Consider the following 272721-nt stretch of genomic DNA (forward strand, 5'->3'; position numbering starts at 1 on the left):
ATTTCCATCAACACTGCTACACATTGTCTTTCCTTCCTTCAGTTCAGTTCAGTCGCTCAGTCATGTCCGATTCCTTGTGACTCCATGGACTGTAGCACACCAGGCCTCCCTGTCCATCACCAACTCCCAGAGCTTACTCAAACTGATGTCCATTGTATAGGTGATGCCATCCAACCATCTTATCCTCTGTCATACCCTTCTCCTTCTGCCTTCATTCTTTCCCAGCATCAGGGTCTTTTCCAATGAGTCACTTCTTCTAATCAATGGCCAAAATATTGGAGTTTCAGCTTCAGCATCAGTCCTTCCAATGAATATTCAGGACTGATCTCCTTTAGGATGGACTGGGTGGATCTCCTTGCAGTCCAAGGGACTCTCAAGAGTCTTCTCCAACACCACAGTTCAAAAGCATCAATTCTTCAGCACTCAGCTCTCTTTACAGTCCAACTCTCACATCCATACATGACTACTGGAAAAACCATAGATAGCTTTGACTAGACATACCTTTGTCAGCAAAGTAATGTCTCTGCTTTTTAATATGCTGTCTAGGTTGGTCATAACTTTACTTCCAAGGAGCAAGCATCTTTTAATTTCATGGCTGCAGTCACCATCTGCAGTGATTTTGGAGCCAAAAAAAAATAAGGTATATCTCACTGTTTCCATTGTTTCCCCATCTATTTGCCATGAAGAAATGGGACAGGTTGTCATGCTCTTAGCTTTTTGAATGCTGAGTTTTAAGCTAGCTTTTCACTCTCCTCTTTCATCAAGAGGCTCTTTAGTTCTTCTTCACTTTCTGCCATAAGGGTGGTGTCATCTGCATATCGGAACTAATTGATATTTCTCCTGGCAATCTTGATTCCAGCTTGTGCTTCATCCAGCCCTTCATTTCGCATGATGTACTCTGCATATAAGTTAAACAACCAGGGTGACAATATATAGCCTCGACATACTCCTTTCCCGATTAGGAACCAGTCAGTTGTTCCATGTCCAGTTCTAACTGTTGCTTCTTGACCTGCATACAGATTTCTCAGGAGGAAAGTCAGGTGGTCTGGTATTCCCATCTCTTGAAGAATTTTCCAGTTTGTTATGATCCACACAGTCAAAGGCTTTGGCATAGTCAATGAAGCAGAAGTAGATGTTTTTCTGGAACTTTCTTGCTTTTTTTGATGATCCAATGGACGTTGGCAATTTGATCTCTGGTTCCTCTGCCTTTTCTAAATCCAGCTTGAACATCTGGAAGTTCACGGTTCACTTACTGCTGAAGCCTGGCTTGGAGAATTTTGAGCCTTACTTTGTTAGCTTGTGAGATGAGTGCAATTATGCAGTAGTTTGAACATTCTTTGGCATTGCCTTTCTTTGGTATTGGAATGAAAACTGACCTTTTCTAGTCTGGTGGCCACTGCTGAGTTTTCCAAATTTGCTGGCATATTGAGTGCAGCACTTTCACAGCATCATCTTTTAGGATTTGAAACAGTTCAACTGGAATTCCATCACCTCCACTAGCTTTGTTCATAGTGATGCTTCCTAAGACTCACTTGACTTTGCATTCCAGGATGTCTGGCTCTAGGTGAATGATCACACCATCGTGATTATCTGGGTCATGCAGATCTTTTTTGTATAGTTCTTCTGTGTATTCTTGCCACCTCTTCTTAATGTCTTCTGCTTCTGTTAGGTCCATACCATTTCTGTCCTTTATTGTGCCCATCGTTGCATGAAATGCTCCCTTGGGATCTCTAATTTTCTTGAAGAGATCTCTAGTCTTTCCTATTCTACTGTTTTCCTCTCTCCTCCTGTCTCTCATCTCTTTACACATACTGAACTCCTTTCTTGGAAGCACTGTAAGAAAAAATCCAGAGATTTGCCACTGACTATGTTCTAATTCTGGCTGGATCTCTATCTGGTACTTTATGGTTTAGAGAATTTGAAAGGTCAGGAAAATTCCTAAACTGGACTGAAACCAGATGCTTAAGTACTTTGTTCTTAGGGTGACAAGAGCATTTGTCAATAAAGACTGATTGAATTCCTATGGTACTGCAAGGCTTTGCATGTAGGGGACGTATAATTTTTCTATTTCAGTGACGATTTTAGTCAAGTGACAATCAAACCCTCATAACTTCTGAGACAATATTTCTTCTCTCCCACCTTGATGAAATGGTCTGTCCTCAGCTTCATGTGAGCCTCTTCTCCAAAGCAAGGTTGGCAAGCTTCAGAGACCACCACTGGCACACCTCTCACACATCATGCTAATATGAGAGCCCAGAATGGGAGCCCCAGGACTCCCAGCCCCATGCAAGTGAATGCTGGGCCCTGAGAGAGCTTGCAGGCAGCTGAATTGCACACACAGCGTCTTGTCTGCAAAAGCTTCTGAGTGCTCTGAAAACGCTTGGGTCTTGTGAGCCTCTACATTGTAAAAGGATCATTGCTGAGGTCAAATGACTTCCCTGGTTATCACTCGGGCAACTCAGCAGCCTCACCAGAAATAGAATCCTGCCCAGTGCTCCTGACTGCCTGGTGGGCGCTTAAAACACTTGCAACCCTTCGGGCAGGAGAAAGAAGTCACCCATGCAGTCCTCGCCCTGAAATACTGCAGAAGCTCACCTGGCCTCTGAGGTTGCAATGCTTCTCGCAACTTGGGGTGTGCAGCATCCCCCCAAGACCCAGCTCAGTTCTGAGAGCAACCTGAGAAAGTTGCTGCCTTCTGAGTAGCTGGCAGTGCAGGCTGCAGCATCTGTTCTGTTGGAGTGCAGAGCCGTGTTCGAGAGGTAATGGATACTCCTGGTGGGGACGGGGCTCCCCAGCTATGCTCTCAGGCTGCAGGAAGATGAAGCAGGCTGCCCCACAGTTCTGCCCACTTGCTGAATGATTCATGGAGCAGAGGCGCTGGCCTCAGAGGGTGGCTGCCCTGTTGTTGGCTGGAGCAGAGGTACCAAGCAGCAGGTACAGTAAAGGCTAAGATACTGCAGTAAGACTCCTGTGTTCAAATCCCAGCTTTCAGGCTTGTTCCTGCTTCCTACCAGTGGGACTGCAGGCAACTTACTACTACTGTCTGCCTGAGTTTCTTCATCTGCAAAATGTGGACGATAATTGCACCTACCTGATAGGTTCTGCTGCTAGAATTAAATGGCTAAATTAAATACTGAGTACCTGGTATGTATAAGTATAACTATTCACTATCATGTATTTACTCAAAGGGCTATTTGGTGGCCATTAAAAATGTTAGTTAAGGCTCCCAGGCGGCATCAGTGGTGAAGAATCCACCTGCCAATGCAGGAGATGCGAGAGATGGGGGTTCCATCTCTGGGTCAGGAGTGATCTCCTGGAGAGGAAATGGCTAACCACTGTGGTATTCTTGCCTGGAAAATTCCATGGACAGAGGAGCCTGGTGGGCTATAGTCCCTAGGGTCACAGAGTCTGATATGACTGAGCACACACACACACACACACACACAAATGATGGTTATAAACTGTGATGTGCTGGTAAATCTTTGACTACCTGTTCTCTGGGGCGGGGGGAAACTCTAATTTATAATGTGTGCTGACTTCCACGGTTTGGATATTTCCATCATTAATGATTTCAAGAACACAGAATTTGGAAGAAGTACTCTTGGTTAGCTTTCAAGAGCTGGTATGCCACTGGTTAGAAAGTCCAAGTAGTAAAATGAAAGATGCTATGATATATTATGTGGAAAAATAAGAATAAATATGAAATACAAAATCATTATCAACTATGTGAAAATCAAATGTGTTCAAGAAAAAAAATGCAAAGAAATATACAGAACACTGACCAAGAATAAGAGTGGTGTATGTAGTTAATTCTTCGGTGCATCTATTTTGTTTTCCTTAAAGTGCCTATGTTAATTTTAGAGTGGAAAAACAAGCAGAGTTCTAGGGAGATCAGCTAAGACAGTTATGTAGAAAGACCCTGAGCTCACCTCCTCTCAAGAGTACACCAAAATTACAATGATTTACTGAATATCTACCAGTGAAAAAGGCCAGAACCTATCAGAAAAGATCTTCTACAACTAAAGATATAAGGAAGAAACCATAATGAGACCAGTAGGGGTGCTGGAGTCTCAGTAGAGTCAAGACCCATATGGTGGGCCACCCACAAACAAAAGAATAATTATGATTGCAGAGGTTCTCCCCAAAGAACAAGGGATCTAAGTCCCACATCACTCCCATCCTGGGAGTCCTGTGCCAGGGAGATGAGCTCCCAGAGGGCCAGAGGGGCTTACTTTGCAGAGAGCCAGAGAGCTGTGGAAAACAGAGACTCTACTCTTAAACAGCACACACAAAACCTCACATGTTTTGGGACCATGTACACAAGCAGTAATGTGAAAGGATCCTGGGCCCGACCCAGCCCTTGGTCCTGGAAAGCCTCCTGGAGAAGCAACTGGAGCTTAGCCCGGGGACACAGTTACACAGTGGCAGCCATTTTGGGAGCTCTTTCCACCACACGGCAACATTCAATGCCAAAGAATGCTCAAACTACCGCACAACTGCACTCATCTCACACCCTAGCAAAGTAATGCTCAAAATTCTCCAAACCAGGCTTCAACAATACATGAACCGAGAACTTCCAGATGTTCAAGCTGGATTTAGAAAAGGCAGAGGAACCAGAGATCAAATTGCCAACGTCCGTTGGATCATCAAAAAAGCAAGAAAATTCCAGAAAAACATCTACTTCTGCTTCATTGACTATGCCAAAGCCTTTGACTGTGTGAATCACAATAAACTATGGAAATTTCTTCAAGAGATGGGAATATCAGACCACCTGAATTTCCTCCTGAGAAATCTGTATGCAGATCAAGAAGTAACAGTTAGAAGTGGACATGGAACAACAGACTGGTTCCAAATTGGGAAAGGAGTACGTTAAGGCTATATATTGTCACCCTGCTTCTTTAACTTATATGCAGAGAACATCATGAGAAACGCTGGGCTGGATGAAGCACAAGCTGGAATCAAGATTCCCGGGAGAAATATCAATAAGCTCAGATATGCAGATGACACCACCCTGACGGCAGAACATGAAGAGGAACTAAAGAGCCTCATGATGAAAGTGAAAGAGGAGAGTGAAAAAGTTGACTTAAAACTCAACATTCAGAAAACTAAGATTGTGGCATCCAGTCCCATCACTTCATGGTAAATAGATGGGGAAACAATGAAAACAGTGAGACTTTATTTTGGGGGGCTTCAAAATCACTGCAGATGGTGACTGCAGCCATGAAATTAAAAGATGCTTGCTCCTTGGAAGAAAAGTTATGACCAATCTAGACAGCATATTAAAAATCAGAGACACTACTTTCACAATAAAGGTCCATCTAATCAAAGCTATGGTTTTTTCAGTAGTCATGTATGGATATGAGAGCTGGACTATAAAGAAAGCTGAGTGCCAAAGAATTGATGCTTTTGAACTGTGGTGTTGGAGAAGACTCTTGAGAGTCCCTTGGACTGCAAAGAGATCCAAGCAGTCCATCCTAAAGGAGATCAGTCCTGGGTGTTCATTGGAAGGACTGATGCTGAAGCTGAAACTCCAATACTTTGGCCACCTCATGCGAGGAGTTGACTCATTGGAAATGACCCTGATGCTGGGAAAGATTGAGGGCAGGAGGAGAAGTGGATGACAGAGGATGAGATGGTTGGATGGCATCACCGACTCGATGGACATGAGTTTGAGTAAGCTCTGGGAGTTGGTGATGGACAGGGAAGCCTGGCGTGCTGCACTTCATGGAGTCACAAAGAGCCGGACACGACTGAGCAACTGAACTGAACTTCCAGCACACTTAAACCAGGAGTGATAAGTGCCATTTTGGAATTCTCCATCTACCTTATCAGCCTCAGGACCCAGCTCTGCCTACCAGTCTGCTGGCCTCAATTCTGGGATGCAGCCAGAGTCCCCAGGACCCAGCTCCACTCAACACTGGGAAGGCACCAGCCCAGGAGTACCCAGTCCCACCCACCAGCAAGCCTGGTCTAGCCTGGGTACCAGCCTTGCCCACCAGTGGGTAGACAGTAGACTCAGGAAAACCTCCACCCCACAGTCTGCAGACACAGTCTCCGTATCGCAGGCCAGTCCCAGCCTGTAAGCTGCTGGGCCCTGGCTCCAGGCACCAGGGAGCCTGCTCCAGCCTCCGAACTGGTCTTACCCACCAGTGGGAGGACACTGCCCCAGGAGAACCTCAGCCCTGCCACCTATGGACCCAGCCCACCAGGCCAACACAACCTTCAGGACACCGCAGACCCCATAGTCAGCCATGGCAGGAAGCAGCCGCATTCACCAGTGGCCCAACACCAGCTCTGGGCCCTGCAGCTACACCCTAGGACCTGCCTCTGCCTGCAGTGGGCTAGCAAGAGCCCCAGGACCTGGCTTTATCGGCCAGTAAGCCAGTAGCCCCAGGCTCTCCACAAAGCTACAATTACCAAATTGTAGTGGTATTGACCCAAAAACAGACATACAGATAAATGGTACAGAATAGAGAACTCAGGAATGAGCATATGCACTGTGGTGAATCGATGACCAAGGAGGCAAGAATACACAGTGCAGAAAATATAGTCCCTTTAATAAGTGGTGCTGGAAAAACTGGACAGCCACATGTAAAAAAATGAATTAGAACATTTCTTACACTATATCAAAAATCAACTTGAAATGAATTAAAGAAAACCTAAATTTGAGACCAGAAAGCATAAAACTCACAGAAAAAAACATTGGCAGAACACTCTTTGACACAAATCATAGCAATACTTTTTTGGCTCTGTCTTCTAAGGCAAAGGAAACAAAAGCAAAAGTAAAGAAGTGGGACCTAATTAAACTGAAAAGGTTTTTCACAGCAAGGGAAACCACTTGCAAAAATATAACTGATAAGGGGCTAATATCCAAAATATATAAACCGCTCATTCAACTCAATATCAAAAAGCACAGACGACCCACCTGAAAAGTGGGCAGAAGATACAAAAGGGTAATTTTTCAGTGAGGACATACAGATGGTCATCAGCCAGATGAAAAGGTGTTCAATACTGTCAATTGTCAGAGAAATACAAATCACAACCACAATAAGATATCACCTCATACCTGTCAGAGTGTCTATCATCAAAAAAACACAAATAACAAATATTGGTGAGGATGTGAAAAAATGGGAACAGTCGTACACTGTTGGGGGAATCTAAACTGGTGCAGCCACTGTGGAGAACAACATGGAATTTCCTCTAGATGTTAAAAATAGAACTACCAAAAAAAAAAAATAGAACTACCATGTGATCTATGAGCAATTCCATAGCTGGGTATATATCCAAAGAAAACGACACTAGTTCAAAGAGGTGCACGTACCACAGTGTTCACAGTAGCGTTATTTATAAGTGCCAAGATGTGGGAGCAACCTAAGTGTCCACCAGCAGATGAACAGATAAAGAAGTTGTGATATACACATACACAATGGAATACCACTCAGTCATAGAAAGGAAGGAAATTTTGTCATTTGTCCCAACATGGAGGGACCTGGAGGATATCATATTTAATGCAATATGTCAGAGAAAGATATACACTGTATGTTATGCATTCCACTTGTAAGTGGAATCTAAAAAATAAACTAGTCAATACAACAAAAACAAACAGACTCATAGGTATAGAGAACAAATTAGTGTTTACAATGGGGAGAGGGATGGCTGAAGGGGCAAGAGGGGGTATGAGACTAAGAGGTATAAACTACTATATACAAAATAAATAAGCTACAATATCACCAATGTTTTATAATAACTACAAATGTATATAATTTATTAAAATTTTGAATCACTATATGGTACACCCGAAATCAACATAATATTATGAATCAACTATGTTTCAATTTTTAAAATATCTAAAAAAAAGCAAGCAAAGTTAACTAAAACACACACACAGCCTTTATATAACGAAAAATTTCAAATATGCATAACAATAGTATAATTTACTCTACTCATTAACCAACAACTGTCAACATTTTGCCAATCTTCTTTCATTGTAATCAAATGAAATTTCTTACATTTCATTTATCTCAGAAGATCATGTTATTTTACTTGAAACACTCCGATGTAATACATAGGACATTTTAAAAAAATACCACTAATCATATCCAACCAAAATAATAATTCCTCAAAATCATTCCCAGTTGGGAAAGATGTCTTTTACAGTTTGTTTCTTTGAATCATGGTTCAAACATGGCATTGGGTTGTTATTCTTCTAAATCTCTTTAATTCCACAATAATTATCTTTTCTTTTTATCTCTTTTATGCCACCAATTTAATGAAGAAGCTGACAATTTGTCCTATAGAGTGTCTTACATTATAGATTTAGCCAAATATTTTCTTATGGTTACTTGTACCTCTGATCCCCATATTTTCCACAAGCTGGTAGTTACATCTAGAGAGGGAGTCAGATAAGAACCTTCCTGAGTGATGCTATGAACTTCCTACTACATCACATAACGTTTGCTTCTGCAACTTTTAGTGATGCTATGATTGAGTCATGGACTTAGAAATGTAACACATTTAAAAACAAAATTAAATAGGAGAAAACAATCGGAAGAATTCACTTAGGCAGATGATAAGTAAGTACAGGGTCTGGATCGGTCAAGAGAAGGTGTACTTGTGTGTCAAGATTTGCAGATAGAAGGACTTGACCCAGGCTTTCTCGGCCTTCTACACTTCTATGATAGTACAACCCATATGAATGAGTTTTGCGACTCCTTTTGATGATACCATTCTCATAAAATTGGGGAGGATGTGACAATTTTAATATTGGTTCAGTTAATTCTTTGCAAAACCCTAATGCATTCTCTGGGTTGAGTCCACTACAAAAATGTCAGCCACAGATTAAGCCAACTTTAGCCAAACATGAGTCAAGGTCCCTAAACTCCTTCAGCCTATTGAGGGCTCCTTGCTCACTACAACAGTCAGAACGGCCTCCCTACCCAGAATCCCATCTCCAAGGCATCCTTCACAACCCACCTGCCAGATTCTCAAGTACAAATCAAACCATCTCCCTATCTGTGCTGGTTAGACTTTTCCAGTGGCTTTCCACGGTCTGCTGGAAAAACTTATATAACTCCTTAATTTGTCACTCAAGGATGTTCCCCACCTTCCTTTTCTTCTGTCTTCTGTAGGCCATGCCTTCACCCAACACTCTAACCACATCCAACTCCATGTTGCTCTCCGGATGCTATGCTCCTTCACAGCTCGGAGTCTTGAGGCAATTATCCCCCTGCGTAGAATGCCTTTCCTCTGGTCAACCTGGCAGTTTCCCAACCATCCCTGAGACTCCTGGTGCCAAGCCACCTTGCCCTCCCTGGTCTGCCTTGAAAGCTGCTCTCCTGGTTCTGTTTCCTCACCAGTCACACCATCACTCTGCCCCAGCAGACTTTCCTGGGCCTGGCGTGTTGCAGGCACTCAGGAAACACTTGTTGAATGGATTAATTTAACATGAAGCCCAGGAGGGAGAATGAGGAAAGCACTGGTTGAATCCGCCATTGGCTGAATAGGCACCCTTGGGAGATGAGCTAAGTGCTAACTGGCCACGTCTGCACTAGAATACCCCTGGCTTTGGCCTTATTTCTGTCTGCTCAATGGGTTTTATCCCTTAAAGAACTTGGCTTCAAATACAAATGACACATCTTTATAGCTGTGTGGTCTTAGGCACTTGCCCGTTTCTTTTCTTCTTGTTAGAGGCTGTGCTGGGTCTTCATTGCAGCTCTCAGCCTTTCTCTAGTTGTCACACACGAGCTCAGCTGCCCGCCCCAACCCCCACACGTGGGATCTTAGTTCCCTGGCCAGGGATCAAACCCACACCCCCTGCGTTGGAAGGTGGATTCTTAACAACTGGACTACCAGAGAAGTCCCTCTTGCCAGTTTCATCCTTTATAAACTGGAGACGGTGACAGAATCCATGATAAAGCTTCTTTTGAGGAGTCAGTTAATATACATAATGTGCTTAGAGTGGTGCCTGCAATATAGTAGTAGGAAGTTTTATTGAAATGCTCGTTATTAACATTTCTGCATAGGTCTTAACATCTCTACTTGACGGTTGGTTCTTTGAAAACATAATTTATATCTGATTGAGTTGTATTTACTCCATAGCATGTGGCATAAACTGCTGCAGGATGAATGAAAACAACCAGGGAGATTGTTCAGGGTGGTCGTAAAGAGGATGGACTTTGAGGCCAGGCTTCCTGGGTTTCCATCCCAACTCCTCCACAGACCACTATATGCCCTTCAGCATACAGACTTAAGCCCTTTGTGCCTCTGTTCTCCTTGTCTGTAAAATGATAATAGTTGTGGTCTGTTGTGATGGTTGTGTGAGATCAGAGATCATTTGTGTAAAGCTCCTAGCACAGTGCCTTCACATGGGAACTGCTCAATAGACATAAGTTAATATTATTATTTATTTTCTTTCTTGAGCATATTTGCATTTTTGCATGAACTAAATAGGGAATCTATGCTGGGGCAAATTAACATTTTGGACCTAGCCCAATAATCCATCCTCTTTGGTTATTGTTTTCATTCCTAAGTCTTTGAATGTCATGCCTAGTCTGCTTATACTTACACAAATAAGGTAGCTGGAATCCTGTCTGTTCACCAGAATGAATGATGTGTATGTCTGTCATTGGCTGTGTTCAGTGCAGCCCCTCCCACTAACTCAAAGTTTAAAAAAAAAAAGGAGCAATGAGACCATTCAAGTCTAAAGATGGAACCAATCCAGGTAACTCAGGACAAATGTGGTTCTTTAGCAGTCTACCTATCAGTCAGGAGTGGGTGAGAATTCCCAAAGCTCTATGACCTAATGGCTAGGGCATCTTGGGCTAAAAACAGGCCCCACTGGAGATTAAATAGGAATTCAGGCATGGCTCCAATTCAGCACTAGGCTTGAGCTGAACTGACCATCCCTCTGGGAGTGGTCCTTCATGAAGAACAAGGCCCACTTAGCAGGCAGGATGGCAGACAGTGGCTCGGCATCCTCACAGGCTAAGAGCCCGGGAAATGGGCCCTGGAAGAAACTGACTGGACGTCACCTCACAATGACTTTTGTATCCTACGTATGCCATGTTTTCCCCAAAAGTTTATCTGGGGATGTGGTGAACATAGCTTCTTTGCTTTATAACCCAAGTTTAAATGTCCTTATCTTGTGACTATGGGTTAAAAATATCTTTCTTTATTCTTTGAAAAAAAAATTTTATTGGCTATGCATGCTCAGTTGCTGAACTGTGTTTGACTCTTTGTGACTCCATGGACTGTAGCCCGCCAGGCTTCTCTGTCCATGGAGTTTTCCAGGTAAGAATACTGGAGTGGGTTGCAATTTCCTATCCCAGGGGATCTTCCTGACCCAGGGATCCAACCCACATCTCTTGCATCTCTTGTATTGGCAGGGAGATTCTTTACCACTGTGCCACCTGGGAAACCCAATTTTGACTGGAGTATAGTTGATTTACAATGTTGGTTAGTTTAAGATGTACAGCACAGTGAATCAGTTATACATATACATGTATTCATTCTTTTTAAAAGATTCTTTTCCCATATGGGCCATTATAGAGGAAAATAGCCTTCTTTCTTAAATCTCACTCCTTACTAATGCCCATAGATTACGGATACCAAAAAATTCTTATGATAAGCTATCAGACCATTCTAAAATATCTTCAGGCTGCCAAATGAAGTTCTATGTATCTATATAATTTGTAGTGATCAAGGAGGAAGATGATTTTGAGAATCTGGGGTCTTTCTTATAATGATAACAGCAGATAACATTTATTGAGCACTTCCTATGTGCCAAAAATGTTCCTTCATTATCTCATGCAGCCTCATAGGTGACAGGATTACGTACCAACATCCACCCCATTTTACATATCAGAAAACCAAAGAAGCAGAATTGAAGTAACTTTCCCAGGGTTGTACAGCTAGCAAGTAACCAAACTACATTTCAGAGCAGGAGTGTCTGACCTGGGAGCTGAACTTCTAAGTGTAGAGTATGTATGGTGGTCATGTTCAGTAGCTTCAGTGGTGTCCGACCCTTTGTGACCCTATGGACTATAGCTCGCCAGGTTCCTCTGTCCATGAGATTTTACAGGCAATAATACTGGAGTAGGTTGCCATTTCCTCCTACAGGGGATCTTCCTAACCCAGGGATCTAACTCACATCTCTTGCATTGCAGGTAGATTCTTTACTGCTGAGCACCAGAGAAGTCTCTATACCTCTCCTCTTTTCCCACCACTTCCATATGAGTACAGATCTTCTTTGACTTAAGGTGGGATTATATCCAGTGAAAATATTGCAAGTCAAAAATGCTTTTAATACCCCAACCTATTGAACATCACAGCATTCTCAGAATTCTTAACATTAGCCTGCTGCTGCTGCTGCTGCTGCTAAGTCGATTCAGTCATGTCCAACTCTGTGTGACCACATAGACGGCAGTCCACCAGGCTTCCCCGTACCTGGGATTCTCCAGGCAAGAACACTGGAGTGGGTTGCCATTTCCTTCTCCAATGCATGAAAGTGAAAAGTGAAAGTGAAGTTGCTCAGTTGTGTCCGACTCGTAGCGACCCCATGGTCTGCAGCCCACCAGGCTCCTCCATCCATGGGATTTTCCAGGCAAGAGTACTGGAGTGGGGTGCCATTGCCTTCTCTGAAGATTAGCCTACAGTTGGGCAAAATCATATATCATAAATTCTGTTTCATAATAAAGTACTGAATAACCCATATAACTTATTGAATACCATACTAAAGGGAAAAACAGAATGGTTGTATGTGCACAGAATGGTTTTAAGTTTATCAATTGCTTACTAGTCATGAGACAGTATCATAACACATATCACTAGCACAAGAAAAGATCAAAATTCAAAATCAAAGTACAGTTCCTACTGAAAGCGCTTCACCTTTACATGATCAAAAAGCTGAACAATCATAAGTCAAACCATCATAATTTGGAGACTGTCTGTATATGCTATGGTATTTATCTGCCTAAATTCATAGGATGAAATTCTAACTCCAAAGATGATGGAATTAGAGGGTTGGGCATTTGAGAGAAATGATTAGACCATGCAGGTGGGGCCCACATGACTGGAATTGTGGCTTTATAAAACAGAACCCCCAAAAGAGCTCCCTAGCTCCTTCCACTACATGAGGGCACAATGAGAAGTCGGCAGTCTCGGCCAAGAAGACAGCCTTGCTGGAACCTGACAGTGCTGTAACCCTGATCTCAGACCTCCAGCCTCCGGAACAGTGAGCAATATGTTTCTGCTGTTTGTAAACCACCCAGTCGATGGTATTTTGTTATAGCAGCCTGAACAGACCAAGGCAGTCTATATGCACAGGGCAATATCACAGGGTTGGAAGCTCACGGTGATCATATCCTAGTTCCCTGAGGTCACAACCTTCTCCCCACTTACCATTCCTCCTTTACGTATCATTCAATGAATATTTGAAACTGGGCATTGACAACGTGTCACACCGAGAACAAGCCCTGGGGATACAGAGGTGATCAATAATTACTGCAGCCCCGCTCTTATGGAGCCTACATTTTATATCTGATGTCGACACACACGAAGTAATTAAACACCCGTGTGAAATTGCAGCTGGGATAAGCGCTCCAAGGCACAAGAATGAGATGCTATGAAACTGGGTAAAGTGCACTAGTATGGGAGGTCAGGGAAGCTTTCCCCGACTCAGTGACGAAAGAAGTGATAGCTAAAGAAAGAGGAGAGGGGAAAGTCCCCCAGTGGGAAGCACAGCATGGGAGGAGGCCCTGCAACACGAAGGGGGTATTACACCCCTGGGACTGAAAACTGAGCAGTGACTGGAGGACACCCTGCTATGCTAAGGACTTGGTCTTGATCACAAGGGCAGTGAGAGGCCTCTGAATCCCAATTCTGACTCCATTCTTAAAGAGCCAGTCGGGGCCAGCAGAGCCTCTAGAGTCAGCCGTGTCGGCCTGGTACCCTGATGTCTGGAGCATCACGGAGGCACTCTGCAGCACCAGCATCCCTAGAGTTCAGCTGACGTCATGGCGATGGCCAGCTTGGGAGCAGGGAGAACCGGGCCCTGGCAGCTTCCTGCCCTGCCTGTAAACACACATCCTTTGGCCTGGTAGCGAATGACGATTCCAAGAAAACGAAGGGTCACAAGATAGATAGTAACGATGGAAATTGCCCAGGCCAAGGATTACCCATACTTCTTTGCAAGCAAATTGGCCCACAGTAAGGAGTAATTTTAGTGCACTGTGAACAGGATTTCACAGATTATATTCTCTATCTCTGCCTTTTCTGCCAAACAATGCTAAAAAGTCTTTCTTTGAGAAATGTGATTATATGTCGTTTTCTGACACAAAGCTCTCTGCTGGCATTCCATGAGCGTGAAACAGTAGTGATCGTGGTGACTCATTTCTTACACTTGCTGTGCTGTGCGTGTGCTAAGTCACTCAGTCGTGTCTGACTCTCCGGCCCCATGGACTGCAGCCCGCCAGGCTCCTCTGTCCATGGGGTCCTCCAGGCGAGAGTACTGGAGTGTGTTGCCATGCCCTCCTCCAGGGGATCTTCTTGACCCAGGGATCAAACTCACATCTCTTGTGTCTCCTGCATGGGCAGGCAGTTCTTTACCACTAGTGCCAACTGGGAAGCTTACTACTCCTGTTACTTAAAACATTATTCACTAAACTTTGTAAACAATAAAGAGCTACTGTAAAACGACTTCTCTGCCTCACCAGATCGAACCAGGAATCAAACTGGGGTCTCCTGCATTGCAGGCAGATTCTTTACTACCTGGGCTACCAGGGAAGCCCTTCTTTGGTCTAGGGAGTGTTATTTATTTATTTATTATCTCTCTTTCTCCATGAGGGTTCATCATTTTCTGTATCTCAGTATCAAAGGATGGTGCAGGAGACAAAGTAAGAGAAACAGAGGTTTTGGCTTAGAAAGTTCAGACTCTTGGTTAGGTGGGAGGGAGGTGGAAGACTGGAGGTCTTCTAATCCAACTCCTGCTCAAGGCAGAAGGGCTTTCCACAAGGTGCTGGGCATGCTCAAGCATGCAGTCCTCTGGTTTAGGCCTGAACACCCTCATAGAGACATTGCTGCGTGCCAGTTAAGAGCAAATCTCTGAAATCTGATGCCTTGGGTTCTTCCTGGCCTCCACCTCTTAGTAGCTGTTTGACCCGGGTACCCACAAGGCCTTACTTGACTCATTTCTAAAATGTCTAATAATAACATACGTGGATTATTAGGATAATCCCTTGAATTGGTTTGAAACGCAGAGTTCAGGTTGCGGGCAAAGTGCACACACCTTAAGTTGTGGCTGAAGGCTCTGACCAAAATGATGACGTGCACAGGGCTAGTGCTAGAATTCTACAACAGGGCCCTAGAGGCCCCTTGGCAATTTAAGCCTGCTTAATGTTCAGCTCTGGCCAACATATTAAAAGTCAGATTTACAGGAGGGATTCTGAAGAATAGAAAGAGCAGAACCAGGGGGAGGCAGGACCCGGGCCGTAGCAGGGGCTTCTGGACTCTTCCACGGCACTGACCCTGGACGCCTCAACACCACGTGTGTGTGTGCCCGAGGCAGACTCTCTTCGACTGGCACAGCCTGCGCCAGTGCCTTCTTCTCTTGGATCAGCTGGCCCTGCCCAGGTTGAGGAGGCAGCTGGGAAGGTGCTGAGCCAGGAGCCACCCCAGTTTGTCTCCACCACAGAGACCATCTTCCAGGAAGATAGATGAGTCCAGAGTTTGGCTCCAAGCAGCCTTCACAGATGTCCATTTAAATGAGCTATACGCAGTGACAATTCTAGACAAAGTTAATGTAATGTGAGGCCTCTTAAACTTGCCTCAAGCAAGAAATCATGGGGGGAGCCTGATTCTGAAAAAATTTTTTCAGAGAATAGTTGTGTATTTCCCTGATAAACTCATTGAAAACTGCTAGCATGTTGGTGTATGTTCTTCGCAGAGATTTTTGGGGGGATGTTTAATCGGACAAAGGGTTCTTTGGGGATTGCAGCTTCCTCTGAAAGCACCATTGTCGCCACCAATGGCTGCTGAATCTGAAAAAATTGAGCCTGAATTTCCCAGAGAGCCGTATCTGGACACTAGAACAGGGCTATGGTAATCTGAGGGAGAAAATAAGAATTTCTACACCTTTATCTGAACTGCCGTTTTATCCCTGACAAAAATACGCACATTGCTAAAACCCCAAAGATCGGGAACTCAGGTCAGAAAAAGGACAAGCACATTCTTGGCTTCCAGCCAGCTTATGCATTAAAGAAGTATCGTGGCCACATCTTCAAAAGGAATAACCCCACTGTTGTTTGAATTAGCTTGAGCTACACCTGGGGCGTGTTCAGGTGTGTGGGTTACCTTCTGAGAAGGGCGTTGGAAGTCAGAGGATTCCAGGTAAAGAGCATCAGAAAAATGAAGAGAAGTTCTGTGTGTCAGATTACACGAAGAACCATATGATGTCGAACCAGGACCTGGGAAGCATGGAGTTTAGGCAGAAGCTGCCTCCTCAGCCAGGGAGGTCAGTGGACCAGGCAGACACAGACACAGACACATTTCTCCTGCTCCTGAGGGGCGAGCCGAGCTCCCCAAGTGCTGGTGGTGATGGAGAAAGCGATTTCCAATGAATACAAATATATTTATTTCTGACACAGAATCTCTATCATGGAGAAGATTGTCTGTGATTGGAGGAGATGCTGTGATGCATCTAGTTTGTGTTGGAAAGATTTCTGAAGCAGAAATGTCAGATTTTAAAGAATTAGAGGAGGTGAGGGAAACTCCTATCAAAAGGCAAGGAGATTCATGTTGATGTATGGCAGAAACCAAGACAATATTATAAAGTAATTATCCCCCAATTTAAAAAAAAATTTTTAAATACATTTGAAAAAAGAGTCAAGGAGTGGGGGTGTTGATAATGGTCAAGACTACACATGTTGGGGTAGGGGGTGGAGGGGGAATCTCTGAAATTTCAGCTCAATTTTGCTGCGAGGCTAAAACCACTGTAAGGAATAAAGTCTACTTTAAAAAACATAAAGAAGCAAGAAGAGGACCCTGTTTGTTCCTGAGAGGGAGGAGTGAGTAGAAAAGGGAGATGGGGAGAGAGTAAAGCCAGCAAGAAGTAAGAAGGTAGGAGAATGGCACAGAGGCAGACCCGGGGAGGACAGAATGGGTTTGAGAGTCAGAACATCTCTTAGTTCCTTCCTTCCATCATCCATCTATACCTAGATCTATAAATATTTTAAATGTTTAATTGAAGTATAGTTGATTTACTGTGGCTTCCCTTGTGACTCAGATGGTAAAGAGTCTGCCTGCAGTGCGGGAGACCCAGGTTTGATCACTGGGTCGGGAAGATCACCTGGAGAAGGAAATGTCAATGCACTCCAGTACTCTTGCCTGGAAAATCCCATGGATGGAGGAGCCTGGCAGGCTACAGTCTGTGATGTTGCAAAGAGTCAGACACGACTGAGTGACTTCACTTTCTTTCTTTCCTCCTTTGATTTACAATAGCATGAAAGTTTCAGGGGTAGAGCAAAGTAATCCAGAGAAAAGTCTAATCTGAAAAGATACATGCATCCAGTATTCACAGCAGTGCTATTTAAAATAACCAAGACAGGAAGCAACCTAAACGCCCATAAACAGATGAATGGATAAAGAATATATGATACATATATATAATGGAATATTACTCAGCCACAGAAAAGAATGAAATAATGCCATTTACAGCAACAAGGGTGGCCTTAGAGATGACCATACTAAGTTAAGTAAGCCAGACAGAGAAAGACAAGCATCACCAGGTATTTTTGAGTGCTCAAACCTGTGTGCTAGGTGCTATCAGAGCCACTGAGGACAGGGACGTTCATACAGCAGAGTGCCTGCTCCCATGCAGGCTCACATTCAAGTGGGGAGATGCCAATGGACCAACACAGAAACATACGGTACATATGCCCCTGGGAAGTGCCATGGGGAAACACAAATCCAAGGAAAGCAGCTGGGTGAAGAGAGTGACAAGGCAAGGTTGCACAGGTCTGAGGCAGTATGAGAATTCACAGGAGCCTGGAGCCTGAGATAGAGGCCCAAACCCCCACAACGTAAAGCATGTGCTCCCTCTTTGAAACTAGCAAGTATCTTGGGGAAGACTTTAAACTTGAACATGCTATGAAATTGTTAGGGTTGAAACCAATTTTAACCAGATTTTGCAGAAGCAAGGAAGTCCTACATACACTTGATCATGAGATATCTCCACAAGGTTCTGACAGGTGTATGAAACATTCATCTCTGAAATAATCTACATGAAGGCTTCCAGAGGAGTGCTACTGCATTGCATAGTGAAGTGAAAGTGAAGTTGCTCAGTTGTGTTTGACTCTTTGCAACCCCATGGACTAATGTAGCCCACCAGGCTCCTCTGTCCATGGGATTCTCCAGGCAAGAATACTGGAGTGGGTTGCCATTTCCTTCTCCAGGGGATCTTCCTGACCCAAGGATTGAACCCAGGTCTCCCACATTGCAGGCAGACACTTTAACCTCTGAGCAACCAGGGAAGCCCCACTGCGTTGCATAGGAGGTTGAAATAAATAGTTTTTAAGTCTGGCATAGTACCATAGTCACCTGGAGATTGTTTTAAAAATAAGTTTCTCAGCCTCACCTCCAAAATTCCAAATCATAATCTGGAAAATGGAGACCAGGAATCCGTCCCCATTAAAAAAAAGTCTCTGGGTTTCCCTGGTAGCTCAGTGGTAAAGAATATGCCTGCCAACGCAAGAGACGTGGGTTTGATTCCTGATCCAGGAGGACCCCACATGCTGCTGAGCAACGAAGCCCACGTGCCCCAGCTGCTGAGCCAGTGCTCCAGAGCCCGGGAGCCGCAACCGCTGAGTCCCCGTGCTGCGCCTACGGGAGCCCCCACGCCCCACAGCCCGTGCTCCGCAACGAGAAGCCTCCACAGTGTGAAGCCCGTGCGCTGCAACTAGAGAGGACCCCCGTTTGCTGTAAACAGAGAAAAGCCTGAACAGCAGTGAAGACCCAGCAGAGCCAAAAATAAATAAATAAATAAATGTTTTAAACGTTTCCTACACAATCTATAGATAGGATCTGATGACAAAGAAAAAAAATGTTTCTTACAAAAAAGTTTCCCTGGTACTTCTGATGCAATTATAATATAAAGTGCATTTGGAAACCACAAAATTAGATGACTTTTAAGGTTTTCTTCAGCTCAGAGTTTTTGATGGCATGAAATGTCAGCTCTTCCATGAAGTTATAACTCTAAACTTTCAACTGGAGTTTTAAACATCTTCTTACGGTTTTAAAGGAATACAGGTTTGTTATAAAAAATTTGAATGATATACAATTACAGGCTATACACCCTCAAAAATAACCATATTAATATTTAGTGTCTGTTATACCAGATTTTTCCATATATATGTGCATACACACATATGATAAGATCATTAATCTTTTGGCTCATAAAATTGGCCATAATTTACTGCAATTTGCTTTATCTACTTGATATATCTTCAAGGTCTTTCCATTGTATAGCTGTGTTGTAATATACTGGACACTGGTTTTCAATGTTTACTGTTACAAACATTGCTGTAATAAACACCATTGCAGCATATTTCTTGGTTTTCCCTGTAAGTGTATTTGGCATAAATTCCTAGATTTGGACTTTTGAAGATAGTCCTATAAGGCTCTACCAATTTATACTCATACCAACAGTTGTATTAAAAAGTTCCTGCTTCCCCTTCCTCTCATTCTTCACTGATATCATAGATCTTTTAAATTTAAGGTAATCAGGCTCATGAAAAATATCTTCTTATTGTTTCAATTTGAATTATTTGTACCAGCTGAGAATGGTATCATTACATATTTATGTTTATTGCTATTTGTTTTTCTTCTATAAATTACCTGTTCTTGCCTCTGATATTGTGACTTACAATAAGAAATGTGGTGTTTGTCCATTTCTGGCACAGAATTCCTAAAACCTTTGAACTTTCATGACAAGCGCCTTTCAGCCACCCCTGAGCTTATGTTAATGAAGTGAATTTGGAAAACCCAAATGGGGGCTGGTTGCCAGGGGAACCAATCTTATGATTAGAGGGCTGGAGATTGATTTAATAACCAGCTTGGACTTGTGAATGGCATCTGAATTGTGTGTGAATGTGACGGGGGTCAGTATTGTAGAACTGAACACTTACCCTATGGGATCTGATGCTAACTTTAGGTAGATAGTGTCGGGATTGAGTTATATTGTATTACACCAGCTGGTGTTGTAGGATTGCTTGGTGTGGAAAAAATTACTACACATTGGTGATCGGAACCACCAGGAGTAGCGTGCTGAGAGCAGGGGTGATAAACAGTAGAGGACAGTATTTTTCTGAGTCCCCTTTGCTAGTTCTTCTACCAGATCGGAATTTCTTATTGATTTGTGTGAACTTTTTATCCTATTTTGGAGAAGGGGATGGCAACCCACTCCAATATTCTTGACTGGAGAATCCCAAGAACAGAGGAGCCTAGAGGACTACAGTCCACGGGTCGCAAAGAGCGACTAAGACTTTGTACTATTTATCACGGCTTCTCTTAGTCAGTTCAAGCTGCTAGAAGAGGAAGTGGCTTAAACAACAGGTATTTACTTCTTACAGTCTTGGAAGGTCAGGATCAAGGTACTGGCAGGTCCGGTGTCTGATGAGATCCACTTCCTGGTTTGCGAATGGCTGACTTCTCCCCGTGTCCTCACATGACAGAGAGCGCGGGGTGCGAGGGCGGGGAGCCCACGTACAAGCCCCAGGGTGTCTATAAGGGCACTGATGCCATCATATTAGTCACTCAGGCGTGTCCAGCTCTCTGTAGCCCGATGGACTGTAGCCCTGCAGGCTGCCCTGTCCATGGAATTCTCCAGGCAAGAATACTGGAGCAGGTAGCCATTCCCTTCTCCAGGGGAATCTTCCCAACACCAGGGATTGAGTCCTGGTCTCCTGCATGGCAGGCAGATTCTTTACTGCTCAGCCACCAAGGAAGTCACGTACGGTTGTGAGAGTTGGACCATAAAGAAGGCTGACCACTGAAGAATTGATGCTTTCGAACTGTGGTGTTGGAGAAGACTCTTGAGAGACCCTTGAACAGCAAGGAGATCAAACCAGTCAATCCTAAAGGAAATCAACTCTGAATATTCATTGGAAGGACTGATGCTGAAGCTGAAGCTCCAATACTTTGGCCACCTGACGCAAAGAGCTGACTTACTGGAAAAGACCTTGATGCTGAGAAAGATTGAGGGCAGGAAGAGAAGGGCCAACAGAGGATGAGATAGTTGAATGGCATCATCAAATCAGTGGACATGAGTTTGAGCAAACTCTGGGAGATAGTGAAGGATGGGGAAGCCCGGCGTGCTGCAGTCCATGGGGTCACAGAGATCGAACATGACTTAGTGGCTGAACAACAACAATGCCATCATGAGAACTCCAACTTCATGACCTACCTCCCAAAGTCCCTACTCCCCAGTACCCATCACATTAAGGGTTAAGATTTCAATCTGTGAATCAAGGGGGGACAAACACATAAAACTCTCAACATTCCATGATTCAAGCACTCAGTCCATACCATGGCTGTTAATCCTTTATGTAGCTTCCCTAGAATGTCATTTATCTTTCTAATTTAAGATTCAATAGATACTATATAAGATTCAAAAGTCAAAACTGTTCAGAAAGGTAAACAGAGGAAAGTCTCATCTCTACCTCTATCCTCCAGTTTGTTCCTCCCCATCCCCTGTAGGAATCTCCTTTCCTGGTCTTCATTTTGTAAACATGAACAAAATTGTTTCTATAGTCTTTTCATTGCTTTTCTTACATAAAACGTAGCAAACAATTTAAGAAAATGTTCTGACCTTAGTCTTTCTCTTAATTTACACTGCAGATCTGCTGGCGATCACTCCACATCCATACATAGGGGTCTTCTTCATCCTGCCAATCACCCAACAGTCTACTGTGTGGGTGCTCCACAGTTTATGCTGAATATTTGAGTGGTTTCCAGTGTCATGCCCGATGTCTGAATCCCCGAGCGGGAAGAGAGAAGGCTCCCAAGACAATGCAACTCGCAAAGAGGGAAGTTTATTACTGACTCGAGCCAGGGCTTCTGCCGCAACCAACGCAGTGATGCAGGCTCAGAGAGCCCCGAGCCCAAGCTGTTACACAAATTTATAGGGTGAGCACACGGCGCTGGTAGTTGGTTTAAGCGGATTGGTTACAAGTTTGCAAAGCAATTTCATTGGTCAAAAGTTTCACGTGCGCGGGACTTTCCCGGGGGTTTCTGCCCCGTTCCTAATTTCCTAATTGGCAAAGAGTGGTCAGTGTTAAGCGAAAGCTAATTGGTTGTATCCAGGTGGCCTGATAATCTTACCACCCAGAAGCAGGAAGGCCTACTCCTAATCTAAGCTGCCTGCCATGGCATTACTTCTGCTTGCCTCACACCAGGTATTTTATAATTATAAGCAACATTTAAGGGAATAACGTTTTTCATATATCTGTGAAGTGTATTTATAGGATAGATTCCTAGAAATGAAACTGCTGTGTCTAAAAATTGTCACTCATCTCTGAACTTTATGATGTCTTTCACTGTAAAGAAATTTTAAGTTTTTATGCTATTTTTTTCTATTTAATACTTTTGGGTTTTGTTTTGCCTTCCTTGGGAAGACCTACTCTGATCCTAAATTATAAAAGCATTCTGTTTTCTCTCAAGGTGTGCATGGACACATTTAAACACACACCTATCTTTATCATATATGGATTTCATATTGTCTGTGATATAGGGTCTTACATCCTATTTTCCCCCATAAGGATATCCTATAACACTTAATGCCTCATTCATGTGCCTTATCACCTTCTTTCTCCTTCTTCCTGGAAAGATGAATTTGTGTCAAATATTAACTTTCTATTTAACTGTGAGTTCCTGGATAGTAAATATTGTGCCTTATTCATTTTTATACACCTGATAGCTCCTACCAGAGTCTTGGCTTGTAATAGATGTTAAACACTCCTTGATGAATTCAATAGCAACTATAGAATGGTAGCCAGCCTTCCAATCTCAGGCATGATAAAATAAGAGAAAATAGACTTAAGGTGCCAGTAGAAACAGTGGAATTTGTGTTGAGATAAACTTCTAAAACTCCAGCAATATGAGACACCAGTGTAAATGGTAAACAAGAAGGAATTCTTGGAGGTCTCTTACAGTCTATGAAAATTCTGGGTGAAACAAGTCAGAAGTGTTTTTAAAAAAAAGAAGTTTTATAACATTGGTAGAAATAATTTTACAATACTGGGAGTGTGTTTCTGTGACTTCTTTAGAAATCAATACCTTATGGGAGAAATCTCATCTGTTCAACAAGTATTAGACTGAACCAGATGAAACTGCTAATATTGAATTGTTCTTTATCTATGAAAGCTACAGTTTCATATGGTACCACCAAATATCTATTGAACTTTGATTGTGCCTCAGGTATTATATAAATTAAGTAAGTGATAGATGATATTTCAGTGGAAAAAACAACTATGGTCCCCATCCTAATGCAGCTGAAAATGTAGTGGGCAAGACAGACTGTAAACAAGAAAGTAGGAAAAGAAAGAAGTGTAAATAATGACAAATCTCTAGATTAGCATGTCTTTATAATATTTGACTCATTCAAAATATGTTGAAGTTGCTATCAACTATAGTTTATAAGAAAGTATAATGCTTTTTCATTATTTTATTTTATTATAACCCTTTGCTTCACTCTTAACCTTCTATATATTTTTCTCTATACTTTCTAACCTTAAACAATTAAATTGTGCTTAGTTAATGTATGATTTTAAAGTCAGTTTTATTGAAGTACAGTTTATATTGGCAATAACATTTATGCTTTCTGAGTGTACCATTCCGTGAATTTTTACAAATGGAGGTATCTGTGTGACCACCACCTGATCAAAGGGTAGACTATTTCTCCCACCTCACAATGCTCCCTCATGCCCTGTGTAGTCTGGGGTTGAGCTGATTAGCTTAACTCTCTGTTGGCAGACTGCGCCCCTCCAGATACCTACTCTTATTTCACAGACAGCCTAGTCTTCCAGGTGTGAGGACAGAGGTCTGGCATTGAGAGGGGAAGTTTCAGGGACCTTGGCATGCCCAGAAGACCTAGTTTATATGAAGCACCTAAAGGGGTGTGCAGTTTGGCTGGAATCCACCAGCCTGCATTGATAACCATGACTCACCAAACATGTCTGGAGACATTTACTCTCAACCGGAGAGCTCAGCCCACCGGTGTATGTCTCCCTTTCAACTCACCCAGTCTCTTTAGTTTGCCCATGTATTGCTTACCTTAGCCTTCCCGAACCCTTGAGGTTCCTTTGAAGACTTGAACTTTTTAGGCATGGAACCCATGGTCTCTGTAGGATGTGTGCTTTGTGATGAACAGCTTCTCCTTCCTTTGAAGGGTCTGAGTGCTGTAGAAAGGGAAAGATGAGTCTGGCTTTGAAAGTCTCTGAGGAAAGCGGTTCAGGGACTCTGGCTCTGATTCACAGGGGACTGGACTAAGTGACAAAGCTCATGACTCACACGTGGATTTGGCAGAGATGGCAATGAAGCATTAGCTGCTGTTTTGCGCCTTTGCTAAGTATAACTGGATGAAAAATAAATACTTCCAAGCAGTTGCAGCCATGTCACTAACATTTCAAACAAACAAACACCAGCCAGTGGCCTCCTTTTCTGGGCTTCTGGATTTGCAGTGACAAGCAGGCTATTTATTTCAACAATGCTCATGATAAATGAAAGTAGCAACGGTGCCTGAACTATTACTAATATGTGCTGTGTTAGATAACCAATAAATTAATAACTTCTATGCAGAGTACATCATGAGAAAAGCTTGGCTGGATGAAGCACAAGCTGGAATCAAGATTGCCAGGAGAAATATCAATAACCTCAGATATGCAGATGACACCACCCTTATGGCAGAAAGTGAAGAAGAACTAAAGAGCCTCTTGATGAAAGTGAAAGAGGAGAGTGAAAAAGTTTGCTTAAAGCTCAACATTCAGAAAACAAAGATCATGGCATCAGGTCCCATCACTTCATGGCAAATAGGTGGGGAAACAGTGGAAACAGTGGCAGACTTTATTTTTGGGGGGCTCCAAAATCACTGCAGATGGTGATTGCATCCATGAAATTAAAAGACGCTTACTCCTTGGAAGGAAAGTTATGACCAACCTAGACAGCATATTAAAAAGCAGAGATATTACTTTTCCAACAAAGGTCTGCCTAGCCAAGGTAATGTTTTTTTCCAGTAGTCGTGTATGGATGTGAGAGTTTGACTATAGAGAAAGCTGAGTGCCAAAGAATTGATGCTTTTGAACTGTGGTGTTGGAGAAGACTCTTGAGAGTTCCTTGGACTGCAAGGAGATCAAACCAGTACATCCTAAAGGAAATCAACCCTGAATATTCATTGGAAGGACTGATGTTGAAGATGAAACTCCAAAACTTTGGCCACCTGATGTGAAGAGCTGACTCATTTGAAAAGACCCTGATGCTGGGAAAGATTGAGGGCAGGAGGAGAAGGGTACGACAGAGATTAAGATGGTTGGTTGGCATCACAGACTCAATAGACATGAATTTGAATAAACTCCAGGAGTTGGTGATGGACAGGGAGGCTTGGCATGCTGCAGTCCATGGGGTTGCAAAGAATCGGACACGACTGAGCAACTGAACTGAACTGATGAATGGGTTTTTAAATAAACTTATTGGTTATCAAAGACTACATTTATTAGTATTAGATGTAGTATTGGTTATCTAATACTATATATTTTCCTACAGTGAAGTAATTCCCATATACAACTAATTCTTGGAAATATCTTTAGAGCTTATTGAAAACACATATTCCCTGGAGATTCTGACTGCATCATCTAGGGAAGGGTCTCAGAAATCTGCAATTTCATCAAACTCCCCAGTTGGTCCTGATACCACTTAGCCAGGGTTGATCCTTGAAGGGCAGTGCATTTGAAACAAGCAAGCCTAGGTTCTGTAGTTCCAGGGTTCCATCCACCAGCCATGTGGCCTTGGTTTTGACATGTCACCTGCTGGGCCTCAGGAGACTCACTGGGAAATGGATCCCAAGCAGTTTCTGAGCAGGGCAGAAACATGGTGTGAGGCAGGTGTGGGGGAGGTTAAACTGGCTGAGTTGAGGCTTGAGACATGCAGGTTAAGAGATAGCTGCCACAGTGCAGGCAGAGCTGTGAGGAGGGATGATGGGAAGAAAGGCAAGGGGGTCCGAGAGGAGAGCTGGTGCAGAGCGGGAGTCAGAGGACTCGGTGACTGCTACAGAGGGTGAGGAGGGAGCGGAGAGGGGCCGAGGATTTCACACCTGGGTTGCCTAGGTCAGTGGGGATTTCTTTATAGAAATAAGGGAGTCGGGAAGAAGAGATGAATACCACACCCCGCAGCGCCTCTGGAGGATGCTGGCCGCGCACTGAGCTCTGTTCTGGGATGTGCCCCCGTCTGGTTAGGGGTCTGTGACTGGACTGCAGGAGAGGCAGACCGCAGCCCGTCATCACAGACTCCTTCCACCACCGTTGGCAAATCTGCTCACCTGCTGGAGCTTAGTTTCCTCATGTGTAAGTTAAAGAAGGGCTAGAAGCCAGGGATTCTTGCAGGATCTATGATCCAGGATAGGCAAGATTTTCATGAATGGGGCTATCTAAATTTTCTACAGAGAAGGCCTCGAGCTTTCATCAGATTCTCAAAGGAGTGAGTGGCCCAAGAGGAATTAGTGACTATAGGTAACAGACAACTTCTTTCAAAAAAAACTTTCTATATGGGAAATTTCAAATTTATAAAAGAGGATAAATACTCACTTGACTTTAATAATTGAAATGCTCTCTTAAGTCCTTTTCAGAGCATTGGTATTTCATTGTGTGGAGGTACCGTACTTCAAGTTTGACTTTCCTTTCATGTATTGCCTCTAAGTAGGCTTGCCTCAAAAGTCACTGTTCCCTGCCAGAATGGTTATCATCAAAACAACAACAACAATGACAAAACAAATATCAAATATTGGTGAAGATGGGGAGAAAAGAGAATTATACATTTTTGGTAGGAATGTAAATTGGTATAACCATTGTGGAAGAAATATGGAGGTTTCTCAAAAAAACTAAAAGTAGAACCAACATATGACCCAGCAATTTTACTCCTGGATATATCTGAAAAAAAACACCATTAATTCAAAAAGATGCCTGCACCCCAATAGCAGCATTATTTGCAATAGGCAAGTTATGGAAGCAATCTAAGTGTCTGTCAATAGATGAATGGATAAAGAAGATGTGATTACATATATATAACATCTTTTTATCCATATATCTGAATATGTGTGTGTGTGTGTGTGTATACACACACACATATATTTATATGAATACTACTTGGCCATACCAGACATGAAACAATGGACTGGTTCAAATTGGGAAAGGAGTACGTCAAGGCTTTATATTGTCACCCTGCTTATTTAACTTCTATGCAGAATATATCATATGAAATGCCAGGCTGGATGAATGACAAATAGAAATCAAGATTGTCGGGAGAAATATCAATAACCTCAGATATGCAGATGACACCACCCTAATGGCAGAAAGAGAAGAGGAATGAAAGAGCCTCTTGATAAAAGTGAAAGAGGAGAGTGAAAAAGCTGACTTAAAATTCAGCATTCAAAAAACTAAGATCATGGCATCTGATCCCATCACCTCATGGCAAATAGATGGAGAAAAACTGGAAACAGTGACAGATTTTATTTTCTTGGACTACAAAATCACTGTGGACAGTGACTGCAGCTATAAAATTAAAAGATGCTTGCTCCTTGGAGGAAAAGCTATGACAAACCTAGACAGTGTATTAAAAAGCACAGACATTACTTTGCCAACAAAGGTCCATATAGTCAAATCTAGGGTCTTTCCAGTAGTCATGAATGGATGTGAGAGTTGGGCCATAAAGAAGGCTGAGCAATGAAAAATTGATGCTTTCAAACTGTGGTGTTGGAGAAGACCCTTGAGAGTCCCTTGGACTGCAAGGAGATCCAACCAGTCAATCCTAAAGGAAATCAACCCTGAATATTCATTGGAAAGAATGATGCTGAAAATGAAGCTCCAATACTTTGGCCACCTGATATGAAGAGCTGACTTATTAGAAAAGATCCTGATGCTGAGAAAGACTGAAGGCAAAAGAGAGGGCAATAGAGGATGAGATGGTTCGATGGCATCACCGACTCAGGGGACATGAATCTGAGCAAACTCCAGGAGAGTGAAGGATAGGAAAGCCTGGCATGCTGCAGTTCATGGGGTCACAGAGTTGGACTTGACTTAGCAACTGAACCACAGCAAAAAAGGATCATGTCTTCAGAGGGTTAAGGTCTTTAAGTTCCTGCTGCTTTTTCCCCCTTAAAGAGAAGACTTTTTTATTTCTGCCATAGCGAGTACAATATATTACTTAAACATACTTTGTATCCATGGAGATGAAGGCAAACCAGAGTGTTACAGTTTTAAAGCAAAGAAACAAGAGAATACTAAAGTACTTTCACTTTTTAGCTTATAAGCATCTAATTCTATTATATAAAAGATTCACATATTTCTTCATCTGTATTTATCGATCTCCAAACACTTGTGGAAGTGAAAGTTGCTCAGTCATGTCTGACTCTTTGCAACTCCATGGACTTTACAGTCCATGGAATTCTCCAGGGCAGAATACTGGAGTGGGTAATCTCACATATTACAGATGGCAAAACTCCATGCAACAGATTTCCAAAATGAAGATATTAGGTGGGGAGGGTCTTTCACAGCTAAGGTACGTCACTAGGAAATTTCAGAATCCGCTTCTTGCCCCTTTTTCCAACCTCAGAACTCATTTTATTAGAGCAGGGATGCATTTGCCAGCCCCTGTTTCTCCATCTTCACAATCAAATCTTGCTTTCGGCTATTGCCTCCGGTAAGGCTTCTGATGGCATGTGCCCCCCACTGGGTCAGAGAGGGGTGACTCACTGATGCTCAGCTGCTCAGGATCAAGGAACTGCTGCCCCGCCATTTACCTTGTCCTGGCCATCTTTGTTCTTACAGCATGGTTTTCCAATCAGACAAATGAAACAGACATGAACCCTTCAGTCAGTCTTATTTGCGGCTTCACCTTCGGCTCTTCTGCAGCCAGAGGTACTGACGATGTTTGTGGTGTTTTTGAGCTACATGAATCAGTCATAAAAGACTAGATCACAGGTTTGTAATAAAAGGATATAACTCAGAAGTGGTAGGATGGAGGAGATGTAGAGGACAAAGTATGGGAAAAGGGCATGGAGCGTCCATGCCCCTCCAAGCTCGCCAATCTGGAAGCTTTCTGCATCTCTTTCAAGAAGCCAAAATGGGTACTTCCCTGGTAGTCCAGTGTTTAAGACTCTGCCTACTCAATGCAGGGGGCCCGGGTTCCATCCCTGGTCAGGGAACTAGGGATGCCACAACTAAGACCTATCACAGTCAAATAAATTTAAAGAAAGAAGAAGCCAAAGAGATAGCTGCTTAGAAAAATGCAAGACTGACTGTCATTAGCAGCCTTGTAGTTAAAAGAAAGTAATAAATCTGAAAGAAGTTCTAAGGAACATTTACAGTAAATATCATTAATGTGTAAGGCTCTTTTTTGTGATTTCCTGCTTTAACTGACTTTTTCAATTACCAAACAAACCACCAGTTTTAAGAGCTGGCAAAGAGGTTTGCAGAAAATGTTATCTCCCCCTCACTGTTCATTCTTCCCTTCTTCCTCATTAAAAGAGTTCTCATTTTTAGCTGTGCTCTAGCCACCTCTCCACCCCAAATAAAAATATTTCTCTTAGTCCCTTGAAGTTCAGCATAGCCATGTGACTAAAGCCTGGTGAACAGACAGACATATGTTGAAATGTCTTTTGGCAACTCCTGGGAATGTGCTTTAAGCAAAAGCTATAATGTGCTCTTCACGCCTCTCTTCTTTGTCTGCCTTCCAACCTGCTACCTGGGATGCAGATGTGATGGCTGGAGCTCCAGCCACCAACTTGAGTTATAAGGAAATGTAGAGGAATCCTGGTTCTCTGTGGACGTTATGTACCCCAGTTGCCAGAATAACATGTCTGCCTTCCTTAAATTGCTATTATTTTAGCTCTCTGTGGTTCACAGTCAAGCTTCATTATAAATGATAATGAGAGTTTGAGTCTTATTTTTTCTGAACTGAATTACAACTTGACCTGAATATTCTGGCAACCGATATTTATGTAGACATTGTTACAACACTTAGGGGCTTAACAGAAGCAATACTGGAACTAGGAAGAGAAACTTCCTCAGGTCTTTTAAACTCAAAGATTCCACAGTGCTACAACTTACTTGTTTTTTTTAAATCATAAAGTGTATGCCTTGCCCTGAGATAATCCCATTAAAATCAGTAATTCAGCTTAGTGGTCATAGTAAATATTTCTGCCTGCAAAATTTCCTCAGGCCATATTGATTTATTTTCCCTGTCTAATTTGGAAATGGTTGCAGTTTTAGAGCCAGGACCAGTGTGTTAACACATATTGATGAGAGAAGTACCCTGTTCTCTCAGTTCTGAGATGCTATCAATAGAAGATGCATCACTGGCTTCATAACAGCTTTTGAGAAAAATGTATTATATATAAAAATGTATATGTATATATACATATATATGTGTGTGTGTGTGTGTACATAATATACATATTCATTACTTTTTTTCATCTTTTCCACATCTAATCTGAAGATTCTTTTGAATAACTTTTGTTTCACAGTACACTGACTCTCTGCTTTATCAAACAAGTTCTTGTGTTTTGGGGTCATTTGCATCTGTGTTATTAATACTGTGAATGGTTAATACTACATGCTCCTATTTAATTGTCTTTAGATAAAGTTCTTTTCATCCTTTTCTCTATTTTTTCCCAATAGAATTAATCTTTAGGCCTGATTATTATTTTGAAAGTTAATGAAATTCCAGAATCCGGCTTTAAAATGCAACTCCTCATAATGGACAAAAGTTTCCAAAAAAAAAAAAAAATGGAGCTGTGTCTTCCCCTGAGCTTCAGAGGAAGAAGGGCTAATAGGGTTACACTGTGTCTGCAGACAGCTTTGGGTAGCCTGGCTAACACAATAGCAGTTTACAAGTCACTTCCTAGAATGGTCACGTTGGCATGCTGCCCAGAAACCCTTGGATACTTTCTACTAGCTCTGTTTAATCACTCTCTTTTCCCCCAAAACCCCCTAGGGCACCAACAGAAAATTTTACATATAACATTTTACTTAAAAATGTTATTGAGTAAAGGGGGAATGTAGATAAATGGGTAGACGAATATATTCGTAGAATTAAAATTAATTCTGTTGAATAATTCATTAACTGATAAGGGAGAAAACTTGTTAATTATTATCCATTTGCCAGAATAGGTTTCAGAATAACAGAAATTTCACTCAGGGAATGAAACTGAGGCAGGAACATTTATTCTCTTCTCCTGTGATTTGATGACTATTTTTAGTGTTGTATTTAGATCCCTTTTTCTTTTGAGTGTGTATATTTATTATAGATTTTTAGGTTGCAGTTACCATGAGGCTTTTTTGTATAGCAGTCTGTCTCTCTCTATACACACACACACACACACACACACACACACACACATATGATTGTTTTTAAGTTGCTGAACTCCTAATTTCAAAAGCATTAAAAATACTCTGATCTGTACTCTTTTCCCCTCATGATTACTGCTTTTGATACCGTATTTTAACATCTAATTGTTTTGTCTATCCCTTAACTGAAAAAAATACGGAGGACTTCACGAATTTGTATGTCATCCTTGCCCAGAGGCCATGCTAATTTTTCTCCGTATCCTTCCAACTTTAGCATCCGTGCTGCCAAAGCAAGCATGAAGACAGGAACATTTAAGTAGAAATTTCCAAGACTGGGCACGGTAAGCAGAGAGGCTTGCCCTGGGTAAGTGAACATGGAGGCAGAAGGAAGATCTGCTTACGTGGGGACTAGCACAAAGGAACACAAAGGGCACATGTATTTGGTCTTCATTTCCTTAGGCAGACCCATAAAATGTCACAGTTCTGTGGGCAGGGCAGGCTGAGTCAGGAGGGGACCCCGCAAAGCACCAACGCTGGCAGGGTCAGAAACCGGTCAAGACACGACCTCGAGGGCCACTGAGGCTGTTCCAGGCCCGTAGACTGGAAAGGGCCTCCCGGGGTGGACGGGCCATGAATCACCCGGCTGCGCGTCTTCCTGTCTGCCCTCCTCCCAGCTCATTGATTGGGCTGAGTGCTCAGCCGTCTTTTCCTGCTGAGAAAACTGCCTAAGTGCTGCTCCCGACACACACGCACAGACCCTCCCCTCGCAGGAGATGAGCTCCCGAGAGCCGCAGCCGTCATCTCATCTATTGATTGTCCCTTTCCGGTGGCCTTTCCTGAGAAGATGCATTTACTGGGATGGCAATGTGAGGAACTGATGTTTGAAGAAACAGAAGTTGAGAACAGGGAGCAGCACAGACGGAGGTGCCTTGCTGTGAGAGCCCGGGTCTCGTGGGTGGCCTGCACAACTTCCCCGGGCCTCCCTGCCCGGGAGGGCCCATGGGTGACCTGCCCTTTGAGGGGGTTTGAGTGGCACCTGTGTGCATGCTCACTGCCTCAGCTGGGGCACCGTGAGTGACAAGACACAGGAGAGGGAAAGAGGTGGGACTGGGGGGTTGCTCACTCACAGCTCTCACCAGCATCCTCCAAAGTTGCCCAAAATAAATATCAGATCTGTATAATTGTTTCTGGCTGTGTAAATGCAGTTTCAAAATAAGTCCCTGACACCTCTTCCAACCACAAAGCTGCCCCAAGCCCCTTCTGGGAAGAAACTCTAAACAGGGACAACTTGGCACAGAACAGTTCCCTAAGAGAAGTTCTACAAATTAGTCTGTTTGACATCACCCCATCTACCAATATCTGATTCCTTTTGTCATTCAGGCCTGTGGAAGGCTGCACTTCTCAGCTTTCGCGTTCCTTGAAGTTGAACAGGGCCATGTGATGGCCACTGTCATGGCGCGCACCATTTCCAGGCTGAGACAAGGAATCGCCCATGTGTGATTCCCCAGGCTTTTTCTTGCCCTACTGAGGCAATCGTGAGATGGAAGGTCCAAAAGATAGCAGCACCCTGGACAACTCAGGCCCCATGCAGAGGACAACTATCCTAGAGAAATGCCTAGGCCCATAAAGGGCTTGGCATGAGAGAGAAATAAACTTTTGTTGTATAAAGCCTTTGAGATTTGGGGCTTGTCTGTCATTACAGCATAATTTAGCCAATCCTTAATAATTAATATAAGAAGTACTATTCAATGGAGTGCCTATTTTCTCCCCCCATATATGCTATATTTTATCTGATTTGACTTTTTTTTTCTTTAATTGGAGGATAATTGCTTTACAATGTGTTGACTTCTGCTATACATCAACATGAATCAGCCTATTAATTCTCCTCTGATGCCATGTTTTCTTCCTTCAGCTGAGTTCTGTCCTCTGAACCAGACCTCTCTCTTACAATCCTCTCCTAAGCCAGATATCCCTTCCAGGCCTTTCTTCCATAGAGCCTGCTCAATTGTGGAGTTCATGCTTAACCACTCAAATCTTAGGGTGCTACAGACTTAAGAATCTTTCTCAGCCAGACCGGCCAAAGCAGGAAATTCTGTTGAAAACTTATCCATTTGTTTCATGAACCAAAAAAATGTTAAGCCCCATGGGGAATTAGTTTGAGTATCCAGGGAAGAGAGACTATTTGCCTGTCTTCACTCAATAAGTATCTTTACCTGACTCAATTGTGAAGCAGATCAAGTATGTCTTCACTAGGTAAAGATAAGACTACTTTCCCTTTTTCCTGACACCTATAAGTCAATCTTAGGACTTAAAATATTGGTGTAAAAATAATTGTTTTCTATGTCTGTGAAGTTAACACTTAAGTGCCTGGAGGCTCTGCCAAGGACCAAACATGAAAACCCAAGCATTTCCACAGAATGATGCCACCTTGACCAAACAAAATGTCTCCTTGCTCTAAAAGTCAGGCTTGCAGGCTTGTGAACTGCTGCATCCATTTGTCTGGAACTTGCCATGATGGCTGGGAAGGAACTAACCGGGTCTCCTTTCTCACTGATCACCTCTGAGCCAAGCCTACAGGATAAAAAAGCAATGTCTCCTCAGTTGGGCTGTAAGAAATCTTCCAAGGTCACCTTTGAAGTTAGTGAAGTAGGCATCACTTGGATGCTATGTCCTCTTGCAAGTTTAACTTATTTAGAAGCAAGTAACAGAAAGTCTCAACACACAGGTTTGAACAATTAGCATTCAACTGATGATTTCTCCTTGGTTTAATATTTTAGAGCTTCAAAGACCTCTTGAAGGTAAGAGGTGTCCCTCAAAGAGCACTGGAATGTTATCCCTTGTCCCCAGGACACAGAACCTTTTTTTAAAATCAGCTATAGAAAGGCTGGAAAGCAGCCAGTTGTCAGGAGCATCTCTGTGGGTTATGTGCAGGGCAGTCATGCTGATCTTACTCTCTGCAGAAGACACTGATAGTTGCCTCAGAGCTAGAACCTGTTGGCTATCTATCCAACATCCAATATTTCTCTCTCTTTCCTTCTCTAGTTCTTTCAGGGTAGCAATACATCTACCGATAAATCATACCTAGCTTAAGCCAGTCATGACAATGCTGTTTCCTGCTTTCTCAGATTCACAGATAAGGATGACCTCATTAAGGCCAATGAGATATAAGGGTAGGGAACTTCTGGGGAAATATTTGCATTTGTAATGAAATGAACAGGCATGGCTGGCACTAAATCCTGCCTTAAATATAACGATAATGCTTAGTGATAGAGCAGTCATTTTGTAATCATTAGAGCAAGCAAGAGGGTGACGTTTCAAGAAAAAGATTGAGATGCTAGCTAGCTCTCCCCTCAAAACCTCTGCTTCTGGCTAAGATGGAGTGACAGGGATCAGGTTTACCCTTCTACCTGAAATGGACATAAAAGAGGACAAAATACATGAAGTGACAGATTTCAAGGCAATGAAAAACAGTGATATATAAGAAGCTGAGAGGAAAAAACATGAGCTCTATGATTGCTCCAGATTTCTTCCTTGACAAGGGTTTCCACGTTGTGGGATAGGAAGGAGGGACCCAGGCAGAGCCTAGGGGGCTTTCTGAGTTGAAAAGATAGAGGAAGAATCTGAGGGGACAAGGGCAGCGAAGTTTGCAGGATGGGGTACTGGAGAAGGGGGAGCTGCCAAGACAGAAATCCAGCAATCTACAGAGAGTTTTCCTTGAGTTTCAGCCAAATATTGATCAACACGGCATGTAAGAAAATTATGTAAGGCCAGGGAAAAATACCAAGTGGATTATGGTATGTTGCCTGACCACATGGAATCAAATCAGAAATTAATAACAGAAAGATCTCTGAAAAATCCCTAAATATTTGGAAATTAAACACTTCTCAAAATAACTGTAATAAAGGAAATAAAAAGGAAAATTAGAAATTAGTTGGAACTAAAAAAAGAAAACAATATATCAAGTTTGATGGGATGCCACTAAAACAGTACTTGGCGGAAAGTTATAGCACTATTTTAGCAAGAAAGATTTTTAAATACTTTCAAATTAGTGATCTAACCTTCTACCTTAAAAAAAAAAAAAAACAACTAGAAAAGAGCCAGTGAGACCCAAGATAAACAGAAGAAAGGAAATAATAAACTTCAGTGCAAAAATCAGTGACATAGAAAACAGAAAAAAAAAAATTGAAGAAATCAAAAGCCAGTCCTCTGGGAAGATTAATATATGTAATTGACAATCCTTATTAGTAAAACAAGAAAGACAAAAATTAGCAATGTCAGGAATAGTAAAAGTAAAATTGCCACAAATTCTACAAACGTTAAAAGGGTAACAGTGGAGTATTATGAATAAGTTTATGTCAGTAAGTTTGATAGATGAAAGGGAAAAATCCTTTGAAAGACCCACAAAAGTGGAGATTTCTTAAAAAGCTGGAAATAGAACTGCCATATGATCCAGCAATCCCACTTCTGGGCATACACACCAAGGAAACCAGATCTGAAAGAGACACGTGCACCCCAATGTTCATCGCAGCACTGTTTATAATAGCCAGGACATGGAAGCAACCTAGATGCCCATCAGCAGACGAATGGATGAGGAAGCTGTGGTACATATACACCATGGAATATTACTCAGCCATTAAAAAGAATTCATTTGAATCAGTTCTAATGAGATGGATGAAACTGGAGCCCATTATACAGAGCGAAGTAAGCCAGAAAGATAAAGACCATTACAGTATACTAACACATATATATGGACTTTAGAAAGATGGTAACGATAACCCTATATGCAAAACAGAAAAAGAGGCTCAGATGTATAGAACAGACTTGTGGACTCTGGGAGAAGGCGAGGGTGGGATGTTTCAAGAGAACAGCATTGAAACATGTATAGTATCTAGGGTGAAACAGATCACCAGCCCAGGTTGCATGCATGGGACAAGTGCTCGGGGCTGGTGCACTGGGAAGACCCAGAGGGATCGGGTGGAGAGGGAAGTGGGAGGGGGGACTGGGATGGGGAATACATGTAAATCCATGGCTGATTCATGTCAATGTATGGCAAAAACCACTACAATATAGCAAAGTAATTAGCCTCCAACTAATAAAAATAAATGGAAAAAAAAAAAACAGAAATGAACCATCAAAAGAAAAAAAAAAAAGAAAGACCCACAAAAGGCACACATAAAAAGAAATAGATAATCTGAATAGCTCTATATCTATTAAAGAAATTGAATTTATAGTTAAACTTGGTCCACATGACTTTGCTCATAAACTCTACCAAACACTTAAGGAACGTTAATCCTAGAGAACTCTATTATAACTCTAGGACAACTGACCCCACAGAAATTCTCCCCCCAAAATTGAAGATGAGGAAAATGTTTCCTAATTCAGTTTATATGGCCACATAACCCTGATATTAAAACCAGATAAAGACATTACAAGAAAAGAAAATTATAGTGTAATATACCTCATGAATATGTATGCAAAAATTTTAAACAGACATTAGAAATGCAAGATTGGTTTAACATTTGAAAAATCTATCAATGTAATTCACCAAATAAACAAATTAAAAACCAAACAACTTTATATGATCATCTTAATAAATGAAGAAAACATTTTTAAAAAACTCAGCATCCATTCTTTATATAAATTCTCTGAAAACTAGGAATAAAAGGAATTTTCCTTACCCTGATAAAAGCCATTTACAAAAATGTACAGCTAACATCATACTTGATGGAAGACTGACTAGTGTCTTCCTAAGATCAGAAACAGGACAAAGATGACCACTCTCAACACTTCTATTCAACATTGCCATTGAGGGCAGTGCAATCAGGCAAAAATGAACAAATAAAATGGAAAAGAAATAAAAAACATTCAGATTGGAAAGAAAGAAATAAAACTATTTACATACATACACAGAAAACTCTGTGTATCTATAAGAAAGCTACTAAAATAAAAAGGTGAGTTTGGCAAGGTTGCAAGATACATGCATAATCTATAAAAATCAATTTTATTTCTATATACTAGCAATGGACAAATAATGAAAGTGTAAAAAACAATACCAATTACTATAGCGTAAAATAGTTAAAATATTTAAAGATAAATCTAATGGAAATGTTCAACATCTGCATGCTATAAATATTATTAAAAGAAAATTTATAAGTTACAAATAAATGGACAGATCAATTGTGTTTATGGGTCTGAAAACTCAGTTATTAGTACAATGCCATTCCTTCCCAAACTGTAGATTTGATGAATCTCAACCAAAATCCTAGGAAGCTTTTTTCGTAGAAATTGACAAACTGACTCTAAAATTCATATCGTAGTACAAAAGACCAAAACTAGACAACCATCTTTGAAAAAATTTGTTGAAATTAAATTATTCACTTTCAAGATGTTACAAAGCTACCATAATCAAGACAGGATGATAATGACACAGTTAGATAAACAGACGAATGAAACTGAATGGAGAGACCAAAAATAAGCCCATACTTATATCAATCACTTATTTTTCACAAGTTCCAAAAACAGTTCAGTATAGAAAGATAACACCAGAATAACTCAATATCCATATGCAAAGAGAAAAACAAAGCGGAGTCTGAGCTGTATGTGTGTGTGTGTGTGTGTGTGTGAATGCTCAGCCGTGTCTGACTCTTCGCAACCCTTTGGGTTTTAGCCCACCAGTTTCCACTGTCCGTGAGATTCTTTAGGCAAGTTACTGGAGTGGGTTGCCACTTTCTCCTCCAGGGGATCTTCCTAACCCAGGGATCAAACCCAGATCTTTTGTGTCTCCAGCACTGCAGGCAAATTCTTTACCGATGAGCCCTACCTCATACTATACACACAACTCAAAATAGATCATAGACTTAAATGTAAAACCTAATACTACATAAAAAAAAAAACCTCCTAGAAGAAAGCATAGAAATTTGTGGTGACTTTGGGTTACACAAAGGTTTCTAGATACTACCAGTAAAAGCATAATTCATAAAAAAAATAATTTATACATTGAATCTTATGAAAATAAAAAATGTCTGGGGACTTCCCTCTTGGTCCAGTGTCTAAGACTCCATGCTTCCAATGCAGGGGGACCAAGGTTCATTGCCTGATCAGGGAACTGGATCCCAAATGCCACAAAGTATGAGTTTGCATGCCACAACAAAGATCCTATAAGATCCAGAGTGCTGCAACTAAGAACTGGCACAGCCAGAATGAATAAATAAATAAATACTTTTTAAAATAAAAAATGTCTGCTTTTTGAAGCAGACAAAAACTGGGAGAAAAATTTGCACATAATGTATCTTATAAAAGAATTGTTTCCAGAACACACAAAGAAGTTTTAAAACCTGATAAAACAGAAACAAAAGTCCAGTCAAGGATGGGCACCATTTTGGACAGATGCTTCACTTAGAAAACACAGGAAACAAACACAGAAAGAGAACAATGTCAGGGAAATACAAACTGAAACCACAATGTGATTTCATTCAACCACTGTAAACCCATTAGAATGGCGAAGATTTCTGTAAAAAATGATCATACCAAGTGTTGGCTGAAGGATGAAGAATGGGAACACTCATACTGTACTGGTGAGAAGTTACAATGGTGGAACCAGGCTGGAAAGAGTTTGGCAACTTCCTTAAAAAAAAAAAAAGTTATTTACCGTATGATCCTGCCACTCTATTTCCAGGTATTTATGCAAGAGAAAGAGAAGTAAAGGGAGATTTTTACACAAAGATTCATAGAAACTTTATTTGTAATAACAAAAAACTGACAATATACCAAATACCCTTCAATAAGTGAATGGATAAATAATTTGTGATACAGCCATACAATGGAATACTATCCAGAATGATGCTACAATATGAATGGACCTTAAAATAATTATGCTGAGTGAAAGAAGTCAGAGGAAAGGAGTCCATACTATTGATTCTATTTATATAAAATTCAAGAAAATACAAACTAATCTATAGTGACAGAAAGCAGATTAATGGTTGTGTGAGGAGTGTGGGGACATAGAACAACAGGCTGGTTCAAAATCGGGAAAGGAGTACATCAAGGCTGTATACTGTCACCCTGCTTACTTAACTTATATGCAGAGTATGTTATGTGAGATGCCAGACTGAATGAATCACAAGCTGGAATCAAGATTGCTGGGAGAAATATCAATAACCTCAGATATGCAGATGACATCACCCTCATGGCAGAAAGCAAAGAAGAATTAAAGAGCCTCTTGATGAAGGTGAAAGAAGAGAGTGAAAAAGCTGCTTTAAAACTCAACATTCAGAAAACTAAGATCATCGCATCTGGTCCCACCACTTCATGGCAAATAAATGAAGAAACAATGGAAAGAGCGAGATACTTTATTTTGGGGGGCTCCAAAATCACTGCAGGTGGTGACTGCAGCCATGAAATTAAAAGACACTTGTTCCTTGGAAGAAAAGCGATGACAAACCTAGACAGCATATTAAAAAGCAGAGACATTACTGTGCCAACAAAGGTCCGTCTACTCAAAGCTATGGTTTTTCCAGTGATCAAGTACAGATGTGAGAACTGAGTGCAGCAAAATTGATGCTTTTGAACTGTGGTGTTGGAGAAGACTTTTGACAGTCCCCTGGATAGCAAGGAGATCAAACCAGTCCATCCTAAAGGAAATCAGGATGGATTTCCTGATTATCAGGGTTAAAGGAAATCAACCCTGATAATTCATTAGAAGGACTGATGCTGAAGCTGAAGCTCCAATATTTTGGTCATCTGATATGAAGAGTTGACTCACTGGAAAAAGCCCTGATGCTGGGGGAGGAGAAGGGGACAACAGAGGATGAGATGGTTGGATGGCATCACCAACTTGATGGACATGAGTTTGAGCATGCTCCGGGATTTGGTGATGGACAGGGAAGCCTGGTGTGCTGCAGTCCATGGAGTCGTAAAGAGTTAGATATGACTGAGCGACTGAATAGAATTGCAGAATGTGGGGACAGACAGGAAGAAGGGATAAAACAAAGGAAGGAGTAAACTTTTGAGGGTGACAGACATGTTCACTATTGTGAGAATTGTGATGTTTTCATGGATATATACAAATGTCAAAATTTATCATATTGTATATTTAAATTATGTTGAATGTTCTCCATGTCAGTTTTACCTCTAGAAAACTGGCTGGTAAAAGGTGCTATTATCCCTGATGTTGTTAAGCCATTTAACCAATAGCTATTTATTTCCAAATCATTGATAATGAAAAAAATCTAAATAATCCAAAATAAGTAATTTTCCCATATTTGCAGCTGGAAGCAAAATTTAATTCTATATCTACCCAACACCTTGGCTTACATAATAAAAATCACAGCATATTAAAGCTTGAAGAAACCTAGAGGATTAGCCATTAAACTCTTCCCAACAACGCCCCCCCCCCCATTTTTTTTCCCAGATGAGGGAAATAGAAACCCAGAAAAGTGGAGTTTGCCCAGATCTGTTAGGAGATCCATGATAAGAACCACAGTGCTCTCATTCCCAAAGCAGAGCTCTTTCCAGGATGCCATATCACAGTCTGCCATTTTGATTTTTCACATTCTAAATTTTATTTCCTTAAAACAACAAAGAGTGAAAAAAAAAATAAAATAATGAGTGGAATTTCAGGCTTACAAGTGGAATTACCTAAAGGAACGGTTGTATGCTTTATAAATGAGGCAACAGAGCCTTGTGGAACAGGTAAGAAAGGTGATATTTTCTCCTAGAGTCTCAGAGCAAACATGAAACTTGCTGGTCTCTTGAAGCAAGTAAAGGAAAATGACACCACTTGCCCCAACAGTAATTCTCAAGTGTAGACTTACTTCCAGGAGCTAGTATCTGCTTCCCTTCACTGCCCCTCAGAGTTCACTGCCCCTCCGAGTTCACAGGGCTGGAATGCTAGCAGACTTTTCAGTCTCGAGGTTTCCAGCGGTATTCACATGTTAAAAGTGCAACAATTCAGTCATGCTGTGTGGTTGACATTTTTTAAATGGCATGGGTGTTTTTGTTGGGTTTTGGCGGGTTTTTTTGTAACTTTAAATTTGTTTTAGATTAGGCTTACTCATGAAGAGCAGGAAGTTTTATTCCTTAAATGTTGCCCTCTTTGAGCAAAGGCCAAACAATGAAAATTCTAGCTAGGCAGGAGAGGAGCATGAGTGCTTCCCCAGACCACGGAGACTGAGAACCCTTCCTGGCCACGCGTGCCGGGAAGCAGGCTGCTTTCTACTCACCCTTCATCCTTTACCAGAAGGGTGACTTCAAATCTGGGCTCATAGGAGACACTGCGAAGTCACAGGGACTCGTGGAAAAGTTACTAGAATGATTAAGCTTTGAAAAATACAAATGAACTCTCTGGAAAGATGAAAGGAATGGCAATCACTGAGCCTCAGGGACAAGTTCAGAGAACACTGAAGCTCCAGCTGGTATTATTTCCCAGCCTTCCTGTCCAACTCCTGCTGGAATTGCTCATAACATTAGTTACACCACATGGTGGACTCTGATATTTGCCCACTTGATATCCATTCCAGAAACAGAATTGCGGTTTTGTTAAGGCATGGCAACGTGCCCGGCACAATTACACTCTACATCCCCTTGCAGCAAGGATGCCCATGTGACCCTCATCTGACCAATGAGAGAGGAGTCGGGAGTTTCAGGGAACGCTTTCTCCCCTATTTTCCTGCACCCGCTCCACCACACCTTCTTTTCTGACACGTGGACAGGAAGCCTGGAGAAGCAACAGCCACCTGGAGATGTCGGGGACAAGCCGAAGGAAGACATCCCAGGGGCCAACTGCCTTCCCGAAATTCTGCTAAGATTATCTCTGGCATCTCAGTCTCAACATGCCCCAAAGGGAATTCAAGATCTTTCATTTCGCCCTTCGAGATTTCCTATTTTGCTAAATGGCATCATCACTCCTGCTGTTGCTGCTGCTGCTAAGTCGCTTCAGTCGTGTCCGACTCTGTGCGACCCCATAGACGGCAGCCTACAAGGCTCCCCCGTCCCTGGGATTCTCCAGGCAAGAACACTTCAGTGGGTTGCTATTTCCTTCTCCAATGCATGAAAGTGAAAAGTGAAAGTGAAGTTGCTCAGTCGTGTCCGACTCTTAGCGACCCCATGGACTGCAGCCCACCAGGCTCCTCCATCCATGGGATTTTCCAGGCGAGAGTACTGGAGTGGGTCACCATTGCTTTATCCACTCCTGCTGTTAAGGCTGATCAAAAACCAGTATATTGTGCTTGACCCGCTTCTCTCACGCCCAAGTCCCTAATTCCACCAATAAAAATTTCCCTTTTTTTGTGGGGTCTTAGTAACCGGAGATCAAACCCAGCCCCCAGCAGTGAAAGCCCTGAGTCCTAACCCCTGGACTGGCAGGGAATTCTTCTAACCAAATGTTTTCTAACAGGGTTCTTGCTTTCAATTTTTCTCTCATTGTGGTAAAGTACACATCAATATAAAATTTAGTATTTTAACCAAAGTGTAAGTTTGGTGGCATCTAGCACATTCACAAAGTTGTGCAAGCATCATCATTACTTTGTTCTACAGTTTTAGGGGTTTCCAAGTGTTTTCATATGTTTCATGATGAAAACCTGTTTTCATCACCCTCACCCCTAAAGAAACCCCAGTCTCATTAAGCAACAATTCTTATTCTCCCCTACCCTTGGCTCCTGGCAACCACTAATTACTGCCTATGAATTTGTTTATTCCGGATATTTCACATAAATGAAATCATACAGTATGTGGCTTTTTGCATCTGGCTTCTATCGTTCAGCGTGATGTTTTCAAGGCCCATCTGCACTCCAGCACATCAGTACTGTTGCCTTTCACAGCCAGATAAATTCAAGTATGTGCACATACCGTGTTTCGTTTAGCCATTCATTAGTGGAGGCACATTTGGATTATTTCTACGTTTGACTCTTGTGAATACTATCGCTATGGACACTTAGTACAAGTGTTTGTTGTAACATCTGTTTTCAGTTTGGGGGGAGGATATGTATTGCTGAGTGGATTTGCTGGGTCATATGGTAATCTATGTTTAGCTTACTGGTGTACTGCCAAAATTTTTCAATAGTGGCTGCACAATTTTACACTCCCACCAGAAACTGAAGGGTTCCAGTTACTCCACATCTTCCTCACACATGTTCTTTTCTATGTTGTTTCAATTATAGCCATCCTAATGATTGTGAAGTGGTATCTCACTTCAGTTTCGATTTATATTTCCCTAGTGATGAATGGCCGGAGAAGGCAATGGCACCCCACTCCAGTACTCTCGCCTGGAAAATCCCATGGATGGAGGAGCCTGGTGGGCTGCAGTCCATGGGGTCACTAAGAGTCATCGGACACGACTGAGCGACTTCACTTTCACTTTTCACTTTCATGCATTTTAGAAGGAAATGGCAACCCATTCCAGTACTCTTGCCTGGAGAATCCCAGGGACGGGGGAGCCTGGTAGGCTGCTGTCTATGGGGTTGCACAGAGTTGGACACGACTGAAGCGACTTAGCAGCAGCAGTGATGAATGGCACTGAGCATCTTTTCATGTCTTGCTGGCCATTTGGGAAATATCCATTCAAATGATTTCCCTTTTTTTTTCCTTGGCTTGTTGGATTTCTTGTTGAGCTGTGAGAGTCCTTTATATATTCTAGATACTAGGCCCTTACCAGATATATGTTGCTGTTTAGACACTAAGTCCTCTCTGACCCTTTTGTTTCCACATGGACTATAGTCCACCAGACTCCTCCACCCATAGACTCTCCAGGCAAGAATACAGGAGTGCATTGCCATTTCCTCCTTCAAAGGATCTTATCCACCCAGGGATGGAAACTCAGTCTCCTGCATTGCAGGCAGACTCTTTACCACTAAGATGATTTTTGAGTATTTTCTCCATTCTGTGGCTTGTCTTTTTACTCTCTTGGTAGCCTCTGATCTACAAAAGTTGTTAATTTTGATGAAGACCAATTTATTTATGCTTTTCTTTTGTTGCTTGTGCTTTTCTTGTCTTTCACCCACTTTTAAATCCTTTACCTCATGCATGGCTCAGCTAGTAAAAAATCCACCTCAAATGCAGGAGACCTGTGATCGATTCGTGGGTTGGGAAGATCCCCTGAAGAAGGGAAAGGCTACCCACTCCAGTATTCTGGCCTGGAGAATTCCATGGACTACAGTCCATGGGGTCGCAAACAGTCAGACACGACTGAGTGACTTTCACTTTCAGAGGAGAATAATATTTTAAATACTTAAATCTGATTGTCGCTTTCCTGCTTAAACCTTCAATAGTTTCCCATTGTGCTTAGGATAAAGTCCAAAACCCTCTCCATGGGCTACAAGGTTCTGCATAATTAGGTCCCTGTCTTTCTCTTTAATCTCATTTTTCCACATTTTCCCTCACTTTCTTTGCTGTCTGCTCCTTAAGTATGCCAGGCCCTCTTTAGTCCTAGGACTTTCTTACATGCTCATGCTCCTATCTGGGGAGGCTGTCCTCACCCCTTCTGTAAGGCTAACTTTGCTAATTCCAGTTCATCTTTCAGGTTCAGTGTCACCTCCTCAGGAAAGCCTTCCTTAACCCCTGGCTCCAAACATGTTCCCACTTGTGAGCGGTGGCGTTTTGCAAGCTGGATATTAAACAGCCATGATTAAAAATTGAATTATGTAAACACAATTAGATAAATTACATTAAAAATCAATGCAATAAACACTTGGAACTCTTGACATTCTAATTTCGTGTTACATTTACTATTATCCTCTTGAGGCCATTCTCTACATAGAAATAGAATGTAATGGTCTGCAATTGTGCATCCTGTCCCACCTTTTCCCTGGTGACAGGGATAGACTTGAAACACATCATGGTGGGAGTATTTGGGCAAAGGCCACAGACCATGTGTGGTTTTTTGGAGAGCAAATGTTAACATTTACCAGCGCACCATCACCAGTCAGATTTCCCATTACATGCTGACATGACGCTCTGAACTTTCCTGTGGTTTTTCTTTACATGCTTGCACTCTTTTAGTTTTTTATTCATAATAAATATTGCATTTCACCCCTGTGTTTCTCACAAGAGTATGAACTCTATGAGAGAAGAATTAGGGTCCATAGTGTTCCCTTTTGATCTCTGTACCCCTAGCACTTAGCATACTTCTTGACATATGGTAAATAACTAAATAACTTTGTCAACAGATTATCAACAAGGCCTAAGAAGCAAACTTTAATATTTTAAACATAGATGGGTTGATGGCAGGGATTCATTCACCTAGGAAAGTATGAAATTTTCCATTTCACTGACTGGCCTGTCTTGAGGATTTAAATACTGATGAACATTCAATTACATTCAAAAGGCTAAAGCATTTCTTTGATGCCTTTTTCATTAAAAGATAGCCAGTGATGGCCAAGGACAATTTTCACCTGGCGCTGCACAGGCATACAAACCTTGTGTATTGGTTTTTCTAACGTGGTTTTCAGCTTCATACATCCAGCCTCTGCCTGTTTCCACGTAGTGTTCTCCCATTTTTTCATTGTTTTCTTATAAGGACATCAGTCGTATTTGATTAAGGGCCCACCTTACTCCAGTAATGCCCTACTGTTAACTAATTGCATCTGCAGAGACCCTATTTCCCCATAAGATCACATATAGAAGAACTGGGAGTCAGGACCTTACCATATTTTTTTGGAGGCACAGTTCAAAATAACACACCTGCAAATGGCCCATTTCAAATAGTGCCTTCCCAGTGTGTTGCAACCAACTGAACCCAGCAGATTGCAATTCATCTATGCAACTTCACATGATCAGCCTAGGTGGCTCTTTACTTCCTCTAGCTCCAGAATTTGCCTTCATTGCCAGAGGAGGGAGTTCCTAGAACCTCAGAATAACCCCAAGTCCAAATAAATATAGTCATTATGTTTTGTTTGAGGATTTAAATAAACCCACCTGCAGGGCATCATTGCTAGGGATCAGAAGCTGGCATCAGGGCACAAAGGCATACTTTCCAGCCCTTGGCTGGGATACCTGAGAAGAGGGAGCCAATATTTATACCAACTCTATATAAGCCTTGAAACATCAAAAGTGATCACCATCCCTAGGATGCAACCAGTGAAAGAGGTGACTGACATAGAAGGTGGCCCATCTGGATTTTCCTGGTGGCTCAGTTGGTAAAGAATTCACCTGAAATGCAGGAGACCCAGGTTTGATCCCTGGGTCAGGGAAGATCCCCGGGAGAAGAAAATGGCAACCCACTCCAGTATGCTTGCCTGGGAAATCCCATCGACCTGGTAGGCTACTGTCTATATCTATGGGGTCGCAAGAGTCAGACACGACTTAGTGACTAACCCACCACCACCCTTTTAGGGTCATTTTCTCAAATTATATTTCTACATTCCTCTGGTGATATATACTTTCAGTAGCTTTGGTATAGATTTAGTGATTGTAGAGCTAGAAATATCCAGAAAAGCTCTCTGTTCCAAGCCTCTATTTTACAAAACCCAGAAGCCTAGAGGAATGGAAAGGTAGCCTAGGGTCGTCAGGCTGGAAAGTGACAGAGCCCAGGCCAGACCCAGGTGGTGGCCCCCCATATGGGTGCTCAGCCCACTGTTCTGTTAGCAGAAGCAATGACCAGAAGCTTCTGTCCCTCTGTCCAGTCTTAAGGTTAGAAACTCCATAGAGTAGAGGGATACAGACATGCTCTCTGATATCCAGGAAAGGACATGATTGTTATGACTTCCTAATGAGAAGAGAATAAACTTAAATATCCTATTTTTATTCTGGTCAATACAACCTATTAGAATGGTTTCATTATGACTTTCTGGGAGAACAAAATACATGAGAGATTTAACTGTTACCAGCAATATATGATCATCTTTGCAATCAGTTCTGAGTGTACTGGATTTAGAGTTCTGTGATTCATTTCAGGTGATATAGAGACTTAAGAAAAATTACACATTGTGAACGCTAACCAGGAGAACCATCATCCTACTCCATGCTAGTACCCCTAAATCTCAGAGGCTATACAGCTCACATTCTACATTTCCCATGAAAGTTGTTGATTGGACATGATTGCTGTAACTATGCAACCTTGATTTTTAAAAAAGACTGGAAAATTTCCAGTTAAACTTCACAGATTCAACACATGGTTTTATCTCCATTGTCTTCTGAAATCCCACAAAATGATAGTAAAGGAAGAAAAAAAATCATAAATTACAAATTTCAAGAGAAAGGAAATGGAGCTGAGACAAGATAAATGAAAGGGGAAAAGTTTGGAGGAGCCAGAGTATGTTAACTCACTTATCAGACCGAAAAAAGAAACCCTCAGTGGGGGAAGGCAGTGAGAGAGTTCATTTACTCAGAACCCTGAAAAGCCTTAGGAATCTGAAAGCAGGGGTGCAGAAACTGGAAAAATCGATTCTGTCTCTTTGCAGTTTGGCAGGAAACTCAAGGCTGACTCTATAGCAAAACCAAATTAGAAAGGACATACTTAAAGGGCCCCACGTAGGGCTGAGACACCATACTGAAATTGGGTGAAGGCCTGCAGATGAAATGGGACAATCCCAGCCCCCTTCTGCCGCTTTGCTCTTAGAATACCAGCAGCCAGACACACAAAACCTGTGTGAGAGATCAGAGGATTCTATTCCAGAGATCCTGACCAGCCCATGATGGAAAATGACAAATGTATTGTAGGGTAAGGCCTTGCTTGATCTCTCATCAGTGGCTCTCAAACTGGGCTGCACACTGGCATCACTTGGAAACTCTAGTCCATACTGATGTCTAGGTTCCCAGAGATCTAATGTGATGGGTCAGAAGTGCAGCCCAGGATTGGGGCTTATCTTAAGTTCTCCGTGAGTGATTTTAATGACCAGCCAAGACTGAGAAACACCAATGAACCTACCAATCAATATATTCTTTTAAGTTCTTCATTCCTGATCTTTTCAAAGAACCAAATTTTAGTTCTGATTTTCTCTATTCTTAGCCCTTTTCCTTTTTATTTCATTGGTTTCTCATCTTATTTCCTTTCTTCTGCTTCTTTTGGGTTTAACTTGCCCTTTTCTTTTTTTTTCAGTTTCTTGAAGTAGAAATGTAGAGTGCTGATTTTAGACCTTTCTTTTTTCCTCAGAAAATTTAATGCTACAAATTCCCCTTAATGTACTGCTACAATATATGTATCCCACAAGTGTTGATAATGGGCTTTCAATTTCTTTTTTTTTTTTTTTCCATTTATTTTTATTAGTTGGAGGCTAATTACTTTGCTATATTGTAGTGGTTTTTGACATGAATAAGCCATGGATTTACATGTGTTCCGCATCCTGATCCCCCCTCCCGCCTCCCTCCCCACCCCATCCCTCTGGGTCTTCCCAGTGCACCAGCCCTAAGCACTTGTCTCATGCATCCAACCTGGGCTGGTGATCTGTTCCATCCTTGATAATATACATGTTTCGATGCTGTTCTCTCAGAACATCTCACCCTTGCCTTCTCCCACAGAGTCCAAAAGTCTGTTCTGTACATCTGTGTCTCTTTTTCTGTTTTGCATATAGGGTTATCATTACCATCTTTTTAAATTCCATATATATATGTGTTAGTATACTGTATTGGTCTTTATCTTTCTGGATTACTTCATTCTGTATAATGGGCTCCAGTTTCATCCATCTCATTAGAACTGATTCAAATGAATTCTTTTTAATTGCTGAGTAATATTCCGTGGTGTATATGTACCACAGCTTCCTTATCCGTTCATCTGCTGATGGGCATCTAGGTTGCTTCCATGTCCTGGCTATTATAAAAAGTGCTTCGATGAACATTGGGGTGCATGTGTCTCTATCAGATCTGGTTTCCTTGGTGTGTATGCCCAGGAGTGGGATTGCTGGGTCATATGGCAGTTCTGTATCCAGTTTTTTAAGGAATCTCCTCACTCTTCTCCATAGCAGCTGTACTGGTTTGCATTCCCACCAACAGTATAAGAGGGTTCCCTTTTCTCCACACCCTCTCCAGCATTTATTGCTTGTAGACTTTTGGATAACAGCCATCCTGACTGGCATGTAATGGTACCTCATTGTGGTTTTGATTTGCATTTCTCTGATAATGAGTGATGTTGAGCATCTTTTCATGTGTTTGTTAGCCATCTGTATGTCTTCTTTGGAGAAATGTCTGTTTAGATCTTTGGCCTATTTTTTGATTGAGTCATTTATTTTTCTGGAATTGAGCTGCAGGAGTTGCTTAGATATTTTTGAGATTAATCCTTTGTCTGTTGCTTCATTTGCTGTTATTTTCTCCCATTCTGAGGGCTGTCTTTTCACCTTGCTTATGGTTTCCTTTGTTGTGCAAAATTTTTAAATTTAATTAGGTCCCATTTGTTTATTTTTGCTTTTATTTCCAATATTCTGGGAGGTGGGTCATAGAGGATCCTGCTGTGATTTATGTCAGAGTGTTTTGCCTATGTTCTCCTCTAGGAGTTTTATAGTTTCTGGTCTTACATTTACATCTTTAATCCATTTTGAGTTTATTTTTGTGTATGGTGTTAGAAATTGTTCTAGTTTCATTCTTTTACAAGTGGTTGACCAGTTTTCCCAGCACCACTTGTTAAAGAGGTTGTCTTTTTTCCATTGTATATCCTTGCCTCCTTTGTCGAAGATAAGGTGTCCATAGGTACGTGGATTTGTCTCTGGGCTTTCTATTTTGTTCCATTGATCTATATTTCTGTCTTTGTGCCAGTACCATACTGTCTTGATGACTGTGGCTTTGTAGTAGAGCCTGAAGTCAGGCAGGTTGATTCCTCCAGTTCCATTCTTCTTTCTCAAGATTGCTTTGGCTATTTGAAGTTTTTTGTATTTCCATACAAACTGTGAAATTATTTGTTCTAGTTCTGTGAAGAATACCATTGGTAGCTTGATAGGGATTGCACTGAATCTATAGATTGCTTTGGATAGTATACTCATTTTCACAATATTGATTCTTCCAGTCCATGAACACGGTATATTTCTCCATCTATTTATGTCCTCTTTGATTTCTTTCATCAGTGTTTTATAGTTTTCTATGTATAGGTCTTTTGTTTCTTTAGGTGGATATACTCTTAAGTATTTTATTCTTTTTGTTGCAATGGTGAATGGTATTGTTTCCTTAATTTCTCTTTCTGTTTTCTCATTGTTAGTGTATAGGAATGCAAGGGATTTCTGTGTGTTAATTTTATATCCTGCAACTTTACTATATTCATTGATTAGCTCTTGTAATTTTCTGGTAGAGTCTTTAGGGTTTTCTATGTAGAGGATCATGTCATCTGCAAAGAGTGAGAGTTTCACTTCTTTTCCTATCTGGATTCCTTTTATTGCTTTTTCTGCTCTGATTGCTGTGGCCAACACTTCCAAAACTATGTTGAATAGTACTGGTGGGAGTGGGCACCCTTGTCTTGTTCTTGATTTTAGGGGAAATTATTTCAATGTTTCACCATTGAGGGTAATACTTGCTGTGGGTTTGTCATATATAGCTTTTATTATGTTGAGGTATGTTCCTTCTATTCCTGCTTTCTGGAGAGTTTTTATCATAAATGGATGTTGAATTTTGTCAAAGGCTTTTTCTGCATCTATTGAGATAATCATATGGTTTTTATCTTTCAATTTGTTAATGTGGTGTATTACATTGATTGATTTGTGGATATTAAAGAATCCTTGCATTCCTGGGATAAAGCCCACTTGGTCATGGTGTACAATTTTTTTTAATATGTTGTTGGATTCTGTTTGCTAGAATTTTGTTAAGGATTTTTGCATCTATGTTCATCAGTGATATTGGCCTGTAGTTTTCTTTTTTTGTGGCATCTTTGTCTGGTTTTGGAATTAGGGTGATGGCGGCCTCATTGAATGAGTTTGGAAGTTTACCTTCTGCAATTTTCTCGAAGAGTTTGAGTAAGATAGGTGTTAGCTCTTCTCTAACTTTTTGGTAGAATTCAGCTATGAAGCCATCTGGTCCTTGGCTTTTGTTTACTGGAAGATTTCTGATTACAGTTTTGATTTCCTTGCTTGTGATGGGTCTGTTAAGATCTTCTATTTCTTCCTGGTTCAGTTTTGGAAAGTTATACTTTTCTAAGAATTTGTCCATTTCTTCCAAGTTGTCCATTTTATTGGCATAGAGCTACTGGTAGTAGTCTTGTATGATCCTTTGTATTTCAGTGTTGTCTGTTGTGATCTCTCCATTTTCATTTCTAATTTTGTTGATCTGGTTCTTCTCCCTTTGTTTCCTAATGAGTCTTGCTAACTGTTTGTCAATTTTGTTTATCTTTTCAAAAAACCAGCTTTTAGCTTTGTTGATTTTTGCTATGGTCTCTTTTGTTTCCTTTGCATTTATTTCTGCCCTAATTTTTAGGATTTCTTTCCTTCTACTAACCCTGGGGTTCTTCATTTCTTCCTTCTCTAGTTGCTTTAGGTGTAGAGTTTGGTTATTTAGTTGACATTTTTCTTGTTTCTTGAGGTAAGCCTGTAATGCTATGAACCTTCCCCTTAGCACTGCTTTTACAGTGTCCCATAGGTTTGGGGTTGTTGTGTTTTCATTTTCATTCGTTTCTATGCATATTTTGATTTCTTTTTTGATTTTTTCTATGATTTGTTGGTTATTCAGAAATGTGTTATTTAGCCTCCATATGTTGGAATTTTTAATAGTTTTTTTCCTGTAATTGAGATCTACTCCTACTGCATTGTGGTCAGAAAAGATGACTGGAATGATTTCAATTTTTTTGAATTTCCCAAGGCTAGATATATGGCCCAGGATGTGATCTATTCCGGAGAAGGTTCCGTGTGCACTTGAGAAAAAGGTGAAATTGATTGTTTTGGGGTGAAATGTCCGATAGATATCAATTAGGTCTAGCTGGTCCATTGTGTCATTTAAAGTTTGTGTTTCCTTGCTAATTTTCTTTTTAGTTGATCTATCCATAGGTGTGAGTGGGGTATTAAAGTCTCCCACTATTATTCTGTTACTGTTAATTTCCCCTTTCATACTCGTTAGCATTTGCCTTACATATTGCGGTGCTCCTATGTTGGGTGCATATATATTTATAGTTGTTATATCTTCTTCTTGGATTGATCCTTTGATCATTATGCAGTGTCCTTCTTTGTCTCTTTTCACAGCCTTTATTTTAGGGTCTATTTTATCTGATATGAGTATTGCGACTCCTACTTTCTTTTGGTCTCTGTTTGAGTGAAATATTTTTTTCCAGCCCTTCACTTTCAGTCTGTATGTGTCCCTTGTTTTGAGGTGGGTCTCTTGTAGACAGCATATATAGGGGTCTTGTTTTTGTATCCATTCAGCCAGTCTTTGTCTTTTGGTTGGGGCATTCAACCTATTTACATTTAAGGTAATTATTGATAGGTATGGTCCCATTGCCACTTACTTTGTTGTTTTGGGTTCACGTTTATACAACCTTTCTGTGTTTCCTGAGGAGAAGATCCTTTAGCATTTGTTGGAGAGCTGGTTTGGTGGTGCTGAATTCTCTCAGCTTTTGCTTCTCTGTAAAGCTTTTGAATTCTCCTTCATATCTGAAAGAGATCCTTGCTGGATACAGTAATCTGGGTGTAGGTTATTCTCTTTCATTACTCTAAGTATGTCCTGCCATTCCCTTCTGGCCTGAAGGGTTTCTATTGATAGATCAGCTGTTATCCTTATGGGAATCCCTTTGTGTGTTATTTGTTGTTTCTCCCTTGTGTCTTTTAATATTTGTTCTTTGTGTTTGATCTTTGTTAATTTGATTAATATGTGTCTTGGGGTGTTTTGCCTTGGGCTTATCCTGTTTGGGACTCTCTGGGTTTTTTGGACCTGTGTGATTATTTCCTTCCCCATTTTAGGGAAGTTTTCAGCTATTATCTCCTCAAGTATTTTCTCATGGCCTTTCTTTTTGTCTTCTTCTTCTGGGACTCCTATGATTCGAATGTTGGGGCCTTTCACATTGTCCCAGAGGTCCCTGAGGTTGTCCTCATTTCTTTTGATTCTTTTTTCTTTTTTCCTCTCTGCTTCATTTGTTTCCACCATTTTATCTTCTATCTCACTTATCCTATCTTCTGTCTCCGTTATTCTACTCATGGTTCCCTCCAGAGTGTTTCTGATCTCAGTTATTGCATTATTTATTTTTAATTGACTCTTTTATTTCTTCTAAGTCCTTGTTAAACATTTCTTGCATCTTCTCATTCCTTGTCTCCAGGCTATTTATCTGTAACTTCATTTTGTTTTCAAGATTTTAGATCATTTTTATTATCATTATTCTAAATTCTTTTTCAGGTAGATTCCCTATCTCCTCCTCTTTTGTTTGGCTTGGTGGGCATTTTTCATGTTCCTTTACCTGCTGGGTATTTCTCTGCCTTTTCATCTTGTTTAGATTGCTGTGTTTTCGGTGGCCTTTCTGTATTCTGGTGGTCTGTGGTTCCTTTTTATTGTGGAGGTTTCTCCCAGTGGGTGGGGTTGTACGATTGGCTTGTCAAGGTTTCCTGGTTAGGGAAACTTGTGTCAGTGTTCTGGTGCATGGAACTGGATTTCTTCTCTCTGGAGTGCAATGGAGTGTCTAGTAGTGAGTTTTGAGATGGGTCTATGTGTTAGGTGTGACTTTGGGCAGCCTGTATGTTGACGCTCAGGGCTATATTCCTGCATTGCTGGAGAATTTGTGTGGTATGTCTTGCTCTGGAACTTATTGGTTCTTGGGTGGTGGTTGGTTTCAGTGTAGGTATGGAGGCTTTTGGATGATCTTTTATTACTTAATGTTCCCTGTAGTCAGGAGTTCTCTGGTGTTCTCAGGTTTTGGGCCTAAGTCTCCTGCCTCTGGATTTCAGTCTTATTCTTCCAGTAGCCTCAAGGCTTCTCCAACTATACAGCACTGATAATAAAACTTTTAGGTTAATGGTGAAAAGATTGTCCACCATGAGGGACACCCAGAGAGGTTCACAGAGTTATATGAAGAAGAAGAGAGGGAGGAGGGAGATAGAGATGAGCAGGAGGAGAAAAAGGGGGACTCAAGAGGAGAGAGACAGATCTACGCAGTTCTCTGTTCCCTAAGTGTTCTCCGTAGCCCAGAACACCCACAGAGATTCACAGAATTGGATTGGGAAGAGAAGGGAGAGGGAGGAAATAGAGGTGTTCTGAGGGAAAAAACGGAGAGTCAAAAGGGGGAGAGAGTAATCTTCACACTTCTGAGTAAAAATGGGTACTGAATATTGGATTCTTAAATGTCCAAAACTGATATCAAATACTGAAAAACAAAGATTAAAAATCTAGAGTAGAGGTTAGACTCTTAAAAATACAATATTAAAAACAAAAACACAAAAAAATTTAAGAAATATATATGAAGTTCATTTTAAAAATAGGGTCTTTTTTTTTTTTTTGCAAGGTTATACTGAAATGAAAATGAAAATTAAGCAGTAATAGAGGAGCAATAGAGGACTTTAAAATAAGAGAAAAAATTTTTTAATTAAAAATTAGTAAAAATATATGAAAATGAAAGTTAAGGAGTAATAGAGTAATAGGGAATTTTAAAAGAAAATAAAAGAGAAAAAATTTTTTAAGAAAAGAAAAAAGTTGTAAAAATATATCTAGGAATTTCTCTGGAACTGTTGTGGTCAGTGTGGGTTCGGTTCAGTTTCAGATAGCTCCTCGTTCCAGCTTACAGATCTCGATATCTATAGGCCCCTTCCGGTGTAGTCGGTGTTATCTACAGGGATTTTAATCTGTTGCACCGGTCCCTTCTGAAGCGGTTCCCTTCATTTATTTGGCTTCTGCTTTGCCGGTCTCTTCAGTGCCTAATTTCCGCCCTGACACAGGCGGGCGGAAGTGGTCTCTTGTTCAGGTTCGCTTGTTCTGTCGCGCTGTGGGGAGAGAGGGGCGCTGCAGACAAAGCTCACTCGCCTGTGAGGGGAGCCCTCACAGTGTTCTGGCCACACTGGGTTTGCCCCGCTCACAGGGTGTGCTCTCCCCGTCTACACTGCTCAGGTTCCCGGCTGCTCTATGGGGAGCGGGCCTTGAGTGGTGTGCGGTTCCAGTTCTCGGGTATTCCACAAAAGCGCGGACTCGGTTGGGCCTGCATTTTGTGCCTTCCCCGACCCGAGCGGCTGAGGCAGCCAGGAGCTTGACGGGTGCACTCTCCCCGGTGCAGTGCGCCTTCTCCCCTCCGAGGTCCCAGCCTCAGTTTCCGCGCACGCCAGTTGGGTGCGCCTTGTGTCTATTCTGGGGAGCTGGTCTCTAGCCGCACAGAATCTCAGGAAGTCTTTGGTTAGAAACTGGAGGCCTGTTTGCAGTTTGGTAGGGGTGCCGTCTCTGGGGCCGAGTTTGCCCCTTTCCCCTACCCCCTGCCTCCTACCTCCGGCAGGGGATGGGCCGGTCCGCCGCTGGCTAGCTCTTCTCTGGAATTACTCAGTCCCTTTGTTCTGCGAATGGCCCGCAGTGTATTCAGGCAGGTCGATTTTCTCTCTCTCTCTCTTGCTATCTCACGTTAGCTCCCTCCGATTGCCCTCAGGGCACTCAGGCCCAATCCTTGCCCTAAGCAATGCCGCCCGCTCCTCTCCATTCCGCCCCCACCTCTCCATTCCGCCCCCACTCACTGGTGGCGGATGCGGGCGTCTGGGATACTTTTCTGCTGGGAGTTGCTTTTAGGCATGTAATCTGTGGGTTTTATTTATTTTTCCTCCCAGTTAGGTTGCCCTCCGAGATTTGAAAACTTCCCCCAGACCCGCCAGTGCGAGGGTTTCCTGGTGTTTGGAAACTTCCTCTATTAAGACTCCCTTCCCGGGACGGATCTCCATCCCTGGCTCTTTTGTCTCTCTTTTTATCTTGTATATTTTGTCTTACCTCCTTTTGAAGATGATGGGCTGCTTTTCTGGGAGCCTGATGTCCTCAGCTAGCGATCAGAAGTTGTTTTGTGAAGTTTGCTCAGCGTTCAATTGTTCTTTTGATGAATTTGTAGGGGAGAAAGTGGCCTCCCTGTCCTGTTCCTCCGCCATCTTAGCTCCTCCCCTGGATTTCATTTTCATTCTGTTCAAAATATTTCCAGGTTCTCTTGTGATTTCTTCTTTGACCTCTAATTTAGAAATACGCTGCCTGATTTTCAAGTATTTGGGTTTTGTGGTCACATATCCTTCTGTTATTGATTTTAACTTTAATTCTATTGAGCGGAGAATATGTCTTGTGTCATTTTGATCCTTTTAAATTCAGTGCGACTTGTTTTAATGCCCAGATTATGTTCTACTTGAATATTCTATGTTCATTTGAAAAGAATGTGTACTCTGCTGTTGGGTGGAATGCTCCATAAATGTCAACGAGGTCAAATCAGTTGAGAGTATTACAAAATTGTCTATATGCTGATTCATTTTCTGCCTACTTCATCTATTCATTATTGAGAAAGAAGTATTAAACTCTTCAACAATAATTTTAACTTTGTCTACTCCTTGAAGGTCCAAAAGTTTTTGTTTCATGTGTTTGGAAGCTGTGTTATTGTGGGCCTACACATTTGGAATTGTTATGTTTTCTTGACAAAGTGTTCCCTTTATCACTCTGAAATATCTTTTTGTTCGTGATGATATTCTTTGTTTGAAGGACATAATTTTATTTGAATATGATCCAATACAGCCACTCCAGCTTTCTCAGGGTTAGTATGGCCTACTTTGCTATTTACTTTTAACCTATTTGTTTTTATATTGTAAGTAGGTTTCTTATAGACAGCCTATAGATGGGTTGTTTTATAAGTTTAAAGATTCTTTTGATGGCATTGCACAACACAATGACCCTCAGATAGATGAAAGGCAAAGCTCTATTATTTTAGGTCCAAAGGAGAGCAGGCTACAGAAGACAGCTTACGTGTGGTTAGCTAGTTTCTTCAGGGTCTAGAAGAAGGGGATCTCGAACAGAGACTGCAGGAAGCCCCCAGACAATGCTGGAGGGGAGCTCAGGGTTACAGCTGTGCCACAGCCCAGAGACAAGTCAGTGCAGGTCATGGAGAAGGATAGCTCCGAGGGATTGTTCAAAAAGGGGGGAGAAGGAGACGAGATCTTGTTATTTCCTTGATATGACTGTGCTGCAAAGAGCATGATTTAGCATGTTATTTAGAATTATAAAGGCAAATATGAAGAAATACAATGAGAAGATTTGAAAATAGTAGTTCTGGGTAGTGGGAATTGAAGATCAGGAGGACCTTGGGGAGGTGATTGTTATTTTTGTTTTAATCCTGCTTTTCTATTTGATTTTTTAAATTTTATCCATGTATGACTTCAATACAGAAAAAAATGAATGCGTTAAGAGGCCTAGAAATCAAAATTCGCAAATACTGGCACGAATTCTTCTCTGGTACCCTAAGGGATGTGAGTGTGATTGGTGTGTGACATCAGAGCATGGGGCTTGCACTCCAAGGGGCCAGCTCAGGTCCAGAGTTCAGTCTTCCTGCCTGTCATATCTGAACCTAATAGGGCTAGGGTTGCTAGACCCCCTGCAAACTGACTTACTGTGTGAGTTTCTAAGAGACTGTGGCAGAAGGCCAGTTTAGTAGTTTACAGTTAGAAATAACAAATGTCCAGGATGCTTGGGGTCTTCCCCAGTGGCTCAGACAGTAAAGCGTCTGCCTGCAATGCAGGAGACCCGGGTTTGATTCCTGGGTTGGGAAGATTCCCTGGAGAAGGAAATGGCAGCCCACTCCAGTACTCTTGCCTGGAAAATCCCATGGACGGAGGAGCCTGGTAGGCTACAGTACATGGGGTCGCAAAGAGTGGGACACGACTGAGCAACTTCACTTTCATTTCCACTTTTCAGGATGCTTGGGAATTCTTGTAGCAAGCAAGTCTGCTACAAGAATTCCTCTTTAATAGGAAAACATACTCTGGAAGTCTAATAACATTCAGAAGATTGCTTGACAAAGAGGAAGTCAAAGTGAAGGGTGTTATACAGTTCTCAGAAATGTATCAGTCAGACCACAACAGCCTGGTAAGTCACTCTGCTCCTTTAATAGCTACCGAAGTTCAGCAAACTTTTCTATTAAGGGTCACGTAGTCAATGTTTTCAGCTTTACAGACCATCTCCGCTGCAACCAGTCAACTCGAGGGTTACTGAGCAGCCACAGATGGCGTGTAAATGGCATGGCGGTGGCTGTGGCCCAATAGAATTTTACCTGAATCCATGCTGATGACAGCTGGCCTGCCTGCTGGAGCTCTGTCCCCTAACAGGCTGAAAGACTCACAGATTCTTCTTCTCGGATTTCTCCTTTCTCTAACTTTCTTCATTCCAATAATCTCAGAGTGTCTTTAAACTCTGGAGAAGGAAATGGCAACCCACTCCAGTATCCTTGCCCGAGAAATTCCAAGGGACAGAGGAGTCAGGCTGTCTACCGTCCACAGGGTCACCAAAGAGTCGGATGCGACTTCACAACTAAACAGCAGAAACATAGAAACAGTGATCCAATTTTAGTTCTAAATGACAGCACCTGGGTTAGATTAAGGACTCATCATAAGGTCAATAGTAGATCAGCCTGCCTCAAAATTATCTGGGGGATTTTTCCCACAGAGGCGATGGGACAGCGGAATGTGAGTTCTCCTGTCTTTCAGAGGGGAAGTTCCTTGCTTCCTCCTGCTCTCTCTCCCTCCCCTCCTCCTTCCACCTTCCTCCCTCCCTCCTTCCTTTCTTCTCCCTTCCCTCCCTTCTTTTAAGCCTCTGTAGTTTTCATCACCATTGTTGCTAGGGTTTTTTTTTCCTTTATCTACATGGCATAAACATCTTTCTGAGACACATCATTATAAACAGCCTGTGATATGGCGTGCATGCCCAGTCACTTAGTAGGTCTAACTCTATGTGATCTCATGGACTGTAGCCCACCAGGCTCCTCTGTCCATAAAATAATTCTGGCAAGAATACTGGAGTGGGTTGCCATTTCCTAATGAAGGGGATCTTCCTGACCCAGGGATCAAACTTGCGTCCCTTGCATCTCCTGCATTGGCAGGTGGATTCTTAACCACTGCACCATCTGAGAAGCCCCCTGTGATATGGCATAAAGATCCTTTTGAGACATATCATTAAAAGCGCCCTCTGAGATGTGTTTGCAGTGTGTGTGCTCACTGGGAGAAGAGGCTGCCAATATCAGGTGTGAACTAGGGTTGAGCTGAGTTGCACAGATGGTGGGCTGCTTGTTCAGTGCCCTAGGCTCCGTCTGTAAGGCGAGCGCCCAGCACACACTAAGGGCTGTCTGGCCAGCCCCCACTAAGATGCTTCCTAGACCCTGCTTTGGCCTCCTGTGAGGGCCTGAAGCTATTCCTATATGATAAAGGAAAGTATTTCCCTCATCTCCTCAGTCACAGAGCCCAAAACCCAAGGCCAGGCACATTTTTCAGAGAAAAGGCAGAGGGCTGGATAATTCTGGAAAAGTTACTGCTCACTTGTCCTAATCCCCAGGTTTGATTCCACAAATCTGCTTGTCTGGGATTTTATCCTGGGATTACCCATTGATATGATTCTGAACCACTTATACTCCCTTTTAGAAATTCATCTTTTATTGATCCAGAGCTCTGGCTTCTCAACGGATAGCCAGGTCCAACGAGAGTTATAAATTTGAAGGGGATTTTGGCCATTCATGTACTCATTAACAGGCCAGGTGCTCTGGAAAAAATAAAAGTTCATCCTTTAGGAAATATTTTACACCCACTGTGTGCCAGGCATTGTTCTAAGTGGTGGAAACATTGCTGTTAACAAAAAATCTGTGCCCTTCTGTAGTGGGATTGTGGTTCTAGGCAGTGCAGAGTGAGGGAACACACAAAATAAACACAGCTGAGTCAGATGGTGATGGGAGCTATTAAGAGAAATAAAGCTGGACAAAAGAACAGACATCTAGAGTTGGGAGGGGTCAGCAGGCTAGTTAGATGAGTGCTCAGGGAGGCCTTGCTTGGATGTAGTGATGTCAGAGCAGAGACTTCACTGCAGTGACAGAGGAACCATGTGGATAGAAGGGGATGAGGGCTCCTGGCAGAGGAAACAGCAACTGCAAAGTCCCCAAGGGCTGATCAGTCTCAGCTGAACTCACGGGATCTGAGTTCACGAAGGTGACCAGGTGATGACGTGGAAACAGTGATGCCACTGACAGAAGATTTCATTGCCTGAAGTTGCTGGGGGATGGGGCACGCCACACCACGCAGGGCCACCCAGGGAAGAATGAGGTGGGGGCAGGAGGGGAGTGCCTCACCACCAGAGACTTGGATGGGGCTTCCACAGAAAAGGCAGGACCAGGCAGAAGAAACAGCGGAGGAGTGGCTAGTTTGAATAATGTAGTTGGGCTTTGGCTATAGAGGTGGTCCCTACCTGTTTGGTCACTGGCCCTGGGGTGATTTAGGGCCACGGAAATACTGGCTCGGTGTGTGAGGATTAGACTAGGAAGTGGTTCAGTGTGGGCTCTGGATCACAGCATGTAAACAACCTTGAGCTTTAGCTTGGTGCTGTGATGAATGGATGCCAAACAGGCGAAGAATCTCAGAAGGGCTTCCCTGGTGGTCCAGTGGTTAAGCATCCACCTGCCGAAGCAAGGGACAGAGATTCGATCCCTGGTCCAGGAAGACCCACAAGCCGTGGAGCAGTTCTGTGAGCCACAGTGGCTGAAGCCCGCGTGCCCCAGTGCCCACGCTCCACAACACAAGAAGCCCCACAGTGAGAAGCCCGCACACCACAACTGGCACGCAGCCCGCACTCACAGCTAGAGAAAGCCCCTCCATAGTGACAAAGACCAGAGCAGCCAAAAACAAAATAAGCACACAAATGTTCAAAAAGGATCTACGGAAACACAGAACACAATCACGTAGGGTCATGACAGCATAATCAGATCATGTTTAAATTCCTACAGTGGGAAAGCTGGATGCATCTCGGGAGAGTCAGGAATCCTTCCAGTCACCAGTGAAAGTAACAAAGATGAGCGCCGACAGCCTGTACTCAGTTCTGAAGATCCCTACTGCCTCTGGACTTATTTTAGACTCTATCTCTCTGCTCATTCGTACAGCTGGTTACAAGTTTTATCCGACCATTCTTGGTATCATTTAGCATGTTTTGCTTTTCCTATTTTTTTCTCTGTTCCAAGTCCTATTTTGTTTCTCTTCCAAGACAAGTAACAGCAGAACTTGTAGCCAGGGACTTTCTAGAACAAGACTGATGATGACAAAGATGCCAGCAAGAGCCTGTTCTTTCTCATTTGTCATTAAGCTTTCATTTCATGGAAGAATGTATCATGAGATTCACACTCATATTAGGACAATTTAAAGGTTCATTTTATGAACTTAAAGATGCTTCTTAAAAAATTAAAGATGTCTCTCACAGCCTGGCTGTCTGACCAGCTCTGGCTTTTGTTCATTTTGTTCATTTGTTTTCTCCGCAATTAAAAACCACAGCAATTATTCAAATGCAAAGAACTGAAAGAGCAAGAACCTCGTCATTGTCTAAACCTTGGAAATAAACATTTTGCTTCCCATTTGCTGCATTCTGGCTTATTCAATCTGCTGAAAGCAAAAAGGCTAAATAAACAATGTCTTTGCAGAGCTGCCTGAGTTCATATGACAAAGAAATATCAGTTGTAGGTTCAGTCACAGAAAGCTCAGAATTTCATTCATTTGTCAAATACTGATGGGACACTTACTGTATGCTGGGTACACACAGAGGATGTAGTGTTGAATGAAACAAACGTGGTCTCTGGCTTCACGCAACTTAGGTCTAGTGGGCAAGACATTTAAAAACAAAAAATGAGTAACTACATATGCAACTATAAACTGTGATATGTGCCAGAAAGAAAAAGAGGGGAATGTAACTTAGACTTGGAGGTGGTATCTAAGGAGGACTCTGAAGAAATGTTATTTGATCTGGGGCTTAAAAAATGTGAATAGGAATTTCTAGTTATCTATTACTCTCTATACAGTCAGCAAAAATAAGACTGGGAGCTGACTGTGGCTCAGATCATGAACTCCTTATTGCCAAATTCAGACTTAAATTGAAGAAAGCAGAGATAATCACTAGACCATTCAGGTATGACCTAAACCAAATCCCTTATGACTATACAGTGGAAGTGAGAAATAGATTTAAGGGACTAGATCTGATAGACAGAGAGTCTGATGAACTATGGATGGAGGTTCGTGACATTGTACAGGAGACAGGGATCAAGACCATCCCTATGGAAAGAAATGCAAAAAGGCAAAATGGTTGTCTGAGGAGGCCTTACAAATAGCTGTGAAATGAAGAGAAGCGAAAAGCAAAGGAAAAAAGGAAAGATATTCCTATTTGAATGCAGAGTTCCAAAGAATATCCAGGAGAGATAAGAAAGCCCTCCTCAGTGATCAGTGCAAAGAAATAGAGGAAAACAATACTACAGGAAAGACTAGCGATCTCTTCAAGAAAATTAGAGATACCAAGGGAATATTTCATGCAAAGATGGGCACAATAAAGGACAGAAATGGTATGGACCTAACAGAAGCAGAAGAGATTAAGAAGAGGTGGCAAGAATACACAGAAGAACTATACGAAAAAGATCTTCATGACCCAGATAATCACGATGGTGTGATCACTCACCTAGAGCCAGACATCCGGGAATGTAAAGTCAAGTGGGCCTTAGAAGGCATCACTATGAACAAACCTAGTGGATGTGATGGAATTCCAGTTCAGCTATTTCAAATCCTGAAAGATGATGCTATGAAAGTGCTGCACTCAATATGCCAGCAAATTTGGAAAACTCAGCAGTGGCCACAGGACTGGAAAAGGTCAGTTTTCATTCCAATTCAAAGAAAGGCTATCCCAAAGAATGCTCAAACTACCACACAATGCACTCATCTCACACGCTAGTAAAGTAATGCTCAAAATTCTCCAAGCCAGGCTTCAACAATACGTGAACCAAGAACTTCCAGATGTTCAAGCTGGTTTTAGAAAAGGCAGAGGAACCAGAGATCAAATTGACAATATCTGCTGGATCATCGAAAAGGAGAGAGTTCCAGAAAAACATCTATTTCTGCATTATTGACTATGCCAAAGCCTTCAACTGTGTGTATCACAATAAACTGTGGAAAATTCTGAAAGAGATGGGAATACCAGACCACCTGACCTGCCTCTTGAGAAACCTGTATGCAGGTCAGGAAGCAACAGTTAGAACTGGACATGAAACAACAGACTGGTTCCAAATAGGAAAAGGAGTACGTCAGGGCTGTATATTTTCACCCTGCTTATTTAACTTATATACAGAGTACATCATGAGAAATGCTGGGCTGGAAGAAGCACAAGCTGGAATCAAGATTGCTGGGAGAAATATCAATAACCTCAGATATGCAGATGACACCACCCTTATGGCAGAGAATGAAAAGGAACTAAAAAGTCTCTTGATGAAAGTGAAAGAGGAGAGTGAAAAAGTTGGCTTAAAGCTTAACATTCAGAAAACTAAGATCATGGCATCTGGTCCCATGACCTTATGGGAAATAGATGGGGAGACAGTGGAAACAGTGTCAGACTTTATTTTTGGGGGGCTCCAAAATCACTGCAGATGGTTATTGTAGCCATGAAATAAAAAGATGCCTACTCCTTGGAAGGAAAGTTATGACCAACCTGGATAGCATATTAAAAAGCAGAGACATTACTTTGCCAACAAAGGTCCGTCTGGTCGAGGCTATGGTTTTTTCCAGTGGTCATGTATGGATGTGAGAGTTGGACTATGAAGAAAGCTGAGCACTGAAAAACTGATGCTTTTGAACTATGGTGTTGGAGAAGAGTCTTGAGAGTCCCTTGGACTGCAAGGAGATCCAATCAGTCCATCCTGAAGGAGATAAGTCCTGGGTGTTCATTGGAAGGACTGATGCTGAAGGTGAAACTCCAATAGCTTGGCCACCTCATGCAAAGAGTTGACTTGTTGGAAAGACCCTAATGCTGGGAGGGATTTGGGGCAGGAGGAGAAGGGGAAGACAGAGGATGAGATGGCTGGATGGCATCACCGACTCGATGGGCATGAGTTTGAGTAAACTCTGGGAGTTGGTGATGGACAGGGAGGCCTGGCGTGCTGTGATTCATGGGGTCGCAAAGAGTCGGACACGACTGAGCGGCTGAACTGAACTGGTTACTCTCTGATAACCCATCCCAAACTGTATGACATAGAATACCATGTTATTATACTCAAAATTTCTGTAGGTCAGGATTTCAAACAAGACATGGTGATCATGACTTATATCTGCCGCACAATGTTTAGGGTCTGAACCAGGGAAATGTGAGTGTCTGGGAGCAGCTCAAACACCTGGTGAGTGGGAATCATCTCCAGGCCACCTCACACACATGGCTGGGGCTGAACAGTGGCTCCAAAGAGGTGGGCCGAGTCCCAATCCACCTTACCTATGAATTTTGACCTTATTTGGGGAAACAGTTTTTGTAGATGCAATCACAGTTAAGGATCTTGAGATGCTATCATCCTGGGTTTAGGGTGAGCCCTAAAGCCAAAAACTGGTGTCCTTTTATGAGAAAGGAGAGAATTGAGAGGAGAAGCTCAGGGGAAAGGTATATGAAGGTGGAGGCAGAGATTGGGGTGATGTGTCTACAAGTCAGGGAACATCAGGGATTGCCAGATACTGTTAGAAACCAGGACAGAGGAATGGAATAGATGCTCTCTTAAAGAAGCAGAAGGCAGCAACACCTGTTAACACCATGACACCTGCTGACACCTTAATTTCTGACTTCTGGAAGGATTCAGAACTGGAAAGAAATGGATTTCTTTTGTTTTAGCCTCCGAGTGGGCGGTAATTCATCATGGCAGCCACGGGAAACTAATATAGGTGCCTCTCTAAATAAATCCACTTCTTACTTATCACTTCGCTTCTCACTGAATTCTTTCTATGATGAGACATACAGAACTTGAACTTCACTAAGTCCCAAGACCAGATGTATCATCTCAATTCAGACGGTGGGTTCTAGTCCCACTCTGGGTTGTACGGTTTCAGTTGTATGCACACATGCATTTCCCCCTAGACTATGAGCTCCCTGGGGAGAGGGAGCCAGTTTTACCCTCAATCCCCAGCATTTAGCATGTGACAACCCATTAGTCGTTACCCATGTAACCAGCCTTTGTCATTCTTTTAAACATTGTGTTCTGCCTGCTTCCCTCCTGTTTCACAATGATGCCAGGGACCGATAGTTGCTGCCCGTTCACACCTTATCTCTGCTTCTTCCATAGTAACAGAACTCTCCTTTAGCTGAGCACATGCTCCCCGGAAGACAGATTATATTTCCTAGCCTCCCTTGCAAAGTGAGTGTGGTTGTGTATTTCCCAGCCCTTCTCATAAGGTAAGTGTGGTCATATGACAAAGTACAGTAACAACCCTGCCTGCCTGATTTTAAGGTTGGTTCCTAATTCCAGCATCTTTTTCAGAAAGATTTATTTCCTAGAAGCCACACCATATTTTCCCCTTTACTTGTTGGAAGTATGAGGGAACGTTTCTCCAGTCTTCACCTTGAGAATCTGATGATGCTTCAAGAAATAAACAAAAGCATAGACATCCTCCCCTATAAGCACCCCTCCCCCTCCCCCCACCCCAACCGCCTTTGGAATTTTCAACTCTCAAATTAGCCCACTCTGAGCCTCCAACTTGTCACTTACGTTGGCAATGTTCCCACCGCTACTGGCTCCAGCTCTGGACTTGTGCTTCTGGTAGATTGTGATTCTCTGTATTTTCTCGTCCCTCCAATTTTCAGAGTGATGGCTGCCTTGTGACCTCAGTTTTCTGAGGGATCTAGGAAGAGGTGTTGATTTTCAGGTCAACTTTTCTTTTTTTGAGATGAGGATTTGAGAAGTGGATGGATTGGTAAGGGGAACTGAAGAGAGAGAGCCTCTTCACCAGCAATGAAGAGGCTTGAAAGCCAGGAGCCCCACCATCCTGTAACCACTGCACTTCTTCTATCCTCCCAGGGATGCAGCCAACCAACCGCCCAATATCTGCTGCTGCTTCAGTCTCCAAAGTAGTGTTTTTCAACTCTGACTGTTCATTAGAATCAGCTGGGGAGCACCTAGGTCCCCGCTAATTAGAAGCACATTAGGTGGCTCTAACGTGCTTCTAGGAGGGTAGGGGAGTTAGGTTCGATCCCTGGGTTGGGAAGATCCCCTGGAGAAGGGAATTGCAGCCCACTCCAGTATTCTTGTCTGGAGAATTCCAAGGACAAGTAGTCCATGGTGTTGCAAAGAGTAGGACACAACTGAGTGACTAACACTTTCACTTTAGGTGGCTCTAACATGCAATTGGTGCTGAGAACCAGTGACCTAGATTCTTGTTACTCAGAGTGGCCCACAGACCAGCAGCCTGGCATCGCCTGTTAGCTTGTTAGAAAGGCAGCATCTTGGGAGCTACCCTCGACCTGCGTGTACGTGTGCTCAGTGGCTCAGGCATGTCCGACTCTTTGCAGCCCACCAGGCTCCCCTGTCCATGGGATTCTCCAGGGAAGAACACTGGAGTGATTTGCCATGCCCTCCTCCAAGGGATCTTCCCAACCCAGGGATTGAACCCACATCTCCTGTGCTGGCAGGCGGAATTTTTACCACTGAGCCACCTGGGAAGCCCCACCCTAGAGCTACTGAATCAGAATTTGCATTTTAACAAGATCCTGGTGGGATTTGTATGCATATCAAAGTTTGAGAAGAAATGATGAGGTAATCCTCCTACACCTCCACTTCCAGTTGTCCTCATGAAGCAGCCAGCTCCGTGGGAAGTGCCATGTGAACTAGGCATCCTACTGACCATATCAGAGCAATGGAGAAGTCCAAAGCAGCCAGGATAGATGGTGTGCCTGCTGTAATTCCCCAAGGCTAATATATTTGAAATGGACAGAATTAGATCTTCCAGCCGAGGGAGGTGCTTGGGCCCTTTAATCTGAAATACCAATTCTGGGTTCACTAACTTCTGGGCCCACCAGAGTCAAATCACTCTAATTGAATAAGTTATAGTTGAAGAGCTGGGGTTAGCTTGTAGGCTGGGGTTGGAAGGAGGCTAAAGAGACTTGAGCAAAAAAGAAAATAAATCAGGAGTTAAAGAGAAATGACCACTGGGGTAAGGAGGTGAGGGAAGGAAGACTAGAGGTCATCCATTTTGGTGGTAGAGGGTTGGTGAGGAGCATGGCAGTGAGGCTGGGGGACTCAAAAAGGAATGCCTGGGGGTGGGTGACTTAAGAAAAGAAATGCAACAGACCATCTCAAATCCTGACTCCCCTGAGCCACATGGATGCAGTCCTTCAACCCTGCTTACTTCCATAAGCTCTCGTTTCCTTCTTCCCTACAAGATCTCAGCACTTTGTGAAATAAAATAACAAGGCGTGTGTTTGGCACTTTATTGCTCAGCAGGACTGGGCATAATGGGCACAGATAGGGGAGGGGCTAAGAGCTTGGACTTTGGAGCCACAAGGCCTGAATTCCACCCTCAACTTTGCTACTTACTAACTGATGATGTGGGGCAAGTCCGCCGACCTCCTTGGGGGTGCTTCCTCATTCCCAAAACACAGACAATACTGGTAACCCCTTCATAAGGGTAAACAGAGAATGGATGTGAAGCAAAGAGCACCATGCCTGGCAAAGATACACATCCACATGCGCATACATATACATGGTGTATTATTTAATGTAACATGTGGGTATATTAAATAATATAAACAAGCAGTTGGGACCTGATTCCTCTGACTTCTGAGGATTGCCCACCATCTCATGCCACCTTTCTAGGTACCTTCAAGAGTGCTAAATGAGAGTGAGAACACTTAAAATGATATTTTAACCAAATCACTGTGGAGACCTTATTCAGATTCTGTTTGAACAAATGGTGGATACAGAGACATATTTGACACAAGTGGGAATATTTGAAAATGGACTTGGTATTAGATATTAAGGAATTAATCTTAATTTTGTTAGGTGTGATAATGTACATCAAAAAAAAAAAAAAAAAGTCCTTAGAGGTTGGATTAGATTCATATAGGGCTTCCCTGGTGGCTCAGATTGTAAAGAATCCACCTGCAATGCAGGAGACCAGGGTTCCATCCCTGGGTTGGGAAGATACCCTGGAGAAGGGAATGGCTACCTACTCCAGTATTCTTGCCTGGAAAATCCCATGGACAGAGGAGCCTGGCGGGTTACAGTCCATGGGGTCCCAAAGAGTTGGACAGGACTGAGCAGCTAACACTTTCAGTTTAAATTCATGTTGGGGTATTAGATCAAGCCATATAATATTGCCAATATTTGACCATATAGCTTAAATATGAACAAAACTGACCTTTGTCTGGCACCTTACTTTTCACCAGGACCAGTGCATAAAGCACAGGTAGATTGTAGGAGCTGAGTCGAAAGTCTGGGATTTTCTTTTAAAATATTTCTAAGAAACAAAAAGGGTAGAGGGATAGGCAGATAAAACAAGATAGTCAAAATATTAATAGTTGTGAAGCTGGGTGATGGAATGTGGAAATCATGCTCCTCTTTCTACTTCTGTGTTTGTTTGCAACTTTCTGTAATACTATTATTTTAAAATTTCGTTTGATGCTTTTTGACTGTGTATGTATGACTACAATGGAAAGAAACGCAATTCAATCTTGCTTCAACAAAAGGAGGGATTTAACTGACCAATGGGCAGCATAGAGCTGGTCTGGAGGAAGATTGGATTTACTCTCTGAATACTTTGAGGACCCTCTTTGTCCTTCTCTATTTCTTCTCTGTTTGTTTTGGCACATTAATTTTGTAGGCTGGAAGGAACTTGTCCAGATAGTGAGGTAGAGAGCTGCCCTTACAAATATATCCTTGGTTTTGTGATCAGAGAACAAGAGGTTCTCGCCCCTGGGCAGGAATTTGAAAAGCCCCAGGAGAGCTGATTGGCTTAGTTTCAGTCATGTGCCCACTTCTTAGGCCAATCACTGTGGCTGTGAGGATCTATAATTGGCCCACCACCCTGGGTCATCTGACCACCTCTGTATTGAGGAGGGTAGTTTTCTGAAGACTTGGGAGCGATGAGGGGAACAGAAACAACAGCTGCACTTTTAAGGCTTCTTGTTATTTGCACTAGCTGTTAGATTACAATCAGCCTGTGATCACAGATCACGTCTTTTTCCTTTCCAGTGTCTGTTCCCCCCACCCCCAGTTTTTATTTTAAGGTTTATGGAGCTTCTTGCAAGCCTTGTTGAAAAAAAAAAAATTAGCAGTTTTCATCTCTTCCTCCATTTCCCTTCTTCAGAGGAAACTAGTTTCAGCTCTCTCAACTGGTTCTTTTACTTTCACATATCTGAATAACATCCTTATACTCCTACACATGATGTTTCAGTCTTAGGCATTATCATTGATTACCACCATGGGAGACGATTTTGACATCTCTCACATACACCTACACTCCCCGCCCCACCGGTTCAATCTTTTTAATCTCCTCAAGTTCCCAATAAATTATATCACCATCCTGTTGATTAGATCAGCATTTAAATATTACATGATTAAGATTATATGATTATGCCTATGAAAACAGTACCCAGTTAAGCCATAACTGTACTACTCTTTGTTATCCTTAAATAATAATAGTAATTTTTTTCTCGTAGACTTTCATTCAGTCCTCAATTCTCTGATGATCTAATTTGCCTCTAAATAAATGCTCCCCTCATAGCTCAGTCGGTAAGGAACCTGCCTGCAATGCAGGAGATTCAGGTTTGATCCCTGGGATGGGAAGATCCCCTGGAGAAGGAAATGGCAACCCACTCCAGTAGTCTTGCTTGGAGCATCCCATGGAGAAGGGAGCCTGGCAGGCTACAGTCCATGGGGTCGCAAGAGTCGGACACGACTTATTGACTAAACCACCACAAATACACTCAGATTTATTACGTATTCTATGTGTTCATCACCCTGAAGAAATCTCTAAAGCTTTCTGACCTCTTCCAGTCTCTACTGGTTGCCACCCCCATTAGTACCCAGCTCTCATCCTGGGATGTCCATTCAGTATCACCCTTGGGATCCCTTTCACCTCTTCCCATGATGGATTCTCTTTTTCCTACACAGATGGTCTTCTCAACAACAGTGAGAAAAACTCCCTGTAAAACTGGATTAATAGTAATCTTGAATAAAAAAATAATTAGTAGCCATTAAGACTAAATTAATGGTGCAACTTACCTATTCTTTGTTGCAATTTAAAACAAAGTAATGAAAAAGGACTCTAAAAATAGGAAGCAATTTCCCTTAGGCACATACATTTTGCTGAGTTTTCTTCATTCCCCGCACCCCCTTTTTTTTCAGCATCCACTCAGGGTTGAAGTAAAAACTTGAAAACATTTATGAGCGGGCACCTAACTCTGTATCTATTTTGTATTGGTATTCCTGTAATGACTTGAACTAGTGAAGAGTTAGAATGATAGGGCTGTTTCACTCTTTCAATACTTTTTCAGGACTGTCACATTAAAATGTTCATGAAAAATTCCTTCTGGGTAGAGTCTGCCTCACCAGCAAATACCTTTGTTTAACAGGATTAACACATCCGTCTCAGCTTGAGACTTAACCACCAAAACTTCAGGGTAAATTCATTTATTTTTATACCTTTTATAAAATAGTTCCAAATAAGGTAGCAATGTGGTTGAAAATAACTTTAGGAGGACATGTAGGTATGCAAGTGTATATATCAACTGTAGTCATTATTCAGATAATAACAGATAGCTATTTCTTCAATGGTGTAAAGAAAGCACATAAGGCAAAGCATATAAAACATTTCTGGACTTTTGACCACAGTGTTTTAGGATCTAAAACTATGTATGTGTATTGCCATGTATGTTTACTGGTGTTTTCTAAATGCATTTGGCCTAATGTTTACAACATTGAAGAAGTAACTTGGGGGAAAGATACCCTAATAGTAGTTCTCAAAGTATGGTCCGGAACAACCTCATCTGGGAATTTGTTAGAGGTGCAAGTTCTCTCCCCTCATCCACCCCATTTAATGAAAAGTTCAGGGAAGGAGGAGAGATCTGTGTTTTAACAAGCCTTCTAGGGCAAAGTTTGAAAAGCACTGTCCTAGAAAAACATTGTATAAATTCGGGCTCATGTTGTTCTGCTGTTAGTAATGGACAACTAAAATAACAGTAGTTCAAATACACTTTTTTTCCTCCCATAAAAAAATACTGCAGGTAGGTAGTATTGGCTGGTTCAAGTGTCATAGTTTCATTGTCTTTGATTATAACTTATATCCTCATGGTTTTAAAGTGGCTGCTAGAATTCCAGCTATTACAAACACATTCCAGACAGAAAGAAAAAGTGAGGGAGGCAGGAGGAAAGCAAGCCAAGTCAGCCACCTTTCAAGTGCACCCTCACGCCCCATGCAATGACTTCTGCTGTTTCTCCTTTGCCACCATTGATCGAAAGTGACTATCGTTTAAAGACCACAAAAAGAGTAACTATGGTTCAGGCATCCAAAGTGGAGCTGAGTGGTCACTGTGGATATAATTTCAGACACTTTCCTAAATCACTGAGAACTTGAATCATCTCTGAATTATATCAAGCTCAAGGACACAGCCAACCATTTTTAAAACAGTATCTCCAGCAGCTGCTAGCTGCAAACTTGTAGCTACAAAGTTCCCTCCCTCTTTGCAACTACGTAATCATCTCAGACCCTAACTAATCCTTGCTTAACAAACACTCAACTTCTTGCCAGCTTCAATCCTAATTCATGACAATTTATTTAACTTTGTAGGGTTTTGCCTTTATAATCCTGCCCCATTTGCAGTCCAGGGCAACGTAAGCCCTTGCTTCTTGAATCTGTGTCTCCTCGGCTGCAGTCCTAACAACTCCCCAATAAATGTCTCCTTATCTCAGTCAGGTCTCTGTTTCTGAAATTTTGGTTAACAAAAGGCTGGGAATTAATAGTTGCCCAAAATTAAATCACAGAAGCCAGAAAGAATGGATACTAGAAGGAACGAGTAGCCTTTAGATTCTTGCTGGAATGGAGTCAGTCATCAAAATGTAAACCTTGAGAATACTACTACTCTGAAAGGGCTTTCACTAATCATACAGCAAATGCCTTCTTTGATTTGGTAGAAGACTGGTTGCATCCTTGCTTTAGGCCAAAGTCTTTGCTTACCTTTGGGAATCAGACTAGCCTTTTATTGGAATAAATAAATAAAATTTATTTCCCATAGGTTGAGGCTGTAGTTGATATATACCAACTGGATGTCCTATACAATTTCTTGAGAGGGCGATTTGCAACATGCATGTAAAACAATAAATTAAAATCCATTGTCTTCAGGATTGTCACTCCTCTCTCAGAAATAAGGAAGTGACTCAAGGAAACAAGATTTATGTGTAAAACTGTTTATAACACCGTTATTTAGGACAGAAGGAAAAAAGCAGTGTATAATCCAAATGTCCTACAATCAAGGAAGGACTGAGGAGATTATGGTATGGCCATTAGATAGCCATAAAGATTAAGCAGCAATATGGGAAGTGCTTGAAAGCATACTGGCAGAGGGAAGAGACAGAGGATGCATACGGAAATGGCAAGATTAGAAGGGCATTCGAGACAACTATGATGCTTTTGTCAGGATGTTACAAATGAATACAAATGCTCTCTGTTTAAATTTCCCTTACTGCTCTATAGAAAACAGCAACATTAACAACAAAAAAGATGAAATAAATGTACCCAGGTCATTGATTATGATTTTTTCTCAGATTCTTTCCTGGCTATTTTTCCTCTGCGTGACTTGGTCCAAGCTGCTCCCAGGAAGGACCCTATATGAAGGCCATACTTGAGGGCAGGTGAATAGTCTTTCTGGGGCTTTTATGCATCCTCATGGGTGCACTGATCATCTGTCTGTGAAACAAAGCTCAAGCTGTTTACTGTGCATCATCATAGGAATTTTTTCCCAGTAGTAGGAATAAATTTGCAGTCATCTACTTTCTTGTGCCAAGGTTTCCTCATAATCAGTTTCATGAAACTAGAAGCCAGTTGTCCTAGTTTAGATATAGATTTGTAGGCACCAAATGGGATTTTTAAAATATGGAATTGCTAATCTGGGAATCAAATGGCTTGTTTTCAAATACCTATGAAGAGAAGTGAAAGGCAAAGGAGAAAAGGAAAGATACACCCTTTTGAATGCAGAGTTCCAAAGAATAGCAGGGAGAGATAAGAAAGCCTCCCTCAGTGATCAGTGCAAATAGAGGAAAACAACAGTACGGGAGAGACTAGCGATCTCTTCAAGAAAATTAGAGATACCAAGGGAACATTTCATGCAAAGATGGGCTCAATAAAGGACAGAAATGGTATGGACCTAACAGAAGCAGAAGATATTAAGAAGAGGTGGCAAGAATACACAGAATTGTACAAAAAAGATCTTCACAACCCAGATAATCACGATGGTGTGATCACTCACCTAGAGCCAGACATCCTGGAATGCAAAGTCAAGTGCGCCTTAGGAAGCATCACTACAAACAAAGCTAGTGGAGGTGATGGAATTCCAGTTGAGCTATTTCAAATCCTAAAAGATGATGCTGTGAAAGTGCTGCACTCAATATGCCAGCAAATTTGGAAAACTCAGCAGTGGCCACAGGATTGGAAAAGTCCAATCCCAAAGAAACTCAATGCCAAAGAATGCTCAAACTACCACACAATTGCATTCATCTCACACCCTAGCAAAGTAATTCTCAAAATTCTCCAAGCCAGGCTTCAACAGTATGTGGACTGTGAACTTCCAGATGTTCAAGCTGGTTTTAGAAAAGGCAGAGGAACCAGAGATCAAATTGCCAACATCCATTGGATCATCAAAAAAGCAACAGAGTTCCAGAAAAACATCTATTTCTGCTTTATTGACTATGCCAAAACCTTTGACTGTGTGGATCACAACAAGCTGTGGAAAATTCTGAAAGCGATGGGAATACCAGACTGCCTGTCCTGCCTTCTGAGAAATCTGTATGCAGGTCAAGAAGCAACAGTTAGAACTGGACTTGGAACAACAGACTGGTTCCAAATAGGAAAAGGAGTACATCAAGGCTGTATATTGTCACCCTGTTTATTTAACTTATATACAGAGTACATCATGAGAAATGCTGGGCTGGAAGAAGTACAAGCTGGAATCAAGATTGCTGGGAGAAATATCAATAACCTCAGATATGCAGATGACACCACCCTTATGGCTGAAAGCGAAGAACTAAAGAGCCTCTTGATGAAAGTGAAAGAGGAGGGTGAAAAAGTTGACTTAAAGCTTAACATTCAGAAAATCAAGATCATGGCATCTGGTCCCATCACTTAATGGCAATAGATGGGGAAAGAGTGAAAACAGTGGCAGACTTCATTTTTTCGGACTCCAAAATCACTGCAGATGGTTATTGTAGCCATGAAATTAAAAGACGCTTGCTCCTTGGAAGAAAAGTTATGACCAATCTAGACAGCATATTAAAAAGCAGAGACATTACTTTACCAACAAAGGTCCATCTAGCCAAAGCTATGGTTTTTCCAGTAGTCATGTATGGATGTGAGAGTTGGACTATAAAGAAAGCTGAGTGCCAAAGAATTGATGCTTTTGAGCTGTGGTGTTGGAGAAGACTCTTGAGAGTCCCTTGGACAGCAAGGAGATCCAAGCAGTCCATCCTGGAGATCAGTCCTGGGTGTTCACTGGAAGGACTGATGCTGAAGCTCCAATACTTTGGCCACCTGATGCAAAGAACTGACTCCCTGGGAAAGACCCTGATGCTAGGAAAGATTGAAGACAGGAGAAGAAGGGGACGACAGAGGAGGAGATGGTTGGATGGCATCACTGACTCAATGGACATGAGTTTGAGTAAACTCCGGGAGTTGGTGATGAACAGGGAGGCCTGGTATGCTGCAGTCCATGGGGTCGCAGAGTCGGATACGACTGAGTGACTGAACTGAACTGAACTGAAGTGAATCTTGAAATCAAGCCTAATGGTTTGTCAATGCCATGCTGTGTACCCACCCTACCACTGCCACTACCTAAAGCGGTCCAAATTCTTCCATGGAATTACTGTGGATTTGCATAGTTGTCCAGCTTGGTAAGACCTAGAATTAACCTTAGGTTAAAGTAGATGTTAGTTTTTTTATATTGACTTTTCCTAAATTAGCCTAATTCGTCGAGATGGATTGTGATTTGCGAGTGTGACATGCATACTCCTTGTTAGTTAGGGAGGATGGTGACTCTTGCAGCTTTAGAAAGGGTGCTAGAAGAAAACTAACTGGCCAGGAGGATCTTCAGAGCAGGCGTGGAGGTGGGGGAAACACTGATGCCAAATGCTCCTCAGTTTAGTAGAGCTGCAAAGATGGTGTTACCCAGGACAGAGAGAAACTCATCCAGAGTCCCCCAGCCTCACACCCACGGGGCTCACAGCCAGGGAGGCATCCTGGTGCAGAGAGGAAGGGCTGCTTTTCCAGGGACTGAGGAATGAAAGAGAAAAGGCTCAACCTACTCTATTAAGAACAAACTTCCATAAAGTAAGCAAGCAAGAATATTTCTCTACATAGTTAATCTGAGAGGAGAAACTAACCTGAAGGAGAATTAAGAGAAATTCTGGAACATTCTTTGAAACTTTGCCAAATTAAATTCAAGTTTGTGTGCCTATATTCCGTATATAATACACACACTGATTTTTAAATTTTGACTCTGAAGTGAAATTAACTGCTCTTCAAATAGTGGGCAAGTGTCATCAACTGAAAGAGTGTGGGGAACCAGTACAACCAGAAAAAGGAAACATCAGAGATTCCAAGGGCTTGGTTTTGGAGGCACATTTTATTTAACAGTACTAGAGAATTAACATCTAGTAACAGCGTAATACAAAAATGAAACACCAATCTATTTAAAACTCATATAATGGGAACATGTCTTTCAAGAAATGTGGGAAAAAAAGTTGGAGATTGAGACACATTGATCAAAATGTTAACAAAAATCAAAACTCATTCCATCATCCTTCACTTTACATTCTCATGATAAGATTGTCATTTTGTTTTCTCCACAATATGTCAAAAATATATATACTTATGCATAATATTCACATTCTGGGAGGCAAGAGAAATCTTCAAATTTAATTCCCTAAATTTAAACATTACATGTATTTCAATTAAAATAACCTAAACATTAAGAATAGCAGCAACACTGGTTTTTAAATTACAGTAGATTATTCACATAACATAGACATATTTGGGTGGCTCTTTCACTATTAATATTATCTGATATAATTTACAAACTCCAAGGTAATGGTCTCATCATCAAATAACATAGAATCTAGTGTCAATAAATACTATGCAAAGAATTATTATAAAACACAGATTGCTAAACATTCTCCAGACTAGAGAGAACCATACTAAAAAATTTCAGGGGAGAATCAGGTCTGAAGGAGGTTTGAAGGCATGCAGGAATCTGTGGGATTCCCAAGGCAAGAGAAAGTGATCTGACAAGCTCCCCGAAACAACAGGCAAACTGTCAGGAACGGAATCCTGAGAAGTGTGTCCAAGGGGACAAGGCACAGTCACCTCTTCACGGCGCCATGTTTCGCTTGAATATGGCGTTAAAGTGACTAACATCTGAAAAACTTCCCACTAAACAAAGGACAGGATCATTTCTCACCAGGAGACAAGACATTGGACCAGGAGGTCAGGATTTATTTCTCATCATTTACATTATTCTGATGACCAAAGGCATAAAAAATATTTCAGCAGGGTTTTGTGTTTTTAAGCCTGAATGGTAGAAAAAGTATTTCTACCCCTACTCCTGATTTAAACCACTGTGCCAATTTCCTAATCCTACTGGCTTGAAAAGGACCCCAGATGTCAGGACAGGGGTTTCTTCATAACTGGACGCAGTTACAGAAGTTGCCTTGAAGATTGTGCCTTCTTTGTGTATTTGGAAGGTTTTTCAGAAAAGGTGAATGGTTAAGTATCACAATGGGGTTGGGATCTCTCACAGTAAGACTGCTTGCTGATATTTCAATAACTTGTCCCCATCTTCAAGCCACTTCATACACAATTGCATTTGATACCCTCACACACAAATCTGTGAGGCAGACAGGACACATCCACGTGTTCCCTTTATAGACAAGAAAACTGAGGCTCCTGGAGATCAAAGCGATAAGCTTGTCACAGTCACACACATGGACAAACTGGTCATTTGAAGGAGGCAGGGAAAAAAAGAGAATATAAATGAGTTCATGAGAAAAAGAAAGGGAGACAGAAGTGGTGCCACTTGGCAGACAGTATCATAAACTTTGAAGCAACCAAAAGGCATCTCACATGTAGAACACAGAGATTTAAAAACACATTTAAATACTTCAGTCTTCCGAACTGTCTCATACTAGCCTGGATTACCATATCTTTATGTAGCTACTGAGGCTGACATTGAAACATACGATCACCAAGAAATTCTTACATGAGTTTCATGATTTCCCAGTAGACATAAAAATATTATAACCTGTTCTGAGGACCCCCACTCCTGTCTCATTTCACCTCCAGCACAGTAATTACAGGAAAATACATGTATATTTTGACTCATTTTGGTAGTTTTCTAAGGTGTACTTTTCAGAACATATTATTAGTGAATTTTCTTGCTATGTCCTTAAGAAAATTAGCTTTTTCTCTCTTGGATCAAAGCTGAGAACACTGCAATAAACTTAGAGCTTTGATAATTTTACGTTTGAACTCTACTTGATAGTTGTTGGAAAAGAACACATTTTAAATGACTAATAGTTAATTTAGAAAGCTGGCTTATTTCATATAACCCTTTGAAAAAAATTCAGTGATTGACAGTTTCACAAAACAAAATTATACCTATTGCACTGTAGAAAAAAAAAAAACAACTTACATATACTGATACTGAAAGACTTAGGTTCAAGGTTCTGGAGAGTGACACTGAACTGTTAATCAGTTTTAAATTTTAATCAGTAAATGTTTTAAAGAAACGGCTGAATTAAAATAGAAGGCCATTCACGACATCATTGTGAAATGTGATGGAAAAGTCATGCAGATCCCTCACTCCCCCTCAGCAGCACCCGCCCCTCCCCAGGCACCCCCACCACCTTCCCAACACACACACTAGAAATGTCCGGCCATCAGTCTCGGACCCTGCACTCAATGAACAAGGTACCACAAGGTAAGTTACACTTTGGCAAGTAGGAAACAGAACAATTCTTTGAGTTCTTCTGAGGTAGTACAGTCTAACATTCTAATGGTTGAGAGGTGTCTAAGGAGCTGGAACCTGATTATTACGTGGAGAACCTAAGATATGAAGATAGCTGTGTGACTGGGGTAACTGTGACTCGTGACAACTTGGATTTAATTCCTATATGTTTTTTTAAAAGTGCCTGGTATACAGCAGAAACTCAGCACATATCAGATTACTGACTGTTTAAAATCTCCCACTTAGCTTAGTGAGATTACAAGTGAAAACAAACATAAAAACGCCCAACCCATTGCAGACTGTCACCAAAGGCCAGGTCACTTTCCCTTGTTCATGGAATTGTAGACACCTTTCAAATGGTACTGGCCATGGTATAGCATGCAATTCCATCTTAACCTTATTTCCATTACAATTTTATCATGAGGTGCTTATGGAAGGTTTGGCTTTAAATAACTTTTCTGAAGACAGTGTGATCCACTTTCTTTGCTGTTCTTCAAGCTTTTCTGCCAAGCATTTAATCAAGACAGGGTCCACCTTAGAATCAAATTTATTAGCAAACCAATGTCCATATTTCATAAGCCACCTTAGTTCCGCTGTTCCATAGATACACACACTTCGGAGGTGAGAGCCAGTACAACTGGGATAGAAAAGACCTTCTAGATAATTCCATTTGACCAGACGGGTCTTACTCTGTAGGTCAGACACATCCTGGGCTGTCCTAGAAATCTCCCCGGGGATTCCTGGTACCCGAATTAAGGTAGCCCAAAAGTGCTCATCAGGTGAGTATGTATCTTTAGACCAGGCAAAAAAGTCTTCAACAAAGGAGTTGTTGAAAATATACTTAATGAATGCTCGACTTAACACAAAATAAGCACTGCCAACAAATATCTCGATGTTATGAGGGGGTGCTTCCTTGGAAATGTTTGTCCTCATCGGTAGTTTCACATATTCATAAGGTGCCTGTCTGAGCTCATGGTGATAAGTGAATCTTTCCACCTTAGTGCTAGGGGGTTTCACTGTCTCTAACATGTTTGATCCATTGAGTTTCTTCAACTCTGACACTAATTCGAAGTTTGACTTCAAAGGAAAATCCTGCCCACACAGGTTGATAACATATTTCCACTGAACTGAAGACTTGAGAAGGTCTGACAAGCAATTTAAATCAGCCTGGAGTCTGGAAATGTGTGCGTACTGCACAGTCTCTAATTTGGAAGCAATGAAAATATTGGAGAAGCACTTAGCTAAATTGTTCATGGCAACTTTGAAGGTATCTGATGATTTTTGGTCATAATGGATGCAATAAATATTGTGCTGGTTGTATATAGCAAGGATTAGCCTTTCAACCATAATTGCATCTTTGTGAACCACCAAAGAATAGGCTATTGGGAAGCTTTTCTCCTCCTCTGAAACAAGCTTTGCATCGTAGCTTCGTAGGGCCTGATAAATCTCACAATCACTGGTAATTGCCACAACATCATCATCATCCAAGTCAATGATAGTTCTTTTTCTTATTTCCAGACTCTTGCCAATTTCCAAAGGCTCCTGTTCATAGACACCCGAGCAGTTAATCTCATATCCGATTTCATTCTTGACATGGGTGTATCTGTTCCTTACAAAAGGTGAGGTGCTTACAGAGAACTCAACCAAGTAAATGCCCCGTTCAGGGAAGAGGAACCGTTTAACATTCAGGAGCTTCAACAAGGAGAACAGCCATAGGGTTAGAAACAGGATGAAAACTTTCTGTTGTAGGTGATATTTAAAACAACATTTGAATGTCTTCATTCTGGAAGAGAACAAAGAAACAATTCAGTTGAAATAGGATGAGAAAATTAGTTCAGTTCAACCAACATCCACTAGCTGCCTACCACACTAGGCCGAATGCTGGGCCCAGAGGCAATTTAAGTAAGTGTTCTTGCCCTTTAAAGAATCCAGAAATAAGGAAATGGAAATATGTACAACAGTTGTATTTTGTCCTATTCTCTGTTAGATATCTAATTTTGAGAGATATTGATTACCAAATATTAGAATGAAAAATAATGTTAACTCCTTAAATATAGGTACTAAGTATCTTAATTGTCTGATTTTCTGCTGAGCCTATATTTGCAGAAGGATTGCTGTGGTTTGGACAGAGGTCTAGAAAACTGGATTTTTTAGTAGTCATATACAGATGTGAGAGTTTGATCACAAAGAATTTGAGCACCAAAGAATTGATGCTTTTGAGCTATGGTGCTGGAGAAGACTCTTGAGAATCCGTTGGATTCTCAAGGAGATCAAAGCAAGGAAATCCAACCAGTCCATTCTAAAGGAAATCAGTCCTGAATATTCATTGGAAGGACTGATGCTGAAGCTGAAGCTCCAAAACTTTGGCCACCTGATGCGAAGAGCTGACTCATTGGAAAAGACCCTGATGCTGGGAAAGATTGAAGGGGGGAGGAGAAGGGGACAACAGAGGAGGAGGTGGTTGAATGGCATCACCGACTCAATGGACATTACTTTGAGCAAACTCTGGGAGATGGTGAAGGACAGGGAAGTCTGGAGTACTGCATGCAATTCACGGGGTCACAAAGAGTTGGACACGACTGAGAGAGTGAATAACAACAAAGAGGTCACTGAAAATGTAAATGACCCATCTGAGGCTAAAAGGAATATCCTTCTTGATTTTACCTTCAGATTCTGATGAGATCTAGATCTGAAGTCAAATGGGGAAAGCCCAGTGAACTCCACTGCTATAAACTGAATGTCTGCATCCTCCCCAAAATTTTAAGTTGAAACCTAATCGCCAATTTAAGTTGATTGTATCAGGAGGTGGGGCTTTGGGGGAACTTTTTAGGTCTTGAGGGTGAAGTCCAAACACATAGGATAGGTGCTCTTATAAAAGAGACCCCAGACAGCTAACTTCCTTGCCCCTTCCATCATGTGAGGAAAACCGTGGGAAGATTGTTGTCTATGAGCTAAGAAGCAAGCTCTTATCAGGCATGCAGTCTGCTGGAGTCTTGATTCTGGACATCCCAGCCTCTAGAACTGTGAGAAGTACATGTCTGTTGTTTATAAGCCACCCAGTCTGTGGTATTTTATTATAGCTGCCTGTGTAGACTAAGACACTCACCTTCAGAAATAAGAGCAGTGGGCAGACCCCAAAGGAGGCTATAGTAAATATTAGACATTGTAAAATTTTATTCAGATTACACAAATTTGGTAAACTTGCACATTTCCCTTATTTTGTTAGCTCCCATTTCCTCACAGGGATTAGCAATTTAGCCCTTAAAATGAAAAGAATCTTGACTCATTGAGAGTAGGTGGTCGGGGGCCAGTTTGGCTGAATCTGTCAGTTTTATGTACTCATCCAGAACAGTTCATGTGTGTGTAGGTTCCCTGCAGTTCAGGCTAAAAACTGAAAACCATTAAGACGTCCTACAGGGCAGTGATTAATCACACCCAACCTGCGACGAACATGCGGGTGCCTCTGTGGGACAGTCCACACCACAGACTGTGAAACAGAAATAGGACCATGCAGAAAACAGTGTAGAATGAGCTCATATGTGTGTCCAGAAAAGGACTCTATACACCCAGCAGCCTACACACAAACAGCACACGTCAGTAAGCTTTTTCGTTCTCCGTCACAGCTGCTCAACGCTGCCACTATAGTGGAAAAGCAGCCAGATATACTGGACGTGACTGTGTATGAATGGCTGTGTGCCAATAAAACTTTATTGACAAAAGCAGGCAGCTGAAGGCCAATATCTTCATAAGGACTAAGAATCTGGGGCCTGGGGAAGAGGTGATTTATTTTTCACCAGATAGCCTTTTGGACTATTTGAATGTTAAAAATGATTATATTACTGTACCCAAATAGATGAACATCTTTAAAAAATGATTATATTGCTTTATCAGATAAAAATGGGTTACCCAGTGGGCAGGCATTACATGTACTTATTTGGGGAGCAGCAGGAAATGGGCAAATCCACAAAGTATTACCCCAAGGCTTGAGGACAGCAAGGCTGGCCAAGCTCCTAGCAGTGCTCCTAGCAGGTCCAAATACTGAGAACTGGGGAGGTCTGAGGAGCCCATATAGAATTTCCTTATACATCTCAATAAACCGTAAACAAGGACATCATCATTGAACCTAATTTCCTTAGAAAGAAACAGCAAGACATTTGAACCCGATTTATTTTCGTAGATTTCTTTTAAATAGATTAATTGAAAAAGCTCTTGTAGGAATGACATACTCTGATTCACCTTCACTTGAATGCCTCCCTTTGAAGAATGACACCTTATTTATCAACGGTGAAGTGCCCTGCAGAGACTGTGTTCTCCTGCCACACCTCAGGCTCTCCTCTGAGTTTTCCTCGGGTCCTATTCTCAACTTACTGCTCTTCTCCCGAACACTCTCCCTTGCTTTCAGGATTTCACCTTCCATGTATACATTGCCAGCGTCTTTATCTTCAGCCTCCACCTCTTGCCCAAGCTTCTGACATGAACATCCAACTGCTTGATAGACATCTCCACTTAGACAGCCCATGGGACTCCATCTCAATGAGTCCGTAAGTGAACGTGACACCTTCCTCTCCTGTGTTTTCCGTCTCAATTTATCCATTCAGTGACTCAAGCTTGAAACGTAAGAGCCTCTTGACTCTTCCATTTCGGGTATACCATCTCACAAATACCCCTCAAATTCATCCTTTCTTCTCCTTCCCAGTTACCAGGCCCAGACAACATCTTTGCTGACCATCATCCTCACACTTACGTAAAAGCAAAGGCTTCAGCGCCCAGGGGGATAACCTGCTGACTCTCCCCAGAGCCGTCTGATAAAAGCTCTTTCTGATCAAAGGACTTGAACCTCCACCCCTTGTTCCTTCTAACCTGGGAAAGGGAGGGCTTTCAAAGGCATTTTTGGCCGTAGTGAGCAGGTGAAGGGGCTTCACATGGACTCAGGACAGGACAGAACTGGAAGGCTCATTGCTTCCCCTGATGTTAAAGGCAACCCTGGAGGGTAAGCTCTCCTTCTTAAAAATGCCTGGCATATGAGGAGCCAGAAAGCAAGCTTCTGGGCTGCCCCGATTCCCTCCCTGTCTTCCTTTAGAACGAACTCTCCTCCCTGGTTGGCGAAGCTCAGACCGAGGATCCAGGGCGCTCCCGTAGGGCTTCCCTCCGTGTGCCCGCCGCCTCTCCTGCCCAGGTGCCCCGCGACCCTCCCTCCGGGCAGCCCCGGCCTCGGGCTCAGCTCAGACTGTCCTAGGAACCAGCACAGCCATGCCCCCTCGACAAGCACCCGTCTGCTCTTTTCCGCTGAATGGCTCATGGGCAGAGAGCAGGCGGCTGTGTCTCTGCCTTGACGTAGTCTTATAATCATATTACAAATAATTCCTTCCTACCCAGCCAGGCAGGTGAGGAAGCTGACGTGCTGGGGAGTTAGCACCACACGGGTGCAAATGCCTCATGGTGACGCAGGAGGAAATGGCAACAAAGGCTGACCGCTGCATCAAACGAGTTCTGCCCGGATAATTCAGTAACACCCCAACAGGGGCGACGAATAAAGCATTCCTCCCAAACCAGCTTCTCTCCCCCTGCCCTCCCAGGCACCGTTCACAGCCTGAAAGGAGACAGCAGGCCCAGCACCGCACATCCCAGCCAAGTGCTTGTAACCGCCTTCGGGGTTAGACGGCCACAGCCCTGAGCAGCGCTGCGGTGACCTCTCCTTCACCGGCAGTTTAGCCCAGGGCTGTCACTGCAGTACCTGCCTCCTCACAGGCGCAGGAAGGGGGACGGGAAGTAACCAGGGAAGGAAAACGGTGAATGGGGTCTAGCTTGGGCACGAGAATGGGGGGCCCTCCATGCATGTTGCAGGTGAGCTGGCCGCTGCAACCCACCTCCCTCCCCGCCTGCCCCCCCCTGCACACCGCACACCTTCCCAGGAGCGCAGGGATGGGGGTGGGGCGGGGTGGAGAGAAAGCAGATGGGAGGGCTCGGGGCACCTGGACCCAGGCTAAAATCCTGGAGTGGCAGTAGCTTTAAGACTGAATGAGCGACCCTCCTGAGACCCTCTTGAGTCTCAAACTGGGGACTGGAAAGGCTCCCTGCTCCCTGGGCTGTGAGGGTTCAGGAGCCCGGGTGAAAGGAGTCCCCGCAGAGGCCCCCGGAACACGTCCCAGGTCTTCTCTTTCCCAGCGCCCAGCTCCCCAGGAAGATTGAATCTTGGATTTTTCCCCAGTGCATCACACAGGATGTCCTGATTGGTTTTTTTTATTTTAAAGAAAAGAATCCACTAGGTAATTATAGGCAGACAATGTGAAGGAAATGACCTTCACTCTTCTGACCACACGAGGAGGTGGAAAGGCAGGAGGAAGAATAGAACGGCTGAGAGTTAGGTTCCTGCTCCAGGCTGAGCGGGAGGAGAGGCGGGCACACGTGGTCCTGGCGGTACAGCCAGGCTTCAGCCTGTGGGGGGCCCCGTGTGGGCCCCGGGGCGAGCCCCCTACCCGCCACCCCTCTGCCCCATCAGAAAAGGATGTAAATGACAGTAACTCCCTAAACGGATCGAATGCACGGAGCTTTGGCCCAGTCCAGATCCTGGCTCCCCAGTTAACACCGCTGTGGCTCCCCCTCAGCCTCATCATCTCCTCCTCAGTCCCCCAACCTCCTTCCTCCTGTTACTACCACTGCTCTATGACTTCTTTAAAGATCCTGCCCAGACCTATGGCTTATTGGGATGTTTTTCAATCTGTCTCCCATTTTACCCCAAAGTGTTGACATAAGTTCAATACTTTAGAATCAATGCCTGAATGCTTTCATGTAATGGTCTTTACTAATTTAACAATACCATGATTATTAATGTTGAACCACTCAGGAAAGACTAGGTACTCCACATTTAGCAACAGTTTCCTCCACGGATCAACCAGGGAGATGCTACCTCTATCCCTTTAACACGACGGGAAACTGAGGCACATGGAGATTAAGAAATTTCCCAAGGTTATAAAGAGCTAGTACTGAAGAAGTGATGATTTTGAACTGTGGTGTTGTAGAAGACTCTTGAGAGTCCCTTGGACTGCAAGGAGATCAAACCAGTCCATCCTAAAGGAGATCAGTCCTGAATATTCACTGGAAGGACTGATGCTGAAGCTCCAATACTCTGGCCACCCGATGGGAAGAACTGACTCACTGGAAAAGACCCTGATGCTGGGAAAGATTGAAGGCAGGAGGAGAAGGGGACAACAGAGGATGAGATGGTTGGATGGCATCACCGACTCAATGGACATGAGCTTGACTAGTCTCTGGGAGTTGGTGATGGACAGGGAGGCCTGGCGTGCTGCAGTCCATGGGGTCGCAGAGTCAGACACGACTGAGCGACTGAACAGTGACATAAAGAGCTGAAAAGTGCTTCAGCTGGAACTTGAACCCAAGACAGTTTTGCTGCAGGGACAAACCCTGTAGGCAATACTGTTTTTTGGAACATAAATAAAAAATATTTTTCACAACAGTTAAAATTTCGGTTAAAATTTCTCATTACTATGTCTTATCTGTCTTAAAGTTGGAACAGCAGTGAACATCGAACCATGTTTGAGGTCCGGAGACCTTCCACCCAGTTTAAGGGCTTGTTTAAACGGAGAATTAGCCTGGAGGAATGCTGGCTGATGAGCAAGTTCCGTTCCTGCAGCCAGGGGCTGGAGTCAACCTACATGCCGATGAAGAGATCAGTCCATGGTTCAGTCAACGGAACCTAAGAAAGGAGAAGAAAGCGGGCTCACCCCGAGAAATTCTGCCATCAGTTACTCTTGCGTCCTGTCACTGACTATTCACTGACTCACTTGTTCTTGTAGTGACCAGTGTTAAAAATTGGGTTCTCTGAGGATCACTCACTATTTTAGAACATTTTCTGGGTGCAGTTTCTCTCTACATAGAGGATATATCCTCTGTGCTCAGTCATTCAGTCACGGCTGGCTCTGTGACCGCATGGACTACAGCCCACAAGGCTCCTCTGACCGTGGAATATTCCAGGCAAGCATACCAGAGCAAGTTGCCATTTCCTACTCCAGGGCATCTTCCTGACCCAGGGACCAAACCTTTATCTCCTGCATCTCCTGCCCTGGCACGTGGATACTTTACCACTAGTGCCACTTGGGAAGGCCTCCTATAAATTTTTAAAGTTTCAATCACTATATGTCAGTGTAAAAAATAAGATTTGAAGAGTTTATTGATGTAGGAATTTCAGAGTTTTCTTTCTTCCAGAGAGGAATTACTTAAAAACACTAATATAAAGATGAGCTCACTAAAAAAAAATACTGTGCTTCTACTGCAGAGCTCTGATTTCAACAAAGCCACTCATTCTCCCCTTGATGACATGCTCAGCATCAAACCCACGGAGAGTTTTGGAGTAAGACCACGAGTGGGGGGACAGCACAGCCTAGATGCATTTCTTCAGTGCCCCCAGAGCACCCGAAGTCAGCAAAGGAGCAGGAAGGCCAGTTTTTTGCTCGGATGACCTTACATCTTCATTGTTCTAGAAGGATGATTGCAGTCAGTTCGGGGCCGTCACTCAGTCATGTCTGACTCTTTGCAACCTCATGGACTGCAGCACGCCAGGCTTCCCTGTCCGTCACCAACTCCCGGAGCTTACTCAAACTCATGTCCATCCAGTTAGTGATGCCATCCAGCCATCTCATCCTCTGTCGTCCCCTTCTCCTCCTGCCTTCAATCTTTCCCAGCATCAGGGTCTTTTCCAATGAGTCAGTTCTTCACATCAGGTGGCCAAAGTACTGGAGTTTCAGCTTCAGCATCAGTCCTTCCATTGAACACTCAGGACTGATTTCCTTTAGGACGGACTGGTTGGCTCTCCTTGCAGTCAAAAGGACAATTGCAAAAGGCAAGTAATCACCAGACTGAGCAGGCAAACAGTAAGCACAGTGTGGCTGGGGCTTCCCTGGGGGCTCAGGGGTAAAGAATTCACCCGCCACGCCAGGAGACAGGTTTGATCCCTCATCTGGGAGGATCCCACATGCCCAGGAGCAGCTGAGCCGGTGCTCCAGAGCCCGGGAGCCCTGAGTACTGAACCCTCCCGCTGCAGCTCCTGGAGCGCCCGTGCCCCAGAGCGCGTGCTCCCAAGAGACGCCGCTGCGGGGAGCAGCCCGTGCACTCCAACTGGAGAGCAGCCCCTGCTTGCTGCAACGAGAGACACCCCGCACAGCAACGAAGACCCGCCCGGGCAAAAGAGGGGAAGAACCAGGACTGCGCCAGCAAGGCAGCGCAATATAGACGGAGGACAGACGGGCCTCGGGTAACAGGAGGCTGTGGTCTCCAGAGCAGGAAGAAAAGGTTTTCCAGTCACTGTAAAAGTAAACTTCCTTTTCCCCCTATTTTTTTAAATCAGAAAGTCAGAATAGTCCAAGGAAGAAAACGAAGCTGACCAGTAATCCACCACCTGGCCATGGGGCTCTGTGGACAGTGTACCCATCCAGACTGCTTTTGGGAAACAGGCCTGTTTTGGCTTGTTCTGTTGCTGTAAAAACACACTCTTTTTTTTTTTTTAGTTTTTTAAAAATTAATTCTTAATGGAGGATAGTTGATTTTCAGTGTTGTGTTAGCTTCTGCCCTACAGCAAAGTGAACCCATTATATATGTAGATATGTCCACTCTTTTTTAGATTCTACATATAGGTCATTGCAGGGTGCTGACTGGAGATCCCTGGGCTATACCGTAGGTCCTTATTAGTTATCTATTTTTTATATACTAGTGTGTACATGTCGATCCCGATTTATCCCCTCGCCCCCTCCCTTGGCTTACTTTTTAATAAGAAACCTCACTCTACCGGCACTGTCGTAGCTGTTTATTTCAAAATATAGTAGGAATGAGTCCTATTGTAAACTTGGTCTGTGAACTGTTAGAAAATAAAGGATTTCTAACTGAGGTCAGCATACTTTTCTACAGGGAGAAACACTGAAACAATAGAATTGACTTTCCGGGGCCTTTCCCACCAGAGCTGAATTAATTATCCCATAATTCCTGTAGAAGCTTAGAAGCAAAATCTAAAGCTGCCAAGGACTTCAGCGGCGATCTGAGTCCAAACTCCTCCTTGTCTAAGTGAGGAAGCACAGGCCTCGTTGTCATCGGATGCTGACTCACCCCTCAACTTCCCCCCACACGTGCCTTGGTATTTCCAGCTGCTTCTCTCCAAGGGACGGGGCAGAGGGGCCGTCTGCCACCCCCACCCAGGTCCCGCAGAAGGCCCCAGGTCCATCTGGCTCCACCAGCCCCTTAGCTGAGGCCGTTCTGCCCGCATCAGCGCACACAGGCCCATCTGTCTAATGGTCCATGCTGAGCGTCAGTACCATTTACAGTATCTTAGGAATTCCAGCCAATAAACCTGTGGGGGAGGTACTATCGTCTCCAGTTTTCCGATTAGGGAACTGAGCTGCAGAAGATGAAGAGCTAGGATGTGGAAGGGCCAGGATTTTCACCTGTGGCTGATTTCAGAGCCTACACTAGTATCTGTAAAGCAAGCCTGCCATTCAGCCTCCTGGCAGTAGAAGAACCCTGTTGATTCTACAACTAAAAGGTCGGGGAATCCACCCATCCCTTTCCACTCTGCAGGAGCCACCCTAGTCCAGGCCAGCACCACCTTTTGCCTGTATGTGAGGTAACCTCCTTACTCGCCCCCATTTCCCTCTAACCCACTCTCTACACTGCAGTCAAAAATATCTTTTAAAACCATCAGTCAGAGCACACGCCCAGCCTGACCCCACTCCCCACACCTACGCCACCTTCATTTGCATTTCATTGCACTTAGAAGTGAAATCAGAAGTCCTTTCCAGGGCCAGAAGGCCAGCCAGTTCCTGCCCCTGCCTTCCTCTCCAACCAGCTTCATTTTATTCAGTCTCTTTTAATCACTCGTTAAGCTGTAAGCAATTCCAGCCTCTCTACAAGTTCCTAGAACACCACCTCAGGACCTCTTCACTTGCTATCCTCACGCTGAGATCATTTTTCCTGAACACTGGCTTGACTGGCCCTTCCATATCCCTCAAGTTGTAAGAGAAATATTCTTCCCTCTGGTCTTCACTAATCACCCTTCTCGAATCTCTTTCCTGAATGTCATACTCCTGTTTGCCTCTCAACACTCATCCCGCATTGGAGGCAGACTCTTCGCCCTCTGAGTCACCAGGGAATCCCACCCTCATCACAGCAGCAGTTAAATTTACTTATTTATGTCTGTCTCTGGGACAAGCCTTATTTTTACTCTACCGGCTGCCCCGAGTACACGCCTACCTGGCCCAGAGTGCTGCCCAGCAGGACAAAGTCAGAAGAGCCACGTCCCACCTGGGCTCTGCCACCAAGATGCCTCCATTGACCCTGCTGAAGTCATTTAATCTTATCTGCACACACATGCAAGCTCAGTCGTGTCTGACTCTTTGCAACCCCATGGATTGTAGCCCACCAGGCTCTTCTGTCCATGGAATTTTCCAGGCAAGCATACTGGAGTGGGTTGCCATTTCCTTCTCCAAAGGCTCTTCCTGTATCTCTTGCGTCTCCTGCATTGACAGGCAGCGCCACCTGGGAAAGCCTTCATCTAATCTTGGGTAAGTTTTTATTTCCCAAGTGTTGAGCAGGATAATGGTTTTGCACCCCAACAATGCTGTTATGAATGTCTTATATCACCATGCATGTGAAATAACTATGGGAAGAGAACTGTGGTATGCAGAAGTCAGGTACTAGGACCTTTACAAGATGGATGATTTCTTGGGAAACCAGCATATTTACTCTTTCCCAGTTTTATAAAATAGTATATACATTATATTTCTAAAATAGTACATTCATTATTCTCTTCATTCTGACATTCAATTATTATTTGCTTTTCACTTCCTGAAAACATTATCTTTTTGTTAATGCCTGATGTATATTGTTCTTGAAGACATACACCTATCTTGGATTTTGAAAGGTAGAAGAATTTACTCTGGTTAAATTTAAAATTTTAAAATTTAGAATTTTCCCCCACGTCTGCTCTATATCTTTTGAAAGAACAAGAACCAAAGAATTCCTTTCAAAGACACCCAAGGAGAGCCAACAGAACTACTTCTGTGTGGTTACAACCAGCTGAACTGTTTCTGTAACTCTATGCATTGAAATAGCTATAAACTTTCCCCGAGTTCACTATCTTTAGGGCGATTCTCTAGACAGTACAAAACTGCAGCGACTCCCTCTAGGATCCCTGGCAAGCAAAGCCATCTCCAGGAGCCACGTAACAAAGCAGTCCTGAGAAAGCTGCAGCAATGTGAGTATATAAAACATACCCTCGAACAGGGCCTCCCCTGGCTCAGCTGCTCCGATTGTCCGTTCAGTTAAAACTGTCTCACGGGGCGATGAGATGCCCTCCATCCAAAGGGGACGTGGTCAGGGTCCCCGGGGAAAATGCACAACTGACCGCTTCCTCTACAGGTAGCAGGCTTCTGTTGATGAGTACAAAGACTAGGGTCACAGCTTTTCCTAAATGAAGGTTTACTTAACCCACAAGATGTGAGAACAGAGGCCTGAATAAAAATGCTGGACGGGACTCTCAGTCTGTGAAACACCTCTCTACATTGTAATTCTTCCAAATAGCAACTTGGCTGGCTCCTCTCAAGCTTGGGAGAGATTTATAGGGTCATTTAAGGTCACATGGGAAACGAGCAACCCGCCTCAGGATGTATTTACCTCACGTCCGACCCTCAAGGTCATCAGAAATCTGGGCTTGCAGCAATGGAGCAAAAAAGTGCGGAACTCAGCCAGCTGTTTATAGTCACACCAACCAGGAGACGGAACTCAGCCAGCTGTTTATAGTCACACCAACCAGGAGACGGAACTCAGCCAGCTGTTTATGGTCACACCAACCAGGAGACGGAACTCAGCCAGCTGTTTATAGTCACACCAACCAGGAGACGGAACTCAGCCAGCTGTTTATGGTCACACCAACCAGGAGACGGAACTCAGCCAGCTGTTTATAGTCACACCAACCAGGAGACAGAACTCAGCCAGCTGTTTATGGTCACACCAACCAGGAGATGGAACTCAGCCAAGCTGTTTATAGTCACACCAACTAGGAGACAGAACTCAGCCAAGCTGTTTATAGTCACACCAACCAGGAGACGGAACTCAGCCAGCTGTTTATGGTCACACCAACCAGGAGACGGAACTCAGCCAGCTGTTTACAGTCACACCAACTAGGAGACAGAACTCAGCCAAGCTGTTTATAGTCACACCAACCAGGAGACGGAACTCAGCCAGCTGTTTATAGTCACACCAACCAGGAGACAGAACTCAGCCAGCTGTTTATGGTCACACCAACCAGGAGATGGAACTCAGCCAAGCTGTTTATAGTCACACCAACCAGGAGACGGAACTCAGCCAGCTGTTTACAGTCACACCAACTAGGAGACAGAACTCAGCCAAGCTGTTTATAGTCACACCAACCAGGAGACAGAACTCAGCCAGCTGTTTATAGTCACACCAACTAAGAGACGGAACTCAGCCAAGCTGTTTATAGTCACACCAACCAGGAGACGGAACTCAGCCAGCTGTTTATAGTCACACCAACCAGGAGACGGAACTCAGCCAAGCTGTTTATAGTCACACCAACCAGGAGACGGAACTCAGCCAGCTGTTTATAGTCACACCAACCAGGAGACAGCCAAGGATTCTGGGCTTCGTTTCATCTGGTCCACAGGGCAAACCTCAAAAGCCGACTGTGTATCCTGCTGGGCAAAGCTTTATGACTCAAGAAGTCTTTGGTGCAGTCCATGGGGTCGTATGAGTTGGACACGACTGAGAGACTTCACTTTCACTTTTCACTTTCATGCACTGGAGAAGGCAATGGCAACCCACTCCAGTGTTCTTGCCTGGAGAATCCCAGGGATAGCAGAGCCTGGTGGGCTGCCGTCTATGGAGTCACATGGAGTCGGACCCGATTGAAGTGATTTAGCAGCAGCAGTAGGAAGTTGAAAGGACCAGTAATGATCCTACTGGGTGAAAAGTTCTTATTTTGCAACAATTTGTGCCCCTCATTATGTTGCAAAACACTGGGTTTTTCCATAGGAAGAAAGAAAGAAAAAAAAAGATTGGGGCTGGGGACCCCCTTGAGAGTTGGTTCAAAAATTCCTATGCTGTCATATTTTAGCTCTGATGGCAACAGCTTAAATCAAATATTTCCTTCTTTGTAGATATAAAGGTTACAAAAAAGATGTTTACTGATGTACTTAATCTATCTCCCAAGTTTAAACAGCAAAGTTACATTCTTTTCTCTAGTTCTTTTCATCTCTGCGTTTCATACTTAGCTGGCCCAATACAAACCAATACATAGTTTATGCTTTGTGTTCTAACTTAAAAATGTGGCTTTATTTTGGCTTCTTTTTCTATAAAGAGGAAAACCTTAATTGGAAAACATTTAACTCCTTTAAATGAACAAATGCATGTTTAGTGTGCTAGAAAGAAAAAAGAACTTTCTCTGTCCAGCATGTCCCTGGGGTCCATCCCACTCCAGAAATTTCTGGAAGCACTTCTTTGGTACTATATGGCTAACTCTCTGTTTCACACTGGCCAAAATTAATTCCTCAAAGCTTATGCAGCAACTGAAGAGGTACAGTAACTCTGATTTCCACATGTGCATTTAAAGTAGACTCTCCAGTGCTCATAAGTACATCCCAGAGACAGCATGGGGCCCGCAGGTGTGAATCAAGGTTACAGACAGCAGAAATGGCTTAAGGCCAGGCCATGCCCTTCTTGAATGGATTAAACACACACAGTTTTAAATCATCAGAAAGGCTCCTTTGTTTGTCTTCTATGCTCCGCCAATGTGGTGGGGAGCCGAGCCGGAGATTTCAATATGCTTCTGCACTTTCACCAAAAAATTCTAGGCTGGCAACACTGTCCAGCTGTCATGATCGAGTCAAGATCCGTATTGTCCCGAGAACTTGTGTGCACAGAGACACTATAAAGTTAATATCCAGGATCTTAAAGGGATGGAGCAAATAAAATTGGCAGGGCTCAGGAAAATTCTGCCAAAACAGTAATTTCAAAAGCAGAGGTTTTGTGTAAAATGTCTTGGTGGTGGTGGTTTAGTTGCTTAGTCATGTCCGACTCTTATAATTCCATGAACGAGGAGCCTGGCAGGCTACAGTCCATGAGATTTTCCAGGCAAGAATACTGGAGTGGGTTGCCATTTCCTTCTCCAGGGGATTTTCCCGACCCAGGAATCAAATCCGGGTCTCCTGCATTGTAGGCGGATTCTTTACCAACAGAGCTACAAGGGAAGCCCAAAATGTCTTACCCAAAGTCAAATCTAGAAATGACTTCAGGAAATTCTCCAGCTGGCATCTCCTAAAGGAGGCATTGTAGCAACAGTTTTTATTATTATTTTTATTTTTACTGAGGTATAGTTGATTTATAATGTTAAGTTTCACGTGTACAAAACAGTGATTCACAATTTTCAAAGGTTATAATCTATCTGTACTTATTATAAAATATTGGCTATATTCCATGTGTTGTACAATATACCCATGTAGTTTATTTATTTTATACGTAGTAGCTTTTACCTCTTAATCCTCTACCCATATCTGGCGCTTCCCCCTTCCCTCTCTCTCCTGGTAACCATAGTCTGTTCTTTACATCTGTGAATGTTTCTTTTTGGTTATATTCTTTAGTAATGGTTTTAATTAAGATAACAGGTCTAAACATGGAGGTTTTACTTATGACTAATATAATAAAAATTTTAAAGGTTATTTAGTTAAAAACTAAGTATCTCAGCAAATTTATATGCCAATTCAACAGAATGCAAAAGTAGAAATCAGACTCTTCAGATCTCCAAGTGGATTATAATGTTATAATCACTGAAACAGTGTGGCCAGAATAGACAGAGTTCAGTGGGATGAAATTCAGAAACAGATCTGGTAGGGAAGGACTGTATTAACAGGTATAGCTCCGGTAAAGATAGCAATCGCCTCCCAACATCCACCCTCCTTTACGAAGAGAATCTCTATTGGTGACAGCAGAACCATACCCCTCTAAAAGACTTTCCCCCAGCCTCCGCTGCAGAGGAGTAGTCAGTGAAATACAGCGTGGGGTATCTGCGAAGGCTCTTCAGATGAACCTGATTCAGGCAGATGGTATGCCAGCGTGGCTTTCTCTCCCCGTTCATCCACTTTTCTGCTTGGGATTCTGACACGATGGCTCGTGTTGTAGAAACCACCTTGGGACCGTGAACAGGCCAAGAGAATACTAGCAACCTCAGCCCCCAATCCTCAAACCATGCAACCAGCAGCAACCACCCACTCTACAGCTTTATTATGTTAGAAAAATAAGCCTGTATATGTGTAAGCAAATTTGCAAAGATGCAACTCTGAAAGAACATATGAAAATGGTAATGCTTCACACACACACTCAAATAAAGCTTAAATTGAAACCACGTTAAAGTGTCCACTTGAACAACAGTATAATCCTATATATAGGCTAGCACAAATGTGTCTCACATGAGGCTGAAACTCTCATCCTTTTGGATTTAGAGGCAAACGGTGGCTTTAGATAAACCTCTGAAGAAGAGCAAACTCTCTGAGTGACCAATTTAACCCTGATACTGGCATGCACGGAGCAGTCTGCTCCCAGGCCTCCCGTGAGCTCTCTTCGGCTTACAGCACACCCCTCTGGGATCTCTGAAGGTCACCTTGCAGGTTGGCTGCCTTCTTGGGAGCATGTTTTGCAACAAGCTTGTTGTATGTCAAGAAACAGAGGATCAGCAACACGGAGGGTGAAGTGTGTGTAGTGGTTCTTCCCTCCACCTCTTGCATGCTCCCTTCCTCTCTTCCCTGCCAGACCCTCAGCTGCCTCCATCTCACCCTCCTGCTTTATTTGTGTATAGCATTAAGGTTTGGAATTTAAAGCCAAGGTTTCTGAATTGAAGTCCCAACTGCACTGACAAGAGGTCACTAATCTCTTTAGAACTCTGCCTCCTCATCTGTGAAAGAGGGTCAGGGGTACTCACTCCCATGAACATGGTAGTGACTAACTCTGCTCATGAACTGGTATATATTTCGGCAGGAAAAGCCAATGGGTGCCATTTGAGAAAACCATTAAAAAAATCAGTAATGTTAAAAAGTTTTGTTCCTTAGCCTATCCTAGAAAAGCTGCCCCACAAATGCTGGTGAGGTCATGGGTGGGTGAGTGGCTGGACAGATGGATGGAAAAATGGGCGGCTGGCTGGCTGGAGAGGTAGATGGACGTGGATGGATTCATGGTTAAAATTTTAACCATTTTTTTTCTCTTTTAAAAAAATTCATTTTTAGTTGAAAAATAATTGCTTTACGGAATTTTGCTGTTTTCTGTCAAACATCAGCATGAATTAGCCATGCTGCTGCTACTGCTAAGTCGCATCAGTCGTGCCCGACTCTGTGTGACCCCACAGACAGCAGCCCACCAGGCTCCCCCGTCCCTGGGATTCTCCAGGCAAGAACACAGGAGTGGGCTGCCATTTCCTTCTCCAATGCATGAAAGTGAAAAATGAAGGTGAAGTCGCTCAGTCGTGTTCCAGGCAAGAGTACTGGAGTGGGGTGCCATTGCCTTCTCCGTGAATTAGCCATAGGTATACCTATATCCCCGCTCTCCCATCTCCTCCCCATCCCACCCCTCTAGGTTGATACAGAGCCCCTGTTTGGGTTTCCTGAGCCACACAGCAAGTTCCTGTCGGCTGTCTGTTTTACACATGGTCATGTAAGTTTCCATGTTACTCCCTCCATACACCTCACCCTCTCCTCCCCTCTCCCCATGTCCATAAGTCTGTTCTCTATCCACATGTTTCTTTTCTTTTTTAAAAATTAAATTGGAGGCTAATTACTTTACAATACTGTAGTGGTTGTTGCCATACGTTGACATGAGCCAGCCATGGGTGTACCTGTGTCCCCCATCCTGAGCCCCCTCCCACCTCCCTCCCCATCCCACCCCTCTGGGTTGTCCCAGTGGACCAGCTTTAAGTGCCCTGTTTCATGCACTGAACTTGGACTGGCAATCTATTTCACATATGGTAATATACATGCTTTAATGCTATTCTCCCAAATCATCCCACCCTCACCTTCTCCCACAGAATCCAAAAAATCTGTTCTTTACATCTGTGTCTCTTTTGCTGTCTCGCATATAGGGTCATCGTTACCATCTTTCTAAATTCCATACATATACATTAGTATACTGTATTGGTGTTTTTCTTTCTGACTTACTTCACTCTGTATAATGGGCTCCAGTTTCATCTACCTCATTAGAACTGATTCAAATGCATTCTTTTTAATGGCTGAGTAATATTCCATGGTGTATATGTACCATAGCTTTCTTATCCATTCATCTGCTGATGGGCATCTAGGCTGCTTCCATGTCCTGGCTATTATAAACAGTGCTGTGATGAACATTGGGGTGCACGTGTCTCTTTCAGATCTGGTTTCCTCGGTGTGTATGCCCAGGAGTGGGATTGCTGGGTCATATGGCAGTTCTATTTCCAGTTTTTTAAGAAATCTCCACACTGTTTTCCATAGTGGCTGTACTAGTTTGCATTCCCACCAACAGTGTAAGAGGGTTCCCTTTTCTCCACACCCTCTCCAGCATTTATTGCTTGTAGACTTTTGGATAGCAGCCATTCTGACCAGCATGAGATGGTACCTCATTGTGGTTTTGATTTGCATTTCTCTGATAATGAGTGATGTTGAGCATCTTTTCATGTGTTTGTTAGCCATCTGTATGTCTTTTTTGGAGAAATGTCTGTTTAGTTCTTTGGCCCATTTTTTGATTGGGTCATTTATTTTTCTGGTATTGAGCTGCATGAGCTGCTTGTATATATTTGAGATTAATTCTCTGTCAGTTGCTTCGTTTGCTGTGGTTCAGTGGCATTAAGTGCATTCACACTGTTGTACAACCATCACCAGTACTCATCTGCAGAACTTACCATCCTCCCGAAGTGAAACTCTGTGTCCATCAAACACTAAACACTCCGCTCTCCATGGCCCCTGGCAACCGCCACTCTAGCTCATCTTCCTATGAGGTAGACTACTCTAAGAACCTTGTTTTAGAGGAATCGTGCAATATGTCACTTCATAGCTGGTTTCTCTCACTTAACACCAAGTCTTCAAGGTTCACTCACATTATAGAGCATGTGAAAATTTCCTTCCTTTTAAGGCTGTATAGTATTTCCTCGGATGTACAAAACCACATTTTGTTTTTCCATGTGTGGAAAGTGTCTGTTTACGGACACCTGCATTGCTTCTACCTTTTGGCTACTATGAATGCTGCTGCTATGGACATGAGTGAACAAATACTAGTTCATGTCTTTGCTTTCACTTGTGTTCATATTTTACACGTCTTTATTTTTATATATCCTATTTCTATCCCCCTTCACTGGCTGCCCATCCATCCAGCAAATATTTACTGTGTGTCTACTACGTCCCAGGCAGGCATGGTGTTAGATTCTGGAGAGATGCAACTAGAGACTAAGCTGTCTGGCAGAATAAATACACAGAGAAAAAACGAGTGAGGTTCTGGAAGACTTGACAATAGGATTTGAGGAATCCCAGTGATTTTGTTACATTTAAATTTTGTTGTTTAGAGATAAACTCCCAGAAAAGGCAAGGCACTAGCTAGCATTTGGAAAAGTTTCTTTTCTTTAGGGATTCTTTCGCTGTGGTGTTCTTCTTATGTGAGGGCTTCCCTGGCGGCTCAGACAGTAAAGAATCTGCCTGCAATGTGGCAGACCGAGGTTTGAGCCCTGGGTTGGGAAGATCCCCAGGAGAAATGAATGGCTACCCACTCTAGTATTCTTGCCTGGAGAATTCCATGGACAGAGGAACCCGGTGGGCTACATACAGTCCAGGGTCGCAGAGTCAGACATGACTGAGTGACTTTCACATTTTCGCTTTTCCTTAGCATCTCCCCTCTGGTTCCACATCCCTTCTTCCAGCTCCACAATCCCCACGTCCCTCTAGCAGCGTTTTTCCATGATCCAGCCTTTGCGACTGACTTCGTGCCTACCTTGCATGTCACTCCACTTCTCTCTCCCAACCCATCAGCTTCGACATCTCTCTGCTTCTGCCTGAGAGTAGGGCAGGCTGTGGCTGGAAGGGCTGAAGGAGGGAGAACCTGGGAAGCCGATGGCTGGCAGACAGCCCTCCTTGTTGCCCCGCAGAAGGAATGTGCGGGCGTGGGGAAAAGACGCCACAGTGCAAATATTCCAGCCATGCTGCAGCGATGCAGAGCAGAAGGAAGGGAAAAGGAACACAGGGGCTGTGCTACGCCCTGTTCGTGCTGATCCTGGGCTTGCCTTCTGCTGCCATCCAATCGAGTTCTGCCATGGTCTCGGTAGGATCTTGTAGATGACCAGGAGAAACACCAAGGTCTACAGAAACAGGACTGAAAAACAGGGTTTCCAAGGTTCTGCAGAACCTTTATCCAAGAGCAGACCGGCTGACAGATCTGAGTCTGAGCACAGCCAGGAAGCCTTCCTTCCAAGCGACCACCTCATCTGTTTCCCCCTGAGCCACACTGGAAGAACAACAAGGGGGGCAGGGAGAAAGGAAAGCAATCAAAGAGGCGGAAGCACAGGACATCACGAGATTTCCTAGAGATCACAAATAGTTCCCTGATCACCCAGCACTTTTTTTTTTCTTGCCATGTTAAGCTAGAATGTCACATCAGAGAACGTTTGGTAGCATCCTAGAGGAGGAAAGTAGGCTTGGATTTTATTGGGATTTTTCGCAGTTTGGTTTAAAGCTGGTCTTCCAAAGCAGTGTGAGGACGAAGGGAGAGAGCTTGAGTAGGACTGCATAAAGTACTAGTTGCTTAGTCGTGTCCAGTTCTTTCGACCCCCCTGGACTCTAGCCCGCCAGGCTCCTCTGTCCATGGGCTTTCCCAGGCAAGAACACTGGAGTGGGCAGCCATTTCCTTCTCCAGGGGATCTTCCCCAACCAGGGATGGAACCTGAGTCTCCTGCACTGCAGGTGGATTCTTTACCAGCCGAGCCACTGGAGAAGCCCGGGCCTGGACACGGATCATGAATGGTGTGAGAGTGCAGGAGTCCAGGCACTTTTTCATGCTCTAGCAACAAGCATTCTTGCCATAAAATTGTTCTGCTTTCTGACTTTTAAAACTTTTTGTGTGTGTGTGATTATCTAACTGTACTCCTTTAAGGATCATATATGAGCAAAATTTCACATTAAAAAAAAAAAACATTAAATAACCCTAATCTCCCAGCAAAATACAGAATTGACCACAAAATATCTGGATTCTAGAGCCTGGATGGGTAGGAATCCTGAAGCAGAGAGAAATGACAAGGCACATTTTTTTGGCTTCCCATTAGTTGGAAATTTCTGAATTCACCTTAATCTGACCATTTAACAAGCTGAAACTTACCTTGGGTCAGCCAGGCAAAAAACCAAGATGCTGCAAGATGCTGATGGTATAAACATAATAGGGAGGGAAAAGCAATTGTCAGAGACGAACTGCTCCTGCCAAATGTGCTAGGAAGACTGAACCATGGGGGGCACTCAGGAAGGAGCTGGGAAACACGCCTCACACGGAGAAACCATGTGAAGGGCACTTCCAGAACAGCAGTAATTTAAATGCAAACACCAATGAGGCTGATGACAAGCATTCTTCCGATTTTAGGCCCCCCAGGGTCTGTGAAGATGCCAAGTTTTTAAGCCTCATTAACTGTGACAAAGGCCTCTAACCAAGATGCTCAAGTTGTTATTATTTCCTCAGGCCAGGACACCAGCAGAGAGATCAGCAGAGGGCTCAAAGGTTTACGTGAAAAAAGGACAGAAGGACCCAAACAGATCTGGGCAGACTTGGACCTAGCAAGATGACACTGAACATAGGTAAATACAAAGTCTAACAGTCAGGTCCAAGAAATTAACTGCATCATACCAGGTGGAGAAATGGGATTTCACAAGAGCATCTGGAGAGAATGGTTCAGGGTTTTGGCTGACTGTATATTCAGGAGTCCCAGTTTGTTTGGTACAAGACTGTCAAAAGATTTTTAAAAGGCAGAAAAACCAACCCAGAAACTAAACCAGCATAATCCTGGACAACGTGAAAACCACAAGCTGTAGAACGTGAGAGCCTAAAGGGATCTTAGCATATTCCATCAGTGTAGACTGTGGGACAGAGGAACGGATGGGTCTGTGTCTGTGTACCACCCTCTACCAGGACACTGTCTGATGGAAAAGCAAGCAGCACAGTGAGTTAGTGACCACAGGAGGGAAACGGAAGGCCAAGACTAAGGAAGGGAAAAAACAAAGAGGCATGAAAGCTGGCTCCAAATATTAAATCATAGGTTTACTAGGCCCCATTTGCAGAGGTTCTGATTCAGCCGGTTTGATGGCTGCAGAATCTGCATTTCTAACAAGTTCCCTGGTGCAGTTTGTCCAGGGATCACACTTTGAAAACCAGTGCTCTAAGGAACTACATCATTGTTTTCACAATATATATATTTCTAAGATTTTACTAAGACACAATGGCCTGTTTTCTGCTAAGTCCAAATTAGGGAGAATTTACTGGTTTTGAACCGCCATACATTTGTATTTAAGAATATGCTCCTTTTATAAACCTCATTGTTTAGCAGAAGTTCCACCTTTGCTTTCTGACCCTTAGTGTTTCTTATTAGTTCAGCTTCACAAAGCAGACTTCTGCTTCCATTTCTGGCATTTTTATATAATAGGCAATTTCCCTCTGGCTTTCTACTTTTCCTGAATTTTCTATTGTGTTCAGCAAATCAAGCTTCATTACATATTAAGATGTGACCTGCTTTTACCAAATGGTATCTGGTTTCCCACATCTTCTAAAATAGTAAATATTGACCCAATCCTTTCCCTTAAAATCTACACTGAGCACGCCATGCCTGGGGGCCCATTAGGTTTTGAAGCAGCTGGATTCAACTCCTAGTTAACTTAATTTGATCTTATATAGATGAAGCCTCAGCCTGTAGATCCCACTTAGAAAATAACCAGCACGTGGAAATGCATATAAAATGACATGCAAAGCAATGTAAATTAATACAAAACATATATCTCTAAATTGCTTGGGAAAAGTCTGTAAGCCTTGACATCGATATTATCTGCTTTGCTTCTTGCATACTGACAAGCAGTGACCAGATCCTTTTATGAATTTCACGCAGCATCCAGCACGTGACACTCGTTGACCTGCTAAGGGGGAGGTGACCCTGCCTGTGAGTCAGGCAAATGGGATCCTGGCCTTAACTTCCACCGCTGTTGGGCTCTCTGGCCTTGGACAGGATCTCAAAATTCTGAGTCTCTGATTCTACATCTGGAAGTGATGGGAATGAGCTCATCATCATAAAACCACCGGCTCTAAGGCTCACGGAGCATTCATTATGCACCAGGTACAAGGCACACAGGCACACACTGTGCAAAGATGATGTACACACAAGTGTTGTGCACACACAATGCACACATGCCTGCCTCATGCACATAGGCAAACCTCCCCGCAGCCCCTAAGCAGGGGCCACAACACACACCCCCCTCCGATGTGGGGCCACTTCAGAGACCAGGAAACCAGGGCAGAGAGGTAAGGAAACGTGTGCAAGGTCACACGCTAGGGAGCGGAAGGGTCAGAACCGGGACTCTCAGCAGTCACATCCCAGGGCCACGCCGAGCTACAGTGCCACTCTGTTCATGGTTTCCATCTATGTTCCTCCTGTTCATTACATTTCCAGATCTACAAAGTAAAAGTTCAAATTTCACAGTCACTGGGCTTCAAAACATTGTTTCAGTAGATGGTGAACAGTGTTGGCTTCTGTGGCTTCTGCCCTCAGTCATTCTCAGGGGACCAGGAACTGGACATCACCATAGCCCCATCTGCCCCCGCCTGCCCAACCGAGCTCATTCAAAGTCAGTTTGATAACTACTGACTGCCCACCTATCCTGAGGGTACTTAGCGTGATGCCAAGCACCAACCCTGACTTACTGCCCAAAATATGCCATTCACTCTTACCTCCCTCTGTGCAGACCTTGTGACGTTCGTCTAGTAAATGTGCCTCTCAAAGGGGACAAATTTACAGCTGTCCCCACTTCCCACCCCCAAAGGAAATCCTCATTTCACTCACTGCCACACAACCTGATTCTGTGGATACTGTTTCTCTGCAAATACAAGCATGATCCGATTCAACAGCAGCTTAATCGATCATTTCTCACAGAGAATTGATTCTTAGAAAGTGCACCAGAGGAACCGCTCTCTGCAGTAACCTCCTGACTTTGAAAGATTTTACTTCCTCAAGACGCCATCAACAAAAGCTGTCAAAACTGACAGCTAGGTTCTAGACTGTCTTAGACTGATAGGTGGTTTAATAAGGGCATGCTTCTGTAAAACCAGGAGAGGTGACTTCTATCTACCAAACCACATGAACATTTAATTTAATATCACTGAATATCATTCCCAACTCCCTTAATCTTCTGCTTTGCCTCTTTTCAGTTTAAAGGACGAGAAGAGGGAACGACAAGTGCCTAAGGGCGAAGGTCATCTCTCCCTTATCCAGCGAGAGGAAAACACGGTTCCCACTACAACCAGAGGAAAGCCTCGCCGAGGCAGGACAGCTCGGTCCTGAAATACACATTCAGTATCCATCAGCTCGCACTGTTCCTACGTGAAGATGGTAAACTGACTCTCGGATCCTCGGAGGCTCCCAGCTCGATGGAAGAGGTGCCGCCACCTCACAAGGGTACGATCCGGGCCAGCTCTGCGGTAAGGAAACTTGACCGTAAAAAGCGCAGAAGCTCGTCCCGGCGGCAGGCGCGGCGGGGAGGACCGCTCCGCAGCTTCTGATCCGCGACCTCCTGGGGACGCGCACTCCCACCTGGTCCTAAAGCAGAAACCACGCCAGCAGCCCATTCCCGCGCCCGCCCCTCGCCTCCGCCGCCCCCGGGCAGCTCGGATCGGCGCCGCGGGTCCAGGGCTGCGGAGAGGCCGGCGATGGCGCGGCACAGCGCGCGTCCGACCCCCGGCTCCGCAGGTCCCTCGCGGACCCGCCCCTCGCCCCTCACCTGGGCGGCTCTCAGTGGCCCGGAGGACCGAGACCCAGGACCGCCAGCCCCGGAAGGGGCGCGTCGGGGAGCCGCGTCCTCACCGCTCCGGGAGAGCCCGGCACGACACCCTGGTGCGGGTGAGCCTGGCTGCTCCCGGCCCCCCAGCCCAGCCCTGCCCGGCCCCGGGAGCCCGGGAAGCGGGCGCCACGGCCGCGTCTCTGCAGGACAGCCTCAGGCAGACGCGCGCTGGCCGCCCCGCAGCCGGCCGGCCTCGGAGAACTTTCCAGCGTCCGGCCGCCGGCAGGGGCCCCCGAGTCAACGAGGGCGCGCAGCCCGACCAGGGCTCAGCTAGGCTTGCGCCGCGGCTGCCCCAGGCCGACCCCTTCCTACCTACCTCTCCCTCCCCCGCCGAGCGAGGGACGCGGCGCCCAAGTTCTCCCCGGCGGGGAAGTGAAAGTCGTGAGGAAGGGGTCCCGGGCATCCGCGGCTGGGCCGGGAGCCCCGCACGCTGGCCCCGAGCGCTCCTCGCCGGCCTGCGTGGCCGAGTGGACTTACGAAAAGGGAGCGGGGGAGCCCCGGGCGCGGAGTCCCCGCGGATGGACGAGTCGCTCGGGCCCGGCTGCGACCTGTCCTGCGGACTCCGGGCCCCTCGGCGGCGGCTGGCTCCGGGCTCTCGCCTCCTCTTCGTCCTCCGCCGCCACCTCCGCGGCGCGCCCGGCTGGGGAGTCGCTCTCCGCCGGCCGGGGGCTGGGAGCGCGCTGAGCGGCCCCCGTGACGTGGAGGGAAAGGAGGAGCGCCGCCGCCGCGCTCCCGCAGAGGGAGCTCCGGCCCCGCGCTCCGGGGCCCCAGCGCCGCGCCCGGGACTTCCCAGGTGCGCGGTGCGCTGCGCTCTCCGCCGCCGCTCGGAGCGTCAGCCCGCTTCGGTTGCCTCCCCGCGTTCAACAGCAAGAAAGCGGAGGTCTGGAGAGCTAAGTGACTTGCCCAGAGATGATCAGAGGGCGGTGACAGAGCAAACACATCTGCGACTCCTTGCTTATCCTTTGCGAGGGTCCGCTCCCGCAGGAATCGCCTCGCTCTCACTGGTTAAGACCCACAGGTCAGTGTCCCAGGCAGCCTGGAGAAATATCATCTAGGAGCGGCGTGGGAAGGTGGAGGTTTATGCCCCATAAATAGACTACAAAGTTGTTTTTCCATCTGTACCTGCAGTTCAAATAGACACTCTAAGGCTTCCTCTTTACCCTCAAGCGGGGGTGAGGGTGGCGGACCGTGCCGGCGCGGTATCCGGTCCCATTTCTGTTCACCCAATTGCCGGAAACACGCCTACTTAACCTACTGGGCAATATCAACGCCTCAGCCTTGGTGGCGGGTTCCTGTGAATAGACTCTCTGAGAATTGGATGCCCTACCTTCCAGACCTTCTAATTCCCGACCTTCCAGACGTCTCTCGCGGCGCTCCGAGTCCTTGGCGGCCAGCGAGGCTCCTGGGGGCCCGGCCAGGGATGCGCCTGGGAAGTCAGTCCCAGCCGGTTTCTTCCTGCCGTCCTCACTTAACCCATGTTGACTGAGCGCCTGCTGTATGCCAGATGTGTTGGTGCTGAGCCAGATCGGACCAGGTAAAACCAGTTAGGCCTTGCAACACAGGAATCCTAAAAGACGGAGCTGCTTGGGACCCCATATCCTTTACTCCTAGGCTCTGGAATCAGCCCACAGTAGTAGAGACTCTGAGACCACCCTGCCTAAATAAAAAGAAAAAATCCCCTGTGTTTGGAAAAGCAAGTATTTTAATAAATACTTTAATACGTTGCAGACTTATTTTCAAGCAAATGGCCAACTTTGCATTCATCTCTCCAGTGGGACCCCCCTATTTCTGGAAGAATCATTACAGGTCACATTATTCACCCTTCTGGTCTCCCTTATGATGACGATAAGAACAACTAAGCCTTCTGTTACCTGCTGTGAGCACTGTTCCAAGCACTTTGTGCAGATTAATCTTTCAACCCTCACACTTTGATGAGGGAGATGCTATTTTTTCTATTCTGATTTTCCAGAGGCTGCTGCTGTTGCTCACTCGAGTCAGCCGTGTCCGACTCTGTGCGACCCCATAGACGGCAGCCCACCAGGCTCCTCCGTCCGTGGGATTCTCCAGGCAAGAGGACTGGAGTGGGTCGCCAGAGGAGAGGGAGGCAAATAACTTGCCAGTGAATGGCAGAACGGGAACTCAGACCAGCATGGTGGGTCCCAGTGTCCATGCTGTAACAGCGGAGGAAACTGTGACTTCAGGGCTCAGTAGTCCACCAGCCACCATCAGCCTGGCTCCCACCATAGACCCCCGGTTATCTAAGCAAGGGCTGCTGTGAAATCCATGCACATGTAGTTTCTCCCAAATTGGTCAGTTAAAAAATTTGGATATATCATATCATAAAGTAGTTGTCCATTCACTTGCTTGCACCCGTTTCCAACTCCAGGATCCACCTGTTGTCATAAAGTAAACTTTTTCTATGATAAGACCTTAAAAAATACCTGTATGGATTTCCCTGGTGGTCCAGTAGTTAAGAATCTGCCTTCCAGTGCAGAGGGCACCCATTAGATCCCTGGCTCAGGAACTAAAGGCCCCACATGGTGGGACAACTGAGCCCGAGAGCTGAAGATCCCAAATGCTGCCACTAAGACCCAGCACAGCCAGAACAGAATTAAATAAATACATATTAAAAAGTACCCTTACCGTAATGCTTGTAAATGTTTTCTTTTCTACCCAGACTAAATTCATTCCCTGTCCCGTTCATCTACCCTCTTCTCTTAAAGCCTTGCTCTGATCGGCATCCCAGGTCTTCAGAAAGGATGCCTCTCAGCTGCATGTGTGTGTGTGTATACTCAGTCACGTCCAATTCTTGTGACCCCATGGACTGCAGCCCACCAGGCTCCTCTGTCCATGGGGTTTCCCAGGCAAGAATACTAGCCATTTCCTTCTCCAGGGGATCTTCCCAACTCAGGAATCAAACCTGTGTCTTCTGTGTTGGCAGGTGGATTCCTTACTCCCGAGCCACCAGGAAGCCCCTAGGCTGGGTGGCGGCCCCCTAAGGCCTCCACTACACTCCACAGTGTGCTTAGCACTCCTCGGGTATTAGTTTCCCAGGACTGCCAAAACAAGTCGCTACTAAATGGATGACTGCAGACAGCATAAATTTATTCTCTCACAATTTAGAGTTTAGAAGTGTGAAATCAAGGCATTGGCCAGACTGCGCTCTCTTTGAAGGATCTTAAGTCCGGTAAGGGCTTCCCTGGTGCCTCAGTGGTAAAGAATCTGCCTGCCAATGCAGGAGACTAGCGGTTCGATCCCTGGGTCAAGAAAGATCCCCTGGAGGAGGAAACGGTAACCCACTCCAGTATTCTTGCCGAGGAAATCTCATGGACAGAGCCTGGTGGGCTGCAACCCATGGGGCTGCAGAAGAGTTAGACATGCCTTAGAGAGAAAGCAACAACAACGAAGTCCAATATGACCTATTCATAACTTGATTCCAACTGCAAAGACGTGAACTTTGAGGGGACACTCGTCAACCCAGTACAATGCCCCAAAGTCACTGTTGACGAAAACATGTTGTTTGAGCTAAGAATACAAAGAGACATGCATCAATCACAGACCATGCCCTCAAAGAGATACTGTAATTACAGAGGTAGTAACTACACATCTTGTACTCAGAACATGCATCACCAGTAAGACAGGAGATGCTTAGAATCAGCTGACTGGGACCACAGGCAGCCATGCCAGAGGAGTTCAGCCAAAGGGACATAGTCCCTGAGGATACCACTAAAGGACTTCACTCAGAGCAGAGGGCCTTCCAAGCAGGTCCTTGAAGGAAAAGTAGGAAAAACGAAGCGAAGGAAGGAGGGCTTGTCAAAAGCACAGCTCCAAAGGGGAAGGTGTGCCTGGAAGAATCTTACTTCTGAAGTTTTGCTGTAGAAATGGGAGGCTGAAAAGGATGTAGATAAGTACCATACAGCGTGGAAGAACTCAGAGAATTACTCTGACTGTGATAATACTATGCTGTAATGCTGCAGCAGTGAGCACGCTGTGAAGTGGTCTCTCATTCATTCATGTTATTTGGTCTTTGTGGCAATCCTGAGTGCTGTTATATAACCAAGGATCCTGGGCTCAAACGAATAGTAATGTGTCCAGGTGAATCAGCAAACCAGTTGCAGAACTGGTAGGAAACACATTGGTCTTGATATTCTTCGTTCAGGAATTCCCCCACCAAATAATGTGCCTCCTGGGTTACCCTTCCAGACCTGATTGTGTTGTTCTTGGCCCAGGAAATCATTTGAAGAAAACAGTAATCCTGCAAGAAATGGAAATGTCTTCTAAAAGTCATGTAAATCCCAAATTGGAACGGTGGTAAACCCTTCCCAGCCATCTGAATTGGTTTCATGAAAACTTATGAGGAATTTCTAATGTATTTTAAAAGTCTTCTTAGGCCTTCAGAGACATCATAGGATCCAGTATCTTTCTGCAGAACTAACTTAGCTAGTTATCTTAAGGAAACAGGGGCTGAATGGAACTTGAAGGCATGCAGAGACACTGGTAAGAAGTTGAGGGGAAATTGAGTACAAAAGACAAGAAATTACACCACAGGTCAGCAGAAACTGATAGTTCAAGCTGTAGGCCTGGGCTCACCAGCGTGGAGTCAAGCACAGATGACCAGATCTTGACATGTTTTGGAGCCTTTCTAATAAGAATTTGTTGCAGGCTACCAATGGGAAGCAAGCAGGAAGTCTAGCCTGGAGTTGACTGTCTGATACTTAATATGCTTCCCTGGATTTTCCTTTCCTTAGCAAGCATGTAGCTTGCCAGATTCTCTGCTGGTTGAGTATTTAAAGGTATATTTAAGGATGAAATGCTTTTGAGACTAATGTGATTCACTGAACTCTTGCTTGTGCAAAATGCTGCACTGGTTGCTATGGAAGAATACAAAAATACAACAGCCCTTGACCTTGGAGAAAATCCCATTTAATTTAGGAGACATGAGACATATAAAGTATGCATGATATAAGTGAGACTAAATGAAATTTGTAAGCAGTTTCTCATGTTTAGATACAACTTCTCACAATGAGGCCCTCGCGGCTCCCCTTTTTAAAACCATGTCCTGCTTTGAAGAAAGGACCAGGAGGGGTGAGATGAGTGGGAGAGAGGGGTGTGGGGGTGGTGGGAGTGCTAGTGGCTGAGAGCACTGTCCAGGCCCCGAGCTGACCGGCCGGCTGAGGGTGCTTCACAGAAAAGCGCTACAATGGAAGAGCTTACTCCCAGGAAAATACAGAGAAAATACCTCCCCTAAGGTTGGGGAGGTAGTAGGCTTTTCCCTGTATGTCGACTGCAGGACTCCTGTCGATTGGCTTGGCTCCTAAAGGAAAAGGAAACCCACCGCTACAGAGACTTAGGGCTCACGTTACTACACATAAGTCATTTGTGGCACAGAGCTAAGCTCTTCCAAGTTTAACTGTTCACTCCTTTTTTTATTTGGATGAGAATCACCATTTTCTTCCCCCCCTCCCCCTTTTAAAAACAGAAGTACAGCTGGTTTATAATGTATCGGCTTCATGTGTATAGCAAAGTGATTCAGTTACACACACATGTATGTGCTTTTTCAGATTCTTTTCCGTTACAGGTTATTACAAGATATTGCAAACCAAGATATTTTTAAACCTCTTCATTTCCCTCACCAGCATTTCTTTCGGGGACATTTTTACACAAAGAGACATGGCTTCTGTTCTGTTTAATCACTTCACGACAGTTAATGAGTAGGCAATAATGAACAGAACCAAAAAAGCCATGCTGCATGAAAATGCTGGGGTTTGGCAAGGCTCACCCACCAGCTGGATCACTTGCCTCACCACTTCCTTGCCTCCAGCTTTGAAGGATATGAGCCAACTTCATATCTCAGCCACAAGGCCAGACATCATTGAACATTAAGGTGTCTCATGAACAGCTAAAAACAGAAATGTTAATTGCTTTTACCTTTAGAAGTATCACTACTTACATTATAGCTTCAAATGTTTGCATCTACTGTTCCTACTTTAAAGAAGCCTAAATGAAAGAATATGAACTTACAAATATAGCCACGGAATTTAGAAGTTAACTGTGCAGCCTATATGAGGGACTTTAAGATACAGGCAACTTGATCTATTGTTGTTCAGTCATTAAGTAGTGCCCAACTCTTTGCAACCCCAGGGACTGCAGCACACCAGGTTTCCCTGTCCTTCACTATCTCCTGGAATTTGCTCGAATTCATATCCATTGAGTCAGTGATGCTATCTAACCATCTCATCCTTGATCTGGCATGGCTTCAAATTCCATTCTTCTTATTTAACTGGTAAGAGAATTCAGGACATGAAAACATTTCAATTACATTTAAGTAGAAACTTTCCACATTTCTTGGCTTTTATGTGTTTGAGAGAGATGTATCCCTGGTTTCCTTTTGCAAAGCAGGCTTCAACAAAAATGAAATGAGAAGAAATAGAAAATGAGAGAGACCAAAGCGAACCCTTGTGGAGGTTATGTGCCATTATCCCTCACAGTCTTGAGAACCCAGTGAGACTTAAAATCCAAGTTTCATGGGCACATGCATTCAATTAACAGGGTAGTTTTCCATGAAAACTGAGTTTGGGCAGTGTCTCAGTTAAATAAACTTTACTTTCTTTATGCCTGGAGCTCCTAGATGGAAAAAGAGAAAGCCCTAGAGCAGGGATCAGCGTGCTCGTACTGAAGCTCTTCCCGCAGGACTTCTGCATTCCATTTCCTACCAGTGAGCATCTCTGTCTGCCCTGCCTGCATTCACCAGTGAGTCAACACTGACTCCTCAGAATGTGTAGGTGGCAGTCACTCAGAAAGATGGCAACACTTCTAATCATAATGTCTATTTTTTAGGCAGATGCTTTTGATTGAGAGAGAGGAAACATATGATACCTAACATCATGAGTTCTGAAACCAGACTACCAGGTTTGAATCCCAGCTCTACCACTTGGTGATACATATGTGACTTTGGGCCAGTTTACTTCATCCTATACCTTGATTTCCTCATCTGTAAAATGGGGACAATAGTTCTACCTCATAAGGTGTGGTTAGGATTAAATGAGATAATACACTGGAAGTGCTTATAACAATGACTGGTATATGTTAAGTGCAATAAATGCTAGCTCTTACCCCACCCCAGCCTTACTCACATGCTTTTTTTTTTACTGGCAGAATCTGGAGTGTAAACACCTGACTACTCTTCTGCACATGGGCATGCACTTGCTTTTCTCAGCCAGTGAAGGATAGCCGGCTTCCCTGGCTAGTGACTGATTTAGGGATGAGCAGAAGGTAAAATTTTGGCTAATGAAATAAACTTTCCTGGGGTGGTGGTGGTGTTCAAGGAAAGTTTCTTCCCAAATTATGTGCGTTGGAGGCGATGTTTCTTTATTCTAATGATGCTGTTTCTGCATCTACATCTGCCTGAAACAGCAGAGTCATCTTGGCACCCTGAAGGGAGCTGGAAGAAAGGTGGAAACAATCATAACACTGTTGAGTTTAAAGAGCTAACCAACCCCCAGATTCCTACCTCTGGACTTGTTCTCTGAAAGAATAAAATTTCCATTTTGAATATGGTTTTCTGTTATGACTTGAATATATTCTGATATTTCTTGAGTAGCTAGTGTGTCTGAGATATGTTGTTGGAAACACAAAGTATAAAACTATAAAGCTGACCTCGACAAGTTTTCCAGCTACCTGAAGACAAGTTTTTCCAGCTACTTGAGAGAAATAAGCCATGAAAAGAATACTAATAATACCAAGCAGCAAATATTCAGTGCTTGGCCTGAGAAAGCAACCCAGGAGGGCATGGACGAGGAGAGGGCTCCAAGAATAAGGAAAACATAAATGGACAGAAGACAGAGGGATCATTCTTGATAGTAAACAAAATATTGGGTAGAGTTAGGGATTGTATTAGTTTGCCAGGGCTGCCAAACCGGATGGCTTAAAGAACAGAAGCTTATTTCTCTGGAGGGGAGAAGTCTAAGATCGAAGGGTCAGCGGGGTTGACTTCATCCAGGGGCCTCTCTCCTTTGTTTGCGGATGGCTGCCATTTTGCTCTGTCCTTACAGGTCTTTCACTTGTCCACATGCACCCCTGGTATCCCTCAGTACAGCCAAAACTTCTTCATAAAGGACACCAGTCAGATTGTATGAGGACCTACTTTAACTGCCTTATTTTAAATATCTCTTTTAACGATCGTATCTCAAAATACAGTCACGTTCTGTGCGACAGAAAGCTAGGACTTCAACATGTGAATTTTGAGAGGACACAATTTCAGCCCATAAAAGGGATGAAAGAGGAGTTTAAGACTCAAAGGTTACAGATGATTGGGAGCCTAAGCTGGAAAGTTATGTCAGGACCGGAAAGTAGGAGCCTCAAACCTTGGGCTGAGATTTTACTCCTGCAGCAGCAGTAAGGAAGTAAAAACAGACCTTCAGGAAGAATAATTTGGCACAGTGTGCTGTAGCATTTTATAAGGGCAAGGACTGGGCTGAGAGAAATGGGATGAGGTTGCACGGAGTCTAGTCCTGCTAAAGGACTCAACTCAGGAAGGAACTTGAAGGGACTGAATGAAAGAGAAGTGGAAGAGAAAAGGACAAGATGTATTCTTGGACACTGCCAGCTATCAGGCCAGTGGAAGCTAATCTATAATTCAGATCTTAAACAGAAGTGTTATTTTGTCATAACAGGATTGTGAGTCAGTCCCAGGTGATTGGGGTTCCAGCTCTCTATTTAGGAGCACCTGTCTGAAAGGGAACAGGCTTCCTTGTTGGGTATGGAGTGTCCTGGAGGTGTTCAGGAAGTTAATTTTATCAAAAGGATACAAATATCAGGGATTGCCTAATTGGATATTCTTGGAGGTCTCTTATATAGTTCAAGGTCTACAAGTTAAGCTAATGCTTTAGGGTCTAAAAGCCTTTCATTTAGAACCCAGAAGAGACAAAATGTCTAGCCACCACCCCAAATTGCCAAGTCATCTCAGAGGGAAGATCTGGGGTAAGGTAGCTCTCTGGACCCCAGTCCTGCTTGAGGTAGACCCTTTAGTTTGGGCAATACTCTCATGCCTCCACCAGGTATTATGTCAGTTACCAGTTGGTATATTTAATGTTAAATGGGCTTGGAAAATTAAGTTTAACAATTTGATTACTAAAATGAAACCTCAGAATTGCAAGATGGGAAAAATTGATGCTTTTGAACTCTGGTGTTAGAGAAGACTCTTGAGAGTCCCTTGGACTGCAAGGAGATCCAACCAGTCCATCCTAAAGGAAATCAGTCCTGAATATTCATTGGAAGGACTGATGCTGAAGGTGAAACTCCAATACTTTGGCCACTGGACGCGAAGAACTGATTCAATGGAAAAGACCCTGATGCTGGAAAAGACTGAAGGTGGGAGAAGGGGACGACAGAGGATGAGATGGTTGGATGGCATCACCAACTCGATGGACATGAGTTTGAGTAAGCTCCGGGAGCTGGTGACAGACAAGGAAGCATGCTGTGCTGCAGTCCATGGGGTCACAAAGAGTCAGACACGACTGAGCAACTGAACTGAACTGAGAATGTATGACTTTTATAAACTGTAATCACTAATAAACAAAAGACCTGCTTTTAAGTTATTTTTTTAAAACTATTTTTAAATTACAAAGAAATGTTTGACTTTTTAAATTTTATTTTTTGGCTTTTTAAAAATGTTGAATGTAAACTGCAAAATTTCTTTCTGCCTTCCCTGGTCCAGCTCCCTTAGGGATAGGCCTGCAGTTTTATTTGTAACATTCCAGACCTTTTACTGGACATTCCCAGCACCACACACATACTTATGCATACAAATACATATTTCATAGCTTATAAAGTACATATACCATATATAAAATATGTATATTTATATGGCTATACATATTATACATGCACTCAAGACATATAATTTTTATTTAATATACCAGGATTTATACTAACAGTCTGCATTTTTTTTAGTTACTTAATATATACAATTTCCCATGTTAGTACATATATTCCCAAATGGCCCATGTTTTAAATATCTCCTTAAGGCATGAAAGCCAAACAGATCACCAAATAAGGTAGGTTATTAAAAAATTAGAAAAACAGGGTAGTCTAAGAATATGATAATGGAATAAAATTCTTGTCAGGTCTCACACATTACAACATGTAGGGTCACTTTATCTGGAACATTTTCAATGGACTCTCGAAGGAAGAAAAATAAAATGATCTGTCTTTATACTTTAATTAATAGGCAAAACTTTTCAGCTGCTTTATTTTCAGATATTTCAAATTTTTATCTGAATAGAAAGAATAAACACATTACCAATTTCAAAGTTGCCAAAGGGTGCACGTAGTTAGAAGTCCTTTCCCTGTAGCTCTCCAATCCCATAATTCTCTCCACAGGCAACTGCTGACAAGGTTCTTGTGCATTCTAAAGATATTTAAGATTCTGTACGTTTAAAATAAGAAAATATCAAGAAGCAACACATTATGGCTCCTCTGCATCCCCACCAAATTCTAGCACTTGCTAGAGTAATCTTTATTGCAGTTTGACATCTCTACCCAAAAAATGAGAGAGAAAGGATAGAATGAGGCCACACAATTAAAAAGCATATTTGGGAATCTGGAGTAATGACAGATAAGAATAAAATGGCTATCAAAGACAGTTATTAAGACACTTATTTTTTAAAAAACTTATGAAAACTTTTAAAACTCTTGAATATAATTCTTTAAAAATATCTTCATGATAATGTAGCAAACTTTACAGGTAAAATATACATCCTACTTAAAATAATCAGCCCCCAAATCAACGCTTGATTCTTTGCTGTAAGACTTAGCACAGCTACAATTCTATCTACACTAAATTTTATGAAACTTACGATAAACCTCTTTCATAATTCTACATTTTTATTTCAACATAAATTCCAAAGTAAATGGGGGGTAGGTAGTAAGGTTTTAAGTTCTTTTTTGAAGTAAATTCACTTTACCAGGAATTTCTGAAGACCAATTATCACTCCTAGTTGTATCCTTACTTCCCATAAAGAACAACTGTTATTTATGCAAAAGTGAGGTGTTGATTTAAAGATTAAAGTCTATGATAGTAAAAAGAAAGCCAGAGTCGATATTATGTCAAAAATATCTTTAATTGCAAAAAGTATTAATCTTACTATAATAGTTGAAGAGTTATATTTTTTCTTATAATAGACATTATACATCTTAAGTGTGCAACTCATAAAGTGTGTATTAAATAGGTTCACCAAACAAGACAAAATATGAACACTGGCTAATTACATGAACAAATGTCAAACAAGTTATTTAAAAACAATGCTTTAGAACATCAGCTCCTCACATTCCACATAGAACTTCCAATGCTCATCCATTATATGGCACGGGAGAAATTCTTGGTCACTGCTTAGCTGTATTTCTTTTATTTGAAGGTAATGTGGGATGCTTTGAATTGATTCTTTGGAAGTTCCTGTTTAAAGAAGTGTCAACAAATAAGAAACTGCCTTTTGAAAAAGTAAGATCTAGCTTTACTTATTACAAACCTTAGACCCCAGCCAAGTGTACTAGCACACATGACAGGCTTTCTGACCAGGTCATCCTTCACTCACTCCATCTTCTATGCCCGAGAGAAAGCTGTGAATAGTCCTGACCCATCTGGGAAGAAAGACGCCTGTTTGCAGCCTAAAGCACCAAGGCCAAAAAAGGGTAACTGAAGCTTCTGAAGGTAGTTAATCAAAGTCCCTCTGTGCCTCCATTTCCAATAAACTGAGGGTAAAACAGTTGTAAAGATTAAATGAGATATTGCATGTGAAATGCTTGGCTACTGCCTAATACACAGCAAACACTCAATAATACTAGCTGCTGTTATTATCATATTTATTACTGAAGACATTGTTAGGCTGGAAGATGGGGGATCAGTTTTCTAGGTCACACAAACTTGGTTGTGACCTCAAACAAGTTATATGGCTTCTCCAGACTTCCAACTCCTCTGAGAGGTGAGAGCAGATGATCAACAGGGTCCCTTTCGGCTCTGCCAATCTGAATCAATGATTCTAAAACTGGCTTCTTTAAGCTCCCTCATAGTCTCAGAGATTCCTTTCTTGGAGACTGGCTATATGACCTGTAAGTCATTCAGCTAATTGAATCTTATTCCAGGGATAGTGCCAATATGCGTATGTGTGACCTCAGCCAGGCAGTTTCAGATAGACAGGCTCTAAGTCTGAGAGCTCTGCTCATCATTCTAAGCAGCACACATGTTTACACAGTTACAACCTGCATAGATATCTGGGGTTTCTAATACCCAGTACTCATTTATCCTCCTAGTGGTGATCCCACCCTAATTCGCCTCTGACGGACTATCTTTTCCCGTCACACATGGCCCAGGTGCTTCTGGTGAAACTGTTCTCACCTGTGTGGCTGAACCACACTGCCTGCCTCCTGTCAGCTCCATCGTAGGTCTGCAGTCCTTCCCCTCGCCTTTCTGCATGACCATACCTCAGTCTGCTCATAAGGAATGTGCCCACTAACCCACTCCAGTATTCTTGCCTGGAGAACTCCATGGACACAGAAGTCTGGCAGGCTACAGGGGTCGCAGAGAGTCACGAGTGAGCAACCACCACTCACTCACTCAAGCAGTGTGCCCAAGCCAGATACATTCCCTAACAACTTGCCTTATCCCTGCTTTCACCTGATGTGAACACTGGAAGAATGCCTTTTGCTGATGTATGGTAAATAATTGTGAGACCCCCAGGGAAGGGCAGGGAGTTCCATCAGCATGGACTTCTCCCTACTAGTCAGGTTCTGTTCTTAGCTTTGGTCCCTTCAAATCCGCCTTACCCTTTGCAGAAGCATGGAGTCCCGCTGGGACTGTTTCTGGATCATCTGATCCCTCCTACCTGTATGTAAGTTACCCACAATAAACACTTCACAACTGTACTTTAAGGAGGTGCCTGCTTAGTTTTTTGGTCTTCAAGTTCCTTCTCAGTTCAGGGGACATTATTCAATATCTCTGCTTTCCCACATTGATCTGATTTGTTTAGATATAACCCAATCAGTGAGCAGGCACTGATTCACGGGAAGAACATGACCCATTCAGAGTAGAGTTACATGCAATGAGATCTTTGCTTCACCTTCTAGGAGAGAGTCACATCCAGGTTCTTCCCCTCTGGACTTGGATCTGAAAGCATGGAGCTCTAGAATGAAGAGAGGAGAGGCTGTTACAAAGGAGCTAAGAAGAGGAAAGTGAGAAAAACTGGTGGTGAGAAAGTGAGAAAAACAGGCAGTGCCATTTCCTTGGTAAGCCTATGGACAGTTGTGCTGTTTGAACCTTGGCTTAAGTCTGAAAACCTATTCCTGGTACATGAATCAACAAAATTTCTTTTTAGGGGGTTTTAAGGCAGTCTGATTTGGGTTTTAATCTGTTACTTATGACCCAAAGAATTTAAACTTTTTACACATGGTCCACATGTAAGCAAAATAATTCCCTTATTAGCAGCTTTGTTTTGTAGACTATCTGAAGCAAGGTATCCCACAAAAGCTGGAAGTGGAGAGCATTCTTTCAGGAAAAACTCATGGAAATAAGTTTAAATATGTACTTAAATTCATTTTGCTAATACTATCTTAGTTTCATAAGAGCAAGGATGGATGTGTATACAGGCCCATTTCCTCTTTCCAGTGAGTGGGCCTCGCCTCAGAAGTCACAGACCCGGACACGGGAACTTGTGAAAGATGGCTGGGGGCGCCTGCTGAGCTTTATCTTGTCTATAACGGGCGTAACCAGAAAGGTTACACACAGCCAAGGCCACCAACAGAACTGCAGGCTGCTAAGCAGCAGCAGCTTCCCGGGAAGCCACCCGCCCCTTTTCCCAGCTGACATGCTAGAAACAGAGGGGCCCAAATCTCGGATGCTGAGATGATACAACTGAAGTGTCTGAAAGACAGTGTTTTCAGAGGGACATCTGCTAACCTATTAACCCCCAGAAGTGGGGTTTTCAATCAAGTAATGCTAATGTTAAACATTCTTTTCCTTTTGCTTTACCAGTCCCATCACTCATCACCTTTGTCAAGTGCGGAAGAAAGAAATGTGAAAGCTTTCTGTAAAACTGTGAAGTGTTATTCAACATTGCTTTGCACTCTAAACGAGCTTTGCTTGGAGATGATTTGGGCTTCTCTCTCCCTCATGGGCTGTAATAAATTGAGAGAAAGGGACCACTTTAGGCCCATCTCCTCTTTTTGTTGTTGTTTTTTGTTTGTTTTAAGCAGTGCTGACTTTATCACTAAAGTCAGTAGGATGTGATGGTTTTGATGTATAACTTTCTCAACAGGTTAGCCGTGATATACCCACAAGGTTTATTTGGCTGACAGTCTAGCTAGCAGCCCTTCACATGGCTTCGCTTTCAAAGGGACAGAGGTCATGGCAGCCAAAATCCCACTCCCAGATCCACTTTTTACGGTTAGCATACTGTTAATGATCAGAATTACTTCTGAATTTCCTGTAATCGCAGGACTTTAGGAAAACTGCAAGGGGCTCCGTGGTAACGGGCGGTGCCACTTCCTTAGTAAACCCGTGGACGGAAGTCCTGGGAACACACACATCACACCACAGAATACAGTGTTAAGAACATCTCCTAGCTTCTCACAGGATAGCCGCTTTTCCAAAATAACCAGACGGGAAAAATCAGAGCTCACTCTTTACAAAACGCCTGCCCGCGTCCCCTTGACCCCTCTCACCCTCTGCTACCTCTTCCTTCTCCCTGCCGCCTCTTCCACACCAGGGTCTCTGAACTCCATCCACCACTCATCCCCACCCATTCTATCCCAGCGGGTGCTGCCAGGAGCCGGCACCTTTGGCTGGCCACAACTGCTAACACTTCCAGGTTTCTTTGCTGTTATCTACTTCTCGATACATTGGGAAGGGGTGGGCAACAACAACAACAAAAAGAATACATAAAGAAACTGAGAAACATATATAGAGAAAACTCAGCTCAACAGGGTAATCCCCATGTAAGGAAATGTAAGAATGCAGCGAATTAATTTCAAATGTATGGTCCTGGTTTGAATTGTGTTAAGTAACTATACAATTGCTACATTATCCTAGTACATAATAGTACAAGCTTCAAAGCCATTTGAATCATTCCAGACAAGTAACATCCAGCAAAGTTAAAGAAAAAGAGCTTCACTAACTTTCCTTCCTTTTTTGAAGCTGAACAAACCTTTTCTCCGTATCCACATATGAAAGCATATCTGAAAGCATCAATGCCAGTATGTAATGTTTTAAAAGCTCTTCACTTTTTTTCATAAAAAATAAAATATATATGCAGTATACTATACGTACATAAAATGAGTAAAATATATTGTGAGATGTATTATCAGTCTTCTGAGAAATAATAACAACCTGTTACTAATAGTAGCTGAGGACACAGTTACAGAATCAAGAGTCTCTTCCGTGGGTCCTGGTCTGGGCTCACTCTGCAAGTCTCCTGGCGTCAGGGCTTTTAGAGCTGAGTTCTTAAGTGATTTACTGTTGTCTATACTTTAAATTTGGCCTGCAGGTATGGTTTTCCTGAAACCCTCTCCCTATTCCACCTCCCCTCCTACCCAGGTAACTAATGATAACAACTCAAGGTATATTATAGCCTTCTATAGCTTGTTTCTGTGCTCTGATAGTACAGCACACATTTGTCCATCAATTTTCAATACTTTAATCTTTGCACAACCATGTGAGACAAGAAAGGGAAAGAATCCAAGTAGTTGGGAAACTGGGATTAAGATTTTTAAAATTTAATAATTCATTTACAGTGTTCAACATACTCATTGGTACTTACTAACTTGCACAAAATACAGGCACTTAAATAGAAAAGAAATCTCGCCTCACCAGTGCAGTCTGTACTCTTACTGCAAGCCTTACTACTCCCATCAAGCTCTGGGCCAGTTTGGAAGGATGGGAACAAATAAAGCATGAGGGACATGCTTAAAAGACCTGCTTCCAAACTGGAAGTTCCCAGACACTGGGGTTTTGCTTCCACTCTAACCCGGACAGTCATGTTGGAGGTGGTAGCTGAGAGGGAATGAAGCAACGAGATTCAGATATTGCATGTAAAATGCTTAAATATAATATACTTTATAGGAAATGATTTTACTTTGCGTCTATTAGTAATTGTTACTGTGCCAGGGAAAGATCTTAGAAAAACGAAGCGGTTGTGATCTGTAGTGATGTGAACTTACAGGTAGGATGCTGTAATACCAGGAGCAAACATACACATGGAGTCTTAAGCAGTCTGACATGATCTACTATTCATTTTTCCCAGTCTTCACTGTGGGGAGGATTAATGTGTGGACTAGTACTCAGAAGTTCTGTTCTGCTTAAGGGGCCAGACAACTCCTGGTCCTGAAGCCTCCAAGAAACAAAGAGGAATAGGAGGATTTAAAAAGTTCTATCACGGAAAGAATTTTTGTGAGTGAGGAAAGTAGAAATTAGAATCCCGAGAAACACTAACTTAATCCATTATTTGGTCAAGAAATTATTGTCTTCTTTGCAATGATAACCAAGGACATCTATTTGTAGCTTTGTGACAAAAAATTTATTCCATCAGCACTGTGAAAACTACCGAATCACCTCACCGGCAGGTAGGAGCCCTTCTCCCTTTAATTTTCACTTTTAGTCCACGTAGATTCCCTAGACAAAGGCAGTGCCCTCTGAGACCAGTAAATAAAATTTCTGAACAATAGCACATTTAGCCACCCAGTACAGCCAGGAAGAAAGCCATTTAATTGAGTCTTTGGCTCATCTTGACCCTAATCTCCAACAGGAAAGGCACAGCTAAGGAGACATGCTGCTCATGGACAGGGTGGCGAGAAATAAATCTCCTTCAAGTAGTACCACTCCATATTAGCTACCCTGCACAAGTCTGCTTAAACTGAATTGCTAGATTCACTAGTAGACAAAGGAATGGGCTCATGCAACCATTCATGTTATCTAGTTGCTGAAACTGGCACTTCAAAAATGACAAACTAGTTAGTTTAAAAATAATTTTAACTTTTACTGTTCTTTTTCCTGTTTTTTTTTAATTCTCTTGATATGTCAAAACCAAAAAATAATCAGATTCATTATTTTAAATGATTGTTCACTTCTGACACACCCCTAACCCATTTTACTTCTCTTGCTCTCAAGTTTCATTATCTGTAAAACAGGCACAAGACCAGCTGATGTATTAAAACTTCACTTCTAACTTTAAAATTATTGAACTGAGACTTCCACAACTTGTGCTTACAAATGAAGTATTCTACACTTCACTAAGATTATGGAATTACACATCACTTACTCTAGTTAAAAATGAAAATGAATATACTTATGTATACATTCTCATTCTGAATCAGAAATATAATCCAATCAAAGGCAAATGATTAAGAATAATTTTAGTAGACTGTAAAAATACATCTGCTCTAGTTATGATGGGGAAAAATTCTATTATGGCTATTTAAATGCAAAGTTCAATGCCTTCTGATAAATGAAGGATCCTAAAGGATAAATATGGTGATAGAGTATTATATGATTGGACATCTAAAACTAAATTAATAATTTGGCATATATTTACACTGAAGGGCTTCCCTGGTGGCTCAGCTGGTAAAGAATCCTCTTGCAATGTGGGAGACCTGGGTTGGGACAACATCCTAGAAGAGGGACCGGCTACCCACTCTAGTATTCTGGCCTGGAGAATTCCATGGGCTGTATAGTCCATGGGGTCACAAAGAGTCAGACATGACTGAGCGACTTTCACTACACTGATAAGATCAAAAGCCATCTGTGAAAACTGGACTGGAATCAAGAAACAGACTTGATCATAATATTTAGAAATTTAGAACTATTTAGGCCTTCATTGTTCAGGGGAAAACTGAAATTAACAGGCAATTCCTTAAGCTGAACTGGGTTTGAGAGACTTGATAGTACATGTAAGGTGTGCGGGTTTTCTGTGTATCTGTCGTACAGATGTGAACCCTGGAGGTCACATACTGAAAAGAAGCTCCTAACTACCCTAATGTATGTAAAATAATCCGGCAGGGGAACAGCACATGGCAAGTGCTCAACAGATCATTTGTTTTCTTCTCTTTCTTCCTCTATCAGTAGATGTAAACTACCAGGGTGAAAAAAAAAATGACCTGTTAAAATAGTGAAAAAGAATCAAGAGTTTAAATAGGAGCTGAAGTAAACACCCACTGCTCTGTTATCAGGCACCCGTCTTCCTTGGGTGTTTAAGTTTAACCACATAAAACAGAAGCACCTGTGAGTGTTTGTCTTCTATTACATATTCTTTTACAGAGAAATGAAGCACAATAACAGCACTAAAATGAATAAAACTCTTTCTTTAAAGTCATGTATTTACAACAGATTACACATACGTCAGACTTTCAAAACAAAAAAGTCTACTTTTTACAACAGAAAAATTGTGTTTTATTTCTGAATGAACAAGTGATGTTAGATCCTCATGAAAGAAAATTATAAATTATATAATCAGTGTGCATTAAATGATAGCTTGGGAAAAGAAAAGACCTCAGGAGACACCTTTTTGTTTTATTTTGCTTAGATAAATACACTCAGCTTCAGGTGTTTTGAGTGTCTTGGTACTATGGTAACAGGGGACATAAACATATAAAATTGACTTTCCAGGTAAATGATGAAATGTGATTTATATTAACATAATGTTTTTTTAGAGAACTTTATGAAAAGTATATCAATATGTTTATACATAGTATTCACAAATGATGTAGAAGTTTTGGGAATGTTCATTTTTTCATATTCCAATATATACTGAAATATCAATGAAGAGTCCCTCAATAACACAAAAGGGAACTACAGCCAAGTACACAGTGGAGAGAGAGGTTTGGGAGGAAGCTGTGAAATTTTAAGGGAAAATGCACCACAGATTCACTCCATTTTAAAGCTTAAAAGGACTTTAGAGATAATACTTCAGGGATTCAATCAACATTTCATCAACAGAATGTCACTCTTAAAGGTTAGCTTTGGTATGTTTAAAATCTTTCATTAGGCTTAACATATACCCTCAAATGTGTTAATGTACCACATTTTAACACCCTGTAGTCTACCAATACATTGCCTCGTGTTGCCAAGTTAACTAGTTTTTGTGTAGAACTCAAAAAAATAAAAAGCTCTTCATTATCTCTGACTTACTGAAAGTCATATTATCTCTTATCTTCATGACTCAGCATTTTCTTGATACCATGAATCCAAAATGATATGTATTAACAGAAGTAAACTGGATGAGGGGTAAAGAGATATAGTTCTCTTAAATTTCTGGATGAGAAAATGTGAAGGGCAATCACTTCTTTTTTTTTTTTTGAAGTAAATTGACTTATAATGTATTAGTTTCTAATGTACAGCAAAGTGATTCAGGTACACATTATATGTTTCTCATTATGGTTTATTAAAAGACACTGACTATAGTTCTCTGCGCTATATAGTAGGACCTTGTTGTTTATCTATGTTCAGTAGTTCATATCTGCTAATCCCAAACACCTCATTTACCCCTCTCCCACCACCCCTTTCCCCTTTGGTAATCGTAGGTTTGCTTCCTATGTCTGTTAGTCTGTTTCTGTTTCATAAATAAGTTCATCTGTGTCATATTTTAGATTCTACATACAAGTGGTATCATGTGGTATATGTCTTTCTCTGTTTAACTTACTTCAGTTAGTATGATAATTCTAGGTCCATTCATGTTGCTGCAAAAGGCATTATTTCATTATTTTTTATGGCTGAGTAGTATTTCATTGTGCATATATATACCATTCCTTCTTTATTAAAAAAAACAATGTATTTATTTAACTGCATCAGGTCTTAGTTGTGGCATGAGGGTTTAGGTGCCCTGTGCGCCATGTGGGATCTTAGTTCCCCAGCCAGGAATCAAATCCACACCGCATGCATTGCAGGACGGATTCTTAGCCACTGGACCACCGGGGAAGTCCCCCACTGCATCTCCTGCATCCATTTGGCTGCTAGGAGACACGGAGGTTGCTCCCATGTCTTGGCTATTGTACACAGTGCTGCTGAGAACATAGGGGTGTCTGTATCATTTTGCACCATAGTTTTGTCCAGATGTATGCCTTGGAGGAGGGTTGCTGGGTCATGTAGCAGCTCTACTTTTGATTTTTAAAGGAACCTCCACACTGTTTTCCATAGTGGCTGCACCAATTTACATTTCCACCAACAGTGTAGGAGGGTTCCCTTTTCTCCACACTCTCCCCAAGATTTATTTGTAAACCTTTTAATGATGGCCACCTCTAACAATGAGGTGGTACCTCATTGTAGTTTTGATTTGCATTTCTCTAACAATAAGAAATAATGAGTATCTTTTCATGTTCCTAATGGTCATCTGTATATCTCTGGAGAGATAAGACAGCAACCTTGCATGTAATAAGGTTAGAGACTTTACATTTTTCTAACTTGCCAGGTCTTTTGATCTCTTTTAGGTACCACAAAACCAGGTGCAAAAGAATCCTAAATCAAGCCATGTTTAAATAAAACTTCAACAGTAGCCTACAGACCTGTTTTATAGATTCCTAGGTCCAGATCAAGGTAGCAAGATGCTAGTTGGCATACTGGTGCCTCCACAGTTCTCAAATTAGTACTAACATCTGAAATTTCTAAAGGAAAGAAAATTCAGGATTTCTGGAGAGAAATTAGTAACAAGAAACTGTTTATACTGTTGGCAACAGAAGCAGAATCCATTTTTCAAATTTCATGCTTACTGAGCAGGTGATCTATGAGCCCTCTGAGAAAAGAGATGTATGGCTGGGGTTGGAACTACGTGCCTGGAACTAGAAGATCTGAGGAGCAGACAACGTTTCTAATATGAGGAAGAACCTGTATTTCTGCTTTGACACTTAAGGATAAAACTAGGAGAAAGGTTTGCTTGATCTTCCTTCAAGAAGTGTGTGTGTGTGAGTGACAGAGAGAGACAGAAAAAGGGAGAGGGGAAGGGACAGCAAATGTGAGTATGCAAGCCCTGGGGCAGGTATGCTTTGGAATCAAAGTGAAGGGCCGAATATAAAGAATTTTCAAATTATTACCTGCATAAGAAATCAGATACTACTAGTCATTCAGAGTCAGCAGTCAGGCTGGCTGCCTAAGAATCACTTCGAAAAACTCTGGGTTCCAGGCTCATCTCCAAGATTAGGTAGAACTGCAGTCAGGGTGAGGAACCAAAGGCCATGAATCACAACTCCTTCCAGTTCCTTAAACCCTTTAACTTCTTCACAACTGTTTTATTTTATGAGTTTCCCCGAAATGATGAGAAACATTTTTGAGGCTATCCCTAGAAAACTGGAGAAAATGCATCTTATTCTGAAGCCAGTTTTTGAGACAAAGGGCTCTGTGAAAAGTTAGGAAAGTGTTGAATTATTGGATTTGTTGTAAGGGAACGAGAAACCCTGGGAAGCCCCTGGTTAGGGGCCTGGTGACAGTAATCCTGTTTGATTTCTGTCTCTGGTTCTTACAGAATTATCATTTCTCTTTTGTGCCTCTTTTCCTCATATACTGTCCCCAACTGGTCTAAGACAGGGACACTGGGGGAAAAGGAGGGAACGCTGCAGGAGAGGAGGGTAGCACAGCATGACTTACGTCCACTTTTCATGAGTGTGTGCTGTCCTTTCCAACAACTCTGCAGTCAACTGCTGACTGAAGACGACATTCTCTTCAGTTTTCTGAAGGTTTATTCCACCAAATGAAGTGTATCAGTTTACACTAGTAAGCAAAGCTTTATTCTAGTATCTAGTGTTTATTTTTAGAAAATATGGGAAACTAACCAAATGATGCCTGCAAAGAAGGGAAAAATATCATTTTCCCTTTTGTGCTAAGTTACTTCAGTCCTGTCCGACTCTTTGTGATCCTATGGACCATAGCCCGCCAGGCTTCTCTGTCCATAGGATTTCCCAGGCAAGAATGTTTGAGTAGGTTACCATTTCCTCCTCCAGGGGATCTTGCCAACTCAGGGATGGATCGGCGATTCTTATGTCTCCTGCAGCGGCAGCCAAGTCTTTTACCACCAGCACTACTTGGGAAGCTATTTCCCTTTTATGACACTTAAAAAAATCTACCTTACTAATATTTATTTACAGCTTGAGTTTTTACATGAAGTCGCATTATTGAAGACTTGGCTGTCTTGTGATGAATTTTTCATATGTATTCTCTGCCACACTATTGTTAAAATGAACTGCTGCTACTGTGACATGGGTTTTAACTGACCTATTATAGGTTTCTTTCAAACGGCACTACTTTAGGGACACTCAAGCCTTTGCTTCTATTGTTTGGGCCTTGTGGATGATGTACAGATTTAAAAACAAATCTTATTGCTGATATGTCCATTTCTTTCCCTGCACTTTGTTATATCTGGGGTGTAGTCAAACTTATCTGATTTAATATGCATTTTTAAAAAATGCTACGACTATTAAATACCTTGTTTACATACACATGAAATAAATTTATTCCAACTAAAAAAAAATCTACCTAAAATAAGCACATCATAGATTCACAGAGAAAGGAGCTGTGAGGAAAGGGTTATTCTTCTAGAAATTAAGTTAAATGGAGTTTAAATGGAGTGCTGTGAATAAGCAGAAAATAATTTTTGGTGGGAATGTGGGAAAACTGGAACATTTGTACACTGCTGGTAGGAATGTAAATGATTCAGTTGATGTGGAAAACATATGGCTGTTTCTCAAAAAAGTAAATATATAATATATATTAGTAATATAGCAATTTACTCCTTGGTATATATCCAAAAGAACTGAAGACAGGTACATACAAATATATGTATATACCTGTTAACAGTAACACTATGTCCAATAGCCGAAATGTCCAATGTTCCGAAAGTGGAACCCCAAATGCCAATCAAAGAATGAATAAACTAAATGCCACTGAACTGTTCACTTTAAAATGGTTATCTGAACATTAGGTGAATTTAACCTGAATGAAAAAAAAAAAAAGACAAGTGAAATGTCTTATCAGTGGATTAGGGTGTGTTTTTCCACAACTAAGAAATAGGTTTTGGTCTGCACATACCTGGAAGGCAAGGTTGATGTTGTTGAAGTACCAAGTTTGGATCTGGAGGCATGTATAATTCCTCAGAAACATACTTTAAAAGTTCCTTCCCCTGGTATGTTATCTGCACATAAGTAAACACAAAATTTCAAAATCATACAAAATCAAGAGAAGCAAATGCACCTATCTCTTGCAAATTGTAACTCCAGTACAGTACTGATTGTTGTATATTATTTATTGGCAAAGTATAACCCACAGCCAAATGTGGGCTGCCATCTTTTCTGTAACTAAAGTTTTACTAGAACACAGTGATACCATTCATTTACTTAACATCTATGGCTATTTTTATGCTACAAAAGGATCAAGTAGTTTTGACAGAGATCATATGCTCACAAAGCCTGAAATATTTATTATCTGGCTCTTTATGGGGAAAATTGTTGATCTCAGATTTATATCATTAATTCTCTCATACATTCACTTACCAACAAATACTAATTCAGTACCTGCTACTTTACAACTTAAAAACTTAAGTGTTGCATTAATAAAATTAAGCCATAAAAGTAAAATGGTACTTTTCAAGAAATCAGACATGCAACTGACTAGATTAACAGCATTTCAGGTCTAAACATCAAAGTCCCCTCACTTCCCGCCCCGCACCCCCCACCCACCTTGGTTTGCTTGTGAACTTAGCTGTTGTTTATCAGCCCCAAAGTTCAGAGCTTAGAAATACATACACAAAAATGGGCTGGACTGAGGCAGATTGGCAAACACCTGCCAGAAATGTTTGAGTCCAAGAGTCTTTGCTTTCTCCAGACTGAGTTCTAAAGCAGTCTGATAACATAATCCCAGAAGCTAGGTTCACTATGGTTAACCCAGCAAGTCTTGACTTGAACACCCCTTCCTCCAGGATGCTCACCCAGAGATGCTCAAGTAATGACCTTCCTACAGGACCCCATAACCTCTGCATTTATACTTCTGTCAAGCACTAAACTCACTTAAATGAAATTATGTATTAATGTGTCTGTTTTCACTAAAAATTTGTATCATACTAAGTTTTATTTTCTAGCACTTCACATAGTGCCTGACAATATAGGGAGAAAGCTCTGAAGTCCCAGATCTTAATCAGGATTCTTAAATTCCTTGAGTGCCTCCAGATTTTTAAGTTGTGGGGAGTAAAAGGGATAATACTTATGAGAAATATACCTTTGGCATACTGTCAAGCACACCCTCGGTGCTCAATAAGTGCTTGTTACTGAAGGGAGCATGGGTGGCCTAAGGAATATGGAATGGTTAGGCAGACTTATAGCTCAATCCTATGATCAAACAAAGCCTCATATGTTAATGGAACAGACCTGGCCTACTCAGGGTGCTAAACCCTCCTTACTTGCAATGGAAGAAGAACCAGTGAGGCCACTACCTGCCATCTGTCATATCTCCAAATAATAAACAGTTGAAAACAATGGATTTTGACCATTTATCCAAAAAAAGAAGAATATACCTTCCAAGTGCACATGAAATCATATCAAGCATCTTTTCTAACCACAATATTAAGTGACTAGAAATCAACTACTAAAAAAAAAAAAAAGAACTGCAAAACACACAATCACGTGGAAGCTAAACAACATGCTACTAACCAACCAATGGTTCACTGAAGAAATGAAAGAAGAAATAAAAAGTACCTAGAGACAAAAGAAAATAAAATCACAATGATCCAAAATCTATGGGATACAGCAAAAGCAGTTCAAAGAGGGAAGTTTATAGTGATACAAGCTTACCTCAGGAAAAAGAAAAAACTCAAACAACCTAGCCTTACACCTAAAGGAACTAGAGAAGGAAGAACAAAAGAACCTATCAAAAAGATTAGAGCAGAAATAAATAGAGACTAAAAAAAACAACAGAAAAGATCAACAAAACTAAAACCCAGTTCTTTGAAAAGATAAGCAAAATTGATAAAGACTCATAAAGAAAACCAGGGAGAGGGCCCAAGTCAGTTGAATTAGAAATGAAAGAGAAGTTATCACCAACACCACAGAAATATCAAGATTCTTAAGAGACTCCTACACAACTACATGTCAATAAAATGTATAGTCTAGAAGAAATGGACAAAGTCTTACAAATGTACAATCTCCCCAAACTGAACTGGGAATAAATAGAAAATCTGAATAGACCAATTACCAGTGATGAGATAGAATCAGTAATTTAAAATTTCCAACAGGGGCGCTTTCCCGGTCGTCCAGTGGCTAGGACTCCATGCTCCCAGTGCAGGGGGCCCGGGTGTGATCCCAGGTCGGGGAACTAGATCCCACACACCACGAGTAAGGCGCTGTGTGCCACAATTAAGACCCGACATGGGAAAATAAATAAACATTTTTAAAAAACCCACAAAACTCCCAACAAGTATTTCCCTGGTGGTCCAGTGGTCAAAGCTTCATGCTCCCAACGTAGGGGGCCCATGTTAAACATTGCTAGCTTGGGAACTAGATCCCACATGCCACAACTAAGTATTCACAGGCCACAACTGAAGACCCCACATGCAGCAGCTACAGGGCGGAGATCCTGCGATCCAGTGTAGGATCTAAGTCTCAGTACAGCCAAACATATCAATATTAAAACAACAGACAAACTCCCAATAAACAGAAGTACAGAACCAGAGAACTTCACAGGTAAATCCTACCAAACATTTAGAGAAGAGTGAACACCTATCCTTCTCCAACTATTCCAAAAAACCGCAGAGGGAGAAATACTTTCGAACTCATTCTAGAAGGCCAGCATTATCCTGATACCAAAACCAGACAGGATATCACAAAAAAAGTCCCATAAATTACAGCCCACTATCACTGATGAACACAGATACATAGATCCTGAACAAAACATTAGCAAATAGAATCCAACAACATATTAAGAGGATCATAAATCATGATCAAGTGGGATTTATCCTAGAGTTGCAAGGATTTTTCAATGTCTGCAAATTGATCAGTGTGATACACCACATTAACAAACTGAAGAATAAAAATCATAGTCATCTCAATAAATAAGACAAAGCTTTTGACAAAATTCAGCATCTGTTTATGATTTAAAAAAAAATACTCCAGAAAGGGGGCAAAGAGAGAATATGTCTCAACATAACAAAGGCCATATACGACAAATGCATACTTAATATTATAGTCATGGTGAAAAGCTGAGAGCATTCCCTCTAAGATCACAAACAAGACAAGGATGACCATTCTTGCCACTTTTATTTACATAGTATTGGAATTTCTAGCCACAATAATCAGGCAAGAAAAGTAAAGATATAAGTAAAACTGTCACTGTTTGCAGAAGATATGATACTATATATAGAAAACACTAAAAACACCACCAGAAAACTACCAGAGCTCATCAGTGAATTCAGAAAAATTGCTGGATGCAAAATTAATATATAGAAACCTATTGTATTTCTGTATGTTAACAGTGAACTATCAGAAACAGCTAAGGAAATAATCCTGCTTACCACTGCATCAAAAAGAATAAAATACCTAGGAATAAATCTACCTAAGGAGGCAAGAGTCCTGTGCTTGGGAAACTGTAAGACACTGATTGAGAAGACACTGAAAATGACACAAATAAATGGAAAGATATACTGTGTTCTTGGGCTGGAAAAATTAATATTGTTAAAATACCACACTAGCCAAGGCAGTCTACAGATTCAATGCAATCCCTATCAAAATACCAATGGCACTGAACTAGAATAAATAGGTTTAAACTTTGTATGGGAACACAAAAGCCCTGAATAGCTACAACAGTCTTGAGAAAGAACAGAGCTCAGGGAATCACACTCTCTGACCTCAGACGGTACTACAAAGCTGCTGTAATCACAACAGCCTTGAACAGGCACAGAAACAGACTCACACACCAACAGAACAGAGCAAAGAGCCCAGAGGCACACCACACACTACAGTCGGTCAGTCTAAGACAAAGGAGACAAGAACACACAGCAATGAAAAGACAGTCTCTTTACTACGTGGTGCTGGGAAAGCTGGACAGCAACATGTAAAAAAAATGAAATGAGAACATTTCTCACACCATATACAAAACGTACACTCTAAATGAATTAAAGACCTAAATTTTATGATTTTATGGAAATCATAAAATTCCCAGAAGAAAACACAGGCAGAACATTCTTTGACATAAATTAGAGCGACACTGTTTTGGATCTGTTTCCTAAGGCAAAGGAAACAAAAAATAAATAAATCGTACCTAATTAAACTTAAAAGCTTTTATACAGCAAAGGAAACCACTGACAAAATGAAAGCTTACTGAAGGGGAGAAAATACTTGCAAATGATATACTCATAAGGGGTTAATATGCAAAATGTATAAACAGCTCATACAACTCAGTATCAAAAAACAACTTGGTCAAAAATGGGCAGAAGACCTGAATAGAAAATTTCCTAAAAAAAGACATACAGATGGCCAACAGTCACATGAAAAGATGCTCAACACTGCTAATCATAAGAAAAATGCAAATCAAAGCCACAATGAGGTATCACCTCACACCTGTCAGAATGGCCATCATCAAAAAGAACACAAATAACAAATGTTGCCAAGGCTGTGGAGAAAGGGGAACTTTTCTACACTGTTGGTGGGAACGAAAACTGGTGTAACCATTATACAGAGTGAAGTCAGCCAGCCAGAAAGATAAAGACCAATACAGTATACTAACGCATATATATATGGAATTTAGAAAGATGGTAATGATAACCCTAGATGCAAACAGAAAAAGAGACACAGATGTACAGAATAGACTTTTGGACTCTGTGGGAGAAGGCGAGGGTCAGATGTTTCTAGAGAACAGCATCGAAACATGTATATTATCAAGTGTGAAACAGATCACCAGCCCAGGTTGGATGCACGAGACAAGTGCTCGGGGCTGGTGGGCTGGGAAGACCCAGAGGGATTGGGTGGAAAGGGAGGTGGGAGGGGGGACCGGGATGGGGAATACATGTAAATCCATGGCTAATTCATGTCAATGTATGGCAAAAACCAGTACAATATTGTCAAGTAATTAGCCTCCAACTAATAAAAATAAATGGAAAAAAACTTTTAAAAATAAAAATGCCAAAAAAAAAAAAGAAAGAAAAGTGGTGTAAGCACAATGGAAAATAGTATGGAGGTTTCTCAAAAACTTAAAACTACCATATGATCCAGCAATTCTGCTCCTGGGTATACATCCAAAAACAAAAAAACACTAATTCAAAAAAACGTGAACGTGCACTTCAAAGATCAAAGAAGCATTGTTTACAGTTGCCAATATATAGAAACAACCTAAGTGTTCATCGGGGCTTCCCTGGTAGATCAGTTTGTAAAGAATTCACCTGCAATGCAGGATACCCTGATTTGATTCCTGGGTCAGGAAGATCCGCTGGAGAAGGGATAGGCTACCCACTCCAGTATTCTTGGGTTTCCTTTGTGGCTCAGCTGGTAAAGAACCCATCTGCAATGTGGGAGACCTGGGTTAGATCCCTGGGTTGGGAAGATCCCCTGGAGAAGGGATAGGCTACCCACTCCAGTATTTTGGCCTCGAGAATCCATGGACTGTATAGTTCATGGGGTTGTAAAGAGTCAGACATGACTGGGCGATGTTCACTTCTACTTTAAGTGTCCATCAAGAAATGAATAGATAAAGAAGATTGGTGTAAATGTACAACGGAATACTACTCAGCCATAAAAAGAATGAAATCTTGCCATTTGCAACAACATGGATGGACCTGGAGAGTTCATGGTATGTGAAATAAAAAAACACAGAAAAAGACAAATACTCTGTTACTGCTTACATGGGGAATCAAAAAATAAAATAAATGAATATAACAAACGAGAAACAGACACAGATAAAGAGAACAGACTAGTGGCAGCCAGCGGGGAGAGGGAAGAATGGAGGGGCAAGATAGGGGTAGGAGACTAAGAGGTACAGGAGACCACATGCGAAATAAACAAGCTCTGAGGATACATTCTGCAGCACAGGGAACAGAGCGAATATTTCACAATAAACTTAAATTAAGTATAACTTATAAAAACGGTGAATCACTATGTTGTACCGCTGAAACTGACTATACCTCGAAATAATAAAGTTTATCTGCAAGTATATAAAAAGAAGAAAGACTGGGTTTTGTTCACATTATTGCCCTGATGATATCCAACATACACTATGCCCTCATCAACATGTAGGCTCAGTATGTTTTCACCTATATCTCAAAATTTAAAGTATATTTTTAATCAGTTAGTGGTGGGTAAAATTTTACCTTAGTAGACTTAGGAGTCCTGAGTAAGCCCCAGACATATCACTAGGGATAATTCACGCATTCAGAGAACACAGCTTTAAGAAAATCCATTGAGTTAAAAATTTATTTTCCATAAGGCAGCAGTGATTTAATGGACAGCGATAACGATGAGTAGGCCTGAGACTGAACCGGCACTAGGTCCCTTCAGGAGACAGCAGCAGCGAGAGGAGCACGCAGCACCTGGTGGGGTAAGCATGAGGACTCCCTTGGCAAAGCTGCTCATCAGCCTGGCTGCCTGGGCAGATCTGAGTCACTTCTGGGGCTCGTGGCTCTGCCATTCTGTCGATGTGGATGCAGATGTAGGACGAGACCTAGTTTTCTGGCATTTCTCACCTGACAACCTGGCTCTACATCCCCACACCACCTAATCAGTGAAAATGTTCACATTTACCAAGATAGCAAAAACCTGTTCTCATCAAGAAGTGACTGTGAATTCAGGAGTTACCCCAAGACAAGAAGAGGTAAAGGTTACTGTGGTAAATTTTAAAGGAGGCGTTGAAAAAAATTGTAAACAAACTCAATTTCTCAGCCTGTGTTATTTATGAGAAGTATGAGTGCCCTATAGTAATTTTTGGAACTATTTCCATTCCTGGGATAATTTAAAACTCTAAGCTAGGTTAGATAGTCCGCATGAATTCCTCACACCCAAGAACTGCCCTAATTCTAGTGCCCACATTTGTATCTGGCTTCACCATCACAATGATCTGAAACAGCATGACTCTAATTGACATGGCTAATGAGAGAAGACCAGAGGCAAGGTGACATGCAAATGAGGCACGTGAGTACAGTGTGAGGGCCAAATGATATCACAGCCAGATATGCAAAACCAGAAACTTGGCGGTAACTCCAACAGAGATAAAGAGCGGGAAGACTGAGTCATCGCTAGGCAGAGACGTCAAACTCCAAAGAACCTCCGCTACAGCAACTAGGGCCACGTTCGCTCTATGAGCACAGATTCAGTTTCAGCAAAACAGTGTCATCTATCACAGCTTTAAGAAGCTTTGTGATAAAAAGGGATTTCCATGGGTAAAATGTTAATTACTAACATGCAAATATAATTTATGAAACCATGGAAAGTATTAAGCAGGTTGAATTGAAAGCAGGTGACTCTAGTGGTCAGAAGAAAAAAAATGACAGGAAAAGAGGAAGACAGAGAGACTACAAAGTAGAGGAAATTTTAAAAGTGCTCATGGAAGTGAAGGAACTGAAAACTGTTCTGCAAACACCTGCAACAGAGGTCCGGGAGGCCAGAGTTCACAGGTTAGGGACGAAAACTGAGACGGAAGCCAGCAACAGGGCTGCGCAGAGCTGAGCTGGGCAAGAAGGGGAGAGGAGAGCTCCCCCCGCTGCTGGAGCACTGAGGCTTACTATGATGGCCAGCAGGGGCTGGAGGTATCTGCAAGTCTATCAGCAGTGATGGGGACTGTCTGATGAGTCACGGTTTCCTGGGTAAAACGCTGCAACACTGTTCCCTGAAGTGGTGCCATGGACATCTGGAGGTGGCTGATCATCGGACTTCAAGGGTGTTAGTCACCAATACTCTTCATATAAGTCGTTAAACTGGGCTTATAAATCCGGAGACAGAGCTGAAGGGGGAGACTACTAAGTCTGGGAAGTCTGAATAAAAATTCAGAAATTTTTCCTTCTGGGAGGCTAGCAATTCGTGGGTAAGACTGTTCAAACATGTGGGTCTCAGGCTCCTTGATCATAACTTTCACCTTTGGGGGAAGATTCTGCTTTATCGTATCAGAATACTAGTAACACATTATTAACTAAATTATCCACACATCAGTGGTCCTGCATACTCTAAGTGAAGTCACAAGGACCTGATATCACTGTGGGGCTGGGGTGGCAGGAATGAGAGGAAGATCAGGGCATTCAGTCTTCTGAGACGAGGTAAGGAATGAGGAAGGAGAGGCTCTGTCAGAGCTCGTGGCGTGCTGCAGTAGGGACGCATGGGCACAGAACTAGTCTGGAGAATTGTCAGCGTCCTTTTTAATAAAGGAAATAGTTTTATCATCAAAAAATATGATGTTATCTCCAACTGAATATGAAGTTAAAGACTAATTTAGGAAAGACCCACCTTACTCCAAGCGTAATTCCAGGTCACATAACTGTCACCTCCTAGAAGATCCTTGAGCCAGGTGACTGGATTTTGATAAATCTGACCATTTTCTACCTTAATTTTGCCACTCAATAAAACACTTGCTTTGTGGGTAGCCTCCTGAAAGTGAAAAATAAGACAAAAATTAGGATTTAAAAAAAACCTGAATTTCTGCTTCTGTCTATGATAAAGTATACGGGGACCAGAATTATGTTAACACCTGACACAACCAAAAAAACAGACAAGCTAAATATATGAAACAATGGTTTCCAAGACACCAAACATCAGGGGGACTGAGAACTGAGGAACTAATGAGGTGAGCCCTACAACTGTCACAGCTCACTGCCTTGAGAGAGCTTCCAGGTCTTCATAGAGGGACAGGAAATCAGAAGAAACCTGTGATTCTCTCAACTGAGTGGACAGCGCAGGGCCCAGGGAGGCATGACGGCCAGACTTGCAGGACAGAAGAGAGAGATACACAGAGAACTCGACAGAGCTTAAGAGGGTCCTCTCTAAGTATACTGCTGACTTGCGACTGGCCATGTGTAAGAAGAAATTAGCCAAGCCTGGGAAAAGAACCATCTGAAAGAATTAGATGTGATGGCATTCTCCGGCATTCTCAAAGGGCAGAAACAGCACCTGTTCCCCATAGTGAGGCTAGAAAGACAAACTGATGGAGCACGGGTAGATACACAGGAGTCTTGCCGTGCCGTGGAATATAATTAGCCTTAGGCTGAACACTGCTCCAGTCCTGCCTAACAAACTATAAAAGGAAGACCCAAAAGGACTGGAAAAGGTCAGTTTTCATTACAGTCCCAAAGAAGGGCAGGGCCTAAGAATGTTCAAACTATCACACAATCACGCTCATTTCACAAGCTAGTAATGTTATGCGCAAAATCCTTCAAGTTAAGCTTTAGCAGTATGTGAACCAAGAACTTCAGATGTACAAGCTGGGTTTAGAAAAGGCAGAGGAACACAGAGATCAATGGCCAACATTTTCTGGAGGCTTTCCTGGTAGCTCAGTTGGTAAAGAAGCCACCTGCAATGAAGGAGATCCAAGTTCGATTCCTGGGTTGGGAAGATCCGCTGGAGAAGGGATAGGCTACCCATTCCAGTATTCTGGCCTGGAGAATGCCATGGACTGTATAGTCCATGGGGTCGCAAAGAGTTTGACACGACTGAGCAGTGACCTTCACTTTCAATTTCTGGATCACAGAGAAAGCAAGGGAATTCCAGAAAAACATCTACTTCTGATTCATTGATTACGCTAAAGCCTTTGACTGTGTGGATCACAACAAACTGTGGAAAATTTTTAAAGAGATGGAATACCAGACCATCTTACTTGTCTCCTGAGAAACCTGTATGCAGGTCAAGAATCAATAGTTAGAACCTTATACTGAACTGACTGGTTCAAAATTGGGAAAGAAGTAGAAGGTCATCCTGTCATCCTGCTTATTTAACTTATATGCAGAGTACATCATGTGAAATGCTGGGCTGGATGAAGCACAAGCTGAAATCAAGATTGCTGAGAGAAATGTCAACAACCTCAGATATGCAGATGACACTACCCTTATGGCAGAAAGCCAAGAGGAACTAAACAGCCTCTTGATGAGGGTAAAAGAGGAGAGTGAAAAAGCAGGCTTAAAACTCAACGTTCAAAAAACTAAGATCATGGCATCACTTCATGGCAAACATAAGGGGAAAAAGTGGAAGCAGTGACAGATTTTATTTTTTTGGACTCCAAAATCACTGTGGACAATGACTGCAGCCATAAAATTAAAAGATGCTTGCTCCTTACAAGGAAAGCTATGACAAACCTAGACAGCATATTAAAAAACAAAGACATCACTTTACTGACAAAGATCTGTATACTCAAAGCTATGGTTTTTCTAGTCACGTATGGATATGAGAGTTGGACCATAAGGAAGGCCGAGCACTAAAGAACTGATGGTTTTGAATCATGGTCCTGGAGAAGACTCTTGAGAGTTCCTTGGACTGCAAGGAAATCAAACCAGTCAATCTTAAAGGAAATCAACCCTGAATAATCACTGGAAGGACTGATGCTGAAGCTGAAGCTCCAATATTTTGGCCAACTGATGCGAAGAGTCAACTTACTGGAAAAGACCCTGATGCTGGGAAAGACTGAAGGCAAAAGGAGAAGGAAATAGCAGAGGATGAGATGGTTAGAAGCACCAACAACTCAATGGACATGAATCACTCCAGGAGAGAGTGGAGGACAGAGGAGCCTGGCATGCTGCAGTCCATAGGGGTACAAAGAGCTGGACACAACAGAGCAACTTAGCACACACAAAACCCTTCCTGCTGAGTATAACTAACTCTGGTCTGAGAGCCCAAAGGTGCCTGTGACTAAAAGGAATAGGGCAATTTTAGGCTTCCCTGGTAGCTCAGCTGGTAAAGAATCTTCCTGCAATGCAGGAGACCCTGGTTAGATTCCTGGGTTGGGAAGATCTGCTGGAGAAGGGATAGGCTACCCACTCCAGTATTCTTGGGCTTTCCTGGTGGCTTAGCTGGTAAAGAATCCACCTGTGATGCAGGAGACCTGGGTTCGATCCCTGGGTTGGGAAGATACCCTGGAGAAGGGAAAGGCTACCCTCTCCAGTATTCTGGCCTGCAGAATTCTGTGTACTGTATAGTCCATGGGGTCGCAAAGAGTTGGACATGACTGACCGACTTTCACTTTCACTTGCTAAAAATATAGTGGTCAAGTTTCTCCATCCAAACAGCCCAACCAAACCCTTCTCCCTAATAAGAGCTATATACTGACACTACGTGACAGGAACATTTTAAGTCACTTATTTAGAAAATTTACATAATTTTAGAGGAAAAAAAAAATAGAATACCTGTGTTTTGAATTCCAGAATGTTATTTCCTGGATTAAGTCTTCCTAGCAATATCAGATCCTTTATCTGCATACATTTCTTTTTGGGAGTTGTGTTGTAGTTTGAAGGTTTTTTCATAGTATGTTGGTAGCCAGACCCAGAGGAGGAGGAGCTCTGACTATCATTTGCATGAGGAACAGTGAGGACTGATTTTTTAAAGTAAGGTTGCAGCTGTTGCCCCATGTCACTGCCAAAGACATCAACCCCTTGGGGTGCCAGGGATTCTGATGTCCCCCCGGGTGCTTGGTGGGGAGCTGTTTTCCTGTTTCCTTCTTTCGGATCACGATCAGAAGGAGCCTGATCACAAATGACACTTGCTGGATGGCCATCACAGTGGGCAAACACACTGGTGGCTGCTGCCATCTTTAACGTGCTAGCTACCACGGAAGGACTAAAGGACACCTGCCCCTCGGCTGTACTACCTGTAAGATCATTCTCTTCTTGTGAATACTCTGCTTCAGCAATAAACCTAACAGATTGGGATTGTAATTTAATCTGATTAGTGCCACCTGAATGTTCGGATTTTGATAATCCATCTAAGGTACAGTCATTGATATCTTGCTTAGAGTTCAGTTCACTTCCAGAAACTTCTTCCCTTCTCACTGTCTTTGAATTTAGACATGTGTGGGTGCTCCGGTCGCTGTGCCAGACTTCCTGAGACAGCTGTGCTTCCTGCATGCCTCTGCACACAAGGCTGATGGGAGAAACTGAAGCTGGCTGGGGCTGCACGGAGTTTTCCAGATGGATGAACTCTTGCCTGTCCTTTTCATGAGAGGTTTCTGAGCCGGATGGCAGCTTTCTAACACTAAGACCAGACAAAGATGGAGCATTCTTATGGGTGTGAAACTTCTGGCTTATTTTTTTCTGCTTTTTTGCTACAAGTAGGAGGCTCTTCTGTCTTGCGGCCAAGTTAGCCAGTTGTTCCCTCAGGACTCCACACTTAAATGACTCTATGGATGCCCTGTAGAGAGAAACAGAAAAGAGACAAATACAAAACAGTGGGAAACTTTTTTTTTAAGCAGTCATGTAGATTTTATAGATACTCTGTGTCAATTTAAATTTAATCAGTTCAAAGTACACAAGAGTCTATCTTTGCCATGTGTATTCTTCGAGAGCAAACTGTTGCTCTACATGAGGCAAGTAAGTATGCCTTTTTTAGGACGTGACAGTGTGGTTATCCACAGTTTCGAGTCAGCCCTAAGACAGAAACAAAGCTTGCGTTGTCTGTCTAGATATCCACTCGTCCTTTAGTTGGAAGGTACCAGCTGATGACAAGAAGCAATACCACCTGCTTTAACTTTGGAATCGGCTTAACCGTTTACAGTTAAACAGTGTATCAGGAAGTGAAATTCGACATTAGGTTCCACCCAAGTTCACTTAACTATGGAGGACTGAGGTTGTTTTGTGAATAATCATAAGTAAGCTAGACACAGAAGTGTCAATTCATCAAGTGATTATCGTAACTGTACTGTCTGAACCTGCAGGGAGACACCTGGAAGTCCAGGACTCTACCCAGATAAGCGCTGCCCCGTGTGTCCTCCCCAGACCAAGTCTCTCAGGGCCTTGAGGACTGAACGGGAGGCAATGACTCACCCACACCCCGACTTTTGGTTATACTCACCTATTCCACAGTGATCTTCAGCATACTGGACACTTTTGTTTCCAGTGGCTCTCAAACTTTTTGGTCTCAGGACTTTTTTATACTCTTAAAAGTTACTGAGAAACCCAAAGAGCTTTTGTTTATATGGGTTATATCTATCAATATTTACTGTTTTAGAAAATAGAACTGAGAAAATTTTAAAACACAGAAACACACAAGTGTACATTCCATTAGCTATTAGGATGATGATATTATTATACACTATGTGGCCTCTAGAAAATTTCATTGTACACTTATGAGAAAATGAGAGTAAAAATCGGCAAATATTATTATTATAAAAATGGCTTTTGACTTCTTGGACCCCTTGAAATGGTCTCAGTGACCATCTTTTAAGAGCAGCTGTTTTAAAGGAAAGCAAGAGTATAGGTAATTGTCTCTCCTAACACAGTTTAGAGTTGTTGGTACTAAACTCCAAACTGACTGGATATTAAAGCAAGTAGCATATGCAAGTGGAAGAAGTATCAAGAAGAAATCAGAATTAGCAAATAACTAGTAGTATTAAATGTAACAAGCTGGTTGGATAGAGAAGAAAAAAGAAATTAATATCACATTTAAAGCTATGTGAAACAGAGTACAGATAGAAAATAAAAATGTTCTTTAGATTACAAAATTTCAAGGCTAATAGCAACATTAATAAGAAGACACACATATACAATGGAATATTTTTCAGCCATAAAAAGAAACAAATCCTGGCATTGGTGACAACATGAACAGATCTTGAGGACATCATACTAAGTGAAATAAGTCAGACAAACACAAATATTATATGATCTCACTTATATTTGGAAGCCAAAATAAAAACCAAAAGTCACAGATTCAGAGAACAGACTGGTGGTTGGCAGAGGTGGAAGAAGCATTCGGGTGAAATGGATGAGGGTAATCAAAAGGTATAAACACCCATGGTGACTACAATTGATAATACTGTATTGTATACTTGAAAGTTGCTGGGAGTAGACCTTAAAAGTTCTCATCTTAAGAAAAAACAAAAGAATAAAAAATAATACCCAAACAAGGAAAAAATATATAACAAGTTTCTCAAAAAAAAAAGATAAGAGGTATATAATCAATATAATTAGGATAAAACTCTTTAAGGACCCTGAGAACTTAGAAGTACACAAGACTATAAAATACACATGATTACACTGCTTAGAAAAACATTTGTGATAGCATAAAAGAACAAATTTTAATGTCAAAAAATATGAGTTTACTAAGGAAAGAAATTTACTTGTGGGATTCATGGCCAGAAAGGCTTTCATGAAATTCATGGCTATGGACATTTTATTAAAATGTCCTTTTCTGAACATTTCAAGTAATAAAGTAGAAAAACATCTCTCTAGGAAGTATATATATTTCCTCATGGACATAATAGATTAGATGACCTCATAAAGTCCTTTTCCAGTTCCACATAACATCTGTAATCACAAGGAATTCCAGGCCAGGACTTCCCTGGGGGTCCAGGGGTTTAGAGTCTGCCAGCCAGCACAGGGTCACAGATTTGATCCCTGGCCTGGGAAGATTCCACACGCCACGGGGGCCACTAAACTCGTGCACCACAGCTACTGAAGCCCATGCTCGAGCGTCTGTGCTCCGCAGCAAGAAACATGCTCTGCCCTTGCAATGAGGGCGCATGCGTTGCAGCTAGAGAGCAGCCCCTGCTCACTGCAGCTAGAGAGAGCCAGTGTGCAGAAATGAAGACCCCGCATAGCCAAAAATAGACAGATACAATTAAAAAAAAATTCTACACCTATTATAGATTAAAAATAGATAAATTCCGAAAACTCCAAAGCATTCTTACCTTTTTTTAACTCACCTGTATTTTTTAGCTAGATCATCCCTTTCTGCCTTCTGTTTGGCAAGCACGTTGTCCATAACTTCCTTTATCTCTAACATCTTACCAGCGTATTGTTCTAGATGCAAGATAATAAAAAGTCAGTTAACTGAGAGATAGCAAATGTTAAATTTGGTCACAAAGGACTTAGCCTTACTGTTAATTAAAAAAGCCATTATTTCCCTTATGGACTTATGTCACTCTAGAGAAGTGCCCTGAGGTGTATAAGACCACACCAAGAAGGAGCAGGCAAGCCTGAGTTCTAATCCTGTTATCACAATGACTAAGCTTGGTGATTCTGGACAAGTCATTGACCTCTCCAGTGAGCTGCCTTAACTGTGAAACAAGGGTACTAAAAGAAGATAAACAGTAAGATAATTTTGTCTGTTAAAATTATTTACTTTTTAAAATACAAAAGGAAAACACTGTCAGTGTAAAAGAAATTTTCAAATAATATGAAAGTGTACAGAGAAGAATTTTGGGAAAGATCAAAGGCAGAAGGAGAAGAGGGTGACAGAGGATAAGATGGTTGGATGGCATCACCAACGCAATGGAAATGAACCTGGGTAAACTCAGGGAGATTGTGAGGGTCAGGGAAGCCTAGCGTGCTGCAGTCCATGGGGTCGCAGAGGTGGACACGACTTGAACACGACAAATAGAGAAGAGAAGTCAGCGTATCCCCACTCACCCACTCCTCCTCGATATTTCGCTCCATGAAAGAGACTGCTTTTAACACTCTGGTAGGTGTGTGTGTTTAAAACATGTTTATTTTATATATATAGTCTATATATTTATATTACATATAACTGTTATACGTACTTAAAAATAAGAATCATGCTATCAGTTCTTGTTCTTTATACCTAACACTTAGGGCTATATGATATCTAAAGTCACTTATGAAGTGAAGTGAAGGTCGCTCAGTCATGTCTGACTCTTTGTGATCCCATGAACTGTAGCCTGCCAGGCTCTTCTGTTCATGGAATTCTCCAGGCCAGAATACTAAAGTGGGTAGCTGTTTCCTTCTCCGGGGGATCTTTCCAACCCAGGGATTGAACCCAGGTCTCCCCCATTGCAGGCGGATTCTTTACCAGCTGAGCCGCCAGGGAAGCCCAAGAATACTGGAGTGGGTAGCCTATCCCTTCTCCAGGGGATCTTCCCGACCCAGGAATCGAACCGGGGTCTCCTGCATTGCAGGTGGATTCTTTACCAGTTGAGCTACCAGGGAAGCCATAGATCTATACAAAATTATTCTTATTATTATTTTCCTACTTTCTTCCATTGCTTCCCAAGTAAAGACATCATGACCTCCCCCAGCACAAATTCACAGGATTTACATGTAAATTATGTCCAAACCCAGATTCCCAAATATGAAATTATTTAAGCTATTAGCTATTCATTTCATTTTTGTCTTTGTTTCTTAAGTTTTTTCTTAATTTTCTTAGACCAAGGTGTATTTTTCTAGATAATTTAACTAGAGAAAATCAATGGTGGAAAATGACACAAAGTTCATAGTTGGAATTGGCTCCAGAACCTCCTTTTGCAAGTCAGACAAATGATCTGACAAGTACAGAGTCACTGTTCCCAGAATAGTTTCTATCTCCCTAATCTCCTTAAACAATAACTAAGAATTTAGACATAAATCTGTTGGGAAGTCTTGACACTTTAACAAAAGACATTTACATTATCTATATACCCTGCCACGTTTGGCTTTTCTAACTGAATTTTAAACCACATTAACCACATTATAATTTTAAATAACATTATCATAGTAACCAAAGTTTCTATAAATGGATATAAAGATATTTTATGTCTAACTTGATACTACTTATCAATGAGACAAAATTAATCAATGGTATCTTTGAGAAAATCTAGAAATTACCCAAATATGTATAAGATTTTAATATGTGATAAGGCATTATAAAATAATGAAGATGAGAGGAATTATTCAACAAATAAGAGTAGGCAAAAGGGTAGTGATATGGGGGAAAGCCCTATTCTGTCTTTCTACCATACATGGCAAAGAAATTCAGATGAATTATAGAGTTATAATGCTTAGGAAAAATAACATATAAGATGTTTAAAATGAACATTTTTTTCTGCTTCAATTCAGTTGAGGCACTAAAAATATTTGATATAAAAATAAATATAAAACATCTGTAAGAAAAATTTACAAAGAAATAAACAAAATAAAATTCATTACTCTTGGATGTCTCAACCAGATCAAAGATGAAAAGGTGTCAGAATATGGAGATGGTGAATTTGCAAAACTATTTCTTTAGAGACTTGAAGCTTAATTGGGTGGGATTCTCTGTTCTGAGAAGCAAAAGTGAGAGGTGAGGGCGTCTCTCCTCTTCTGCTGTTGTTGTTCAGTCACCCAGTCGTGTCCAACTCTTTGGGACCCCGTGGACTGCAGCACACCAGGCCGCCCTGTCCCTCACCATCTCCCGGAGTTTGCCCAAGTTCATGTTCACTGCATTGGTTATGCTGTCCAGCCATCTCATCCTCTGACACCCTCCTCTACTTCTGCCCTCGATCTTTCCCAGCATCAGGGACTTTTCCAATGATTCATGTGTTCACATCAGATGACCATAATACTGGAGACTCAGCTTCAGCATTAGTCCTCCAGTGAGTATTCAGGGTTGAGCTCCCTTAAGAGTAACTGGTTTGATCTTGCTATCCAAGAGACTCTCAGGAGTTTTCTCCAGCACCACAGTTCTAAGGCATCTATTCTTCGGCACTCAGCTTTCTTTATAGTCCAACTCTCACATCCATACATGACCACTGGAAAAATCATAGCCTTGACTAGATGGACCTTTGTTGGCAAAGTAATGTCTCTGCTTTTTAATATGCTATCTAGGTTGGTCTTAACTTTCCTTCCAAGGAGTAAGCGCCTTTCAACTTCATGGCTGCAATCACCATCTGCAGTGATCTTAAGCAACAGCAAAGAGGCTGATACATTGTACTATACAGAATTTGAGAATCTCTGTATTTAACACACTCTAATATGTTATAAATAAAAACACCGTTAAGGGACAAAAAAAGTATTTGCAGCAGTTATCACAGAAAAGGAGTCAATAACTTGATTATATAAAATGGCTTCAATTTCTTAACAAACAGGAACAGTCAATTTATGAAATAGAAGATAAAATTAGTGAAAAAGTACCATTAATAATCAATAGTGAAAATAATACAAAAATTTTTTATTAAAATAGTAAAATTTTTTTCAGTTGATGCTATTAGCAGTGTAAAAGCAAACACAAATGTGTGTTGGTGGAAGTACAAATTATTATGTAACACTTTAGGAAATCAGCTTATCAATATGAACCAACAGATTTTACAATGTTTATATATTTTGACCCAATAATTTCAATTATGTTAATCTTTCCTAAGAGAATAATCCTAAATCCAGAAAGAATTATGTATGGTGGTGTAATAGCAAAAAATTGGAAAAATCTACATGCTCAACAAAAAAGGAAAAATTAAGTAAATCATGGGACATTTATTGAACAGGATACTATATAACTACTAAGAATGATGACCATGACAAAAAGAAAACACAGCACATATAACACAATCCAATCTATGCTTTTTAACAATTTTATTGAGGTATAATTGCATAAGCATTCTCTTAGAAAAAAAAAAGAGAAGTAAACACCAAAATACTATGGTAGAGCAGTAGGTAATTTTAGCATATTTTTCCTCATTATTGTTTTTGAAGTGTATCTATATGCCTTTTATAATGAAAAAAGTATATTCTTGTAAAATTCATCTTAGATGTGTAAGATATTATACATACTGAATAAAATATATGAACTATACATACTGTTTGGGGATATAAATTAATTTGTATTATTTTCCTCAAAATATAACCCGTGTCATGTGTTAGGCCAGGATGAAAAGCAGAATGGGTATAGTTTAAAAAGAAATAATTTTTAAAAATGTATACAACATGAATTAGGGCTTCCCTCATAGCTAAGTTGGTAAAGAGCCTGCCTGCAATGCAGGAGACCCAAGTTCGATTCCTGGGTCGGGAAGATTCCCTGGAGAAGGAAATGGCAACCCACTCCAGTATTCTTGCCTGGAGAATCCCATGGACAGAGGACAGAGGAGCCTGGCCTCCATGGGGTCATAAGAGTCAGACACCACTTAGTGTCTAAACCACCACCACCACAACATGAAATTAAGCTAACAGTTAACAGTTATATCCTGCTACAAAAAAGACTGATGAGGTACTATTTTGATTTTTTAAATTAATGTTTATTAGAGTATGGCTGATTTACAATGTTGTGTTAGTTTCTGTTTTGCAGCAGAGTGAATCAGTTATACACACACAAACACCCATTTTTTTAGATCATTTTCCCACACAGGTCCCCACAGAGTACTGAGTGGAGCTCCCAGTACTGTGCAGTAGGTCCTTATTAGTTGTCTATTTTATAAACAGTAGCATATATGTGTCAATCCCGATCTGCCAATTTATCCCTCCTACACCCCTTCTCCCTTGGAAACTATGCGTTTATCATCTACATTTATGACTCTATTTCTGTTTTGTAAATAAGTTCATTTGTACCATTTGTTAGATTCCACACATAAGTGGTATCACATGATACGTGCCTTTCTCTGACTCACTTCACTCACGACAATCTCTCGGTCCATCCGTGTTGCTGCAAATGGCATTATTCTGTTCTTTTCGATGGCTGAGTAGTATTCTACTATGGACCACATCTTTATCACTCATCAGGGCTTATAAGGTGGACATTTTTTGGGGGGAGGACACCCTCAAGCTCAAAGCACTCCTATTTTGAATTCTATCCAAAGTTTAGTTTTGCCTGTTCTTGAACTTTATAAAAAATGGAATCATACTATACCCACCCCATCCCCAAAAGAAGATGAGGCAGCAATGCCTTGGATGACTGAAATAATCAAACTTAAGTATGAGTGCATATTTACCTGCATCTTCAGCGGTTCTTATTTCAAACTCTAATAAATTTTCTTGTTTTTCTTCTATATCTTGTAGAATGGCACTGATGGTCTGATGCTATCAGATAAAATATTAAAAACTTCGTTACAAGAAGGTAGATGTTTTTCTCTAGTAGGCAACTGACAAATGCACAGTAAAAGTGCTAAATAAAGTACCACTAAAAATGCTGATTTCTCTTTATGTTCCAAATGTATTCAGGCCTCATTTAAACTTAAATATATATATATCTATATATATATATATACATGTATATATATTTGGAAAAAAATTGAATACATCTGATTTATGTAGCAGATCTGCTCCTGGAAAACAGAATGTGAAGAGTGGCAACCATAAAAACAATCACAATTTCTCAATGACTCCTTTTATACGTGTAGGTGGAAAAAAAATAACTCAGCAAATAATATTTAAAGATTACATGTATGCAAGATCACTTTAAGGCTTTATGATTATCATTGTACACTGTGAAGATTTCACATACAGTCTTAGAAATACAAAACACTCTCAAAAACCCACAAAGAGGATTTAAAACCACCTCTTTATATACTTGTCAGTATTAATAAATAGTATTAATTAAACTATTAATATTAATATTAAAATATTCAATTCAGATAGTTTCTTGGTTCATTGTTAGGGAAATTAAAATAGAGGAATATTAATACTGAAATGCCTTCAACATACTTGGTTGGCCAACAAGTTCGTTTGGGTTTTTCCATAATGTCTTAGGATCATTTTTGCTTCTGACATGTCTTTCACAAATTTGTATATTTAAAGCATACTGGTTGAGAGCACAGGCTCTGCAGTCAGAATACCTGGAGTTTAATTCTGCCACTGCTATGCAATAGAAATGTAATTTTGGATTGTTACCCACACTCTCTTACTTCAGCTTCCTTAGCTGTAATGAGGAAGGTAATGATATTAATCAAAACTACTTTCATTATTATGAAGACTAAATGGATTAACATAAAGCACTTAGAGGAGAGCTCACCATGTCATAAATACTCTGTGAATGCCAACTATTATCATTATGATAATCACTTTTGTACTCACTCTATATGGAGGGAGAGAAGGAGGCTGCCTAGATAGATGCTGTGATCTGAAGGTGTCAGAGGTAGCATCAAACTAAAATCATCTCATTTCCTTTGCATCTGGCCATAGAGTCACCCCTCATCCTCAACTTGATTTGAAATTTTCAAAAACAAATTTACATTTACAAAAGACAAAACTTTAACAACTTTAAAGTCTGCATATTTAAGTTTTTTCTTAAAGTTGGTTTTCAGTAAACTCTTATATCTTCATTATATTTCCCTGAGGCTTGGCATCTAAAGCGATACTCATTATTCCTGAAACAAGTACTAATACAGTTAATAACAATGGGGTTAAGGTGATTTTTCCATAATGTTTTAATCTTTACATGAAAATATACCTTAAAGATACTAATGGTCAATACAGTGAGCTGAGCTGATACAGAAGGACCCCTGTCTACTCCAAACACCTAGAAAAATACATTAGACAAAATACAATAAATTTTAACCACCCACGCCCAGCTAAAATTGGAAAAATAAAAGGAAAGGAAATGAAGCTGGTAGCAGTCCATAAGGGATGTGGAACTAACATAGGTATTAGGAATTAGGGTCTGGGTTTCTAATACCTACAAAGGAACAGGAGATAAGGCCTCAGGGCCACATAAGGTAGGAGTTAGAATCAGTCAGTTCAGTTCAGTTGTGTCTGACTCTTTGCAACCACATGGACTGCAGCATGCCAGGCCTCCCTGTCCATCATCAACTCCCAGAGTTTACCCAAACTCATGTCTATTGAGTCGGAGTTAGAATGGAGCCCCACATAAAATTAGTGACCATGAGTGGGTGTCCTTTAGCTTAAATTAGGATTAGTAAAATTCTACTTGTCACACACTCAAGCCTGTGGGTAGAAAATTAGAGGTCAAAGGATATCACCCAGAATATAGTGCAGAAAATTAAAGAGATGGAAAATACAAAAAAGATATATGGAGACTGGTCTAACACTCATCTCAAAAAATACTGAGTTCCATAAAAGGAATACTGCTAATGGGAGAGGGGTAATAGTCAACAATCTAAGGGCTAAAAGTCTTCAGAATACAAGGAGAAATCTGTCTTCAGACTAAAGGAACATGTTTAGTCCTTTTAGAGTAAAATTAATTAAAAACACACCCACATTTAGACATAACCTAGTGAAACAGCAGAATATGAAAAAAAAAAAATCCTTAAAACTGTAAGCCTGAAAGATATATTATCTACAAGGGAGTGACATTTAGATTGACAATTAACTTTTCATTCATTACAAGAGATACCAGGAACAATGTAAAATATTTTTGAAATGTTGAGGCAAATACAATTCAGTTTAAACACCATTTAAAATATTTTAGGTAGAAAATAGTTGATTAATCATAGTTTATGTTCAATGAATAATATTTTCCTCTCTATACTAACAAAAAGTATGTAAGGGAAGTCTAATCCACATACATAGTCTTATTCAAAATATTTCTTTGAGAATTCTACTTTGCTTAAGAAGTTAGTGTCTAGGACACTATGTGTTTTAATCAAACTAAGAATATCCATCTCATAAATTAATATATGTGCAACTAAGTTATTTTCTTTAAAAATACACCTTCACATGAGGGATTTCACATATAGCAAACTCTATCACTATAAACCATGTGGGATCCAGGCTGGTTAAACCAGGTTGCTCTCCTCTTCTTCGTCTGGGATCCAAGGTCTTTTCTTCCTACTATGTATCCGAGATACTTTTTGGAAGTGGATGGATGAAGACACACTAGAACACTGCAACAGTGACACTGTGGGATAGGTAGGTGCCTAAGAATCCAATCCAGGATTAAAGAACAGCAGCTAAACTGTAATTCTCTGTTCGGAGAGAACAGACAGTTTCTTGGTTCATTATTAGGGAAATTAAAATAGAAGAGGTCTTATTCTGGCTTCAGAAGCAGGACAGCAGGCCTCTCTGACCACCTGTCTGGGCACTGCCTAGATTCTGAATTCAGTGCCTGCCCTCAAGCACAGCAAGTCAGGAGTCACTTTACATAAGAAAGGGAGAGGATCTTGGAATTCTTGAGCCCGTGGAGGTCTGGCCAACCCTAGGATCTAAGGAAATTCTGTGAATGACTCGCAAGGTGAAACAGCACTGGAAAAGGTATAAAGTAAACCCAGTGCTGCATTTTTGCATGCAAACTGATGCTGACACCAGTTTGTGGCCTGGGATTATAAGCAGGAGTCCCTGAAAATGCAGTCTGAAGTCTCGCCCATAGGGCAGATGCACTGCCCAGAACCTGTCCCAACTGTGACTTGAAACTGCTGTTAATGAGGAACTCCCAGTACTGTTCAAGTCTGGATGTAGGTTGGCCCAATTGGTGATGTATATACATGCTGTTATTTCTCTCTATTGTTTCTATTTCTTTTCTTTTAATGCTTGTATATTGAAATTAAGTCAAATAATCTATAAAAAACTGAAAATGTTTATGTGTGTAATGAGTGGTTTCTTTGGCTAACAAATCCTTCAAACCTAAAACAAAAGTAAAACTTTTGCCAAAACATTCATTCTACTCAATTATGTTGTATTATTTTCTTATGACAAAAAAACATTTTTAACCTGTATGTCCTTAAAATGGAAAGAATGTTGCCAATAGTCAATGGCTGGCTGGCCCAAAGAATGGCATTTTCTAGGCTACTGAACAAAAGCATTTCAACTTCACTCACCATGGAAAGGTTTTCTTCTGTTTTTTCTTGGTGTGAAACAGAAGGTGTATCAACAGTTTTGGAATCATCACAAATGCACTGTTTATGTCTTCTTGCCCGGACGTTAGGAATTTTTACTTTAAAACATAAAATCAGAAAATATATTAAGAATGTGCAAAAATTTTGCCTAATTTTATCAATTGTAATGGTGACAGGAACAGGAAGGATAAATTAAGCCTATAATTACCATGATATCTTAATGTTGATTAGCACCTCATTATTTATTATCAATTGACTAAATTCAGCAAATCTATTGAATACTTATCACATGCTGGATATCCAACTCTTTCCATGAATCATCTTATTTAATCTTCATATGAGCCCTGAGGGGTAGGTAGTTAATTACATCTATTTTACAGAAGAGGAACATGAAGCTTAGAGGCATTCAAGAAGTTGCCTGGTGCGTCACATAGCTAGTACTGAAACCAGATCTGACTTCAACTCCATGCTCTACTATGACTGTAGTTCACTCTCTATAATTATAAATTCTCTCTGCACCTTCTCCCGTTCCGGATTCCCTTTCTCCACATGTGTCTACCCTATACCCCTCACTCTGTTGGGTTACCTGTCCAAGGAAAGGTATATACAAGGAACAACAGAAAAGTGGGAATAGATCTAGCACTTTATAACACAGTGCACAATAGCCCCAAATATGGCTGTGAAGAGGGAAAAAGACATGCCTGGGGCTATAGGAGTCTCATACCCTATGGGCTTAGCACATGGTAGCAGACAAAGAAACCAGGATCTGTGTGTCAGTCTCTCGACTTTGACCTACATGTGATCTACGCACCAGTAAAACAGGACCTGATGACTACCCTTGCCTCTCACCAATCCTATCAGCTGGTGAGGACAGTGGCAGCCCAGGGGGAAAGCATGTCATAGGGGTTCTCTTTCCAATAATCTCCCTCATAGACAGGACAGATAAGCTCCTGGCTGTTTTCTTCCATGAGTCAAGGCTCACGCATGAAGGAAAAGGAAGATCAATGCCTTCTTCTCAACGCTTCCAAAATTGTTTTTAACTGCCTGTTTTCTGGCTTATTTCTCCACAAGACTGGAAGCTCCTACTGGACTGATGTGTATAGCATGTGCTCAACAAATGTATGTTTTCTAAGTCAGTGCTCACTAAATATTTCTTTTAAAAAAAAAAAAAAACAAACACATCCATCACCTCACATTGTTACCTTGTGTGTTTGTGTGTGTGTGTTGGTGAGGACATTTAAAATTTACTTTCTTGGCAAACTGCAAGTATACAATTTATTATTAAAAACTGTAATCATCATCTCATACATCAGACCTGCAGCACCAGTTCATCTTCTAAGTGAAAGTTTGTACTCTTTGATCAACATTTCTCCATCTCCTCTACCACTTCCTCCCTCAAGCCCTTGGCACCCACCACTCAACCATCTATCTGGTTCTTTATGCTTGACTTTTTAAGGTTCCATATATAAGTGACACCACAAAAAGTTTGCCTTTCTGCACTGGGAAGACCCAGAGGAACTGGGTGGAGAGGGAGGTGGGAGGGGGGATGGGGATGGGGAATACATGTAAATCTATGGCTGATTCATCTCAATGTATGACAAAAACCACTACAATATTGTAAAGTAATTAGCCTCCAACTAATAAAAATAAATGGGAAAAAAAAAAGTTTGCCTTTCTGTATCTTTCTATGCTTATTTCATTTAACACAACATTCTCTAGGCTCACCTATGTTGCTACAAATGGCAGGACTAAATGCTTACTTCTTGTAGATAACTCATTATATTATTTAAGTGCAAACTACTGCTAAAAATGCTTCATAAAAATTTCCCTGACTATATATCTCCTTGAAATATTCTTTCCACTATAATATATATTACACATACACTCACACACATATATAAGTATAGTATATTTGCTTAACAAATTCATATTCTAGCATTAGAGTATCTGTCTTGAAAAGTTGGCATGAGTCCAACTTTTGCATGAATCATTATAAATTCTGAAATAATGGAATCTTAGTTGCAAAGACTTTAGTATAATGTCATCCTTTTCCAGCCCCACTATAAAGTAAACCAATTTGCATAGTTTCAGTAACAGCTCTATTTCAGATCCAGTGTTACAAGAGATGAATGTTTAATGAATGTGTTTTGTTTCAACATATAATTCCAATACAATAGAACCATATAATCGATAAATTAAACCAAGTTTTGAAAAGCTGTTTCCAAAAATAAATTATGCTTTTCAAGACTTTAATAAAAACAGACAAAAAATTATCCCTAGTTTTGAAACAATTTACACAAATCTGAAGAATTTGTTTTTCTAAACAGAAGTATGTGAAGTTGAAGTTGCTCAGTCATATCCAACTCTTTGTGATCCCATGGACTGTAGCCTACCAGGCTCCTCCATCCATGGGATTTTCCAGGCAAGAGTACTGGAGTGGGCTGCCATTTCCTTCTCCAGGGGATCTTCCCTACCCAGGGATCAAACCCAGGTCTCCAGCATTGCAGGCAGACACTTTACTGTCTGAGCTACCAGGGAAGCCCATGCAGAGGTATACACTTGCATAAAATAGCAAGAAATATTGCTATACATACCAGCGACTACAGCATCACTCTCATCTCTATTGTTAGTCTCAATAGCACCATAAGATTTCAGCAGCTCTTTCATATTTTCATCATCTGCTTCATCCAAAGCAGTCTTCTGCTTTTCGTCCTTTTGATTAGGGTTTGCTCCATGTTGTAGTAGAATCTCAGCTGCCTAGAAAGTATTTTTCCAAAGTTATCTCTACAGACACCTAAAATCGATCATTTCTACTTTCATTATAGGATAACACTATCAATATGAAAAGCTATCAAAAAATTTCTCAAACTCTGACCAAGAAAATTTCGATTAAATTTGATATGACAATTGTAAACTGATTCACTGTTTGGCCTGATCTGTCTTCACAGGAGAATCAAATACAATGATATGAAAGTACCAGATATGCTGCTTTCATTGTCTAAGAGCAGACTTATACAGACTGATGTGCAAAAGGATTTACTCTATCTCTTTTACACAGCCTTTTGTCCTCCCCTAAGCTGCTGGAAGATAGGGTACAGAAGGGAGTAAGGATCATTTCAGGATTATATTATATTGTATTATATTATACTATACTATACACTGTATTATAAACTGCCATTAGACAAAGTTGAATAAAGTTTTACGTAAACTATACTTCAGATACATTACTTGTTTAGGAGTTTTTATAAGTTAGCCTGGGAAACTAATGTCCATTCTAATACTCTCTATGCAAATATGTTTCCTAAATAGATGACTTGTATTCAAAGAATCTTAACAAGATAAAAAGAAACAGAAATAATCTACTTCAACCCCATCTTTTACAGAAGAGAAAACTGAGGTCAAAGATAAATGTTGTGACATTCTGGGGGCAAAAGTTTCTAATATAAATAATGCTTTCCTGAATAACTCAAACTTGTGTATTAGAATTAAATTTGTAATTCCTCAAAGTTAAAGACTGTAACTTATTAGTTGATAGTAAACGTCAATTAGTAAAAAACAGTCAATGATTCTATCTGCATAACACAAGCAACTCAAATCACTGAAAAGCCTTTTGATCAGGAAAAGATGGTCAGTATTTTGTTAAAGATATGTTATGTGCTAGTAGCCTTCCTCTTTCCACTTGTGTTCGAGTATGGAGAAGCATAAAAATTTAGAAGCCAATGTACCAGTAGAAATTATGACAGCTCCTTATTTGTTCTATCAGCCTAGAATTAGCCCAGCATGAAGGAAAATACATTTGTTTTAAGGTCAAGCATACAAAACTCACTCCTGCTACTTACTAGCTATGTCCTTGGGCAGGTTACTTACCATTTGAATCTCATTTTTCTCACCCACAAGGCTTAAATGTGAACTCACGTATAAAGTACTTCGCACATGGTGGGGTTTAAGGGAAAACAGTCCCCTAATTAGCTGTGTGTAAGCCCCAGCAACGGTCTGCCAGCCCTCCCTGCAGCATTCTGCCTCTTTACGTAGTTCCCTTACACACATTTGTAGATCAGCCAAAGAATTGAGGAAGTTCCCCCTTTATTATTTTTCTTTCACTTTTACAGTTAAATATTTTATTTTCAAGATGTCTCATTCTTTTCAGAATGAGTAATTTTGAAAACTAGGAAGTTCCCCCTTTAAATCACTGGAGAGGTTGCTCTATGCAGATACATTCTGTCTGGTATCTTGCCCTCAAAATTTTAGCTGTTGGAGCCTTTTAAACCCCATGTTCTGTCTTCTCAACCCTCTGAGATCAGAAGGCTATCTGTTTTCCTCCTACCTACACTACTGCCTGGAAACCCCCTCTAGCCGGTAAGGCGGGGCAATCCACAGGGCTCGGCTCATTAGCTTCTGTCCTCTCCTGCATGTTGTCTAAAATCTCAGAACTGTTATTTCACAAGTTTTGCTCACTTTCCTAGCTTTTAAGGTGGGAGGGGATATCTTATCCCTGCTATCCTATCTTGTACAAAAGTGAGTATCCATTCCCACCCATATTTTAGCTTTAAAAAAAAACTTTTCCTCTCATTCTCCTTTTCCTTATCTTTTAATACTCCACAGTTTATAAGGTAGAATACAAAACCACCTTGGAAGATAACTTAAAACAGAAACTAAGATTTTTTAAAAATATGCAAGTTGGAAAAGAAAGTAAGATGATGAACTCAACTTTGTACGTTGTCATGGAAGAGAGAAAATCAAGGATTAAATCCATAGGATATTATAGAATTGATACTTATTAGTTCTACAATTAGGCTTCCCAGGTGGCACAAGTGGTAAAGAATTTGCCTGCAACGTAGGAGACCTGGGATGGGAAGACCCCCTGGAGAAGGAAATGGCAACCCACTCCAGTACTCTTGCCTGGAGAATCCCATGGACAGAGGAGCAGGACAGGCTATAGTCCATAGGGTCACAAAGAGTTGGACACACCTGAAATGACTTAGCACACACACAGGTCTACAATAACATATATTTATATATCTTGCTCCCTTATCTTTCTAGATTATCTATCAATATCCTACCTCAAAAAAAAGAAACAGGGACAAAAGGGAGAAAGTGAATCAGAAATAAAAAGAACAAATGACAAACAAACTGTTACATGGAGGGAAAGTTAATGAAGATATAAGGAAAGATGATGGCCAATATATGTGTCAAAATAATTAAAATATCATTAAAAACACTACCTCCTTCATTTTAAATAGAATATTTCTCTTTAAAGTGAAGGCAATAGAGATATGGAAGGTTAATCCAAAAGCAAATTTTATCTGTATCACCACTAAGGTATCAAGAACACCAGTGATTCTCTAGAACAAGCAATAATAGCACAGTATGGTCCATGGGCCAAATCCTGTCTGCTACCTGACTTTGTAAATGAAGTTTTATTGGTGCACAGTCAAAACCAACTCATTTACAAACTGTCTAGGGTTGCTTTTGTAACAGAACAGCAGGTGAGTAGTTGCAATAGAGACTGTGTGGCCCAGAAAACCTAAATTACTGATTATCTAGCCCTTGCAGGAAATATTTACCAATCCTTGCTCTAGACCAGAGCTGTCCAACAGAGGTCTCTATGATGATGGAAATGTTCTAATCTGCATTGTCTAATACGGGAGCCACTTGTCGCATGTAGCTACTGAGTACTTCAAATGTGGCTAATGCAACTAAAGAACTGAATTTTTTTCTTTTTTTTTTTTTTTTTTACTTTTATTTGCATTTATTTTCTGCGGCATTTATTCCCGGGCCATAAGTTTTTGTTTCTTCAGTTTCTTCTGGGATATCTTTTTCTTCTGTGCAACCTCCTCTTCTGGTTTAGGAACAGTCTGTTCTTTTTCAGAAAGGATCATCTCAGTGTGGCGGGGAGAGCTCATGTAGGGGTTGATCCAACCCTGAGCTCTGTAAGTCCTGTGCCGCATCTTGGGGGCTTTGTTCACTTGGATGTGCTCAATGACCAGAGGATCTACATCTAAGCCCTTAAGTTCAGCATTACTCTCTGCATTTTTGAGCATATATAGTAAAAATTCAGCACTCTTTTTGGGTCACCGACCCTGCGTCCAGCCCCACTGTTTGGCCTGTGCACACCTACCAACTCCACCATTGTAATGACGGAATGGCACACATTGCTTCTTTAAAGTGACATCCTTCAGATACTTGGTGGCTTTTCGGATATGCATACCCTTTATGGCCTGGGCAGTCTCACAAGTGTTCTTAAAGTGAACACGAAGATTTGAACCTCTTGATTTGCATGATTTTGTGGGGTTTTCTGGGTCGAGTGAATAGAGCACCATTTTCAAGGGTCAGCTCAGGCCGCTTACCGGAAAAAAAAAAAGCTGAATTTTTCAATTTAATTGATTTTAGGTAATTTAAATAGTCATTATGTGGTTAGTGGCTATAGTACAGGACAGTGCAGCTCTAGATCAAACTCCTTATTTCAAGGGTAAAGTTATTTTTATCTTTTTCAAGCAGCAGAACTAGGCCTAGAATTTAAGTTCTCCAATATCCAGTTCTGTGTTTTGTCTGCTAAACCAAGTTCCCTTTCTGCTATTTCCTGTGGTTAATTTTCAGTTCATGACATTTATCTTTACAGAAGACCCTCAACGTCTGAGTAATCCTCTTCTCTCCCCCTTGAAGTTACCAAATTGCTATGAGAGAAGCTAGAGTCTTCAAAACAGGAAAATTCTCACTTATGAAGTGAAAGTCACTCAGTTGTGTCCGAATCTTTGCAACCCCATGGACTGTAGTCTGCCAGGCTCCTCTGTCCATGGAATTCTCCAGGCCAGAATACTGGCCAGAAAAATATACTACAAATTGATAACAAAGTCAAAATGTAAAGATGTAGGATTGACTGAAAAGAAAGTGAAAGTTGCTCGGTTATGCCCGATTCTTTGTGACCCCATAGACTATACAGTCCATGGAATTCTCCAGGCCAGAATACCGGAGTGGGTAGCTGTTCCCTTCTCCAGGGGATCTTCCCAACCCAGGGATTGAAACCAGGTCTCCTGCATTGCAAGTGGATTCTTTACCAGCTGAGCCACAAGGGAAGCCCAAGAATACTGGAATGGGTAGCCTATACCTTTTCCAGGGGATCTTTCTGACCTAGGAATTGAACCAGGGTCTCCTGCATTGCAGGCAGATTCCTTACCAACTGAGCTATCAGGGAAGCCCAGGATTTCCTGAAGTCATATATTAAAATAATATTGTAGAAATGCTTAAAGTACCTGTGAAGCAAAACTAATAAGGGATAAACTGAAAGATAAAACTGTTAACCTAAAAAAAGAAAAATCAGGATTTTAATATGGTGGTGGTAGTGGTTTAGTCGCTAAGTCATGTCTGACTCTTGTGACCCCATGGACTGTAGCCTGCCAGGTTTCTCTGTCCATAGGATTCTCCAGGCAAGAATGCTAGAGTGGGCTGCCATTTCCTTCTCCAGGCGATCTTCCCAACCCAGGAATTGAACCTGGGTTTCCTGCGTTGCAGGCAGATTCTCTACCAACTGAGCTACAGTTAGAAAGGGTTAAATTTATTATATAAAAATGTAAAGTGTAGTGTTGACTCTTTTGAAGATTTAATGTAGGTTATGATGAACTAGCAGTATTAAAAACACAAGACTTGTCTTTAAACTGGCTTCTCTAGATTACTTTGGAACATGGTGTTTTTAGCTGGAGACTGTAAAGCTAAAGCCAAGAAGAACTACATGATCACTATATTCTTATTCAGAAATTACCAAACTTTCTCTGGAACGAGCCAGACAGTAATTATTTTGTGTGTGTATGCCGTGGGGTCTCTGCCGTAACTACTCAGCTCTACTGACAGAGCACAAAAGCAGTCACAGACAACACGTAAACAAATGAGCGTGACTGTGTTCCAGTAAAGCTCTATCCATGTGCACTGAAATGTGAATTCCGTGAAACTTTCATGGAATATTCTGCCTTCCCCCACCTAGTCATTTAAGAATATAAAAATTACTCTCAGCTATCTGCTATTCCAAAACAGGCCAGAATTGCCCTGGGAGCTGTCTGCCAGCCCTTGCTCTAAAAGAGAAACGTACACAGTGATATGGATTAACAATTCTGAAAATGCTTTACATTTATATGAGTGTTGGACAAATAAGTAAATAAATTGTGGATAAAATAACCAGGTTTATCATTGTCAGAAAAGGAAGTTATAAAGAAACAAGATGGATAAAAGCTAGAATGAACTCTGTGAAGCTGGATTAGAGTCTGAGAAGGCAGTTTTAATTCAAGTTTATTTTAATATATACAGATAGATTAATTCAGAGATATAGATATGAGTATACATGTATTAGTATACTCACATATTTTCCTGTCTTTACCCTCTGAAAGGGCCTAGAAGGAGTGACAACCTGATAGCAATAAGCATAAAAAAACAAAAATCAGGATTTTAATATGTGTATTAATACAGGACCTAGGGCCAAAACTTGTGGCACATTTCAAATTTTTTGAAAAAAAGAACTTCCTTTAGACCATGATGCAAAAAGTCAACTGTGAGATAAAGTATGTGCTGTCATACTATTTTGCCAGAAAAGCTAGGCCAAGAAAACATACTTTATTTTGTCTCTGCTGAACCAGAAATCAATCAGTATGCATTTTAGTTAGAAACGAAATACACGACTATTCAGAGGAGTTAACACAGCAAGTCCAAGACTGCTATCTAGAGAGGCTGCATACATGGTTGGCCTGTAGCTAGCATGTGAGAACCGGGCTGGCAGTCCGTGTCCAGCAGTGATATAAAACCTTCCCTAATTGCTGTGACTCTCTGGGAGTCTGGAATCTTGGTAAGTGCTAGGTAGAGGGTGCCCACATGACCAGCCCTCAATATAAACCGTAAGCATTAAGTTTCTAATCAGCTTTCCTGGACAGAAGCTTTGTACTTAGGTCAGTACACTTTCACCGCTGAGGGAAAAGCAAACCGTCCGTGGCCTCTCGTGAAGAACAGTACACAGTAGAGCCTACACACGGGTATCTCCAGGCTCCACCTTCTCCTCTGATGATCCGACTATGTATCCTTACTATATTGCTGCAACAAACCGTACCCATGAATACCATACGCTGACCTCTGTAGCACCTTCTAAATCTCCAGGTACAGGGGTGATGTTGTGGGGGGTCCTTATTTCTATGTTGCATTTTTCAGGATAGTCTAAAAATCCTAGTTTTCCTACTATGAATTTTCTGCCCTTATTTAAGAGGTTTCACTTTAGATGACCTTTTCCCTGTACAAATAACCAGTAGGTTCACCACTTCAGTGGTTCTTCCTGTTTGTTTTCTTCCACTGCACAATCACATAACCTCAAGATTTTGTCAAGTCCTTTTTAATTTAAACATCTTTAAGGTCAAAGAGCTTCTTTGATCAAAAGAAGCCTCCCTGGATATTAGCCTACCCATCTGGTATTATTCTTAATTATTAGTTTATACCTTTTATCTCTGCAAATCACAAATTCAGTACTCTTCTTTCACATGACTATATTCAGGCTGAAAACAGTGGAGATATATTTTCACAAAATTAAATTAAAACTACCAGACTATTAAAAAATACCTAGAGACAGATAAAGTGGTATTAGTGAGAGATCCAAAATATTTTTTTACATGAATCTTGGTTTTATACTCTTGTTGTTGCTGATAATTTAACTACTTTTTAAAGCAAAAAATTATTCCTGAAATCTACACTATCTATACACATATCTTCTTATAAGGTTTGTCAAAAAAAAAAAAAAAGATAAGTTTAAAAATCTGAAGAATTTTAACATCTAGATTTGAAATTTAGTGTTATTCAAATAATTAACCTAGTAATTTTCCCCTGTTATTTTCACCACAGTTGTTTATTTAAAAAATGAGAAAAAAAATACAACAATCCCCAAAGAAACAAGCAACTTAAGCTTTTACCCATTTCTTTCAAACTTTAAACTCACTAAGAAATTTCTGAGTTTAAAAATTGTCTGGTTATCACATATATCATCACTATATATACTCTTTTATGTACAACAGCAAATCATTTAAGACAATTAAAATTAGAATGTATTACATTGATAGGCTGTGTTTACTCTTAGCCATTTCATTTTATTCTGATTTACATGAATTACACAATGAAGAGATAATGGAAACAGGATTCATTAGGAAATATATTGCTCTTCTAAACTATATGTAATATCATATACACTTGTACCTCTAAGCAGTTTTAAAAATTCTTTGTCTTAAGGAATCACTTTAATTAGCAATTTAAAATACCTTCACTGTCTTCATGCATTTTTTAAAGAAATAGGAACCTAATATGATGCACTATACCTTTAAATGGTTGTTTGCAACAGCATCATGTAAGGGTAGAATTCCATCTACATTTTCACAGTTAACATTAGCTCCAGCTTTTAACAACTCTACAATTACATCACTCCATCCCTTACTAGCTGCATTATGAAGTGGTGTCCAACCTAAAAAAGGAAAAAAGAGAAAACAAAAGAAGCTACTTACAAATCAATACTCAAGTAGTATCCTTATTATTAAGTTTATTTGCACTAATGGAATGGATATATATATTGATTCAAATGTATATACTAAGTACTGGACAGGAAATAATATTGAAAACAGGCTACTTTAACATCCTCTGAGCCCACAGCTGCCCTTGGACATGGCCCGGTCCACCAGAAGGCCCAGGACCCAGATCTTCCCACAGTGCACAGACACTAGACCCAGGACACCCAGGACTCTGCAGCCAGAGACCCTGGAGCCCAGTTCCACCCACCAATGGGTGGGGACCAGCCCCAGAAACCCCCGGGCCTAAGCCCTATCCATCAGCAAGCCAACTCTAGCCTTGGGAATAGCCTCAGCCACCAGCAGGTGGCCGCCAGCCCCTGGACAATTACAGCTCCACAGCCTGCTGTGACAGAAGTCAGTCTACCAACAAGCAGGCCAGCACCAGCCCTAGGACCAGCTGGGCTCAAGTTCTGCTCAGCAGCAGGCCAACATAAACTTTAGGTCCACTGAACCCCACAGCCACCTGTATCAAGAACTGGTCCCACTCATCAGCAGTCAAACACGAGCTGTGGAACCTGTGGGCCCTGTATCCAGTCCCCAAAACCTGGCTCTGCTCACCAGTGGGCTGGCAGTAGTCCCAAGAACCAGCTTCATCCACTGGAAGGCAGGAAACAGCCCTGGGATCTCCTATATCCAGACTCTGCCCATCAGTAAGCAAGCACTAGTCCTGGGGTCCCCTGGGGGTCAACAGCCCGCTGCCTTGTAACACAGCCCCCCAAACCAGGCCAGCAGCCCCCACACAAGCAGGGCAGCCAACCCAACTGGGGGCAAGCCAGCCCAGCAGACCACCCACAGCAGTCAGCCTGACACACAGGAGGACGCATGGAGCCCACATGGGGGCCAGGACACACAGCTCTGCTATCAGAGGGAAGTGAGCTCCTAGAAGCATGGACGTTTCCTCTAAGAGGCTACTTCTCCAAGGCTGGGAGATGTAACAAACCTATCAGACACACAGAAATAAAACTAGTTAGTTAGGCAAAATGAGGCAACAGAGGAATATGTTTAAAAGAAAGAAACAAGATAAAACTCCAGGAGAAGAACTAAGTGAAGTGGAGATAGGAAATCTATCTAAGAAAGAGTTCAAGGTAATGACTATAAGGATAGTCAAAGAACTTGGGAGAAGAATGGATAAACAGAGAAATTAGAAGTTTTTAACAAAGAGTTAGAAAACAAAGACCAACCAGGCAGAGATGAAGAACACAATAACTGAAATGACAAATGCACCAAGAGGAATTAACAATACAGTAAACGATATACAAGGACATATCAGCAAGCTGGATGACACAGCAGTGGAATTCAGAAAGTAAGGACAGTTTAAGAGCTCTCTGGAACAGTATCAAGTGTGCCAGTATTTTCATTATAGGAGTCTCAGATGAAGAAGAGAGAGAAAGGGACTGAAAATATATTTGAAGACATAATAGCTGAAAAGTCCCCTAACCTGGGAAAAGAAAGAGACATCCAGGCCCAGGAAACAAGATCAAGACAATCCCAAACAGGATCAACTTAAAGAGGACCACATTAAGACACACTGTGATTTAAATGGAAAAACTTAAAGACAGAGATTATAAAAAGCAGCAAGAGAAAAGCAACAAATAACATACTAGGGAACTTCCATAAGACTTTTGGCTAACTTTACAATAGAACTCTGCAGATCAGAAGGTAGTGGTACCATATATTTAAAGTGATGAAAGGGAAAAATGTACAACCAAAACTATTGTACCCAGCAAGGCTTTTATCAAATATGATGAAGATATCAAAAGCTGTATAGATAAGCAAGATCTAAAAGAGCTTAGCACCACCAAACCAGCTTTATGAGAAATGTGAAAGGGACTCCTCTAAGCAAAAAAAGAAAAGGCCACAACTAGAAACATGAATATTACGAAAGGAAAAAGTTAATCGGTAAAGGCAAATATACAGTAAAGATAGTAAGTCAACTGGGTACAAAATTAATAGGAAGTTTAAAAGACAAAAGAAATAAAATCATCTATAACCATAATAAGTAGTTAAGGAACACACAAAACAGATGAAAAATATGATACTAAAAACAGATACTGGAAACTCCTTACATAACTGGAGGAGTGGAGAGTAAATATGCAGGGTTGTTAAAATGTGTTTGAAACTAAGAGATCAGATGCAAGTTAAAACAATCATATTATATATATATATATATATATATATATATATATATACACACACACACACACAAACACACTCATGGTAACCATGAATGAAAAATCTATAACAGACATGCAAAAAAGAAAATGGAAACAAAACATAACATTAAAGATAATCATAAAATAACAAGAAAACAAAAGAAAAAAATGAATAAGAAAAGAATCACAAAAACAACTCCCAAACCATGAATAAAATGGCAATACAGTTCAGTTCAGTTCAGTCCTCAGTCGTGTCCAACTCTTTGCAACCCCATGAATCACAGCACACCAGGCCTCCCTGTCCATCACCAACTCCAGGAGTTTACTCAAACTCATGCCCATCGAGTCGGTGATGCCATCCAGCCATCTCATCCTCTGTTGTTCCCTTCTCCTCCTGCCCCCAATCCCTCCCAGCATCAAGGTCTTTTCCAATGAGTCAACTCTTCACATCAGGTGGCCAAAGTACTGGAGTTTCAGCTTCAGCATCAGTCCTTCCAAGGACTGATCTCCTTTAGGATGGACTGGTTGGATCTCCTTTCAATCCAAGGGACTCTCAAGAGTCTTCTCCAACACCACAGTTCAAAAGCATCAATTTTTCAGTGCTCAGCTTTCTTCACAGTCCAACTCTCACATCCATACATGACCACTGGAAAAACCATAGCCTTGACCAGACGGACCTTTGTTGGCAAAGTAATGTCTCTGCTTTTTAATATGCTATCCAGGTTGGTCATAACTTTCCTTCCAAGGAGTAGGCGTCTTTTAATTTCATGGCTGCAGTCACCATCTGCAGTGATTTTTGAGCCCAAAAAAATAAAGTCTGACACTGTTTCCACTGTCTCCCCATCTATTTCCCATGAGGTGATGGGACCAGATGTCATGATCTTAGTTTTCTGAATGTTAAGCTTTAAGTCAACCTTTTCACTCTCCTCTTTCACTTTTATCAAGAGGCTTTTTAGTCCCTCTTCACTTTCTGCCATAAGGGTGGTGTCATCTGCCTATCTGAGGTTATTGATATTTCTCCTGGCAATCTTGATTCCAGCTTGTGCTTCTTCCAGCCCAGCATTTCTCATGATGGACTCTGCATATAAGTTAAATAAACAGGGTGACAATATACAGCCTTGACGTACTCCTTTTCCTATTTGGAACCAGTCTGTTGGTCCATGTCCAGTTCTAACTGTTGCTTCCTGACCTGCATACAGGTTTCTCAAGAGGCAGGTCAGGTGGTCTGGTATTCCCATCTCTTTCAGAATTCTCCACAGTTTATTGTGATCCACACAGTTGAAGGCTTTAGCATAGTCAATAAAGTAGAAATAGATATTTTTCTGGAACTCTCTTGCTTTTTCATTGATCCAGCAGATATTGGCAATTTGATCTCTGGTTCCTCTGCCTTTTCTAAAACCAGCTTGAACATCTGGAAGTTCACGATTCACCTATTGCTGAAGCCTGGCTTGGAGAATTTTGAGCATTACTTTACTAGCGTGTGAGGTGAGTGCAATTGTGTGGTAGTTTGAGCATTCTTTGGGACTGCCTTTCTTAGGGATTGGAATGAAAACTGACCTTTTCCAGTCCTGTGGCCACTGCTGAGTTTTCCAAATTTGCTGGCATATTGAGTGCAGCACTTTCACAGCATCATCTTTCAGGATTTGAAATAGCTCAACTGGAATTCCATCACATCCACCAGTTTTGTTCGCAGTAATGCTTTCTAAGGCCCACTTGACTTCACATTCCAGGATGTCTGGCTCTAGGTGAGTGATCACCCCATTGTGATTATCTGGGTCATGAAAATCTTTTTTGCACAGTTCTTCTGTGTATTCTTGCCACCTCTTCTTAATCTCTTCTGCTTCTGTTAGGTCCATACCATTTCTGTCCTTTATCGAACCCATCTTTGCCTGAAATGTTCCCTTGATATCTCTAATTTTCTTGAAGAGATCTCCAGTCTTTCCCATTCTGTTTTTTCCTCTATTTCTTTGCATTGATCCCTGAGGAAGGCTTTCTTATCTCTCCTTGCTATTCTTTGGAACTCTGCATTCAAATGGGAATATCTTTCCTTTTCTCCTTTGCGTTTCGCTTCTCTTCTTTTCACAGCTATTTGTAAGGCCTCCTCAGACAACCATTTTGCCTTTTTGCATTTCTTGATCCCTGTCTCCTGTACAATGTCACGAACCTCCGTCCATAGTTCATCACATATCAACAATTACTTTAAAAGTAAATGGACTAAATGCTCCAATCAAAAGACAAAGTGTGACTGAATGGATATAAGAACAAGACCCATATATATATACTGCCTACAAGAGACTCACTTCAGATCTAAAGACACACACAGATTGAAAGGTAGGGGATGGAAAAAAAGGTATTCCATGCAAATGGAAACAGAAAGCAACCTGGAGTAGCAATATCTGTATTAGATGAAGTATTTTAAAACAAAAATTGTTATAAGAAACAAATAAGCACATCACATAATGACCAAGCAATCAATCCAAGAAGAAGGTATAACAATTTTAAATATATATGTATCCAATACAGGATCACCTAAATATATAAAGCAAATATTAACAGACATAAAGGGAAAAATCAACAGTAACACAATAATAGTAGGGGATTTTGACATCCCACTCTCATCAATGGACAGATCATCCAGAAAGAAAACCAATAAGGAAAAACTCATAAATGACACATTATACTACAGGGACTTAAACTGATATATATAGAACATTCCATCCCAAAGCAGCAGAATACACATTCTTTTCAAGTGCACATGGAACATTCTCCAGGATAGGTCACATGCTAGGCAACTAAACAAGTATCAGTAAATATAAGAACACTGAAATCATATTGAGTATCTTTTCATTCATGCTGAAATCACTATGAGACTAGAAGTCAACTACAAGAATAAAACTGAAAAAACACAAACATATGGAAGCTAAACAATATACTACTCAACAACCAATGGATCACTGAAGAAGTCAAAGAAAAAAACAACAAACACCTAGAGACAAATGAAAATGAGGACATAATGATCCAAAATCTATAGGATATAGCAATAGCAAGTTCTAAACTTCTATAGAAGAAAAATTTCAAACAAACAACCTGAACTTATCCCTAAAGGAACAAGAGAAAGAAGAACAAAAAATGTGAAAGGAGAAGGAAAGAAATCATAAAGTTCAGAGCAAAAATAAATTAAATAGAGGCTAAATAAATAGAAAAAAATATCAGTGAAACTAAGAGCTGATTCTTTAAAAAGATAAAATTGAAAACACTGTGGCCAGACATACCAAGGGAAAAAGAGAAAAGGCCCAAATGGAGAGGGAGGTGGGAGGGGGGATTGGGATGGGGAATACATGTAAATCCATGGCTAATTCATTTCAATGTATAACAAAAACTACTGTAATGATGTAAAGTAATTAGCCTCCAACTAATAAAAATTAAAAAAAAATTAAAATGTTACAATTAACAGCACAAAAATACAAAGGATCATAACAGATTACTACAAACAACTATATGCCAATAAAAAGGACAACTTATAAGAAAAGGAAAAATTCCTAGAAATGTACAATCTCCTAAGACCTAATCAGGAAGAAATACAAAATATGAACAGATCAATTACCAGTAATGAAATTAAATCAGTAATTAAAATTCCCAATGAAGTCCAGATGGCTTCACAGATGAATTCTACCAAACATTTAGGGAAGAATTAATACCTATCCTTCTCAAATTATTCCAAAAAATTGCAGAGGAAGAAACATTTCCAAATTCATTGTACACGGCCAGCATCTCCTTGACACCAAAATCAGAGAAAGATATCACACACACAAAAGAAAATTACAGGTCAATATCACTGATAGAACATACGTGCAAAAATCTTCAACAAAATTTTAGCAAATCAAATCCAACAATACATTAAAAGTATCATACACCATGATCAAGTGGGATTATACTAGGAATGCAAGGATTTTGCAATGTCTGCAAATCGATCAATGTGACATACCACATTAACAAAATGAACAATAAAAGTCATATGATCACACAGATGCAGAAAAAGCTTGTGATAAAATTCAACATCCATTTATGATCAAAACTCTCCAAAAAGTGGGCATAGGGGGAACATATCTCAGCAAAATAATAAAGGCCATATATGACAAACCTACAGCTAACATCATATTCAACAGTGAAAAGCTAAAAGCATTTCCTATAAGATTAGGAACAAGACAAGGATGCCCACTCTCACATTTATTCAACATATTATTAGAAGGCCTAGCCACAGCAATGAGAGAAGAAAAAGAAATAAAAGGAATCCAAACTGCAAAGGAAGAAGTAAAGCTGGCACTCTTTGCAGATGACATGATACTATACATAGAAAGATCCTAAAGCTACCACTGAAAAACTACTAGGGCTTATCAATAAATTCAGTTAAGCTGCAGGATACAAGGTTAATATACAGAAATCTGTTGCATTTCTACACACTAACAACAAATGATCAGAAAGCAAAATTAAGGAACTTTCTCATCTTCAACTGCATCAAAAAGAATAAATACCTTGTAATAAACCTACCTAAGGAGGTAAAAAATCTATACTCAGGAAATTATAAAATAGTGATGAAAAAAACTGAAGATTATACAAACAGTTGAAAAGATAAGATATACTGTATTAGAAAAATTAATAGTTAAAATGACCATACTACTCATGGTGATCTAAGATTCAATGTAAGTCCTATCAAAATACCAATGGAATTTTTCACAGGGGTAGAATAATTTTAAAACTTGTATGATAGCACAAAAGATCTTAACTAGGCAAAATAAACTTGAGAAGAAAGAACAGACTGGAGGAATCACATTCCCTGGCTTCAGATTATACTACAAAGCTACAGTAATCAAAATAGTCTCATATTTGAAAACGAGACACACAGATCAATGAAACCGAACAGACAGCCCAGAAATAAATCCACACTTACGTCAGTTAATCTGTGACAAAGGAGGCAAGAATAAACAATGGAGAGAGCACAGTTTCTTCAATAGTGGTACTGGGAAAAACTGAACAACTATATATTTAAAAAAAATGAAATCAGAATAGTGTTCACACTATATATAAACATAAAGTCAAAATGAGCCAAAGAACCAAATATATGACTGGAAGCCATAAAACTCATAGAAGAAAACATAGACAAAATGCTTTTTGACATAAATTATAGCAACATTGTTTTGAATCTGTCTCCTAAGACAAAGGAAACAAAATAAAAAAATAAACAAATGGAATCTAGTTGAACTTGAAAGCTTTTTCACAGCAAAGGAAGCCATTAACAAAAAGAAAAGAAAATCTACTGAATGGCAGAAAATATCTGCAAATGATATGACTGGTAAGGGGTTAATATCTAAAATAGATAAATAGCTTATAAAACTCAACATCAAAAACAAACAGGCCAATCAAAAAGTGGGCAAAAGACCTCAACTTTCCAAAAGATCTTTCCAAAGAAGACATACAGATGGACAGATATACAGATGAAAAGATGCTCAACACTGATAATCACCAAAACAATCCAAATCAAAGCCACAGTAAGATGTTATTCCACTTCGGTCAGAATGATTATCATCAAAAAGAACACAAACAGTGTTCACAAAAAGAACACCAACAAATAACAAACGTTGGTGAGGATATGTAAAAAAGAGAGCCCTTACACACTGTTGGTGGGCGTGTGAATCGGTGCACCCACTGCAGAAAAACAGTGGAGGTTTCTTAAAAAGCAGAACTCCCCACGATTCACCAATTCCACTGTTGGGTATATATCTGAGGAAAACAAAAACACTAATTCAAAAAGATACATGCACCCCAATGTACACAGCAACGTTATTTACAATAAGCAAACAAGTACTACTCAGCCATAAAAAGAATGAAATTTTGCCTTGTGCAAAAACATGGATGAACCTGGAGGGTATCATGCTTAGTGAAATAAGTCAGACAGAGAAAGATAAATACTCTATGTTATCCCTTATACATAGAATCTAAAAAATAAAAGAAACAAGTAAATACAACAAAACAAAAACAGATTCATGGATATGGACAATAAACTAGTGGTTACCAGGGGGGAGAGAGATGAAGAGTGGGGCAAGATAGGGTAAGGAATTAAAAGGTATAAACTACTATATATAAAATAAATAAGATCAAGGATATATTGTACAGTACAGGGAATACAGTCAATATTTTATAATAACTAAGTGGAATATAGTCTATCAATTTTGAATCACTATGTTGTACACTTGAAACTAATATATTATAAATCAAGTATATCTCAATAAAAACATAATCTTCATTTTTTAAAACAAATTAATCTCATCAAAAATATTTATTGATACAAGTGACAAAAGACTAACAGAACACAAGCTATCATGGGACTGAGTAAGTACTAATCATGTCAAATGGTTTCAAGTCAGACATTAAATTAGAGTAAGACCATCTGACCTTCCTATTTATATCTTGTATTGTCACATTTCTCTTTAAAAAGGCATGTGAACAATAAATCTGAGTTTTTCCCCTCTGGAATTTCTTACACAAGTTTTTTGTGTATGTGCTTGAGAAAAATGTTAGAAGATCAATTTAAAAATGGAGCTTTAAGATAAAAACAAGACCTGGAAGAACAAAAGGAATATTATCAAGAAATAAGGAAAGAAGGGACAGGGAAAGGAAATTTGGCATTCCCTATAAAGTTAGGTAATGATATTAAAGCCTCCAAGCAAAATGCCTAAATAAAGTTTCTTTACTGAAAAATGAATGAAAATAAATGAATGCTCCCAAAGGTATACTAAAAGCTGTTTCAATAGTTATTTTGGCATTTGGCAGGAACTAAGATAAACCATAAAATATTATATAAAGAATTTTCAAAGTGAGCATCTGTGTAGCAGTCAGGATCACCATGGGAGCGGGTGGGTGAAATGTATCTACTAGTGAGTTCAAATCACAGAGACATTCACAATGTAAACTCCAAACCTGCGTTGTCCTGTAGATTCACATCTGCTCCAGAGTCTATCAGAGCTTTCACCAGAGACAGACGCCCTCTTCTCGCAGCCACGTGAAGCCGGCTTTCCCCTGCAGCATTCCGCTTATCCATCCCAGATGTTTTCACTTCTGTAAAGTTGCCAAGCAAGACTGAGTTTTCTGCCAAGTGCTGACCACTATGAAGGATCTTAGAAAACACAAAGCAACTTCCTAAAAACATCCTAAAAAGAATGCACTACACAGAAAGTGAAAGTCGTTTCATCGTGTCCGACTGTTTGTGGCCCATGGACTGTAGCTCGCCAGGCTCCTCTGTCCATGGAATTCTCCAGGCCAGAATACTGGAGTGGGGTGCCATTCCCTTCTCCAGGGGATCTTCCCAACCCAGGGATTGAATCCACGTCTCCTGCACTGCAGGCGGATTCTTTACCATCTGAGCCACTAGGCAAGTCCCACACAGAAACATACCTCAATTAATATTATAACTGCTGTTGCTATTTTAAAACACAATTCGTAAAGAAATAATAGAGCATCTGAGCATATTAATTCATTCCAGCTGTTGTTCACTCTATCCTAAGCTTGACTGAAACAAATAAGACTTGCTTCATTTTTATACTCGTTTCACTCAGTAGTCCATAATTCGCTTTCCACATTTATTCTTATATCTCAATGAGTGTGTTTCTGATGACAAAAGATGTCAAGAACCAAACTATGGCCTATCGAGCATTTCATTATTCTTTCACAGAAAATTCAGTACAGTATTATTATATAAATATTTCTATTTCTTTCCCTTACATCACAAGTTAGAAATACTAAAAACAATGCAGCCTGGGTAGCTCAGCTGGTAGAGCATCAGACTTTTAATCTGATGATCCAGGGTTCAAGTCCCTGTCCAGGCAACAAAAAATAAATAAACAAAAACAATGCAATTTCCCCTAAACTATGCTAAAATGCTGTGCTAGAAGATATTTTTGTAATATTATATAAAGAAAATAGAAGATACCATCTCTTCTTTGAGTGGCCTGCAGCCTAGGGGAATGAAAGACATGTAAGAGACACAGATGTACAGAACAGACTTTTGGACTCTGTGGGAGAAGGTGAGGGTGGGATGTTTCGAGAGAACAGCATCGAAACATGTATATTATCTAGGGTGAAACAGATCACCAGCCCAGATTGGATGCATGAGACAAGTGCTCGGGCCTGGTGCACTGGGAAGACCCAGAGGGATTGGGTAGAGAGGGAGGTGGGAGGGGGGATCGGGATGGGGAATACATGTAAATCCATGGCTGATTCATGTCCATGTATGACAAAAACCACTACAATATTGTAAAGTAATTAGCCTCCAACTAATAAAAATAAATTTTTAAAAAGAGAGACATGTAAAAAATTACATTAAAATATGATTAAGTGCTGCCAGAGAAACATATTAGTTTCTTGTGGTTCTGGGGACCAGAAATCCAACACCAAGGTGTCAGCAGGGCTGCATTTTCTCTGGAAGCTGTAAGGAAGAATCCTTCCTTGCTTCCTCCAACTTAGCTTCTTTGGCTTTTGGCCACACTGTTCTCTTGTCTGGTCTTCACATTATCTTCTCTTTCCTTGTGTGTCTCAAAGCTGTCTCCATTTTTCTTTTATAAGGATACTTGTTAGATTTGAACCCCATTTGGAAAATCCAATACAATTTCCTTATCTCAAGGTCCTTAACTATATCTGCAAAGATTCCTCTTCTAAATAAGGTAATATTCACTCTTTAAATGCAACAGTATCACAGATTCCATGGATTAGGACATGGACATAGGTTTTTTTGGGGGGCCACTATTCAACCCACTATAGGAGGTATGTATAAGAAGCACTTTAGTTTACATGAGAGGGAGACAATGGGGAAAAGTTCAGAAAGGATGTCTAGTATCCTCCTCTTACTCTATCAACTTTTTCTTTCTAATCAACTTCACAGGGCTTAACATTTGACCTGAAGTAGTCCAGACTATGGTTCACCACAGAATTAGCTCCAAGAACTACCAAGGAATAGTCAGTTATCCATATTGTCAAACACACACAGTTCATGTATCTGACAAAAAGAAACTAGTGGCTATGCTTCTTTAATTTCCCTTATGTCAAAAGGGCTCAGTGAAAGTTCGAAGGGGTCTGACACAATCCAGATGTGCTACCCCGACTCAAACTTCTTGCTGTCTCTACTGTTCACCTTATCTCCTCTAACATAGCAAACAGACAAAAATATGGCAATATATTGGAAGACTAAGAGATTCTCAAGTGGTGTATTACAGTAAAACCACCTAACAAATATAGCCAAAATAATCTTATAAATTAGTGAATGACTAAAAAAATAAACAGTAAATATGAAAGTGTATATAATTCTTTGAAGGAGAGTGGATTGCTAGGAGTGGTCATGCAAAAACCTTGTCCCTGTACAGTATAGGAATACAAACCTTGGCTGCAGGTAGCTTTGGAGATATTTTTTCTTTTTCTGAAATTCTGGATTTTTTCGTGTGATTGGATGTTAGTAGGCATATGAATTTCTGAATCTGGTTTTTCTTTTTTCCCTTTACAATTTCTTATAGTGTTTTCATCTCCATTGACAAATTCCTCACCTGAAAAGAAAACATTTTGAAGTATCAGTGCTGTATTTCTCCTTACTGGCTACAGGACCAAGAAAGAGTCTAATCATGTAATTGCTCCACGTTTCTGTTCCTTGCTAGACTGCTTTTTTATTTAAAGAAATGGAAGCTTTTAAAAATGTTTTCATACAACAAACATAAATTAGTTTCCTGGATGCAATTTCAACAGTGAATCACTAAAATCAATGAAGCTAACATTTTCTTGCTATGAAAATGTTGTTAGGTTTCTTGACATTAAGTGGGTGCTATATTAAAAAGAAAGCTAAAAACTCAAAAAAATACTGTTGTTTTTAACTTCTGTCAATATTAATTTAGCACCTTCTTTCAAAGTAAATACCATTACTTAACTAATTAATAGTATCTCCAAATAGTGATCCACATGTCCTCATTCTGATCAGTTTGGGCAGAGGTTAAGTGAAATTCAGTTGGAAATTTCTGTGAAATAACTCAATCTATAGGAAATGTGTACAAATTGAACACTACTACTAATACCTGGTTTGTGAGAAATCTCCTTCTCTTCTCTTTGACTAAGTTGTGAGATGTTGGTCAATTCTTCATTGATATTGTCAGTAGAATGAAAACCTGTATTTTGTATGGCTTTGCTCTCTTGTCTCCTTTTTTCAACTTTAGTTGTTTCCATTACTTGAGAAGGAACACCTCTGGATGAAGGCCTATTTGAAGGACTTGTTTCTTGGCCTGTGTCAGTATAATTCCTTTTAGTGTCTCCTTCCTTATTCGCCTTTTCCACAATATGTATATCCGCTTGATTCATTAAAGGAATTAGTATGCTGGGGCTATAATCCTGAGGCTTCTTGACTAGCTTCTCATGACTGGTCAACTCTGAAACTTCATGTGTCGAGAGTGTTCCTATACAAGCCAGAGGAGTACGTTCAGGACTGCCATGTGAGTGCTCAAAAGAAGGTTCATATAAATATTGTTCATAATTTGAAACATGTTCAGAAACTATTATATTATCTGAATTAGAAAAACTAACAGCTTCCTGTTGTGGAAGTATGGTTAGGCTGTCTGCTTTTAACTCATTTTCCTGTGGAAAATGGTCTTGAGAAGGTAAAAATTGTTGAAAATCCATTTCTTCTCTATTTGTTTTATTCTCTTTATAATTATCATGGTTTTTGCAACCTGAAGAACTTATCACCTTTTTAGGTGTTACAGTCTCCTCAGAGGCACAGGAATCACCATGATCATCATTATTAAAATTTTCCTTTATAAAGGATGGGGAAATTTTTTCCCACTTGAGGCTCTCATCTTTTTGACCTGAGTTACTGTTTTCATGAGATTTATAAAGGCTAATGTGCTCCTGTTCTTGGTGAGTATGAGGCTGCTGATCTGTAGTAACAAGTGGTAACTTGGTTTTTTCATGTAAAGAAAGTCCTAAGAAAGAAACAGCTTCAGCTTGGTCAATGGATTCTACTTCCATACATTTTATTTCTTGACTATCTGATGATAAATCCAGGCTTTGAGTATGTGTCTCTCTGGGAACTGAACAAGTTTCAACATCATTACACAAAGCATTTTTCAGGCCTGACAGAGCTTGGCTAAAAAGTTTACATGACTTTTCTGGAAGGTCATCAAGGATTTGGACAGCTCGTTGCCGGCGAGTAACTGCTCTGCTTATTCTTCTAGAAGAAGAAACAGTCACTGTCTTTCTTGGACTACTTTCTTGGCTTATATCATCCACTTGAGTCCTTTTATGTTGTGAATTTCTTCTTCCTTTATCTTTAGACACACTTGTGCTGGGATCCTCAGCACCATGGAGATTGTCCTTTCTGAATCCTGGAGAGTGTATCTGGTTAAGAATTGATTGTTTCTGCTTGGATTTAGCAATTCCCATGTTTGGAGAATCTTTTTGATAATGTTCATATATATCTTTATTTATAAATAAACTCTTTTTGCTTCCTTTATTGACTTCTACATGTTCTGGCTTCTGTCTGTTGAAACTTTCATCATAAACAAACCCACTGTGATTTTTAGAACTGAATTTTGGTTTCTATAGAAACAAAATACATAGTTAGCTTTAACTGTCAGCTGTAATTCTGCATTCAATTCATTCTGGATTGGAGAAAAAGAAAACTATTATTCCATTCAACCTTATAATTGGATCTAACCACAGGGCCTGCTGGGATATATACAACCTGATATATATTTCAGAAAAAATAGACTAAAAGCAGAAAGACAAATGTAATAGATTCAAACTCAGTATATGTGTTTTAATTATTATTTTTTCCTGTACATTTTAATTTGTACTTGCCAGTATTTTAGCATTATCAATCTTATTACTAAACATAATAAAAATTTTAATCAAGCTAATACGTATAGGCTTTTAAAATAATCAGATAATTCCTTCACAAGGAAATCTTTGTAACTATGCTTTAAAACCACTCTCCTCTCCCATTTGTTATAGAGATAGAATTATCTCTATATCCATATCTATATATCTCTATATACCTCTGGTATCTATGAGCAATCATAGGTAGGGTAGTGGAAGAAGGGATTTAAAAACAAAAAGACAGATATACAACCAAGTAGGTGCGTATGGAAAGATTACTGTGGGCTGACAAGACTGAAACAGGGACAGGGCTTCCTCTCACACACCACAAGCCAAGCATCAGATGAAAAATAACTGCCCACCATGTAAAGCTTAACGGGATGGGCTAACACCTTTGACTCTCATACTGTGCTCAGGCCAGAGGAAATTCAACATGGCTGATAAACTTCATGGCTTTATAAAGAGGAGAAAGGAAGTAGAAATGGTTACCAATACACTAGTGTGCCCACATACACTACATTTACTCAACTGCTTCCCAAACTAACAGCCCAGAACCTTCTGAGTCTCATGTCATTATTCCAAAGTGTCTAAAGAGCACAGGCGAAGTCACTGTTCCTGATGAACGCTTCAGCAGTTGTCCTTTCCCCTCGGATGACCAATAAAACAACCAGCAGGTGTGCTCTCTGAAAATGCTCACTGCTGAACAGAGGCATACCTTGTGCCGGGGTGCATCCTCTACATCTGAAGGGTCAACGCTCTTCTTCTGAGCTGTAAGCAAAAAGAGAAGATCAAAGAAAACAGCCTCCGGAGGTCAGACTCTAGACTTCTAAAACCACAAGTCCTTTGCCGTGAGTAAACCAAGTGGAAAAAATAAAATTATGAAAACACATTTTATTAAAATTGGCACATATAGTATTACATAATTTATGATTTCCATATTTATTATAAACCAAATACTATCTTGAGAGAGCTGAAAACACCTCTATAGGAAAAGCAAAAGAGACCCAACAAAATAATGCTGAAGATGGGCACTGAACTTGGTATTTTTATATTCCCCACAGTTATACCCAGATATGCAAGTATACAAGCTTTTATAAGGCAAAAATTCTTTCATAATGAATTCTAGTATTACAATTCCTAATACATCTGCTTACTAAAGTTGAAGGATACATGATTAATATACAGAAATCCACTGCTTTTCCATACACTAATAAGGAACTATCAGAAAGAGAAAGAAAGAAAAAAAAAACTTACTTATATTTACAATCTCATCAAAAAGAATAAAATACCGAGGAATAATCTTAACCAAGGAGGTGAAAGACTTATACTTTGAAAACTATAAACATCAATGAAGGAAACGAAAGATGATACATGGAAAAGAGAAGATATACTGTGTCCCTGGACTGAAAGAACACTGTCAAAATTTCGATACTACCCAAAATAATCCACAGATCTAAAGCAATCACTATCAAAACAGTCACAGCATTTTTCACAGAACTACAACAAACAATCCTATGACTTATGCAAGACCACAGAAGACCCTGAACTGCCAAAGCAATCTACGGAAAAATGAACAGAGCTGGAGGCATCATGCTCCCTGACTCAGGACTACACAAAACCACAGTAATCAGAACAGCATGGTGATGGCACAAAAACAGACACAGATTGATGGGACAGACTAGAAAGTTCAGAAATAAACCAATGCACTTATTTTCATCTAACCTGTGACAAAGGAGGCAAAAACATACAATGGATAAAAGAAAGTCTCTTCAATAAACAGGACCTATGATAAGTAGTGAAACTGGACAGCTATGTGTAAAAGAATAAAATTAGAACATTTTCTCACACCACATACAAAAATAACCTCAAAATGGATTAAAGACATAATTGTAAGAAGAGAAACCACAAAACTTCCAACAGAGGACATGAACAGGATGTTCTTTGAAATGAATCATAGTAATATTTAATATTATTTTGGATCTGTTTCCTAAGGAAACAAAGGAAATGAAATAAAAGATAAACAAACGGGACCTAATAAAACTGAAAAGCTTTGCATAGCAAATGAAATCACTGACAAGACAAAAAGATGACCTACTGAATAGAAGAAAATATTTGCAAGTGATATGACCAATAGAGGTTAATGTCCAAAATATATAAACAATTCGAATATAAAAAAAAGTTTTAAAAATGGACAGAAGATGTGAATAGACATTTTTCCAAAGAAGATATACAGATAGCTAACAGGCACATGAAAAAATGTTCAATATGAATAATCATCAGAGAAATACAAATTAAAACCGCAATGAGATGTTACCTCACACCTGTCAAAATATCTATCATCAAAAAGTCTACAAACAACAAAAGTTGTTAAGGATTTGTAGAAAAGGGATCCCTTGTACACCGTTGGTGAGAATGTAAATTGCAGCCACTATGCACCGACTCAATGGACATGAGTTTGAGCTGGGAGACAGTGAAGGATAGAGAAGCCTGGCGTGCTGTAGTTCATGGGGTTGCAGAGTTGGACATGACTCAACGACTGAACAACAACAATGGAAAACAGTATGGAGATATGGAGACTTCTCCAAAAACTAAAAGCAGAGCTAAGATATGACTGGACTTCCTTGGTGGCACAGTGGACAAGAATCCACCTGCCAATGCAGGGGACACAGGTTTGATCCCTGGTCTGGGAAGATTCCACAGGCTGTGGAACAACTAAGCCCATGGGCCACAACTACTGCGTCCATGCTCTGGGGCCTGCGAGCTGCAACTACTGAGCCTGTGTACTGCAACTAGTGAAGCCCACACGCCCAAGAGCCCACATGCTACAACTACTGAGCCGGCGTGCCGCAACTGCCAAAGCCCAAGCACCTAAAGCCGGTGCTCTGCACAAGAGACGCCACCACAACGAGAACTCATGCATAAGGAAGAGGAGCCCTGCTCTCCACAACTAGAAAGCCTGAACAGAAAGCAAATGAAGGCCCACTGCAGTCAAAAATAAAATTAATTTTAAAAAAAGGAACCATGATATGATCCAGCAATTAAACTGCTGGATATATAGCCAAAGAAAATGAAAACATGAATTGAAAAAGATACTAGCACCCCCATGTTCATAGTAGCATTATATATAATACCAAAGATAAGGAAACAACCTATCTGTCCTTAGCAGATGAAGGGATAAAGAAGATGTGGTATACATGCATGCAACAGGGTACTACTCAACCATAAACAAGAATGAAATTCTGCCATTTGCAACAACCTAGCAGGTATTATTCTTGGTGAAATAAGAGGACAAACACTCTACATTACCACTTATATGTGGAATGTAAAAAAATAAAACAAATCAAGGTATAAACAGAAACAGATTCACAGATACAGAGAACAAAGTAACAGTTACCAGTGGGGAAAGGGAAGAGAGGGGGCAAAATAAGAATTGGGAATTAAGAGATACAAAATACTATGTATAAAATAAATAAGCACAGGGATATAGCCATTACTGTGCAATAACTTTAAATGGAGTATAACATATAAAACCTATGTATAACATATAAAAATACTGAATCACTACATTGTATACCTGAAATGAACATAATATTGTAAATCAATTAGACTTCAATAAAACATAAATGATTCTTATATAATCTTTTTGAAACTGCAGTTTAACTTAACTGTTCCTTTGCTGTTTAACTTAACAGTGTAATGATGAATGACAAGGCAAAAGTATAGCCATAAGAAAATATTCTTAAGGAACGAAAGTAAACAATCCTGGCCATATTCATTGAAAAAGATACAGCCAAACATAAGTTACAACTCATGTTATTCAGTCAATGGATTATGGGGAGAAAACCCAGAACTGTATAAAAATTTTCTGTTTGCAATGCATATCCTGGGGAAAAGCACATTTAGCATTATCTTTCTTAGTTCCTTTAGAGTTCTTCCATTTGGTGCATTTGTAAACAAGTTAGTGTGCTCTACTAAAGGAATGAAGCAAGAACTCACTGGGTGGATTTTCTCAAAATTTTTGAGGAAAATCAGTTTAATTTCTATAATTCTAAGCTTGATTTGGAGATCCAACCAGTCCATCATAAAGGAGATCAGTCCTGGGTGTTCACTGGAAGGACTGACGCGGAAGCTGAAACTCCAATACTTTGGCCACCTGATGCGAAGAGCTGACTCATTGGAAAAGACCCTGATGCTGGGAGGGATTGGGGGCAGGAGGAGAAAGGGACGACAGAGGATGAGATGGTTGGATGGCATCACCAACTCGATGGACATGGGTTTAAGTAAACTCCGGGAGTTGGTGACGGACAGGGAGGCCTGGCGTGCTGCGATTCATGGGGTCGCAAAGAGTCAGACACAACTGAGCAACTGAACCAAACTGAACTGAAGCTTGATTTCTATAATTCTCTACTAAGGATGATGTGGTTGGATGACATTACTGATTCAAAGGGCCTGAATCTGAGCAAATTCCAGGAGACAGCGACAGACAGGAGAAAGCCTGGCGTGCTGCAGTTCACAGGGTCACAAGGAGTCGACACGACTGAGCAACTCAACAACAACTGCTGACATGATGAACAGATATAACAGGGCAGTTTAAGTTTACCTGATGTAAGATGCTTTTGATGTTTAGGAACAAATCTCTCAAGGAGACGCATCATACGTGAGTCTTTGGCTTCATCCAAAGCACACCTTCCATTGTCATTTCTAAATAAAGGATCTGCTCCATTCAAAAGAAGTAACTCTGCCACCTAGAGGAAGATTGTTTTACGTGAGAAGCCCAGACAAAAAGTATATTATTATTATACATGTATGCTAGCATACAACCCTAAGCAACATCAAATATTTCTTTCCAACTATTTGGAATTTACCAACAACACAGAGTTTGGGTTTACCTGTAACATCGTTGCCTAACAACAAAAATCAATGTAACTGCTACTGAATCATAATTTGTTGATGTACATATGACTTCTCTTACCAAAAAAGAGAGGAAGCAAGGAAGAAGGAAGAAAGCAGGGAGGGAGGAAAAGAGGGTGGGGCAGAATATCTATGGTTTAACTGATGATGAAACGGAGCTAGCATATATACCGGGAACCTGAATTACATTCTGCAGTAGTAAATGTAATTTTAACAGATCCCAGGAGATAGTATGTCTTCTATGTATACCTGTTGCTGCTGCTGCTCCTCCTCAGCGTCAAGAGAGAAACTGGTAAATTCATAATCTGTTACTACTCCTCAAGCAGCCTCCTCTATGAAGCTCTCCCTGACCTCCTCATCCACTGATGACCCAGAGAAAAATGACCTCTTCCTTCTTTTATGTACATATTTTATGCCCAATAGATTCTATATTATATTATACTCATACCTATCTCTCTCCTATATTTCAAGTTTTTTGAGGGTGGGACTGTTTTTCTTTTAAAATTAATATTTTTGGATAGGAAATTAATAAAAAATATGGTTCAGAATACAGACGGCTCAGAGACAGACAATGAAAACTAAGTTTCCCTTTTCTACCCTTGTACTTCAGTCATCTAATTATTTCTCCTAAGTTAGCTCTAGTTACAGTTTCTTCTGAATTTTCCCAGTAAGTCTAGTCCAACAGGTATATATGTGTATATCATAAATGTGTATATATGTTGTTTCTTACACAAGTGGGCCTATAATATATACATTTTTCTGTGGTTTAGCTTCTTTCCTGCCTACCCTACCCAGCATCAGACTCTGAAAACGGTTCCAAATCAGATAGATTGAACTTCCTCATTCTGCTGAGTAATAATTTACTTTTTAATATACCTATATGAATGCATCAATGCTACAATTTAGAAGACTCTTGAGAGTCCCTTGGACAGCAAGGATCTCAAACCAGTCAATCCTAAAGGAAATCAGTCCTCAATATTCATTGGAAGGACTGATGAAGCTGAAGCTCCAAAGCTTTGGCCACCTGATACAAAGACCTGACTCACTGGAAAAGATCCTGATGCTGGGAAAGACTGAAGGCAGGAGGAGAAGTGGGCAACAGAGGATGAGATGGTTGAATGGCATCACTACTCTCAATGGACATGAGTTTGAGCAAAGTCCGGGAGATGGTGGAGGACAGGGGAGCCTGGCGTGCTGCAGTTCATGGGGTCAGAAAGAGTCAGACATGACTGAACAACTGAAAAACAACAACCCTACTAATGGATGTTTAAGTTGCTTCCAAGTTTTCACAACAGATCTATATCTAAGTCATCTTTATATTTCCAGTGTCTATTTCAGTATCTGGCACAGACTGTATGTTTAATAAATGCTGTTTAATAAAAGAATGAATGTTGGTCTAGGAGGATGTGTAGAACAGGCTTTAAAGAACATATATACTAAAAGAAGCCTAGATTTCCATGTAAATGTCTGGAATGAGTGAAAGGGTCAGAATTTCTATAAATTTTAAGTATCTAAAAATTATATACATATATATTTATATCTATATATATGTAATATATTTTTCCTTTTACATATATATATTTCCTTTAAAAAGAAAGCACTCTAGGAGAGAAAAGTACCCCATCACACATAGGGATAAGCCAAATTCTTTAAAAATTAAGATTCAGAAACTTGATGATTCTGCTTTTCAAACGACTTTATTATGGGAATTTAAAGCTAAGTAAGAGGATTGAAAGTAATAGTAGGTATAATTAAATCTATAATTCATATGCCTGGATCTTCACATATTGTTGAGCAATACAAATAGAAAGCATATTGTTTTCTTTCAGGAAAAGTAATTCCATAAGATTGTTTATCTCTGGGGGTTTTAGGTCAAATAATAAAGCATGCAGTATCAGAGTATCTGAGGATCAAGGAACATGAAAAAGAAGACAGGAGGAAGGGAAAAGAGCCTCACTTTTCTGGAAATCATGGTTGGTTACCCTAAGGGAAGGAATACACTACTCTGGCAGTCTGTTTCAGACAGTGGATACTCTCTATCCATATACTCTATGCACGCCAACTATCCACATTTACCAATTTGCCTATACCAGGAATTGTGAAAGCCTACTTATATTACACACTCTTTAACTTAAAAAACTCTCTCTCTTCTCATCAAATGGTAAATAAGTTATTTCCATGGAGTTTTTAACCCTGTATTTTAAACCTGCATTTGACTCCGTATTAGTTATCTGTTGCTACTTGACAAGCTACCCCAAAACTCAGTGGCTTAAAACAATATTAAATACTCATAATCTCCTAGTTCTGCGGGTCAGGAATTTGGGATGGTGGCAGTGGTTAGTTCTGCCTCAGGGCCTCTCAGGAGGCTGTAGTCAAGAGGCTGGCTGGAGACAGAGTCATCTAGAAGCTTGACAGCACCTGGAGGATTTGTTCCTAAGACGGCTCTCCCACGTGGCTGTGGGCAGGAAAAGGCTCAGTGCACTGGCAGTGTGCCCCTCCATGGAGCTGCTGGAGCGGCTGCTTGGTAGGACATCCGGCTTCCTTCAGTTGTTGAACAAGTGACTGACAGAACAAGGAAGAAGCCACGATAGCTTTCAACCGAGTCTCAGAAGTCATATAATGTGTTACTTCTGCCACATCCTATTTGTTAGAAGCAACTCACTGAAACTGCAGCCCACACTCCTGAGGTTCCACCTTTCGGACGGAAGAGTGTTAAAAGAATTTGTGGCTATTTTAAAGCCACCACATATTCTTAACTGGAACAAGCAGAGCCATTTCAGTAAGTGGCTGGCCTCACAATCTCCACTTACTTAGTTCATCAAACAGTAGGCCCCTGAAGGAAATACACTTCTACTTAGAGCTCGCCCGTGGCTTTTCACCTTCAACAATATTATTGAATCTAGTGCTTTTCCTCCTTCTAGAATCAGCTGACTTCTATGTTGCTGAACCACTCTGACTCCATCTTGTCAGCTCTACTTTAGTCCTTCCCCTCTCCTTTCTGCATGACTGCACTTTAGCCTACTCATAAGGAATGTGCTCAAGCCAGATAAATTCACTAACAACTTTGCCTTCATCAGATGTGAAAGCTGAAAGAATCCTTTTGCTGATGCATGAGACCCCAGGAGGAGGAAAAATCCCCAGTTCCAGTCAGTGTGGATGTGCTTCTCCCTTGGTGGTCAGATCCTAATTTTTGCTCTGGCCCCTTTAAGTCCCCCTGGACTCCTTTCTGTGGCGTGGAGCGCAGTTGTGCATGCCTCTGGGATTGCTCTCTGCCCAATCTTGCCAGCATATAAGTCATCCACAATAAACTTCATGACTGCACTGTATGGAACTGCTTTGTTAATAAAGCTTTGTTTTACAGACTCAAAATTCCTTCTCAGTTTGAAGGATATTATTTCGTATCTCTTCCTTCCAATAACTCCCTTGTGTAAGAAGTTAATTAGACAGAGAATAAAATTCTTTCAAGTACTTGAAAAGCCAATATTTTGACTATACATTCCTACTGGGGTATAAACAAAACAAAAAGCACTTCATTAGTAGTTCCATTGTTATTAATATTGTTAACAACAGAAATATCACAAATAGTAATATTGTAAATAAAATGTACAATAAAGAAATAAGTTGATGTATTAAGAAACAAATGTTCAGCATAAAATAAAAAGATACAAGTAAAAAGTAAAGTTATTATGAATCTATAATATTAAGTTTGAAATGGAAATATCAGTAAGAACTCATGATTTTTCTAAAAGTATGATTTCATGGAAAATGCCTAAAAACAATGACATCCAATAGCAACGAGCACACCTCGCACTGAAACTATGGTCTCTAAATAGATTTTCCATTAAAACAACCATTTACAGAAAATATGGGAAGAAACCATAAAAATCAGTCAAATCCAGAATTTCGGAAACCCCAACAGACAAATGACCCAGGTTCCAGAAGAAACGAAACATAGGAAGAAACGCTGTAGATTAAAACATACTTAGGAGACATAAAAAACACATGTAACATATAGACCCTGATAGATCTTCATTCAAACAAAAACTTTAAATAAAAACCATTTTTAGATAATTGGGGAAAATTTGAATATGGACTGGGTATTATTAAATGGTATTAAAAATAAGTTTTTATTAGGTACAATGATAAAAAACATGTAGGTGTGAGAAAAAAGTCCTTATCTGTTAGAGATGCAGGTACAAGTATTTATCAGTAAAATGGTATGATGTCTGGAATTTAAAAAAAAATACTCCCAACAACAAAATACTATCCATTATCCAGCCTACTATGTGTATGACATTTTACAGGTCAATAGAATAAACAATCAAACTTTATAAGATAGCTCACTCCAGACACAAATGGAATGGATAATCAACATGTCTGAGGATATCTTTTTAATATCTGTGAATCCCAATGACATAGTCAATAAACCTCTAATTCAACATCTCACTCACATACCACAAGCATGCTCCATCAAATAAAAGCTTGCTAAAACTGTGATAACTTATATCAACTTTTCATGCCATTTCCTTCACAAATTAAGCCTAATAAAGGAGGATCAAGGTCAATCTGACATGATGTGTTCCTAGTGATGTCTGCTTATGCTCAAAGATCATTATGCCTGCCTAAATGTCTACCACTGTATGTTTAATAATTTGTCCCAGATTTTTCTAAGCAACCACAGTGAACTGATCATCTGAAATTCACAAATTCTACCTTTTCCACACTTGAAAGAATGTATTTATTTTTAAGTTTTGTCATTCTCGTTTAGTTAGTAAGTCATGCCCAATTCTTTGCAACCCCATGGACTGCAGCATGCCAGGCTCCTCTGTCTTCCACTATCCTCTGGAGTTTGCTCACATTCATGTCCACTGAGTTGGTGATGTGATCTAACCATCTCATCCTCTGCTGCCCCGTTCTTTTGCCTTCACTCCTTCCCAGCATCAGGGTCTTTTCCAATGGGTCGGCTCTTTGCATCAGGTGAGACAGTATTGGAGCTTCAACATCAGTCCTTCCAATGGGTAATCAGGTTGATTTCCTTTAGGATTGACTGATTTGATCTCCTTGCAGTTCAAGGGACTCTCAAGAGTCTTCTCCAGCATCACAATTCAAAAGCATCAATTCTTTGACGCTCAGCCTTCCTTATGGTACTTGACTACTGGAAAAACCATCGCTTTGACTCTATGGACCTTTGTTGGCAAAGGGATTTTTCTGCTTTTTAATATGCTATTTAGGTTTGTCATAGCTTTCCTTCCAAGGAACAAGCATTTAACTTCATGGCTGTAGTCACAGTCCACAGTGATTTTGGAGCCCAAGAAAAAAAATCTGTCACTGATTCTATTTTTTCCCCCATCCATTTGCCACAAACTGATGGGACTGGATGTCATGATCTTCGTTTTTTGAATGTTGAGTTTTAAGCCAGCTTTTTCACTCTCCTCTCTCACCCTCATTAAGAGGCTCTTCAGTTCCTCTTCACTTTCTGCCATTAGAGTGGTATCATCTGCATATCTGCAGTTGTTGACATTTCTCCCAGCAATCTTGACTCTAGCTTGTGATTTGTCCAGCTGAGCATTTCACATGATGTACTCTGCATAGAAGTTGAATAAACAGGGTGACAATATACAGCCTTGATGTACTCCTTTCCCAATTTTGAACCAGTCAGTTGTTTCACATCTGGTTCTAACTGTTGCTTCTTGACCTGCATACAGGTTTCTCAGTAGACAGGTAAGGTGCTCTGGGATTTCCATCTCTTTAAGAATTTTCCAGTTTGTTGGGATCCATACAGTCAAAGGCTTTAGTGTAGTCAATGAAGCAGATGTTTTTCTGGAATTCCTTTGCTTTTCCCATGACCCAACAACTGTTGACAATTTGATCTCTGGTTCGTCTGCCTCTTCAAAAACACAGCTTATACACTTGGAAGTTCTCAGTTCACATACTACTGAAGCCTAGCTTGTAGGATTTTGAGTATAACCTTTCTAGCACATGAAATGAGCTCCAATGCATCTCTTCTAAGGGATTCTTGCCTACAGCCTTCCCCAGCTCTACCTGTGGCAGGTATTTCTTCTGGAGAAACACAGAACAGATGTTCCTTAGCCCCCTTTCCTACTCTAGAGGTTTTAAACCCAGAAGCAACTTCCACCACTTTAAATAAACAATAAACTATTTTCAGGAAATGCCTCAGCCCAATGCAGTCCCTGGATGAGAAAAAAATGTCTAGGAAGCTCAGAGTACATATGATAAAGTATTTGTGCCAGAATTCATAATCTTAATTAACAGCTTCATAATTGCATGCTTCCCAGGTGGCACTAGTGGTAAAGAACCCACCTGCCAATGCAAGGGACGTAAGAGACCTGGGTTCGATCCCTGGGTCGGGTATATCCCTGGAGGAGGGCGTGGCAATCCACTCCAGTGTTCTTGCCTGGAGAACCCCATGGGCAGAGGAGCCTGGTGGACAACAGCCCACAGGGTTGCAATCAGACATGACTGAAGCAACTTAGCTTTCACGCACCATTACTGTAGTTACTATTAACCAACATATATGGAACTATAGCATTTTGATATTATAACCATTTGGTACCTCTGTGCTGGTGTGTACTGGCTGGTCATTAAACCTGAGAGGTTCTCGTGTCTTAGTCTGACTCTGAAAGTAATGCTAGACTACAGAAAGCTGTGAGCCTGCTGCGACCCTGTCACTGCGTCACACACTAAGAAGGAAATGTTCTCCTAGAGCCTGTAAGGGCTTCCCTGGTGACTCAAGCGGTAAGACCGCCTGCAGTGCAGGAGACCTGGGTTTGATCCCTGGGTGGGAAGATCTCCTGGAGGAGGAAATGGCAACCCACCCCCATGTTCTTGCCTGGAGAATCCCATGGACTACGGAGCCTGACTGGCTATAGTCCACCGGGTTACAAAGGGCTCGACATGACTGAAGCGACTTAGCACATGCACACAGACCCTATAAAGTACTATTCAAAAAGATCCTAAGGAAGTTGAAAAAAATACTATGTACAACCAAAATACACATCATGTAATTATTAAAAGTAACATGTAAAATGGGATCTGCCATATTAGGCACAACCAATCCATCACGGTAACATTTTATTATAAATTCTGAGTACTGATTAGCAGGATGAACTGAAAGCAAATCCCTATCTGTTTTTCTATTGCTTGGTTCCAGAGGTTTTTAATAGTTGCAGAGTGTAGTGTTTGCTCTGCAATCGAAAGAATTATAGTACCTGGTAATGTCCATTAATCACAGCATCATGTAGGGGAGTGATCTGGTACATTCCGCTGATATTCACATCTGCTCCACCTTGTAACAGTTCACTTACTGTCTGATAAAATCCTCCTAAACTAGCTTCATGAAGTGCTGTCCAACCTGTGACACAAAAAAGTAATGGTGTTTGTTTACATTTGGCAAATTAATAACATCTGCGCTTGCCCTTAAAATAAGAACTCTAATTCTAAGTTGTTGCTTTAAAAATACTTAGGCTATATGAAACAAGATAATCTCACCATGAAGCAATCTGTATTATTTGTGGATTCAATAAATCTGATGGACAAATAAAACTCCTACCCTTAACACTGTTGATATTAATATGGAAAAATATGAAAGTAGTAAAAAATTTGAAAACACTCCTGCCCCCCTCAAATAAAAAGGCTGTAAGGTGGGGGGGCGGTCATTATTAGCTCATAGAGAAAGCTGGTTGCAGGTTACTTTTCTACAGAGAAGAGGGGAAAAAGCCTTATTCATGGCTCAAGGTACTTTCGTTAAAGTAACCCAGCCAGCAGGACCTCACAGAAGTCAGTTTAAAAACTGACTCTTGACCAACGTGGGTTTGAACTTCGCAGGTCTATCTTATACACCGATTTCTTTCCAACAGTAAATACTACGGTATCACACCATCTGAGGTCACTGAAGGAGAAACCATGGATAGGGACAGCTAACTATAATTTATACTCAGATTTTTACCACAACGAGAGTCAGCACCCCTACCTCCCACACTATTCAAGGGTCAATTGTATAATTTTTTTCTCCCAATTTGCAAAAACTTATAGTAATTCAACTAACATACTACAAAGTGCTCCAAGAAAACCAGTCATCCAGATAAATCTTTTTGTTAGTCAGACACAATGATATAAGTCAAAGATATCTATTAAACTCCAAAATAACAAATCTTTTATTATCTCCCCAAACTGCAAATGGGGACATCCTTAAGCAACATCTTGTTTTCTTTTTTAAAATGTAACTATCTTGGAGGAAATTTCCTCAAAGCTTTCTGGGAGGGTAGATTTCCTATAAAGACAATACAATTGAACACATTTGTTTAAAAAAATTCAACATCATAATAATATTAGTTGTATGATCTAATGCAGCAACTGTTAACACCCACAGAGATATGCAGTGTATCTTCTTCTATATTACAGTCGTCAACAATTTTGCTCCTCATTTTTAATGTTTTTATGTGTCTCCTGCCTTGTTGTTGAGTTAAACTTCTTGCTATTATTAACATCCTGGCCTGAGCCAACCTTTCTTTTCAGTTCTAATGTGCCATAAGCTTAGGAATCTGTGTAAAATAATCTTCAATTCATTGATCTGACAGGGTTTTAGCAAAGAGGCTTTATTATATCTATTTTGGGTATTCAGAGTTTATTTTCAGGCTATTTCATGGTAGTCACCACTGGTTTTGATAGGTAAAGAATTACTGAATTAGTTTTTCTTTAAATCAAAGACAAAGATATCACAAAACGTAAATGAGGACTTATGAAATGCAAATGTTACCTATGAAAAGATAATTGGGTATGTTACATTTTGTGTGCACTTAAGTCTTTATTGGATTGTATAAAAAAATAACTATATTTTAACCTTTCTAGTAGATACTGTTTATTTTTTTTGTTTCCACAGTATTTGGCACAGAGGAGGCATATAGTAAAAGCTCACTACATTGAACCGGTATGTTATAAGGAGACCATACATCTCTAGTCCGCAGTTCTTGAACTGCAATGAGAATAAACACCATCTAGGGAGGGGCCTCCCTGGTGGTGTAGGAGCTGAGACTCTGCACTCCCAACACAGGCCACTGGGTTCGAGCCTGGTCAGTGAGCCAGATCCCGCACACTGCGGCTGGAGACACTGCAAGTGCCACTAAAACCCCTCACGCCGCAACGAAGATCAGAGACTCCATGGGCCGCAACAAGACCCTGTGCAGCCAAATAAATAGATAGGTATTTAAAAAATCATCTAGGGAAGCTCGATCTCTAGGTTTTAACCTAAAGATTTTGGCAGTGATTTTCAGTGATTTTGTGTGTGTGCTGCAGTAAAGGTTACATTTTAAACAAATATTGTAGGTGACTAATAGGAAAATAGCTTATGGACAACCTTTTGCAAACACTGCCCTCTGCAATTCTGTGAGACATGGTAGTCAGAAGTAGTAAAGGTCAGAGTAAGATGCCAACTGAGAAGAAAAAGTAGAAAACCAGGGAGTTCAAAAGTCTGGAAAATACAGACAGGTAAAGAATTCATGAAAGTCACAGAAGTATATGTGGCAGTGAGGAGGAGGTGTATACTGCCAAGCAAAAGACAAGTAGGGAATAGCAACCAAGGATGCTAATAATGGCACAGAAAAAAAAAAAAAGGTTAATGAACAGAAATCTATAAAGATTGATGTTTGGGAAATCCATAAATTCCAGTTAGAGGCATGCAGAACGACTCCTGAACCTAAGAAGCACACAGAGGCTTAACAGAAAGAACCATTATTTCTCAAAATCAAAGAAGCAAGTGCTCTGGCTAGCAAGTAAGGATCCACGGTTTAGGGTTATAAGACCATGATAGAATAACAGTCTTTAAAGTGCTGATTGATTACAGTATAAACCCAGGTCCTGCTAAAGTAAGTTCTAGGGGAGCACTTGTATCACCTGCTTATCCGTGGACTGTGCTGCCAATCTCTGTGCATCAAGACTTTTGCACTGTTTCATACACCAAGAAAGTCTAGAAGCAATAGTAAAAGCAAGGACACATAACAGGTGCTGGCCCAGTGCAGCTCGGTGTTTAAAGTACGTAAGGGCCGTTTAGGAATCACTCCTCTCCAGAAGAACACCCTGGGTTCTCCCCACAGGAAGCCTGTGCCAGAGACCTAACCTGGCAGAAAGACTGTTCTTCCTGAGCTTCCTGCTCCACCCTCTCCAACTCATAAGTCTGTTCTCTTCACTTCCCTGGCAACTGCCTTTGCTGTTTCCTCCACCATTAATTTTCCCAGAAGCTCAATGTACCACCAGCTTCATCCAGCTGAACCTCATTCCTCTCCCATTAAAAGCTGAGTCTCACAGTAATAGTGCTCACACAAAGCCAGAAAGCTGGCCCCAGGAGCCCCATCCCTTTGTGGCAGCTACTGCACATGGCCCACGACCTTTGAAGGGGAAATACAATGTTCTTCTCCTGCCTCTCCCCTCATCTTACCACTTCCTAGAGAGGATGGTGAAGCATCACCTAAGAAGAAAAATTACTTGGGAGCTTTCTGTTTGAGGCTTGCCTTAAGCCGACTTTGCCATAATTTCACAGCAGTAATTCAGCTGAAACAAAAAACACTCTCAAGATAACTGTAAGTGGTAACCACAACCTACCGGCATAACTTGGCTGATTAACATTTCCACCTTTTTTGATATAATGATGAACAAGACCAGCATCATTGTGCACGGCAGCTTTATACAGTAAGTTCTCTCCAAAAATGTTTCTCCGGTTAATGTTAGCAAGAGTTGTTTTATTCATCTTCATTTTTTCTGAAATGTAGGCATGAATAGAAGAAAATCAAAAACATGAATAATTCTTATTTGAAAATCAAGAGGACTATGAGTAACAGAATGATTTCAGTTAACATTCTAGAATAGAGATATATTACATTATGAAGGAGTATTTAATTCATTAACCCAACTTATAACAGTATCTACATGCAAAAAGGTGAAACAGGCAAATGTCATTAGTTTGAAATATTTGAATAAACTATAGATCATGTAAGCATTTATGTTGATTGAAACTCTACGAGAGCTGCATATGTAAGAAGACTAACAGATTATTTTTTTAAAAGTTCTAATGAAAGGGACTATTTAGATGTTATTAAACCTAACAAAATGTTACAATACTGAAATGTCTTATAAAACCATGAAGAGAAAATCTCAGAACTGTATCAGAAAGATACAAAAATTACCTCCAAGAAAACCAGGAAAAAGAATGCTATTAAACTGTCTTTCTTTGCTAAAAATAATTGGATTAATCCAAAGGATTAATCTCAAAAATATCCAAGCAACTCCTGCAGCTCAATTCCAGAAAAATAAATGACTCAATCAAAAAATAGGCCAAAGAACTAAACAGACATTTCTCCAAAGAAGACATACAGATGGCTAACAAACACATGAAAAGATGCTCAACATCACTCATTATCAGAGAAATGCAAATCAAAACCACAATGAGGTACCATTATACGCCAGTCAGGATGGCTGCTATCCAAAAGTCTACAAGCAATAAATGTTGGAGAGGGTGTGGAGAAAAGGGAACCCTCTTACACTGTTGGTGGGAATGCAAATTAGTACAGCCACTATGGAAAACAGTGTGGAGATTCCTTAAAAAGCTGGAAATAGAACTGCCATATGACCCCGCAATACCACTTCTAGGTATACACACTGAGGAAACCAGATCTGAAAGAGACACATGCACCCCAATGTTTATCGCAGCACTGTTTATAATAGCCAGGACATGGAAGCAACCTAGATGCCCATCAGCAGACGAATGGATGAGGAAGCTGTGGTACATATACACCATGGAATATTACTCAGCCATTAAAAAGAATTCATTTGAATCAGTTCTAATGAGATGGATGAAACTGGAGCCCATTATACAAAGCGAAGTAAGCCAGAAAGATAAAGACAATTACAGTATACTAACACATATATATGGAATTTAGAAAGATGGTAACGATAACCCTATATGCAAAACAGAAAAAGAGACTCAGATGTATAGAACAGACTTGTGGACTCTGTGGGAGAAGGCGAGGGTGGGATGTTTCAAGAGAACAGCATCGAAACATGTATATCTAGGGTGAAACAGGTCACCAGCCCAGGTTGGATACATGAGACAAGTGCTCGGGCCTGGTGCACTGGGAAAACCCAGAGGGATGGGGTGGAGAGGGAGGTGGGAGGGGGGACCGGGATGGGGAATACATGTAAATCCATGGCTAATTCATTTCAGTGTATGACAAAAACCACTGCAATGTTGTGAAGTGGTTAGCCTCCAACTAATAAAAATAAATGGAAAAAAAAAAATAAACTGTCTTTCTTTGCTAAAAATAATTGTCATGAAATTAAACAAAGGACTATGATCTTGAGCTGTATAGCAGTTTTTACTTCCTAAGCTGAGAAATACACAATTAAAACAGTTTTCCAGGTTCTGCATAGCAAGTATCATTTCTCCACTGTGCCTCCTAAAATACTGAAACTCATTTAGATAATCCAAATCCTGTCCATTTTTACAGATAATACTCATTTGGTTTTCCCGAATTTCAGAATAGCTTTGATGACAGCTTTTCTAGTTTTCATGCAAATACCCTGCTCCATCCTAAAACCTCAGAAAGGTAACTGAGTACTGCAGCAGATTTTCTCAATGGATCACAATTCAACTGCTTTGTTTTTATGTGACTCTCTCCATTCAGTCCCACTGTAAACTAAAACAAACCAACTGCTCAACACTTGAGCCTACCTTCCCCTACCCCAGACTACAAAGCATTCTGCTCCCACCAGATAAACCATATGTAAAGACCAATAGTCTTTATTCCAGATCTGTCTTTGCCAGTTGTACTTGCTATTATAAACATGCAATTTATTAAAAACAAATTAAGAATATAAAAATTTTCAATGAAAACTAAGTTGTGAAAGACATTCACTTCCAATCAGAACTAAATAACTGCTATGACTTACCCTCCCATTGTAAACAACTAGAAAACTAAATAAAATATAAGGGGGGAAAAACCCTTTATCCAGAAATTGGAAAAACAGGTAGTTCAGATCTATGACTCCCTGAGTGAAGGCAAACAATGCAGTGAGGCCTAAGGTCACTCCAGCTTCCTGTCTGGGGTTTTTCGAGGATAACACCAGCATAGTGAGGTGCTCCTGCTGGGTGGAGGAGACAGATCAGCGTCTGGGGAGGCTGGGGTAAAAAAATTTACAGGGCAGGGCACCAGAGATGAGGGTGTAGAGAAAAGGCACCAGAAATCTATAAAAAGGGCTCCTTGAGTCATTAGATGAATACTAAACCATTCATGGGTAAATCGTCCTGAGGCTGGGCAAGAAGTACCCAGGAACTATAAATTACTAATAACAACCATCAGAGATCACACAGGCTGGGGAACATTTATATTCCTGCCCATCTGGGGAGAGAGACCTTGTTGAAAAATTGGGGCATTTAGAGAGACCTTTAGTGGGTCATATCTTAGGGGCAGAGCTAAACTAGTCCTAGAGTAAGGCCTACACTAGACCTACCTAACCAGGGTTTTTAAAATGTATTGAAAGGATCGAGCTGATCTTTAAGTAACTTGTTGCCCAAAATAAAAATAAACACTATTAAAATACAGAGAATAACAATAATACTCTGCTGCATACAGATTCTGAATTGTTCTCTACTATAAAGGCCTTGTGCCTTTGTCAAAACTCAGGGCTTACTTCTGAACTCCCTTCTCTTCCACTGATCTACTAATATTTCCCTATCTTGATGACAGTACCATGCTGTTTTGATCACCACAGCCATAATATAATAATAATAATTCTTAAAATAAGGTAGTGTTAGCTCTCAAAACTTTGTTCTTTATTAGAGTTGTTTTACTATTTAGATCATTTGCATTCCATATGAATTTTAGAACCAGCTTTTGAATTTCTACCAAAAAAAAAAAACAATCCTACAGGGATTTTGATTAAGATTGTGTAGATTCCATAAAGATATCTCAATAGAAAACACATCTTAACCATATCGAGTCTTCTGACTCAATGAACAAGGTATGTTTCCATTTCTCTCCATCAAATTTTGTTTTCTATGTGTAACATCTTGTAGGTTTCCACATACTTGTCTTTTACATCATTTGTTGAATTTTATCTGTATTTCACATTTTTTGAAATTTCAGCACAAAATTCACTTCCTAATTGTTTGGCTTTCAAATATAACTTTCTAATTGTTTGTTGCTAGAATACAGAAGTGTAATTAATATTAGTACATTGACCTTTTATGTTGCAACTTTGCTAAACTCACTTATAGTTGCTTTTACTGTAGTTTCCATCAGATTTTCTACAGACAGTCATGTGACTTGTGACTAAAGACTGTTTTCTTTCAATGATCAAAAGAAGTAGTGAGAACAGACTTTCCTGCCTTATTTCTGATGTTAGGGGGAAAACACTAAGTCTTTCACCATTAAGTATGATAGCTATGTATCTTTTTGTAGATGCCCTTTATCAGGGTGGACAGTAAAGCGTCTGCCTACAAGGAGGGAAACCCAGGTTCGATCCCTGGATCGGGAAGATCACCTGGAGAAGGAAATGGCAACCCACTCCAGCACTCTTGCCTGGAAAACCCCATTGACGGAGAGCGTGGTAGGCTACAGTCCATGGGGTCACAAAGAGTCGGACATGACTGAGCCACTTCACTTCACTTCACTTCATCAGGCTGACCCAGTTCCCCTCTATTATAAATTTGCTGAGTTTTTATCAGTAATGGATATTAGGTATTACCAAAATCTTTCTCTACATCATCTACTGAGGTGATCATATGGTTTTTCTCTTTTAGCTTATTAATATAACAAATTACAGTGATTGACTTTCAAATGTAAAATCAACCTAACATTCCTGTGATAAATCTCACTTGGTTACAATGCACATATGCACATGTTGCATATGATTTGCTAAAATTGTTTAGATTTTTGCATGTCTGCTTATGAAGGGTACTGAACTGCAGTTTTCTGTTCTTGTAATGTCTTTGATTTTTGTATTAGTTTAATGGTGACCTCATAAGATGAGCTGGAAACGGTTCCTCACCATCAGGTTTTTGAGAGAGTTTGTGAAGAACTCTTTCCTGGCTTCCCCCTGGTGGCTCAGAGGGTAAAGCATCTGCCTGAAATGCGGGAGACCCGGGTATGAACCCTGGGCTGGGAAGACCCCGTGGAGAATAAAATGGCAACTCCAGTATTCTTGCCTAGAGAATCCCATGGACAGAGGAGCCTGGTAGGCTACAGTTCACGGGGTCGCAAAGAGTTGGACACGACTGAGCAATTTCACTTCACTCACTTTGTGAAAAAGTGGTATCATTTCTTCCTTAGCTGTTCGGCAGAATTCACTATTGAAGGTATAATGGACTGAAGTATGTCCTCAAAAAATTCATACGTTGAAGCCCTAATATAATAAGGTTCAGTTCAGTTCAGTTGCTCAGTCGTGTCCGACTCTTTGCGACCCCATGAACCACAGCATGCCAGGCCTCCCTGTCCATCACCAACCCCTGGAGTCCACCCAAACCCATGTCCATTGAGTCAGTGATGCCATCCAACCATCTCATCCTCTGTCATCCCCTTCTCCTCCTGCCCTCAATCTTCCCCAGCATCAGGGTCCTTTCAGATGAGTCAGCTCTTCGAATGAGGTGGCCAAAGTACTGGAGTTTCAGTTTCAGCATCAGTCCTTCCAATGAACACCCAGGACTGATCTCCTTTAGGATGGACTGGTTGGATCTCCTTGCAGTCCAAGGGACTCTCAAGAGTCTTCTCCAACACCACAGTTCAAAAGCATCAATTCTTCGGCACTCAGCCTTCTTTATAGTCCAACTCTCAGAACCATACATGACCACTGGAAAAACCATAGCCTTGACTAGACGGACCTTTGTTGTCAAAGTAATGTCTCTGCTTTTCAATATGCTGTCTAGTTGGTCATAACTTTCCTTCCAAGGAGTAAGCATCTTAATTTCATGGCTGCAGTCACCATCTGCAGTGATTTTGGAGCCCAGAAAAATAGTCAGTCACTGTTTCCACTGTTTCCCCATCTATTTGTCATGAAGTGATGGGACCGGATGCCATGATCTTCGTTTTCTGAATGTTGACCTTTAAGCCAACTTTTTCACTCTCCTCTTTCACTTTCATCAAGAGGCCCTTTAGTTCTTCTTCACTTTCTGGCATAAAGGTGGTGTTATCTGCATATCTGAGGTTATTGATATTTCTCCTGGCAATCTTGATCCCAGCTTGTGCTTCTTCCAGCCCAGCATTTCTCATGATGTACTCTGCATATAAGTTAAATAAGCAGGGTGACAATATACAGCCTTGACGTACTCCTTTTCCTATTTGGAATCAGTCTGTTGGTCCATGTCCAGTTCTAACTGTTGCTTCCTGACCTGCATACAGGTTTCTCAAGAGGCAGGTCAGGTGGTCCTGGTATTCCCGTCTCTTTCAGAATTTTCCACAGTTCATCGTGATCCACACAGTCAAAAGCTTTGGCAAAGTTAATAAAGCAAAAATAGATGTCTTTATGGAACTCTCTTGCTTTTTCCATGATCTAGCGGATGTTGGCAATTTGATCTCCAGTCCCTCTGCCTTTTCTAAAACCAGCCTGAACATCTGGAAGCTCATGGTTCACATATTGCTGAAGCCTGGCTTGGAGAATTTTGAGCATTACTTTACTAGCGTGTGAGATGAGTGCAATTGTGTGGTAGTTTGAGCATTCTTTGGCATTGCCTTTCTTTGGGATTGGAATGAAAACTGACCTTTTCCAGTTCTGTGGCCACTGCTGAGTTTTCCAAATTTGCTGGCATATTGAGTGCAGCACTTTCACAGCATCATCTTTCAGGATTTGAAATAGCTCAACTGGAATTCCATCACCTCCACTAGCTTTGTAGTAATGCTTCCTAACGCCCACTTAACTTCACATTCCAGATGTCTGGCTCTAGGTGAGTGATCACACCATTGTGATTATCTGGGTCGTGAATATCTTTTTTGTAAAGTTCTTCTGTGTATTCTTGCCACCTCTTCTTAATATCTTCTGCTTCTTTTAGGTCCATACCATTTCTGTCCTTTATTGAGCCCATTTTTGCATGAAATGTTCCTTTGGTATTCCTAATTTTCTTGACGAGATCTCTAGTCCTTCCCATTCTGTTGTTTTCCTCTATTTCTATATATATATATAATATAAATATAAATATAGATTATATATAATATATATACTGTATATATAAATATAAATTATATATAATATATATTATATATATAAATTATATAATATATATTGTACACATAAATATAAATTATATATTATATATGTTGTATATATAAATATAATTTTTATATATATGTATAAATATAATAGGGTTGGCATCCTTATAAAAAAGGAAGAGACACTAAAGCTCTCTGCACACACAAAAAAGTCACTGCAGGAAAGCACTGTCCGAAAGCCAGGAAGAGAGGTCTCAGCAGAAAGAACTTTGTAGCACCTTAATTGTGGACTTTCAGCCTCTAGAACTATGAGAAAATAAGTTTCTGTTGTTTAAGCCACCCAGTTTGTAGGACTCAATTATGTTAGCCTTAGTCATCTAATACAGGAGGCATCTTAGCCTAGAAGATTTTTTGGTTTGTTGTTGTTTGTTGATTTGCTTTTTGGTGGGGAAGTTTTGAAATAAAGATGCAATTTACTTAGTAGTTTTGTTATTACTCAGGTTGCCCAGTGCTTTATAAAATTCCTGTTAAGGAATTTGTCCATTTCATCTAATGCATTGGCAAAAAGTTGTTCATAATATTCCCTTATTATCCTTTTGTATATCTGTAGACTAGGTCATGATGTCACCTCTCTTACTTCTGACACTGGCAATCTGTGCTTCTCTTTTTTTTCCTGGTCAGTTTGAGAAAGATTCATCGATTTTACTGATCTTCTCCAAGATTAGTTTTATTGATTTTCCTTATTATTTTTCTGTTTTCAATTTCATTGATTTTTGCTTTACCATTGTTTTCTCCTTTACTATTTCCTTTCTTCTGTTTACTCTGGATTTCATTCACTCTTCTTTTTCTAGTTACTGTTAGAAGCTGATGTCACTGATTTGAGAGTGTTCTTTATTTCTCACATAGACATTTAGCACTGTAATTCCCCCATCACTCTTTTCAAGACATCTTCAAATATTGCTATGTTGTATTTTCACTCTATTTCAGTTAAACATATTCTCAAATTTCTTTTAAATTTCCTTGACCCATGGGTTATTTTAAAGTGTGCTACTTACTTTTCAAATATTTCAAGATTTTATAGAGCTCTGTTACTGATCTTCTGTTAATTCTATTTGCAATCATAAAAAACACTTCATGATATTAATCCTTTTATATTTATTGATACTTCTTTTAGGGTTCAGCATATAAACTATCTTGATAAATATTCTGAGTGCATTTGAAAAGAGTGTGTTATCTTCTGATCTTGAGTGGAAAGTTACACAAATGTTAAACAGATCGAGTTGTCTGATAGTGTTGTTTGAATCTCCTGTATCCTTACTGTCCACTTGGGTTACTATAATGAGTAACAATCACTGAAGTACAGTATTAAAATCACTGGTTATAATTGTGGATTTGTCTATTTCTTCTTTCACTTTTATCAGTTTTCGCTTCATGTATTTTGAAACTCTGTTATTAACAGAATAATTGTTTACTTCAGATAAATACCCAGGAGTGGAATTGCTGGATGATATTGTAACTCTAACTTTTTGAGGAATCCCCATACTGTTTTCCATAGTGACTGTACCAATTTACATTTCCCACCAACAGCGCACAGTGCCTTTTCTCAACAACCTCCCTAACACTTGTCATTTACTGTCTTTTTGATAGCAGCCATTTTAACAGGGGGGTGAGATGATATCTCACTGTGGTTTTGACTTGCACTTCCCTGATGATTTGTGATGTGGAGCACCTTTTCATGTGTCTGTGGCCATCTATATGTCTTCTTTGGAATAATGTCTATTCAGATCCTCTGTAAAAACACTTAACTAGAAAAGACATATGCACCCTTACATTCATTGCAGCATTTTTAGAGATATAGAAGCAACCTAATTGTCCATTAACAGATGAACGGATAAAGATGTGATATATGTATATGATGGAATATTGCTGTTGTTCGCTGTTCAGTCATGTCCTACTCTTTGCAACCCCATGGATTGCAACATACCAGGCTTCCCTGTCCTTCTCTATCTCCCACAGTTTGCTCAAACTCATGTCCATTGAGTCAGTGATGCCATCCAACCATCTCATCCCCTGTTGTCCCCTTCTCCTCCCACCTTCAATCTTTCCTAGGCTCAGGATCTTTTCCACTGAGATGGTTCTTCGCATCAGATGTCCGAAGTATTGGAGTTTCAGCTTCAGCATCAGTCCTTCCAATGAATACTCAGGACTGATTTCCTTTAGGATGGACTGGTTGGATCTCCTGCTGTCCAAGGGACTCTCAAGGGCCTTCTCCAACACAACAGTTCAAAAGCATCAATTCTTCGGCACTCAGTCTTCTTTATGGTACAACTCTCACATCCATACATGACCACTGGAAAAACCATATCTTTGACGGACGGACCTCTGTCTGCAAAGTAATGTCGCTGGTTTTTAATATGCTGTCTAGGTTGCCCATAGCTTTTCTTCCAAGGAGCAAGCGTCTTTTAATTTCATGGCTGCAGTCACCATCTGCAGTGATTCTGGAGCCCAAAAATATAAAGTCTGTCACTGTTTCCATTGTTTCCCCATCTATCTGCCATGAAGTGATGGAACCAGATGCCATCATCTTCGTTTTCTGAATGTTGAGTTTTAAGCTGGCTTTTTCACTCTCCTGTTTCACTTTCATCAAGAGGCTCTTTAGTACCTCTTCGCTTTCTGCCCTAAGGGTGGTGTCATCTGCGTATCTGAGGTTATTGATATTTCTCCCTGCAATCTTGATTCTAGCTTGTCCTTCATTCCACATGATGTACTCTGCACAGAAGTTAAATAAGCAGGGTGACAGTATACAGCCTTGACATACTCCTTTCCCAATTTTGAAACAGTCTGTTGTTCCATGTCCAGTTCTAACCACCGCCTCTTGACCTGCATACAGGTTTCTCAGGAGACAGGTAAGGTTGGTCTAGTATTCCCATCTCTTTAAGAATTTTCCACAGTTTGTTGGAATAATTTTTATACATATAGTTAACAATTCCAATGATCTTCAAGGTGTAAATGCAGAACTCCATTGAGTGTCATCTTTCTACTGCCTGAAGAATGTACTTTAAAATTTCCTATAATATGGGTCTGCTGATGATGAGTCCTTTCAGCTTTTGCATGTCTAACACTTTATTTCACCTTCATTTCTGAAAGATATTACGTTGGGTATGGAATTCTAGGTTCTAGTTATAGAATTCTAGGTATAGAATTTTTTTTAGTACTTTAGAACTGCTGCTTGCATTGTTTCCAACAAGAAATTTGAGTCACTCTATTACATGAAAAAAATTAGCTTTTTTTCCTTATCCACATATTTATAGTCTTCTGATTTCATAAATGACTGAATATTATTTCATTGGTTATACTGTAATTTGTTAACTATTCAATTTAGGTTATTTCTAGTCTAGTCATAGTAAACAATGCCATGATGAACATCCTTATAAAATATATCTACATATTTGAGTAAATATAGCCATAGAATAAATCCCTGTAAGTAGAACTGGTGATTCAAAAGAACTGTGATTTAACATTCTGATGAATATAAGTAAATCACCCTGTAAAAAGACTGAACATACACTATTATCAAAAACATATTTTGTCACATTCCTCTCACTGGGAATTCTCAAATGTTTACTGGCTTTCTCTTAGGTGAAAATTACACCTTTTAATTTGCATTTCGTTAAATGTGAATCAGATGTTAATCTTTTCAGGTATTTATATTTTTTTTCCTGTGAATTCCTTTGTTGATATCCTTTACCTATGTTCTTTATAGTTACTGTTTCATAAGAGGTTTTTGCATACAATTATAATTAACTCCTTGTCATTGTTATTAATATTTCTTCTGTGTTTGATGACTGATTTTCTTAAGGATATTTTTCATACAAGTTTTTTTAAATGTATGTAGTCAATTTTATTATTCTTTTCCTTCCTGGCTTCTGGGTTTGAGTTGTTCTACACAAAGGTTTTTCCAAGACTGCAAAAAGATTCACTTGTCTTTTCTTCTAGAGCTTTTTTTTAACTTTTTGGCCAAACTGGAATTAAATTTGGTATAAGGAATGATATAAGGATCCAATTTGTTTGTGTTTTTTACTACTTATTGCTTAGTTCTCTTTGCCACCAATTTTAGATGCCATATTTATCACAGACCTGACCCCATATTCCCATTGTATCTGGCTTCTACATCTAAACACTTTATTCTGCTTCATTGATTTATCTGTTGATTCTCGTGCCAGTATCAAATTATTTTAATTTTTATTGCTTTTCTAATTGCAGGTTCTTTCCTCTCCCTTTGCTTTTATTTTTTTCAGAATTTTCTTGGCTAGTTTTTGTATTTACTTTTCCTATTGAAATTGTATATTATTCTCAAGCTAGCCTCCAGTCCTATAAAGCAAGAAAAAACAAAACAATTAACAAATACACAAAAATCTGTTTCTGATTGCGCTGCCATGCATTTTCAGAATAATTTAGGGAGAGGTTTCTTACAGTACTGAATATTTATTGTCAAGAATACGGTTCTTCTTTCCATTTAGTCATCTTTTTTATATTCTTCAGCATAATTTTTACGCTCTCTTCATGCAGGCATGGCAATTTGTTATTAGGTATATAAGTAGGTATTTTCTCTCTTTTGTAACTATTGTAACTATTGTAAATATTTTATATTTTCTAGCTGTGTAACATATATATGAAAGATATCTATTTGTCATCTTTTGTTTTATTGCATTTTTTTAAAGCTTTTTAGCTGGAAATAATTTCAGACTTATAAAGCAGTTGTAAAAATAAAACAAAGGATCCACCCATTGTTAACATTTTGCCACTACTTAAATCATTCTCTCTCTCTCTTTATATATACATGCACACAGACATATATACACACAGAAATAATAATTTGTATATACCATGCTCCTTTACTCACTAATACTTAAGGATATATTCTCTAAAAACAAGGACACTACCTTACATAATGATCAAATTAAGAAAATTCAACACTGATAAAATATTATTCTTTAATCTACAATCCATATCTCAATTCTACCAACTGTCTCACTATCTATTTTCTGTAACCAGTCCTTCTAGGTTCCTATTATTTATGACAGTTTTAAGTTCATTCTTTCAGGTTTTACATATAGGAACAAAGAAATAACATCTACAAACATAATACATTTGCCTTCTTTCCTCTATTTATTCTTCTGGGTTTAATTTCCCAAAGTCTATGTTGGCTAGTCACACCACAAAGAGGTCAGACATCTGAATCCAAAAAGGATTCTGACATTACTGTCTTAAAAGTACAAGTACAGAAAAGACATGCCCCTGTGAGGGGGAAGTTAAGGATGCTGACTGAGGCACCAGGGAAGCTTACGAGGTAGAAGTTAAAGACCGAGTCCCAGTTATATCACTGATCAGCTCACAGTGCTGCGCACAGTCCTTAACCCTTCTGAGCTTCCTCATCAGTAAAATGAGAAAGCTGAGACATAATAATCTCTAAATCCTTTTCAGTACCAGGATTCTGTTTCTGTAAGTTACTTATTAAAGAAATAAAGAAAACAGGCCTCACCTGCATGTTTTCTGTTTTTCTTCATCTGTCCTCCAATCCTGAGCCTGGATGAAGGACCAGTCTTCCCTTTACCTCCAGTCTTTAAAGCAGGATTCTGCATTCTTGAAAATCAAACACATTTTTAAAATTACTATTATGTTCTCCACAACCATTCACAGAGAATCATACCAAATTTTTGACTAATATTTTTTAAAACTCAATGGTATTTTACTAGGCTGTTGTCATGTATGATACCAATTTTATATATGGATATTCCTCCTGAGTAAGCTACAGATAATTCTGTGACATACATGCCAGTTATTATAGTTTCTAGGCTTATCTTTGTGTCATCTATGGTATCTCTCCTTTAGGGACAGTCAGTCACAAGTATGAGTATTTTGAGTCTCTTGTCCTTCACTCCCCACCTAGGCATGCCACTATCTGCTCTATCTGCAACTTCTAGGGAAAAGAGGCAGGCTCTCTGCAAGAAAGAAAGGACTTGCCATGTAGTATGACACTGATCAAAAACTGAGATAAGAACAGACATATAGATCAATGGAACAGAATAGAGAACTCCAAAATAAACCTACTCATATATGGTCAATTAATCTATGACAAAGGAGCCAAGAATATACCATGGGGAAAGGATAGTCTCTTCAATAAATGGTGTTGGGAAAACTGGACAGCCATATGTAAAAGAAAAAAACTGGACAACAACCTTAAATTACATACAAAACTCAAAATGGAGTAAAGACTTAAACACAAGACTTGAAACCATAAAACTCCTAGGAAGAAATGTAAGTAAGCACCTTAACATCAGTCATGGAAATGATTTTTTGGATTTCACACCAAAAGCAAAAATAAGTGAAACTACGTCAAACTAAAAAGTTTCTGTATAGAAAATGAAACTATCAACAAAATGGAAAAAAAAAATCTACCAAAGGGGGAAAATATTTGCAAATCATATATCTGAAAAGGAGTTAATATCCAAAACATATAAAGAACTCATACAACTCAACAACAAAACAAAAAATAAATCCGATTAAAAAATGTGTGAGGAGCTAAAGAGACATTTCCAAAGAAAGCATCCAAATGGCCCACAGGTACATGAAAAGGTGGTTAGCATCACTAGTCATCAGGGAAATGTAAATTAAAACCACAATAAGATATCACCCCATACCAGTCAGAATGGTCATTATCAAACAGTCTACAAATAATCAATGCTGGAGAGGGTGCAGAGAAAAGGGAACCCTCACGCACTGTTGCTAGGAATGTAAATTAGTGCAACCACCATAGAAAACAGTACGGCGATTCCTTAAAAAATTAAAAATAGGACTACCATACGATCCAGAAATTCCACTACTGGGTATCTACTCAAAGGAAACAAAATCACTATCTCAAAATAATATCTGCAGTCCCATTTCACTACAGCTTTATTTATAACAGTCAAGACATGGAAGTCACCTAAGTATCCATTGATGGATGAATAGATAAAGAAGATGTCATACACACACACAATGGAAAAGTATTCAGTCACAGAAAAGAAGAAAATCCTGCCATTTGTGACAACACAAATGGGCCTTGAGGGCATTATGCTAAAAGAAGTAAGCCAGACAGAGAAAAACAAACACTGTATGACCTCACTCATATATGGAATCTAAGAAAACAAACAAACTAAGAGATACAGAGAATAGACTGGTTCTGTAGGTTAGAGACAGGGTGGGTAAGTGAAATAAGTGAAGGTAGTCAAAACGTACTGATGTATAGCAAGGTGGCTATAGTTAATAACACCATATTACATGTTTGAAAAGTTGCTAAGAGTGTAATCCTTAAAAGTTCTCAAGCCCCCCCAAAAAAAGTATTTGTAACTATGTGTGGTGACAGATTTTAAAGAAAGAAAGAAAATTAGCATTAAGCAAAAATACAATTTCCCATTACTTTATCCTAAAAAAACAAAGTAAAGGTGTTTTCTGGGTTTTTTTGTTTTAATTGCAAAATAAATGTAACAACACTGAAAAATAAAGTTCTTTACTTAGACATAACTGTAAAAAAGCAGAGACATTACTTTGCCAACAAAGGTCTGTCTAGTCAAAGCTATGGTTTTTCCAGTAGTCATGTATGGATGTGAGAGTTGAACTGTAAAGAAAGCTGAGCACCGAAGAACTGATGCTTTTGAATTGTGGTGTTGGAGAAGACTCTTGAGAATCCCTTGGACTGCAAGGAGATCCAACCAGTCCATCCTAAAGGAAATCAGTCCTGAAAATTCTTTGAAAGGACTGATGCTGAAGCTGAGACTCCAATATTCTGGCCACCTGATGCAAAGAACTGACTCACTGGGAAAGACTCTGATGCTGGGAAAGACTGAAAGTAGGAGGAAAAGGGGATGACAGAGGATGAGATGGTTGGATGGCATCGCCGACTCAATGGACGTGAGTCTGAGTGACCTCTGGGAGCTGCTGAGGACAGGGAGGCCTGGTGCGCTGCGGTCCATAGGGTCACAGAGTCAGACACGACTGAGCGACAGCACTGAACTGACTGAGCTGTAAACTTACTCTAGTGCCCCAAGCGTGCGTCTGCAGCATACCTGACATTCCCCGCTGAAGAGCTATGTTTCATGTGATCCTCACAGCCAAGTATTCTGGGTAAAATGTTTTCTGGCATCTTATACATGTCATCTGTGGGCTTTACATCTCTGACTATTTTCAGTCTGGATGATCTCCTTAACACACGTGGAGTGGCCTGGTCACAGCTATTTTCCACCAGATTTGAATTTCTCTTATTATTTATTGGATCACAAGAGGTGACATTTTGATGAACCAATGTTTGTAATTCAAATGGATTTGGGTCTTCTAGACTCTGTAATAAGATGTAAATATATATACAAATGATTACAACAATTCAAAAAAATAAAATAAAATTAGAAGAAATTAAGTTTTATCTTGTCCTTTGATTACATAAAAATGCCTCATAAGATGAAAATATAAAAACCCACAGACATATGTGAACAGAATGAAAATTTCATACTAACATAATAAATGACAATATGGAGTTAAAAGCCTAACACAAAAATACATTACTTGTATTACAAGGTAGGGAATTCCCTAGCAGTCCAGTGGTTAAAACTGCCTTCCAATTCAGGGGGTGTGTGTTTGATCCCTGGTCAGGGAGCTAAGATTTCACATGGCTTAAGGTCAAAAAAACCAAAACATAAAACAGAAACAATATTGTAGCCAATTCAATAAGGACCTTTAAAAAATGATCCACATCAAAAAAATAAAAATCTCAAAAAAAAAAATCTCAAGGTTAAACCTAAGGTTACTCTGGGTGCTTTCATTTTATAGGAAATGAGTAGTACAAAATGATGAGTGGCACATAAAAACAGCAGAAGTATCATGCCAGGCCGCATCAATGTTCTATTCAGTCTAGAATTTTGCTATTTGACAGCAACTGTAAGTGGTATTTGTGGGACAAGATAGTATATAACTTTCATTACACTGATTTAAAAGGTTGGCCAGTATATCACGAATGGCTCTAATGTCCCCTTAATAATCCATTTTGGATTTAACTTTCACGGGGGTACATGTTTTTATACATATCATGTAAACCTTTCTTGAGCTTATTTATATATCCAGCATATGAAGCTTCACAAGATAACAAATTTCATATTTTTATTACAGCTAAGTAAAATCGTATTTAATTTGATCTGTTTTAAATCAATCTCCTTTCTACTTTTATGTAGACTTTTTTTAAGACTGCCTAAGTTAAAGCTTACTCTATCAATATCAGTCATAATTTCCTACACTTTACTAATATCACCTCTTTTTAGATGAGAATCTTAGAATATTTAATTTAATCCTCATGTCCTATCCCCATGATTAGTTTCTCTTTTTCTGGATTTTTAAAAATAGCATTAAAAAATGTCTGTATTGAAATTTTTTGATCAGAATTGCATGCATTATTATTCTAGGTATGTATGTTATGTGAATAACATGAGCTTAGTATCACATTATTTAAACCTTTCAAGAAATGTTCAAAAGAGCATTTTGGTGAGAGCCAGAAGGAAAAAAGAAAAAAATCCAAATGACCTAGTGAATTGGTTAAATAAACTATATGTATCATTTTATATACATAAGATATATATATATATGCCCACACAGTGGAATACCACTCAACAAATAACAAGATTTAAGTAGTGCTGCCTGAAGAAGGAAATGGCAACCCACTCCAGTATTCTTGCTTGGAAAATCCCTTGGACTGAGGAGCCTGGCAGGCTACAGTCCACAGGGTCGCAAAGAGTCTGATACGACTTAGTGACTAAACAACAAGTAGTGCTACATTCGTTGATATAGAAAGATAACCAAGATGTATTATTAAAATTTAAAAACAAGTTACAAAGCATTATATATAATATAATCCCATTTATACAAAATAAATTTACAGAGACTGTGCATAGAAAAAATGGGGACATACAGTAAATGGTTAACAATTATCTATGGTAAGTGGAACTGTTGGAGACTTCCTCTTACTGTAATGCTTGATTTTTTTTTTAATAATGAGGATGTATTTGTATTATAATCAGGAAAAAACTGCCAACATGAAAAGTTGGTAAGCTGGTTAAGTGGCAGGCACAGGAGGGTCTCCCAGCACAGAAGTCCAGGAACTCTAAACCAAACTGTGTCAGCGACAGTACTCTCAGCCACAAAAAGCAAAGCGGTGCTGAAGCCAGGCAGACCAGCTACATGTCCCTCTCCTGGAAGACCAGCTGCGTTTATGTCCAGCTAGAAATTAACATGGGCTGTCTTACCTCTACTTTGCACTCAGGTAGACATGGAGATTTTCTGAGCTAACAGGGAAAAAGTCTGAGAAAGAGTTTTTTCTCTCGTCTATATAAGCAATGTGATAATGATATATCGTCTCAGGTTTTCAGAGGAGAAACTTGACTATTTTAACTTTCAACTCCTTGAAAACTCTACCCTGGGAACTTCTCAAAAGATCACTATATGCTTCAAAGTCAAAAAATATCTTCTGAGTGGTGGTGTTTAAGTAGAAGGTTTGAATTTACAATGAAGGGTATGGGCAATGAAGACTCGTTAAAGGTCACTATAGAAGATAAAATTGTCGGTTCATACTTACACTTGTTTGCTGCACTGAAAGATGCTTGTCCTGCAGCTCAGCTAACTTGGAATCCTGTTCACATGGTGGAGTAGAACAAAGAGTCTCAAAACCCACCTCTGCCATCTGTGTACAGTCTTCATCAGCCTGAGACATACTGGGCTCCACTCCTGAACATTCATTCCCAACACTGAGACTGATGCCTCCCTCTTTCCTGTGACAGGTGACTTCCACCTTGGCTTCTGACAACGTGTTTAAGGCTGTTGATACCTCAACTGGCAATGCATCATCTTTTGGGTCTTCTAGAAAATCTCTGTGACATGTCAAAGGTATTGATATGGAGCTCGAAGCATTGCTCAACGGGTTTGCCAGCTCTCTCGGTTCAAAATCATTCATTATTCTAAACAGTCTTTCCTCCCGGCTGATTTCTGGTGATGTGAGTACCCTTTCTAAGGCAGACACAAAGGTTTCAAGAGAGCTTTCTTCATCTTTGTTTTCTTCGAAAGTCATGGTCAATGCGCCTTCCTCACCAGGCTCCTTCTCTGGCTCTATTAGTGACTTCTCCTTTACAGCAAATGTATCAAATTCTTTAACAGAAGCATGTGAGAGAAGGCTTGTTTCAGGAGACTCTCTGTCTCTACTAAGTTCCTATATATTCCAAATAGAAGTTATAGCATTAGTACATACACCAAGAAGTGTTTAAAATGAAAATGTTATAGTTTTCTAGCTCACCATGTTGCTAAGTTCCACCAAAAAACTTTATCAACTTTCCTCCCTTCCATAAATAAAAATATTGTTTATTACTTTCTTATACCAAATTACTAATGACAGTGAACCCATGATTAAACATTTAATAGTGAATCAAGGGTAAAACTGGCTGGACCATAATTACAGATGACAAATTATCTATTCATTTAAGTTTAAATTATCTGGGCTAAGGGAAGAAGCAGAGATAACATGGATAGTTAAACTAACAGATAACCTAAAAACTTCACTGCAGTTAATGGTTGAAAAATTCTCCCTTGCTAAAAATCCCAACTGAATTTTATTAAAACTATTACCAGGAACAAAATTGGTGTAGTTTCACCTTCTTTTTGTCCCCCACCTTTGTATGAATATGTAAATGTGAAGTAAAAAGGCCAAAGGACAGGAGGTCAGTGGGGAGAAAAGGAGAAATGAAAACACAGATCTATGTAAATGTTACAAGCTCTCCTACAAATCAATGGTTCTGACCAGTGATTATTTTAAACAAAAAGCACAAGACTACAAACTATTTTGAGGACAGATTTGTTCTCAAAATATTTCCAGTGATCAAAATATTATTAGACTTCTTCTTTTGAAAGTGCTTTTAAAATCATTTATAAGCCATTTAAGAAAATCAGTTTCAATAGCTTAAAGGCACTAAGCTATTTTTCAACATTTCAGATTGTTAATTTGCATAACCTTAAATAACAGAATGGGTTTCAGTGACTTTTGCCTGTTTCTAAAAATCAAGTCCACCTTCACTGACACACCACTACACTGTAATTTGTAAGCCCTCTAATACTCTGATTTGATTTGGAGAAGTGAAGAACATTTTATTTTCCCTCTCCTCCTTTTCTACCTGCCACCATTTATATTCTCTGTACATAGCATGCAGAGCTTAAGAAGATATATTTACTTGTTAGCAATGCAAGCTATAAGTTGCTCCGAAAGATAAAAGAAATTTAGAAGGAACTGAAGAATTGGATCCTATCCATTCTTTAAACATGTTCAAGATTTCCTTTCTATTTGAAATCTTTATATCTACTAAACTCAAGGCCCTAAATCAAATAAAACTTACATATATATTGAATTGAACTCTGCCCTAAAGGAACTTAACTCCTAAATTAAAATTGAAGGCATTAACACATGACATTAAATAAACTATAAACATCAAAAACACTGCATTAACTCAAATTAATAGCATAAACCATAGCCCTAGTGTTACAAGAATAAGTTTTCTGGAGCAGAAAAAGAGGAGGCAGTGAAGAGTTTTCAAGATAGCCTAAAATTGGCTAAATAAGTTTCTTTACCTCAAGACTTCAAAACATGCATTATCAATCTCTGAGGAGACTTTAGCATACAATGCTCTCTAAACTTCTTTGCTCAAAAAATTCTTTTTCTGAAATATATTAATGTCATAGGAGGCAAGTGATAGGTTAAATACTGACATAGAAAATAATGAATGCTAGATAAAGAGGGAGCAGTTACTTTGGTCAAGATCACTAAAGTCATCTGAGACAGATCCAATGAGATGGTATATAAGCCAGAAATGAATGATTTGTGAAGGAATAAAAGAAGAGAAAAACACACACTGCTTAAGCACCAACTAGTATCAAACACCATGAGCTATCACTGCTCACAGCCCTCTTTGTAAGTCTACGAAATGATTATCGTTTTCCATATATCACACATGAAAATGACATACTTCCCTTGGAATGAAACCTGTGTAGTTTCAAATGTGATGCTTTCTCTTGCTTTCTGGCTCCTGACTTGAACACAGGCATAGAGGTGGGAATGCTAAGGCATACCTGAGACGAATAAGCTATAGCTCAGGGTTGGCCTGGGGAGGTCCTTGACTGTTGGAGTCTGTTATGGATGGAGCCAATCTTACTGTCCTCTGATTTCCCATAGCACCAAGCAGAGAGCAGAGCCAAAACAAGCACTCAGTACATGTTTATTGACTAGCAACTGGAAGATGAGAAAGCAGTATCCAATAGGAAATATCAAAAGAATGAGGGTAACAGATGTAAGAGAAGTGTCCTCATGCTTTGTCTGTCTTTGGCAGCCCGGATTGAATGGGGGAATGCAGGGGAAAAAAATATTTGCAATTCACAAAAAACCTTGTGAACAGTAAAAGCCTGCTTTATTCCACAGAAGGATTTATAAAAGTTTATAAGGAAAGTATTGGAAAATTATTCCCCTTTATAAAAAAACAACACTGAAATGGGTTGTTAGACACATTCTTTTCAGGGTAATAGACAAAGCAACATAACGCATTTTTGCTATATTATCTCAGCAATTAGTCTGCTATTATATTCTCCTCCTCTAGATAATGAATAAAAGACTCAGAATGCCAGAAAAGAAGCACAGATCAAGAAAATTCTATTTCATTAGAGACAAGAATAAATACTGAAAAATGGGTTTCCACTACAGATGTAAGAAAAGTGTCCTCATGCCGTCTGTCTGTCTGAGGCAGCTCAAACTGAATAGGGGAATGTAGGGGATAAAAATTTTTGCAATTCACAAAAAACCTTGTGAATGGTAAAAGCCTGCTTTATTCCAAAGAAGGATTTATATGAGTTTTCATGAAAAATATTGGAAAATGATTCCCCTTAAAAAAAAAAAAAACACTGAAATGGGTTGTTACATAATTCTATTGAAATGGTCTAGTCATGTTTCTGCTTAGGGGAAAACTTAAATGGGCTTGATACTTATTAATATAATTTTTAAAAATCTAAACCCAAGATCTGAATAGCTAATTTCCATTATACAGACCAACCTTTTCTGGGTATGTTAACACTTCAGGACTTTCAGCCTCAGGTCCTAGAAGATAACATTATATGTTTTCATTACAGTTTTATCAAAGCAGTAAAACATACTGTCTCACTCAGCATTTCTTAATCACATAACTTGAAATGATTTCCTCAGACATGCATGAGATATATCAAATATTTTATAAATGTTATACCAATTTATTAAAAGTATCATGTTAGCAATAAAGTTGTGAAATTCTTCCATTCCTTAAGAAATATTTCACATGAAACAAGGTAAAAGTATAATGATTTGGAATTAGTAGAATTAAAAACCACCCTCTCTGCTCCCCTGGTGGCTCAGTGATTAAGAATCTGCCGGCCCATGCAGGAGACACGGGTTTGATCCCTGGTTTGGGAAGAGCCCACGGGCAGTGGAGCAACTAAGCCCATGTGCCCCAACTACCGAGTCTGTACGCCACAGCTACTAAAGCCGCAAGCCCAGACCACGCTCCTCAACAAACAAGAAGCTGGAGCACCCCAACAAAGAATAGCCCCCAAGCCACCACAAAAAGCCCACGGACAGCACCAGAGACCTAGGGCAGCCAAAAACAGAAATAAGTAAGACTATTAGAAACAATAAAAAAAAATGAAAACCTCTCTACTTTGGCAGAGTCCTTCTAAGTATCTGCAACCACATGAGGAAAAATCATATCTACTTTCTCAGTGTCATCATCTTCTCCATTATATGTAATAGAATTTAAATGAATTAATGTAGTTGAGTTAAGCATAAAAAGGAACATTCATGTAAGGGCCAAAAGGAATCAGGAAATGTCCTAAATGTACATGTATTAAAAATCTTTATTTCTTAAAATCATTAAAATTTTTTACACATTTTGCTGCAGTTCTTTTTTCATATATAGAAAGAGACTATACTGCTAACATTTTTTGAGTACATGAACTCATGGTTTTTTTCACAAACTTATTTCCATAAACCAAAATCATTGTTCTTTTTTTTCTTCAACTAATTTGCCACAGGTTGGACAGTGGGAGCACAACTGATCTAGCTCTTTATCCTTTTAGCATTGCCCCCAGACACCCTTGAAAACATTTTTATTCTCCACTAATGGTAAGATGGTTCAGACCTATCCTATATTCAAGCTCCAGATCAGCTATCCTTTTAGGATCCCTGGTTTACTTGGCATTTGTACACCCATAGCATCCATATGCCTGGCACTCAGCAGGCTCAATACATATTTGCTAAAATAATGAATAAATAATATTACAGACCAAAATCCAGGCACTAGGAGTACCTAGTTGAGAGTTGGTGCTGGGCTTAAGTCGCAATTCTACTGTTACAGTGGCAACAAAACAGGAGAGGGCAGAAATTTTAAAACTTGACTTTTCAATTTCAATTATCATGTCCTTGTTCCTTTTCTTATAACACAAGGTTTCAATGACCACTAAGAATTTTTACTACACTGTCATACAACATACTTAGGAGACACTCCAAACAGAAAGACAGCCATCCTCTAATTCAGCTGAAATCAAGCAAATGGCCTGCTATGAACAGAGAAAACACTGTTTTTAAATTTGAGCCCCCGAGTTGCAAGTCAAAAGAGCAGACACATGGAGGAGCAAGTACTGACTGCACCTGAGCTGCTTCTCACATGAGCAGCTTCAAGCAGCACGATCCAAGGTCAACAGCAACCCTGATTTCATATATAAAAGTGTATGGCAGCAATCACAGGAGACCAGCCTCGTTGTAAATAAATCCATACCTAACTAAGGCTTCTATTTTTATGCAAAGACAAATTCACTTTATATGACTCTACCCATAAAAGCATACCTAGACTACTTCGGTGGTTCAGTGAAAGTTCAGCTTCGGGAAATGATACCGTGAACACTGGATGACTTTTTGTAAACCTCAGGGAAAAAAAAAATCAATCAATTAATAAATAAATACAAAATTTTAAGTAGGAAAAAAACTCTTACTATTTCTCATTCAGATACAATTTAAATTTCTTTTTAATTTAAAGGAATTTCAATTAGGTTTTGTCTTTGCTCCATCTTTCTAGTTATTTTACAGTTACTACCAATTTATTAACATGCAAATTTCCAATGGCTTCAAAATTGGAGAGAGCCAGAATATTAAGGAATGAACTTCAGGAATGTAAATAAGCTAAACTACACTTAGATCTGAAAGTAACTTTGGAGATGATTGTCTACCAAATACAGGGGTGGGGTGAGAGAGAGAAATTTGTCCTAATTCATGTAGCATAGCTATTTAAATGCTCAAATACATTTAAAGCCTGTGATTATAGTTTAAGATGTAAGTGAAAGTAATGAGAAAATTCTCAGACATTATTCACCTTACTAGTATTTCATAGCAAAAGAAAAAGGGTAGGAAATGCTGAAGGGAAGAGATTACAAGCAAAATAAAGGTCATGCTTAATCTACAATTTTGATCATCTACCCTGGGATAATTAAAATTTGATTAAAGAAAAGCAATCAGTAAACTATTTTTTTCTCAGTCTAATTTACTATACAAATGCAATCAAGATATCTTCCTTAAAAAAAATAAAAACTGCTTGTTTCAGTTGTTTTAAGAACAGTTTTCATGCACCAGGCATAGCTGCTTGAATCCTAAGCAAGAATAATAAATTGAACATTCTCTCCTGTCTAAAAAATAGAAGCAATCAATACAAGCTATCTTGAAAATGAAACTGCTCATACAGAATAATTTCCATGAGGCAAAAAGAAAAAAATGCCAATTTTTTTCCTAAAACATGATTATGAGTACAAGCTGATAAAACAAAATCATAGTCTCAATCTACAACAGGATTTTTTCCCCTTAATTATAAAAGAGAATTTTGAAATTAGAGCAAACTTTCAACTAAGTTATTAAAAAACTTATTTATATTAAACATAGTTATTTATATTAGGCAAGACTGCAAACAACATACATGTCCAATAAGAGAAAAATGATTATATGAATTATAGTATAATAAGTTATACAATGAAATAATGAGGCCATTAATGAATGTTTTTAAAACTATTAAAGATGTGAAATAGTAATTATGATAAACTACTACTTAAAAATTTAAAAACAAGAGGAATTCCCTGGTGGCCCAGTGGTCAGGAATCTTAGGCTTCCACTGCAGGGGGCAGGGGCTTGATATCTGGTCTAAGAACTAAGACTCTGCAAGCTGTATGGTGAGGCCAAAGAAAGAAAAAAAGAAAAAAAACAAACAGGAAACAAAACTATCTGCAGATGAATCCCAACTTGGTTGAAAACATGAACAAAACAAAAATATATAGAAAGCCTGAAATAAAATGTTCCAAAATGTTAACAATGGTTCTCTCCAGGCAGTGAGATTATAGATGCTGTATTAGTCTTTTCTTTTTCCAATTCTGAAGATGAACTTATATTGCTGATATATTCAGTAAAAGGGTGATTCTCAAACTTTTGGTCCTTAGACTCCTCTATAATCTTAAAAATTAGTGATGAACTCAAGGAGTTTTTATTTATGTGGCTTATATTTATTTGTATTTACATGTTAAAAATTAAGACGGAGAAAAAATGTTAAATAATCATTAATTTAAAAATAACAGCAATAATCTAATAAATTAATATATTTTATTAAAATTACTGTATTGTCCAAAATGAAAAAAAGTTAGTGAGAAAGTTTCACATTTTTTAAATCTCTTTAATATTCAGCTTAATGGAAGACAGCTGCCATCTGAACTGCTACAACATATTCAATCTTTTGCCATATATTTTTTTATTTGAAGTATATTACAAAAGTCTGGCCTCACACAGACATGCAGTTGGCAAAGGAAGGAGTATTTTAGTAGCCTTTTTGGATAATTGTGCATATTCTTTTTAGATGACACACCAAAACTCCAGAAGCAATCATTTCCTTAAAAATTACTGGAAATGTGAAAACTGAAACAAAACCAATCAACTTTTGTATTGGTCTGTCATGCACTTTGAACGGATCTTTCACTTGTCTGTGGATGATGTTGTGGTATCATGCATTGGTCTTCCAGAAAATACTCATGTGTTAAGTTATGCAGATCTTCCCTATATTGATACATTTTATTATAAAAATTTCAAAAAAGGTCACCTTCATAAATATTTTCACCAATCTTACCAGAAAGTTCAAGAAAATATCTGCCATTTACTTGAGTAAATAATCAGTTTGTCATTCCTTCAAGTTAAAAAAAGTAAACCAAGTTTTTTGGTTGTTTTTTTTTTTACAAATCTTATAACTCAAACAAGTGCTCTTACGACAACTATCACACTTTAAACAGAAGTATAAAAAGATATATATTCAAGGTAGAAATTTAATAAAACAAACAACTTTTCTGCTTCATCAAATGCACTAAGTAAAACTGGCCTTTTTTTTTCTTTTTTAACTTCAAGTACATGGCCGGGAAAAACACAGGACTACAAGTACAATTTGGTGCCCCTGCCCTGATTCCTACTCAGGCTCCATCATTCTATCCACTATTTGCTTTAGCACTCTAAGTGCAAATGTCAACACCATGACATAAGCAAATAAGGTGTTGGCATTATTATGAAGATAGTTTTGACCTCACAGACCCTCTGGAAAGTCTCAGGGACTCCCAGGGGTCCACAAGCCATGCTTGGTTTTTTTTAAAAAAATTTAAAGGACAAGGTCTCTTTAAATATAATAGTTCTATGAAGTCTAATTTCAATAAGTTCTACAAATTCTTCCTTCATGCTATGCTATAAATTTGCTTTTTAAATAATCTTAAGTCAGAGAATTAACTTAACCTTATTCAATTTTCCTCATGAAATAAAACTTCTCTAGAATGTTCATAAAATGACATATTTATGCTGCTAAAGGGACAATCATTTAAAAACATACAATAACTCTAAAATTCTTAAGAAAAAGGCTTATTTTAAAACGATTTTTTAAAATCTACAATAATTCAAAAATCATTATACTTACTGTAACAAAGCTCCATTTTGTTCCATTTCATCCTGACGTTGCTAGAAAGAAAAAATGTTTATTTTCAACTGAGGAATGCTAAGCTAATGCAACAACTAAAAAACTTAACATTTAATATAATTCTTGTGTTATTATTTCTTAGATTCTTTTTTATTGTGGCAAAATATACGTAAGATTTACCATTTTGACCATTTAAAAGGTACAGTCCTTTGACATTATGTACAGCCCCACTGATGCACAATCATCACCTCCGTTTCAAGCACTTTTTCATCTTCCCTCACTGGAACTCCGTATCTAAATAACTTTCCATTTACCCTTCTCCCAAACCTTGGCATCCGTGCTTCTCCTTTCTGTCTCTCTGAATGTGACTAAGTGCCTCATACGAAAGGAATCATGTAATACTTGTCCTCTTGTGACTGGCTCATAATAATATTACTTATTATGATGTCTTCAAGGTTCATCCATGTTGTAACAAGTATCAGTATTGTGTTCCTTTCTCAGGCCGAGTAATATTCCATTGTTCATATGTGCCTCATTTTATTTATCTACTCATCTATCAATGGACACTTGGATTGCTTCCATGTTTTGGCTACTGTGAACAATGCTTCTATGAGTGTGGGTGGACAAATACATTTTCATGTCCCTGCTTTCATTTATTTTGGGTATATACCCAGAAGAGGAGTTTTTAAGTCATATGGTAATTCTATGTTTAAGTTTTTGAGGAATCACCATACCACATTTCACAGCTGCTGCACCATTCTACATTCCTCCCAGCAGCAATGGGCAAGAATTCCAATTTTTCCACATTGTCGTCAATACTTGTTACTTTATTTTACTAATAGCCATCCTAACGCATGTGAGATGGAATCTCCTCATGGTTTTGACATGCATTTCCCTAATGGTTAAAATATCTAGTATCTTCTCATGTGTTTATTCGCCATTTGTACATCTCTCTCTCTCTTTCAGCTGCACTACACGGTTTGTGGAACCTTAGTTCCTGGACCAAGGGTAGAATCGAAGCCTAGCAATGAGAGCCCCAAGTTCTAACCACTGGACCACCAGGGGATTCCCTGTATCTTCTTTACTGAAATATCTATTTATGTCCATTGCCCATTTTTTAGTCAGGTAGTTAACTGCAGCTATGCGTTTCCATATAGTCTGTGCATCAATCTCTAATCAGATTTATGATTTACATATATCAACAAGTTCTCCCTTTCTTCAAGTTACCTTTTCACTCTGTTCACAGTGCCCTTTGATGCACATAGGTTTTTAATTTTCATGAAGTCCAGCTTACCTATTTTTTATTTGGTTGCTTACGCTTTTGTATGCATGTAATCACTGCCAAAGAGAATGTCATGATACTTTCTCCCTGTAGTTTCTGCTACGAGTTTTACGGGTTTGGCCCTTATGTTTAGCTTTTGTCTTAATTTTTTTAATAAAGAATTTGTGGAACTTAGGTAAAGAGAAAGGGAGTGTTCCTTCTTCTTATTTCTAGTTTTCTCCTTTTCTTAGTTCATTAACCCATAATGGTTCTGATGAGACATTCTTGTCAGGTTCTGAGTTCTATATTTCTCCTGAGGGCCAAAAATCATACAATTTCTGTGTCACAGTGTTAAATACTTAATGGATTCTACTCAATTCTCAAGTCATGCCCAAAAAGCTGAAGCTGTTGTGTCCCTTTCAAATAAGCTAAAATGCTCAGGTAAAATGCTTCCATTTTAAGATTTCACAGCACACTGGCTTTCATCGCTTTAAAAGAAATCCTTACCTTAAATATCTTATTAGAATCAAAGAAAATCTTTAGAAAAAGATCTCTCTTTGGGGGTCCTCTACATTTGTTTCTATGATCAATAATAAAGCTTTCTGAAAATAAAGCCATTAGCCTGAACTTCCAAACTACTTTTGATCACTGACAGTCATAATAATAAGAAAACACAAAGTAATGTGAGAACTTCAGTGTTCTCCAATTAGTGAAAGTGAAAGTCACTCAGCTGTGTCCAACTCTTTGCAACCCCATGGACTATACAGTCCATGGAATTCTCCAGGCCAGAATACCGGAGTGGATAGCCTTTCTCTTCTCCAGGGGATCTTCCCAACCCAGGGATCGAACCCAGGTCTCCTGCATTGCAGGCAGATTCTTTACCAGCTGAGTTACCAGGGAAGCCCTCTCCAATTAATGTTCACTCTTATTTATTGATAGTGCATCCTTACACTGCTCAAGGTTATTACATTGGTTCCACACATACATACTTCCTAAGCAGACTTTACAGAAAGCTCAGAGACCCACAGCAAAGAAGGAATTTTAAGAAGTAAACTTAGAAAGTCCCAAGGATTAATCAAACAGTTCAGTTCAGTCACTCAGTCATGTCCAACTCTTTGTGACCCCATGGACTGCAGCATGCCAGGCTTCCCTGTCCATCACCACATCCCAAAGCTTGCTCAAATTCATGTTCATTGAGTCAGTGATGACATCTAACCATCTCATCCTCTGTTGTCCCCTTCTCTTCCTGTCTTCAATTTTTCCCAGCATCAGGGTCTAATTAAACATGGTATACTTAGATACTTGGCTTCCCAGGTGGCTCACTGGTAAAGAAACCACCTACCAATGCAGGAGACGTGGGTTTGATCCCTGGTTTGGGAAGAGTCCCTGGAGGAGGAAATGGCAACTCATTCCAGTATTCTTGCCTAAAGAATCCCATGAACAGAGGAGCCTCGTGGGCTACAGTCCATGGGGTCACAAAGAGTCGGACATGACTGAGCAGGCACATGTGCACACACACACACACACACACACACACACACATTTATATATTCACTAGGTAATTTCTTTTTTTTTTTTTATCACAAGAAACCATCAGTTTTATTAACATGTAATATCACACAAAGTCAGAATAAAACCTTTTCCAATCCACTGTGTAACTGATTAAATACAGATTACAAGCATAAACAATGATATCCATTTCTCTGATACAATGATCTCAGAACTGTGATTTCTACAGTTACAAAGTGGAGGCTAATCATTTACAAATGAAACAAGATGTACACTAATTACATGACTTTTCTGAGAAGGGTTTCCATACATTTCTAGGGTATCAGAGGTATCTTTATTTGAAACATGTTCAAATATGTTTCATGACATCTGTTGATATTATAAAGATACAACATGAATGACTAACACCTCCATTTAAATGTTCAGTGTACATGCTACATCACTGTGTCCTTAATCTCCTAATGGAGAATAAATATAAATTGATTTCTCTCTAGGATAGAAGGCCTTGTCTCATCTTTGAGTAGCAATCATCAAAAACATAACTTTGCATACACACTAAAAATGAAGCATAGCAGCATGGAGTAATTTGAGTGTTGAATAACATATCTTGGTTTTCAAATAATCACAAATCATGTCAATATAAACAAAGATACATTGCTAATAATTGTCCATTTCTAAATACCAACCCTTCATCTTGTGATCCATACTAACATATCAATTTTCTATCTGTTTTAACTATGGATTACTATCTACAATACTTCTCCTGAAGAGAACTTCAGAAGACAGTATTGATGAAATGCTTTCTAGTGTGTGGGCTCCCCTGATAGCTCAGTTGGTAAAGAATCTGCCTCCCACTCCAGTATTCTGGCCTGGAGAATTCCATGGACACAGTCCATGAGGTTGCAAAGAGTTGGACACGACTGAGCAACTTTCACTTTTTCTAGTGTGCAATTTCTGGTATTTATTTAGATTTAATTTTCATTAAATACTTTTCTACATTGTTTTATGTCATTTCTTATCTTTCTTAAATAAATGGTCCTGTATTTTCTGAAGTGTATGTTTAGGACAAACCTCTTCCATCACTTATTTTATTACTAGAGCTTCTCTCTAGTACGTGCTTTCTGATGTTTAGTAAGGTGAGAGCTCTGATTAAAGTCTTTGCCACTTTCCTTACATTTATAAGGTTTTTCTTCCAGTATGAATTCTCTGATGTTGAGTAAGATGTGAGTTCTTGATAAAGGCTTTTCCACATTCTTTACATTTGTAAGGTTTCTCTCCAGTATGAATTCGCTGGTGTTGAATAAGACTTGAGTGGTGACCGAAGGCTTTTCCGCATTCTTCATATTTATAAGGTTTCTCTCCAGTATGAATTATCTGATGGTAAGTAACACCTGAGTGCTTGCTAAAGTCTTTGCCACAATCCTTACATTTATAAGGCCTCTCCCCAGTATGAATTCGTGGGTGTTAAGAGTTGAGTTCTGACTAAAGGATTTCCCACATTCTGTACATTTATAAGGTTTCTCTCCAGTATGAATTCTCTGATGGTAAGTAAGACCTGAGCACTGGTTAAATTCTTTGCCACAATCCTTACATTTATAAGGCTTCTCTCCAGTATGAATTTTCTGATGGTAAGTGAGACCTGAGCACTGGTTAAATTCTTTGCCACAATCCTTACATTTATAAGGCTTCTCTCCAGTATGAATTCTCTGGTGTTGAGTAAGATTTGACTTCTGATTAAAGGCTTTGCCACACTTCATACATTTGTGTGATTTCTGCTGCATATGAATTATCTGATGTTGAGTAAGACATGAGCTACAAGGAAACACTTTGCCACATTCTTTACATTTGTTTGGTTTCTCCCTAGCATAACTTGCTGATGCAGACTGAAATGTGAACACCTAAAAATGGCTTTGCCACTTTCCTTACCTTTGTAAGGTTTCTGCTCTGTATGGATTCGCTGATATTGAGTAAGCTTTGAGTTCTGATTAAAGGCTTTGCCACACTTTGTACATTTATAATGCTTCTCCCCAGTATGAATTTGCTGATGTTGACTAAGATTTGAGCAAGACATAAATGCTTTTCCACATTCCTTACATTCATAAGGTTTCTTGCCATTGTGGATTTGCCAATCTTGACTAAGCTTTGAATTCTGATTAGAGGCATTGCCACACTCTGTACCTTTGAGAGGTTTCCATCCTGAATGAATTTTCCTGTGTCTACTTAGACTGGATGAGTTAGTAAAGGCTTTCTCACATTTCTTACACTTGTAACTTTTCTGTGGATCCTGAATATTCTGTTGAGTAAGATTTGAAGACTGATTAGAAATATCAATATATTCACAATTATAAGTCTTCTCTCCTGTATGTGTACTCTTCTTGAGTGGAAGACCTGATGTTTCATAAAAGATATTCCTACATGTACTATTTTTAGAATCCTTGTCTGAAGATTGAGGTCCCTGATGTTTCATAGGGTTAGAGTCTTGTTCAGTTTTAGACCCAGTTTCATTGCATGAATAGCTTCTCACTCCATCGTAAATCTTATTGCAATTATTGGGGGTAGAGCTCTTACTTAAGGCCTGACTCGTTTTATTACATGTGAGAAGTTGTTCCATATTAACCATATCATGATGTGTATTGAACAATGATGGTGGGATTAACTCTTTTCCATTATTATCAACATTACACATTTTGGAACAGAGAGAACCTGTCTGTTGGTGGAAGAATAATGACCCCTTGCTCACAGATCCCTCAAGTTGATTATATTGTGAGTTTTCCCCATCATTTGTAAATTTCTCCTTTTCAGATGTGGTTGAATGTATGTGTAATCAAAGCCTGTGTTCAGAGTGGTTTGAATGAGTATTTGCAGTAGAGACTGGATAACTTTCCAGATTTTCCACATTTCCCTTCAGAGAAAGTGTATGTTTCAAAAAGTGATTTAAGCCTTTGCTTGAAAAGATACACTTCTCTGCAGATGTTGATCACTGAAATGGGTGTTTTCCCCAATTTGACTCACATTGCTCATTTCTTTTGGCAGTAATGTCTGCATTATGTGAAACCATCTCAGTTCCTTTATGTCCATATAAACATCTTCTAGGTCTTTCACAGACCCCCGTATATTCCTGGTCTTTCATTAAATGTTCATTTCCAAGGTGAGCTCTTTCATATGTTCCTAGGTTTGTCTTTTGGATTAAATTTTCTAACCTTGGATTCTTTGACATCAAAGCATGGGTGTTGTGAGAAGACACAGCTGGAAAATCCCATGGATGGAGGAGCTTAGCAGGCTGCAGTTCATGGGGTCGCTAAGAGTCGGATACGACTGAAAGATCTCACATTCACTTTTCACTTTCATGCATTGGAGAAGGAAATGGCGACCCACTCCACTGTTCTTGACTGGAGAATCCCAGGGTCGGGGGAGCCTGGTGGGCTTCTGTCTATGGGGTCGCACAGAGTCAGACACAACTGAAGCGACTTAGCAGCAGCAGCAGCAGCAGTAGCATTAGATGTTTCAACCTGTGTACATGGCTGGCATCTCCAGTCTCCTTACATCCCAGGGATTCTTCATATGCTCCAGAAAGGTGATCAGGTCTGGCTTAGAGACCACAAGACCCAAGGAGGCCAGATTTCTGTAGTTCTCTAACATCACGTCCCTATACAGTTCCCGCAGACCGAGGTCCAGGCATTCCCACTCCTCTTGAGTGAAGTCTAAGGCCACATCCTGGAACGTCAGCCATCCTTTTTGCAACCCCAGGGCCTGTAGCCTGCCAGGCTTCTCTGTTCATGGGATTCTCAAGGCACGAATCCTGGAGCGGGTAGCTATTCCCTGCTTCAGGGAATCAGTGCCTCCCCGTGTTCATCTCTCACAAAGTGAATGTATTCAACATTGAAAGTCACTATTTCATGCTGAGAATTCATCATGCTCTATAGCCGGGATACAGACAATGGAGAAAAGGCTCTGGGACATCAGGGAGACGCAACCTGAACAGCTGGTTTTCACTGAGAAGCTGCCATTTCCTCCTCTTCTTCCTCCTGCTCTGCGTCTTCTCTGGGAATGTTACATCCCAAACTCACATCTGCATGTTGAGAAAATACCTTCAAAGGCATCCATGCAGCTGTTTAACCTGCAACTGCTGCAGGGAAAGAGAAGAAAAAGTTTTCCTCTTTCCCTCCCACTTTTCTGAGCTCCTTTTCGACTTTCTGTGTTCCCAATCTGTAGTGGGGAATCAAGACTAACCTGATAATGCTAATCACATCCTGGTGCTCTACACTATTTGCAGATCGTCCCACTAGGTAATTTCTGAGTCTTCACAAAGCAATTCATTCAAGTATCTATAACACCCACTTATCTTACTAGAGGACCAGTGAATTTTCCTGTTGAGGGCTAATTATTCCTTTGCTCCTACCCACATAAGGAAAATGCAAAAGATAAGAGAGCAAGTAAGAAGGAAGTTTGTCCCTGACTGCTGATTTTTTCCCTCTTCCATAGGCAGAAATACTCCTCAAGCGATAATGCCTCAGAATATAATGGGTGCTGGAACTGTTCATTTGTTGATTATCAAAGTATAAGGATACACTCAATCCATTCTTTCTTAAGAGGTACAAATTGCTATCTGTGCTGTTGATACATGTGACATTTTCCCCCTGCCCCTTCCAGGTAATTCAAGTGCAGACATTAAAAAAAAAAAAAAAAAAAACCTGTTGGGGGTAGGGTGTGAGAGGTGAAAGAAGGTTTAATTTGTATTAACTACGAGTACGTGAAAAAGGAACAAGTCTGTTTATATATCCTCAACCAAAAAACAATATTCTACTATCTGAGATTTTCAACTGAATAATGGATTACTGGGAGAGAAATGGGAGCCTGGCCAACTAGGTCAGCCTGATCAACCTTGGCTCTTCATAAGGCATGAGATGCCTGTCCTCAAACTATCCTCACATTCCATAGAACGGAATACACATTCCTTCAGTGTGTTAGTGATCTTGATGAATTATTGATAACATTTGCTTAAAATACCTTTCTTTCACACTGAAGTAGTGAAATTTGGTTATCTATACAGATACTTTTTTTATTATTTTAAAATACCCACATGATTGTCTTTTAGACTGTTTGATTTGGATATATGGTACCATCTTTTATTGCTTCTGAGTTATGAAATGATAAAATGGTCATTTTAAACTGCACTACGCGTGCATGCTAAGTCACTTCAGTTGTATCAGACTCTGTGCGACCCTATGGATTATAGCCCTCCAGGCTCCTCTGTCCATGGGATTCTCCAGGCAAGAATACTGGAGTGGGTTGCCATGCCTTCCTCCAGGGGATATTCCCAACCCAGGGATCGAACCCACATCTCTTATGTCTCCTGCACAGGCAGATTCTTTACCACTAGCCTTACCTGGGAAGCCCTAAACTCCACTGAACAGTATCTAAATACAACTTAAACACAAAGTAATTTAAACACTGGATGAAAACTGTCTTTACTCTGGCTGAGTTAGGAGACAAGGCCCTGGTTTCATCCTATTTCTTTCCAAAATAATCCTAAGCAATTGCAACTCTGGGCAGAGACAGCAATCCCAGGATCCTAAGAATTAAAGGAGGTCAGGATGGGTTAGAGTCAGGAAAAAGATACCAATGACACTAATAATCAGCACAGTAGAGTCAAGGAGTTCCCTAAGTTTTGCAAACTCACTCTGAATTTGATTAGTCCAGTTATTCATGCCTCAAGAGAGGTAGCTAGTAAGAGAGAATGCTACCTTCTCCTGGGGCTTAAAAAGACCCTGCAGGATGCAACCTACTATATACAGAATAGATAAACAACAAAGTCTTACTATATAGCACAGGGAACTATATTCAATATCCTGTGATAAACCATGAATATGAAAAAGAAAAAAAAATATATGTATATATGTATAACTGAATCACTTTGCTGTATAGCAGAAATTAACAACATTGTAAATCAACTACATTTCAATAAAATAAATTTTTTAAAAGCCCTTACAGTACATATTAATATACACATAATCTCCGTAACCTCTGGCTTTGCGAATAATGATCCTTCTTCCACTGTCAAACAAGCCTGTGGTTGTTCAATTCCCTTTAAAGGCTCTCTCTAATGTTCATTTTAACTGATTTCACCTTTACATATGGATAAGGGTAGAAGGTGGAAACTGCATAATGGAAAGGAAAAGTGAAATTCAACCTGACTCAGAACTCTTAGAGAGCATTTCAGAGAGCAGAAGATGGAAGAGGCAGCCTGATGAATAATCACAAGATTAATCATTATTCCCTGTCAAACAAGAATTTTCCAGATGATTAAAAGCTAATTATATTAATAGTAAGATCAATGGTGCCTACTCTATTAGTCAGGGTTTTCCAGAGAAACGGAAGTAATAGGATATGTATATACAGAGTAAGAGATGTGTCCTAACTGGCTCATTTAATTATGGAAACTGGCAAGTCCAGATCTGCAATGTGGGCTATCAGGCTTAAGACCCAAGAAAGCTGACAGCAGAGATAAAGTTCAAAGGCTCTCTGCTGGATAATTCTCTCTTGCTCAGGGAAGCTGGTCTCTTTCTTCTATACAGGCCTTCAACTGGATGGATGAAGCCCACCCTCATCCATAATCGGCCCATTCAATTACGGAGGGCAATCTGATTTACCCAAATCCACTGACTTAAATGTCAATCTCATTCAAAAACATCCTCAAAGAAACTCCCAGAATAATGTCTGACTAACTATTTGCGTATCCAATGGCCCAGCCAACATGTAAAATTAACTATTATATCTTCTAATTTTGATAGTGATGTCTCCAATTATCTCTCCAGACATATTACTGAGCTCTCCAAACAAAATTTTAAAAATTTCTATGTAAAATTTAAAAACTGCTTGCCATATAGCACCTATAAAGAACACGAAAAGGTACTGCAAGACCCAACAAAAATGATGAGTATGAGATATTTTAAAACACTTCTCCTTATGTTTTTAAAAATTAGCATGGTACTTGTCAAACCAAAGATTCTCATTATCATCTTCATAGTTTGCCCTTACTTATTGTCCCACCATTTTTTTAAAAAAAATTTTTATTGGAGTATAGTTGCTTTACTACATATTTACTACAACTTTAATGCTGTGTTAGTCTCTGCCGTACAGTAAAGTGAATCACTTATGTGTATACACATATCCTCTTCCTTAGATTTGCCTCCTTTGAGGTCACCACAGATCACTGAATAGAGTTCCCTGTGTGAAACAGCAGGTCCTCATTAGTTGTCTATTTTATACACAGTGGTGTGTATATGTCATTTCCAACCTCATCATTTCTAAAATTGTTTTGAAGTTGAAATGTCAGTATTATATTTGAGTTTTAATGAAAATTTTATTTAGAAATCTGTTTAGTAACTGAATTATTTAGAATTTACTTAACTTCAGGTTTTGAAACAATACATATTCAAGTTGTGAAACAATATTTTTTTCTTTAAATTAACTTTGGGAAGTTATTTAAAGAGACCAGTGCCTTTCCTGGTCTATTTATTTGATAAAATCAGTATCTCTCACATAGTTAAATTTCTAAAGGTTTATTTTCAAAGAATAAAATTAAAAACTATAAAAGTAGCAGTATCTGTCAATTAAAAAAAAACACTAATTAAAATTTTCTACAGATGTTTAACACTTTGATAACATGGCCTAACTTACTGTAAAAAAAAAAAAAAAATGGGGGAGAGGCAGGGAAAAGTTAAAGGAGGTACCTATTTTACTACCAATGAAATTCTATGAAGGCAAAAAAAGAAGGACAAATACCAAAGACTTCATATAACCTTCTTAAGTAGCCCATGGTCAGCAGATAACTGATTTACAATCTGATGAAAAAATGTTTGAAAGATAGTCCTCTAAGGCAATTGTTTCAATCTAGCTGATCATTAGAAATTTCTTGGGAGGCTTTTGAAAAATGGAGAGTCCTAGGTTCTACTCAAATATGAGTCTGAGAGTCTACATTTTTAAATAGATTTGATTACCAAATAAGTTTGGTAATCAAGCTTTCAAAATCACCATTCTGAGGTACAATCTAGAGCCAAGTATAACAGTGACATAATAAATGTTTCTGAGATAAAGAGAAAAAATTTAATTTTTATTTCCCATTTCACAGTTACTAAAGCTAAAGAGGGAAATTTTTTTTCTTCTTAATTCAGAAGTTATAAAACTGATATTTAAATGAACTGTTAGAAACTAAATATAGGTATCTCCAGCTTTTAAAAAAACATTTGGTATTGTATTTTTCTCTTTTGACTAGTTATACAAGCTATACAACCTTCCTAGGGACAATATCAAATAAACACTCACAGTCACTCTTTGAAACTGCTGTCAATTTCTGCTATTAAAATACACGTATTCTCTCTTCCATTCCTTAAGACTCTATAGTTATCTCTGGTTAGCTAACTTATTTACGGCAAGGTGCTAAATGAATCACCCCTTACTTTTCCCCATGGTGACTGCATTAAAAAGAAATAAGTGAAAACCTGTGTATCTAAGTATATGCCTGCACACATGCGCCTTCTCTCTCTCTCTCTCTCTCTCACACACACAGGACAGTAGTGGGGTCTTTCAGTGGCCTGTATCTCAAATTTTACCACACAGAGTAGTATCCTAGTCACAAATTTAAGGTGACCTCTAACATACAATGGAGAGAAAAATTGCTAATTATTATACCTTGTTTTAGCCTATTTTAACCTTCTCAATTCCATATTTCTATCAGAAAGAGAAATAAAAAGAAAAGGAACCTAAAACATTTGACTTTTACATAAGAAACAGAGTGACTGGCTAAGAAATGGGAAAAAACTGAGTAAGAAAGAAAGAAGCAAAACAATAGCAAAAAGAATTAATCATGAGTAATTTGCCCTTATTTCAAATAGCATTACTAATTTTTAAAAAGCATGCATTTAATCAGTATGCTACACACCTGTAAGACTGCATCCTCAATAAGAATAAGCATCGTTTGACTTTTACTCATTTGCTCCCAGGGATCCTCTCTGAATTTGAATCTAAACTGAATCTCTGGAGAACGTGCGCCTAAAATGAAATACAATCACAGGTCATTTGCAATAGTTTTATTGCTCTGCTTTAACAATGACCCAAGGCAATTCACTCACACTCACACACACACACACACACAAACACACACACAAAACTATAAATGGTCAATATTAAAATATGCCTAACCTTGGTACTCTTCAAAAATGCAAATTAAAATAAACAGATACGTTTTACTTACCAGTTTGGCAAAGACTGCATACGTCCTGTGTTGGATCTAGAGAGAAAAAGTAATCTTTTATAGGAGGCAATATATGTCAAAATCTGACATGTGTTCATCCTTTAAAATCAAATCAATTTTAGCTGCTTATTCTAAGGAAATAATCAGAAAAGTAGGCAACATACTGAGAAACAGCAAACATTATCAAATCATTATATAAAGGTTCATTCATATAATGGAATAAAGGCAGCAATTTAACAGGTTGAGGTAGATCAATACAACAAAGAAAAAATATATGTAGGACAATACTAATTACTAAAAAACATATTTATATTGGTATACAAATGTCTAGAAAAAAACACAAATACTAAACACTGGAAACTGTAAGGCACTAAATTAACAGAGAAAAGTAGGAGATGGGATCTTTCACTTTCTACATTATATAATATTATACTTTAAAAATGTTATACTTTTAATAATTAGCAAAATAATTAAGGTCTATACACCATTTGGAAAAGGGAAGGGAAACAAAGGGAAAAAATTTTGTTGGAATATTGAAACAGATATCTAACTTCTTCCTAGTGGCATTTTATACATCATAAGAATACATTTTGGAGACCAATATTACGCAATATTCTTTCCAATTACATGTAGGAAAAATTGTTCCAAGATCAAACTGTAATTTGCCATTGGGGTATCAGGTGAGATGATGTAGAGCGAAGACTTTGTGAACTACAGCTGACCCTTGAATAACAGGGGGTTTGAACTACCTTAAACATGGTCCACTGAAACAAGGATGTTTTTTAATGGACATACATTCGGCCCTCCACATCCGTGAGTGTGGCATCCACAGATTCCACCAACCATACATGAAACTGTGCACTGCGTTTACAATTCACAGCTGGTGGAGTCTGTGAACATGCACTACACAGATGGGAGGGCCAACTACAGGACTCGAGGATTTGGGTCTATACAGGGGCTCCTGTGAACAATCCCCCACGGATACCGAGGCACAAGTGCATACACGCAAGATTTTCAAGACGTTGAGGATATTTTCCTTCCATCCTACACCTATTTCCAGATCTCCTCCAATAAAAAGTGGCTCACAGGAAGAATCATAAGAGATTTTAACCCACTAATTGAACGGCTTTCTGAAAAATTGATCTTTCTGAACTGCAACAATCAGTGATAGATTTTTCTGGAAGTGTATATATTGATCTAGAAGTGGATTCAGGAGGTTTGGAGAATTTGTAAGTGAAAGACTCTTTTTAAAAAATATATACCAATGATACTTGTACCTCAATTTTAGTCTGAAAGAATCACACTGATTATGAAAAAGTATTATTCACTTTGCAAATAGGAAAGTTTGAGGGTTAAGTGGGAAATCTCTGGGGGGAGAATTGCTATCCCAGCGCTACTTCCACATATCTGTAGCCCTCTTTAGGGAGTCATAAACATCTTCCAGAAGTTACAAACCCTATTGCTATCCTTATAACAACAGATCTTAAGATCTGTTACAGATGCCTGTAAAAAATTAATTCTGTGTAAAGTTAAAGAATAAGACTAAATATAAAAGAAGTTAATAGAATAATAATACTTAGTGAAAAGAATTATTTCTCACCTTTACTGGGATGGAGACTGAACTTAGATCTAAGAGACGTGTCTTGATTAAAAAGCAACCTTTCAAAAACAAAAAAGAAGGTATAGATGTTATGATATTTCTTAAACAAAGACTAACAATTCAACTGTCATTTAAGTTTTTTTTCCAGTTTTACTGAGATGTAACTGACATATAATATTGTATAAGTTTAAGTTATACAATGTGATGATACACAGCATGCACTGCAAAATGATTAAGTGAATAAACTTTTAACATAGTTCAAGGTAAACTACTCATAAAAATTATAATTAAATTTGCTAAAATTCCTAGTTATACCACTATTAATATTCTATATCAATGCATTTTTTCAAAAATATAGTCTTTAAATTAAAACTTATCCAAGATGACCCACGCACCTATGGGTACCTTATTTTTGACAAAGGAGGCAGGAGTATAATTGGGGCAAAGACAGCCTCTTCAATAAGGACAGCTTATTGTGGAAAACTAGACAGCTACGTGTAACAGAATGAAATCAGAACACTTCCTAACACCATGTGCTTAGTCACTCAGTCGTGTCCAACTCTTTGCGACCTCCTGGACTGTAGCCCGCCAGTCTCCTCTGTCCATGGGGATTCTCCAGACAAAAATACTGGAGTGGGTTGCCATTTCTTCCTCCAGGGGATCTTCCCAACCCATGGATCAAATCCAGGTCTTCCATATTGCAGGCGGATTCTTTACCTTCTGAGCCACCATGCAAGTCCTCCTAATGCCACACAAAGATAAACTCAAAATGAATTAAAGACCTAAATGTAAGACCAGAAACTATAAAACTCTTAGAGGAAAATATAGGCAGAACACTCGATGACATAAATCAAAGCAAGATTCTCTATGACCCACCTCCTAGAGTAATGGAAATAAAAGCAAAAATAAATAAGTGGGACCTAATGAAAGTTAAGGAGATCAGTCCTGGGTATTCATTGGAAGGACTGATGCTGAAGCTGAAATTCCAATACTTTGGCCACCTCATGCGAAGAGTTGACTCATTGGAAAAGACCCTGATGCTGGGAGGGATTGGGGGCAGGAGGAGAAGGGGACAACAGAGGATGAGATGGCTGGATGGCATCACTGACTCGATGGACATGAGTTTGAGTAAACTCTGGGAGTTGGTGATGGACAGGGAGGCCTGGCGTGCTGTAGTCATGGGGTCACAAAGAGTCAGACACAAATGAGCGACTAAACTGAACTGAACTGAATGAAACTTAAAAGCTTTTGCACAGCAAAGGAAACTACAAACAAGGTGAAAAGACAACCCTCAGAATGGAAGAAAACAATAGCAAAGGAAACAACTGACAAATAATTAATTTCTAAAATATACAAGCAGCTCATACAACTCAATACCAGAAAAACTAACAACCCAATCAAAAACTGGGAAAAAGACCTAAAAAGACATTTCTCCAAAGAAGACATACAGATGACTAACAAAACACATGAAAAGAGGCTCAATATTGCTCATTATTAGAGAAATGTAAATCAAAACTACAATGAGATACCATTTCACACCAGTCAGAATGGCCATCATCAAAAATTCTACAAATAATAAATGCTGGAGAGGGTGTAGAGAAAAGGGAACCATCTTGCCAGTGGGAATGTAAATTGATACACCCACTATGGAAGACAGTATGGAGATTTATTTAAAAAACCAGGAATAAAACCACTATATGACCCAGCAATCCCACTCCTAGGCATATACCCCGAGGAAACCAAAACTGAAAAAGACATAAGTATCCCATTGTTCACTGCAGCACTATTTACAATAGCTACAACATGGAAGCAACCTAGATGCCCATCAACAGATGAATGGATAAAGAAGGTGTGGTACACAATGGAATATTACTCAGCCATCAAAAGGAGTGCATTTGAGTCAGTTTCTAATGAGGCTATTATACAGAGTGAAATAAATCAGAAAGAGAAATATAAATATCATATACTAATGCATATATATGGAATCTAGAAAGATGATACTGATGAATTTATTTGCAGGGCAGCAATGGAGAAACAGAAAGAGAGAGCAGATGGCCATGGGGGATGTGAGGAGGGAGAGTGAGATGTATGGAGACAGTAACATGGAAACTTACATTAGCATATGTAAAATAGACAGCCAACAAGAATTTGCTGTTTGACTCAGGGAACGCAAACAGGGGCTCTGTGAAAATCTAGACAGGTGGGATGGGGAGGAGATGGGAGGAAGCTTTGGGAGGGAGGGGACATGGGTGTACCTATGGGTGATTCTTGGTGATGTTTGACAGAAAACAACAAAATTCTGCAAAGCAATTATCGTTCAGTTAAAAAATAAACTTAAAAAACTTATCCAAGATGAAAATTAAGACTTATTCGTCTGCTCATGTTCTTTTAAATAAATACTCTGCTAATTTTGGATATTTTGGAGTAAGGGGAAAACATCAATACAGTTTTTGAACAGAAGTGAAATGAGATGTGAAGGAACCAGCACTGGTGGGGTTTCTTCATTCCCCTTTCTCTACATCACAGAGATTTAAGATCCCAGGGTTAAATTCAAGTGTATATTTTCAGAACATAAATTACAGAAATTTAAGTTTTGGATTCACATCTTACTATGTTCTAGGCAGCACCAAGGTAACGAAAAAAGATAGTCCTTCTTCTCAAGAAGCTTCAGATCTGGTGAGGGATAAAAACAGCCAGGATATATCATGGCCAGTATGCTACTAAGCAGAGCATTCTAAGTATGCTACTATATATCACTCTAAGTATGCTACTAAGAATTGCTCCTGTTTAAAAGATCTTTAAAGAATGAAAAAAATGGGCAAAGGATTTGAACAGACACTTCTCCAAAGAGGATATACAAATCAGTTCAGTTCAGTCGCTCAGTCACGTGTGACTCTTTGTGACCCCACGGACTGCAGCACGCCAGGCTTCCCTGTCCGTCACCCACTCCCAGAGCATGCTCAAACTCATCTCCATCAAGTCAGTGATGCCATCCAACCATCTCATCCTCTGTCATCCCCTTCTCCTCCTGCCTTCAATCTTTGCCAGCATCAGGGTCTTTTCCAATGAGTCAGCCCTTTGCAACAGGTGGCCAGAGTACTGGAGCTGTAGCTTCAGAATCAGTCCTTCCAACGAGCATTCAGGACTGATTTCCTTTAGGATTGACTGGTTTGATCTCCCTGCAGTCCAGGGGACTCTTGAGAGTCTTCTCTAACAACACAGCTTAAAAGTATCATTCTTCGGCACTCAGCTTTCATTACGGTCCAACTCTCACATCCACACATGACCACTGGAAAAACCGTAACTTTGACTAGATGGACCTCTGTTGGCAAAATAATATGTCTGCTTTTTAATATGCTGCCTAGGTCTGTCATAGTTTTTCTTCCAAGGAGCAAGCGTCTTTTAATTTCATGGCTGCAGGCACCATCTGCAGTGATTTTGGAACCCAAGAAAAGAAAGTCTAATCACTGTTTCCACTGTTTTCCCCATCTATTTGCCATTAAATGATGGGACTGGATGCCATGATCTTAGTTTTCTGAATGTTGAGCTTTAAGCCAGCTTTTTCACTCTCTTCTTTTACCTTTATCAAGAGGCTCTTTAGTTCCTCTTTGCTTTCTGCCATAAGGGTGGTGTCATCTGCATATCTGAGGTTACTGAAATTTCTCTTAGCAACATGAAAAATGCTCAACAATACTAAGTATTAGGGAAGCCATAATGAGATACCACTTCACACCAACCAAAAACAAATAAACAAACAAAAATAACAAGTGTGGCAAGTATATGGAGAAACTGGAACTCCTGTATATTGCTACTGGGAATGTAAATTGGTACAGCCACTGTGGAAAACAGTATGGCGGGTCCTCAAAAAATTAGACACAGATTTACAATTTGATCTAGTAATTCCATTTCTGTGTGTGTACACAAAACAACTGAAAGCAGAGACCTGAATTTGTACACTTATATTCACAGAAACACTATTCACAACAGCTAAAAGGTGGACGTTGACAAGTGTCCATTGACAGATGAGTAAATAAACAATGTGGAACCTACATACAGTGGAATATTTTTCAGCCTTAAAAAGGAAGAAAATACTAATACATGCTACATCATGGATAGACCTTAAAGACATCATATTTAGTGAAGAAAACCAGACACAAAGGAACAAAAATGGTATAATTCCACTTACATGAGGTACAGAGAGTAATCAGATTCATAGAAAGAAAGGAGAATGGTGGTTGCCAAGGGCTGAAGGCAGGGAAGAATGGGGAGTTATTATACACAGAGTGTCAATTTGGGAAGATGAAAAAATTCCAGAGAAAACTAGTAGTGATGGCTGCACAACAATGTGAATGTATTTAATGCCACTGAATTATACACTTGAAAATGGTTAAAATGCTATTATATATATATATATATATATATATCTCACCACAATTTAAAAAAAAAATTTTTTTAATCTTCCCAGAATCCAAGAATGTAACCATGTACTAAGGCATAAATATATGATTTGGAAACAGGTTTTTTTTTTTTTTACTTACTCATTTTACCTTTTTATGGAAAACTACAGACAATAATACACTCACCATCCGAGTGCAATAATTATCGATACATAGCCATTACTGCTTCCTCTATAACCCTTGCCATCCTCTCCACCCACTGTGAGTCTCTGAACATCTTATTCCATTTCATCTGGAAATATTTCAGTATTCAACTCTAAAAGATAAGGACTCTTTTAACATAACCATAATAATCACACCTTTAAAAAAGCAGCCAAAACTTCATACTTAAAAAAGTTAATAATTACTTGATATTATTAAACTTACATAGTCTACAGTAAGCAACCTCTCTAATGGCTCTCAGTATTTATACCCTTGTATATGGTATTTATCCTTGAGTATGAACTGGATCCAGCGACTCTTCTCGTAAACAAAATATAGCAAACAGGTTGGGATGTGACCTCTGAGGTTAGGTTACAAAAAGACACTGGCTTCCATCTTATTCTCTCATCCTCTTTCTGTTTCTCTCTTGCAGAAGCCAGCCTGCCATGTTGTGGATGTCCTTTGCAGAAGCCTACATAGCAGGAAACTAAGGAAGGCCCCCTATCAACAGAGAGGAGCCAAAGACTAAAGTCAAAAGCCAGAAAAGGAACTGAATTTTCACAACTACCATTTAGGTAGTGGCTCCTTCTCATGAAACCTTGAGATGAATGTAGCCTTCTGAGTTAAGGAGTTAAGCCACTCCTAGAACCACAGAAACTACACAATATGTTTACTGCTTTAAGAAGTTAATACATTTTGGAGTAAGCTATTATACAGCAATGTAAACTAACAAACATGACAGTCAGATTTCCCTGTCTTTTTACAATGGTTTTGTTCATCTAGGGATCCAAGCAAGATACACACATTGCATTTGGTTGTATGTCTCTTAAGTCTCTTTTAAAATCTGTAAGTTATACATTTCCCTGCCCCTTACAATTTATTTGTTGAAGAAACTGGGTTGTTTTTCCCATAGAATTTCCCACATTTGGAATTTGAAGACTGCATGTCATTTCACATGTTCCTCTGTCCTATCTATCCCCTGTAAACCAGTTATTAGATCAAGAGGTTTGATCTGATTCAATTGAGGAGGCAATATGTGTACTTTCTACAGGAGATAACAAAGAATGTGTTGAGAAAGGCAGTCGTGCGCATACCATCTTTCACCCCTGCTAGGCCTTGGGTCTGGAACATTTTCCTACTAAAAGACAGAGTCCTCCCAGCCTGTACTGGACTTACCACCTTGTATGGGAATACACTTCCCTGTTTAGCCTCAGGGTGGACTCCTCTGTTCTGTTTAAAAGTATATGTCATATGGTAGCTGGCCAAGCCCACTACTCCACGTGTCCTCTGTGGGAAGAGGATGAAGTCCTTCGTTCGGTGGCACCAGAGGGGAGTGTGCAAGCCACTGACCCTGGATCAGCTGCAGAGAGTGACTGCTGGCCATGGCGGACTGATGCCCACTACTGAAGCTAATTTTGCTCTCTCTCTTCTCTCAGAGTTAACAGCTTTAAGAATAGTACTTGGCCCCATTCTATTTTAATCACTGGAGAAGTCATTATTTTTACATAGATCCTGACCCAAAATGTTGCTTTCTTTAGCTGTTTTAGTCCAATTATTCATTGTCTCATTGTATCTTGCTTTATGTTTTTCCCTTCTGCAACTGTATCCTTTATAACAAGTATTTCTTATCTAGACAATTCACAAGGACAGTGGTAGCCTATCTTAAAGGACAGAATGAACACTCATTTTGCAGGGTATTTTAATCAATTAGCCTTTATATGCACTTATAATGTTCAGAGAATATGATTTGACCTGGACATATACCTAAATCTATGTAATAATGAACTATCTTAGAAAGTGGTTCTGTTTAAATTTATTGAACAGGATTAGTTTGAGATGCATTATTTAAATGTTGTTGAGCAGTTAATATTTAACAGAGGCTGAGACAGAAATTAAGGATTGATAAAGGGTTCTCACTGCACATATAAGAAAAATGAATCCTTGTTGTTGTTCAGTCACTCAGTCGTGTCCGACTCTTTGCAACCCCATGGAGCAGTATGCCAGGCTTCCCTGTCCTTCACCATCTCCCAGAGCTTGCTCAAATTCATGTCCATTGAGTCAGTGATCCCCTCCAACCATCTCATCCTCTGTCAAGAACAGAGGACAGAGGATGAGATAGAAAATGAATCCTGCCTCTAAGTAAACAAAAAACAAGCAAACAAAATCTTATTAGTCAGTGATTTAAATTCTTACAGATTAGTAGCAACACCTACCAAGCCATAAAAGAAACTGGATGCATTTTCCAGTTTCATAAGGGTTAGGACCAAGTTCAGGCTCTCAGAGTACTTTTCAGACACAGTTATGGCATCCTCATTCTTTGAAGGCCTTGCTTTATGTAATTCCACTGGTCGTCAAATCCTTTCTCAGACTTTAGCAAAAGCACCTTAATAGCTGCAACATTTAAGGATTATTTAATTATGTGAAACTGTATGTTTTGCCTGTTCTCAGCTCTTCTAAGACCTATTCTTCTCTTGTCGGTCAAAGTTGGAAGCTTGAGCATGAAAAACAGAATAAATTGCATACAAGCAAGGAAAGAAGATGCAGGGAGGAAAAAAAGCAATGGCATTCAGCTCCAGCAATGCTTAGACTGTACTGTATTTCTATACCAGTAAAAAGAACACTAATTTTTAACCCTGAGCTATGAGGTCTGAAAGAATGATGTTTATATGGTACTACAGAGAATCATTTCAAAATGAATTAGAGGGGGAAAAAAAGATTGGTTAGCCATGACACAGTGAACCATCTATAGCCTAGTTCTCCACTCATCACAACTAAAAACTCTAGTAGAATATTTTTTAAAAGCTACCTGAGTAATCTGAAAAGTAAACAATAGCACTTAAACTGGGGACTGAAACTAAAATCTAAATAACAACCTTGTAGTAAGTGAGTCTCATGGTTTGCTTGGGTTTTTTGGTTCAGTTTTTTGCTCTTATTTTTTTTTGTTTCCAGCTTTGACCCTAAGCCTAAACCTCGGGGGGCGGGGGGGAGGGGGGGGCTTCCCTTGTAGTTCAATTGGTAAAGAATCTGCCTGCAGTGCAGGAGACCCGGGTTTGATCTCTGGGTTGGGAAGATCCCCTGGAAAAGGAAACAGCAACCCACTCCATTATCCTTGTTTAAAAAAATCTCATGGACAGAGGAGCCTGATGGGCTGCAGTCCACGGGGCCGTGAAGAGTCAGGCACGATTGAGCGACTAACACTTACTTACTTACTTACTAAACCTAGAAGTGCACAGTGGGCACAGATACCAAAAACTTCAGGAGAAACCCTTCCTAGCTTTATCGAGAAAATTAGAGAAAGGGACCCCTGAACACCAGAAGGTGTGAGGGAAGTCCTTGAGTTTTGCTGTTTTCTCCTTTTAGCTTCAGAGCGATACTGCTACCAACTATGGTAGCTTGGACACTTAAAACTCAAGAGAAAACCTGTTTCTCTCCTCCTAGAGGAACCATACTCCCAAGAGTATGAAAAGAATCTATTTTTTTTTTTAACACTTTGCCCTGAAGATGGCCCCAGCTGCAGGAAACTACTCTATAATGAAAGGCTGACACTGAAAGAAATCCATCTTCCTAGTCATATAAACCCACATGTGGGGGTACAGGGAGGAGATGGTGCATGAAAATCCTGGAGAAAAGAAAGCAGGGAGGGGGACCATCTAATTCTGTATGTGATCCAACGTAAGTCTGAGGCATTCTTAAAGGAACAATGCAAAGAGATAGAGGAAAACAACACAATGGGAAAGACTAGAGATCTCTTCAAGAAAATTAGAGATATCAAGGGAACATTTTATACAAAAATGGGCACAATAATGTACAGAAATGGTAAGGATCTAACAAAAGCAGAAGAGATTAAGAAGAGGTAGCAAGAATACACAGAATGATACAAGAAAGGTCTTAAAAGATCTGGGTAATCATGAAGATGTGGTCATTCACCTAAAGCTGGACACCCTGGTATGTAAAGTCAAGTAGGCCTTAGGAAGCATCATTATGAACAAAGCTAGTGAAATAATGGAATTCCAGCTGAGTTATTTCAAATCCTAAAAGATGACGCTGTTAAAGTACTGTACTCAATATGCCAGCAAATTTGGAAAACTCAGCAGTGGCCAAAGGAGGGGAAAGGGTCAGTTTTCATTTCTGTCCCAAAGATGGGCAATGCCAAAGAATGTTGAAACTACCAAACAATTGCACTCATTTCACATGCTAGCAAGATAATGCTCAAAATCCTTCAAGCTAGGCTTCAACAGTACATGAACCAAGAACTTCCAGATGTACAAGCTGGGTTTATAAAAGGGAGAGGAACCAGAGATCAAATTGTCATCATTCACTGGATCACAGAGAAAGCAAGGGAACTCAAGAAAAACATCTACTTCTGCTTCATTGACTAGGCTAAAGGCTCTGACTCTGTGGATCACAATAAACTGTGGAAAACCCAAAAAGAGATGGGAGTACCAGACCATCATACCTTACTTTTCTCAAGAGAAACTTGTATGAGGATCAAGCAGCAAAAGTTAAAGTTTACATGTAACAGTGGACTGGTTCAAAATTGGGAAAGGAGTATAACAAGGCTTTATATTGTCACCTTGCTTATTTATCTTATATGCAGAGTACATCACAAGAAATGCCGGGCTGGATGAAGCACAAGCTGGAATCAAGATGGCCAGGAGAAATATCAACTGCCCTAGATAGGCAGAAGATACCACTCTAATGGCACAAAGTGAAGACGGACTAAACAGCCTCTTGGAGAGGGCGAAAGAGTAGAATGAAAAAGCTGGCTTGAAACTCAACATTAAGAAAACAAAGATCATGGCATCCAGTCCCATCATTTTATGGCAAATAGAACAGGAAAAGTGGAAGCAGTGACACATTTTACTTTCGTGGGCTCTAAAATCATTGCAGATGGTGACCGCAACCATGAAATTAAAAGATGCTTGTCCTGGAAGGAAAGCTATGACAAACCTAGACAGTATATTAAAAAGCAGAAACATTACTTTGCCAACAAAGGTCCATATATTCAAAGCTATGATTTTTCCAATAGTCATGCATGGATGTGAAAGCTGCACCATAAAGAAGGCTGAATGCTGAAGAATTAATGCTTTTGAATTGTGGTGCTGGAGAAGATTGCCTTAGACTGCAAGGAGATCAAACCAGTCAGTCCTAAAGGAAAACAACTCTCAATATCCATCGGAAGGACTGATGCTAAAACTGAAGCTCCAACACTTTGGCCCCCTGATGTGAAGAGCTGACTCACTGGAAAAGACCCTGATGCTGGGAAAGATTGAGGGAAGGAGGAGAGGGGACGAAAGAGGATGAGACGGCTAGGTGGCATCACTGACTTAATGGACATGAATTTGAGCAAACTCTAGAAGATAGTTTGGAGCCTGGTGTGCTACAGTCCACAGGGCTTCAAAGAGTCAAGACATGACTCAGTGACTGAACAAGTCTTAGGCTCAACTCTGAGCTGTCCACTTGCAGAACAGACTCAAAAAAGCCTATAAGGGCTTAGAGAATTGAACTATGATATTAACTACTTTCCAAATTCCAGATTAACCCCTGAATGGTACATGAGTCAGACAGACTCAAGCAGCATAGTAAAGGCTTTGGAAATTGGACTGATGTAACCACCACCCACAGAAGGCAAAACAGAACGGGCAGTCAGATCTAATCAGACTGACTGTCTCTTACAACAAACAAAAATCAACACCCTCTAGCGGATTTTAACAGGAACAAGAGTATAAAATATAACATTCAAAATACACAGGATATTATGCAGAATTACTCAACATGCAAAGAAAAGGAAAATCTGACTAATACTTGAAAGAAAAGATAACCGATTTGAATGCCCCAGCCTGTCCAGTCCAGATGCTGGAATTATAAGACAAAGATTTTAAAACACCTATTTAAATAATTCTCTATGAGATAAAGGTAAACATTTATCAAATGGGTGACAATGAAGTTCTCAGCATAGAAATAAAAACTATAAAAGAGAATCCAATGAAAATTTTAAGAAATATAATTGCCGACAAAGGTCCGTCTAATCAAAGCTATGGTTTTCCCAGTAGTCATGTATGAAAGTGAGAGTTGGACGATAAAGAAAGCTGAGTGCCAAAGAATTGATGCTTTTGAACTGTGGTGTTGGGGAAGACTCTTGAGAGTCCCTTGGACTGCAAGGAGATCCAACCAGTCAATCCTAAATATTCATTGGAAGGACCGATGCTGAAGTTCCAATACTTTGGCCACCTGATGCAAAGAACTGACTCATTGGAAAAGACCCTGATGCTGAGAAAGACTAAAGGCAGGAGGAGAAGGGGTCGACAGATGATGAGACGGTTGGATGGCAATGGACATGAGTTTGAGCAGGCTCCAGGAGTTGGTGACAGAGAGGGAAGCCCAGCATGCTGCGGTCCATGGGGTCACAGAGTCAGACACAACTGAGCGAATAAACTGAACTGATTATATAATACTTGAAATTAAAAATTCACTGGATGGTCTCAACAACAGAATGTATGTAACATAGGGAAGACTAAGTGAATCTGAACACAAAGCAATAGAAATTATACAGTCTGAAGAACTAAGAGAGAAAAAAAACAGAAACAGTTAATAGAGCCTCAAGGATCTGGGAGACTATCAGAAGGTCTAGCATTCACATCATTTAAATCCCAGAAAGAGAGAAGAAAAAGACTGGTACATAAAAAATATATGAAGAAATCATGACAGAAATCCAAGTTTGGTGAAAGACATAAGTTTACAGATTCAAGAAACTAAGTGAACCCCACCAAACAGTAAGAACACAGAGAAAATCATTACCAAACATGTCATAATCAAACTGCTAAAAACCAAAGATGGAAGGAATGGAAGCAGACAGATTTTAAAAGTTGCTATATTACACAGATGGAAAATGTGATTTGAATGGGGAAGGAGGTGCTTGACTACAAGGGACAGCGAGCACAAAGGAGGGTTTGGGTTTTTTTAGTAACAGAACTGTGCTGGATCTTGAGTGTAGTGATTATTATGACTTCATGTCCTAGTCAAAATGGTCCCCACATACCATTAAGAGCAAATGTTACTGTCTGTATATATAAAAGAGCCAGAAATCTGAATACCCTCACATACTGCTGCCCAGCTCTCATCCTCCAGATCACGTCAATCACCACTTCCTACCAAATTTACTTTCTAAAGATTTCTCAGATTTGTCCTTTTCCCTCTGTTCCCACTGTTTCTGCCTAGCCGAGTTCTCATCATCCCAGTCTGTTACTACTTTGATCCCTAAGCTAACCTGCATAGCCGTGCTTTGCAAAAGGTAACCCATGCTCTAACAGAATCAACTTTAACCCAGATACTTGTCAGAAATGCAGAATCTCAAACCCCACTTTAGAACTCCTGAATTGGAATTCACCTTTTAACAAGATTCTGAAGTGATTTAAATAAATATAAAACTTTTCACTGGAATTTACAAAGCCCCAATCCAGGGCATGCATGAGTGAATGAAAATCTGATTATGCTACTCCCTCACTTAAGATTTTACAGACTCCCTACCAGGATGCATACAAGCTATAAGAAGCCTTACATGACCTTATCCTACCTTTCTCTCCAGGCTCATCTTTCACCATACCTATCACAACATTTAACACGTCAGTAATACTTAACTGTTTGCATGTTCCAGCACACATAACACAGTGCTATGTCCCACCACGACACCTTTACACAGGCAGTTCCCTTGGCCTGAAAACCTCTTCCTCTGACTTAATTCCTATACGCCTTCAAGCCTCTACTCAGAAGCCAACCCCGTATAGCAGATGGGCATCCACCTGTCAGTGCAAGGGACACGGGTTTGATCCCTGGTCTGAGAAGATTTCACATGCCGAGGGGCAGTTAGCCCCCTGTGCCACAACTACTGAGCCAGAGCTGGTGTGCCAGCAGCCTATGCTCAACAAGAGAAGCCACCACAATGAGGAAGCCCGTGCACCCCAACAAAGAGTAGCTCCCCAATGACTGCAACTGGAGAAAGCATACGTGCAGCAACTCAAGGGAACCAAACATCAATAAATAAATTACAGAAGTCAACCCCGCTCCAGGCTCCTAAACCTGCCTGCGCCTACCTCCAACCCTGAACTTCCCACACAATATTGAAACCATCTGTTTATGGATTTCCTGGCCTGTAGGTTTCTCAAAGGCTGTGGCCTCTTCTCTTTTATATTCTCCCTGTGTCCAGCACAGAGAACTACCTATGTTTTGATGAAAGGAACTACCATCTTCTCTTGATTCTTATAAAGCTATCCGTTTCCACTTTGGCAGTAACCAGTTCCCCCATTGCACGATCCTTTCTTGAAAGATCAGGAACCGCCCCTTACACCTGAGTTAGGAGTCGCTTGAAGCCTAACGCATGAAGGGTTTAGACCCAACACTTTGGTGCCTGTGCAAAAAAAAACCTAGGCTAAGAAAGCAGGCTTTTTAAAAATGCCATAACACCACCTAACTATAAAGCTCATTCGGTCCTAGGTGAGGGGTATGGGGAGGGTTTTGGGGTCTTTTTTTTGGGGGGGGGGTCTTTATCTACAAAGTTTTTAGCTCAGGCCTGGGTGCCCCACAGGCCTACTCCCGCCTGACGCCGCAGTCTGGCGGGGAACACCTCCCCCTCAAATCTCCGAGGGCCACCCGCCGCCAGGGCCCCGGTCCAAGGGCGGTCACCTTCTCCAGGGCAGCGCCTCTTCCTCGGGGTCGCTCTCCGTCACGGACCCCTCTACCACCGTTTCATCGCTGTCCCAGTCTAAGGCCTGGGAGCCTTCCTCCATCTCCACGTCGCACCCGGAGTCTTTCTTATCCTCCTTCTCCAACGTCTCCATTTCCGCAAAACCAAAAAAAAAAAAAAAATGGTTTTTTAATTAAAAAAAGTAAAAATCACAAAACAAAGATTGTCCTAAGGGCCAGGAGAAATTATGAGTTAACATTCTTGGCGGGAGACCCGCCTGTTCTGCGAGTGCGGCGCCTCAGGCCGCGAGTGCGTCGTGAGGGAAGCAGGCCAGGGCCGCGGTGTGACCGCACGCGGCCGGCAGGGGGAGCCTCACGCAGCTGGCCGGCGGAGCCGCGCGCCGCACGTCGGCCCCGCCCCGGTAGCGGCCGGAAGTTAGCCGAGCGAGCGCCAGAGAGCCCGGGGTTTCTCGGCCATCCGGGGAGTGGCTTGCATCCGTACCGTCTTCCCACTCCTCTCTTTTGGGGTCCAGCGGTCAAGGGACTGGAGCTGCGGCCGCGGGGATCAGACAGAAAGCGTTGCCGCAACGCTGCCGGCAGAGAGGGAGAGCTGCGTCAGGTCCCCGTGCAGCGCCATCTCCAGGCTTATGAGCCGCAGACCCCGGAAGGAGCTGTCGCCTCTGGCAGACTATTCTGAAACCAGAATGTGATCTTAGCCCCAAGAGCGCTTTTGAGTCCAAGTGCTGCCTTTTTCACACCTCCTTCCCCCAAAGTCACCTTAAATAGGCAAAAACAAAAATATTAATCAGAAGTTTTAAAATCACCAACTGACCTATTAATATCTGATGTATTTTGCATTTCTTTTTTCCCCCCTCATCAACTCTTTGGTTACCCTGGAATACAGATTGTGTAGGAAAAGCAGATCAAATGCTTTATTTTTTCCCTCTATTAATTTTTATAATAATATGGCTGCCTGAGTGAGTGAGTGATGGTCGCTCTTTGCGACCCAATGGACTGGAGCCCACCAGGCTCCCCTGTCCATGGAATTCTCCAGGCAAGAATATTGGAGTGATGTTGCCATTTCCTTCTCCAAATATGGGTGCCTAGCAACATCCAAAAACTACCAATTATTATTTTTTAAATGAAATGACTAGATTTTTATATATTTGATTTCAGCCTGTTAAAAAGTTGTAGCTTCAAACTCATTTAAAACAAAGCCAAGTGGGCCCCACCTGCCAAGTGAGAGGAAGACCCCAGTATGACAGGCTGCTTCTGCATGGCAAGTGTCTGGTACCCACTCTGGAATCTTCAGGGTCTAAGCACATATTGGGTCTTGAAAGGTTTATCATGTAAATGTTAGGAAATAGGATTTTCTGACTCCTCAATTTACTTCACTTTTCAGGACATAGAGTGGCTTTGTCATACTATTACTTTACTGTGTAGATCTTATTTAAGCCACTGCTATCTAAAACAGTGGTTGTCTTTTAAACTTATTTGATGCTGGAGAAAGTGTGGAGAAAGGGGAATCCTCCTACACTGTTGGTGGGAATGTAAATTGGTACAGCCACTATGAAAAACAGTATGGAGATTCCTTAAAAAACTAAAGCTAGTAATCATGCTTGTAGGCATATATCTGGAAAAGACAAACACTCTAAATCAAAAAGATACATTTACCCCAATGTTAAAGGCAGCACTATTTACAGTAGCCAAGACATGGAAGCAACCCAGATGTGCATGGATAGATGAATGGATAAGAAAGACACATACACACAGGAACAGTACTCAGTCATAAAGAGTGAAATATTGTCATTTGCAGCAACATGGATGGGCCTAAAAAAACACTAAGTGAAGTAAAGCAGAGAAAGATAAATATTATATGATATCACTTATATGTGGGAAAAATGATACAAATTAATTTATTTACAAAGCAAAAACACTCACAGGCAGAGAAACAAACTTATGGTTACCAGAGGGGAAAGTGGGAGATAGGGAGGGATAAGTTAAGAGTATGAGATTAACTGATACTGTGATACATAAAAACAACAAAGATTTATTGTATAACACAAGGAACTATATTCAGTATCTTACAATAACCTATAATGGGAAAGAATCTGAGAAAAGATCTGAATTACTTTGCTGTACACTTGAAACACAATATTGTAAATCAACTGTTCTTCAATAAAAATAAACTAAAATTACCTACAGTTAATATACAAAAAAAAACTTATTTGAATATTCCTCACCTCAACCCCATAAGCCAGGCAGAATAGTAATAAATACGCAAAAAACTAGACCTCTTTGTGTTTTTAACACCTCTCCACCTACATCCTCCATTATTAAACAGTCCTAAATTCCCAGGTAAAAGGCTGATGGGGAATTTTATAACACATAGATCAGGCTGACTACGTTTACATTCACTGACAATCTGAACACACCATTAACAATGAGACAACCAAATATGTTCCTCCTGGCATGATACAATAGGAATAAATAGCACTGCCTATGAACTAGTTTAAGCCCCTATAAAAGTTCAAAGCCTGAATCTAATCAAGTCTTTAGATCTAACTATCAGTTATATGAGGCTGGAGGGTGGAACAGCAGAAAAATGTGTTAACCCCAGCAAGATAAAATTAACCAAATCTAGAATGCGAGAAATGTAGGACAAATGACCTGGCTTATTTCAAAAATTTCATATCATGGGATAAAAAAGAGGGAAAGGAAACTCTTATTAGATTTAAGGCATCCCTAAGAATAGGGAAAACATTCAAGTGGTTAAAGAAGGGAAATTTATTGCTTGTTAATATAAATATTAACACATAGTATATTAGCCAGAAAACCTTGAGACATGTATTCTTTTTAAACCAACAAATATTGTAAAAAAATTAAAGAATATAATTAAATTACATCACAATTTGAATCTTTGAGGAATAATATTGTGTAGTAAATTCATAAAATGAAATCAAATAATCCTTCAGGACTTCAATTAAATTTTAATTTCTTAATTTTCATTTAAGCTATAAGATTTTCAAGAAAAAGTTCTATTAGGGAATTCTTGTTTTAAAGGTGAATTAAAAGTAGAGTGCCAGCTCGGCCACCTCAGATTTCCATTAGGCACTGAAAATTTCAAATTTCAGGACCTAAATTTGTTTTGAATATCCAATAGCATATATGAAAGTGAAAGTGAAGTCACTCAGTTGTGTCCGACTCTTTGCGTCCCCATGGACTGTAGTCCACCAGGCTTCTCCATCCATGGAATTTTCCAGGCAAGAGTATTGGGGTGGGTCACTATTTCCTTCTCCAGGGGATCTTCCTGACCCAGGGATCGAACCCGGGTCTCCTGCATTGCAGGCAGATGCTTTACTGTCTGAGCCACCAGCAGCTGACTAATAGCATATATGCTTCGCTACAAATGTTCATGAGGATCAGTGCCCTGGAGGAAGGTTGGGAATTAGGGCCCTTCCTTTACTGCCCTCTCGTCTTAATGGGTGAGGCAGACGATAAACAAGTACATGAGTAAATGAGAGAACTCAGAGAGTGGTCTGTGCCTGAAAGAAAAAGGCTGCTGATGAGACACCCTGGTCAGAGACCACTTCTCTGAGGTGACGTTTGACCTGAGACCTACAACATGAACACAAGTGTAAAGGCTCTGAGACATCCCAGGAGGCTTCTGCGCCTGGAGCTGGGGAGGTGGGGGAGAGCAGCGTGGGACAAGGCTCAGTCGCTAAGCAGGAAGTGGGGCATGTACAACGTGTAATGTGATGAGAATTGCTTGGAAATGTGGATTTTGAAAAACAGGTCTCAGGATTTTATAGCTACACAATATATGTGCCTTTTATAATGAAAATTCTTTCCTGCCTATAGCATCATATCATCCCATTCTATCCAGGATACTTTATTTTTTTTTTTACCTTTTATTTTGTATTGAGGTAGAGCTGATTAACAATGTGGTGATAGTTTCAGGTGAACAGTGGAGAGACCCAGCCATATATTTACATGTATCCATTCTCCCCCAAACTCCTCCCCCATCCAGGCTGCCACATAATATTCAGCAGAGTTCCGTAAGCTATACAGTAGGTCTCATCAGTCATCCATTGTAAATATGGCAGGGTGCACATGTCCATCCCAAACTCCCTAACCATCCCAGTTACTTTTGATCCCAGAACTATAAGATTTGAGACTTTTATGGAAGGTTTGATTAATCATAAATATAATACAACTTGAATATCTAAGAGAGTAAACCCACATTTCACTTTATTACTTTATTTACCATCTCCCACAATAAAGGTAGATAAAGTATTTCACTGACTATTTCATGGTAAGTATTTAAAATACATCTTCCTAGAAGAACACTCATTTTCTCAATGATTTGTATTTTTTAAAAAAAGTTATTGTTCATCAACCCCAACGATTCATATGGTGTTTAGCACAAATCAGAACTGTTTTGTGAATTGAAAATTACATGAGAATATTATGCAATCCGAAAAATCAGGATATGTGAGACCCTTTCGCAAAAACTGCAAAATGTGGGAAAACAAAGAAACAAGTTTGTACAGGATTAGATGCTGTTTCAGTACCTAAATTTGTTTTGCAGTAACATTATAGTTGATTCACTGCAGAAATTTGCCAACCACAACTCCTACAGGCTATGTCCTTCTTAGTGCAGAATTTAATACAAAAGTTCAATTTTACTTTAAAATAGCATACATAGAATAGATATGAAAATATTTCAGAAAGTTAGAAGTACTATGAAATTTAAGATAGTAGCCTGCACGTGTGCACGCTAAGTTGTTTCAATCCTTTCCGACTCTTTGCCACCGTATGAACTGCAGCCTGCCAGGCTCATCTGTCCATGGAATTTTCTAGGCAAGAATACTGGAGCGAGTTTCCGTTTCCTTCCCCAGGAGATCTTCCTGACCCAGGGATCGAACCCGCGTGTCTTATGTCTCCTGCATTGGCAGGCAGGCTCATTACCACTAGCACCATCTGGGAAGTCATAAGATAGCAGCCTAATATGCAATGAATATTTCATTTTTTAAAAATCTGAAAAATAACTAATAGCATCTCTTATTCTGATAATAGACAAAAAAATATAGTGAAGTCCATAAAATCAGCAAAGGATGACTGCAAAAACATTCAGCATTTCAAAAATGAGAAACAGAGGATTAGACATGCCTAGTAGTAAATTATAACAACCCTCCCTGACCCACTGCCCCAGGATGCCTGCAAGATGTTGCTATTCTGTGCGATCTTTACTATTATAGTTATTCATCGTTTAGCTCTATTGGACCATGAATAATACATTTTTTTTTTAGAAGGGAAGATGCAAAGTGTCCCAGTTAAGGGCAACAATTATACACTGATCATCTGTCTCAGAAATAGAACTACAACATTTTATCATTTATGATGACATGAAAAAGCAAGAATATTGTAACATGATTGTAAGGGTTTTTTAAGGATTCTTAAGATTATTTTCCCCTATAATATAATCACCAGATGGTCAATACCAAAGTCAGATTGATTATATTCTTTGCAGCCAAAGATGGAGAAGCTCTATACAGTCAGCAAAAACAAGACCAGGAGCTAACTGTGGCTCAGATCATGAACTCCTTATTGCAAAATTCAGACTTAAATGGAAGAAAGAAAGGAAAACCGTTAAAGCATTCAGGTATGACCTAAATCAGTCCCTTATGATTATACAGTGGAAGTGACAAATAGATTCAAGGGATTAAATCTGATAGACAGAGTGCCTGAAGAACTATGGACAGAGATTCGTGACATTGTACAGGAGGCAGTGATCAAGAACATCCCCGAGAAACAAGAAGTGCAAAAAAGGCAAAATGGTTATCTGAGGAGGCCTTACAAATAGCTGTGAACAGAAGAGAAGCAAAAGGCAAAGGACAAAAGGAAAGATATACCCATTTGAATGCAGAGTTCCAAAGAACAGCAAGGAGAGATAAGAAAGCCTTCCTCAGTGATCAGTACAAAGAAATAGAGGAAAACAACAGAATGGGAAAGTCTAGAGAGCTCTTCAAGAAAATTAGAGATACCAAGGGAACATTTCATGCAAAGATGGGCACAATAAAGGACAGAAATCGTATGGACCTAATAGAAGCAGAAGATATTAAGAAGAGGTGGCAAGAATACACAGAAGAAGTATACAAAAAAGATCTTCAGGACCCAGATAACCATTATGGTGTGATCACTCACCTAGAGTCAGATATCCTGAAGTGCAGTCAAGTGGGCATTAGGAAGCATCACTACAAACAAAGCTAGTGGAGGTGATGGAATTCCAGTTGAACTATTTCAAATCCTAAAAGATGAAGCTGTGAAAGTGCTGCACTCAATATGCCAGTGAATTTGGAAAACTCCTTTTCTTCAGGACTGAGGAAGGCCAGTTTTCATTCCAATCTCAAAGAAAAGCAATGCTAAAGAACATTCAAACTACCACACAATTGCACTCATCTCACACGATAGCAAAATAATGGTGAAAATTCTTCAAGCCAGGCTCCAACAGTACGTGAACCAAGAACTTCCAGATGTTCAACCTGGATTTAGAAAAGGCAGAGGAACAATAGGTTGTCAGGGAATGTTTAACAGTAGGATTCCTGTGTGCTGTTTCCTTTCTCTCTTGAGCCCTCTGTTCCTTATCAGTTCCTGTCATCAGGTGAGAGGAGCAGCAAGCCACCCCCAGGACAGAGATCAGAGAGACGGGATGCTTGCATAGGATTTCCTTCATTAGCTTTTCCCTTTGGTGAAAGGGGTGATTTACAACCCTCTTTTGATATGGATCATCTTTTGGCCTGATGGCCTCTATTGCTCCCTGTTTCCTTGGTAACTTGTAAAGTCTGGTCTTTTGATCTTTATCTGAAGAAGCTACCTTATATTACAGTCACACAGAATTCAATAAAGCAACCTTGTTCCACCAGAGACTTGAGTCCCCATGTCCTTCTCTCTCTCTCTCTCTCTCTCTCTCTCTCTCTCTCTCTCTCTCTCTCTCTCTCTCTCTTTCTAGCTGATTCCCTGGAGCACGGAGGCCTGCTGCGTAACCCAGGGAATATTAGCCTCTTTCCTTCTTTGACTTTCTTATCATCGAATCTGGACCACCAGGTTCTGGGTCCATTAAAGGACTCCAACAATAGGTCAAATTGCCAACATCTGTTGGATCATCGAAAAAGAAAGAGAGTTCCAGAAAAACATCTATTTATGCTTCATTGACTACGTCAAAGCCTTTGACTGTGTGCATCACAACAAACTGTGGAAAATTCTTCAAGAGATGGGAATACCAGACCACCTTACCTGCCTCCTGAGATATCTGTATACAGGTCCGGAAGCAACAGTTAGAACCGGACATAGAAAAATGGTCTGGTTCCAATTTGGAAAAGGAGTACATCAAGGCTGTATATTGTCACCCTTCTTATTTAACTTATATGTGTAGTATATCATTTGAAATACTGGACTGGATGAAGCACAAGCTGGAATCAAGATTGCAGGGCAAAATATCAATAACCTCAGAAATGCAGATGACACCACCCTTATGGCAGAAAGTGAAGAGGAACTAAAGAGCCTCTTCATGAAAGTGAAAGAGGAGAGTGAAAAAGCTGGCTTAAAACTCAGCTTTCAAAAAATGAAGATCATAGCATCTGGTCCCATCACTTTATGGCAAATAGATGGGGAAACAATGGAAACAGTGACAGACTTTCTTTTCTTGGGCTCCAAAATCACTGAAGATGGTGATTGCAGCCATGAAATTAAAAGATGCTTGCTCCTTGGAAGAAAAGCTTTAAAAAAAAAAAAAAAAAGTTTTAACAAACCTCCTCAGAATAGTAGTGTTAGTCACACAGTCATGTCTGACTCTTTTCGATCCCATGGACTGCAGCCCACCAGGTTCCTCTGTCCATAGGATTTTCCAGGCAAGAATACTGGAATGGGTTGCCATTTCCTCCTCCAAGGGATCTTCCCAACCCAGGTATCAAACCCATATCTCTTACATCTCCTGCATTGGCAGGCAGGTTCTTTACCACTAGTGCTACCTGGGAAGCCCTAGCTTACACACCTAGACAAACTTAGACAAACTCTGCATATTAAAAAGCAGAGATGTTATTTTGCCAACAAAGGTCCATCTAGTCATGGCTATGGTTTTTCCAGTAGTCATGTATGAATGTGAGAGTTGGACATAAAGAAAGCTGAGCACCAAAGAATTGATGCTTTTGAACTGTGGTGTTGGAGAAGACTCTTGAGGCTCCCTTGGCCTGTAAGGAGATCAAACCAGTCCATCCTAGTCCTGAATACTCATTGGAAGGACTGATGCTGAAGCTGAAGCTACAATACTTTGGCCACCTGGTGTGAAGAGCTGACTCATTGGAAGAGACCCTGATGCTGGGAAAGATTGAAGGCAGGAGGAGAAGGGGATAACAGAGAATGAGATGGTTGGATGGCATCACCAACTGGATGGACATGAGTTTGAGCAAGCTCCGGGAGTTGGTGATAGACAGGGAAGCCTGGCGTGCTGTGGTTCATGCAGTCACGAAGAGTCGGACATGACTGAGCAACTGAACTGAACTGAGGGGAATTGAGGAAATAAGAGGGTATCAATCATACCTAGCCACCACCTGACCTTGCTACTGAAGAACTGTATAATCTGTTTTTTTTTAAATATCTTTCTTTCATTAAGGGATAATTTACATATAGTGACATTACATAACTTAGAGTTCAGCTCAGTATGTGGTGGATCTTTTTTAACTATTGTAGTTTCTATATTTCTTAAAAAAACATACACAACCTATAGGAGGAAAATAGGAGTTGTAGGTATAAAAATGGTAATAAATCAAATTCTAAAAGTATAATTTACATACATAGTTGATATATAATAAAAATATAGATTTTAATTTATTTCAGGACTTATGAAATTGCAAAGTTACACATGGTAATGGGGTATATTTTGTGTATAATTGGAACAGTCATGTAAACAAGTTTCAGTTCAGTTCAGTTCAGTTCAAGTTTCAGATCTATAATAAATACTTTTTAATCTGTCTCTGGCTTGCCTATTCATTTTATTACTAATGTCTTTTTATCAGTCGAGAGGTTTTAATTTGGATGATGTTTGGTGTATCGATTTTTCTTTTTTTTGGTATGGTTAGTGCTTGCATTAGTTTCTTAAGGCTGCCATAATAAATAACCACATACAGGATGACTTAAAATAACAGAAATTCATTATCTCACAATTCTGAAGCCAGAAGTCTAAATGAAGGTGTTGGCCAGGACAGGTTCTCTCTAAAGCATCCAGGTGAGAATCTGTTCCAGGCCTTGCTCTTAGCTTCTGCTATTCCTGACAGTTCTGGTCATTCACTGCCTTGACTCCAACCTCTACTCCATCATCCAGCGGTGTTCTCCCAGTACACCTCTTTCTCGGGTTTTCTTCTCTTCTTGTAACAACACTAGTCAGATTAGAGTAGAGCCTACCCTATTCCTTAAGTTATATAATTACAACAAAACAACCCTATTTCCTAATGAGGTCACATTCTGAGGTTCCTAGGAGGATATGAGTCCGTGGGAGAGGACACTGAACAACCCAAAACAGTGCTGTTTTGTCTTACGCTAAAAATCTTTGCTTAAGTCAAAGTCATGAAGATACTTTCCCTTATTTTCTTCTGGAAACACTATGGTTCTAACCCTACATTTCATTCTATGTTTTATCTCAAATTATTTTTTGTGTATGTATTGAGGTTGGGGACAAGATTCTTTTCTTTTTTTTTTTTTCCATATGCATGTCCTGTTGTTTCAGCACCTTGTGTTATAAGGTTAGCCTTTCTTCATTTTATGACTTGGCACTTCCACTTATTTTTATTACAGTCGTGACATCTTTCCTATATGATAACTACCGGAGTTAAATATTGATAAAGCATAATTAGACCATAGGTGAATGTTGGTTTCTTCTTGCATCATCTGTATAGTGAAAAAATATGATTGTGTGTCCTTTAGCTTAAATTTTTACACTATGGGCAATGATTATGAAAGGAGAGGTTCAGTAGAGGAAAGTGTTAAATGAGATGAGGGAGGGGAGGTTGAACTGTTTTCCAGACTCAGAAGGAAAAAGGACATTCCAGGTAGAAAGACCGAACCTCATGACTCAGGGGCAGAAGGCCGTAAATCTAGAACTGGCTCTTTATAGCATGATTTCTTTGTGGCAGTTCAAAGTTGAGTTCTAGTTAATCATTTTACAAGCCAGTTACATGCTGAAAGAAATAGTCATTGTTGGTGAGCCTCAGTTAAGGAAGATGATACACGGGCAAAGGGTTCACAGTTAACCAGCCTCAGTCGAGTGGTCGTTATTTCTTTCTGTCACCTTTCTCCTTCAACAATCATTTTACCTTTTGCTTTTCTTTCTTTGGGCTTCCCTGGTGGCTCACTGGTTAAGAATCCGCCTGCAATGCGGGAGACCTGGGTTCAATCCCTGAGTTGGGAAGATCCCCTGGAAGAGGGCATGGCAACCCACTTCAGTATCGTGTCCTGGGGAATCCCGTGGACTGTGTAATCCACGGGGTCACAAAGTGTTGGGAAGATACCCTGGGGAAGGAAATGGCAACCCACTCCAGTATTCTTGCCTGGAAAATTCCATGGATGGAAGAGACTGTAGGCTGCAGTCCATGGGATCACAGAGTCGGACACAACTGAGCGACTTCATTGGTTCACTGATTTTTCTTTCTTTACTGTCCCCTTTTAGTCTTCTACCTCGTACTTGGTTTTCCTACTATAATGTCTATACTGTTGAAGAATTAACTCACTTTCCACCCCAAGTAGGACTCAGAGCATTGAGACTTCCAAAACTTACTCTACATTATTATTGCTTTTTCTTTTTTTGTTTCTCTTCCTCCCCTTAACTAAACTCAAGAGCTGATCCTTTCAGGACTGGACTATGGGGAAGATAGAGAGATGGGGGAGGGAGGCAGGGAAGTCCTTTCTAGAGTGGTGTCAAAGGTGAGTTGGATCCAGCTTTGACTAGTTTGTAAGACATGATTGTTAAATTTTCAGGCATTTTCAAGTCAGTTATTAAATATAGCCACTAAGGAAAAGGAAAAAAGAGCACTCAGTCATGTCCGACTCTTGCGAACCCATGAACCGTAGCCTTCCAGGCTCCTCCGTCCCTGGGATTCTCCAAGCAAGAATACTGGAGTGGGTTGCCATTGCCTTCTCCAGGGAACTTCCCAACCCAGGAATTGAACCCAGGTCTTCCCCACTGCTGGCAGATGCTTTCCTGACTGAGCTACACAGAAAACATGGGAAATACAGTCAATATTAAAAATTAAAGTATATGAGCATAATTGAACAAATTATATTAAAAATAAAGGCAATAAATCCCCGAAACTCATCACTTCCCGATTCCTTTGCTATATTTTACTATGGGGCCAAATTTTGTGTTTTACTGAGCAGAGGAAGAGAACCCAGAAAGAAGAACTAATAATGTATAGAATAAGTTTTGCAGTATTTACACCACAGAAATCTGCAAATTCTACAGAGTCCCCTTCTCCCCTCTACCTGCCCTGCTCCCACATATCGTAGGGCTAGCCACTAAACATTTATCAGCACAGCACTGAGTGGTATTTTTCTAAGGTAGTTTTGTACTCTCTGGGTCTGAGATTTGTAACAGGCCAACTCTTGGGCTTCCAGGTGGCGCTAGTGATAAAGAATCCACCTGCCAGTGCAAGACATGGGTTTGATGACTGGGTCGGGAAGATCCCCTGGAGGAGGGCATAGCACTCTAGTATTCTTGCCTAGAGAATCCCAAGGACAGAGGAGCCTGGCAGGGTCCACAGAGTCACCAAGAGTCAGACACGACTGAAGCGACTTAGTAAAGCACAACTCTCTCCTAAGGGACTTTGTAATACTTTTGGAGCCTGACCCGCCACTTCAGTTATCTTGATCTGGAAGGAGTTCCCTGTTTTAATGATCTCTTATTCCAGCCTTGGATATGGAATACAGAGATCCATCTCCATCTTTTCTGCTGAGAACTGTTCTCCCTCTAGACTACTCTTTGGGCATGATATAATGAGCATCTCCCCTTTCTAGCCCATGAGAAACAAACTCTGGTTGTGCACATTGATTATCCCCTTTGCTCCACCATCAGAGCCAAAGGGTTTCTTACTCATTAGTTTCCTCAGGTGTGAATCAGATACCAGTCTTTCTCTAAGGAACTATTCTTCTTTCAACCCTTCCTCATCTCATTAAATGCTTCCCTCTGCTGAGCCTCCTCTTTCATAATCATTGTCCACAGTGTAATATTTTGTTCTATTTTATTATCTTTGGCTGCACCACATAACATGCAGGATTTCATTTCCCCAACAGGGCATTGAACCTGAAGCATGGAGTCAACCAATGGACTTCCAGGGACGTCCCCAGTGTGATATTTTAAACTAAAGCGAACATATTCACTTTTTTTCATACTATATATGATGGGAGAGGAGAGCAACACCTCCCTTATAGTCTCATTATACTTTATCAGGGCTTTCCTGATGGCTCAGTGGGTAAAGAATCGGCCTGCAATGCAGGAGACACAGGAGACGTGTGTTTGATCCTTGGGTCAGCAAAATCCCCTGGAGTAGGAAATGTCAACCCACTCCAGTATTCTGGCCTGGAAAATTCCATGGGCAGAGGACCCTGGCAGGCCATAGTCCATGGAGTCACAAAGAACTGGACACGACTGAGCAACTAAGCATGCATACTTTATCAATATTTAACTTTGGCAGGCATCGTATATCAGGGAACTTATCATGGTTGCGATAAAAGTAAGTGGAGGTGCCAAGTCATGAAATGAAGAAAGGTTAACCATTAACACACCTTGCTGCTGGGACAACTGGAAAACCATATGGGAAAAAAATAAACCTTGTCCTTTGTCTCAATGCATACACGGGAAATGATGTGAGGTAAACCACGGGACAAGCATCCCTTAATCCAGGAATCCTATTCCTGGAGAAATCTTTGCCCATCAGGACCAGGACACATGCACATTACTCATAACAGCCTCAAAATATAAGCAGCTCACTTACCCTTCTCAGGGGAACAGAACTAAATGTTCAGGAGGAGGAGAATGGACAAATCATGGTGTACGGTAAGAAGGGCTATCTTACGGCTGAGAAAAGGAATGAGTTTAGCAGCACAGATGACTTCAGACACCGCTCTCGCAAAGTTTAGAAACAAACAAAACCAAACAGTATATTAGGGTCCATTCATATGTGGTGAGACTCAAAGGGATAGGTCCAAAAAATAATTCAGGATAGGGATTACCTCTCTGGGAGAGGGAGATGGGCAGTACGGGAAAGACCTCATAACTGAAAACCACTGGCAACATCCTATGTCTTCACACATGCATTTCATCACAGTATCTGTTTTGTTATTATGTTTCATAGCTTCTACAGGGTGCGTGTATGTGTGTATATTGTGTGTATATATACACACTTCATGTACCATATATGTACAATACTTTATCATCAAACAAAAAAGTATATATGTATGTCTACATACACAACATATATAATTAAACAAAAAGTATATGTATACACATATATAATATCTATACAATATTTTATAGTTAAAAAAGTACAGGAAAAAACCTGGAAGGGAAGAAATGTGCTAAAGTGATTATCAGAGTGACTATCTCTGAATTCTGGGTAATTATTTTCTCCACTATAATTTTCTACTATTTTCCCAATTGCTTAAATGGCAGCGTAATACTTTTATAATCAGAAAATGGAAATTTTTACAATATTAAGTAATTTTTAGAATGTCCAGAACATTTGTACTGTTTTTTGAAACCGGATTAGAAACCTCAGTCAAATTTCTTTTCACATGCCCTAGGAGGGATAATCTCTAAAGATTTAACATTGTGTTTAGCTGACAGATGTCAAAATGCTAATGAACACGTTTCAACTACGACAACGCTGTCTTTAAATATTCAGCCCTTAGTTTTACTTTCTTCCTGTCTTTTGAAGATATGCTTCCTGGTTCTGTGTCTAGGCTTTTATCCTTCCTATTTCCCAAAGCTCTAAATTTCCTTCAAGCTCGAGTTCAGTAATTCAGAAGCTTTGGATAAACCTGAAGACTCCTTTTCCCACAGCCCTTTAGCAACATCTAGTGGGTATTTAAAAACAGGACAAGACAGCCAGTTTCCTACATAATTTAAAGAGCAACTGTTTTGATAGCAAATGTGACTTAGAAAAAAAAAAAGAGTCTTAAATCCTCAAGACAAATGGGATCTCTCCTGTGATTAAATAATTTTACATGTATGGGTGTGTCGGTAAACATTTAAGATAAAATGTAGCTGACATTTCCTCATCTAACCTGCTGGAATTTAAACATGTTACTATACTATATAATGGGCATTATCATGTAGAACCATATGAGAGGTTCCTAAGCCAGAGTACCAGAGCAGTGTAAAATCCTTCAAAAGCAAAAAGGAAGCGCTTGTATAGAATGCACGTATAAGGAATAGAAGTGCCCAGGAATATAAGCACAGAGTGACAGAGAAGCGAGCAGGAGGGAAGGGATGGGGAGGAAGTAAGAAGAGAAAAGTGAGGCAGAATCATGGGAACTGGTAAGTTTACAGAATTCACATTTATCCTAACATACTGCTGTCCAGTCACTGTTCTCAACCAAAAGGTCAGTGTCTTTTAAGCCCTGAGCCTGTGTGAGGTACCCAGTCCCCTGAAGATCTCTGCCATGTTTCCCTTTGACTTGACACATTACCTCTCCCATCACCCTTTCACTAAAAGCTGAGGATCTAGGTAGGTGATAGGCAGTAACTGGTAAGTCAGGGGGAAAGTTACCTTAGAAACTCTTTAATCTCTCTGTGTCTTAACTTCTCTAGCTGCAAATTAGGGATTAATTTGGTCCCTGTTTCTTTTCATAGACATTTCTCCATGATCCTCAACTATTATTTCTGAAAATGCTTTTACACTTAGGGAAAATCCATGAAGTTTAGATGGTAATGTTAGCATTCCTGTACACAACTAGGAAGCAATACCTACTCCTGGCTGTCCACATGTGGGGCTGGGCCGAGTTCCACATAAGTTAGGAAATCTCGTTCTGCAAACTGGGACCGTTGTTTTTTTTTCTAATTTGGCTTATTGGAAAGGGAAATAGAAGCATTACGAGGAATTATTGAGGCAGTATGGTGGGGAGGCAAAAAGTACGATGTTGGGTAACCCCATGCAAGAGTAATAAATACTCAATTACAAGGTTCACTCCAGGCATAAACTGTGGGCCCAGGTGGCACCCAAACATCTTTTTTACGTGATTCACGGCACTAAGAGTCAACATCCTGCCTAATCTTTGTAGCAAGAAAGGACAAGGTATGACTTTTCAACAAAGGGGGTTATAGCAGGGGATTTGTGGGCATTATAAATTGAGAAAATCAACATAGACTTTGACACGTTTTGCTAAAGAACAACAGACAATGTTGATTCATTTGCTCCTCAGGAGACAGTAAAAGGACAAATTGACATCAGGAGGTCTTAGACATCATGGGGTCTTCCATCACATTTGTCAACTACACCATGAGATTTTATGTCTAGTGAAATTCTTCTTAAATGAGAAACCATAAGAATAAGAAGACATGTCTCAAGACCATAAGATTCTCTGTGGGCCTCTGTGTAGGTACCACTTCATGAGTTATTCAGTATTCTGCACCACCTATCTGACTTTACCAAAATCTTTGGGAAATTCTAGAGTGAGATATGCTTGGCTCATTCATTCATCCAACACACAGTTTTGGAAATCTTAGACTGTGGAGAAAACTACCAAGTCTTCTGGAGTGAAGAGGAATGTGAATGGTAGACAAAGCAGATGAGGTCTCTTTCCTCAAGGAATGCGAGCTTTAGTAGCAGAGACAGGAAATCAGACAAGCAATTGCACTACTGTGTGAAAAGCTATAATAAAGGAGGTCCAAGGATACAGGGGTTAATTCAGGGGAAGAGGAGGAAACCCCGTGGAGGTGACATCTAAATGGACACCGGGGGAATTCCCTGGTGGTTCAGTGGTGAGGACTCCACACTCTCATTGCCAAAGGCCCGGATTCAATCCCTGGTCAGGGAACTAAGATTCCCAGAAGCCATGTGGAGCAGTCAAAAATAAACAAATGAACAAATAAAATGGCTGCTTTAAAAAAATGTCTATTAAAGAAACAGACATCTGAAGGATGTTTGTAGATCAGGAAGCAACAGTTAGAACTGGACATGGAACAACAGACTGGTTCCAAATAGGAAAAGGAGTATGTCAAGGCTGTATATTGTCACCCTGCTTATTTAACTTCTATGCAGAGTACATCAAGAGAAACGCTGGGCTGGAAGAAGCACAAGCTGGAATCAAGACTGCCAGGAGAAATATCAATAAACTCAGATATGCCGATGACACCACCCTTATGCCAGAAAGTGAAGAGGAACTAAAGAGCCTCTTGATGAAAGTGAAAGAGGAGAGTGAAAAAGTTGGCTTAAAGCTCAACATTCAGAAAACGAAGATCATGGCATCTGGTCCCATCACTTCATGGCAAAGAGATGGGGGAAACAGTGGAAACAGTGGCTGATTTTATTTTTCTGGGCTCCAAAATCACTGCAGATGGTGATTGCAGCCATGAAATTAAAAGATGCTTACTCCTTGGAAGGAAAGTTATAACCAACCTAGACAGCATATTGAAAAGCAGAGACATTACTTTGTCAACAAAGGTCCATCTAGTCAAGGCTGTGGTTTTTCCAGTAGTCATGTATGGATGTAAGAGTTGGACTATAAAGAAAGCTGAGTGCCAAAGAATTGATGGTTTTGAACTGTGGTGTTGGAGAAGACTCTTGAGAGTCCCTTGGACTGCAGGAGAGCCAACCAGTCCATCTTAAAGGAGATCAGTCCTGGGTGTTCATTGGAAGGACTGCTGCTGAAGCTGAAACTCCAATACTTTGGCCACCTGATGAAAAGAGCTGACTCATTTGAAAAGACCCTGATGCTGGGAAAGATTGAGGGCAGGAGGAGAAGGGGATGACAGAGAATGAGATGGTTGGATGGCATCACCGACTCAATGGACATGAGTTTGGGTAAACTCCGGGAGTTGGTGATGGACAGGGAGGCCTGGCATCCTGTGGTTCATGGGTTGCAAAGAGTTGGACATGACTGAGTGACTGAACTGATTTGAACTGAAGGATGTTAGACTTTGCCATACGATAAAGAGATGGTAGGGCTAGGAGGTGTGGGAACACTGTTTTAGGTGGAAATAATAGAATATTTGAAGATAAGGAAGAGTGGAAGAAGGAAGAAAATAGTGGGACTGGGCCACAATGTTGGCAGTGTTCAAGTGGTGAAAGATGTGGCTGAAGATGGAGACAGTCAATGGGATCCAGTGCTGCCAAGGGGTATCAGGTGCCTGTTGGGTTCTTTTTACACAAAATATAATGTACTATACAGAGTTTTCTGCAATTTTCTTTTTCCATGTATATCTTGGATTTTTTTTTCTACTAGCACATAGATGACTTACGCTTTTTTTTTTCAAGTTGCATGGCATTCCATTGTACATAGGCACCAAATTTATTTAATTAGAATGTGATAAACATCTTTCACTATCATGAATGATGCTACAGCGTATCATTCTGCCCATGAGAGCACAGCCCCTGCTGTCCATGACCACTTTCTCAGTTAATCCCCACCTCACTCTCCACTCCACAGAGGTTGAGAAAAGGGCTTGGGTGCAGTTAGTTTATTGAAATGTAATTCCAGGAAACAGCAGAAAGGGCATAGGGAAAGGAAGTTGAGGGGGAGGAAATGCCAATATTAAAGTGTGTCTCAGAAGTTGCCAAGACCCCCTGAGGCATGTGCAGAGCACCCCCAGAATTGTTTACATGGAGACAAAAGGCTGGAGCATTTACCCACCGCCTCCCATGCCCCATTAGACAAAGTTTGCACTAGGTCTCCCTCAGTGCCAAGCCGAATTTCCCCTACAAAAAGCTCACTAAAGGTTACTGTCAGCTGAGATGAGTCTGAGAAACCATAAAACTGTCCACAGCAAGCCGGCTGGGGTATGTGGCAGGATTATAGAAACATCAGTTATACTTGCCTTTGTAAAATTCAGGGAAAAAAAGGCACTCTATCTAAGCAAAGCCAATTCTGCATTCTCCTTGCTTGGTGAGTAGATAGCATCTCTGTGTTAATGTGAAAAAGACTTCTTTCTCTAGGCTTTTCTCATCCCTGCTCCAGGACCTGCATGCACAACTAGAAAAGAAAATAGACTGAATTTCAGCCCCTTGGCCAAAGGCATTCAAGCAGTGAACAACTTGTACGACCATATCGCATGCCCCAGTACGTCTGTATCAGGAGAGTAGTTTTCTCAAAGTGGTCCAGAGGTATCCAGAGGTTCTTTCCCCAGCTCCGTGGATTCCTTACATGTATAAAGATCTCTGGGCACTCTCCCTGTGTGTCCTCCTCTCTGGAGCTCTATTCATAAATGCCATCCGCCCTGGCCTCAGTTCAGTTCAGTCGCTCACTTGTGTCAGACTCTTTGCAACCCCATGGACCACAGCACTCCAAGCTTCCCTGTCCATCACCAACTACTTAAGCCAGCTCATGTCCATCAAGTCAGTGATGTCATCCAACTATCTCACCCTCTGTCATCCCCTTCTCCTCCTGCCTTCAATCTTTCCCAGCATCAGGGTCTTTTCCAATGAATCAGTTCTTCCCATCAGCTGGCCAAAGTATTGAAGTTTCAGCTTCAGCATCAGTCCTTCCAATGAATATTCAGGACTGATTTCCTTTAGGATGGACTGGTTGGATCTCCTTGCAGTCCAAGGGACTCTCAAGAGTCTTCTCCAACACCACAGCTCTAAAGCATCAATTCTTCAGCACTCAGCTTTCTTTATAGTCCAACTCTCACATCCATACATGACCACTGGAAAAACCATAGCCATGACTAGATGGACCTTTGGTGGCAAAGTAATGTCTCTGCTTTTCAATATGCTGTCTAGGTTGGTCATAGCTTTTCTTCCAAAGAGAAAGCATCTTTTAATTTCACTGTGATTTTGGAGCCCAAGAAAAGAAAGTCTGGCACTGTTTCCATTATTCCCCCTTCTATTTGCCATGAAGTGATGGATGGGACCAGATGCCATGATCTTCGTTTTCTGAATGTTGAGTTTTAAGCCAACTTTTTCCACTCTCCTCTTTCACTTTCATCAAGAGGCTCTTTAACTTTTCTTCGCTTTCTGCCATAAGGATGGTGTCATCTACGTGTCTAAGGTTATTGATATTTCATCCAGCATTCTTGATTCCACCTTGTGCTTTATCCAGCCTGACATTTTGCACAATGTACTCTGCACATAAGTTAAATAAGCAGGGTGACAATATACAGCCTTGACGTAATCCTTTCTCAATTTGGAACCAGTCTGTTGTTCTATGTCCAGTTCTAACTGTTGCTTCTTGACCTCCATACAGATATCTCAGGAGGCAAGTAAGGTAGTCTGGTATTCCCATCTCTTGAAGAATTTTCCACAGTTTTTATGATCCACACAGTCAAAGGCTTTGGCGTAGTCAATGAAGCTGAAGTAGACGTTATTCTTGAACTCCCTTTCTTTTTCGATGATCCAACAGATGTTGGCAATTGGATCTCTGGTTCCTCTGCCTTTTCTAAATTCAGCTTGAACATCTGGAAGTTCACGATTCATGTACTATTGAAGCCTGATTTGGAGAATTTTGACCATTACTTTGCTAGCATGTGAGATGAGTGCAATTATGCGACAGTTTGAGCATTCTTTGGCATTGCCTTTCTTTGGGATTGGAATGAAAACTGACCTTTTCCAGTCCTGTGGCCACTGCTGAGTTTTCCAAATTTGCTGGCATATTGTGTGCAGCACTTTCACAGCATCATCTTTCAGGATTTGAAACAGCTCAACTGGAATTCCATCACCTTCACTAGCTTTGTTTGTAGTGATGTTTCCTAAGGCCTACTTGACTTTGCATTCCAGGATGTCTGGCTCTAGATGAGTGATCACACCATCATGGTTATCTGGGTCCTGAAGATCTTTTTTGTATACTTCTTCTGTGTATTTTTGCCACCTCTTCTTAATACCTTCTGCTTCTGTTAGGCCCATACCATTTCTGTCCTTTATTGAGCCTATCTTTGCATGATATGTTCCCTTGGTATCTCTAATTTTCTTGAAGAGATCGCTAGACTTTCCCATTCTATTGTTTTACTCTATTTCTTTGCACTGATCACTGAGGAAGGCTTTCTTATCTCTCCTTGCTATTCTTTGGAGCTCTACCTTCAGATGGGTATATCCTTCCTTTTCTCCTTTGCCTTTAGTTTCTCTTCTTTTCTCAGCTATTTGTAAGGCCTCCTCAGACAACCATTGTGCCTTTTTTGTATTTCTTTTCTTGGAGATGGTCTTGATCACAGTCACGAACCTCCATCCATAGTTTTTCAGGCACTCTATCAAATCTAATCCCTTGAATCTATTTGTCACTTCCACTGTATAATCATAAGGGATATGATTTAGACCATACCTGAATGGTCTAGCGGTTTTCCCTACTTTCTTAAATTTAAGCCTGAACTTGGCAATAAGAGTTCATGATCTGAGCCACAGTCAGCTCCTGGTCTTGTTTTTGCTGACTGTATAGAGCTTCTCCATCTTTGGTTGCAAAGAATATAATCAATCTGATTGCGGTGTTGGCCATCTGGTGATGTCCCTGCATAGAGTCTTCTCTTGTGTTGTTGGAAGAGGGTGTTTGCTATGACCAGTGTGTTCTCTTGGCAAAATTCTGTTAGCCTTTGCCCTGCTTCATTTTGTACTCCAAGGCCAAATTTGCCTGTTACTTCAGGTATCTCCTTGACTTCCTTGCACTCCAGTCCCCTATTATGAAAAGGACACCTTTTTGGGGTGTTAGTTCTAAAAAGTCTTGTAGGTCTTTATAGAACCGTTCAACTTCAGCTTCTTTAGTGTTACTGGTTGGAGCATAGACTTGGATTACCGTGGTTGATGGTTTGCCTTGGAAATGAACAGAGATCATTCTGTCATTTTTGAGATTGCACCCAAGTACTGCATGCATTTCAGCCTCTTTTGTTGACCAGGATAGCTACTCCATTTCTTCTGAGTGATTCCTGCCCACAGTAGTAGATATACTGGTCATCTGAGTTAAATTCACCCATTCTGGTCCATTTTAGTTCACCTGATTCCTAGAATGTCGATGTTCGCTTTTGCCATCTCCTGTTTGACCACTTCCAATTTACCTTGATTTGTGGACCTGACATTCCAGGTTCCTATGCAATATTGCCCTTTACAGCATCGGACTGTACTTCCATGACAAGCCCTGGCTTCCCCATGGTCTAATCTCTATTCCCCACACTGGAGACACCCTGAGCCTCCCTTGCGTTGTCAGGCTTGGAACCTCTCTGCAGTCAGTGATCTTGGACACTGAAAGCATTCACCTTGCTTGTGTCCCCACTCTCTCAGATCACTCTTCTTGGCTGCCTGGTGGCCAATATTTTGAAAGTCATGATTTCGTATATTTGGTCTGAATTTATAGTTTTTAAATATTAATATCAAGGTAAATTTGGTATCAGTGACTCCTTTTTGGCCAAAAATGGGAATCTCTGTATACACATGAAAAAAAAAAAATCATTTGGCTGGTTCGGATCTTCATTGCGTCAGGTGGGATCTTTCCTTGCGGTGCGTGGACTCTCTAATTGTGGCTCAAGGGCTTTGTTGCTCGTGGCATGTGGGACCTTAGTTTCCCAACCAGGGATTGAGCCCACGTCCTCTGCATTGCAAGGCGAATTCTTAACTACTGGACACCAAGGAAGTCCCTGTATATGCATTTCTAATTTTGATAAATACTCCCCAAATTATTTTTACACCAGTGGTACCAATTTGTACTCCAACTGGCAGCAAGATGTCAGGCCTATGTCTTCATGTGCCAGCCACAAGACAGAATATTATCAAAATGTGTTTACCTTTGCCAGACTGATGGGTAAAATGGTGTCTAATGATAGTTTTAATATGCATTATGTCGCTGTGAGTGATATTGAGACTGTTTTAGGATAGTTAAGAACCCTTTGCATTTCCTTTCCCATGATCTCTTTATCCACATCTTTTGCCCATTTTTTCTGGGTTATTGGTATTTTTCTTTTTGACAAATGTCAAGGTCCATTATTTCAAAGGGTTACATTATCAGTTGAAGGTCACACCAAGTCAGAGGCTAAGGGGACATGATAGTGCATCCCATGTCATAGTGTTTCATTTATGAAGTAGCACCATATTTTAGATTTTGCCTTAGTATTTCTTGAGTAAAATGTGAAAATGAGAATACTTTCTTAGCTAAAATAATGGTCTCAATACGTGAGAAGTGTTAGTCAATCAGTCATGTCCAACTCTTTATGACCCCTTTAGGGCCCCCCAGGCTCCTCTGTCCATGGGGTTCTCCAAAGAAGAGTGGGCAGCCACTCCCTTCTCCAGGGGATTTTCCCAGCTCAGGGGCCTAACCCAGGTCTCCGGCATTGCAGGCAGATTCTTCACTGTCTGAGCACCAGGGAAGCCAATATATGAGAACATACACGTAAACATGTTCTGAAGCAGGAACTTCAAAGACAGGTGCACATATTACTATGTAAGTGCTTTGAGGGAAGAAAGCGTGTCTTATTTTTATAGTTTAATACATTTTAGTCTTTCTCTCTGTCGTCTATCTTAAAAGGATTCTCTGATAAAAATTGATATATTACTCCAAAATTGATAAAAAGGCAGAAATTGTAAGCTTTCCTTTTATTGTTATAACTCTATCTTCTGGCTTCCTTTTTTAGACTGCATTTTCTTCCTTCTTATATGCTCATTTTCCTAGTATTCAGTCTATATTTTTTCAACCCCTTGAGGAAGGATTTAATATGTCTTTATTTCCATTAAAAAGAACTCAGCTTTACCAAACTTTTGAAAGCAAAGTGCTTTTTCAAAACCAAAATTTTTGTTACTGAGACAAAATGTTAATATAGTGAAAAGCATCCATCTTTTTTTTTTTCATGATCTGAATGTTTTTATTCTTCTGCATTAATATTGAAATGTAAAACTTTTAGAAATACAAGGACATTTCTGTTTACCAATCAGGTGTATAAACTTGGTGAAGATTTAAAAATATGGTTTATATCGGCTTATTTTAAAATAAAGTTCCTGAGAAAGTGACCACAAATAAAAAGCATCCATCTTAAGGAACAATCTGCTAAGGATAAATCTACAGGCAGGATGCTGGATGTCTGCATTATGGTGGTGTGAGTCATTACTTTTCTCTCCCCTTTGATTTCAGTTAAGTGAACACCCATAATTAAAAAAAACAAAAAAGCCTCTTCAGAGCCCACCAGGACACCTGGAAGATCTCTCCATCTATGCATCGGAAACCGGGGGGACTGTACCACAGAGAAGATAGCAGAGCCAATGGCAGCAAAGGCTGTGGCTGGTCCAGCAGGAAGCCAGCATGACTTTTCCGGCAGAGGAGGTGGAGGGTGAAGGTGGTAAATGGGAGTGTGTCTGGCCACGCATGCTGCAGCTGGAGGGACCAACTGTTCTCTGTAAGGAGAGACCACAGTGACTAGTGGAGACAGAAAGGAAAGAGACGCTTTCACGTCTCTTGCTGCCTGCCTTGGGAGGCAAGGAGGTGGCTCATGGACCTCTGACACCATCCCCTACTGGGCTGTGTGTCAGTCACTCAGTTGCGTCTGACTCTGTGACCCCATGGTCCATGGAATTCTCCAGGCAAGAATACTGGAGTGGGTAGCCATTCCCTTCTCCAGGGGATCTTCCCAACTCAGGGATTGAACCCAGGTCCCTTCCATTGCAGGCAGATTCTTGGAGCCACTAGGGAGCCCCTCTGCTGGGCCATAGGCATAGTCAAGTGCTAAGTACACACATTCCGCACTTCCTGCACCCGGAAATAGGCATTATGCTGCCACCACATTGACTTTTTTTTTTAATGCACCATGGGTCAGTTCCAGAGCAAGAAACCTAAAACTTGTGCTGTAGCACCACCTTCTGGAAACAAAAGGAAAGTTCTTAACTACCAACCTGTTAGGTAAACAAAGCCTTGCCTGAAAAAAAGGGTGTGCATTATTTCAAATGCAGCAGCAGAGGCAGCTTTCATCAAACAGCATAAAAAGTCACAGTGATACGGTATCACAAAAGTAAAATGACAGTTCTTCAACAGCCAAACCCAAAGACTTGGAATATAGAGATGTAATCCATAAAGAATTTACACAGCTGTGATGAGGAAAATCCATGAGCTACAAGAAAGCTCAGAAAGGCAATTCAATGCATCCCAAAATAAAATTAATGAACAGAAGGAGTACTTTACCAAAGAGATGGAAATTCTAAAAAAAAAAAAAGCAAATAAAAATTCTGCAGGTGAAGAACCCAATAGATAAGATGAAGAGTGAATGAGAATGCAATGGAAATAGAATGGGTCATGCGGAAGAGAGAGTGAGCGAGCTTGAAGGCAGGAATACAGAAGTGATTGGGGTGGAAAAGGAGAGAGCACTCAGATTTGTAGAAAGTGAAGAAAACCTGACTCCATTAGCAGAGCCAACAGAAAGAAACTCCCTGGTGGTCCCGTGATTAGGACTCTATGCGTTCACTCGTGGGCTAAGCTTCAAGCCCTGGTCAGGGAACTAAGATCCTACAAGCCAAGTGGTATGGCCAAAAAAAAAAAAAAGGTCAACATAAGAATAATGAGTGTAATGACTAATGACTGTCCCAGCAGCTGCAGAGAGTGAGAAGGGAGCAGAGTGTATTTAAAGAAATAATAGTTGAGAACGTCTCAAACCTGGAGAAGGAACTAGATATTTGAGCCCACAATGCTAATAGGACACCTTATTATCTCAACCAAAAAGAACTTCTCCAAGACTTATTGTATCAAAACTGTCAAGAGACAACCATATAGAAAGGATTTTAAAGGCAGCCAGGGAAAAAGACAGTAGCCTATAAAATTACCCCCATTAGGCTATCAGCAGATTTCTCCGCAGATGTAACAGTTGTATATGTAAAGCAGTGAAATATATTAAGCAATTAATAACAGATTTTAAGAGACAAATAGACAACAATACAATAATTGTTTGAAACTTCAGTACTAGAAACTTGAAGATGAGGAGGGCAGTGGCCAGCCATTGGAAGTTGACAATGACCAGTTGAGAGCATCATTGAAGACTATCCTCTTACAAGAAGCTGCCCGAGAACTCAGTGTCAACCATTCTACAGTCATTTGGCATTTGAAGCAAATTGGAAAGATGAAAAAGCTCAATAAGTGGCTGCCTCATGAGCTGACCGCAAACCAAAAAAAATCGTCATTTTGAAGTGCTGTCTTCTGTTATTCTACACAGCAACAACGAAACATTGCTCAACTGGATTGCAATGTGAGATGAAAAGTGGATATTATAAGACAACAGGCAAAGACCAGCTCAGTGGCTGGACCGAGAAGAGGCTCCGAAGCACTTCCCAAAGCCTAACGTGCACTACAAAGGGTCATGGTCACTGTCTGATGGTCTGCAGGCTGTCTGATCCACCACAGCCTTCTGAATCCCGGTGAAACCACTACATCAAGTATGCTCAGGAACTCGATGAGATGCACCTAAAACTGCAACGCCTGCTGCCAGCATTGCCCAACAGAAAGGGCCCAATTCTTCTCCGAGGCAATACCTGCCTGCACAGTGCGCAGCCAAAGCTTCAAAAGTTGAACAAATTGGGCTACAACGTTTTACCTCATCTGCCATATTCACCTGACCTCTCGCCAACTGACTGCCACTTCTTCAAGCATTTTGACAATTGTTTGCAGGGAAAATGCTTCCACAGCCAGCAGGAGGCAGAAAATGCTCTCTAAGAGTTCATCCAATCCCAAAGCATGAATATTTATGTTACAGGAATAAACAAAATTAGTTATCATTGGCAAAAATGTATTGATTGTAATGGTTCCTATTTTGATTAATAAAGCTGTGCCTGAGCCTAGTTATGATTTAAAATTCAGGGTCCAAAATCATAATTACTTTTGCACCAACCTAATAATAAATGCTCATGTTAAGAAATCAGAAAGGTCTCAAATAAACAACCTTACTTTACACAAGGAACTAGAAAAAGAACACACTCAGCCTCAAGTTAGCAAAAGAAAGGAAATAATAAGAACCAGAACAGAATTAATTGAAATGGAGGCCAGAAAAACAAAAGGTCAATAAAACTAAAAGCTGGTTCTTCAAAAAGATTAAAAAAAATGGACAAACTTTCAGCTAAACTAAGACAAAAGGAGAGAAGATTCAACTAAATAAAAACAGAAATGATATTACAGAAATACATTGAATCATAAGAGACTGCTATGAACAGTCATATGGCAACAAATTATACAAAAGGAATGGATATATTTGTAGGAAACACACAATCCACCAAGACAGAATAAGGAAGAAACAGAAAATCTGAACATAACAATAAAAGCAGAGATTGAATCAGCAATCAAAACACCCTCAACACAGAAATCTCCAAAGCTAGATGACTTCACCAGAGAATCCTATCAAACATTTAAAGGATTAACACCAATCTTCCTCAAACTCTTCCAAAATATTGAAGGGGACAGAACTCTTAGAAATCCATCCTGTACAAAGTTAGCATTACTTTGATACCCAAATCAGATAAAGGCATCACAAGAAACGAAAACCATAGACCAATATCCTTGATTAATATGGATGCCAAAATTCTCAACAAAATACTAGCAACCTTAATTTAAGAACACATGAGGATTATATACCATGACCAAGTGGAATTTATCCCCGGGATGACATAAGGATGATTCAATATATGCAAATCAATAAATGTAACATATCACAACAATGGGCTTTCCAAGTGCCACTAGTGGTGAAGAATTCACCTGCTAATGCAGGAGATACAAGAGACTCAGGTTCAATCCCTGGATTGGGAAGCTCCCTTGGAGGAGGGCAAGGCAACCTACGCCAGTATTCTCGCCTGGAGAACCCCATGGATGGAGGAGCCTGGTGGGCTACAGTCCATAGTGTTGCAAAGAGTCAGACATGACTGAAGCAACTAAACCACCACCACCACCACCATCATATCAATAAAATGAACGATAAAAATCACATGATCATTTCAATAGACGCAGAAAGAGTATTTGACAAAATTCTTTTCAGAGAAATACTTAACAGAGTGGGTATAGTAGGAATATACCTCAATGTCATAAAAGGTGTGTAGGACAAACTCATAGCCAACATGACACTCAATGGAGAGAAATTCTAAGTGTCTGCTCTAAGATCAGACACAAGGAAAGGATACCCACTCTCACCACTCCTATTCACTGTAGTACTGGAAGTCCTAGCTGGAATAATTAGGCAAGATAAAGAAATAAAAGGCATCCAAAACAGAAAGGAAGAAACAAAATTGTCTTTGCTTGCTGATAATATGATCTTATACTGCTGCTGCTGCAAAGTCACTTCAGTCGTGTCCAACTCTGTGCGACCCCATCCCTGGGATTCTCCAGGCAAGAACACTGGAGTGGGTTGCCATTTCCTTCTCCAGTGCATAGAAGTGAAAAGTGAAAGTGAAGTCGCTCAGTCACGTCCAACTCTTCGCGACCCCATGGACTGCAGCCCACCAGGCTCCTCCGTCCATGGGATTCTCCAGGCAAGAGTGCTGGAGTGGGGTGCCATTGCCAATCCCAAAGAATCAGTATTTAAAAAAAAAAAAAACAACTTTACTTTTACTCATGAACACACAAACTGTGTATCTCCTAACTGTAAACTGAATAACTCTATTCTTTATCAGAAATATTGTCTACTGAATTCTCTTTCTACAAAGTCACCCAACACTAAAGCCTAAAAGTCATCCTGCACTTTCCCTGGTTGCTCAGTGGTTAAGAATCTGTCTGCCTGTGCAAGAGATCTGGGAAGGTCCACATGCCGAGGAGCAGCTAAGACCCTGAGCCACAAGTATTGAGCTTGCGCTCTAGAGCCAGGGGGCTGCAGCTGCTGCACCCCCAAGCCACATCTACCGAAACCCGCCTGCCCCAGAGCCTGTGGTCTGCAGCAAGACAGGCCACTAGAGGGGAGGCCCCGCTCACTGCAGCCAGAGGGACGCCCACGCGGCGTGGAGACCCGGCACAGCCAAGAGTAGATGAGTGAAATTATTTAAAAGTGTCATCCTATACAAATGAACTCATTTAGAAAGCAGAAACAGACTCACAAAGGGAACAGGCGGTGGCAGAGCGGATAAATTAGGAGATTAAGATTAGCAGACACAAACTACTCTATATAAAAGAGATAAAAAAATAAGGTCCTACTGTATAGCACAAGATATTCAGTACCTTGTAATAAACTATAATGGAAAAAGAATGTATATGTATATTAATATATAAATATCCTTTGCTGCACACCAGAATCTACCCCTAACACAACATTGTAAATCAACTATACTTCAATAAAAAATTAATTAGTTAAAAATAAATCATCCTTTATTTCTCCTAATCCCTTTTCCCAAATCACTGAGTCCTTCACATTCTTCTAGCTTTTGAATTTCTTTTAATACATCCTTTTCATTCAACCCTTATTACTCTGCTTTGGTTCTTAAAACACCATAATTTCTCATCCAATTTCCAGACCTTCAGTCCCACTTTCTCATTTTTCATTCTACCTCCAAGTGATTGGTTTAATAAGCAAGTTTATGAAAGGAGACTAAATACTCATTGTTTGAAAATGATTTTTTTACATAGAAGTCCTAACACAATCCACAGAAAAACTGTTAAAAAGAGCAGGACTTGGTAAAGTGGCTGGATATAATAAAACATTTTTTAAAATAGCTTTCCTTTATAAGGAAATAGAAGGGGAAAGTAATCTGTTCATGATGGCAAACAAAATACCTAAACCATCATAGTCAAGTTAAAAAAAAAAAAAGAAATGTGCCATGAAGAGAAAAATAGCAAACTTCAGAAATATATAAATACAAATAAATGTCTTCATTACTTTTTCTCATGATAAACTGCTAATTTTGTAAGAAAATATGTATAAATTTTTGTTCCTTGTAGACACATCCTATTGATGTTCTTGGTAGAGAAGACTAAAGAGTATAAACATGTCAGTTCAGCCCATATTAGTATGTGGATTTATCAAACCACCACCAGGAATTATTGGGAGAGAAGAGTGCTTGATGAAATAATCCTAAAATTCATGTGAAACAACTTGTAAGAATGGCAAGGAAAATTTTACAGAGAAGAACATTTAGGGGGACTAGGCTCCCCAGCTATCAAAATATTATAAAGCCACGATAAGTAAAGGTTTAGATACAGCAAAAGAAGACAAAAATGAATGAAATGGAAAAGGAAATTCCCATATATTTCATAAACATCATAATATAATGCTATTTTATATATTATAATTTAATTGGGAAGAAGTGGATTATTCGAGAAACAATTGGGGAGCAAGGGTTAGATATTGAGAAAAAATATTAGTTGTTTAAGACTTGATGTCATTTATTTAATAGCCTATTCCAAACCATAAATATGAAAGTATTTCTTAATAGTTTCCACCTCATGCCCCAGACAGCAGTCTGAGTTAAATGCCTCCCACTGAACACACTGCATTGCAATAATTGTTTTACTTGTCTGTTGCTTGTCCAA

General features: G+C 40.4%; 2 protein-coding genes, 2 non-coding genes and 1 pseudogene across 5 annotated transcripts; 1 reads left to right on the forward strand and 4 right to left on the reverse strand.

Annotated features, from left to right (window-relative positions):
• Positions 1-31791: 31791 nt before the first annotated feature.
• LOC139035758 (U6 spliceosomal RNA) lies at positions 31792-31895 on the reverse strand. Its single transcript, XR_011488475.1, has one exon. It is a non-coding gene; the product is annotated as a U6 spliceosomal RNA (small nuclear RNA).
• A 44348-nt stretch (positions 31896-76243) lies between these two features.
• Positions 76244-104313, reverse strand: GCNT4 (glucosaminyl (N-acetyl) transferase 4). Of its 2 annotated transcripts, none has more exons than XM_020880900.2 (2): positions 104213-104313; positions 76244-80424 (listed from the first exon to the last, which is right to left on the reverse strand). In XM_020880900.2, the coding sequence occupies exon 2, from the start codon at positions 80421-80423 to the stop codon at positions 79059-79061; it is 1365 nt and encodes a 454-aa protein (XP_020736559.2). In that variant the 5' UTR covers position 80424; positions 104213-104313; the 3' UTR covers positions 76244-79058. The 2 variants fall into 2 exon arrangements, with proteins under 2 accessions (XP_020736559.2, XP_070324655.1); XM_070468554.1 differs by lacking the exon at positions 104213-104313 and adding an exon at positions 104052-104172.
• A 10523-nt stretch (positions 104314-114836) lies between these two features.
• On the reverse strand, positions 114837-243419 carry ANKRD31 (ankyrin repeat domain 31). The gene is made up of 27 exons (XM_020880914.2): positions 243076-243419; positions 229799-229857; positions 228199-228234; positions 227887-227996; positions 216176-216216; positions 213043-213119; positions 211223-211266; positions 207721-208347; positions 205172-205443; positions 202609-202709; positions 190474-190629; positions 187089-187231; positions 179549-179693; positions 175664-175716; positions 173154-174669; positions 172473-172634; positions 170023-170160; positions 160649-160791; positions 152912-153074; positions 150300-150415; positions 146520-146607; positions 141555-141651; positions 138046-139045; positions 135164-135304; positions 126786-126888; positions 116848-116910; positions 114837-115187 (listed from the first exon to the last, which is right to left on the reverse strand). The coding sequence occupies exons 1-27, from the start codon at positions 243228-243230 to the stop codon at positions 115042-115044; spliced, it is 5895 nt and encodes a 1964-aa protein (XP_020736573.2). The 5' UTR covers positions 243231-243419; the 3' UTR covers positions 114837-115041.
• Positions 170855-170927, forward strand: TRNAK-UUU (transfer RNA lysine (anticodon UUU)). Its single transcript has one exon. It is a non-coding gene; the product is annotated as a tRNA-Lys (tRNA).
• Positions 219193-223020, reverse strand: LOC139035463 (zinc finger protein 724-like; annotated as a pseudogene).
• Positions 243420-272721: the final 29302 nt, after the last annotated feature.

The sequence above is a fragment of the Odocoileus virginianus genome, chromosome 6, assembly GCF_023699985.2.
Source record: "Odocoileus virginianus isolate 20LAN1187 ecotype Illinois chromosome 6, Ovbor_1.2, whole genome shotgun sequence".
Taxonomy (NCBI): domain Eukaryota; kingdom Metazoa; phylum Chordata; class Mammalia; order Artiodactyla; family Cervidae; genus Odocoileus; species Odocoileus virginianus.

Excerpts from the sequence above, each read along its gene's own strand:
- GCNT4 (XM_020880900.2), bottom strand. The coding sequence starts at position 80,423 with ATGAAGACATTCAAATGTTGTTTTAAATATCACCTACAACAGAAAGTT.
- ANKRD31 (XM_020880914.2), bottom strand. The coding sequence starts at position 243,230 with ATGGAGACGTTGGAGAAGGAGGATAAGAAAGACTCCGGGTGCGACGTG. Across the intron at positions 190,630-202,608 it reads GAAAAACAGAAAACATGCAG|AAAAAATGAAGATGAATAAA; the intron begins GTGAGGCCTGTT and ends CCTACATTTCAG. Across the intron at positions 146,608-150,299 it reads CAGAAGAAAACCTTTCCATG|CATCAGACCATCAGTGCCAT; the intron begins GTGAGTGAAGTT and ends TTTATCTGATAG.